The sequence below is a fragment of the Chiloscyllium plagiosum genome, unplaced genomic scaffold, assembly GCF_037043375.1.
Source record: "Chiloscyllium plagiosum isolate Xiang-an unplaced genomic scaffold, Cpla_swu_hap1 HiC_scaffold_21, whole genome shotgun sequence".
Classification (NCBI taxonomy): Eukaryota; Metazoa; Chordata; class Chondrichthyes; order Orectolobiformes; family Hemiscylliidae; genus Chiloscyllium; species Chiloscyllium plagiosum.
Genome location: NW_028270159.1, coordinates 29,114,899 through 29,403,256, shown reverse-complemented (window position 1 = coordinate 29,403,256; position 288,358 = coordinate 29,114,899). Strand labels below are relative to the sequence as shown.

Below are 288,358 nucleotides of genomic sequence, written 5' to 3'. Positions count from 1 at the left end.
GACATGAAAAATACACTGCTGTCAATGGGCTTTGCAGGTTGATTGATTTCAGCATTCCCACAAGGATCGTTAACTTTCCTGCATGTAGCCAAATTTACTTTTTAACAGAACTATTTGCTAACATATCCTGGCATTGGTTGAATAGTGAGGTTTTTTTAAGCAACAAAGAGGGGCGGATTTGACTAGTTAGTTAACATACGCTTGTGTTCAAAAACCCAAACAAAAATTATTTACCTAAAACTTAAATTTTTAACATTTTCAATGCGCAACTGCATTTTTCCAGTACAGTTTAGCTAGTTACTGGATGAATAAAATGTTTTCCTAATTTGTCAGCTTGCTGCAATCATTCTTTTATTATTTCTCCAAGTGATACTTTGAATTGGAATGCTTTAAGTTAAATTTGAAAAACATGATCACTAGATTATTTCAACTAAAAGAATATATAAAGTAATCCTTGCTGTCATCGATTACCTTTCAGTAGCTGTTGTAATCATGTAAAAAGTTACTATTCACCAAACTGTTGAATCTGATGCCATTAACTGACCTGTAATGCTGTTCTTGCAGCAAGTACTGGTTCTTGCACATGGTGAGGGTGGCTTGGGTGTGGGGGAGGTGTTGACTGAATTGTTCATTAAAGCCTCGTGTTTTAACACTGTGATCATGTTCCAGGCTGCTAACAAGTTATTTCCCAACATAAGGCTTTGTTTTACAAGCTGACAGCAATGAATGTTTATCTGTGCACGGGTTAAAATTAGGTTCAAACACAAAAACAAATGGCTGCCTGCTGTACAGATGAAGCAGTTAAAAGTAGCATGAAAGCTGAGGGTTAGCCTTGTGAACACTGTACCCACCATTGTTACAGCATGGCAACCTATCTCACAGGTCATTTCAAGTATTTGAGGAGAGATTAATCTGTTTCCCAGGAAGATAGTCAAGCCATTCAATTCCAGCATGAGCTGAGAGATGTTTTGGAACCAAGTGTAAGTGACAAATCTCTATGAACAGCAAACATTGCTTGGAATGTCTTTTGTCCTGACCAAGGACTGTGAGGGGAGGGTCTGTGATTCCTGCAGACCATTTGACTCAGAGACGTGTAGCCAAGAGCAGTCTAGTCTGAGTTTATATCTAGCATGGCTTGTCAGTATCCAGAACCATGACAGAAACAAATAGTTTGGGTCAGTCTACTGAAAACTGTTACTTCAGGGATTATGTTCTGCTGTATATTGTTACTGTAGGAGAATTGCTTTTGTTGTTTTTGATGTTCCATGGAGGAGCAATAAAATTTGTTCTAGTTGTTGCATCTTATCCTATTTAATATATAATCTGTTTCATATACATTGCTAATAACTCATAGCCAAATCTACCCCCATTAGAATGTTTGTTTCGCAGTTGAGAAAACTATATCTGCTGTTCAGCTCAAAATACAATACAATAGGGTCTCTGTTCGATTGCTGGACTCATATTTATTAGGTTATTGGACAATGGGTAGTAGGGAGGGAATCCTCATTCATGGGCCATATATGACTCAATCTTGCAAAAGTATCTACATTTAAAATCCAAAAATGTGGTGACATCATCCGACAAAAACTCCAGATTGGTCAGATAGATTGGTAGTGATGGTATCATGGAGGTTTCTAAAGGTCCAGTTAACTACATTCTACTTATGAAAAACAGGGGGAATGAACAGGATCCCTGTTCCTGGGATTGCTTGTGGATAATGGAAAAGCTTGGCCATAACAACAAAGACTTATTTCCATGTTATTTACAAACTAATTGAGACCTTTCTGAACCTTTTACTTGGACCTGCATCACCAAACAATCTTGGATGAGGAAGTTGGGTCTATTTCTTAGGGTGCTGTGTTCTCTCATATCTGCCTACTCAATAAATCACATTACCTTTAACCTTTGAAATAAGGGTTATTTTGTGTGTAACCAAGCACCAAATTATAAATAGCTCATAATAACTGTCAAATGGAAAATAGGTAGGATAATGAGTAAAATGTGTAAATATATATGAGCAACAAAGTGTAGAATACACAATATCCTTTCTGTGTGCTAGACAGGCAGGATGCCAAGGGGACCAAATTACAAAATGTTAATAATATATTCCCAATAGCATTAAAGGAGCTGCATTTGTTTTCTGTTATCTTTATTCATGGGCCCATAATAGATGCTTTGAACTTGCTTATGCTTCAGAGAGAAACTGCGTGAGCTGAGATCTGGGACTTATTTGGAATGTTCTCCCCTATATCACACACATAGGCATACTGTTGTTGACTTCTGCTCTTCTATTATTAGATTACATTTATTTAAAGGAAGTGTTGGCTTTACTTTACAATAAATTTTCTTTTGAGAGTGCAAAATATGCACATCATGCCAAGAACATTAGTAGATTGGTTCCTTCTCCCTGCAGTGATGTGGTGGTGCATGCTGACAGATAGTCCACCACATCTTGGACATAAAGGTACAGGTGAAAAGTGGCAAGCAAAAACAGTCTCCCTAATTCACCCAAGCTCAGGAGACACTTTCTGCTCTGGGACCAAGACTAAGAAAATTATATATTTTTAAACATTGAGTGTCCACTGTAACTTAGCTGGTAGAATGCTTGCTTCTAAGTCACATGGTCTTGGGCTAATGTGCCTCTCCAGGGTTTTAGAACAGCTCTGGCCAATATTTATCCCTCAATCAACATCACAAAAATATACAGATTATCTAACATTGCTGTTTATAGGAGTTCAGTTGTTTTGCAATTAGTTGTTGGTGATTCAAGTACTCTGGAATGGTGCACTTTCCCAGCCTCAGTATTAGAAATTAGCCTTTCTACATCAGGGATGGATGTTTTGATGTCACAGCTCTAATTCCTGCCCTAAATGGAGGGATAAGGACCAAGGGCAGGCAGAAGGGATTAGTTGAATTTGGTATATGTTTGGCAAAACATTGTGGGCCGAAGGGCCTGTTCCTGTGCTGTACTGTTCTAAATTGCAGGCTTGATTGAAGGTCCTTTTATTCTCCAATAATTTGTCATAAGGGCAGTTTCAGTAAAGCTCTGTTTGTCACATCCATGGTGATTCATCCAGCAAGTCTGGCTGCAAGCCTGTCCAGTTTGTGTTCTAAATGCAGTTTCTGGTTGCATGCTAATGTAGACTTTGAAATTAGTCATCTAGATTGGATTGTATACTGCACCTAAAAAGTTTTCAGGATTATACTTGTTGGAGAAAAGTGAGGCTCTTATAGAATGTCATTTTCTGCTTTTTTGATGTTCGTTGTTAGTTTGATATGTATAGTTTGTGAAATTGCAGTGACTAGAATGCAATATTGTTCCAGTGAGCACTTTATAATTTTTTTTTCTTTTTTCTGCTTAAATATATCTAGCATTTAGGTGTTTCTAGCATTGCCCACCCAAATAGCCCCTTTAATTGAGTGTTTAGCAAGGATATTTCAGAGAGCATTTAAGAGCCAACCACATTGTTGTGGATCTGGAGTCACATAAGGGCCAGACCAGGAAGGAAGGTAGATTTCCTTCTCTAAAGGACATTTATGAAGCAGATGCATTTTTTCAACAATATTTAATTTGGACACTGGCATGGAGACTAGAGTTATATTCTAGGATTATTAATTGAATTCAAATTGTACTAGCCATTGTGGCGGGATGTCCTCAGAGCAATAGCCTGGGCCTCTGAACTACCAGTTCAGTGACACAACCACGATGCCACCATCTCCCCTGTTCTTGCAATAAAAAGGCCAACTAGACTTGGAATAATGGAAATCTCTGGAAAAACTCAGCAAGTCTGGCTGCATCTGTGGAGAGAAAACAGAATTAATGTTTCAAGTCCAATGACTCTTCAAACTTTGGATAAATTTGTCACGCTTAATTTGAAGGATAGTGGAATCAAGGGTTATGGTGATAAGGCAGGAACAGGATACTGATTGAGGATGATCAGCCATGATCATAATGAATCGTGGTGCTGGCTCGAAAGGCAGAATGGCCTACTCCTGCACCTATTGTCTATTGTCTATTGAAATTAGTACTTAAAGAAATTGCAAGTTTGTTTTTTAATGTCACAGTAAGCCCTCTTTACACATGGCCGACTCAGTTATTCCCATAATAAACTCTCATTAAGGTTATAAGGAGAAATAGCAGCAATATAGGACTTCAGTTATGTGGAGAGATTGTTGGATTGTTCTCCACACAGCAGACGTATATGGAGACCAACTGTAGCATCAAATTATCTGGGGTTTTGATGTAACCGGTAAGGAGAAACTATCAATTGTAGAATAATTTCTTCATGCAGCAGGTTGGATTCACAGACATTTACAGCACAGAAGACCACTTGGCCCATCATGTCTGCACTAGTCAATAAAGATCAGATTATATGAACCCCTTTTTATAACTCTTAGCCCATAGCCCTGGATGCTATTGCAATGTAAGTGAATATCTAAAAACTATAAGTGTAGTATCTCACACAAGCATCTTTTTAGGCATCATGTTCAGACTCCCAACATAATCTGGGTGAAAACAGTTTTGGGGTCATGTTGTGGATGTACAGGACATTGGTTCGGTCACTTTTGGAATATTGTGTGCAATTCTGGTTTCCTTCCTATTGGAAGGAGGTTGTGAAACTTGAAAGATTCAGAAAAGGTTTACAAGGATGTTGCCAGAGTTGGAGGATCTGAGCTATAGGGAGAGGTTGAATAGGCTGGGGCTGTTTTCTCTGGAGAGTCGAAGCTGAGGGGTGACCTTATAAAAGTTTATAAAATCATGAGGGGCATGGAAAGGGTAAATAGACAAGGTCTTTTCCCTGGGGTGGGGAGTCCAGAACTAGAGGGCATAGGTTTAGGGTGAGAGGGAAAGATATAAAAGAGACCTAGGGGCATCTTTTTCGCACAGAGGGTGGTGTGTATGTGGAATGAGCTGCCAGAGGAAGTGATTGAGGCTAGTACAATTACAACATTTAAAAAGCATCTGGATGGGTATACGAATAGGAAGGGTTTGGAGGGATATAAGCTGGGTGCTGGCAGGTGGGACTAGATTGGGTTCGAATATCTGGTCAGCATGGACGACTTGGACTGAAGGGTCTGTTTCCATTCTGTACATCTCAATGATTCTATGACTCCTCTTGGCCTTCTACATTTCACCATAAATCTAGGCTCCTCTGAATACTGACCCCATGAGTAATGGCAAAAGAGGCTTTCTATCCACTCCATCAATGACCCTTTCTAGTCTTATTCACCTCAGTCAGGTCCCCTCTCAGCCTTCGCTGCTCCAAGGAAAACAATCTCAGCTTATCCCATCTATCCTCGTAGCCCAGCCCCTCCTGTTCAGGCAACATTCTAGCAAATTTCCTCTGCACTATCTCAAATCCTCAAAGACTCGTACAATTAGATGCTGTTGAACCTTGAAGGCAGTTGAACATTTACTTGAAAAGGATTAATTTGCAAGTGTAATGGGGAGTAGACTGAATTGTGGGATTAAACTGGATAGCACTTTCAAACAGCTCACACAGACTACATTGCCTCTTTCTATGATTCTACCACCAATGATCGACACAAGGCAACTCCAAAAACGCACTGATGGCATGTTACTGTTGCTTATGTTACATGGCACTAACAGGCCAGTAACAGCCTCAAAATTGAGTTAGCAACATCTTGTGTGCCCTGTTGACCTCAGTGCTACCAACATTTTAAAAGGGCCACAGGACAATTGGAGGACCTAAATGATTAAGTGGAACGCTCCCTTAATTTTATGATGCAGAGTTCCCAGATGTTCAGTTCTCACTTCAGGTTGCAGCTAATTGGAGAACAGAGGGAGGCAGTGGTGTCATGGTAATGTCACTGAATGGGCAATCGAGAACCTCAGGTCAATGTTCTGGGAGTATGTGTTAAAATCCCACCTGGTGAAATTTGAATTCAATAAAGAGCTGGTGATGATTGTTGATTGTTCACTGATGTTCTTTTGGGAAGGAAGTCTGCCATTGTCACCTGGTCTGGACTGCATGTGACTCGCAGTAACATGGCTGACTGTCAGCTGCCCTTTGGTAATTACCAATGGGTAACAAATGGTGGCCTAGCCAGTGGTGTCCAAATCCTGTAAATGAATGAATAAACATGGTTCAAACGGATCACTTCCTAAAGGTGACAAAACCTAAATGGCAAGTAAAATGGTTCAGATAATGGTAGGATGCAAGAGTAACAGGTTGTGGGTGGACAATAGGTGCTCCTCTAGAACCACAAAGATAATTTGACGTGGCTGCTACCTTTGTTCACTCCACATTTTTGGCCTTACTGGTGGTTTAGAAATGGCCCCTGTTATTGGTCAGTGTTAATTAGCATACTGAAGGACACCCACTAGATGATCTATACACATCAGCAAGGTGTCAATGAGATAAATCAGCTTGGAAATCTTGACCCCCATTTTCCTGCAAACATGGGTGACCAGTTGGGGTCAAAAGTCAAAGTCTAACTCTGGAAATAATAAATAACTAGAAAAAAAAGCCCACTGCAGTCAATCTGACCAGTTCCAGTAGCTGGGAAACATCTCAATCCACGATGCCTCTCTTTTTCTCTTTCAACACCATTAACAACCCACCATACCTTGACATCATGTGACCTTTTGTTCCTCCTCCCCCTCCGTCAAATGTATGAATAAAAATGTTTTCCAAAACCTTTCAGTTCCAAAGTCATATCACTCAAAACATTAACTGTTTCTCTGTTCACAGATGCTGCCAGGCTTGTTGAGTTTCTAAAGCAATCTCTGTGTTTGTTTCAGATTTCCAGCATCTGCAATATTTTAATGGTATCCATGATGCCTCCCACTCTAGAAAATATTTTTCCAGATACATATTCAAATAATTTCTGAACTTGCTAACATAATAGATCCCACTGCTTCCTATGACAGTTCATTCCAAGCAGTGTTTGCATCAAGAAAGTCTTACCTGTCTTTACAGCCTTTCCTTTCTAGCCATGTTCTTGCAAATGTGAAATCCAAACAATTTTCTGCCATGCATTAGAAAAATTGCAATGTTATGCTCTATTTGTCTTCCTGATGAGAATTCAGTTGTATCCACCTATGTACACAAAAGGGTTTTTCTGCAATAGTTTATTTACAGCTTCACTTACTTTGTCCAGTTTAAAGTTTGATTAAAGCCTTTCAGTAACAACACTGTTTCACTTCCAAAAGGAGAGAAAAATAATGTAAAAATATACCAGAACTTAGAAGAGAGTTTGGAATAAAGTATTTGTTAGGTTAAACAAGTCAGGCACTCTTATGAATGGTCACCTACAGTGACTTTATTTGTGCCTATTTTAAGTAAGGTGAATGATCATGTCAAGCAATATCTGAACCACTCCCTTCAAATCCACTAGAATGGAGAAGGAAACTCATCATTTCTAAAGCTAACCTTACTGAGGGCATCTTCCAGCTTAAAATTCTAATTTTAATTAATAATGATACTCTAGTTCGCCCCCACCCCATCCCCAATGGAGATGGAGTTTCCCAATCTGAGCCAAATGATGGAGGCAAGAGAATTTAAGCCAAAGAATAAACTGTTGCCTTACTGTTCCCATGCATTTCCAAATAAAAAAGTGGGATAATTTATTGACTGTTTCAAAATGGGCCATCTTCACCTCCTTAAACATGGATTGTATTGGGGCAAAACATAAAGAATGGGCAAAAGACTGCACAAAATCATTCAAGAGCAGCATGCTTTATTAGAAAAGTTCTGATGTCTTGAGAAATGTCACCAGCTCTGTGTCTTAATTTCAGCAGATTAACATTTTTACATTGGCTAAACTTATTAACACATTATGTTGAGATTTTTTATTATTATTTTAGCAACTCTTGCACAGTAGTACCACGATGGATCCATTGAAAAGTATTTGATAAATGTCAAATGAAATAAAGTAATCAGCTGAAAGCAATTTGCATAGCCCTGGGACTGCCAGAGGCTTATGATTTTCCTTCATTCATCTATCATGAAATACTGTTGTTAGCCAAAATACACAAAGCAGTAAAATTGCTGACATATGTAGACGAACTGCAAAAAAAACCCCACATTTTTCTTGGGCCTGGGCAAAATAAACTTATGTTTATTTGAAGACCATTGAGCATTTTCTCGCTATTAGCAATGATGTTTTTTTAATGCAATTCTTAAACAGTGTGCAATTTCCTCAGTTTATTAGGAAGGATTACAACCATGGCCTGATTTGCAAGATAATAATGCAGCCCTTTCTAAACAGAAAGGTTTAACTTGTGCATAGACATAAAATCTAAACTATGGTAAAATACATTGCGCTTCAATTTGAGTTCAATAACAAAAAGCATCAATTTTATAGCACTACCTTTGACTGCAAAATAAAGTTATTTTCAAAGTTCGGAGAGGTGTAAAATTTCATTTTTAATAGACTGAGGAGAAACGTTATGGAGGGAAATGAATTGGTAAAGCTTTAAACGAGCACCTTGTATCCACAGGTATGCTAATAAAGTCTCTGAGGAGAGATTATTCCTTTACATCTACCTTTTAATTTTATTCACTGAACAATCCAAACAATCGAATAAACTGTTACATACATGTTTTGCATTTCTACTTGATATTAGAGGCCTAGCTAAAAATAAATCTTGCAGTCACATTTGATTCTCATGGCTGCAGCAATGCGCCAAATAAAATTACGTTTGCTGTAAACTGTGTGTTAAATTGCGTGCCCAGCACAGCAGAAAATCTGATACCTGATAGCAGAACAAGCTGTATTCGTGAAGGAGGAGCCAGTATTCTATTTAACTACAGTACAGGCAGGGACAGCAGCTGGATAAATAATGTGTCCCCCACTGTGTAAATATGCCATACAAATCACATACAGCTTTCGTCTGGTCCATGCACCAGTGCCAGTGTTTAGCTGGATGTTTACAGTATAATAGATACTATTCTAGAAGGGTGCTATAAATCTAACTCTGCAGAGGGATTACAGTGATGTCATTGAGATATCAGCAGAACACAGATTTAATTGCAGCTTTTTAACTCCTTGGCATCTGTTCTTTTATATAATACATAATGACATCATACTTAAAATAAACTTTTAAAATCGTTACCTTACTGTTACTCTGGAGAGTTGTGGAGAGGCTTTGAGCTCTTAACTCTCTAATTATGGTATCAGCAATTAGAATTAATGCCAATTGATGTAATTGTATTTTGAAGTGCATTAGCAAACAGTTCATTATGCTGGATATTTTAGATGGAGAATTACACGTTTGAAAATTTATGAAGCACTTTGAGGTATATGGTTGAAATTATGCAGCTTTATAAACGTCAATAGGACTTAGATACTACAAAGGTCAGCTATGCCATCATAAAGTGTACTTTCTGTTTATTGTAAACTCATTTGTAAAATAATATAGACGTTAATTATTTGACTGAGAAAACCTCTAAGAACACATTCATAACACCGAATCATCTTTTTGGTGACAAACACATGCAGGCAGAACTGAATTTTCATGCTCAGCTGATTTCTGATCCAGACTTTTTTTATTTCTGTAACCAATTGAGGAAGAGACAGATTTAAAAGTAGATAAAAAAAGCTGTCGACTCTCTGTTCCAAAGTATCTATTAAGGAAAATTTATTTCAAAATTACATTCGACCTATCCTGCTCTATTTTTTTCTTAAATCTGAAAAAAACTTATTGACTTCAATGATCAGAATGTCCTCACAAGCTAATATTAAGATTTAATTACTGTCAAAATTTAACTTTTTTTTAGTAGTTATGTTTTCAGATTTTGTTACAGCAATTTGGAAACATGATTCAGTAACATTGTTATGTAATTTTTATTTTGTCATAATGAGTAGTTTGAGAATCTGAGTTCCTGGACACCTCTGCTTACATAACTAAGTCTACCATTTCAGTGCAACAATGCTGATTCGGGAATTTGAATTATGTTCTTGTTTTAATCAAGTTAGTGGTGCTATGCAGTCAGGTTTGTGCTTTAATAATTGTTAGAATTGTTTGAACTTGTGTCCTTTGTAAAAGTGACCCTCCAAAGTAGTAAATGGGTGAGTTCAAACACTGCATTAAGCAAGATTTATTTCTACCCAGGGTAGAGTAGAGCATTAGTAAACCTTTATACAGAAAGCCTTGCTGTCTTCCAATTAATCATCAAAAACACAAATGCAGGAACCAATTAACAATGCTTCTTTAAAAGTATCATACAATTTTTTTCATATCTACAGGTGAAATTCTCTGGCCCAAAACTGACATTTCTGCCTTTATGTCTAATATTTGTCTCCACGTTTATGTGATATGAATCTGGCAACATACTTTATGCTTCATACAAAAATGGCAGGTTCACCTTTTACATGTCTCACATTCCAAGTTCGGTCATCAAAGTCTGTGGGGAGCAAGACTTTATACATTAGAGCCTGGAATTGATTCAGGGAGGTTCTACACCTCTTCTATTGCACATTGTTCAATCCACACTTTTAAATATAAAAATCCTAAAGGCTGGGAAAAAGCCAAACTGAACTTTTCTGAATATTCACATGCAATATTCCTATCTCACAAGGTGCATTTCTCATAATTAAATACTTAAAACAGAGGGATGTCACATTTATGACTGTCCAATTTATGAATGCAAACCATACAGGGGTGTAATCTTAAATATCTAACATATGTACATGTCCTATATTTACAAAAGACTGCTTTGTATTGTTGCATTATGATTATTGTGTACAAATTGACTTTAGTGAACAAACTCAGGAACAGAACCCAGGGTCTGCTTCTAACATCCTATAGATTAGCCAGAAGCTAGAATCTCAGTATTGAATTGTGAAACAGATTAGTCTTGTTTTCTGCTTTACAGCAATTGGGGCAAACGTCATCCATGAGAAAGTAAGATGTCTGCTGGCAGTTTCTCTCATCCAAGTATTGTTCATTATTTTGTCAGCAACCTCGATGCTGTTGTTGCAAATTCTAAGTTTCCAATTCTTTAAAATTGGTGTATAACTTTTGCAATCATGATCACTGCCATTGGTCTTTGGGCCAATTAACTATGGGTTACAATGATGATATTTGCAGGAGTTGCTTTGTATGAGCTGGCTTCTGTATCTCAATGTAACAACAGTGCCACATATAATTAGTTCATTGACTGAAAAGATCCTGTGGGATGTCCAGTGGTCGTGAAAGGTCTTAACCAAATGCAGGTTCTTTCTTTATTTCTTTCTTCTGTTGCTGAGTGATATATAAATCATCCCAAACCCTTTATGTGTCATGTTATCAAACTGCCCCATCCCCTGCCCCGACCATCCCCAAAGGACTGGGTAAAATTCGATCTCAGGAGCCTCCTTTGAAATGCAACTAGATTTGGATACGGATTTAATTGGGATTGACTGTGCATCACTAAACCATCACAAAACACCCATGTATTCCTCGGTCATCTATGACTATTTTTAAAAATTCACTCTTTTATCTTGAAGAAAGTCATCATTTTCCAAGAAACCAATGTGTGAAGATTGGGTGCAGATGTGCTCAGCTTCAACTTAAAAGTTTCAAGAACTAAGATATTCTTCAATTTATGAAAGCTTTAACATCTGCAAAAAAAACCTACATTAACACTTAATTATAAATTAAAGCCAGGTTAAACATACAACCCCAGAATATTTATTTGATGACTAAATTTACATATTATTTTCATGCAAAATATTTGATAATTAGAGGACCTTGAAGGTGTATATACAAGTTACATGAATTTATAAACAAAGGAATCGAATTTAAAGCAGGGATTATGCTAGAACTTTATGAATCTTGGTTAGGTCTCAGTGGGAGTATTGTAGCCAATTCTGGACAGCATACTTCAGCTCAGAGTAAAAGGCTTTTCCTCATTACACTCTAATTTTACCAGCATGTTACCAGAGATAAGGAGAGGTTGGAAAAGTTTAGGACTATTATCTTTGGAACAGAGAGGTTAAGGGATACATTAAGAGGTTTTCAAAATGATAAAATGTTTTGGTAGAGGAGATGGAAAGAACCTATTAGTGCCTCTAGCAATGGGTCCATAATTTGACAGTCTCGGATATAAAACCACAAACAAAATACGGAGAAGGGGATGAGAATTTTTTCAGATGTTTTGATATGGAATTCTCTATTGCTGAATTCCAGAGGTGAGGTGAGCATACAGCATCAAGGAGCCCTAGGAAAACTCTTCACAGGTTGGAGTCATACCTGGCACAAAGGAAGATGGTTGTGGTTGTTGGAGGTCAGTCATCTCAGTTCCAGGACAGTACTGCAGGAGTTCTCAGGTAGTATCCTAGGCCGAACCATCTTCAGCTGCTTCATCAATGACCTCTCCAGCAAAAGGTCAGAAGTGAGGAATTTTGCCGATGATTGCACCATGTTCAACACCATTTGTGACTACCCAGACAGTGAAGATCTGGACAATATGCAGGCTTGGGCTGACAAGTGGCAAATAACAGTCACACCACACAAATCCCAGGCTATGACTATCTCCAATAACAAACACCATTTGACATTCAATGGTATAACCATCACTGAATCCCCTACTATCAATATTCTTGGAGTTACCATTGATGAGAAACTTGACTGGACTCACAACATAAACAGTGGCTAGGAATACTGTCATGAGTAATTCATCTACTGTCTCCAAAGGCTATCCACCATCTACAAGACAGAAGTCAGGAGTGTGATGGAATATTCTCACTTGCCTGGATGGTTGCAGCTCCAACTACACTCAAGAAGGTTGAGACCATCCAGAAGAAAACCCACAAACATCCGTTCCTTCTACCACCAATGTTAAGTCACAGCGAAGTATGATACCTACAAGATGCTCTGCAGGAATTCACCAAAGATCCTTAGACAGCACCTTCCAAAACCCACTATCATTTCCATCTCGAAGGAATGAGAACACTGCCACCTGCAAATTCCCCTGCAAGCCACTCACCATCCTGACTTTGAAACATTTCACCATTCCTCCACTGTTGCTGGGTCAATATCCTGGAATTTGCTCCCTAAGGAATTGTGAGTCAATCTACAGTATGTGGACTACAGCAGTTCAAGAAGGTAGCTCACCACCAACTTCTCAAGGGCTGCTAGGGATGGGTAATAAATGGTGGCCAGCTAGCAACGCTCATGTCCCACAAGTGAATAAAAAAGGAAATTTGAAAGGACCTGGAAGATGCTTCCACAAATAATTTTAAATGGGTTTTGGACAGGTACTGAGCATGAGAAACTGACACAGTCATAGACAAAAGCTGTAATGTTGGATTAAATACAGCTGCTCTTACACAAGCCAGCCCACTCACAATAAGCCAAATAACCTCTTCCTGTGTTGTAAGTACCAATGATTCTGTTAGTCATATTCATGCTATTTGAGTTAATTTTGTTACACAAATCACTTGTTGAGAATCAACATTTACAAAACGCCCATTAGTGATTTTATTGTCTTAAAATTATGAAACATGGTGTCACACCTATTACAGATTACAAAGCGAGGATATGGTGAAGAAATCATATATTTTTATTGTAAAGACATGTGTAGATACTTTTTGACAATCATTGCCATGATTCAATAGATAAAATGATATATTTTACTTCAGCCAGTGAAATTAAGTTATTCCACAAAATTGAGTTGATCAGGAGTGCAATTTAGAATGTGTCAATTTCATTTTGTACAGGTCAAAATAGAAATTATGTAAAATGAAAATGTATGGAACCTCTTTAACGTATAACTGATCTTCAGAGACGCATGAATTTGTAATATAGTGCCATACAAAAGGAGGAAAGAACTTGCAGATCCTTTCATCTCTCCTGAACATACTAAGTACCAGCAATATTTTATTAACGAAGTACAGTCACTGTTGTCAAGTAGATAAATTGACCTGGTATATCCCAGGTTTGACAAATGTTCTGAGTTCACTCTACTGACCTCATTGTCACTGATGCCAGGACAGGAAATGCATAGGGAAGTTAAATGATAAGAACTTAGTGCATATTGAATGGCGAAGTTAACAAGTCTCAGCCTTGACCCAGGAGGTTACACCTGCCTCAGAGTTGGAAGGTCATGTGTTCAAGTCCCAGTACAGAGACCAAAGCACACAATCTAGCTAGCAGTACTGAGAACAGTGCTGCAACACTGGAGGTGCTGTGTTTCAAGTGAGATGCTGAAGCACGGCCCTGTGTGCCCTCAGATGAACAAAAAGTACCTTTCATGCTACTATTCAAAGAAGAACAAGGGAAATACATCCACTGTCCAACATCTACTCTGTAACTGACACCAGAAGCAGTTGATTTATTTAATTATTGCTTTTGAGTGCTTGCTATGCTGAAAACCAGCTTCTGTGTTCCCTAGAATACAATAGTGACTGCACTTCAAAGGTTCTGTACAGCTTACAAAAAAATGGTCTCTCGAACTCAGAAGCAGCTGACTGTCAGAACCTATGGAAATGTAAGTATCTGGAGGAATCAATTTGGGGAAAGAGGGTTGAGAATGGGTATGGTAGAACAGCTTTGTTTTTCAGCTCCGGTCCATTTATATTTCCCATCTTGTTCATCCTAAAAGCTCTTTGGTTTTTGCCATCAGTTGTTTGTCCATGTCGGCAGCAACATCGTCTGCCATCTGTTGAATCTACGAAGAATAACAAAAGACCTTAGCAAATGCAACCACCACTTAATCTCTCAGAAAACCTTTGCTATAGTGCTGAATGCAATTTACTTTTGGAATGTTAAATCTGAATTTAAACCAACAGCAACAACCTGTATGTGTATATCAGCTTTAATGTAATAAAATGTGCGTTTGGATGATATTGCCAAGAGGCAGCATGAAGATGAAAAGTTGGAGGTGGTAAAGGAAATGTTTGATTCTCTATTTTACTCCACCAGCTGAGCTCCCAAGCACGTATTCTATTCATGCCAATTACTAAGACCACCTATTTCCACCTCTGCAAACTGACAGTATAGGGTATAAGGGGGGATAGAGTGGGAGCAGGAAGAGAATCCATTGCGAGTGTACTCTGGTGACAATTAGAATCTTAGAATCCCCACAGTGTGGAAACAGGTCCTTCGGCCCAACAAGTCCATACCGAACCTCTGAGGAGTAACCCACCCAGACCCATTCCCGTACCCTATTATCTTATATCTACCCCTGACTAATGCACCTAACCTACACATCCCTGAACACTACGGGCAATTTAGCATGGCCAATTCACCTAACCTGCACATCTTTGGATTGTGGGAGGAAACCAGAGCACCCGGAGGAAACCCACGCAGACACGGGGAGAATACGAAAACTCCACATAGTCGCCAGAAGGTGGAATCGAGCCTGGGTCTCTGGTGCTGTGAGGCAGCAGTGCTAACCACTGAGTGCTGGCCCAATTATGAACAAACCCATCAAAGGCTTCCGGTAGATCAAGGCTGATAAGGAGGGAGATGTTGCCTTTAACACAGTTATGCAGTATGTATGTCATTTAATAAAGATGTAAATACAATTTGACCAGCAAATCAATAGTAATCTGAATTAACTTTGTTAAATTGCTTTGGTCTCTCAGTCACCATTTGTCAGTATGTATTTTGTTAATTTGTGAGATATTTCAAAGTACGGTAAATTTAATTAATTTCACACAGAACAAAGTACACTCCAGGTTCATACAGTGTCTATTATAACCTTTCTTTTCAGTATGCAAGACTTAGAGCTTGTAACAATTGTAGTTTTAAACAATACAGAAAATGCTCAGGCTTAAATGCCACACCATATTTTTGTGTCTGTACCACAACATGTTCAGCAAATTGTTGCAGGATTTGGAGATCTAGCTCAACAAAAGTTGGCTTTAAATAAGTAGAAACCATGCATTACAGACAAGCAGCAAATCAAGCTGGACCATTTTCAGGGTGAAATGCGTCATACTTCTGCTTCCGATTTTGTTGTTTTCTAATCAGCCATTGTTTAATGGCTTCGTTTTTCAATTCTCTGCGTAGAATTCTACACCACAGAAGGAGGCCATTTGGCCAATCACATCCCTGCTGAGTCTTTGAGACAGCTATCCAATTACCCATGCTATTTACCACAGCCCCACAAATTAGTTGTGCCTGCTTCTACTGACACTAACTTCCGTTGATGATCGAATCTAACAGCAGTGCCTTCAAAACGCCAGTTCATTCCACTTATCAATAGTCCACACCAAATTATTACTTATAAATTGAATAAATACTGAAAAATCAGTGAAGGGAAGAAGCAAAGCAAATAATTTGGAAAAGTACGAAAACAACCAGTAAGTCTGACGTTTGCAGTGCCTTTTAGAAGCCACCACAATTTACCAATGGTGGATAAATGTTGATTGTTGTAGTTTAATACAAATGGATGATCTTACAAGAGTTCAAAATAAATGAGGCCTTTAAAAAATAACTGGAAAGCATTCTTAGAATTTCGTTGCCAGTTTACCTGAGCTGCAATATTTAAATATAAGCGAGAGGATTATTCCCAAACTGTAAAAGTATAAAGTTATCGAACTTTACAATAAACATGTTCAGCTCAATTCATTCAGTTCAACAACATTAGCATACTAACACTGGGAAACACTGGAAGAATTTTCCATTGCCTTGAGCAGAGTGGGCAGCAGCATGGAAGTTGGGAAAAGTTGGTATATGGAACAACGCACATTCTCAATCTCTAGAAAAATATTTATGACATTCCCTCCCTCGGATTTAAATCTCACTATGTGCGGTGACTACCTTACTTGCATGCATTTGTATCTCATTATTAGCTAATTATGTCACATTTCTACGCAACTTCCAATTTTACCGCACCTTCCTCAAACAAATTTAGATGGCACCAAGTCCCAGCAGTTAGCTGGTAGCTTGCTGCTTGTTTCTCCGGGCCTTCATTTAACCACATCATCACAGCCATTCCTCCATGCCCTGCGGACACTGTCCTCTTCATCCACACACCCATATAAGTGCGCACCACCAAACCATCAGCATCATCACGTTATCGAGACGGCTTCTGGACCAACTTACACGCCACTTCAGCGCTTCAATTTGAAGCTCAGACATACTTATGATTCTAATGTCAATGCTCCGTCACTTAGCACGCAGTGCCACACATCTCTTGCATCCATGCTCAATGCATCAAATAGTTCTTAGATAACTTCTGTAGCACAGAGGAACCTCGATTATCTGGATTCGATTATCTGAATTTCGGATTATCCAAACAAGATTGTACGGTCCAGATGCTCGGCTAAACTGTGTTATCTGAACATGCGATTATCCAAACAAAATACTCCCTGCCCGCGTCGTTTGGATAATTAAAGTTCCTCTGTACTTGTTCACTTTGCATTAGGTGGAGACTGTCAGCTCCTTGTATTACCTTTTAGAGCACTGGCTGTTCAGTCTGAACTTACAGGTAACCAGCATTTGGGACTTGCATTGCTACTTAATGTACAGAGTAGAACAAGTAACAGGTCATCATTCAGAGTACCTAACAGTCAAGAGATGGGCATATCACTACACAACACCGTGCTATGTCAATGTCATACCAACAGCAGCTTAGGTGGCAGTCACACTGCAGGTCCTGTGTGTGGTTCTTCCTCCTCCTGGTCATGTGCAGGCAGCACCCTGTCCCCAAGATAATCTGCACTGAGCTTGAAGTCCCTCATTGCCTTCTCTTCTTGCTACTGATACTGAGCACCAATGGCTGCAGCGATCTTAATATTCCTTCATGAACATCGCTGACTGGATCAGCATTTATTGCCCAACCCTTGTTGCCCTTGAGGGGGTGGTAAGCGCACATAGATAGCCGCTCCATGATGGTAGCCAGATTGACATATACAGGGGCCACCACTGATAATGATGATCAATCCAATTTACCAAAAAACTCTGACAAACCTTCCTGCTGTACCTGTGACTGTTTGTGTATTCTGACCTTACAATTAATGGTTGAGACCACTGGATCATTCACAGCATGGGACTGAGCAGTCTTCCAGGAACTGCAGAGAGGAATCAGTTATACACTCACCAGACTGCACTCCCGATTCTAATCTAAAAAGTGAATCCACTGAGGTGCAAATCTCCAAGCTGGTATTTGGTACAGGTAAAGCCCAGCCTGTGCACTCTCTGCAATCAATTTCTGCCTCCTCAAAGGTGGAATGCAGAGTCTCCACTGAGGGACTTACATTTATGTTGGGCCCCACTTGTGCCTGCATAGAGGAAGAAAAGGCCAGTAGCTGTGTAAAAGGTCTAAAAACTTGTGTAAACATTAAGGATGGGTTAGTACTGATGTGGGAGAGCAGCATAACACAGTACTCAATTCTTTGCTCATGGAGGACCCCACATCTCCACTTGAGCAGTAATCCTCTTTTTCAGAAAACTCCAGAATTTTTCTTCATATAGCATGACAAACCTAATGTCTACCACCCTGCTGGATGTCTTTGCCCTCTAAACCAGGTTATAAGACATTTGTTGGAGTAATGACATAAAGGGGCAATTGTGTATGATAGAATTGGGAGGAGAGCCATTATTGGTGATGCAGGGACAGAAGAGGTGATTCGGTCTCCCCAGTGTATGAATACAAAATGCAGAGGAGAGAATGGGTTAGTATTTGAGAGGAATCAGGTGCATGAGAGCTTTTAAGTGGATATGCAATAATGCAAGTTGTCATCTATGAGCCTTGATAGGAGTTACGTGCAGTCAAAGAGTTCAAGTAACTGAGTAGTAGGTAGCAGAGAGAAAATGGTGACACTTGCCCTTTGAGAGCACAGAAGCTTATTAAACTTATTTTGGCACTGCTGTGCATTGTGTTGGACCAATGAGACCACAATGATACAGGCTGCTATTTAAGACCAGCCTTTTTGCGTGGCGTCCTTTGGCAATCAGGAGGAAAAAGCACTACCCTACTTCTCACTACCCAGTTCCCCAGCATCTCCACGTTCCTGTCTGCGAAACTGCGTTGCCATCTTTCTGAGACATCTTCTCGGTTCCAACATTGCGGGAATGCTTGGTGCAGTCGTAGAGTCATAGAGTCATAGAGATGTACAGCACAGAAACAGATCCTTAGGTCCAACCCGTCCATGCCGACCAGATATCCCAACCCAATGTATTCCCACCTGCCAGCACCTGGTCCATATCTCTCCAAACACTTCCTATTCATATATCCATCCAGATGCCTTTTAAATGTTGTAATTGTACCAACCTCCACCACTTCCTCTGGCAGCTCATTCCATACACGTACCAGCCCTTGCGTGAAAAAGTTGCTCCTTAGATCTCTTTTATATCTTTCCCCTCTTACCCTAAACCTATGCCCTCTAGTTCTGGACTCCCCCATCCCAGGGAAAAGATTGTCTATTTATCCTAACCAATGCTCCTCATAATTTTGTAAACCTCTATAAGGTCACCCCTCAGCCTCCGACACTCCAGGGAAAATAGCCCCAGCCTGTTCAGCCTCTCCCTATAGCTCAAATCCTCCAACCCTGGCAACATCCTTGTAAATCTTTTCTGAACCCTTTCAAGTTTTACAACATCTTTCCGATAGGAAGGAGACCTGAACTGCACGCAATATTCCAACAGTGTTCTAACCAATGTCTTGTACAACCACAACATAACCCCCTAACTCCTGTACTCAATACTCTGACCAATAAAGGAAAGCATACCAAATGCTTTCTTCACTATCCTATCTACCTGCGACTCCACTTTCAAGGAGCTATGAACCTGCACTCCAAGGTCTCTTTGTTCAGGAACACTCCCCAGGACCTTACCATGAAGTGTATAAGTCCTGCTAAGGTTTGCTTTCCCAAAATGCAGCACCACACATTTATCTGAATTAAACTCCATCTGCCACTTCTTGGCCCATTGGCCCATCTGATCAAGATCCTGTTGTAATCTGAGGTAACCTTCTTCACTGTCCACTACACCTGCAATTTTGGTGTCAACTGCAAAATTACTAACTATACCTCTTATGCTCACATCCAAATCATTTATATAAATGACAAAAAGTAGTGGACGCAGCTGGTCACAGGCCTCGGCTTACAGCGTCTGAAATACCGCGGAGCTCGGGTTTAAATATGGCACCAGCTGTATGAATGTTGCAAACTCCCAGTAACAGTGAGCATTATCCTGCCACAAGGTTTCACGAGCCAGGCACCATCGAGGCAAATGCACAATTAACAAAGGGAACAATAGCAGACTGCTTGAGAAAAGGTGACACGGATCAAAGTGGACTGCTCGCCATAAATATCTTGAAAGAAACCACTGCCAAAAATGGGAAAACTCAATCCACTAATTTTTAATTTCAATCTAATGTGTACAATAATGTAATCCACTCCATTAAAATTACTCACATCACTACTTTTTTGGAGGTGTCAAGCCATTTTAAATGGTTATGTAATTTCCGAGCCCAAGTTTAAAAGATTTATTTAAAGGAGGATTCCTTGATTATTTGAAACACTGTGCCAACTCTCCCATATGGCAAACAATTTACACACAGTTCAATAAAGTCAGGGAGATTTTTTTTTAAATGACACAAAGCAAAACACCCCCCTTCTGCAAAGTAACATTCTGTTCTGCAAAATTACTAACTATACCTCTACGCCAACGTAACAGTCTGCAATTTCAGACTAACATTACAAATGTGATCAACTAGTATAGAAACTATTGTAATTAAATGTTAAAGAGCTATAAAATGATGAAGAAAATCAAATAACTCAGTCTGAAGGAAGTAATTACAGGAATTCATGCAAGAGACTGCATACACTGAACCTCAATGGGTTTTAGGCTAGAATATCATTGACCAGAAAATGAATGTAGCAATGCCAGTATAATTATGTTTTGCTTTATTTAGAATGCATTTAATCTTTGATATATATGATACATATGCTAACGTTAATTGGCCTGCTATGTTAAGATTTCCACAGTCCAGGTTAAGAAAGAAAATCAAAGGAAGAATCACTGTTGGTCTGTTGTGTGTCTCCTAGCTGCCAAATTCACACTGGCACACTGGCAAACCTCTGCAATGGATTAATTGGCCCCACTATGGATGGTTTTTGCTGTAGCAAGGCTAAATCCAGAAAATTGGAGAGTAGAATTGATACCTAATGTGGCATCATGTCCAATCTGTAGGTATGAAACCTTCATTCTCTCACTAAGCACAACCAAACACAAGAAATCCAAACCAAGTCCTGAAAATTTAAAAAACTCAAGGCCTCCATAGAATGCACATTCTCTGCCAGTACATGCATGCTTTTTCATGAGCACTGTGCAAACTGGATCTTGAACTCACAAAACATGAACGTGCAGAATAATTGCCAGCTTCAAACTAAAACAATGAACAGTTCTGCATGCAACAACGCATTTGTATTTTATGTAATGTAATCCACAATCACAGTCTAAATTTGCTGAATAGATGATCATTCCATCCATTGACTAAGTTCTTTAGTAAATGTGCTCCCACCTTCTGGGTTTAATTTGACTCATTGACTTCTTGCATCTTTGGGAGATCTCCCACAAACAACAACAAAACTTTCTGGCATGTATCAAGCTGTACAGCTACCATCCTCCCAAAATAGATTGATATATTCCTATGTAATGCAAAAAATAAAAGTAAAGCCAAGATGCAATTGGGAGATTTATTGACTGATTTCATGGGCAACCTTAGATGATCTTGTGGCTTAGAAAATAATGTATGTTTATCAAAAATATGACAAATACATGGGGGCATTGAAGTTAGTTTTTTTCATTTTCATAATTATTTTGATTTTATTAATGTGGGGGTTGCAATTGATGATTAGTGATTAATGGACTGAACGTGAAGGTCTGCATCTGTGCAATAAGATTTCATACTGAAGCATTTAGTATTACATTCAAATCTTGTATTTCCAACAAACGAAAGGCTATTACTTTGTTACTGGAATAGACTTAATGTTGTAGTGGATGTATATATGGCTTCAAACGCTATGCTATTTGAATGTGAGACTGGCCACGTTTGTGCCTACAACTCCTCCCTAAATTTTAATGTTTATCTGGCATACAGGTGACACAAATGTCATTACCAAGCTACACTTCAGAGGTTAATTTTTTTCTAAACTTTTTTTAAGGAATGACAACCATTGAAACAACAATTTCACAAATTATCAATACCATTTTCCTCTGTAGTTTTACTGAATCTTAAGCCATTTTTGTCCTGAACTGCAGAGATCAGAGTCTGAGATTTGAAATTCAAGTCTAAATCCACTAGCTGTTGTGTGGACAGTTGCCACTGCAGATTAACTTGATCTGATTTCAACCCAGTTTACAGAATTACTAGAACTGCTGCAGAAATGGAAAGCCCATCACATCTCTGTTCCTTCTTTGTAACAATGTCATGTCTGACTCACCACCAGAAAAAAACCCAGAAGCGACTTTTACTGTACATTACAATTCTTCAATTTCAACACAAATTATTGGCCCACCACGTAGAAAAACTTAAGTTACTCTGCTAAGTAAATTCACCCTAAGCAGCAAGCCTACCTTGTTTACAGCAGCAGGAAGATTGCAGGTCATATCAGACAGCACTGGCATTTTAGCAATTAAGACACAGTATTGAATATACACAATACAGTTCTATATAACATTAATTTAAGCAAGAATGCATTAAAGCCATAATTGGAGTCGCTTCTAGTCAGACTTACTTTGATATTTTATTTCATTGCCAGTCTCACATGATACACTGCCTTATTTCTATAATTTGTGCCCCTTTAGCTATTCCTTACTTTGCTGTGAGGGAGTGGAGGATGAAGAAGAAAATTTTATTTTTCATGCTTGCTGGTCCGAATTTACAAGAGCCCATATTTCACCGCATTATTAACAGTGAGGCTATCAGTGCCCATTGTTAATACAGGACAAAATCGACAGCAATTTATGGCAACTGAACATTATATGTGGAAATCTAGAAGTCATTTGTCACTGATGTGCTATTTTTCCATAGCTGTGCAAATTTAGCCTTTGCTGATGCGACTCAGCACAAAAAACACTGGAACACTGAGAATTGGGGGTAATTACCCACTACTCTCAGACTAAAAATGCATGACAAAGTTAGGGTTAGTGTAATCAGAAATAAGTAAGTACTAAACAATATGGTATATATCAATGGTACTAAGTGACACTTGAAAATTTACAAATGTGGAGTCTCATTCTCTCAGAAACAAAGTCTCATGTTTTAATAAAATAATTCTTAGCTTATTTTTCTTATATCTTTGTCTTAATTCATGCACTAACAACAATATTTATTTTACTTTTCCTGCTTTACAGACTACTATTCAGTGAAGATTATTCAATCTAGTTAAAGAATCAAACCCAATAACTTTCAGCTTGATCTGCTTACAGACACCACAACCCCCCTTAAATTTCTAAATGACAAAACCTCAAAAGATTTCTTTGTAACCTCACTCTAGGTGAACAGCCATTCCTTTGTCATGCAGAGCAAAGTCCTAGCTACTATTACTTCCCTTTTCTTGTACTGTATTTTTTAACATCCAATATCATCATCTAATTCAAACAGAATGGTGTGCTGATTATGGTGATGGGGCAGGAAGGTGAAGAGCTGTTATTCCCCCTACTGAACACTACTCTACACCCAAGGACTGCAACATTTCAAAAAGGAAGCTCAAACCCAATGTTTTCTAGGGTGGCCAATTAGGGCAATGAACGTTGGCCTTCTCAGCAATGTCCACATTGCATGAACAATTTTTTTTAAAGTTCCAGTTAGATGGATGGGCCTATTCATCCTTCACATCCAGATCCAGTTTGTGATCTTTTCTCACCAGCAGCTAATTTATAAGCAGGGCATGGTGGCTCAGTGGTTAGCCCTATTGCTTCACAGTGATATGGACCCAGTTTCATTTCCAGTCTTGGATGACTGTCTGTGTGGAGTTTGCATGTTCGCCCCATGTCTACATGGGTTTCCTCCCACCATCCACTGCACATTAGGTGGATTGGCCATGCTAAATTGCCCATAGTGTCCAAGGATGAGCAGGTTAAGTGAATTAGCCACAGGGTAAAAATGTGGTGTTACGGTGATAGGGTGGGGAATTAGGCCTGGATGGGATGCTCTTTGGAGGGTCAGTGCAGACTCCTGGGCTGAATGGCCTCTTTCCACACTGTAAGGATTCTGTGATTAAGAAATAATTAGGGAAAAGAAAAGATTGAAAAATAAAGAGTTTATAAATATGTTAACTTTTAGCCATAAACAATTAAGTGATGCATTCAAATATTATTCCTTATTCTATTTTTGTCAACCTACAGAAAAGCACAGATTATAATACTGTACTTGGTCTGTGTTCAATTGGGAACAACAAATGTCTTAACATTATCGCGCTGCTTTTAAGAAACATTTAAAATCCCTTTACGTTCTAAAGCATGAAGAGAGAAAGAAATAGGGGATGGAAAAATTGTATCCAACCTCTGTTAAAAGTTGCAACACTAACCTGCTTTTCTAGTAGCCTGATTGTATCTTCAGAGGTAGAGTCCTTTGATTTCTTTACTTGAGCAACGGCATTAGTACGTATTTTTCGGAGTGATTCCTTTGACTTGTTTGTAAAATGTTTGGCTAGTTTGGCCAGATTTTCCCTGTGCTCTCTGGTCACTCTGCAAAAATAGTTACAGATATCTAAGCAAATTCCAGTAACATAAAGAATGAAGGGTGCATTCATATATAGATACACACACTATATGCCTTCAAAAAGCAAAAACTGCATTTAGAATCTTGCTAGAATAGCTCTATATGCAGACACTAACAACTTTGTTTTCTGTACTTTCAATGGTAAATTTTCTAATCTAAACATAGTTGATCAGAATGTGCAAGTGTCACTTGAATGCTGAGCAAAATAATTGTGCCATTGTTTTATTTTACTGACAGGGTCATTCACTGTAATTATTAACAACTTCCAATGAAGGAGATTTTTATTTTTTTAAAATTTCATTTGTGAACTGTAGATTTGCACGGAAGCCATTTAGTTAGAGTTGGCGGTGATCTGCTTGTACATGTTCAAGACTGGTAAGGAGTAACTCATGTTTGGTTTTCCAACCTTATGTGAAGGTGCCTGGTCTCCCTTCGGCATGCTTCCTGCAACTCATGTAAGATTAACATTAACTGTAACTACAAGCAATGTTCATTTATTCCATGTACAGCTCATCAATTAGAATTATTGTTCATCATGTCAATGCAGAAGTTTTCTGAACCGAAGGTTTAAAAATATTATTTCTTGTCTTCAGATATTCCCTATTAAATTTTGATGGTTACATATCTCAAATGTTACTTGTGAAGTTTTACCATTGAAAACTTACAGCATTGTATTCATTTAATGTGGAAAATGCTGCTAATACTTAGACAAAGTGGATCATCAATGACCCTAGGGTTAACTTTTATGTTATCTTTTTGTAAAATTCAATACAAAACAGCTCAAGTATAAAGTCTCTTCACATGTAAAACCAACTGTGAAGATATTTAACAATTTGGTTTTTGCTCAGGCTAGTTTTGTGACTTATGTCCTTAGGCCTCAAAAACTTATCTTGAAATTGTAGTAAGTGCAAATTTATATTCAATTTTCATCTTGCAAACCAGTTACAATATATATGACAAAAATATTTGTCAGTTGTATTGCTAGGCTAAACCTTGACATTTTGCTATTCTTCATTATGGCACCAGCTCAGTGTGAGTTACAGATTCATTATAAAAACAATCTCGCATAGTAATAGTAGCCCTGAAAGATCCGCGGTTAGAATTGACTCTGAACTTCATCTAGTATAATTACAATGGGCCAACTGAAATTATGAAGAAGCAATTTGAATTTAAAATACAAATTTTCCTTAATAACTATGATTAGACCGTATCTAAAGTTCCTATTCTTTTCCAGGATGCAAAAAAAACACTTGTTACATTTCTATTTACATGAATAACGAGCTTTGATTTGGCTAACAATAGGATATATTATATACAATGTACTTCACAACACAGAGATTAAAATAAAATATACTGATTATAAATTGCTTTGCCTTTTTGAATATTAAGGATGAAATAATAGATTTCTATATTTAACATTCACTTTGCATTTTATCACTGAGATACGAATATTTTTCATCTTAATTTATTTGTGAAGAGAAAATTAGAAGACAAGCATTTATGACCTTCCCTCACAGCTTACTTACCATCAGTTCTTTCAAAAAAAATCACAAAATTCTTTGCATTTAGAACAAATTAAAACTGTGAAACTTATAATTTTTTTCAATAAATCAATCAGTACATCACAACCCTCATTTTGATTAGCTGTCAAAACAATTCTTCGGGGTAAACAACAGTCAAATATATCGTATACAATGTAATATTCTGAACCTACCATTATAAACAAGTATTTTCTACATGTAAATCAAAAACATTTGGGAAGTGCAAGATTTGTATTTGCCTACATCAACCATCGAGCTTCAAAAGTAATTGTTTGTGTGAAGCATTTTCTAACTTTTGACATAATAAAGCACAATTGAATGGAATTATTTTGTATTTAAGAATAGAATTGGATAAGCATGTGAAGATAAGTTTATCAGGAAAAAGCACAATTAGTTGAACTATTCAGAGCATAGACTTGATGGGCTAAATAACCATTAGATCATAAGATGTAAGAGCAAATGTAGGCCATTTAGCCCATTGAGTGTGCCCTGTCATTCAAATAAATCATGCCTGATATGATAATCCTTTTCTCTTGAATCCCTTACTAATTAAAACTCTGTCTATCTTAGCCTTGAGTATACTCAACGACCCAGCCTCAACAGCCACCTTCAATAAAGAGTCCCTTACATTCACTACCCTCTGAGAAGAGAAATTACTTTGCATCTCTGTCTTAAATGTGTGACCCGTTATTCTGAGATTATGCCTACTGGTCCAAGACTCTCTCTCAAAGGGAAATAACCTTTCTGCATCTAATCTGTCAAGTCTTCCAAGAACCTTGTATGTTCAATAAGGTTGCCTCTTAGTCTTCTAAATTCTCATGAGTACAGGCTGAACCTACTCAGCCTGTCCTCATAAAACAGTCCCTCCATACCTGGTATCATGGTAGTGAACCTTCTCTGGACTGTCTCCAATGCCATCATGTCTTTCCTTGGATAGGAGGCCCAAAACAGATTTCTGGATGATCTCAACCTTCAGAAAGTAAAAATGAGAGGCTCGCCAAGACAGCTTTGGAATAGTCAAATCTGTACGTAGGTCACTGTATTCCAGCAGTGGTCTGAATGGTCTTCCTACTGTTGTGTAACTGTTCTATGATTCTGCCATATTGTGGGGAAAAAAACCCTCCTATTTTCTCCTCTCTCTTTGCATTTGATCTATGCAGCATCTTACACCATTCCCGGGACCCTGCCACTAAAGCTTTTAGCCAGCAGTAAGGAATTTTATAATAAATATGCATTAATATCAAACATCTCCTTTTACCTAATCATTATTTGGCCTTCTCCACCCAGTAGTTTTATCATTGTTGAAAGTTTTTGTGTGCCAAACTGTGGATGTTAACTTACACCTCAGAATTACAAGACATTGATTCATACAAACAGTACACTACTATTACAATTACATGAAGTAATAAATACAAATATATCAGAGGTACAACTGTAAGATGCTTAACTGTTATCCATGTGTCTGTCACCAACAGATTTGACTGGCCTAATGTTCTCCTAGTCAACCTTTCTTACACACGAAAGGCGACAACATCCAAACATCTGCAGCCTGCATCCTAACTTGCACCGAATTCTGCTCACTTATCAATCATAAGCTTGCTGGCCTGTACTGGACCAATAGCCAATAATACATCAATTTTCAAATTCTTTTATTTCCATGTTCCTTTGCGATCATGGCATTACTCTGAGTAGTCATGCCACTCCGCAATTTTCATCATTTCAGATGCTTTCAGTTGCTGGGCCTCTGAAATTCTCTCTTTAAAACATTTAACTTCCTCTCATCCTTTAAGAAACCCTTAAAACAATCTGTTTGGACTAGAGTTTTGGTCATGTTTTCTAATATCTCAAGCCGCTTGATACCAAATTTTGTTTAATATTCCTATCCAGTGGAGACTTTATTTTTCCAAGACACTGTACCAATACCAGTTTTTGCTGTTTGCCAAGTCATTACACTATCACTTAATCAAATTTGTAACTTCAAGGGAACACTGACTAAGCCAATTAACCTACATGGTTGCAATGTGCCAATGTATTTTATTCCGATATGATACCTGATCAACTGTGGCATGCAACAGCAAGATGATAATATCTTAAATAGCTGTATATAGCACTAAAGGATACTGGAATAAAACACATTCTCTGATTATTCCAGAGATGTTAAATGACAATCTTGAATCAGCCTCTATTCCTGTATGTCCAAAATGAAAACTGATCAGAATGGAAACGCAATATTAACATTAGATAGTTAAGTCGATTTGGATAGATTAGAAAACTTTAAAACTGATAACATTCCAGGTTTGGATGATATCCTGCTAGTGAAATTAAAGAGATGTTCCATGTTTAATGATCTCCTTGCCCAGATTCTTTAGACTGGAAGTCAGCTTATGCAGATAATTGGTGAAAAATGGATAATCAGAGCCAAGGAACTACGCCTATCAGACTACTATCCTAACTGAGAAGATGGCAGGAAGGATAAGGAATGTTCTTTATAGACATTAAGAAAAAGAAAGGTTCATGAGAAATGTACAGCATGATTTCTGAAAGGATAGATCATGCCTGACAAATTTATTAAGAGCATTTTGAGGAAGCCATTAAGGTTGTGGATGAATGACTCCTATATATATATATATATATATATACATATATATATATATATAGAAAATGTTTAATAAAGTATCTTATTATTGGTTACTCCACAAGATAGAACCTACGGGTACCAATATAGAAGCACTAACTAATTGGATGTTGGGATCAAAGTGAAACCTGGGTATAGTTGGATAGTGGATTTTCACTGTACACACAGGTACCCCTGTATAAAGTTACTTGCATTTTAGTTATTGGGTCTGAAACAAAATATATTAAAGGAACCAACACTTGGCTGGTGTAGACACTGAAAAAACTGAGTGGTTTTTGGGCAGCATGACTTATAGAGTCATAAAGTCATAGAGATATACAGCAAGGAAACAGTTCTAACTCATCCATGCTGAACCAGATATACCAACCTAATCTAGTCCCATTTGCCTGCACCCGGCCCTATCCCTCTAAACCCTTCCTATTCATATAACCATCCAGATGCCTTTTAAATGTTGCAATTGTACCAGCCTCCACCACTTCCTCTGGCAGCTCATTCCATTAACGCACCACCCTCTGTGTCAAAAAGTTGCCCTTTAGGTCTCTTTTATATCTTACACCTCTCACCCTAAACCTATGTCTAAGTTGCTTTGTTCTGTAGGTCTGTGCCTACTAGAAACTTTACTGGGTCTTTTCAAATACTTAAGAGCTTTATAGCTAATTGGTACTGTATGGTTCTATTACTATTTAGCGGAACGTGACCTGGGAAACTTTAGCAATGGTTTTTCTTCCTTCCCCATCACATACACTGGTGTTCCCAAAGAAGCTATTTTTACTTTGCTCCTCTTCATTCACATATTGGACCTCAGAGACAGGGCAACAGGGTCACTCTATACTTATACAATGACAGCTGGATGTACCACCCCGGCATTTTGGGCGACTGTCTCTGTGCTGTCACTCTAATTATTTGATGTCTCCCTTTGAATATGTCACAACTTCTCCTAACTCAACAGTGGGAAAACCAAAGCCATCTTGATGTTCCTTTGCCACTGATCCATCCCTATTCTATGGTATTGTCTTCAGGCTGAATGCATGGCACTGAAGCAGGCAGTTCAGCATATTTAAGGAACAGCAACAAGAATGTGCATTCTGAAACATTAAATCACCATTTATTATTGCTACTACATATTACATGGTGATGCTTCAACAGTGACTAAAAAACTAATTATGCACACTCAAAACTTTTGGTCTGAAAATTTGTCTAAATGAAAACAACCAGCAGATTTTTGGTCCATGTTGAATAACAAAGGGATGATTTTGGTCTGTGTTAACACTCAATTATACAATATTATTAGTAAAATGGATCACACAGCTTAACTCAAATTGTGTGAGAGTTCATGATTAAAAGAAGACATGTGGTATTCTAAATGAACACAAACCAAGTCTTGTTTTAATAACTTGATTATCCCCAGTGATTTCAGCATAGTTTTTGAATATTCCACTTGTCCTGAATTTAAGACAGATTTAGAAGAGATCAGTAAACTTGACAAAACGATTACATTGCTTCAAACTAGGAACCAAGAATTTTAAAATAATTATCTCATTCTGGCAGCATTTAAACTGGATGTTTGGTGAGCATTTGAATCACCAAGTTTATTTTCAAGTTCTTGAATTGGCTTTGTAATTTTCAAATCCACGCATCAAATAATAAATTATTTTGCATTTGATAGAGTATTCTAAATTTTAACAAATAGTAGTTAAAGGATTTAATTTGTATTATTTTCCTGAATAGAGAAAACAAAACAGAAATAATCTTCAAGAAAATATGCATTGTAATTCAAAAACTTGATTTTCAGCCTTAAGTATTTTTGCCAGCAACTGCCCTGTAATGACAGTCAGCAGACAAAGACGGAAACCTTAGGCATAACCTTCAAATTACTTACTTAGGAATTGGCACCCTGATCACAGTCCCATCCACTTCTGGGTTCAGGTTCATTCCACTTTCTCTTATGGCCTTGGTGGCAGCCATCGTTGCCTGTGAACCAGATCAAAAGGTAAAGGGCATTAGCAGAATAATTACTTACAGATGACTGTTCCGTCTCCGTCCGGCTAATCTATTTGCCCAGAACATGGAAACGTTTACCTCTTTCACCAAGAACATCAGGAAGTTAAATTCAGTCCAAGAAGCTTTGATCCCACTGTGAATTGCAAGCTAAGTCCCCTTGCACACACAGGGATAAAACTGTGGTATTGCAGAGGAGGAGAAAGGAAGGGGAAAAAAAATTGAAAGAAAAAAAGTTCTGCCTCTTTGAACATATTTTCAATGGTTTGAGGCCATCTATTTTAGAAACCACAAATTAATGCCCTTGGGAATGGTTACAAAACCAAGATATTTTTAAAATCTAAGTTTTTTTAAAAGTTTGATTTAGACATCTAATGTTTTATACAGTGTTTGCGCTAATTGAAATAAATCCACTTTCGAAAATATCAGACAGATTTAGGATGAAGTGTAAATCTAAATACCTCTAAAACTGCAAGTTACATAATTGTTTAAAGATACTGATCTGACATCAATAAAAACTCAGGTAGGTAGTTAGAAGGAGTAATTTTGGGGCTGATCGGAAGGCAATGAACAGAAAGAACGTCATAATCAAAACCAGATTTGCCCCTAATTGTGCTAAACATTTATTTTATTATGTACTGGACACAGAATTGTGCATTAATCAACTACAAATTATTTCTTGACAAAGTAGCAATAACGATACACATCAGCATCAAGTAGCGAAACTCAGTGTCCACCATGGCACTCTTTGCCAATGCAAACAGGAACTCAAAACTTCAGCAGAAATACCCCTAAGTCTAAGTAGTGAGAATGATTTCCAGCTAATAATCTAATTTTGCATTCAGATTTGGTCTCATTGTCCCTTCTACTTGGCAATGAATCTCCTTGCAACACAGCTTAAAAGTTGGTCTGCTCTAAAGTCTCCACTAATATTTTACCAAATCCAAATGCTGAGAGACATGCAAAAGATGCCACCTTTTCTGAGTTTTCCTGTATTGTACTCCCTAAGCACAAAATATAATCCAAAAGACTAATGGATTCTTAGCATTTATCTCAAGGTGGCTAGAACTCAAAAGTGATGAGGCAATGTTTTAGTTGCGCAGGAAATTAGTCACACCATAACTGGAGAACTATACTTGATTTTTGACACTGAACCTCAGGAGAGGACGTAATGGGCTTGGCGAGAATATAATGCATTATACCAAAGTTTAAGGAGTTAAATTATGAGGACAGGTTGCATTAATATGGCCTGCATTCTCTTGGTCATACACGGCTGATGAGTTATTTAATTGAGATGTTTTGATTCAGTAGCATCGATACAAAGAAATGATCTTGTGTGGTGGAAAAATCAAAGATGACGGAGCATAATGTTAAAAAGAGATGGAAGCTGCTTGACAGTGAAATCAGGAAGCTCTGTTTCCACACAGTTGTGATAATCTGGAGCTGTCTACCCAAAATGTTGTAGATGCTGGGTCAGCTTAAATTCTCAAGATTGAAATCAATAGACTTTTTTTAAAAAAATCAAACAAGGGTATCATATGAAATACAACAAAAACTAATCCCCAGTCTAGGTACAATCAGTCATGAAAGCAGCTGAGGAACAACAATTAATCTTAGTAAGGAAGAAAAAATGTTAACCAAGTTTCTCACTCCTGATCATTGTCATGTGACTCTTATTGCAAAATGTAAACACCTTGTATCAATGAGTATCAATGGATTCTGAAGCTTTACATAGTCAAATTGTTTGACTAAGATCACTCATTTGGAAAAATGGTCAGTCGGTTGTGAAAAATACTGCTATCTCTGTAAAACAATACTCAAGCAAAAGTCAATCTTGAAGAGAAAAGCAGCGAAATACGAAAGAAAATTGGGGAGAAACAAAGAATGTTAATTATGCTGGCACTGAGTACAAATAAAAACATTTGATATCCTCTGAGGGATATTTTTAACATTCCTGCAGAGGTGGTTTCTAAGCCAGATGTCAAAAACCAAGCTAAAGCTACTTGTAAATCTCAGTAAAGATCTCACACTTTGCTTGTACTGCGCTAATGGTTCCCATGGTAAATGAATGAGCAGGACATGTACATAATGCTTAAAGAACAACCTTTTCTGAAGTGATGGTTTTCTTTTGAAGCACGGCGTTAACCACCAAACAGTAAATAATTGTAACATAGCAGAAATGACCTTTTAAATGAACAAGTAATTAGTACATATTGTGTTTCTAATTTCAAAAAAAAAGAATCTCCTTTACAGAGGTGTAATCAAAAAGAAAATAGACACAGAGTGAAAGAATGTAGACAGAGTGGATTGTATGAAGGAATACGCTTGGAGAAATAGATGGGCTGATGGAGAGAATGCTAGAATATGCGGTGTAGCTGGGTGAAGGCTGGGTGAAGGCACAGCTATCGATCATGGGTAAAGGAAATGGATAACTTCACTATTAATGCTTGTGCATCCTACAGCCAGATATTGTAAATTATCATACTTACTGAGACTAATTAACTAAACTACTTATAGGCTATTTCTGCATCTGTTTATTTTTAACTCCAAACAAGTGGGATTAAATGGTTTGTTCACTAAACTGTCCAAAACAACAAATGAAGTTGCAGTACATGTTCTAATCTTTTTATTTGTCAATGCTTTTGGGAATGCCTCAAGTATCTTTACAATATTCTCAATTACTAACTCAGTTACAGTTACAAATTACAGAAGAGGCGTTTACTAATAAAAGTTGTTATGTTGTCCATTTGCCCTACTCAGTGCTATCAAGAAAGAAAGAATGCTAAAAAAAAAAAGCCAATTTAGATCCCAATCTACAATCTGAAGTATTCAATATATCGTTAGGAAAACTAGAGCTCTGACTATAATTTTAAAAAAAGTTATCATAGATTTTCACTATTTGTACACAATTTTTCTTTCTAAGCCTAGGTCAAATTAAATGAGGGGAGGCAGTGTTAATTGCCTTCTGAATATTGCATGGACTACAAATACACTGACACAATTAATCACTAAATGTTTTTAACATTGAATAAAACACCCAAACTGTTCAGAGACAAAATAATTCAGTATCATGTCGTCCTTGCATAAATGTCTGTACTGTAGATACAAATCAGGATTGTTTTGACAGACCAGCTCCCTTTTATTCAGAGACAAAGACAAATCAGAATGCAATACTAAGCTCAGCTTGAATTTCTGGTGATGAAAGCAGAAACACCAATGTCTTGATATGACAAATAGTCACAAGTAGACAGCAAAGTGGTGATTAAATAAAGATAAACCACTTTATGCTTACCTTTATGCATGGTATTAATTGTATAACAGTAACATTTTGTAAAGTTGTGGAACTGAAATCTTATGCAGTTACATCAATATGTAAAAACAGACTTTAGAAAAATCACAGTACTATAAGATTTGTATAAATGTCATTAGTTAGCAGTAATTTTGTATTCCAATTCAGCCATTAAGGATACAGTACTGCATAAACCTATGGGAATTGCAAGAAAATGAACAAAATCAGTTATTTACCCCAATCTTTTTTGCAGCTTCTGGTGTGAAATACATCAACTTGCTTCAGGTGATGACAGAATTAGGCAAAGGTGCAAAGTTGTCAATGATAAATAGCCTGTTAATACTCATTTAGAATCATACATTACAAATAATTTAGGAATATATGAACAGGAATAGGCTATTTAGTTCCATAGTTTTAAAATTAACAATTGACCTCATCTTCCTCCAGTAGAACAGAGTTCCAAATTTCTATCATAATCCATGTGTAGAAATGTTCTTAACTTCACTTTTGGAAGACCAGACCCTAATTTTTGGTCTCTTGTTTTAGATTCACCATTTCTTTGAGTTACTGCAGGGTTGCTAATGGTACAGAACTGTACCCACATGAGGTAGCACATTCAGGAATGAAATAGTTAGTGTCACCAAAGAGTAGCAAACTTGGGTGGCGGAACAAATGGTAGTTCATGAAGATAGAAAAAAAAGCAGAACCTTAATTGTTATGACAGTTCTACTAACAACATTTGTGTCTTTTTAACTACATTCATAACAGTAAACAATGCTATCAGAACAGGCAGGGCACTTTTGCATGACCACTGTTTACCGAGCAAACATGTTTCTGAATAAAACAATCTACACTGGAAGTGTGGCTTATTTCCTTCTCATGAAAGATGCTTTGGAACTGAGTTCTTAAAGGTTAAAATAGGCTTTGAACAAATCATCATCTTGTCATACAATAAACAAAAGGTTTTATTGTAATAGGACATGGATTTTAACTGAATAACCCTCTTTTTTTTGGTGGTGGCCTAGAAAATAAGGAACAATCATAATATCTGATAGAATACTTTATTTAAAATTGGTCAGAATCATGCAAATTATAGCACAAGCTATGCAGTCTAACTCACCAGGCTGATGTTAGTTCTTCAACTATTTTTAATGTCATTTTATTCCAGTTTTTTCCATTATCCTTATATATTCTTTTAGTGCTGATTCTAACTCTTAAATAGTATCATTTCTGCCCCAATAGCTAATTGCAATAAAGTACTCCCACAATTTAATAATCATTAAATACAACTAGATACAATTTTACACTGCCCTCTCCAAATATCTCCTAGTTTTGGAAAACTTTAAAATGTCGTAAAAGGCTCACAGTACTTTTACTGACTGGAAAATACTTCATATCACATCACTCAGCAGTGAAAAGGCACCAGAATGCTAAGCTACTGCAACTGAATGCCCATGATTCTCCACACAACAAGTTCCCAACTTTCAGGATGCTGTGAGGGATAAGTGCACTTCTCATCAAGAATAAGGAAAGGCACAACTCTTTATGGCTTGTAGATACCAGTATTGACAGAGGCCTGGGGTAGTATGTCTTCACCAGCTCACATTTCAGTCAATAGCATGCAAGGTAGGGAGGGAGAAATTGAGGTAAGTGCTTCAGATCTGTTGAGTTTTACAACCATTGTGTATTTATTTCAATTGGTTATATTTAAAGATGATAGCCTGAATCTGAATATCAATTTAGTGGACTATTAAATATAAAGCTTCTCCAAGCTCTGATGCCTTGGGCTGTTAAGATTTCAAGTGATTTAGAACTACGATCATTAGTTCATTAGTTTTTTAAAAAATGTACATTCTATTATTCTAGCAAACATGGGCTATAACAAAAGAACTGTTATATTTTATTGCTGAAATGCAAGTTCTTTACACAATAACCTACACAAAATTCTACTGTTTTGCCCCAACCAATACTTAACTACATTTTAAATATAGGTTTAAAAGGCACCTAACACTAATCTCAAATATCACAAACATATTGTGTATATTCTACACATTAACTCACCTCAGGGAAACTCATCATATCTACTAGGATGAGTTGAGGGGATTTCAGGGAGATTTGTCCCAGGTGGTTTAATGGAAATTTTCCATCATTAGTAGTAACGGCAATATGATCCAAAGCACCTAAAGAAAATATCACATTTCCAGTGAATGGTGACTATATTTAACAAACAAGATCAAGTAAATACAAAATGGAGCATTTTAGATAACATTTCTATTGTAATAGATGTATATGTTTAAATTAGAGTCATATAGTCATACAGCATGGAAATAGGCCCTTTACCCCAACTTGTCCATGCTGACCAGGTTTCCTAAACTGGAATATTCATCCAATTGCAAAGCGGTCTTCCCTGTATTCAATTTAGAATTGATCCCATTAATCTACTTCAAAATTCATACGCCTTGATCCTACTTATAAGATGAACTTTGGTCGAGAGTCACAATCTCCTAAAAGTAATAGAATTCTGCCCATTTTTTCTCTTAATAAATTTAAAAAATCAAATCCAACTAATGATAGATGGCATGCAACAACTCACTGACTGCTATGTTCTGAAAGTACAAAGCAGCAAATTTGGAATAAGCAGAAAACAATGGAACCCTAAAGCTGCTGATTGTACATTTTTATCATTTTCTTTCTTGTGATCAGAAATAAGTTTCTTCTAAAATACAAAAAAGTTCCAAGTTGCTGGATAATCATGACTTGTGAGCTGCTGTCAACACAAATCAATGCCAGAACCCAGATATAATCCTGTAGGTCTCAAGACTTTTCACCACAACTTCCACACAGCAGGATATTAATGGTGCTATTTTGGGCTACTGTTGTTATTGTAAAAATGAATGAGACATAAAATAATCACTGATAAATTAGTTTACTTCAAGTAAACATATTCAAGAATCCTATTGATAATGGAACATCATGCAGCAAAACAAGCGAGGAAGAATTTCTTGTAAATATCTGATCTTTAAAATGGAATATTTATGGTCTTAATTTCCAGAAAATCTTCCTTGATTTTATTACCTTTCAGGAGACAAAAAGGGCTATAGATGTTCTGTAAATCTACTTGAATTAACAGCACACTACACAGATATGACTAAAATAAATTTTGGTTGAATAGTTCTGATGCTTGTTCAGTCATTATAATAATAGGTTTTATACTATTTATTTATAGTTAACATGGACAAAAATATTGATGAAACATAGCTCCAGGTTTAGAACCTCACATTTCATCCTAAAAGAACTTTGGTACCTAAAGACTGTTCTACTATGAATAAATTAAAAGATCCAGGGCAGTCCAAATCAGCAATCAATCATTCACATCCAGGTTGTCATTTGTTCTCCTATTTTAACCCATTCATTTATAGCTATAAAAAAACTGCATTATTGTGAGGGAGCAGAGCAAATAGATATTGAATCGTTTATTACCTACCATACTGCGTGGCAATTAAAGTTTCAGGTATCAAAATTTCTATTGACTGTTATAAATAAGGGAGTACAGAACGGTACCTCAGCACATAACTTGATAGGTAATATTTTACTCCTACTATTCCACATGCTATAATTTCTGATGCACTTAACTTGTCGGCAGAAACATTTTATAATTAACTTTACCATTGGCAGCTCATTCTCCCCAAGTCTGCAGTTTAATACAATTAGAAATTTTTACTTGGAAGTTTCATGTCAGCATTCAATCAACCAAGGTGAAAAAAAATCAACTCGTTAAATAATAGAATTAAGTATTTGATAAAGTGCTAGATACTTGGAACACTTCTATTCCTGTTTTGAGATGCTGTTACCTGTCAGCTTACATAGAAAACCATCTGCAAACACTTCTACTAGAAGGTTTTGACATATGCCTCCTACAAAAACCATTTTCAGGAAGCTATTAGCAAAACTGGATTCTTCCTGGTCAAGACCATGGTAAAGAGGAGCTCAGGAAGGTCACATAAAGTGACCAAATTATAATGCAGAACATCCAAAGCATGATTATGCTCCAAGTATTTGAATTTTATAAAGTAAAATAAGGTAGATAAAAAAATTGGGAAGCATGAATATGGGATAGCTGACACCATTTGCTTTCTTAAACTGATGATATTTAGAGTCCTTTTCAAAGCGGATATGATTTTTTAAAAATGTATTATTAAATGGCTAACTTCTAGAATTAAACATTTCACATTCCCCTTTCTGTGAAGTTTTAAATTTAGATCACTGAAATAAGGAATTTGGAAATAATAACTGATATTTACTCATTTTCATAAGACCATAATCAGGAAGAAAAGTATGTAGTATTTAATCTAACAACACTCTTTTGAAAAAGAGAAGTAAAATTGTGTTTCTTATGGTATTGTGAAAAGATAATAATTGTGGATGGCTTCCTGTTTAGTTGGCATATTCTCCAAAAGTGAAAGTGAAAACTTGTGCATTTTGGTCAAAAACATAGTTCTCAGTCAATAATTTCTGGAAGCTCTCAGAGTTTTACACCACACATCTTTTAAATAGGACGTTTGGGCAATCATCCATCTTGACTTTTTGGCTCCAAGAACTCAAAGAGCAGAGTGAAGTTTATTCCAAGGCAGATTTCAGCAAATCCAGGAACACTTGAACATAAAAGTAATGACCCACCAGCAAAGAACATTCTCTGAAATGCACAGTGGTGGAAATGAATGTCAATTATTGCCAAACAATATGTGATTACTTGAGCAGCAACTTAGGTATTTAACATATTATGGGGAATCAAATCAACTTGTTGCATAATGAACAAAACTATGTAAAATGGAGGCCAATTTAGTCTTGCATGTCATGACTGTGCATTTTTGGTAAGAAGGTCCATTTTGATTGTAGTGAGCTGGTAGCCACTTTGACCACATTAGCTAACAGCAGCTTCTGTCTCAGCATCTGTCTCAACAACATCTGTCTCAGCACAATCGACATTGTGCACGAAACTGCTTATAAAATTGCTCTATAGTACTGCTATGTGGACAATTGATGGCTGTATATGTCATTTTTTAAAAAATGCATTGGTTAATATTTTTAGGAAGTAGTGAGTGACAATTTTAAATCTCTGAATGACACGTGGCAATACCTGTAGAATAGCTATGGAAGGATCACTGTTCCAGCCAAGTAACAAACCAGCATGATTAAGCACACACACACACTCTATAATTATAATAAAATGTATATTATTTTTAAAGCTCCAAGTTTTTAAATTTTTCTAGTTTGGGAATTAGATCAATGATTAATATTTTAGATTATGAAGACATATTGTACATCTATAAAGCTTACCTGGTGAAGTTCTTATATTTAGATTCTTCCCATAATCATCCTTGAGATTGTCTATGATTTCCAGCATATCTTGTTTTAATTTGTTGAGGTCAATAATGTCTTCGACCAAAGCAGCATTGATGTTCACTCGAGGACCTTGTTGTCCTTTAGTTTTCACTGTAATTTATAATCAGATTGGGTACATCAGTCTGCTTCTACAAATAAATTATAAGCTGTTATAAGCTTACCATAACCTGTTATTGGGAGCTCATCTATAAATAGCTGAAATCAGCTAAATTTACATTGGTTTACCTGCCACAGTTGTAACATTGGGATGAGGTCATTTTATGTTTGTACATGAAATGCACTTGGGTTATTCAGTAATTAGATCACTTATTTTAACTCCTATATTCTGTATATCAAATTAAACAGGGTTATATTGATTGCTGACTGCTCTTTGCATACAGTACTGCAATGCTGCTTACGTTCCAAGAATTTTATTAAAATCTTCACTGAACTCAATTGGCAAATATTCACATTTGATAATCTCCTTACATTCACGTGGTAGTATTTGCATCTTGCAGGCAGTATAACCAACAGATATCTAGCAATTACTTGGAAACATCTGCAACCCATAAACAAGCAGGAACGTAATGTATATTGAATTCAGAGATGGGAGCCAAAAGTTGTGTATTTATTCCACTCACTTGCATCTTACAAAATAGGTTCCCAGGTGAAAGGATTTTGAGCCCAAATTAAGATTGCAATTTTAACCAATACTTCAACATAACCAGTTGAAACTAGAAACTAAAATGAACCAGATGACTTTCTAAGTCTCACAATTGTAATTACATAGGCATTTTTCATCAACAGTAAAATTCACACCTTTTTCAATTTCAACATATATTATCAGACAGGGAGAAGTAAAAAAGGCAAGTTGTTACCTTTGGCTTTCTTGGTAGCAAGTGGTCGGCTCAGGGATTCAAGCAGGGCACCGCACTGCTTGCAGTTGTTCAGGAACACAGCTGCTGGTCCCACTCGGTTCTCCACTGCTGAGCGCATGAAAAGCGGCCGGAATTTGTACAGTGAAGGTCCTAGTTGGTACATCTGTCTCAGCACAATCGACATTGTGCAGGAAACTGCTTTTAATTGTTACCTGGAGTATAGCAGAAAGGCATTTTCAGGGTTGAGGAAAAGTTCAAAAAGATTGTGAAACTCACGCAAGACTGAGGAGCTTTCAGCAGCTTGTTAATTTCATTTTGCTCCCTCATTTTAGTTTTCCCAGTCTACTGTCAGTGAGTCACCTCTCTATTCCCAGTGTCGCAAGTCAGACTTTCCCTTCAACAACTTCCAATATTGAGAGCAAAACTCTTTTAATTCCAGGCTTTTCTCTTTAAGGTCTTTTTTACACGTGGCCTAAATAGCTACCTCCAATTCAATGCATTATTAAACCACATACAGCCTCAAAAAAGGTAGCGCCAAGCAATTATTGCACCAAACATTTAAGCTGTGTATGACATTAATTTCTATCTTGCATGATAGAAAGCAAAGCCTTAACATGCTTTAACAAAGTTCATGTTGCTGCTTTAGATAGAGGGAAGATCATGAAGTATGGGAAATATCCTGCAAGTTGGAACAATTTGCATTAGTCTCTAATAAGGTATGTCTTAATTCTTTTCAATTTTGAGTTGAACTTGATGCTGATCAAGGTGATAGAGGTCAGTGCTGGAAATATAAACCTTTTCCACTTTTAACACTTACTGAACTATTTTCCAGTTCAGGTATAACACACACCAGATGCAAAGGAAAGTTCATTCCACTCTATTCTTCAATGCACCTTAAACCAATTTTCACTACAGCAAACCCTATACAGGGTGTGAATGTTTCCAATTTTCACACAAACCTCCTGGTGGTCTGAGTTAGATTGTTAATTAGTGTTCGATTTCAAGCCGTTTTCTGCTGTAGATCTATGCCCATTAGGAACTGAGTTCAAACTGTCCAAACTTGTTTTATGGAGTACCTTTCTAACAGAAAAAAAATGAGGCATTTGTTCATTGATTTGGACTGGATATGAATACATATGCCAAAGGTCAAAGAACAGGTTTAAATTCAATATGTCACCTTGTATCCTAAAACAGATAGGATTATCATCTGTTATCACCCAAAGTCACAAAGGTTTTTCCCTGTTATTGGAACAAAAATTACTCAGTTCTGAATGCATACATTTATCAGTATTAACTGTTTCATGTCAATTAACAGTACGAAAGTCTCAGCTAAATGTTCCTGATATACCATGTATACTTTGTAAAAATATTCACAGAATTCCATAAAGTTTTCTGAACCCTATGAACAGAGTTCTTAACTTAAACTGCATTGCCAGCAATTAGTATTTCCATCTTAATCCAGTTGTTTCGACTAAGATGGAGAATCTCAATCAATTATCATAGAATAGAATCTTAGAATCCCTACTGTGGGGAAGCAGGCCATTTGGCCCCTCAGGTCCACACCGACCTCCAAAGAACATCTCACCTAGAAGCATCCTTCCAACCTATCCCTGTAACCCTACATTTACCATGTCTAACCCAGCTAGCCTGCACATCTTTGGTCTGTGGGAGGAAACCAGAGCCCCAGAGGAAACCCATGCAGCATGGGGAGAAAGTGCAAACTCCACACAAATTCCGCCTGAGGGTGGAATTTAACCCGGGTCCCTGGTGCTGTGAGGCAGCAGTGCTAACCACCACTGCCCAATCATGCAAAGTTCTTATTCACTAATTATGTTAACACTAACCTGAGAAAATTGTTAATGAAACAAACTAGTAATGATGCCACTGCTAAAAACTATTCATATGTATGAAAAGGTTCAGAAAAGAATTACAAGGATGTTACCAGGACTGAAAGATTTGAGGTACAGGGAAAGGCTGAATAGGCTGGGGCTGTTTTCCCTGGAGTGTTGGAGGCTGAGGGGTGACCTTATAGAGGTTTATAAAATCATGAGGGGCATGGATAGGGTAAATAGACAAGGTCTTTTCCCTGGGGTGGGGGAGTCCAGACTAGAGAGCATAGGTTTAGGGTGAGAGGGGAAAAATTTAAAAGGAACCTAAGGGGCAACGTTTTTATGCTGGCGAATGGGACTTGATTAAGTTATCTGATCGGCATGGACGAGTGGACCGAAGTGCTGTACATCTCTATGATTCTATGACTATGTGGGCAGAATCTACTTAATGCACACTAATTACAGAATACATAGTATACTTGTGGTAAGTACATCAGAATTGCAAATCCTTTTGTGTGAACATTAAGGTGTATATAAAAATGGCAAAAAAAAGGAACTTATAATGTTAAAATCCTTACATAAACCTAAAGCCATTAGAAAAATAGAGGGATAATTCTGAAGTTCTAACTCCAGTTCAAACTCATGAATGGTATAGGTATGATGAGGGAGTCTGAACCTCCCTCTGTAGCAAATAGATTACAGTCTTATAATGTCTCCTGAGCACCTATTATTTATGCAAACATGGTATTTCCTGAAAGCATTAGGATAAGGTTACAATCATATTTGTAGTAAAAATCTGAAGTTAAAGTCTTCACTGACTCCAGAACCAACAGGCTTGACATTCCCTACATTTAGTCACCTGCAGCTCTCCAAAATCTCAGGTGCAGCTTTTGACATTTAATGTGATGTAGTAGTAGTGTTCAAAGAGTCAGCATGAGAAGTAATGGCTTTACAAGTGGCAGCAGCAAGAATGAGAACTAGATCAACAAAACCATTCCTGACATTTTCAGCAGTAAAAGAGGCAAGTTACTGAGAAGTGGGCGGGCAGGATGCATAAAATTGATTGATTGATTTATTGCCACTTCTCCTGAAGTACAGTAAAAAGTTTTGTTTATGAGCAGAACAGGCAGATCATAGAAAGCAAGGCTGTATATCAGAGGTTGTAAAGAAAACTTGGTCAGAGGCATACGAGTTACACTGCACAGGGTGTGCATTAGGTGAGATCAATGTTAGCAAGATCAGCATTATTTGAGAGTAGAGACTCCCTCAAATTCATCAGTCTAATGACGGCCTGGAATAAGCTGTTCCTGAATTTGCCGGTGCATGTGTTCAAGTTTCTGTATCTTCTACATGATGGAAGAGGTTGTAGGAGATCATTACCGGGGTACAATGGGTCTTTGATGATGTTGGCAACCTCATCATGGCAGCAAACCGTGTAAATGGAGTCCATGGATGGAATACCACGTTCTGTTCTTTCTTACAGTCCTGGGCAGAGCAATTGGTGGTCCAGGCCATTATGGATGTGGACAGTATGCTTTCAAAGGTGCATCTGTAGAAGTTGGTGATGGTCCAGCAAAACAGTAATAAGTGAAACCTGGTATTCCTCAGGGTGATCATGAACCAACACTGAGCTGACTTCATCTTCATCAACCTATTCATGGGGTTCAAATTGAAGACTAAGGGTGTGAATCAAACCTACAAGACACTGTTAGATAAAAAAGGATTTCCTCAATGATGGACCTCCTAGCCTCCATCATATTCTGAGATAGATATGTCTCTTATCCTCCGAACAGAGCTCAAGGTGAGGCAAACGTATTGAAATGATAGAACATATTTCACAAACATGTTAAAATGCTGCTGCAAAATTAAGTATTTCCTTTATGGAATTAAATCTAAGCTTGTAGATCACAACTGCAAAATAAATATTGGGTATAGTTATCTACTTATGATCATTCGTTTGCTTCATAACATATATTGAGCATTTAATTCGAACCACCCATATATATTGTCTTTCTCCACACAATTATTGTCTTTTGTTAATAATTATGGCACTCATCAGGATTATTACTCATATTTCAAGTTAGAGGACAGGATGAAATTGAAACTGCTTTGAACACTCTGCAAACAAACATAACGTAAATATAAAAAGCAAACAAAATATGAGGATAAATATCATTCATTCTTACAAAAGCAGGAGCCTTCCCACAAAAGCAATTTACCTCAGAACTGGAAATCTGAAATAAAAACAAAAAAACTGCTGGAAATGCTCATCAGATCAGACCAAAGTTTTTGATGAAAAGCTATTAAAATAACTTGTTTTTCTTCCCACAGATGCTGCCTGACCTGCTGATTATTTACAGTATTTTCTACTTTGGCCGTAAGAACTTGCATGTCTTTTGTGGGTGCAGAAAATAGAAAATGTATGAGCCAACTTTGTCACTTGAGGACTGACTATGAATAGTTTAGCAAGATTTTCCAACAATCTAAAGATTTTTCTTTATCAGTTGTTCAAACTGCAGCAAGCAAACTTGGAGTATATCACTTGGAGTTCACTTTAGCTGATACAACCAATTCATTATCAGTTCTGAAATCAAAGTAAAATTCCCAATGATTTGTTGACAGCAAAACTTTTAGAATGTATCTACCAAAAGAGAGAATATGGCTGTGATTTTTTTTAATAAGTAAGGAGCCTGATCAAATTTCCAGCCCCTTTGACAAAATCTGTAGCAGAAAGGACCTACAACGAGGACAGTACAACATGTTAACTGTGGTTTATGTATCAAAAGATCAGATACTGTGAATTTCTGCTCTCTAGCTTGACGTCAAATGAACTCTTAATGTATTACTAACTCACAGTAGCCACCAAGATATCAGATATTCAGCATGTATGCTGCAGATATCTTTAATTAACTATTAATATTCACCACATACAGCAACCTGACAGAACCTGGTGGAAAAAATATTGCTATAGTTCCACGAGCTAAGTGCTTTGCCTCCTGACTACTAAAAGAATTGTTAATGAACCATTTCCCAGGTTTACACTGCTCTGGATCTGGCTACTAGAAGGTGCCCAACAGTGATCTAGGGTGGCTCTCTTGTTGAAAATAAATCAATTTATACTCTTACCCCTCAGCATTAGAATCGACCTGAGTCCAGGAGCTCAGCATGTGGGAAAATATATCCCAGCAGACTGGATGTGCTATTGTAGTTAATGGGTTTAAATACTGTACAAGCAATAATGCCAAAAAAATCTGCTTTGAAACAGCTACTTCAAATTTGATATTAACACATCTGAATAAAAGCATCTCACACAGATCACTCCCCAATCAATACAAGCTTCATTTTAACCTTAGCAACCTGATTTTAACTTAGGATAATATACAAAATGACATGCAAAGTTTTAACTGAAAACCTTTCTTAATATCTTCAAATACAGAAGCAATCACGTATAGAGTGCTTCAGGAGCAAATGAGATGCACATTTTAATGTTTCCCTTCACTTTATTCATAATGGTTCATTCAAATCCTTTCATGCACTTTTCTAACTATTTTTGTCATTTTATCTCAATGTATAGTTAGGTTTTCAATATAACTTCTAAGCACATATGCTGTGTAAAAGTATTTTAAGTAAAACACCAAAACAAAAGAAGAATGGTGCAATTGTGGAGCATCCGCATTAAGGATTTAAGGCTCATTAACAATCTTAATTCCCAATGAAATCTGTAATTACTATATTTGTGCAGCTGCATATTTAACCCTTTCTTCCTGAAACTAGATTCTCAAAGGCAGCCACCATTATTGTTTGTAACTTAATTATTATTTTACTCATTAATAATTAGAATTTGTGCTGTAATCTCATTCTAGAAGCAGCTCTTTTACATCTTTGGTTCTAACATTACATTGTAATTTCCCCTTGTAAGTTAATGTATGAGAGGTGGCTTAACTGATGAATATAACTCTAATTCAGTTCCCCAAAATGTAATCAGCATTTTTTCAACTGCACAATTAGATACAGTTGTAAAAATACTATGCCTCGGACAATCTCAGAAAATTTCTTCCAGCAGATTTTTTTTAAAAATTCTCACATCTCCTTGTAATTCATGTCCTCTTTCTCCTATAATGTATCATTGCTCTACTCTTCCTGTGTTGTGATGCAAAATGCAACTTGCTTTACTGCTCAAGACAGCCATTAGAAGAATGGTTTGAGGTGATTTATCTGCAGATGGTCTCTCTATTTCTAGGATAACATTCAAAGCTCCAGCAACCTATGAGGTAGAACTTTTGCAAATTACAAATTCGCATCTTACCATTGTGTCACAGAAATTAGGGCTACGGTACATGGCGTTAGACTGACCAGATGATTGACTAATACTGCAGGTTTTAACACTTCTGTGAAGAATCACTAAATGTTTTACTATATTGAAGGTGCTATATAGATGTAAGTTGATTATTGCATCAGCAAGTTCCAAATAATTTTCCAAGCTGCAAGTGTCACGGAGTACACAAAATACCTCAATAGTTTGAAAGCACTTCCAACCATTATTTTTTGTGTCTGGAATGAATAAAACTGTGGATTAATACAACAACAGATCATTCTTTAGGCACATCACTGAATGAGTTACCTGTGTGTCTCCTAAGTCACAAAACAACCTCACCATGAGGACAACAGCTAAACGTATGTCTGAATATAACCCAAATTATACACCATAGCCTTAATATTATAGTAATGGGTAGGATAATTGTACCTCGGAAGTATTTTACATTTATTTTTGTTCCACACCTATGTAGGAAACAAAAAGATTGCATATTACAAGCATGAAGAATTGTGTTTGAATAGTCTAATTAGGAAAATGAGGTCCCACACTAAATTATAAATTTAAACAACATGTGCTGTAGAGAAACTGCCTAGTCAAGTTTGGACTATTTGTTAAAGACAGGTTGCTGTTGTTGTTGCACTGATTGTTTTGAAGTCTAGTGTAGGGTTTCCAGACTGCGGGTTATGATTCCCATTCAGGAGCAATCAGGATCATGAGCTTCAAGACAACAATGGGATAATCCTGGGACAAACTCCATGGCGCTTGGTACATTTACATGGATTTTAATTTCTATCCATAATTCTGATAGCACATCCAAAGAGAATTTTTCTCTGAGGTCTTATTAGAGCCAGCAAATATTGTTGAAGAATTCATTTATCCCTAGCTGCACCCCACTTCCTTAGTCTGTGCTCTCCCTCCTACATCTCTCCCTCACCACCATTCTCCCTGTCTCACTATTCCAATCGCTCTCTCTCCCCACCTTCTCCCAACTGCTTCATCAGCCTTTACCCTCCCCTTTCATCCCCCTGCTATGAATGCTCTGTCCGTCCCCTTGACCTGATGGCTGTACAAGTCATGTACAAGTCTTTTTCGTTCACTGGCTTTAAAAACTCATTTCCCTCTCTGTGGCTCTGCCACTTTCATGCTCTGATAACATTTTCTCAACGTAACACTGAATGCTCTTCCCCTTTCCCATCACCGCCCTCTTTGATTCTGACAACTTTCTCATTCCCCCAAGTCTGACAACTCACACCCCCTAAACCAGAATAATTTTTTGTGTAGGAGGAGGTAACATGGCCTATTGTGTCCTCACTGTCTCTAGGAACTTAATGCCAATCTGCTGCCTTTATATGTTACCTTGTACCACTCTCCTCTCCCACACGACCTTTCCCACTGCTTTGCTTCTGACTCTGAGGTCATGCCATGACAATTTTCTAGCATAAAAATGGGATCACCATGTGTTTTAAAATTGGGAAGTTTTGTTCTACTGCATTGACAACAGACATTTCTTTGAACATCCTTTTCTCCCCTTACATTACTGCCATTCAAAACTGTCCAACAAGAAATCTTTCCAGAATTTTGATGACTGTTGTTTAGGACAAGGTATTGTTTACAAACTTGGGAGGGTAGAAATCCCGATCAGTGCTCCCATAGGGCTGATGAACTGCATGAGAATAGCATCTTCAGATCACAATATCACTTGCATTATGTTTTTTCCTGGCAACATCCAAGCTATGTCGGCACTCAGTTGTCTAGAATACTAATTAGACCTCAGCTGGAGTACTGTATTCAGTGCTGGTGTTGCACTTTAAGAAGGATGTAAATGTGAGAAATGGTATATAGCAGTATTTGGTCCCATCACATACAGCACAACCACTGATTCTGCTATGCATGTGTTATAAGCTATTTTACAGTTATTTATAAAAACTGGATCATTCTTTACAATTACAAGAATCACAGCTGTAATAAGCCTCTTTGCTACAGTACCTTTCCATCAAAGAGATGTCTGACTAATAAACATATCTGTTGTTCATATTTTTTAAATTGTTTCTCACATGGATGTGGGCAATACTGGAAAGGCCACATTTATTGCCTATCCTGAACGGCCCTTGAACGGCTTGAGGACAGTTGAGAGTTATCACTTGACTGTAGATCTGGAGTCACATCTAGGCCGGACCAAGTAAGGATGGCTGATTTCCTTCCCTAAAGAATGGACTGGATGGGTTTTATGTCAAGTGATGATAGTTTCATATTCTGATTACCAAGATGACCTTTGAATTTAATCTTCGTTATCTTTATGAACTTAATTTAGTTTCTATCAGCTGCAGTGTTGGGATTTAAACCTACGTCCCCAGGATATTAATCTGAGCCTCTGGATTACTAATCCACTGATATTACCACTGCACCACCATCTCCCCAGATCTGTATTTAGGAAATAAATTCACTTTTCCATTAGAAAATAGGAACCCACTAGAATGGGTTCAGTACTGCTATCATGGGATAAGTGAGAACACATCTGAACACAAGGAGGAGTAATCTTTCAAAATCAGATAGTTCCACACCACGTTCTCCTGCTCATTCATACTTATGAACTTGAGAATCACTGAGCTTTTACAATGCAGCAGCTAATAAACCATGTGCTTTTTTCTACGAATTTGCATTCATTTGGTTTTTGTTATGTCCAACTAATAAATTTGTTCTGAAGTGCAATCACATCCATATCAGTAATCATGAAAGCTAACTTATGTACAGCAACAAAAATTACAAATTAATGTATATTTTGGATAGTGTTGGTTGAGGGTTGAGTGTAGGCCAAGACATTAGGAGGACCCCTTGCTCTTTTTTTAAAAAAGGTCATAGCATCTTCTAATTCATCCTATACAGACAGACCTGGTCTTAATTCAATATTTCATCTAAAACTAATTAACTCCAATAAGAAACAAAGAGGATTGATGAAGGCAGAGTGGTAGATGTGATCTATATGGACTTCAGTAGGCGTTCGACAAGGTTCCCCATGGGAGACTGGAAAGCAAGGCTAGATCTCATGGAATACAGAGAGAACTCGCTATTTGGATACAGAACTGGCTCAAAGGTAAAAGACAGACGGTGGTTGTGCAGGATTGTTTTTCAATGGAGGCTTGAGACCAGTGGAGTGCCACAAGGATCAGTGCTGGGTCCACTACTTTTTAGCATTTATATAAATGATTTGGATGTGAACATAAGAGGTATAGTTAGTAGGTTTGCTGATGACACCAAAATTGGAGGTATCTTGGACAGCGAAGAAAGTTACCTCAGATTATAACAGGATCTGGATCAGATGAGCCAATGGGCTGGGAAGTGGCAAATGTGAGGTGCTACATTTTGGGAAAGTAAATCTTAGTAGTTCTTATACATCTAATGGTAAGGTCCTAGGGAGTCTTGCTGAACAAAGAAACCTTGGAGTGCAGGCTCATAGCTCCTAAAAGTGGAGTCGCAGGTAGATAGGATAGTGAAGAAGGCGTTTGGTATGCTTTCCTTTATTGGCCAGAGTATTGAGTTGGGAGGAGTTGGGATGTCATGTTGCAACTGTACAGGACATTGGTTGGGCCACAGTTGGAATATTGCGTGCAATCTGGTCTCCTTCCTATCGGAAAGATGTTGAGAAATTTGGAAGGGTTCAGAAAAGATTTACAAGAACATTGCCAGGGTTGCAGGATTTGAGCTATTGGCAGAGATTGAATAGGCTAGGGCTGTTTTCCCTGGAGTGTCAGAGGCAGAGGGGTGTCATAGAGTCACAGAGATGTACAGCATGGAAACAGACATTTCGGTCCAACCCGTCCACGTCGACAAGATATTCTAACCCAATCTAGTCCCAAATGCCAGCACCCGGCCCATATCCGTCCAAATGACTATATAGAGGTTTATAAAATCATGAGGCGCACGGATAGGATAAATAGACAAAGTATTTTCCCTGGTGTGGGGGAGTCAGAACGAGAGGGCATAGGTTTAGGATGAGAGGTGAAAGATATAAAAGAGACCTAAGGGGCAACTTTTTCACTCAGAGGGTGGTATGTCTATGGAATGAGATGCCAGAGGAAGTGGTGGAGGCTAGTACAATTGCAACATTTAAAAGGCATCTCTGGATGGGTATATGAATAAGAAGGGTTTGGAGGGATATGGGCCAGGTGCTGGCAGATGGGATTAGATTGGGTTGGGATATCTGGTCGGCATGGACGAGTTGGACTGAAGGGTCTGTTTCAGTGTTGTACATCTGTATGACTCTATGACTCGAAGATAGCTCTCCTTCGGTTCAATCGCATTTCTGTACTGAAACTTAAATACACAATGTTCAGAGCTGAGTTCCATAACTGAGCGAGCAGAAGGAAAATGTATCGTAGGCTGTGAGCAGGGTTACAGTGTATAGCCACAACTACTGCTCTCTGTTAAATCTCCATATACGACCAACATGCCACTAACCGATTTACTCCGAAGCTCACAGTCAGATTGGTCAAGTAACAATTCTACTTTAAGGATAACTAAAGTTCATTGCTCCACAAATCATTTAATAACCTCAGAAGTGGATGTACGTTTACTCACTGAGCTGGAAGGTTTGTTTTCAGATGTTTCATCACCAGACTAGGTAACATCATTAGTGAGCCTCAGGTGAAGCACTGGTGTTACGTCCTGCTTTCTATTTCTGTGTCTTGGTCTCTTAAGGTGGGTGATATCATTTCCGGTTCTTTTTCTTAGACAATCGTAAATGGGGTCCAAATTGATGTGGTTATTGATGGAGTTCTGATTAGAATACCAGGCCTCTAGGAATTCCCATGCTTGTCTCTATTTAGCTTGTCCTACGATAGATGCGTTGTCCTAGTCAAAGTGGTGTCCTTCTTCGTCTATACGTAAGGAAACTTGTGATATTGGTTCATGTCTTTTGGTGGCTAGCTGGTGTTATGTATCCTACTTGCCTGTTTATTACAGTTCTTGCATAGTATTTTGTAAATGACATTCGTTTAGCTGGTTATTTGTATAGGGTCCTGGAGGTTCATTAGTCGCTGTTTAAGTGTGTTGGTAGGTTTGTGAGCTATCATGATGCCAAGGGGTCTGAGTAGTCTGGAAGTCTTTTCAGAGATGTCTTTGATGTAAGGTAATGTGGCTAGAGTTTCTGGGTCTGTTGTGTCTGCTTGTTTGTCATTGAGAAATCAGTAGACTCTTTATTGAGTACCTGTTCTTCCTGAATACGCTGTGTAGGTATTTTTCTTCTGCTGTCTGGAATTCCTGGGTGCTGCATTGTGTTGTAGCTCATTGAAATAATGTCCTGATGCAGCTCCATTTCTGGGTTTTGGGATGATTGCTACAGTAGTTAAGTATTTGGTCTGTGTGTGTTGTTTTCCTTTAGATGCTGGTTTGAAGTTCTCCATTAACTGTTCGTTCTACTGTGACATCTAGGAATGGGAGTCTGTTGTCATTCTCCTCCTCTTTTGTGAATTTTGTGTTAGTAAGGGTGTTGTAGGTTTCCTTTAATTTTTTCCGTTTTGTGATGTTGAAGGTGTCAGACATGTAGCGGACCCAAAGTTTGGTTTAGATAGTTGGAAGGGTTGTTTGTTCAAGTCTGTGCATTACTGCTTCTGCTGGGAACCCTGATATTGGTGATCCCTGGTGTTGCATTGATTGTAGGTCTTGTTATTAAATATAAAGTGGATGGTGAGGCACAGGTCTACTAGCTTGAGGATGTTGTCTTTGCTGATGAAGTTGGTGCTGTCTGGTGTTTGTGTCCTTGGTTCCTAAATACGTAACTACAGAAGCAATCATTCCAACACCCACAAACTGAGCTGCAACAGGACTTTATTTCAACGAGTCACTACACACTGCAGCACCCGGGAACTGCAAACAGCAGAAGAAAAATACCTACACAGCATATTCTGAAGAACGGGTACCCAATAAACACAGTCCACTGATTTCTCAACAACAAACCCAAACAAGCAGACCCAACAGACCCAGAAACCCTAGACACATTACCTTACATCGAAGACATCTCGGAAATGACTTCCAGACTACTCAGGCTCCATGGCATCATGATAGCCCACAAACCTACCAACACACTTAAACAGCAGCTGATGAACCTAAAGGACCTTATACAAACAACCATCAAAATGAATGTCATTTACAAAATACCCTACTAGGACTGTAATAAACATTACATCGGATAGACAGGCAGGAAACTAGCCACCAGGATACACCAACACTAACTAGCCACCAAAAGACATGACGCACTATCACTTTATCCTTACATACAAATGAAGAAGGACACCACTTTGACTCGGACAATGCATCCATCATAGGACGAGCTAAACAGAGACACGCACAGAGATTCCTAGAGGCCTAGCATTCTAACTGGAACTCCATTAATAAACACATCAATTTGGGCCCTATCTACCATTGTCTGAGAAAAAGAACTGGAAATGATATCACCCACCTTAAGAGACCAAGACACATAAATAGAAAGTTGGACATAACACCAGCGCTTCACCAGAGGCTCACTGATGATGTTACCTAGTGTGGTGACGAAACATCCAAGAACAAACCTTCCAGCTCAGTGAGCAAACTTACAAACAGAATCTCAACCTGAGCTACAAATCTTCTCAAAAATTGCAGACTTCAGAAGTCTTTGTTTCAAAAGTGGAATCCTTGCTTCTGAACCACACTCAGATGAAGACTCCCCAGTTCATATACAACTTCCACTAAGATTACAGATTTAAATGTTCCATAAATGTTCAGTTGAAAGTAACACTGAACTAGAAATTGAGAAAATCAGCCACAATTTATGATTGCTGAATGGAATACAGCATCCTGACTGGAGATGTGTGTGTTTGCCAATGCTGTCGTTCGACGGCTGACCTTTTAGATTGCATAGCCAAGCTTTGGCAAAGTATCAGAATATGGCCAGTACTATGTAAAACAGTACCAGGGTGCAGGAGAAAAGAAAGAACAATTTTTTTTAAATTTCAAAAATTTTGAAGCACATGGACCCTAACCAATTAATATGAAGTGCTATATTATGTTTAAATTGAATTAAACTCTGTAGCTGACAACTGTAAGAGCTAAGCCTCTTTCAGTTCTGCCACAGAATTTTATACAAGAGACATTTGTACGAAATCAAAATGAAGCCTCACTTAATACAGCCACTGCTGACCACTAAAAAAATTAGAAGTAAAGTGGTTTTGCATTCCTTTTATCTTTTGAACTCTAGTTTAATAGAAAATAAATTCAGCTTGTCAAACTCTAGATGACATTAATGATACAGGTGCAGGTTACTGCATCAGTGCCATGATTGAAGTCATTAATGGACAAACATCAAGCAATATGCATCATAATAACTGGATCCTTTATTCTATTGGAAACCATATTTTGAATTAACAATACAAAACCCAGTAACTTAAATATCAGAAATAAAGATTATTTCAATGCTATCTAACACAGGAAGTATGGTTCCTGTAATTAGATATTTTTGATTAATGTTGGAAAGGTCTATTTTCAATTGATATTTTATTTGCTTTTTTTATCTCTATCATCTTCCATTTCACCATTCTGTGAATCAGAGGCTAAGCTGTGCTCTGCCTACACATAGATTTAAGTGCTGGGACATGTACAGGCTTATTGGCTTCTAACAAACTTGCCCTTACTCCCTATCAAGAATCTACCTTCAGCACAAGGCCTAGCATTCTGCAACAGCACATTAAAATACAGATTGTACCAGCCTTGGGACCAGGCCTGTGCCAAAACAGAGGACATGCTAGACAACAAGCGGTCACATATCCAGCACACAATCCAAGGCTGCAGCCCTGTGCGTTCCCCTCAAAGAGACTGAAGCCCGGCATGTGGCCTTCTGCCTGCTCCGTCTGGCCATCTTGGTCAGTGACATTCTCGGAAGGACGAGACAATTTCAAGGAGGTGCTTCAGAATGACAGCATCCCCGGTGGAGTACTGAGAGTGACAGGGAGGTGCAGATCTAACCATGACTATTAGCAAATGTTGTTGGTAACTAGTGACTATTTCCTCTGTAGCAATAAACCACTTAATATTACTAAATACTAACTTTTTAAAAATGGTACTTAAAAACGTATTATAGGGAATGAGATTGGAGGATGATTCAAACTGGAAGCACTGTTGCTGCCAGTCTAGAGAATGTTGAATAAGGGAGGTACCAACTTGTGTTGAAAATGAAGTCCTGATATTGGAATCAGCCTTGTGTCCTTCAATTGCAATAGCATGCCCACCAGTTTTATATGAATACATACATTTCATTTTATAAAAAAGTTGCATTTAACATATAAATGCACTATTTAATTACCATATATTTTGTGAGAAAAACTATTCATTAACAAGTTACCCTTCAGAAAAATTTGAAGTTCTATTTCTGCCATATTTAAATTTCTGTGTTTAATCAATCAGTGGGCTCAAGCTTTGGTTGCCCATCCTTTGACTCTTATGGGATGTTACATTTATGTATCAGCTTCTCTCCTTTTGAAAGCCCCTTCCATTGTTTAATAAATAATGAAAAATCTCATTTAAAATAATTTTAAAACAAAGGGTGAAAAATAAAATTGAGAATAAGATTCTTTTTAAAGACAGTGAGTAGTGATGATCTGAAACCCATTGCCCACAAGGGTGCAGAAGAGGAGTTAATTAATACTTTGAAAAGAAATAAACATGTGAGGCTGAACAGAAAGCATAGGAACAAATCTGACTGGTTTGCTTTAGAGTCTGTACAGACTTGATGGACCAAATGTCTTCCTTCTGAGCCATAGATTATTCAATGCCTTCAATCGCTTTGGTGAGCTGCTTAAAATTATTTGTATTATATTTTATTCTGAATCCATGACTAGAAAAATGTAGACTTAGATTTACTGGACTATTCTAAGACATCAGAGGCCAATATCAACTGCATCATGCAGTCCTTCTGCTTCATTAACTGCTAAGTTTTCAATCAGATCTGGAAGAACATCCAAATCAGATCTCGGATCTGGAACTTACAGAAAAATGGATGTCCCTGAAAGAAAGGACTTGTATTCATATGGCGTGTTTCACAAATTAAAGCACTGTCCCAAACTGCTTTAATTAGGCTACTAACTAATGTTATAATTTCCTCTGTGGAAAACATGTCTAGGACATTTTACAAGACGCACATAAATAGATGCATAAATATGAAGAAGAGATTTAGGGACAAGGAAAAGGAAAAAAACATCTTAATAAATCTGGCCTATTTCAACTAAAATTTTGCAATCAGTTTATTCTCCAAAGAACAAGCAAATCTCTTTTCTCCTAACCTTTAAATTTGTGTCTTGGGTGTTGGAATTCTCCATTAGTGAAAAATGTAGCTTTATCTCTATTAAAAATCAACTTCACAATGGTAAAGTCTCTGCCAAACAGATTAACTTCCTTAATCTTTGCTCAGTACTACGATTATTTAATACACATAATCCTCTTCATTACTCACAGTAATGTGGAGGTGTTGGACTGGGTGAACAAAGTCAGAAGTCACACAACATCAGGTTATAGTCCAACAGCAGGAATTCATCCCTAGGAAAAAGAAGCATGGTACAGGGAAGATGAAGCAACCATGGCTGACCAGGGAAGTCAGGGATAGCATAAAACTAAAAGAGAAAGTATATAATGCGGTGAAAGGCAGTGGGAAACCAGAGGATTGGGATGCTTACAAAGACAACAGAGGGAAACAGAAAAAGAAATAAGGAGGGTAAGCTAGCCAGTAATATAGAGTAAGACTATAACAGTTTGTTTACATGTATAAAGGGCAAAATAGTAGTGGAGAGATAGTAGTGGGGAACAAGAAAATGACTGAGGAACTGAATAATCAATTTGTGTCAGTCTTCACGGTGGAAGACACGTGTAATATCCCAAAAATTCAAATTCAAGAGAGTGAGGGGGCAGAGCTGAGTATGGTCACCATCACCAAGGAGAAGGTGCTAGAAAAACAATGGTCCGAACGTGGATAAATCACATGGACGAGATTGACTACATCCCAGAATTCGAAGGAAGATAGCTGAAGAAGTAATGAGGCATTACTAGTGATCTTTCAGGGATCACTAGAATCAGGGAGCGTCCCAGAGGACTGGAAAATCACTAACATGATACCCCTGTTTAAAAAGGGAGTAAGGCAAAAGACGATAAATTTCAGACCAATTAGCCTAATCTCTGTTATGGGTAAGATCTTGGAATCCATTGTGAAGGATAAGATTTCTGAATACTTGGAAGTGTATGGTAAAATAGGGCAAAGTCAGCATGTTTTCATCAACAGGTGGTCATGCCTGACAAAATCTGCTTTAATTCTTTGAGGAAGTAACAAGCAGATTAGACCAAGGAGAGCCTATGGATGTTATCTACCGGGACTTCAAGAAGGCCTTTGACAAGGTGCCTCACAGGAGGCTACCGAGTAAGATAAGGGCCCTTGGAGTCAGAGGCATGGTGATAGCATTAATAGAAGCTTGGCTATCTGGCAGAAAGGCCGGATGAAGGGCTTTTGCCCGAAATGTCGATTTTCCTGCTCCTCAGATGCTGCCTGACCTGCTGTGCTTTTTCAGCATCATGCTAATCTAGACCCTGTCTGGCAGAAAACAGAGAGTAGGGATGACCGGGTCCTTCTCAGGATGGCAGCCAGTGACAAGTGGTGTTCTGCAAGGCTCAGTGTTGGGACCACAACTTTTCACTTTTATATATTAACCATCTAGATGAAGGAACTGAGGGTATGTGAATAAGTTTGCATACATTACAAAGATAAGAATATGGACAGGTAGCATTGAGGTGATGGGAAGACTGCAGATGGATTTGGACAGGTTAGGACAGCAAAGAAGTGACAAACGGAATACAACTTGGGGAAGTGTGAGGTCATGCACTTTGGTAGGAAGAATAGAGAAATAAACTACTTTCTAAATGGGCAGAAAATTTATAACTCAAGTGCAAAGAGATTTGGGAATTCTAGCCCAGAATTCTCTCAAGGTAAACTTGCAAGTAGAGTCAATAGTTAGGAAGGCAAATGCAACAATGGCATTTATTTTGAGAGGACTTGAATATAAAAGAAGGAATGTACTACTGAGGCTCAATAAGGCTCTGATCAGACCACATTTGGAGTACTCTGTACAGTTTTAGGCCCCATATCTCAGGATGGATGTACTGGCCCTGAATCATGTTCAGAAGAGGTTCACGAGAATGATCCCAGGAATGAAAAGCTTAACATAAGAGGAATGTTTGAGGACTCTGTGTTTATACTCGATGGAGTTTAGAAGGATGAGGGGGGAATCTAATTGAAACATACAGAATACTGAATGGCCTGTACAGAGTAGATGTTGGGAAGATGCTTCCATTGGTAGGAGAGACTAGGGCCCAAGGGCATAGGCTTAGAGTAAAGGGAAGACCTTTTAGAACAGAGATAAGGAGAAACCTCTTCAGCCAGAGAGTGGTGAATCTATGGAATTTGTTGTTACAGAAGGCTGTGGAGGCCAGATCATTGAGTATATTTAAAACCAAGATAGATACATTCTTGAGTATCAAGGGTTAAGGGGAGAAAGCGGGAGTACGGGGTTGAGAAACTTAAAAGCCATGATTGAATGGCAGAGCAGACCCGATGGGCTGAACGGCCTAATTTCTGCTCCTATGTCTTATGGTCTAACAGGATTATTTGAAATCACAAGCTTTCAGATGGCTGCTCCTTCATCAGGTGAAGTGGAGGGAAGCACATAGGGACAGAATGAAAAGGTGGAGAGATAACTGCAAGATAATTCCAAGAGTAATTAAGAGTGTCAAAAGATGGTACAAATGGTGTGAGTGGCGTGTCAATAACAAGACTTGTTATTCAGCCTGTTGACACGCCACTCACACCATTTGCACTATCTTTTGACACTATTAATTACTCTTGGAATTATTTTGCAATTATCTCTCCACCTATAAATTCTGTGTCTGTACACTTCCCCCTACTTCACCTGATGAAGAAGCAGCCCTCTAAAAGCTTGTGATTTCAAATATACCGTTGGACTATAACCTGGTGTTGTGTGACTTCTGACTTTATTCATTACAAGGGAGATGATGGCCTAGTGGTATTATCAGTTGACTATTAATCTAGAGACCCAAGTAACATTCTGGGGAGCAAAGTTCAGATCACACCATGACAAATTATTTAATTTGAATTCAAAATAAAAAATCTGGAATTAAAAACTGAATGACCATGAATCCACTAATAAGATGGAAGGAAATCTGCCGTCCTCACCCGGTCGGGCCTCCGTGTGACCCCAGACTTAAAGGGCCCAGAGGACCGTTAGGAATGGGCAACAAATGATGGCCTCGCCAGAAACACCTCATCACAGAATCTCAAAGGCAATAATACTTCTCCAATGATTAGGTGAGCAAAAGTGCACAAATTATGAAACCGGAAAGCCATGTACAATAAGGAAGAATAATGTGTTAAACATTTTTATGCAATTGACGGAAATCTGCAGAACTCCAAAAATGCTACTCACTCGTCTCTACAAATGTATTTTTCATTAACGCAAATAGAACAATTTGCATCAATTTCATCATCAAAATGAGGTCGGCCAATTTTCTGAACAATCAAAAGGAGAATAAATACTGTAGCACTATGCTACGCCACAGAAACTAAAGCAAATTCCCGAACATTATTACGAGGAGGGGAGACAATGTTTTTAGGCGCGGAAGAACAATTACCCCTGGAGCTACTCCCCCATTATACTTATTATTTAAATTATATGATTACTATGAACCATAACAATTTATAAACACATGGGGCTGATCACTGACATCTGTTAGCAACCTGACCCTGCGGAACAGTATTACCACTGAAGGACAATGTGGCCTGAAAACGGAGAGAGTTCAAGAGATTAAAAGTTTAAATCGGGGATGGTTTCACCTTAATGCAATACATTCCTATTAAAGTGGCCGTTATTATTGTTGTTTTTATTGTCAATGGGATCAATGAGACCCGAAGATCAACTACCTACCCAATGAGTTTCAAGAGTCTCCGTTGCTCCTAGCGTTCACCCTGCTGCCACATCCGGGCCAACGCAAACCCACAGTGTGTCTGGGGCAAAAGGACTACATCACCCAGAATGCTCCGTCCGGCTGCGCAGGGAAGGCTGCGCGAGGACGCCACGCGTCGCCCGACGGGCAATGTGGTCTTTTCTGCCCATTGAGTGACGGCACGAACCGGAAGAGTCTGCCGCGAGGTGAAAGGTTAGGCCGTTGTCTAGACCGGATGTAATAAAAGGGGGAAGCTGGGAGCGACGAGGGAATGAAAGGTTCACCCGAGTGGACAGGTAACGGACGGCGTAAGGGAGGGAGGTTGATGGAACTGGAATGCCGCTGGGTGGAGGGAGTTTCAAATCAACCAAATGGCGCCGCTTTAAGCGGTCGCCCGGAATCCGAACGGAAGTGAATGAGCCACAAACTTGGGCCCGAGGCGAAGTCAGTAACTTAGAGCGGCCTTTCCTTTACGCTTGACTCTTCGGGAGTTACTCTCGCAGTGAGAGAGATTTACCCCACTCGGGGATTAATCTCGACCCACCGACGCAGACGAGCCTGTTTCATGTCCATACAGTAGCCACAGGACAAAGGGAGAAAGGCCCCTCGACCCCTCATGTTAATGCCAGTCCTTTGCAATTTGCCCTAAGTTTATCTTTCTTCCCTCTCCGTCTCCCATCCATACAACTACGAAGGCCAGATGTTTTGGAATTTCCTACTGAACACCGCTCCCCCCCCCCCCCCCCCCTCTCGTTTTGGATGGTTCTTAAAACCTGCCTCTTTGATCAAACTTTCTGGTAACCTGTCTCTAAATGGCTGGGTGTTGAATTTTGTCTGATGGCACTGCTGTGAAGCCCTTCCCCCTAAACTAAAGGTGTGATATAAATCCTTTTCATAAGAAGTAACTAGCTGTCCAAATAGCGCAATTCTGTAAAGAAAAATGCGTTTCAGGCAAAATGGGATAACGCTCAGCATCGCCAGTTGGAATAAAAGGGAACATAGCAGTGTCAAGCAACAATATTATCATGTGCTTAAGTTGTTTTCTTTAATTACTTTCTTACTTTTGTAACCTCTGCAAACTGCACTTCACAGCCCATGTTCTTAACAGGCTCTCCTGGTTGCTTAAATGAATTGGTTGAGGGTCCCCCTCCTAAATTCCTTTGTGTTATCACCTCAGCCTCCACAACCTTGGTCTTTTGATCTTGGATCCAGCATGGGTCAATGTTTATTCTCATTCGACCTTTGCTACAGCACTTGCAACTATTTGTCATTTACTGTATTTGACCTCTGACCATCAACGTTGCAACTTTGTTTCCTGTCTCTCGAAGCTCCCCATGAACACTCTCCAAATGTATTTTCAATCATTGCTGAGAAATAACAAATTTTAGATTCTCCCCTGCACATCCCCATGCCAACAAACGTCATCCACATCCATAGGTGATAGCTTCACATTGTTTTCTGATTTTTGTTTGTTATATTACCTATAAAGTGTGTGAGAAATGTAAATTATTGTCAAACATGTTTTCTGATTTATGCAGGATCATTTGCAGTACAATGCAATAATATTATAATACATATTGTAGACCATGCAAATCTGTCTGAATAATGTAAACGTTTGCAATTATTTCTGAAGAGGTAATATACATTGGTCTTTCTCATAAGGTGCTTTATGTCTCTTGTGTTAATTGTCTAGAGGGCCTGAGTATCTGTTTTGTGTGTTGGTGGCCAGGTTTATTACATGAGATGCTGTCAGATTTTGGCTCCATACATTTTCATATATAGCCTCCAACATAGACTTTGTTAATTTGGCTTTACAGTATGCCATTGTCTAGACTATTATGTAATGATTAAACATCCAAAACAAAAATCACACTTGGATGACAATTATGTTATTTTTCACTATACAAAGTACTTCACGTTTCTGTGTTTAATTTTAAGGTTTTGGTTTCTTTCCTTTCTTGCTTACCTTGTTTGGTAGTTTTCTTCCGAATTTCTAGAATGTTGTAAATCTTGTGCTGCTCTGGTTTTCAGGATGCTGGCCACCAACTCCTATCTCTTCCTAAATTTGTATATTTCACATGTCAGCTTCTACTGGTTAGGCCAAATTCATCCACATGTGCGCAGTTTTTCTCTAAGCAGCCATGGTCCTTGTGACTATTTGAATGTCTTGGTTTTTTTTTGGTCATGATGGCTGACTTACACATTGCCAACTTGAGTCTTCACAAAGGAGTTGTGGTGCAAACAGTAGTACGCATAGGGGGAGGATGGTGTTTGCCCATTTCTTAAACTGAGATAAAGTATGCTAAGCAATGTAATTTGAGGTCAGAATAGTATTGTCCCGTTGGAAAGTAGCTTAATTTGGCCAGTGTGTTTTGTAAGTTGGCTATTACTAAAGTAATGAGTGCAATTAAAAATACTTTGTATTGTCTGTCTTCAATCACTATTTGAAACTAATTGAAAAGTAATTCTAAATTAGCAACGTATCTGTTAGTTGTTCTTGTAGTGTCGGAATAGATCTCATTTTTCAGTCAGAAGGTTGTCTAGTTCAAGTTGCACACCACAGGCTTGAGCACTTAATCTCGGCTGACACCAGTGCAATACTTAGTCTGATGTCTCATCTGAAAGATGAGAAATTAAACTAGAGCCCCATTTACCGTTGGATGGGCATCAGAAATCAAATAACATGATTCAAAGAAATACTAGCATTTCTCACTGGGGTGCTGAAAAATACTTATTCCCCAACCAGTATCTCTTTAAAAAGTTGTTAATTTCACCATTTATCTCATTGTCATGTTGGGGACCTTGCTGTTCCGTGTTTCCTATGTTACAACATGGACCACATTTCAAAAGTACTTAAGCACTTCGGGAAGTGTTGAAACTGTGATAAAGTTTTGCTTTCTTCTAGTGACATATGGGGACTGAAAATGAATCTCTTCCACTGGAAAATGCTTCTATTCTATCTGAAAGCTCCTCACAAGAGGGTCATCGACTCTGGATTGGCAATCTTGATTCCAGGTTAACTGAGTAAGTGCTGTAATTGTTGCTTTTATTTTCCAATAGTGTTCAGACTCAATGATGGCACTGCTATCTATAAACATTATCTAAACAACAAAGTGCTTCATATTTCTGTTGCCTGTTTAAATAAATTCAGTTCTATATTATGCCTGACTCCTGTGGAGTAGCTTTAAAATAATTTAAATGTAACATTCAAGCATGTTATAGCATGATGCGGAGCAATCAATTATTAATTATTAATGCATTTAAATTTATTTTTCTATCATCAGCAAACTTGGCAACAATGCCTTCAGTTCCTTTAGCCAGACTGTTAATATATTGTGTGAATGGTTGTGGTCTCATGTTGAACTCTGCCTACCATCCTGAGAGAGATCCCTTTATCCCCTCTCTCTCTGCCTTCTGCCAGTCAGCCAATCATCTATCCATGCCAGTACTGTACCCCTAACTTCATGGGGTCTTATCTTATTTAGCATTCTCCATAGAGTCATAGAGACGTACAGCACGGAAATAGACACTTCAGTCCAACTCGTCTATGCCGACTAGATAACCCAACCCAATCTAGTCCCACCTGCCAGCACCCGACCCATATCCCTCCAAACCCTTCCTATTCATATACTCATCCAGATGCCTTTTAAATGTTGCAATCGTACTAGCCTCCACCACTTCCTCTGGCAGCTCGTTCCATAAACTGACCACCCTCTGTGGAAAAAGTTGCCCCTTAGGTCTTATTTTATATCTTTCCCCTCACCCTAAACCTATGTCCTCTAGTTCTGGACTCCCCCACCCCAGGGAAAAGGCTTTGTCTATTTATCCTATCCATGCCCCTCATAATTTTATAAACCTCTATAAGGTCGCCCCTCAGCCTCCGATGCTCCAGGGAAAACAGCTCTAACCTATTCACCCTCTCCCTTTAGCTCAGTTCCTCCAACCCTGACAACATCCTTGTAAGTCTTTTCTGAACCCTTTAAAGTTTCGCAACATCTTTCCGATAGAATTTCACGCAATATTCCAACAGTGGCCTAACCAATGTCCTGTACAGCTGCAACATGACCTCCCAACTCCTGTACTCAATACTCTGACCAATAAAGGAAAGCATACCAAACTCCTTCACTATCCTATCTACCTGTGACTCCACTTTCAAGGAGCTATGAACCTGCACTTCAAGGTCTCTTTGTTCAGCATCACTCCCTAGGACCTTACCATTAAGTGTATAAGCCCTGCTAAGATTTGCTTTCCCAAAATGCAACGCCTCACATTTATCTTAATTAAATTCCATCTATCAGTTCTTAACCCATTGGCCCATCTGGTCAAGATCCCGTTGTAATCTGAGGTAACCTTCTTCGCTATCCATGACACCTCCAATTTTGGTGTCCTCTGCAAACTTACTAACTATACCTCATGCTCACATCCAAATCATTTTCTTAACTGATGAAAAATAGTGCCACTGATCCTTGTGGCATGCTACTGGTCACAGGTCTCCAGACTGTAAAACAACCCTCCACCACCACCCTCTGTCTTCTACCTTAGAGCCAGTTCTTTATCCAAATGGCAAGTTCTACCTGTTTTACATGAGTATTAACCTTGCTCACCAGTCTCCCATGGGGAATCTTGTCAAATGCCTTACTGAAGTCCGTATAGATCACAACTACCACTCTGCCCTCATCAATTCTTTGTTACTTCATTGAAGCACTTTAAGAACCTTCTGGAAATCCAGATAGATTACATCATTTATTCCCAAGATTTTGTACCTTAATACCTTGTACCTAAGATGGTGAATTGGCCATGCTAAATTGCCCATAGTGTTCAGGGGTATGTAAGTTAGGTGCATTAGTCAAGGGAAATGTTGAGCAATATGGTAGGGGAATGGGTCTGGATGGGTTATTCATCAGAGGGTTGATGTGGACGTTTTGGGCCAAATGGCCTGTTTCTATCCTGTTGTTGTTCTGTGATTCTGTCTGCATATTTTCAGTCATATATTGAATAGTCTATAAAGCAGTTAAAAACCATTGATGACTTGCATTGGTCCCAGTACCTCCCCCTCTACTCTATCTTCATCTAATCTGAAAAACTATATTTTAGCCTAGCTGTTTACTTTGATTACTTAACTCAGATGTTATCCATTGAGCTATAGTTTTGACCCGTTCATCAATCTTGATCATATATTGAATAGTCTATAATATATGTGCAGGACCACTAGCAACCTGATATTTCAACTTGTGGGTTCCTGCTTGATGTGCCCAACTTAAAGGAGTTTAAAAATACTTGCGGTGTTTTAAGATGCTTGCATATTAACTTATAAAGAATATATTTTTCCTGTACCATATGCATAGTATATTTCGTAGAGCACAGAAATTGGCCACTTGGCCCAGTGAGCATACCCCCCTCATTCTGACTGCCACATCTCAACCTTTCAGCATATTTTTCTAATTTTTTTTATGCACTCGTCTAGATTCCTTTTTCAAAAAATCTAAACCACGTACATCAACCATTCCCTGTGTTAGTGCTTCACATTCTAATCAGAGTGAAAATATTTTTCCTCATTGGATTTATTGTTAGCTAACTTGTATGCGTGACTCTAGTTTTAAGTTCTGCCACAAAAGGAAACATTTCCTCCATTTTGCTATCCAATTACCTTTTTAACTTTAAATAAGAGGTCAAGAGAATGTTAACTTTTTTAATTCAATCATTTCTCTGGTCTAGTATTATCCCTGTAAGTGTTGCATTTTCTTCTTTTGTTTAATAGTTTGACTACAATTATATACAGTTCTCAAGCATAGCACCACCAGTCACCTGCAGGTGTAACAAAACTGTTACTTGTCAATTGTCTTTTTTGGTATTTATTTGCAGATGAAGGTTTTAGGATAGTTGTACTCATTGGTTGTTGGCCTAGCAGAGGTTAGTCAGACCTGTCTATGATCATTCTCCAAGAATGTTTGCAACTCGGCCCACTTTCTGTCATTTATAATCTATAAACTTTGAAACATTCCTCAGTTAAAAACCATTGACTTGCATTGGTCCCAGTACCTCCCCCTCTACTCTACCTTCATCTAATCTGAAAAACTATATTTTAGCCTAGCTGTTTACTTTGATTACTTAACTCAGATGTTATCCATTGAGCTATAGTTTTGACCCGTTCATCAATCTTGATCATACTATACCTTCAGTAATCATTTTCATCAGCCTACTGTTCGGTGCCACATTGTTGGCCATTTGAAGTTCCATATGTACAATTTGACTTCACAGTTTGTTAAATGATTTTTAATATTTGCTGAACCTCTTTAAAATGTTCCAAAATATTTGTTAAGCATACAAGTTGAAGTTGGTTGGTCTGCTGAACTGGTTAATTTTCTTGCAAACATTGTCTTCCTCCTGGGTGACATCGTCAGTGCTGTGTGGCTTCTGGATGAAGAATTGTCGTTGTGATCTGCCCAGAATTTGTACGGTTCTGTTGTGATGGGTGGTTCTATTTCTGGTTTTGTACGGTATGGTCTGTTGGGGTCTGTTTCAAAGTGTTATTTATGGAACCAGACGATGAATGCCAAGCTTGCAGAAATTCCCAAGCCTGTCTTTTTGCCTGTCCCAGTATCATAACATTGTCCCAATTCAATTGGTGTCCTTCATTCAGTTTGTATTTGAGGAAGGACTGATCGTGTCGTTTTGTGACAAGTTGATGCTCATGTATTCTGATGGAGTTTCCTGTCCGTTTGACCTATGTAATGTTTCTCATGTTTGCCACATAGTATTTTATATATCACATTTGTCCTGCATGTTATGGGTATGGGGTCATTTGTCAGAGATAGTAGCTGGCAAAGTATGGCTGTTGGTTTGTGCTGTCATTATTCCCAGAGGATGTACATCGTTCTAAGATGTTTCTAATGTAGTGTAGGGTAGTCAGTGTTTGGGGTCACAGTGTTTTCTTGGTGTTGTTTGTATGCTAGGCATCAGCAGACGAAGCTGGTAGGGTATCCATTTGACCCCATGTGCGGGGTCGCAGCGCACGTGCACGCGCACTGTGTTGTGCGCCTTTCAAACGGCTGGCGGTGTTGCCATGGATCCGAGCGGTGTTCTTGTTATGGTAGAAGGGAGAATGGCAGAATGAGGGAATGCTGCAAAGTTGTGGCAATATAAGGGCTAGAATGTCCTCGTGTCTCAACGAATGTCCACGTGAAGCTGGACTGGAGCAGTATTACACTCACTTCATAGCAATGGGTTTTCTGAAATCGCAAGATCTCGTTAAGCTGACCATGAATGATTACTCTGTGCAGGGAATGCATAGCATGCATGATCGAAAGCGTTTATTCCAACTCATTCAAATTATAAAAGCTGTACAAAATGAGGACCATGATGCCAGTGCAAGTACTGACTGTTCCCAGCCAGAATCATTTAATGTCTTTGTGGAGAGAACTAAACCTGGCCCTCTGTCAGTTGAACTTTGAGTACATACCTAATCATAAAAGGGACAATATCAGTCAGGTTTCTGAAACTAGTAGCTATCCTCCGCTATCATCTGAAAATCATCTTCAGGATACTCCTTCGAAACCTCCTTCAGTTGACCAGCTACCTGTCAAGTTATGTCTAAAGGATATGCACTCTCTTCCTGAGAAGGAAACTGATTGCTCAACAATCCAAACTACAAAAATGATTTTGCATGTTTCAGGATATAATTATGGACTACCACGTGCTGTCTTGAGGCCTGTGAACCCTGGGAAAGAACAGGCATGGATTGAGGTTGGAAAAAATCCACGTTTGTGTTCGAAAGCGACTTTGGAGTACGAGAAGTGCGACGTGGAGAAATTGATGTTGCAAAAGTGGAAGAAAATAGCTCTGTCCTTTTTCATGAGATAAAGGAAGCGGTTGATTTGAAGCAGTATGTCCAACAATGGAATGGCAACATGCTTTGCATATGGACAGACTAGAGCTGGAAAAACTTATACTATGATTGGGACTGATCAAAATCCAGGGCGATATGCACTTGCTGCTGAGGACATCTTCACACAATTGCAGACATCCGAGCGAGACAGACCTCTTTTCATCTGGATAAGCTTCTTTGAGATATACTGTGGCCAACTATATGACTTGCTGAATAGGCGAAAAAGATTGTTTGTCAGGGAAGATGGCAACTATGCAGTACAAATTGTGGGATTGCGTGAAATTCAAATGGATGCAGTGCAAACCTTGTTCGAGGTGATTTCTTGGGGCAGTAAAGCACGGAGTACTGGTGCTTCTGGGATAAATACAAGATTCCTCATGTTCACATGCTATTATTCAAGTCCAGCTTAAAAACCTAAATGATACAATTGTTGGAAGGATTTCTTTCGTTGACCTAGCTGGGAGTGAGAGCTGCTGATGCCAGGGATTCTGACAAACAAACTAAAATAGAAGGAGCTGAAATAAATCAGTCTCTTGGCCCTAAGAGTGTATTCGAGCTTTGGACCAGGAACATCCTCACACACCCTTTAGGCAAAGCAAGCTTACACTGGTATTGAAAGACTCATTTATTGGGAATTCTAAAACCTGTATGATCGCTAATATTTCACCTAGCCATATAGCCACAGAACATACACTGAACACTTTATGCTATGCAGATAGGGTAAAAGAACTAAAGAGAGGAACCAAAACATCCAGCACAATACATACTGGATGTCAAGGAGCTAGAAGCCCATCTCTGAAATGTATTAAGGAAACACCTTGTACAACATGGAGAAAACAATCAATACAGAAAAATGTGAAATCGAAAATTGAACAGTCGTCTTGTGAGACTAAAAACAATACAGCCAAAATCGACATCAGTTTTTCATTCACCTAATGTCCTGTGTTCCACATCTAAAATAGCAAATAAAGATGTGCTTTTGCAGACCCCCTCAAAAGGCATGTGGCTAAGTTACACTACACCCAATAAGGAAATCCTTAAGAAAGGTTCATTAAGTATCAAAAAATGTTCAAAGGATAAGGGTTCAACCGATAAGAGCTGTAGGACTAAGAGCGTTTTCTGACTAATCCAAACCTGGAACATCCAAGATAATTCAACATGGACAAAGGAAAGATTTAATTTCAGAAAACCAATCTAGTGTAACTAAAAATGTGAAAGTTCAAGCTGTTTATCCCATTCAGAAAGAAATCCTTTCAAAGACTAGATTTCACTGTACTGAACAGGTAATAAATAACTGTTTGTCCAATAAAAGAAATAGTTCTGAGAATTTTGAAAATGTGTCTCCTGACTCGAGTCAACTGTCAATATGCACCTTCTGCAAAAGGAACGGGAAAGACATTTGCATCTTTATCATCAACTCCAACTTCAACAATCACCATTGACACAAAAGAAGCTTGGTTATCAACCGTTGAAGGAACTTCTCAGGCAATTCTATCAACCTAAAATTAGAATGGATGATGAGGAAATTAAATCTATTTCGTCACTGCAGTGTGCGGTCCAAAGGTCAGATGATCAGAATGAATGTAGTAGTAATTGTGATTCTTACGATTATCAATGGCTGAATGATAGTGAAAATCAGACTGATCGTAGTAATCAACCGACCTTCTGTGAAGCATCAAAAGGAGAACGAAGTGGAAGAAATAAAGTTCAAGAATTTTTGTTTTCTCAGAATCAACGTATTAGTCTAAGGGAAGAAGACAACAATAAAATTACATCACTGTGGAATACAAGTGAAGATTGCACAGTTGCCCATTCATCAGGAGCTAACTCCAAACAGCATATTCACAAAACAGTATTGGTCAAGAGCACTTAAGTCGTTTATCAACTGACTCCAAAAATACTCCTCAGAATAAAAATCAACATCTTTCAAATTGTCAATAATTCTTTGAAGAGGTGACAAGTAGGCTAGACTAGGGAAACCCAGTGGATGTGGTCTATCCAGACTTCCAAAAGGCCTTTGATAAGGTGCCACACGGGAGGCTGCTGAGTAAGGTGAGGGCCCATGGTGTTCGAGGTGAGCTACTGACATGGATTGAGGATTGGCTGTCTGACAGAAGGCAGAGAGTTGGGATAAGAGGTTCTTTTTCGGAATGGCAGCCAGTGACAAGCAGTGTCCCACAGGGTTCAGTGTTGGGGCCGCAGCTGTTCACGTTATATATTAATGATCTGGATGAAGGGACTGGGGGCATTCTAGCGAAGTTTGCCGATGATACAAAGATAGGTGGACAGGCAGGTAATACTGAGGAGGTGGGGAGGCTGCAGAAGGATCTAGACCGTTTGGGAGAGTGGTCCAGGAAATGGCTGATGAAGTTCAATGTGTGCAAATGCGAGGTCTTGCACTTTGGAAAAAAGAATACAAGCATGGACTACTTCCTAAACGGTGAGAAAATTTCATAAAGCCAAAGTACAAAGGGATCTGGGAGTGCTAGTTGAGGATTTTCTAAAGGTAAACATGCAGGTTGAATCCGTGATTAAGAAAGCAAATGCAGTGTTGTCATTTATCTCGAGAGGTGGAATATAAAAGCAGCGATGTGCTACTGAGACTTTATAAATCTCTGGTTAGACCCCATTTGGAGTACTGTGTCCAGTTTTGGGCCCCACACCTCAGGAGGGGCATACTGGCACTGGAGCGTGTCCAGAGGAGATTTAAATGGATGATCCCTGGAATAGTAGGTCTAACATATGAGGAACGGCTGAGGATCCTGGGATTGTACTCACTGGAGTTTAGAAGGTTAAGGGGAGATCTAATAGAAACTTACAAGATAATACATGGCTTGGAAAGGGTGGACCCTAAGAAATTGTTTCCGTTAGGCAAGGAGACTAGGACCCATGGGTGCAGCCTTGGAATTAGAGGCGGCCAATTCAGAACAGAAATGCGGAGACATTTCTTCAGCCAGAGAGTGGTAGGCCTGTGGAATTCATTGCCGCGGAGTGCAGTGGAGGCCGGGACGCTAAATGTCTTCAAGGCAGAGATTGATAAATTCTTGATTGTCACAAGGAATTAAGGGCTACGGGGAGAATGCGGGTAAGTGGAGTTGAAATGCCCATCAGCCATGATTAAATGGCGGAGTGGACTCTATGGGCCAAATGGCCTTCCACTCCTATGTCTTATGGTCTTATGTTGCAGCATTGTTCACCTCTAGCAATATAACACTAGCAAAGGAAACACTAACTGCACTTCTAAACAAACGGACAACACTGTTTCGTTGTCAGTCTATCAGCAAAGATAATATTCTGAAACAACTAGACCTAGTCTTTGCCACCCACTTTGTCTTTAATGACCAGGTATATGAACAAATCATAGGCTTGCCCATCTCTATGCTCATTGCTGAAGCAATAATGCAAAGCCTAGAAAGCACAGCTCTCCCCCAGATCCTGCCCAAACTGTTAATCCGATACGCAGACCATACCTTTGTTATCGTTAAACGGTCCAAGTTGGAAAGTACACACTACCTCCTCAACAGCACATTCATTGGGATCAAGTTGGCCAGAGAAGAGAACAACCAACTCCTGTTTTAGACGTACTGGTTGAACAAATGACCAACAGTGAGTTCCTTACCAAAGTGTATAGAAAGTCTGCACATACAGGCCAGAACCTCAGTTACAACATTAACCACCCCAAAATCCAGAGTGTTATGTCAAGGCCCTGTGTTAACGAGCTGCAATACTGCAATACCCCAAACTCGGCAAAGAAGAGGAACATTTATACAAATCTTTGCCAATAATGGGTGCCCTATCAGCTTCATCTGCCAATGCCTGGCAAACTAAGGAAGACACTGACCACCCTACCCTATGTTAGAAATGTCTCAATGAACGATGAGACTTCTACATCCTCTGGGAATAATGACAGCACAAACCAACAGCCACACTTTATCAGCTATTATCCAGGACATAAGACCCCATACCCGCAACATGCAGGACAAATGTGATATATAAAATTCTATGCGGCAAACGTGAGAAACATGACATGGGTCAAACAGACCAGAAACTCTCCTCCAGAATACATGAGCAGCAGCTTGCAACAAAGCAATATGACCAGTCTTTCCTCCTATCAATGCACACTGACAGTGAAGGACACCAATTTAATTGGAACAACCTTATCATACCAGGACAGGTAACAAAAAGATGAGCTCAGGAATTTCTGGAGGCCTGATTTATCCCCTGGCTCCATAAACAACACATTGAAATAGACCCCATCTAAGAACCACCACAGTACAAAACCAGTTGAACTACCTGCTACAGCAGACATAACCATGTAAATTCAGGGCAGATCACAACAACAGCACTTCACCCGGAGACTATATAGCACTGAAGATGTCACCTAGGAGGGAGACAAAACATTTGCAAGGAAATCAACCAGCTTGGCAAACCGACCATTAACTTCAACCATAACCCGAGCTACAAATCTTCACAAACCTTAAGCATAAGTGCTATTTAGGATGATTTTTATTTCTCTGATATGCATTTAGAAGTCTGGCCCAGATATTCTGAGGGTGGCACACCCAGTTGGATTGTGACTTCACTCATTTTATCTTTACGTTCACATGAGCTCCACATTTATAGCTGGGAATTTTTATCCAAGCCACTTAGAAATCCTGAGCAATTACAAAATCAACAGTTTCCCTAATAGCGGAGCATTTGAAGTCAAGCCACACTCCCTTATGCAGCAGTCCGTTGCCATGATCTGTGATGTAAAATGTCCAGCAGCACAGCCGGACACTTTAACGACCACTGAAAGGGTAAGAAAAGAGTTAGTGTGGCTAAAGTGGTGGGGTGTCAGGTAAGTAATAGTGCATAGGGTAGGTTGGGCAATGGTGGGTGTGGCAGGGCCAGTGGAAAGTCAGGAGGATTTAATGATCAGTGGTGGAGAAAGGAGGGTGAGTTTGCCTGAGTGAGGTGGGGGGAGTTTGGCCTGACAGGCAACGGGTATGTCGAGCAACGTTGGGTCCTGTGGATCTGGAATAATGCTGGCTCGAGGGTCTATAAAGCTGGGAACAATGTAGTTGGGGAATGGGAGTTAGTTGGCACAGAGTTGAGGGGGGTCACTTTAAAAGTTACCCAGGAGGCAGACTAGGTTTTTAATTTAATTTTAAAAAATACATTTTGATTTAGTTTTTAAATTTTCCTGGGTAACTATTAACTTGATGGAAGTGGAAGCCTCAATTCTCTAGTGTTTTCTCAAAGGGCTCAACAAAGGGGAATTACCCATTGGAATTCTCAATTTCCCAGGCAAAATTCCCACAGAGTCAGCTGTGTCTGGCATTCTCCAGAATCTGAGCTAGAACTTCAGTCTGCACAACGGCAACTATCTGGCCAGTGTTTCTACTGGTGAGTATTCAAACATTTCGAATGCTGTTTGGTCTTACAGAAGCAGGTTACAGGAATATACAAGTTTTGTGTGGATGTTAAGAATATTATGAGTGCAGGATATCAAGACAAAATACATCTCCGCTCATGCACTTTTCATTGCAATCAAGCTGCAAGCAGTTGTCTGAGGATAGCACATCACAAAATTCCTATAGTGAATTCAGTGCTATAGTAACATAAAAAATTGTTTAACATAACTGGTTATATTCTGGCTGTTGTCATAATTAAGACATTGAAGATAATTGTCCAACTTATTTTAATACGCAATAGTAGCAGGATGTTTGCTTTTTCTGATTGGGGTATTAGACGGCGCTGCAACCTCATTCAAATACAAGCATCTTGAGGGTTTTATTTGACGGTGGTTGACAGCCCTATTTCAGTGAGAGGTATATAGGGGAACCTCGATTATCCAAAGGACACGGGCGGGAGAGTATTTCGTTCAGTTAATCAAATTACGGATAATCAAATACCAGATAACAGTTTAGCCAAGCAGCGGGGCATTGTGATCTTGCCGGATAATCCAAAATTCAGATAATCTGATGCCAGATAATTTAGGTTCCTCTATACATGTTTAAATTCCCATGTCTTTGTTATTTAAACCACCAGTGAGAGGGATCAGAAGATTCTGAACAGTCAGCGATAAAACACATTTTATCATTAATATTCAAAGGCAATATACGGTCCAATTTATATTGGATTTAATTTCTGTGTAATGTTTCATTGCTGTTAACCTGCCTTTTTCATTGGTTTAAAAACAAAGCATTTGAGAATTTTATCTTCTGAGCTACCGTCTAATATTCTAATCCTTAGAAAATTAAATCATGTGAGGATGTGTGATATTATCAGTAAGCTGGGAAACTGTCCCCACAGCATTTCTGTTTGCCTTCAGAATTGAATTGCCCAACTATTAAGCCAGCAAAGGGGTGAGTGCTTAACTGCAGTTGTAGCCCGCTGAACCTGAAAAATATTCTGGTGTTTTTTAAAAAAAGTGAGAAACGTAAGTTGTATTTTCATTAGGTAAGTTTGATTGTCAGCTCTGCAGGCTCCATGTTTGCTGTTGGGATTTGGAAGCCGGTCTAAAACATGAGTTGCAATGGTCTTTAGAATATTGAGGTAGATCTGATCATACTATAATAATAGTATCAGTAGTTGTGGTTAAAGCAATCTGGTTAATGGATTACTTAATTATTTTGTATCTCTCTCCATCATCTTCTTAATAAATCTGTATTACAAATGTTTGTTTTCCTACAGGTGTTTAGTAGAGTTGTCGTTATCAAGAATATAATATAGTAATTCAACACTTTTTTTTCTAAATGGAAAAACTTGCTTTGTTTGGTGTAGGATTATTGCTCAAGTTCCAAAAGAGCTAATGTTTAATTTGGAAATCTTTATTAGATTATGACACTGAAGTTGAATTTGTAGAGGTAGATTTAAGTTGCTATTGTTAAGCTAAGTCTCAGCTTTCATAATTTTAATGCTGTGTTGAGGGGCTATGTCAGAATAAGCTAGCATTGTTCCTCAGGGTATAATCACTCTAATGATTTTAGCGTATGTGGTTGACTGCTGTTTTATTGCATTCAGTGTTTGAGATATTATTGTTTTGAAAGAAACCTTGACTGTAATGGTAAAAAGTTTGAATAGTTGCAACAGTGCCAGGCGGAAAACAAGAGGAAGAGGAAAGAGGAGAATGGGGAAGGCTGCTGTTATGACTCACGTTCACATCAGTTATCAGGAAGTAGAAGACAAACTTAGCCAGAGTATTACGCATTGCCACTCCTTTCTGGGCTGCTGGGAGCATGTTAATTGTGACTGCTGTCACTGTTAAAGTCTGCATTGAGAAAATATAATAAGCATTTGGATCCTTCACTGAACTTTTTCCAAAGCCTCAAATCACCACCAATATAAGGGGTCCAAATGTCTAAAGGTATTCTAGCCAAGGTTTATGTAAGTACAAAATGGTTTGCTTTGTTAAATATTAAATAGTCTTGCATTTTGATGATTCGCTGGAGCCAAAATTTGACTGTTTTCTCTCTACAGATGCTATCAGACCTGTTGAGTTTCTCCAGTTTGTTTTTTATTTCAGCTTTATACTCTATTTGCTTTAGCTATGGTTTCTCAATATTCGACCTGACTTCAAAAGAATTGGGAGCTCCAAGGCCAATCTCTGTTCCACATAAAGTACAGATATATTTATGTTGGTCCTTCCCACATGCTTAACATTGCCCTTTAAATACTATCTGCCAGACTTTGTCACACTCTGTGCATCCACACCTCCATACAGACCATACTCTGCAATCACCCTACCATGGGTTTATGTGCAGTGGCATTTGGAACTGGCCTGTAAAGAAATCCATACTATTCATAAAAACCTTTTGCTTATGGGGATGGAGTGAGTTCTTAACCTATTCTAACCATTTCTCACTGACTCCTTCATTTAGTCTTGAAGAGTAACTTATTATGATGTGCAGTCCCAACATTTAGTCCATATATGCTATCCATGTTGAATTCATCAGGCTTTAAGCTTTTTTTTTCCTTGCTGAATGGGTTAGGCTATCTACAATATTTGAAATTACCCTTCTGCTTTGTTACAATATCATTTTCCAGTGGAAAAAGTCTTAATATCTCAATATTTCAAATTTTAAAAGTTCAAAACCTCTCAGTAGTTTCCCCAATTTTGTTCTGCTTATTTGAGGGGGAAGCCTATCTTCAATCATAGATTCACTTGCATTGATTATTTACAAAAGGAATCTGCCTTGCATCCTTTGTTTCTGTAATATCCTTTTTTCAAGATCTCCAAAACAATTATAGTTTCAGTCAAACTGAAGTTTTACGCAAACTCAGCAATGTCACAAGCTTGCTGTTATTATTAAATATCCCAGTGTGGAATGAGGCCATTTGGCCCATTGGAAGGGCATCGCACACAGACCTAGTCCTCACTATCTCCATAACCCCATATTTCCCATGGCTAATTCACCTAATCTGCACATCCCTCAACACTTTGAGCAATCTAGCATGGCCAATCCACCTAACCTGCACACCTTTGGACTGTGGGAAGAATCCAGAGGAAATCCATGCAGGCAGGAGGAGGGTATGCACAATCCCCACAGGGAGTCACCCAAGGCTGGAATCGAACCTGGGTCCATGACACTATGACAGCAGTGCTAACCACTGAGTCACCATGCCACCCCTGTGTGTATGCACTTGTGTGAAATATACCTGTGTACAATTCCATGTGCATTTCATGTTATTTTCAGGTAGCTTTTAAATTCCTAATTGACTGCATGCCAATATTTCTGTTTCTGCAATTCGTCCCCCCCCCCCCCCTTTATAATCTTGCCATTTGTTTTTAAACTTTTACTGCATTTTTATGCAATGAGCGACATCTATTACTTTTCAGTCTATTAAACTCTGTTTTCTCCTGTGACTCCTTCCATTCTTCTTTGATTTACAATGGCCTCAATCAGCAAATTGTTATTTTGTGTCCACGTCAAAGCAATGTATTAATTCATAATTTATAAATGGAAAGCAAAAGAAGGCCTACACATATCATGTGGCTTATTGCTACCCACATCCTGCTAGTCTGGAAAATATCCATTTATAGCTCCACCCTGCTCTCTGCTTTATTCCTTATAACTACCTCTTTCTGTTAGCTGCTTTTTTTCATAATGCTATGCATCTGGATTTTCACTAGGTTTCCTTTATATGCCAATTTATAAAGTGTTTTTCATTTCTGCCTTTGTTTTTGAATGCTTTTGGCTACACCATAAAGAATAGTGGCATTCTCAAGTACTTGCTGGAACTTTTCTTATTCATAAGAAACAAATGTGACTATGTTTTTGCTGCCCTTTGCAACTAAATACATTCTAAAAAGCTGTTTAATTTTTAAGTCTCATTTTAAGAATTTTCAAAGTGTCAACTTGAGTTACTCCGTGAAGGTTCATTGGATACAGTAATTGTCATAGCGATCTGATCCACCTGAACCAGGAAGGTTCCAAAATAAGTCTCAACCTCTTCCGGGTTATCCAACACTGACAAGCAGCAGCGTGGCCTCCTTGGACCAGACTGAGCTGGAATTGTGGTTTCCTAAATTGGATAGAGTTTAAAAAGAAAACTTAAAAATTGCAACAGGAAATATTTTCATGTGGATTATTATCAAAGTATCAATGTGAGGATTTAAAGATCTGCTGCAATAAAGCATATCCTCACAACATAATTGTTGGAGTATTGAGTATAAACCAAATACAATCACCATCTGCTCAAACTTTCTAGTGCACCAAGATTTTTTACCTTTTGGTTTTTGGTGCATTATCAATTCTGATAATTGATGTTCAAATAACCGAGGCTGATCTGTACAGGGTATTATGGACGCTTGTCTACTCTCTCTATTTCGTATTTTTAAATCAATGTCATGCTTTCACTCCTTTTCTGTGGTTTTTGATTTCCCTTTGGTTTTCTGTGTGCCTGACTGTCTCAGAATATGATCTTTCTTTCAGCCCAACTCCTTACCTCTTCTGTGCATATAATACTTCTGTATTTTATTATAGTTAAAATACCACAAACCATAAATGTGTATAAACTTTGTTCTATTTCTGTAACTCTATCTCTCTTGTGTTGTGCGTTCCTTGCAATTTTTTTTAAACCCTCTTGATGAAAACTTTATATATATATATTCAATCTCAGTGAATGGTGTCTGGGAAGGTGAGTCCCCCTGCAAGTGAAGGTTACTGCTGAAGGACAAATAAGAGAACCTGGTAATAAACTATTGAAGTCAAGTTAATCTGTTTTGATTCTAAACTCAATTTTGTATGCTAAGAATGAAGGCAGAGCAACAAAAATTACTTCCATTGATGTTTGGCTGCATTTTGTTTCTCACTACTAGTTTTCAAGATAGATCCGTTATCAACTTCCCAGTTAAGGCTTTCCCATTGTGATTCTGAAAGCTTATAGAAAGTTGCCGTCTATTGTTTCAATGAAAAGAGGGGGGTTCATATTTACTACAATAGCTCTTTAAAATTGGAGGCACTGATAAATGTTTTTGAAAATTGGCAGTGAATTAGATGGAAATAGCTTGCTTGATTGACAAGTTGTTTGCAGCTGTTGAATCCATTGCTGCTTGTTGACCATGCCTTCAAAACAGAAGCTCGGTCTTAAAAATGAATAGCTGTACAAAACCATTTTTAAAGCTTTATTTTCCAGAAAGACTTGTAAGTCTGCTTTTTCCCTTCTGTAAATCTCTCCTGAAAGGCAGAGTAGAAGTGTCAGCTTCTGTGTACTGCTGTTTCATGATTGTGCAGACTATCTGTATTAGTGGAGAGCTTTTATCCTCCCAAAATAGCACCTATCTAACCAGACTTGTCTAATAATGTATTGTATGAACATATTTTGGCAGGGAGGGGTCAACCAGAGAATGTGTTTTTAAAAATCGTCCTGATGACACATAGAAAAACCAAAATTTCTTTTTTTAAAGAAAGCTCCAAATTAATTGAAGGGAAAGAAAAATGGCAGAAAGAGATTACATGTGAGAGTATTTGTTAATAGTTTTATTGACAATTTGCAGGCAGGAGAAAATTAAATTTATTCCCCAAGTATGTTTTTCCCAGCCATGTTACCCTTGTTATGTATTCCCTTTTTGTTTGACAAAATAAAAAAAATTCTGTTTTACACTTGATCATTTCTACAACTAAATATGCCCTCCTGTGACAGCCTCACTTTTTTATGTTGCTTCTGTACCCTGCTCAAATATTTATCCGTGGTTGAGTGTATTAAACTTGTTTTTCTTCTGTTGCATGAGAGATTTCAGCAATGCTACTGATGTTTTGATCTCAGGTTCCTGTATGTTAGTGTTTAGTGAACCTAGTAAAACATGTCAGCTTGGAATGGGAGCAAAGCTTTAAACAGAACCCTCCATTTTTTGAAAATCTATTTGTATTTACAGTTCAGGCTACCATTAAAATAGTGTATGTCTGCAGGTTTCTTTCAAATTTGTTAATATTCAAATCTTAATCGGCAGCCAAAGTGGTGTTAACAGTATTTTCATCTCTTTCAGATACAACCTTCTAAAGCTACTCCAGAAATTTGGAAAAGTGAAGCAATTTGACTTCCTCTTTCACAAATCTGGTCCGCTTGAGGGGCAACCTAGAGGCTACTGCTTTGTCAACTTTGAGACAAAAGAGGTAGGTATTTTTTTCAAAGTTGTTTATTCCTTTTGGGCCATTAAAAATCAAATCAAAGCTCTTAAATGTAGTATTTATATTGGTTCTACTTACTTGGAATTAAATAACTCTGGATAGTAATGCTATTGTCTGTACTTGACTTGACAGCACTTGTGTCCAACCCCAATACAAAAACCATTTCAATTTTATTTAACAAGGAAGCAGAAAAATGTTTTCAAATAACTGCTTTGTGCATCATAAAACAGTAATAATTATTTTATCCATCACAATTAGTGTCATTTTAATTTCCCATCTTTCCTTTTTCTTGCAGCATTCGTTAGTCCCTTTTATTATCACAGCTGTCTTTTCCATCTACTACTTAGATTCCTGGTCCTTCCAATAGCTTGCAATTCTATTACCTTCAAACTTCACACTTCGCTTTATAACTCTTATTGATCCCACCATATACAAATTATTTGTCGACAACAACTTTATCAATTACCCTCGTCATGAAAACTTAGTCCAGTTGGAAAAAGCTTGGTGTATTGGCTAGTTAATTAATAGGTCACACTTTGTATATGGAGGTGTGCACCAGTGCCACATACCTATTGGCTTAAATTAAAATGTAAAGGTTCACTTTTGGAAATCAAATTTGATACTTTTGAGCGCAACCCACAAGATGACAGGTAAGGCCTTCTGATACAGTCTCTGCTTCAGAAGCATATCCATACCGTCATAAAGGGGACTAATTAATAAATTACCAAGGTTTTGTATGTTAAATTTAGATAATATTTCAGACTTAATTTTTAATATTTATATTACAAAACTTTGAATAACAATTCCGTTTGTGGTGTTCTAGCCAAAGACACTGATAGTAGCACTTAATTTTAATAGCACTTAATTTATTTCAAACTGCACTGAATATTATCATGGGCAACTGTTTTTGGCTTAATTCTTAGAATTAAAAGTTAAGTTTGATATAATACAAAATTCAGTGTATATGAATTTCTACTTTCACAAATAACTAATATATCTCTGGAAATTCTATAAACCATTAGTTTGGAGAAGGCTTCACATATTTGAACATGGTAGCAACAAAGGAAAATAACCTTTGCAACAAACATGAGGAAAAACTCCTGAACCAGTCTGTTTACCAGTCAACTGTACAGACCTTAATACTTGATGACCTTGGGTGACCTCCCTCAGGTATTTTATTTTATTGACTTCACTTCCTCTTACATACTAATAAGGTGTAGTTAGCACTTTTCTACAAAGAAAGAGAACCCTCAATCAGAAACAGCTTTGACGGTGAAGGACAACCAACCTCATTTTGAATGCTGATTTATATTTATAATTATGTTAAAGTGAGACTTATGTTGGGCTAATTTTTTGCTTTCTAGACCTGAAATTAGCCCTGAGTGAAGTACACAACATAGGTTGTGTAGTGCTGGAGTAGACCCCAGCACTTTGTAAGGTGAGGTATGTGGGTCTGACCTCGTATACAAATGTCTGCAGGTGTTAAGTTTTATATTCTCTTTAGCATCAATTCAGCCCAATAACTTTTGCCTTTTTCATAGGATTGAAATCCAATCAACCTTGTCACACTTCTGGAGCTGTATTCAGAAATGTTTTTAGATACTCGTTCAGTCAATTTATTCTTTGTCTTGGTGGCCTTCCTGGGAAACCTATTGGACCAGTTACTTCCTAGCATTTTATGTGAAAATTTGCTTCATGTTGCTTGGCCCACATTTTTAAGGAGATTTTAATTATGTCAGTCATCTTCAGTATTCTTAAAAAATAAAATTGTCACCAAGAAGCCCCTATTCTAAAGAAAACAAGCAGGAGTTAATTCTGCTTGAATATATTTCTCATTCCAGTAATCATCCATGTTAGTTATGCTAGACCCTTGAGGCCAATTAGTTAATAAAGCATTTTAAAATGGTATTTGACTAATCATAATTGTATATTACCCTGTTTTCAAAGAATCATAAAATGTCTGGGTCCAGAAACAGGCCACTTGGTTGAAGTTTGTGTTAGTATTGTCATCTCGAGCACCTCCCTTCTCTCCATACTTTTTTCCCCTCCCATTATATTTTTTCAAATAATTACTTAATTCCTACTTAAGAGAATTGCTAAACTTTGTTTCACCAATGGTCTGCAGCAGTGCATTCAACATATAACCAGTCTTAAATAAGATATGCTTTCCCACCTCCTTTTAATTTCTGCCCACTTGTTAACTGTCACTATCCCTATAGAAATGATCTATCAATTTTTATCTTTAGCTTAACCTTTTATAATTCTGAAGTTCTTTATTGGGTGGTACCTTGCTCTTTTCAGCATTAGTGAAAATATCTAATTTGTCAAATCTGTCTACCAGCTTGTTCTTCATGATATTATAGTAAATCTACAATGTACCTTTTTTTTGAGGGTGCTCAAATTACACAGTAATCTCAGATTGTGGTCCTGTAGTTCCAATACTACTCCTTTTATCCTTTTGTAGGTATTTCTAAGCTTGGTGTTCAGAGATGTTATCAAGTGAGACTTGAACCTGGAGCTCCTGGCTCAGACATTATCACTGCAGCACAAGAGCTATCCTCCTTTCTCTCGTATTCTGTATTTATAGACATACCAAGGATTTGCTTATCCATTTTGATGGCCCTATATCCATCTTTTTAAGAATGATTGTCCGAAAATAAGATTTCTCTGTTCCATTTAACTTCTTAGAATCTTGAAGTCTGCATTTCCTTGCCTTATTCTTCCCAAATATATTCTTTTTTTTTCTACATTGAACTGCATCTGCCCAGTCTCTGACCTTTTTATAGCTAACTAATCTGTGAATGTCCTGCTACAGCTTTTTGCAACCAGAAATAATCAAAACTTGTATTTATGTGCTGCCTTAACATTGTAAACTGTTCCACAGTGCTTTGGAAGAGATTAAAATTTGGCATCGAGCCACATAAGGGACTATGGGACAGATGAACAAGTATAGTCAAGAAGCATCTTGAAGGAAAGGCGCAAGCAATTGGACTGATTCAAAGAGGGAATTCCAGAGATTGAAGTTTTTGGCAGTTCATCTGTGGGGTTTGTTTGGGAGTGTTTAAAATCAAAAATTCATGAGACCAGAAGTGACTGAGTGTCGATATCTTTTTGAGCATTGTAATGCTAAAAAGGATTACATAGGTTAGAGTGGGTTAGCCAGGCATTAATTTAAAAAATTTTAAAATGGCGACATTGCTTACTGGGAACCAGTTTAGGTTAGTGAGTACTGGGTTCTGGTGAACAGGGTACGGGCGGCAGAATTTTAGATGACCTCCAGTTTAGAGGATTCAGAATGTGGAGTAAGCCACCAGTATTGGAAAAGTTGTCTAGAGCTAATTAAGGCATTAAAAAAGTTATCAGCTGTAGATCTAAAGTATCAGGCAGAGTTCTGTGATGTTACAGAAATGGGAAGAAGTGAACTTGGTAATATCAGGTCTGTGGTCAAAAACTCATTGTCATCAATGGTACAATTTGGTGTCATTAGCAAATCATCGTATTGGTCTATCAAAGCCCGCGTCTGCATCATTTATGGATGTACTACGTAAGATCATCACCAAGCCAGAACCATCGAAAATATTACTTGCCACATCTTTCAAATCATTTGCTCACACCCTCCAACAACTTGTGTTGCTACATTCCTCTTTAATTCTATCTTGAGTGTCAACATTTTACCTTTTCCAAATGTTTTTGAAAATCCATTTCAACTTCCATTCCTCCACTGGTATTTATTCAATTTATTGTGAGGCTGGTCAAATGCAACTTGCTTTTTGTTTTTGCATCTGTGCTGAAATGCCATAACTCGGGTTCCATTGTGAGCTTTGTAATATGTACAGTTGAGTAGTTTATTAATAACCAATGTGAGATTAACTGATCTGTAACTTCCTTACTTATCTTTTGTTTTTGCTAACTTTGGCACAATTTAATCATTCCTAAGTATTCTGGAAAATTATAATATAGCCAGATTCTTATTTCTCAATGAGTGTATGAAAATATCCCAGTAACTTAAATATCTTGAGTTAAGTAACTGTGTAACAAACATCTCTTTTTAAATAATCACCAATGTTTGAATTTCAGTATCTGCCTCCATTGTAAAAACTGAGGCAATGATTTGCTCATTTATATCTGCTCTTACAATAAGCATGCAACCCTTGAATCTTCACACTCCTGTCTGATTCTCTTCATACAAATATATTGTCAAGTTCTTCCATTTTTAATTTTGTGAAATTACTAGCTGCTGGTCTATGACTTCTAGGCCATAAAAATCCTGGCTCCTGGTTTGTTTGTACAGCTATTTTTCCAATATTTAAATTTTTAAAACTCATTCTCTGGCATCTTGTAAGCATTTGAAGTTTAGTAATATTGATGATCTAATAAGGATTATTTCTACTAGATTTGTTATCTGCTGACTAAGAGCAGAATGCTTATTAATTATTCCCAATTTCCCAAAACAATTGAGGAAAAACAAATTAATTCCCAAGACAATAAAACAAATAGATTTTTGAGACAGTTCAGTGAGAAACTTGCAGTACTAGCCAAACCCCTACCCAATTCGTTTTGCTATTGGCTGAATCATATGACATTATCATTTGACTGTGGGTGGCTGTGAAATCTAGCAATATTATCATATTAAATTGACTAGGCAATATATAGGTTTCAGGTGAAGTTAGCGCACGTGTCTTTTAAGTGAGATTTCAGAGTTGCATTTTAATCTTTCATTGCACCCATTCAGAATAGAGTTAACATAATAGCAATTGAGCTAGTGTATTTAATATTTGACCTGCAGTTTGTCAAGCTATAATAATTAAGGGGTTACAATAGCATCCTAAATAATGATTGAACCTCAAATGACTTGTGAATGTTGTCCAAGTAGTACAGTGGGTTCCACTTCCTCCCGACCAAAGGGGTAGCCATGGACACCTGCATGGGCCCCAGCTATGCCTGTTCTTCAGGTATGTGGAACAGTCTATCTTCTGTAGTTACACCGGCACCATTCCCCATCTTTTCTTCCACTACATTGATCACTGTATTGGTGTCACCTCGTGCTCTCACGAGGAGGTTGAACAGTTCATCAACTTCACTAGCACCTTCCATCCTGACCTCCGGTTCACCTGGACCATCGTGGACACCTTGAACCTGTTATGGACCTCTCCATCTACGTTTCCAGCAACCAACTCAGCACAGACATCATCTTCAAACCCACTGACTCTCTCGCTACATGGACTACACGTCCCCCCACTTTCACCTCCCGTAAAATCGCTATCCCTTACTCCCAATTCTTCCACCTCTGCCTCATATGCTCCCAGGAGGAGCATTTCCACTCCAGAACATCCCAGATGGCTGCCAATTTCAAGGACCGCAATTGCCTCTCCCACATGGTCAACAATGCCCTGCAGTCCACCGCCTCCACCTCTTGGACCTTCACCCTTGAACCGCACACCTCTAACTGCAACAAGGGCAGAGCCCCCCCTAGTCCTCACCTTCCAGCCACCAATCTACAGATACAATGTATCCACCTCTGCCATTTTCACCACCTCAGTCAAATTCTTCCCCCCCACGCCCCCTTCCCCCATCAGCATTCCATAGAGACCATTCCCTCCACGACTCCCTCGTTAGGACCACACACCCCCCCCCCCCCCCCCCCCAACAACCCTCCCTCCACTCCCGGCACTTGCCCTTGCCACTGCAAGAGGTATAAAAACCTGCACCCTCACCTCCATCCAAGGCCCCAAAGGATCCTTCCACATTCAGCAGAGATTTTCCTGCACCTCCACACGTCATCCACTGTGTCCATTATTCTCCATGTGGTCTCATCTACATTGGGGAGACAGGGCACCAACTATGCATCTCTTTAGGCTGCGTTGGATTTTTATATCCACAAGAGAATAGACAGAGCCCCTTTTTAACATTTCAATTGAAAGATGTACTTCCTTTTGTAATGAACAAACATTCCAAACTAGATTGTGTACTCTCGTCTTGTTTGGGGCTTGTACCCAAGACTTTCATATTAAAACACAGGAGTACTGCAAACTAAGCTAAGACTGACAATTAATCTTAAATTACTTGATGACTGTACACCAGTGAGGTTTTTAAGAAACAAATGTTATTTTTCCACACTATTAACTTAGTTTCATCATTTTGTTACTTTTAGGAAGCTGAACGAGCCATTCAGTGCTTAAATGGCAAACTTGCCCTCTCCAAGAAACTGGTAGTGCGTTGGGCTCATGCACAAGTGAAGGTGAATTTTGTTTTTGAATTTTTGTCCTGAATGTAAAATTCCCTTTTTTCCAGCAAGATTTCAGATTTAAAAGTGCAGACTTTGAGTTTACTCTTTAGGGTTATAATTTTATACTTTAGTCATTTTGTGCTTTAGCACCCAACTGAATGAACTAAAGCTGTAGAAAATTAGCGCAACAAATGCTGTAATTGGCACCATTAAGTAATCCAGATCTTGCCTTCAATCCTGGTGTAAGTGCAAAATTTCATACCTAGAGATCAGTTTGTCGTTCTAGTGGCAGTGTTTTACTTTCTGAACATTTAGTTTAAATATGTTAGGGCCTTTTGTTAAGTAAATTTCCATTTTTGGTCTCTGAAGATTTTTGGTACTTGAACATTTGTAAACCACAAGCAGTCTCATGGATAGCGCAGAAGTATTTCAGTCGCTGACAAATTGTGTCCAAAGCGTCAAAGACTTTTGGCATTGGTTATCTATCCAATAGTTATGACTAATGAATTGCATATGGCAGTAGTGCTCTATACTGAGGTAAGCAGGCTGTTGTGTCTCATGTGCCAAAGCATGTAATAGAAATCAAGCTCTTATTGCAATGTGTTTTTAGATTAAAATAGTTCCGATAAATGTGAGAAAATGAGTTCTGTTGATGGTCAGTGGTCTTAGCCTGCTTTATGGGTGGTGAGGAAGAAAATAGGCAAGCTATTCTTTTCCCTAAAATTAATTACATTTTCAAATTGACAAGTTCTGGTTCTTAACTTGAGTTTGAAATAGTGAAAGTAAGAGCGGATCTAGTTCCTTTCATCTGATTTCTAACAAAGGTTGTTTTTGTCAAGTTCCATATTTTTGATTGCAGCAGTCATACAGACTGATTAATTTATTGAACTATGCTAATTTATGTTTTGAGTGCTGTTGCAAATAATAGGAACGTTCTATAGCATTCTAATTGTGACCTGTAACTTGGGTAAATTGAGGATCCTGGTTATTTTCATGAAAATTGCATGGGCAAGGAGCAGTTAACAGCTGCAGGACATTTCAAAAGTTCCACCTAGAAAGCAAGTTTGAACAACTGCCAAATAAAACATTTGAGGGAGCATCGAATGTGCTGGTGCTGTTTCAGGGGCCTTGAAACTGAGGATTCTAAACAGTGTTTCTAACTTTTCTGTTCAAGGGAACCCTACAGCTGAATTGAAAATTGCACCTTCTATTTTGATAATTACCGAAACCAGCTTTTTAATATCTTTTGGCTTCAGTACTTTAGCATGTACATTTTGGTTGGACACATTGAATTGTTTTTACTCAGCTATTAACTGCATTCTTTATATTTTTCTTTGTAAATGTTCTGAAGTAACGGTATTCTAGAGTCAGGCTAGAGAAACATTTCAGCACTGCAATTTGTACTGCATTTGTCTACCCAAATAATATCTAATGTATAGTGAAAGGCTATTACTCCCAAGAACTAGTGGTAAATAACGAGGTTTAGTGTACTCCGCTAAAAACTTTTCTTAATACATTGGTATTTTTCAAAATCAGTTAAGGAACAGGTGGAAGGAGTATAAATGATTTAGGAGCACAATCTCCATTGAATTACATGTAATTATATTTAAATATATCACTCTATTGAGAATACACCTCTCTTATAACAATTGAAAGTGAGAGCTTAATACAGAACCCGGTTGTTTTTCTTGCAGGAGAAATGCGTTTCTTGTGGAATTCTTGAGCCAATTGTCTGGTGGAATTGGTACTGTGACCTGTTCACTTTGACCTGAGCAGGATTTTCTGCACTAGCTAGAGAATTGTTATATTTATGCAAAATCAATGCCCTCACCCTCCCCCATACATGTACAATACATATATCTTGTTTTGCAAAGTTAACTTTATCTGAACATGCCTGAATAAAATGCATTCCAATTATGTGGATAGAGCAAATGCCAAGAACATGTGCACAGGACAGAGATCCAATGTTGTATCCCTGATAACTTTTGCTGAAGGTGCAGGATAACTTTGATACTTTCATATCACACATTTGAAAATCTAGTTGTTGCTGTGGGCGGTTATTCAATTCTGCAGTTCATTGTTTCATCAATAAGTAGGTTAGTTAATGTTTCACCATTTTAAGAACTGGTACCATTTGTGGATCAAAATAAATGCAGCATTCTGTTTACAGTTAGAGAAATTTATTTAATTATAATTGGTGTTTGTACTAGCAGCTTGGGTAACTACTTGACTAAAATAGTGATCTTTCATGCCAGTATCATGTATTTTTCTTTAACTGTTTATGCAGATCTTGTTTCTTCCTGCTGTAAATTGGAGTGCATATTCTGATCTAATGAAAATTTGTCTACGTTTTCCTGTTTTATGCAGAGATATGATCAATATAAAAATGACAAGATTCTTCCAATAAGCCTGGAGCCTTCCTCAAGCACTGAGCCAGTGCAGTCCAACCTGAGGTAATGTAGCGAACGTTATTTAAGCCATTTAGTCACAAGCACATTGAAGTCTCCAGAATTGAAAAGAGTCACTATCCAAGCTTAAGGCATGTTTACATGGAATGGAATCTCAAGTTTTCTTGTGCCCCATATTCTATTCTATGGAAGATTGAGTTTAAACTCCATTGCACAGACTTGAGCACATCATTTAAGGTGACATTTCAGGGAGTGTTGTGCAGCTAGAGTTGCTGTCTGTCAGCTGACACTAAATTGAGGCTCTGGTTTCCCATTCAGATTAGCTTAAATAATGCGTGACACCCTTCAAAGAAGGGGACGAAAGTTCTATTCTTCCTGACCATTATTTATCTTTCAACCAAACACTAAACTGTCATTTGTCCCATTGCTGTAGAGACCTTACTGTGCAATGTCTATAGCAAATGACAGCATTTCAACAGTACTTGGTAAAGGACGTAAAATTCTATAAAAATGCATATTTTCTTTTTCCTTTGATTTCTTGATTGTCTTTACTTTTGCTCTTTTGAATGTAGGTTTGAGCCTTGAAGCAGTTTAAACTATAGCTGTGTCGTGTCTTTCACTATGCTTCATTGCGTTCTCATGTATATGTAGCACATTTCAACAATTGCAGAAGCTACTCGCAGGTCATGTCTTTGAAGGGGAAAAAAAACTCAACGTCAATGACTTTTCATTCAACAAAGGGTTATCAACTTGAAATAACTTTGCTCTCTTCACAGAAGCTGCCTGACATGTTAAATGTTTCCAGTTTGTTCTGTTTTTATTTCAGATTTCCAGCATCTGTCGCATTTTCTTTTTGAATGACAGAAGCTAAACTGATTCAATACAAACTGCAATGAATGCCCATTCTAATTGCATTTTTCTGTTCCTCACTCGTCTAACAAATTAACAAGTCTCTAAGAAAGAAAATGTTATTCTTTAATAGTGAAGTCTTTTAAATTGATGGCACAGTGGTTGCAATTGCTTTTAAACAGTAAGTTTTGTGATCTCCAGATGTCTCAAAGCATGTAAAGCAGTACTTTTGCAGTGTAATCTTTGTAATATAGGAAAGACTAGTTAATTTTTACAACCTGTAAGGTTCCACAACAAATGTAGCAGCAATCAAATCTGGCTTAGTGATCCTGGTATAAGGATAATTATTGTCAAGTCTCTGGGACAATGGCCCCTGCTTTTATCAAAATTTGCCGTTGGATCTTTTCTAAATATCTGAGGCTTCAGAACACTGGTTTAATGTTTCATCCAGATGGTGGCACCTCCGAAAGCATAGCATAGACTCAATGTAATATTGAGTTCTGAAGTGAGGTTTGAACCCAAAACCTCCCAACTGAGGTGACGGTGCTATCAACTGACATTTAAATTATGCTTAATTCGCACAATACGTTGAATATTTTTGACCTTCAATCAATATCGTTGAGTAGTTAAGATCCAAGACCTACATGGTTCAATTCATATTTGTTGGAGAAACTGCACTCATTGGCATGGACGATTTGGACGAAAGGGTCTGTTTCCGTGCTGTACATCTGACTCTAAAATTAGTCTTAAGGCATTGGGTTAGGTCAGGACATGTCATCAGCCAGCGTTTCTGCTTCTGCTCAATCTTCACACCTGTTATAAATGTCCGTGTTGATGTAGGATTTGGTTCAGCTGGGATGCGCACAGACCAATTGACATTAACAAAGTTTCAAAATAATAAATAGTAGCAACTTAGATCATCTGTATTTCCAAGAACTTCACTGAATTGCATAGGGTGAGGAAGATTAAACTGCATGTTATAGAGCTTTTCTGCTGTGGATAAATCCCCAGGACCTGATCAGGTCTACCCTAGAACTCTGGGAAGCTAGGGAAGTGATTGCTGGATCCCTTGCTGAGATATTTGTATCATCGATAGTCATAGGTGAGGTCCCGGAAGACTGAAGGTTGGCTAACGGGGTGCCACTGTTTAAGAAGGGTGGTAAGGACAGGCCTGGGAACTATAGACCACTGAGCCTGACATTGGTGGTGGGCAAGTTGTTGGAGGGAATCCTAAGGGACACAACTTACAAGTATTTGGAAAGGAAAGGACTGATTAGGAATAGTCAGCATGGCTTTGATTTCCCACGCACAATGTCCCAAACTTGATTGAGTTGTTATTGCTGTTTTTTTTTGGAAGTAACAAAGGATTGGGGGCAGAGCAGTAGATGCGATCTATGTGGACTTCAGTAAGGTATTCAACAATGTTCCTCATGGGAGACTGGTTAGCAAGGTTAGATCTCATTGAATACATGGAGAATTAGTCATTTGGATACAGAACTGGCTCAAAGATAGAAGACAGAGGGTGGGGGTGGCAGGTTGTTTTTCAGACTGGAGACCTCTGACCAGTGGAGTGCCACAAGGGTCGGTGTTGGATCCACTACATTTGTCATTTATATAAATGATTTCGATGTGAGCATAAGACTTACAGTTAGTAAGTTTGCAGCTGACACCAAAATTGGAGGTGTAGTGGACAGTGAAGAAGTTTACTTCAGATTACAAGATTTTGATCAGATGGGCTAATGGGCTGAGAAGTGGCAGATGGAGTTTAATTTAGATAAATGCGATGATTTCATTTTGGGCAAGCAAATCTTAGCAGGACTTGTGTAATTAATGGTAAGGTCCTAGGAAGTGTTGCTGAACAAAGACTTTGGAGTGCAGGTTCATAGCTCCTTGAAAGTAAAGTTGCAGGTAGGTAGGATAGTGAAGAAGGTATATGGTATGCTTTCCTTTATTGGTCAGAGCATTGAGTACAGGAGTTGGGAGGTCATGTTGCAGCTGTACAGGACATTGGTTAGGCCACTTTTGAAATATTGCATGCAATTCTTGTCTCCTTCCTATCGGAAAGATGTTGTGATTTACAAGGATGTTGGAAGATTTGTGCTGTAAGGAGAGGTTGAATAGGCTAGGGCAGTTTTTCCTGGAGCATCAGAGGCTGGGGAGTGATCTTTAGAGATTTATAAAGTCATGAAGGGCATGGGAAGGGTAAATAGACAAGGTATTTTCTCTGGGGTGGTGGTGTCCAGAACTATAGGGTACAGGTTTAGGGTCAGCGAAGGAAGATATAAAAGACTTTATGGATACCCTTTTCAAGCAGAGGGTGGAATGAGCTGCCAGAGGACATGGTGAAGGCTGGTACAATTGCAACATTTGAAAGGCATCTGGATGAGCATATGAATAGGAAGGGTTTTCAGGGATATGGGCCAGGTACTGGCAGATGGGACTAGATTAAGTTGGGATATCTGGTTGGCAGGGACAAGTTTGACTGAAGGGTCTGTTTCCGTACTGTCCATCTCTATGATCTGTGATGATGATGATGAACTGAGCAAGATCAGAACTAACCAAAAAAAAGTGGGAAGGAAATAAGTCATCCAATGTAAGTTTTACAGATATGAAATGATTGCTTTGACCAGCTGATTGTTTTCTTCACTCATTTCTATAAACATCAAAAGGACAAATCAACCACTTGTAAAGTACCACATATACTCCGTATTGTCCAACTTTGTTAAATGTATTTGTTCAGTGCATTTTTAAAATTCATTTTGAGACCAACTTTACTGTCATCACTAAATAGAGGACACAACCTATTCATGAATAACCTATTAACTACTGATAGACTAGCTAGAAGATGATGAGCAAGGTTTTTGTTACACTGAATCTAACCTAAGATTGTGCAGTCAGTGCTTTAAAATGTGTATTAACTATAAGCGGTGTGAAGATTCATGGGAGATTGATACCCTTGTTTTTTTTCCAGCTGCTGGTGTTTTCAGATGTCTCTGCAACACCAGTCAACACCCAAGACTGCAATAATGATCATGGTCTCATGCCATTCACAGGAAAATTAAATTCAGTGATATAGTCTAACTAGTTTTGAAATTATCTAACACATTTGTAGATCCCATATTAATCCAATAAACAAATCTTTATATTATTATAAAATCAGATAAAGAACTAGAGTTCCTGTTTGGCAAAATTAGATAGAAAATAGTATTTCTCTTGTATGGACCCCATGCTGGAGGTGTCTCAATAGACTTTTTCCAGCTTCATTGGGTCCGCTGTAAAATTGTAAACCTTTTTTTTAAAAAAACGTTGAGGGGACAGTCTTTGGAGACAATGTAAATTTAAGATTTAAATTCTGTACTCTGATTGCAATTGTACTTTCATAGACTGAAATAATTAGTTCTACAGTGGATATAATTTGGTGTGTTATGTAAAAATGGGGGGGGAGAAATAGAATAGATGCCATTTGCTAGATGCAGTTGGATCATTATTGCAGTTCATTTTTCATGCAGGTTATTTAAAGATACCAAAAAAACAAATCTTGTATTATAGATGTTTGTATTGAATTCTAGGTACTGCTGTTCAACAGATTTTAGCTTTTTCTGCTACCAAGGATATTCCATTGTTAATTTTTTTTTTGTATTCAAATGAAAACTTCAAACATTTTAGGACAGCTTTCATTTTGTTGCTTGACATTACATATCTATATTTTCTAAAGTACGGCAAACAATATCTTAAGCTATTATGTTAATAGCAAGCTACTTGATTTCAAAAGTCACTTTGCCATTGACTTTTCAAAGCCGCCAGATATAATGTAGATTAAGGGGCTTTAATCTTGTTCTAATGGTCATCTCTTTTTATTTGCAGCATTAGTGCAAAAATAAAAGCAATTGAAACCAAGCTTAAAATGATGGCTGAAAACCCAGATGTGGAGTATACAGGGCCCCCAGCTTACTCGTACAATAAGCCCACAGACAAAGTACCTGGCAACAAATCACGAACTGCTCCCTATTCTAGACTTGTTCGGAAATCCAAGCAATGACTGACACCATGAGTACTTCAGAGTCTTTCTTATCAGATTTCTTTGATATTCAGTGGAACTGCAAAATCCAATGATTACTGCACAGTGACTTGGTATGATATGATTTATTTTTCTAAACAAAATTTAAAAGTTAAGCTATTGGTCTTTAAAGCATATGGTTCAAATGTATGCCAGCAGAGTAATTAGCAGTGCTGAGCTCATCGACCTTTCATCCTAGAAAGCTGATTTCTAATGTGAGTGTCAATTTTGGCCATGCTAATTAAAACTGAGACCATGACTTCGACTGTGACTGAAATAAGGCTGTTACTTGAGTAATGGTCTCAACTATTTCTTGCAATTTTGCAGTGCAAGGGTATTTTGCTGTGGTTTATCATGCAAGTGGCATCCATAATCTTGCAGTTCTCTATTGAACTAAGGTTTGCTGGTAAAATCCCTGGATTATATGGTGACATTTCCCTTTCTGTTTGATTGCAAATTTAGAATAAGAATGCAAATGTAGTTGCAGATTTGATGGCAATATACATCATGGAAAGTCTGATAATGAAATAAAAGTTTTATACTGAATGTGTAGTTAAATTGTACTGCGTGTTCGATTAAGATAATATTTCCAAAATAATATGTTCTGGCTGGCTATCTTTTTTCCACAAGTCAATTTTGTTTTGATGTGACAATGCTAAACATTCAACTGTTTTACACCTTGTAAATGGCCATATTAAAGTTTCTTTTTAAAGGAGAATTGGTAATGATCCAGATTACAGAAATGGTAAAATATCATGAAATTAAATGTAATTAAATAAACTCTCATGGTACTTAGCTAACGTAAACTTCGGAAGTCAAGATTCCTGGTATTGCGCAACTGATCTTTTTATAATTACTCATGAATGGGATGTGGGCATCACTGGCAAGGTAAGCATTTATTGCACATCGTGTTCATTGTCATTGGCAATGCTGTGGATCTGGAGTTACATGTAGACCAGAATAAAGGGCATTGAACCGGGTGGATTTTTAAGACAATCAACGGTGGCTACGTCATTGCCATTTGGCGAGTTTTTTTATTCAGTGCATTTTATTGAATTCCGATTTTGCCATGTGTCATGGAGTCTGAATGGACATCCCCAGACATTAGACTGGATTGCAAGACCGATGACATTACCACTACACTGCCTATTCTGAATTATGATAGATCCAACATAATCTTTACAAATAAAGCAACTCTTTTCCATGATCCTGTCAACCATTGTTTTTTTATTCATTATTCACAATCTTGTGGATTGGGGTTGGCAAATATAGCATATGACAGACCTTACTGAAGAATAAGTGAAAAATACTTTACTCTTTTTTTAAATAAGACAAGACCTGTTGGTACTTTTAAAGATATCCATAACTTTCTAGTGAAGACCTTGATCTGGCATATACTTGCTGAGGACGTGAATTGTAACGGAGTATGGGTTTTGGAGATTGTGATATGCACTGCTTGCTGCATGTAACGAGAGGTTTATCATCCATTGCACTAATCTCCTTCCCATGCCAGAAAGACATTAAAGCAATTTTGATCCTTTGTCACAAAATATTTGCCACGCAGTAACCTAAACATATCAGTCATGTACTGTAATGTGTGAATGTGGATTTGTAAATATTTACAGAAATTGATACTATTACTTCAAGCAGCCTTGGAATTAAATTGGTTAATATTATGGGGTTGAAGTGCAGATTTTGTTTTAGTTAGCCAGATGTCTTTAGCACTATGACCCAGCTTTTTGAAGACTGAGTCTCTTATTTTTAGCCAAGCCACTAAATTGATCTCAGGAACTGACTGGCTTTTTCCTCCTGTAAACCACCCAAAGTGGTAAAATTGCTTCCTTTTTTTGCAATCCTTGGTATATAAATTAGGCCCAAAGTGACTGGATGTTCCTAATCACAATGGGTTGAGTCCTATACCTTGGGTAAGGGGCCAATTCTTAACCCTGGTTTTTACTTGTACATTGAAGAGTCATCCCTGGAACAAATCATGATTTGAATTAGAAACTGTATATATTTTATGATTAAGTCCCTTTTAAAGATGTTGTCTGTGTATAATGGAAAAATGTTAATGTCATTCTTTGTGTAAAATTTATTATTTATGACTTGTAATGAAATATTTTTTAGGTATTAAAAAATACATATTAAACTTTCAGTTGCTCAACATTGAAGAGTAAATGGAATGTATTAGTTTTTCTTTCTAGATTTTGTCTGGTATAGCAAATTTCTTCTGTTATTGTGAAGCCTTTTATCTTTTGGAAACTATTAAAAATACATATTTAAAGCTTGTTTAATTATATTTGCCTGTGTATCTGATCAACACTGATTACACCAACGTCACTTTTCAATAAACTAGGTATTTTATGTGGAAAAATGGCATGAAGTCATTGTGGCTGTTATACCAGGATAATCTTGATGTATTAGTGATCCAGGCTTCCATATCTGTTGAAAAGATGTTTACTGTTGTATTTATCTAGTGTTGCTCTTATGGTTTGCATTACCAACAGTCCATTAAATTCATTCCAATCTGGAAAATAATTTGCTTTAATTTTCAAAGTACATTATTTTTGTCGGGATAGTGCAGTTGGAGCACATCAGACATGCTGTGTACTTTGACCATTCTACAGCAGATGCCCCCTACTCCCATTAAAGTCAGTGGCTGTAGTAATTTTCCAGCATTCAAGTTGTCACTGTTTTTAAAAGTTGCCACTCAGGTGGACAGAGCTTGTAAGAAGGCCTATGGTGTATTAGAGTTCATTAGCAGAGGGATTGAATTCAAGAGTCGTGAAGTGTTGTTACAGCTGTACAGGACTTTGGTTAGGCCACATTTAGAGTACTGTGTGCAGTTCTGGTTGCCTCACTTTAGGAAAGATGTGGAAGCTTTGGAGAGAGTGCAGAGAAGATTTACCAGGATGTTGCCTGGAATGGAGAATAGGTTGTACGAGGATAGGTTGAGCATGCTAGGCCTCTTCTCATTGGAACGGAGAAGGATGAGGGGTGACTTGATAGAGGTGTATAAGATGATCAGAGGAATAGATAGAGTAGATAATCAGAAACTTTTTCCCCGGGTACAACAGAGTGTTACAAGGGGACATAAATTTAAGGTGAGGGGTGGAAGGTATAGGGGAGATGTCAGGGGTAGGTTCTTTACCCAGAGAGTGGTGGGGGCATGGAATGTGCTGCCTGTGGGAGTGGCAGAGGCAGAATCATTGGCGAATTTTAAGCAGCAATTGGATAGGTACATGGATGGGTGCTTAAGCTAGGACAAATGTTAGGCACAACATCGTGGGCCGAAGGGCCTGTTCTGTGCTGTATTGTTCTATGTTCTATGTCTTAGACTTTAAAGTAATCAGGCTTGTGACCTGAAATTGGTATAACGTTTCTTCAAGTTTGGACTTGAGCTTTCAAATGTACATTGCAATTGGCCTGAGCTCATTTCTTAGCAGTGGTAACTGACAGATGGATGGCATAAATCTTTAGTTTAGTCATCAGTGCAGAGGTTTCATCATTCAGAAATTAACTGTATTGTCTTACACTTCCAGTTAAAACAGTTCAGGGAGCTGCATATTCTAATGATTTACCTCATAGCATCCATTCAAAACAAATTGTCATGCTATATTACTTTAAAGAAAAATGATATAGAAACGGCACAACAGAAATCATAGTTTATCATGCTCTCGAGCATTTTGGTAGAATCATCCTAATACCATGATCCTGATTGGGTGCTGCTCATGGTTTTCAAAAGCCTGTGAATTTTGTTTCTCTTTGGTAAAACAGTTGATTAGACTGATGTTCATAGAACCATTTCTCCGACATCATTCAGTCGTTCAGGTGAAAAGTCAAAGCAGTCCATCCACTCCAGACACCTCCCCAGATACTGTGCATCCAGCCCTAACACTGTTGACCTTCCTGTGTATTACTCCTGCTACAGTAAACACAGGTCCTGCCCAATACCCCTCTTCCCCCACCCCACCCCTGTTTCCACCCTTTTCCCCCTCCCTCTCTCAAAAACAACACGCCCACCTGATACAGCTCAAATCACTGCCATGATTGCTACCCCCCCACCTTCCACTCTCCAGTGGTCTCACCATACTCACCCCACAATGTGATCACCACGCTTCACAGCCATTGACATGCTTGTGGTCAACTCTCCCCAACAAACTGTTTATAACAATCTCTTACTGATTTCATTCTTTAAATTGTGAAAAAGCTGTCCATTTGATTTATGTTGCAATGCCATATTTTCCTTGAATGATTAAATATCACTGAGCTGGGTTTGCTCAGGTCAATAAAAATCTTACTGAGAATGTTGCATTCCAACGCAGGGGCAGCACAGTCCCTCGGTGGTTAGCACTGCTGCCTCAGTGCCAGAAACCCAGGTTTGATTCCCACCTCTGGTGACTGTGCGGTGTTTGCACATTTTCTCCGGGTGCTCCAGTTTCCTCCAACAATCCAAAGATGTGCAGGGCAGGTGAATTGGTCATGCTAAAGTATCCAGAGTTACATGCATTAGTCAGGGGTAAATATAGGGTAGGGGATCAGTGTGGACTTGTTGGGCCAAATGGTCTGTTTCCATACTGTAGGGAATCTAATCAAATGAGTGCTTTGTAATTAAATTGGATGGAAGGAACTTTGTTTATGGGATTTGTTTTAAAAAAAAAATCAGTTGAGCCTGTTTAACAACTAAATAGTGAGTTTGCAATCACAATGCCAATTTGCCAACAAAAATTAATTTTAAGTATTCCTGTAATTCATGTTTTAATAAGCTTGAATAATAAACTGCATTATAAAATTCTAGCTGTGCTAAACAATACAAAATACAAGGCTCAAAATAAAGTGTCTGTCAGCACTAACTTTAAGTGAAACACCATATCTTTATTGACAGTATTGGTTGAGCTTTTTAAAATTCTGTGGTAATTGAGTTTGAGGCTACAATTGTAATGCCTTTATTTACTTTGAAATTTGCTTATTTTCGCATTAAATTAGGTGATATGTAGGTAAAGTTCTAGCATTGCAAGATTTGGTGTGTGCAACCTGCCCTGGGAAAAAAGGGATGTGACCTTTATAAAGTATAACACAAAACCTTAGCAGTTCTGAAAATAAGTAAATGAAATACTTTGTGTACATTTGCTACAGTAATAGGGAAAGTCAGCATAGTGCTATCGGGTTAACTAGTCTCAAGCTTTGACCTGCCTGAAGGGCACAATAAAATTGCAGGAATTTTTTAAAGCTATGCAGTAGGTTTTCTTTCTACTAACTCTAATTTGGGCACTACCACAAATAATTTTTGAAAAACTGTACATACTCATTCTGTTGAATTTTTGTCTGATGTTTGGTAGCGCATGTGAAAAGTTGGAAGATTAAGCTCAACTAAGTAAAATTTGGCAACCAGATCTAGATATGGCTCACCAAAGCTTTATAAAAATTCAACTTGACTTCCCTGTCTTTATTTTCTGTGTATCTAATTATAAATGCTAATGCATGATTTGCAATCACTCTAATGTGAGTTCTTGAAATTTGAAATGTTAAAATTATTTCAAATATCACCCAAGGATAATTGAAGGTTTGAGATATGTAACATTACAAAGAACATGGTGACCCTAAGTATATAATTATTGTTTGGGCTCACCTTCACTAATATTGTTCACACTATTAAGAGGTTTTACACTGAGATGTAATTTTATCGAACCTAATAGGCTTTTAAAAAGGTGACTCAATCAGTGCAAGTTTGTGTACATAATGTTAAACTGGACAATACTGATGACAGATATAGCTGGGAGGATGCTAGAGCTGCACTAGCTAAGACTCTCTCAAAACATTTTTTTGAAGGAAACTTTTCAAAGTCAAGGTCACCCTTAACCTTGTTCAAGTCTCCACAGAGCATTATCAAACCAACCTGATTTTTGTGAACTAGTTCTTTAGCTAACAATCGAAGAGAAACTAAAAATCTTGACTTAAAATCAAAATTAAAACTTTATTTGTGCTGTATTAGATGTGGAGAAAGTGAGGGTTGCAGATGCTGGAGATCAGAGCTGAAAATGTGTTGCTGGAAAAGCGCAGCAGGTCAGGCAGCATCCAAGGAACAGGAGAATTGACGTTTCGGGCATAAGACTGGGCTTATGCCCGAAACGTCGATTCTCCTGTTCCTTGGATGCTGCCTGACCTGCTGCGCTTTTCCAGCAACACATTTTCAGCTCTGTATTAGGTGTGGCCATGAAGCGTGATCTGCTATGAATAAGAAATCATATGTTCAAAGCTTTCCTCGTTTCGTGGTCATTAACCACTTTTAGGCTGCTGTAGTTTTACACATTTTGGTGTTTTCTCCATTTCATTGACATTTCAGTAGTCCACCAGGAATGGTGAAAGAGTTGAGAAGTAAGTTTTTGCTGTCTTAAACTCTTAAGCACTGACCCCCAGTTAATTTGAGACATGCCAAATGAGTAGGTCTTCCTCTTGACAGTAAATAGAACTTTCTACTGAACGGGTATAGCAATTTTCCACAGCGTGAGGTCATAAGAACTCAACTGCTGTGTTTATAGCAGAATGACCTGTATATTGACCTAGACGCTCCTTTGAAGAGTAACAATGCCCACCTTCGTGAAAGGAATTCAAAGCATTTTTCATACAGTAGTCTTTGCTGGTGTTATACTCAACAATGTGGTTCCTCAGTATTGTACCACCCATCACATCCCTTTGAATGATAGTTTGCATATATGTATTACATGATAACAAACCAATTTGACCCCTGCCTGAGCACCATTCCTGCATCTGGATTTCTTTTTGTGGCTTATCTTCATTAGCTGCTTGCACTGCCTCCACTACCTAGGCAAATTACAGTTCTTAGGTATCTGAAAGGAAAAAGAAGCAAAACTGAGAGATTTAAAAAGAAGAAAATAATAGGTGCGTATTACTGGATGAGCAGTTTCTTAGTCATAATTGATAGTAGATATTTTTAATCAACCTGTTCAGAGATATAATTGCACATATCTGGAGCTGGTGTAACTTGAATCTGGGCCTCATCATTCAGAGGTAGGGAGCACTCTACCACAACATCCGTTTCAGAAATAATTGTAGGAGAAGGAAGATGTGGAATGAGAGGAAGAGGATTAACTATGCAGATGCTCTCATCCTCGTTCCTTCAGCAATCTTCTTCACCACCCCCCTCTTTCCCAATCATTACCCCACCCAACCCCAAAAATAAATACAGCCTTAGATTGCTCTCCCAAAATGGAAAGTATCATCTCTTCATAACATTAGAGCATATACACGTGCTCGTCCCATTCCAGCTAGTTCCTGCTGCCTTGTGTGCCATCTCCTATGAAAGAGAGGGAAGCATGTCAATGAATATGATGAAAAATATATAGGTTGATTTACTTGGATAGTTGCTGATGTATGCAATTTTTATGGTCTAGATTTGAGACCTGAAGCAGTGCTAAATGTGTGAGGATAAGGAGCTTATGAAAGTTGTGTGCAAATGCTGATTAATTGATGGTAAATAAATGATAGGAATGTAATGAATCAAGCAGTGGTTAAGGATAGTAGTGCACTTGATATGATATAACATTTGAAAATTCATTGCTGACCTTTTGAGATTGTTAAACTTCCTACATTGCACCCAGATTTCCAGAACTATAGTCCTGTTATTAACTGTTTATGTTATCCCTTTTATCTTCTGAGCAAGTGCACGGTCCCTCGGAGATGCAGTAAATCTATTTCTTCCAGCTGCAGTACAACTAGTGGGAAATTTGGGCCATTCTCTCTTCTGTGATCAGTCACCATTACTTGTAGCATAGCACTTTCCTTAATTATCTTTGCACATTCTGCAGTTTCAGTGTATCTTACCTTTAAAAGATAAAGCCAGTTTTAAGCTGAGTAAACTAGTTTTAAGTAACGCTAGTTATTCAAGACAATGACCAGTGAAAGAGCACACCAAAATCATGATACTGCAGTAGGCAGTACAAAGCTGGCATCTTACTTGCATTCCTGTCAATACGCATGGTGTAATAACAAATTCTGGGTAATCCAAGATGGAGGATGAGGAAAATTTCTGACTAACAGCTGCTTTTTTTGAGGTATTTTAGGTGCTGGAGGTGATTTCCTAGAATTCCTGGAGCAGCGATTACTGTTTTATATGCTGTTGGGGAAAAAAAAGTCAAAACAACAGCAGTTTAAAAAAGAACAGACAAAGGAAGCACATGTTGAGGTCATTGCAGGAGAGAGAGAGAGTGAACCTGCAGAGTACTGCCTTTGCTGTTTGAATTTGTATATCGCTGGACATTGGAGTGCATCTGGGAAAGTTAACAAACAGTGAAATTCACAACTAATCTTGGAGGCACTGTTGGGCGAAGTTCACAGCACAGAATCGGGTAGGTTAACCGTTGTTTTAAGTGTGGCCTACAGAGAATCTGCAGTATTGAGTAGAGTGGGTTCTTTCTTGATTATGTTTTTGGAGATATGTTTCTTGATTAAACTTAAAATATAAGCCATGACTATTAATTTAATCTGGAGCAGTGTTTGTAGAGGAATAAGACGGTGTTATTTACTGGGTCGGTAGATTGTGAATGAGCAAAGGTGGCCTTTAATAGAGTGATGTGTACTTCTTGTCAGTTGTGGGATTTTAAAGAGTTTAAGGGTTACTATGGATTATATCTGCCATAAATGCCATTGGCTGTGAATCTTATCAGATCGAATGGATCGGTTGGAGAGACAGTAAGAAGCAATGAGGAATTTGCAACAGCAACAGTATGTGATGGATGGCAGTTATAGGAAAGGGGGGAAAGTCTCGGATACAGTCACATAGATGGGTTAACTCCAGGAAAGGTAAGAGAGGTAGGCAACTAGTCTTTTGTGGATATACTCATTTCAAACAAGTATGCTGTTTTGGAAAATGTAGGGGGTGATGGATTCTCAGGGGAACGTAGCACAAACAGCCAAGTTTCTAGTATTGAGACCGGCTCTAATGCAACGAGGGGTACGTCGGGTTCCAAGAGATCAATTGTGTGAGGGGACTCTCTAGTCTGAGGTACAGACAGACGCTTCTGTCGCCAGCAGCGAAGAAAGCAGAATGGTGTGTTGCTTCCCTGGTGCCAGGAACAAGGATGTCTCAGAGAGGGAGCAGAATGTTGTCACAGGGGAAAGGGCCCAGCAAGAGGTCATTGGTTCCAATGTGGACAATGACATAGGAAGGGGAAAAGGTTGAGATTCTGAAGGGAGATTACAGAGAGTTAGGCAGAAATTTAAAAAGGAGGTCCTCGAGTAATAATATCTGGATTGCTCCCAGTGAGGGCAGGAATAGGAGGAAAGAACAGATGAAAGCATGGCTGAGGAGCTGGTGTATGGGAAAAGGATTCACATTTTTGGATCATTGGAATCTCTTTTAGGGTAGAAGTGACCTGTACAAGAAGGACAGATTGCACCTAAATTGGAAGGGGACTAATATACTGGCAGGAAAATTTGCTAGAGCTGCTTGAGAGAATTTAAACCATTTGGGGGGATCTCGGAGATAGTGAGGAAAGAAATCAATCTGAGACTGGTACAGTTGAGAACAGAAGTGAGTCAGGGCAGGTAGGGACAAGGTAGGACTAATGAATTAAACTGCATTTATTTCAATGCAAGGGGCCTAACAGGGAAGGCAGACAAACTCAGGGCATGGTTGGGAACATGGGACTAGGATATCATAGCAATTACAGAAAGATGGCTCGGGGTGGGCAGGACTGGCAGCTTCATGTTCTAGGATAGAAATGCTACAGGAAGGATAGAAAGGGAGGCAAGAGAGAAAGGGAAGTGGCATTTTTGATAAGGGATAGCATTACAGCTGTGCTGAGGGAGGATATTCCCGGAAATACATCCAGGGAAGTTATTTGGGTGGAACTGAGAAATAAGAAAGGGATGATCACCTTATTGGGATTGTATTATAGACCCCCTAATAGTCAGGGGGAAATTGAGAAACAAACTTGTAAGGAGATCTCAACTATCTGGAAGAATAATAGGGTGGTTATGGTAGGGGATTTTAACTTTCCAAACATAGACTGGGACTGCCATAGTGTTAAGGGTTTAGATGGACAGGTATTTGTTAAGTGTGTCCAATAAATTTTCTGATTCAGTATGTGCATGTACCTACTAGAGAAGGTGCAAAATGTGACCTACTCTTGGGAAATAAGGCAGGGCAGGTGACTGAGGTGTCAGTGGGGGAGCACTTTGGGGCCAGCGACCATAATTCTATTAGTTTTAAAATAATGATGGAAAAGGATAGACTAGATCTAAAACCTGAAGTTCTAAATTGGAGAAAGGCCAATTTTGACAGTATTAGGCAAGAACTTTCGAAAGCTGATTGGGGGCAGATGTTCTCAGGTAAAGGGACAGCTGGAAAATGGGAAGCCTTCAGAAATGAGATAACGAGAATCCAGAGCAAGTATATTCCTGTCAGGGTGAAAGGGAAGGCTAGTAGGTATAGGGAATACTGGATGACCAAAGAGATTGAGGGTTTGGTTAAGAAAAAGAAGGAAGCATATGTATAGACAGGATAAATCAAGCGAATCCTTAGAGTATAAAGGAAGTAGGAATATACTTAAGATGGAAATCAGGAGGGCAAAAAAGGGACATGAGATAGCTTTGGCAAATAGAATGAAGGAGAATCCAATGAGCTTTTACAAATACATTAAGGAGAAAAGGGTAACAAGAGAAAGAATAGGGCCCCTCAAAGATCAGCAAGGCAGCCTTTGTGTGGAGCTGAAGAAAATGGGGGAGATACTAAACGAATATTTTGCATCAGTATTTACTGTGGAAAAGGATATAGAAGATATAGACTGTAGGGAAATAGATGGTGACATCTTGCAAAATGTCCAGATTACAGAGGAGGAAGTGCTAGATGTCTTGAAACGTGTAAAGGTGGATAAATCCCCAGGACCTGATTAGGTGTACACTAGAACTCTGTGGGAACTAGAGAAGTGATTGCTGGGCCTCTTGCTGAGATATTTGTATAATCGATAGTCATTGGTGAGTTGCCGGAAGACTGGAGGTTGGCTAACATGGTGCCAATGTTTAAGAAGGGTGGTAAGGACAAGCCAGGGAACTATAGACCAGTGAGCCTGACGTCGGTGGTGGTCACATTGTTGGAGGGAATCCTGAGGGAAAGGATGTACATGTATTTGGAAAGGCAAAGACTGATTAGGGATAGTCAACATGGCTTTGTGTGTGGGAAATCATGTCTCACAAACTTGATTGAGTTTTTTGAGGACGTAACAAAGAGGATTGATGAGGGCAGAGCGGTAGATGTGATCTATATGGACTTCAGTAAGGCATTCAACAAGGTTCCCCATGGGAGACTGATTAGCAAGGTTAGATCTCATGGAATACAGGGAGAACTAGCCATTTGGATACAGAACTGGCTCAAAGGTAGAAGACAGAGGGTGGTGGTGGAGGGTTGTTTTTCAGACTGGAGGCCTATGACCAGTGGAGTGCCACAATGAACAGTGCTGGGTCCTCTACTTTTTGTCATTTACATAAATGATTTGGATGCGAGCATAAGAGGTACAGTTAGTAAGTTTGTAGATGACACCTAAGTTGGAGGTGGGCAGCGAAGAGGGTTACCTCAGATTACAACAGGATCTTGACCAGATAGGCCAATGGGCTGAGAAGTGGCAAATGGAGTTTAATTCAAATAAATGCGGGATGCTGCATTTTGGGAAAGCAAATCTTAGCAGGACTTGTGCACTTAATGGTAAGGTCCTGAGAGTGTTGCTGAACAAAGAGACCTTGGAGTGGAGGTTCATAACTCCTTGAAAGTGGAGTCGCAGATAGATAGGATAGTGAAGATGATGTTTGGTATGCTTTCCTTTATTAGTCAGAGTATCGATTACAGGAGTTGGGAGGTCATGTTGCGGCTGTACAGGAGATTGTTTAGGCCACTGTTGGAATATTGCATGCAATTCTGGTTTCCTTCCTATCGGAAAGCTGTTGTGAAACTTGAAAGGTTTCAGAAAACATTTACAAGGATGTTGCCAGGGTTGGAGGATTTGAGCTATAGGGAGAGGCTGAATAGGCTGGGGCTGTTTTCCCTGGAGCAACGGAGGCTGAGGGGTGACCTTATAGAGGTTTACAAAATTATGAAGGGCATGGATCGGGTAAATAGGCAAAGTCTTTTCCCTGGGGTTGAGGAGTCCAGAACTAGAGGGCATAGGTTTAGGGTGAGAGGGGAAAGATATAAAAGAGACATACGGGGCAAGTTTTCACACAGAGGGTGGAATGTGTATGGAATGAACTGCCGGAGGAAGTGGTGGAGGTTGGTACAATTGCAACATTTAAGAGGCATTTGGATGGGTATATGAATAGGAAGGGCTTGGAGGGATATGGGGCCGGGTGCTGGCAGGTGGGACCAGATTGGGTTGGGATATTTGGTCGGCATGGACGGGTTGGACCGAATGGTCTATTTCTGTGCTGTACATCTCTATGACACTATGACTTTTGTGGCCATTTCTGAGAGTTATTCAATTTAACCCACGACAGTAGTGCAATAGTGGATGATATTCTCAATAAAAACCAAGAGAACTGCAGATTCTGTAAATCAGAAACAAAAACAGAAGTTGCTAGCAAAGCTCAGCAGGTCTGGCAACATCCGTGAAGTGGAATCAAAGTTAATGTTTTGGGTCCGGTGACCCTTCCTCAGAACTCATGTTAACTCTGATGATATTCCCAGTTGCCCAGTAAATATCGATGATGATAGTTTCCTAAAAATGTTAGGTACTTTAGATTAGCTGGTAAAGTTTTTAAATTCATTGAATGGATAAGGAGATAGAATTCTTCAAAAATGTTTCCCTCAGACATTTGTGGCATTTAATTTGTTCAACTTGAGAATTTCATAAATGCTGGTCAAATGCACAAGGAGATGAACTATTTACTTAGATATTACTGCCCACACCAAGCTAACAGATCTGCTTACTTCATGAATAAGCATACCTTCTCAAAAAAGAGGTAACTGTCTTCGACTAATTTTCACCATTCAATAAATGTAACCAGTATAAAACAAAAATACAATTCTGCTTCACACTACAATTTAAAAGCAGCAATTGCAGAGGTTTCAGAAACTCAATGGAAAGTTCCAAACTTCTTCCCTTTGTGTGCGACTCAGTTTTCGAAAGGGAGATGAAATATGTTCCTAAGCAATCTAAGTTATGCTTAAATTTGGTTAAACCAGAAATGTATTGATATAAATTAAAAGTTGGTATAAACAAAGCTACCACTAAATACAAAACTTACCATCTGGTGACTTGCCCTATTCTCAAGAATCTGAATTCACCTTATTGAAATGGCTGAAGGAAAAAACATATTTAATAATTCTAAATGTCTGTATATATTTTTTTCATCAAACTAAGAGGATTGTGAAGATGTTAGGAGGTCAGTGAATAAGATAGATATGTTAGAAAGAAATAACTTGTATTTCTATAAACTTTTCATAATCTTAGGACATCCCAAAGCACTTTGCAGCCAATGAAGTGTTTTTGAAGTGTAGTCATGATAATAATGTTCAAAATGTAACAGCCAAATTGAGCACAGCGAGCTCCCACCAACAGCCACTGTGTAAGTATCAGATAATCTTAGTAATGTTGCTTGATGAATGGGTATTGGCCATGTTATGAAGTGGGGAAAACTCCTTTGTAGTACTTTGGAATATTGCTATGGAATCTTCTCCCTCAGCACTGCAATGTAGTATTTGGTGCACAATCTTAAGCTGACCAATAACATCCTGGCTCAGGTGAAAGTCCTACCACTCTCACTATCAACAATAGATGTACAAAAAAACAATTGAGGATGTCTGATAGGAAGGACTTCTCCCCACTACAATTTAAAAGCAGCCACAGCAGAGGTTTCAGGAGCTGAATGAAAAGTGCCAGTGTTGATCCCTTTTGTGCGCTACTTAATTTTCAGCTCCACCTTCTGAAGAGAGTGGATGAAATGGGTAGCCCATAGTAATTTCCCTCACAATCAATTTCATATTTAGAGTTAGTTTAACCAGAAATGTTACATTGATAGAAACTAAAATTAATAACTATTAATTATCTTAGTTGTAGTTAATTCAGTGATCGAGCACTTAAAATTTTTGACATGTATTTATTTATGTAAGTTTTGCTACAAGGGTTTCATGAACTGATTCCATATTGCCGGTGCTGGGTAAAGACTGCCAAAGAGAACAGATTCCACCGTAGACTGAAGTCATCCCACCACCAGATAATTTAAATAATCTACTTCACCACACATTGAACAAGTAACAAGGCATCCCAAAGAGTGAACAGAAACTTTTGAGAAATCATAATGGAAATCACAGAACTTTGTATCTTTTGAGGAGAAGTTAACAGTATGCAACTTTGCTTTTCCACCGGTACAATTTTACGGGAATTTGAAAGGTTCAGTTTTTAAATGTGTAAATAATTAGTAAAATGATTAATACATCAAGAATAAACATAATTTTAACGACAACCTACAGATGCAGATGCATGTTAATTTTCAGTTTTGAATTCCTTCTAACTTAAAAACCCACAGATTGATTACACTCATAAGAGCAACATTATTGCCCTAGATAAACATATCAATCTTTCAAAATATGAAAATGGCTGGGTTAGTGAATAAGTTTATACTAATCCTTTAGTCTGCTTAATTATACGCTGTTTCCTGCTCTGTAAAGCTGGATTAATGTTTCTGCCTGTTACTTGCCGAGTATAGTTGCTGTTAAAACTACTTGAGGGACCCCAAACAACTTTCAGTTCAGTCTGGATTGGCTGAATTTCTGTTTGTAATGCAAACAAAGGCCAATGAAAGGGAAACTGCATTAATTTACATTTTTATTCGCTTTTTTTGACATGGTAAACCAAACATTTCCAATGGAACCTGAATCTCAGATTATGAACACTATGCTGAAGCTCTGTAATGAAGGTGTGATGTGTCTGATAATCAACAGTAGACTGAACTGTAGAGAAAAGCTAAACACAACAGTGAGATCCAAGATATAGATAAAGATCCCACATTATTGTTTAAGTGCAAAATGGTATCAGAAACCAAATATTAGAATCATAGAATCCCTACAGAGTAGAAGCAGGCCATTCAGCCCATTGAGTCCACATCAACCCTGTGAAGGGCATCCCACCCAAACCTCTACCCTATAACCCTACATTTCCCATGCTAACCCATCTAACTGGACACTATGGGTAATTAAGCATGGCCAATCCACCTAACCTGCATATCTTTGGTTTGTGGGAGGAAACCAATGCAGACAAGGGGAGAATGTGCAAATGCCACATGCACATTTAGCCAAGGGTGAAATCAAACCCAGGTCCCTTGTACTGTGAGGCATCAGTGCTAACCACTGAGCCACCATACTGCTGAGCGATTATGAATATGTTCCTTACTAATTCAATATGCAAAATTCAAAACCTGTTAAGACAGTTAATGAAGCAATATAAACATAAAACTCTGTTATAATTGATCCAAAATTATTAGTGTAATTCAATAGAACACTGAAGCTTCCAAATGAAGCTTCTAACTGTAACTTGGTGCAAGCCATCTGATAGCAGTAAGAAATGAACTTAGATCTGGAATGCAGCGTATGTCCAAAAGTGAAAATGCAACTCATAGTCTTCAGCTAAATCTGTGCATTGTATTTGACAGATATACATTGATAACTAAAGAATGCGATCAGACTAACAAAATTCTGAATTTGTATTGGCAAACCAGATTTACCTTTGCAAATAATGATCCAATGAAGAAATATTTCACATGTATTAGATACCAAAGATGCACTTTGGTACATCAAGAAAGGTAAAGATGCAAGTTTGTTAACAATAGTCAATACTGGCCAAGGTGCATATTGGTTTCAGAGAAATAAATGCATGAAATGCAATAAAACAAATGATAAAATAGTGATTATTTGGAAATCAGGAATAAAGATAGAAAATGTTGGAAACACATAGTAGATTAGGCAGCTTGTGGAGACTGAAAACGTTTTTGCACAAGCGTCATAGATCTGAAACATTAACTCAAGCCTTTTACTTTATCCAATGTTATCACAGTGATATTTTAGTGAACAGATAATATGCTAATCTTATGATTATCATGGAGACCATGGCAAGATTCATTGTAGTCTGCTTGAGGCATCAAGTGAAAGCAGCTTGAGAATAATGATATGGATCACATTAAATATTATTAAACTGACGGCACATGAGAAAGCTAAAATTTTTCTATAGATGTTGAAACCAAATTGTCTCAATTCATCCAAGCAATATCTGGTGTGCTGAAATGTCTTTTGAAGATTTTTCTATAATTATTATCTGCAACTGGACTATTGACATGCATGAAGGTATGGATTAGAGATAGATATATAACTGTATTTGTACACTGTACATTTGTTATAAATTTGTAACTGAAGGTAAAAAGAACTTCAGAACATTCAGTTTGTGGAATGCTGATTTGAAGAAGGAAATCCCATTGAACTTTAAGGTGGTCCATTGGAATCAGATCTTGGTACAATGATCATCGTAAAAGGATACATCTCAAATTTTACCAGGAGTGAACAATGTACAAGATGAAATGGTGATGCTTGTCAAGTTACATGATTGTAAGAGGTCTTAGAAATATGTCTGTAGAAATAACCTTTTGGTAGAGATTGAATATAAGTTATTTGAAGGTGGAGTAAGTAATCACTTATTTCAACATCCAAATGACAAATAATGTTTGCAGAAACACTTGTTGAAATTAAACTACAAACAAGGAACATATGTGTGCTTTGGGGTTCATTCAGGAAAGTTTTATTACCTACACAAATAAAAAAATTGATGATCATGAAGTGCTCCTAGAAATAAATGAAGAGGTCAGAAACATTGATATCATATATTATCTCCTACCTTGGAACTGTGACTCACTAGAATCTAACTGAAAATGTAAACACTGCAAAATGTAGACATGTAAATTTAAATGTACAACCAAAAATACTGCTCCTTATACTATGAAAAGATGTGACAATTTCCAACTTGACTAGTAGAATCAAAGGAGAGTTTGTTCAAAAGAAATTGAGGTTCTTAGAGAGAAGTGGGTGATCTGCTCTGGCCATTTTGGAATTACAGAATATCTGTAACAATGCCAGATACTTGTCGTATACCAGCGCAGCATGAATGCTGAAATTAAGTCTACATTCATCAATGTAGCATTTTAATAAATAATTCATAGACTGAAGAAGTTTTTGTGACTCAAAATATTCCTGACAGGTTGTAGACAAAGGAAGTTATACATAAAGTCATAGTAAATGGAAAAATATTGTCATCGCATTAAACTATTCAAAGTATTTTGAAGTTAACTTCAATATATCACTCGGATTTGTTATTGTTAGACTTAAGTCACAGACCAGATAGAGGTTAGGCCATTTATTTAACTATGCTAACGTATACCTGCTAAAATGGCACACCGAGAAAATTGACGTAAAGAAGTTAACGGATGTGTTGATATAATGTAGAGAACAATTTTGGTTCTATAGGATGGAATAGCAGTGCATTTTTGATCTCAAGGTTGGAGTCAAAATGAAAGGATTAAGATTTTGTCCATTGAACGAAAATTTAAGATCACATGCAGTCTGGTGGTAGCGTGGAGAATGCAGTTAAAATAATGAAGAAGATGTATAAAGAAAGCTAAGGCGGATCAAGGTCCTTGCTATCCCTGATTGACTGGAGAAACACTCTGAAGGATTTGGCTCTTCTCCAGTGCAAATACTGGTGGAACAAAGCACCAAAATGCTATTTCCCCTTCAAAGCCAAGGATTATGGAAGGTGTTTGTGAAAGCTAAAAAAAGAATGAGACGGGATAATCATACAATTACAAAAGAGGAGCGGGGCAGTAATTGAAGCTAAATGAAGAAAATGCAATGATCAACAGATAGCAACAATCAGTAGGAAAGGCAGCACGCGTAGGTAGGTTATTCGTAGACCTATAAAGTGAAGAATATTGGGGAAACCGTGTCAGCATAATTGCAGGCAACTTGTGAAACAAAGGAATTTTCTGATTGATATACAAGATGATAGCTGCATCAGGATTCTTAACAGAAGCGAAACAGACAGCGAATTACCAACTGCTGCTGCAGAGAGCCAATTCAGACATAATACTGCAAAAATCCCAAGGTTCTTGTGGAACAGTGGTTGTGTTACTACCTCTAGTCCAGAGGGTCTGGTTCCAAGTCCAGACGTATGGCATAACATTAAATATCAGAAAAGGTTGCGTTAAAAAGTAACTGCAATGAAGGGTCTGTTCTGAAGAAGGTCCCCTGGACTGGAACCGTTAACTCTGTTTCTCTCTCCACACTTGCTGAGTAGCTCCAACACTTTCTATTTTGGTTTCAGTTTTCCTGCACGGCAGTTATTTGCTTTATTTTATGTTTTTATTAGAGAGAAAGGCCAACTGACTCAGACCCTGCAGTCGGCAAACCCCAATAGAGACCATTAAGAGGTAATTCAACTGAACTCACGTTAAAGTGGAGAATTGTAAACTAAAATTCGATTAGTTTTAATGTTAGTCTGTTGAAATTTCCAGCTGATTTTTAAAGAGCTGTGATATATCTTGCCCAATACAGAAATTAGGCCTAGATCATAAAGCTTCATATTGTCATCGCTGCAGTTTCAGTGATCACCATAAATCAAAGGTAAACACACAACTGGACTGAACCAATTATCTCGGTGTTATGGAATTGCTTTGTAACTCCTAAATAAAATTGCAGGTGGAAAGTAAACTACTGAATATGCGCTAAAAGGCGATAATGTCACAATTATCACTATGTTTATTCAAAAGTGTGTTTGGACATGTTTTATACTGTTTATAGGATACGTTTTATGCAGCGTTTAAACACTGCATAAAGTACAACGCCCAAGTTCGCGATAGGTTCAGATGACCCCGTGAATAAATAGTGCTTTTCAGCTTTTTAATGCACTGATGACATGAAAACGTTGCTGAAGGATTACAAGCAATTCCCACTGTTTTGTATCGAATAATGCGGTGCGCATCTAAGACCAAACTCAAGAACATAACTTATACCGTAAACACACAAGTAGTTGAGTTACGTTGCATTACACCGCCAATGCATTCACTGTATGAAGAATGTCGTGATTTCACAGAACAGTTCTTTCAATTGGGATCGCTGTACGTCTTCATAGAGCCACTCTGCTTCACATTACTTTCTGAATGAAGCCACGGTATTTTCAAATCAATCACTACAGCACAGCTAAAGTTCAAACATCCCATAATTAAACGGGATTTTGACTTGTCGCCAACGGTAAATAAATGCCTTGTTCGAAACGACCCCATCCTACTTGGAAAGCGAATAGTCTCGTTTTATTTTACATTGGTACCTCGTAGCTGGTGGTCCCATAGATCTCTGTCTGGAGATTCTACCCGAACTGCACTAGGACAAAGACACACAATCAGAATCCTGCAGTGTATTGGAAACATTGAAGGTCATCAATGACAGAGAGAAGCTGCTCTGGAAGGAGATTGCGGATCGGTGTTAGTTGGCGTGTTTCCCGCCCATTGATCATATCAGGTGTATTTTTTTAAACTTTGATACACAATTGCTTATTATAAAATACCTGAGCCTCAAAGTAGATACCTAAATGATTGTAACTAACTTAATTCCAAACTGATGCCAGGAACCGCACTTAGAATTGAACCGTGTCAATGAACAATTGTATTTACAAGCTCGTAAGGGAAGGGAGTCTCCACTCCTTCTGAACTTGAAGGTTGTTAGCTCCGAAACTGGGGTGGGGTTAATCAAGTCACTAGCACCTTCCGAGTGTCCTATTGTGAGTTTGCCAATGAACACTGACTATGTCATCATGCGAGGCATCAGAATTCGGGCAAAAGTCAACGTGCCAGAGGTATACCAACGCTGACTGAATTCATCTCAAAAAGGGGCACTGATGTGTCTTATAGTAACGCCCCACTGCCCCCAGACTGAATGCAGTGTGAGGGCCAGCCCGCGGGTCCATTGGTAACACTCTGGGCTGGAGTGGGACGCCAGGAATGCGAGTGCGGAAGTTAACTGAGGGGACACCTGACTGAATGAAGAGAGCCTTCTTTCCCACAAAATGTCAAACTGAGGCTTCACTTGTCCTCTCGTGGCTGGGAAAGATCCCGTGTGAGTCTTAAACAAGAAAAAAGGTCAAGGGCAAAGTGTGAACGAGGTTCGGGCCGAACATCAACATCACAGAAATCACAAACATCAACATCACAGAAATATCTAGCTGCCTGATCTCACCAGCTTGCAGTCTGTGGGAGCTTGCTATCCCCAAAATGGCTGCGAGTCCCCACATTTCAACATCGGCCTTTCTTCAAAGGTATGACTTGTGCAACACTATCTGTCTCGCTTACAGGGAACCTGGTGATCAAATGGTTAACAATTCCAGTGGCCGCACAGTTTAATTGCACGAGCGGTTAATTCACAGAGAGAAGCAGGGTCCCCTACTGTCCCGCCCTGCCTCCTGTTATTCAATCTGTGCCCTGCATTAATGTAGCGCCTTTCACCTCTGCAGGACGTTTCGCCGAGCCGAGAAAGTAATACCCTGCTTCTCTCTGTGAATTAACTGCTCGTGCAATTAAACTGTGCGGCCACTGGAATTGTTACCTATTTGATCACCAGGTTCCCTGTAAGCGAGACAGATAGTGTTGCACTACAGAAGGTTATATTTCAGTCAAAAGCGATAGTCAAGCAGAGAATCACTGTCCAGTACATTTACCCTAATCTACCCAGCGCCAGCACAACCCCCCCCCCCCCCCCCCCCCCACCCCCCAATCAAACTGCCCCCTGGGTGGTGGAGAATGGTTGATGGTTTGAAATAAGTTTCGCACGTTAATCATTTCCTCCATTTTCCGCAGAGCAACAGACTCACCCTCGCTGCTGGGGAGACCTGACCAGTCAGTCCATTTCCCTCATTCTCGTTGTGACGGGCTAAGGCCTGGTCCCATTCGCCAGGGAACCGCTAACTGTTGATTGTTTGGGGGCGAGCTAAGACTGATTTATTTCACCAAGAGTTCTCTGTGGAGCACTCCAAGTACCTGGCTCTTTGGCTCTGCTGCTGTCAGTCACACCCACAGCCTCCAGTCTTTTGCTTCATGTCAATTTCAGTCTCTAACCTGTCCAAACTTCCCTCAATCACCTTTCCCCAAATCAATTCGAAATATGTCAATGGTGCAATTATAAATTGATTTTTCCCCTCTTGAATAGCGGATGATTAATATGAATTGTATTTTGGAAAGATGCAAAGGATGTGGGAGGGAGGGTGGGTTGGTGGAATCCAACTGAACAGGGAAATAACACCGTCTATAAAGACCACGTCTACAGAATTGCTGTGGTGCTTTTTTTTCTTAAATGGGAACTTGTTATTAGACAAAACGTTAAAAGTGCCCATTGAAGACACGCTAATCTCATCTCTACTACTACCAAATATCAAACTTTGGAATACAAAGAAGTGTAGCTGGAGATGTCAGCTATGCTAGAAGAGAGCATTGCTCGATTGAATAGTGAAGTTCACACACACGTGTATACAGCTACGCTCAGAGGTACACATACATACACGTGCGCTCACACACCCACAAGGCTATACACAGCCACCCACATACACAGTTGTATAAACTTCACACAGAACCACCTCTACAGCTACACACAAGATCTACGCATAGCCACACACACAGAGCAAGAGACACACAAGTCTACGCATATATAAAACAGCTATATACAGTTCCACGCAAAGTTACAGACACAATAATCTATGCTCATAGATTAACACATACACATAGAATAACAGACACACAAATCTACATGCATATAGCTATACACACAGCTACAAATACACAAATCTACTCATATGCAGCTATACATAGTCACAGGCACACAAATCTATACACATACAGCTATAGATACCTGCACACACGAAGCTACAGACCCCCCCACACACACACACAGACCCCCCCACACACAGACACCCCCCCACACACAGACACACAGACACAGACACACACAGACACACACACACACACACACAGACACACACACAGACAGACACACACGGTAGAGGTAGAGGCACTGCTCGTGCTGAATGGACTTGAAAGGGAGCGGGTCAGCCAGCAGTTTACAGTCCCCTCCGCCATTGGGTTAAACTGCTACTCGGCTACTTCACAGGGGCGATCTTGTTTATGTACAAACGCTTTCCAATAGACATGATAGCACTCCAACATTTCTCTGTCTTTACGTAGATTACTTGCAGATCTTTACCCAGAATGTTGTCTGCTATCACGAAAACCCTGAAAATGGGGGCTAAAATTAGAAATTGTGAGGATGCAGCCAAAGGCAGTTTGATTTACTGATCTAACCTGGAGTTGTTTTACATTTCGTGCAGGTTGTCTCCTTAGCAGTATGAGGAAGAATGAATCCCTGTTGATAGGTACCACAGAAACATTCAGATGTAAATAGTTAGGTATGCGTTGGACTTTTATTTAACAGATGTCTAGGTACAAATCCATAGATACCGCTGCACGAAAGCGTTTCGATTGTAATCGAAGTGTCATCGCAGCAAAATGGTTCCAGGTAAAGCAAGTACAGGCGCACTGGATCCATTTGCTAAGCATAAGGATGATGCTAAAGAAAGGTCGTGTGGAGTTTTCAGCAGAGAGGAAAGTAAAGTCAACAATTTACATTAAGAAACCTCCCATGATGGTTGGGACGGAGGATAAGGGGGTGGATAGAGGGGCAACGGATTGCAAAAGCAATCACTTCCTGTGGTCCAGTCCAGACAGGGACTGGGAGGGTTTTAATCACCTTCCCAAATGCAGTGGTTTCACCTATAGGCTTTCAGTCAATCACTGCTCATTCATTTGGAGATTCGTGCTCATCAGAGCTAGTGCAATAACCAACCAACTCCTGAACTGCATCTTCCGCTAAGGGACACAAAGGCTGCGCGTCCCCAGCTCAGTATTGACCGACCCCAGCTCTTACTTGGTATCAGTGAAGAAATGGTTCACTAAAATGTAGGTCACTATGATAACTTGCCATCATTAAAAATAAACTGTGGTAAGAATTTAACTACATATCTCCACGAGCCACCGTGAAAAAAAAGTGACTAGAAACATACACAGCTTACAAGCTCGCTAACAGGCTGATAAACTGCGTGAGCACTTCACGCTGCAGTTTGAAGTCACTGCGGTTCGAGTGAACAAGAGGAGTTAAACTTCCTCTCTCACTCCCCCCGGTCAATCCTGATTACACAGTAAGATTAAACAGATCCCTAAAGCCCTCTCGCACTTGCACATGGACTTTCTCCAGAAGCTGACAGACCAGACGTGTCCTACATGATCGAGTCACTTCACTTCCTGGCTTCCAGCAACTATATCTCCAAACGGAAAAGTGGAAGGAAGATTTTTTTCAAAAAAAATTGAACTCCAGTAAACACTTAGCTCTTGAAAAAGTCAGCAGTCTGTGCTCAAACCTATAAAGTCGAGGATCTGAAATTTCCGCCAAATTGGTGTGTGTGTGTGTGTGTTTTCTCTCTCTCTCTCTCTCTCCACGGTTAAGAAATCGCAGGCGCTGCGTTGATGTCCACATTCGCAACGTAATCAGACTGAATGCCCCCTCATCCCTCCGTGCGAGCAGGATTTTCTGGTACGCCTGTAATCACTGCTGATGCTGTCTCACCGCGCTCTACTCCCCAAACACAGGGGTTGACGCCGCAGCTGTGCACCACTGGATTTTATACTTTGACCTAGCAGCGGGGCAAGAGAACAGAAGGGAGAGAAAGCTAAGAGGAAATCTCTTTTTCCAACGACCACTCAAACTTCTCGAGCATTTTCCTGGGTGTTGCGGAACCAGCACTTTCAAGAATCGGCGATCCCCATGTACTGGAAAAGTGAAACTCTGGCTCCTCTGTCAGAGGGGAACAAGGTTCTATCTGAAGGAATTCCAGCTGAAAAGGTAACACTCTTCACTTGTACCGGGGAGCGAGAAAGAGAGGGCGAGAAACATTACTTTGGACAGTTACGTGTGCAAGTTAATTGGGGGAGGGTGTTTTTTTTATAAAATAAACCAACTTTCTGATCAGGCGGTGAGCGTAACCTTTGCATTTTATGCATAGAAAAGCAACCGTTGCAAAGCCTGGACATGAATGACTCGGAAATCATTTAAATTCGGAGCCTGTGTGTCCTGTGAAGTTATTGTGGGGATTTCTTGTAGAGTAGGATTGGATTCCAAATATACAGGGCGAATTTGAGGACTGAACCTCTAAAACGCAGGAATGAACTGAAAATAGTTCAGCTTTTCAACCGAAAAAAAAAGAAGCAGGCGTTTAGAATGTACAAAAATAAATGGGCCGCAGCAACATCAGGGAGAGATTTCAACCGGGAAGCTGAGGACAGTACAGGATATTGCAGTGTGGTGTTCTGTTTGCATATATTTCAAATCAGCTGCCTCAGCTGCGATAGTGAGCATTACCATTTAATTTTGAGGAATATATTTAAAGTGAAGTATATGTATTGTTTACAAGGGCATGGGAGACAAAGAGGTTTGTTAAATGCATGATGCAATGTCAAGTCTGAGTGTGCCAAAAAAAGGCTCTTAAATATAACTGCGCTGCCAGACCTCGTGCAAGTTGTGTCGTTTCCTTAAAATGCAACTAATAATCGAAAACGTGCCTTTTTTCCCCATTTAATCCAGTACTATAGATCCAAAAATTACTACCTTCCCTGACAGTATTAGCTGGTTAAAAAGGGGCATTTGCAATTGTAAATCTCGATCTGAAATTAAAAGGAAAGAAAAAGAGGTCTACTGAATAGACAGAAAGCTTTCAGGCTGACCACTTCACACTCATCCCCCAGTCGTTCGTTCAAAAATATTAGATTTTTAATTACTGCCATTTAGGAAATCAAATTTCCAATTCTGCGGTGCCCGGATGCCTTATTGATTGACAGCTGTAATTGACACCCTGGTTGGCACTTATCTTCCGGATTTCATCCAGTTTCTAATTGCAGGTAGTTTATTTCTCTGCCTTGGATTGCACAGAAAGTGAGCGATTACTTCAAGAGCCCAGGGTTAAGTGGAGAAAAGATCGAATCAAAATTAAAATTGCTTCATTAAATGCCGTATTGTTGCATAGATTTAAATGCCCACTAGAAAAATATTATTTATTATTTTAAGCGCATATATAAACGTCCAGTTCTTCTTTAAAGACCTTTATAAGACTGCTTGCAGCAAGCATTGCATTCATATGTCTGGTTGAAATTGTTCTTAAAGGTAATGTCAAAGGACAGCCAGCATAAACAAGGCACCTCGCGCTGTGTGGAAAACAAAATTTCTCAGATCATGGTAAGTATGAGAGCATTTAAGATGAACATAATTTGTCAGAACTTGTTTCATTCGCTCAAGGCTGACCGTGTATCTATAGGTTTGATGCTTTCTGTGTAAATCCCGGCTGATAGTTTGAAAGTCACAGGATCCCACGCTGCATTGTTCGTGTCAATGTCAGAGATTAAACAATTGACGTTCTCACATGCCGGGCTGCCACGGTCAAACAATCAAAGTTTGCAAACACAAAAAAAACAAGTAATGGTGAATAACAATGTTAACGGCGTGACTTGTTTTTTGTATTCACGTTCGTTCAATGCAAGTTTATTTCGCCTCTTAGAGAGAGAAAGACTGTTTTAATGTTAAGAATATTCTTACTTCATCAATATCATTTAGCTGTTAAAGTTGACCGTTACTTTCCGTGTGAAATTTACATTTTAAGCGGCAGCTGAATCTTTGCAGAATATAGATGTCCCTTTTGTTAAAAAGAGACAAGTCCATTCGATTTTAGCCCTGTTAATGTGAGCTCGGTTTTATAGGATAAAGGGATGATTATGTGGACGGTCATGATTAACTATTAGAGCTCCAGCTATATTGCAGTTTAATAGTGAAACCATCACATATTTGTATTTTTAAAATGACAGGGATCAAAGCATACGCAGCATGTATGCGTCTATCTAGCTGTCACGGTGAAGTGCACTTTGTTGGTCAAACTCATAATATTTAGATCCCCAGTAATAACCCGTGTCAAAGGATGCGTTTACCTTCCAACTCCCCAATGCAAAGGAACACTGACGTAATGTTACTTTTGATGCATCATACAATTTATATTTTAAAATGTCGAGAATAAAACCTCCGTTTTGTGGAAACCTTCTTGCACGATGTTAAGTGAATAAAATATGGGCTAGATAGCAATTCACCGATTAAAAAAAAACAACAGACCGAGTAGCGATAAAATCATGCTGGCGAGTGGGCAGGTGAAGTGTAGCCCCGGTGCCGCACAATGTTCCAGGACGCTGACTGCTTAAATAATATCTTCCTTCTCCGGTATCTCGTAAAACAATTGCCGCCATTTGTGAATGATTTCTGAGAGTTAGCAAAACCCCCCCCCAAAATTGATCATCAACACTGTTTGATTGCCGCGTTTTGAATGTTACCATCAATGTTATGGCTGGACTAGTCCCTAAAACTGGCATGTATACAAATAAAATCAAGCCTTGTTTAGAGAGATGTGCAGCTGGTTGAGTCTGAAATACGTGAAATACGTGTATTGGATAATGATTTATTGAAGTGAGAGCGGGCGGATCACCTGCACTTCAGTTCTTAATGTGAGAAATTAGTTTCAAATAATTAATTTAAAAAGCGACACAATCTCAGTTTCAACCTAATGCGAAAGCTGATGCTGTTAGCAAATTGTCAATGACAATAGACATAAATTGTGTTTAAGATTTTAAACATGATTTTTTTTAACAAAAAGCGTGAAAAGGCTCTGGCACTAATAACAATACTTTAAACCTATATGCGGTTGGATTAAAGTGATCTTTCCCTCTATTGCCCTTTTTCTACAGTCCCACTCTGATGCTGACACATTGGGAGCTAACGTGGAGAAGGATGAGATTCGATCTTCCCCTAGTCCTCCATCCACTCCCTCGATTTCATCTCCGCCTTCATCCTCTTACTCCATCACCTCCGCCGACAAAAACATCTGCGCCAGTTGTGGGTTGGAAATCCTGGATAAATATCTGTTAAAGGTGAGTATATTGATACAAGGAGGACTGCGCCGGATACCCAGTCATCAAATTCGTGCCATTCGAATAACGCGCGCTCAGTGAATAAGCAGATTCTATTCAGTTTAATTCAATTAAAACAAAACTAAGGAAGGTCATGGCCACAAATATCCTGGAATGTTGAACGTCTAATCAAAAAATTGCTCTCTCTCTCTCACTGAGGCTAGGTTTCCGAGTTAATGTTGGTATGTTTTATCTAGCTACTTTGGCAAGAGAAGTAACATTTCTGTATTTTGAATCTACAGTCCAACAAAGCGCCAGACCCTCTGAATCCGAGGGATAGAGGTGCACTGGACCATTCCAGGGTTTAGGTAAAGATGTTTTGGGTTAGGAACAACATTCCCAGAGGCTTAACTATAGAGTCAAAAGGATGTGTCGAAGCACCGTGTGTGTTTTCAAATCTATTCAAGGCCGTTTCGCAATCTTTGAATGCATCAATCAAACATCCCCAAATTTGAATTCTGTTGGAAATTTCCCAACCCCCCCAGTATATTAATGGTGGATATGTTCAGCATCTTTGGGAGAGCGGGGTATGATGGAAAATAAACAGGCTGGGCCGCAGTGAATGGGAATGGGGACATGGTGCTATATAATTGATAGAATTGTGTGGGGTTTTAACTGATGGGTTTTTACTCAGTATGCAGCGGCAATGCTAATCATTCCAGATAGAAATATTGACTGAACCAAACAAACATTTTAATATAATTAGTTATAATGTCTAATACTGGACAAGATCTCTAACCAAAGGAAGGTGCCTACTGGATGGAAGTTGTATCCGTTGCTACACATCAGGCATTCTGAGGTTATTATGATGTTGCCAAACTGTGATTTCAGCCGAACTATTAGGGGAGTGCGACACCAATTCATTTCAAAGGGGAGCATTCCGATTTCTAAACCTTGACCTTATGATTTATTAGCTGTTTTTTCTCTAGATGCGTGTATTTAATTAATGGCTGTGTGCAGTCACCATCCATTGATCAATCGTGCATTGTTGGCAAGGCTGAGAACTGGAGTTCCTGCTAAACTTTAAAGTACATCGAATTCAAAGTTCTGTTGAATGCACTATTTTCGACCTTTTGATGCTGGAAAGCAGATGAGGAATGGGGGCGGGGCGGCGGGTGGAAACAAAATAATATTTTAATGTCAAATTATGAAAGAAAAACTGCGGAGCTCCAAGCTGAACTGACAGACTGTATTATGTGAATGTTCACATCTGCTTTGCAAGAAGCTCTGTACAGAGACTTTTTTTACTGTCTTTTCTGAACCGATTTTAACTCTCAGCGCTAAACTTTACTATTTTCATCAGTATATACTTAACCTGTGTGTCGCAAACAAAAGCAGGTCCACCTTAGTTAATGCAGTCGTGGATGGCAATAAACGGCTTAACGAGGACCATTAACCGTTCAAATAAACTTATTCCTAATCCTTTGATATTTCGGAGCTCGTGAGAATCTGAGGCAAGAATATGATCATCTCGTGATTTTCATTATTCTCTATAATTGACTTATAGAAGTTTTCGTGTCATATTTAATGGCTCAAAATAATAACAGGCTTTCAATTTATCTGGCCATTCTTTGTTACCGAATCACAAGCTATCAATTCGATTACACACGAGATATTTAAATATGTCAAAATATTGTTAATTCCACATTTAGCTCTTCTGGGAGATTCAGTGCAAACAGAACACTCTCACATGTTCGTTTTTGCAGACTGTTACAATAATATTGTCGCTGGTTCTAAAACGGATCAGACAAAATACATAAGTATTGTTTAAAGTAAATTTTAAACGGGTTGGTCTCAATCAATCTAACACTTAGTGCTCATTTGATGTGTTTAGGTGGAGTGTTTAATCTGACTCTGACAGTTGATGGGTTTTGTACATGGCATTGCAGGTGAATAACTTGATTTGGCATGTTCGTTGTTTGGCTTGCTCGGTCTGCAGGACCTCCCTACGCAGACATACCAGCTGTTACATTAAAAACAAAGAAATCTTCTGCAAAGTGGATTATTTCAGGTAAGGACCTACATTTCCCTTGGGAATCATGAGCCTTATTTTCCTTTGCGTTTGGTCATTTTTTTTTGTGAAAGGAAAGCGTGCTTTCGAGAGCTCAACGTGATGTTCATAACCAAACTTTGAAGCATTTTTAAAAGATGATATCTTTTTGAGTTACTGGATCTTTATTAATGCAATTTTTCATCACTGCAAGTCATACATTTAAAAAGCAATTGATGCTAGCACACAGTTGCACTGTGTGTGTGGCTGGGTGTCTGGATGTGGGTGTCTGCATGTGACGGTGTCTGGGAGAGTTTTTACACCGGTCCTTTTGGCAAATCACTAAAGCAGACCCCATTGGATCAGGTGTCCGGACAGGTGATTAGTCACTCTTTTACAGAGTGGCGAGGATGTGAAAGATCAAAGAAAGTTTCATAGATTTAATCATGGATCAAAAATTCACTAAGATCTCATTTAAAACCTGTATTCCTGTTAAAGTTCGGTGAGCGGGCCTAAAATACCGAACGATTCATCCACCCTGCTAAACCCTGCTAAAGCCCTTCCAAACAAAGGCTTGGAAATCGTGTTTACGTTTTCTTTTGCACCCGTTCTGAGCTAGCTCCTTGGCTTGCATCTAAATATCTAGATCATGGCGGTATTTTAGATTCGGCTTTCCGGCACATGACTGCGCGATTCATTTAGAGAATTACATGAATATAATCTCCACAATGTGCAATATAATGATGTAATCATTAGAGAGGAACAGAAATGCCTTTATGTGCGCCCGGCGAGGGTATTGTGTGCCACGCTGAAACATTTTGCAAGGTCAGAATTGTCCACTTTTTCTCTCTCGCAGAACTGGGAAATTACGCTGTCCCGTTTTTTAATTAACCAACTTGTCAATTGGAGTTCCCTTTGTAATTTCAAGTCCCAGCCAGTCGCCACACCGGATTGAATCCGGATTGCCATTGCTGCGCTGCACTGCGCCGTTCCAGAAGGAACAGTTGTGTTTTGTGTTGTACCTTATAGAAGAGATTCAAATACAACCCCTGAAGCATCAAGTCTCGCAAAGACCATTTGCGAAGAATTCATTTCACATTGGCAGGATTTCCCTTCAGGGCTGTGCGCAAGATTTCCAGACCCCCTTTTTTTTCCGTGCAACTGTTGATGGTGTCTCAGGATCCGATTTTGAGATCAAACACTGCGTGAAAATAATATGGGGTGCTCCGTACTGTGGTTTATGGGTAATGTATAGGATTGTTGCAGTAAAGTTAACGTTAGTTTCAGGAGTTTGAATCGTTTGCAGAAATTCTCTTCACGCTGCTGATAGATGATATAAATCCACTAAATGAGAGGTATAACTATAATCTTTTTGCTTGCACTATTAATGTTCCCATGGGAGGTGTCTCTAAAGCATTCACATCAAACGTTGCACCAGTGAGTACCAGGGTTACATATAACCATGACTGTTGTTCAGATCTGCATCTGAGTTTGGTGCAATTATTTATGTCTGTCAGCGAAAGGGTATCAATATTTCACCAGCTCAATAACTTTACCACGCTGCAAATCATAGTGAAACAAATGTTGTGCAAGTCTAACATTGGCAAGCTGACCAAACCACCAGTAAAACGATCCTTTCATATTTTAGTCATTTGACACCTTTTTAAAACTTGTTAAGGACCTTTTGCCTTGACTTTGAGCTCTATTAAATGAACAATATTTTGCTTGGTGTGAATATCTTTTGCAAATATATCATGGCGTGTGACACGTGCTGTGACACCCTGTTAAATCAATTCCCTTAAAATTTCAAACAAAGTTTGGTTTATTTAAAGCTATCATATTCAAAGATGTTTTCGAGGTTATTGAGAGTAGTGCATAACGTCTGAATATCGGATCCTTCCGAGTGTGTGCGGGTGTCTCTGCGTAAGAAGCAAACTTCATTTATTTCGGGGAGACATTTTTTTCCTGACAAGTTGGATCTCATGCATTTTTTTAAATTATCTGTTAAAATTGAAATGTTCAAATTCACAAGAGGATTGCCCTGAATCAGTAACATTTAAGGTGCAGGTATAAAATATAATGCTTAGGACATTGGGTTCTGGTAGAACTTCTAAGATTTGAATCTAGTGTTTTTTTTCTTGCTTTAAACCCAAATATTGGCCAATAACCGAATTTTTCAAACAATTGTGGTTCAGCAAAGCTGAATGGAATCGGCAACTTTGAAGCAAAAGCAATTGATCGTAGCAACTTGGTTTGCAGGATTCCTATTGACTTGTACAGCATGGCAACAGAGTAGGCAATAAACTTTTACCTCATGGACCTTCCCGCTCCTTGTTTTTGCAAACAAGAACGAATGCCACCAAAATAGGTGTTGACATTTGACATGCTCGCCATCCAATCGGCGTTTCCAAGAGACCTGAGCTGAGAATAATTGAAAGCAGTGCAATAAATTGCCCAGGGTGGTGGTGGTAATTATGTGCTTGAGCACAGCATTTAGCATCTGGGCGCGTAAATAAGCATGTCGGAGTAACCTTTGTTACGAAGAAATATGAATATTTTCCATTTGTGGCAGTGAGTTAATTTGCACTGTTTTCGCATTTTCCATAACACTGACGGTGGGAAGAGGGAGAGCAGTGGTCAGTGCTCATTAACTAAAAATCATAGCAAACAAAACAGCGAGTTTAAGTGATTTATTAGAAGGGATAGAATTCAATGCGGTGCCTATTCCAGCTGATTCACGCCACTGCTCCGATCACTTTCGCCACATCATGATTACAAACTCTATGGTTTCTTTCCCGTCAAACGGTTGACCTTAGTGAGGATTAGTACAGGGCACAACAGAGGCTGTGGAGATATAATAGAAATTACAGAGTTGGAGTCCGTGATGACCTGCACATTGTATAGTGTTTTGAGTGCAGCTATATCTCATCCACCAGGTGGGTGGGTTCTCTCTAACACGACGCTACCCTTTTGCAAAGCTGTTTTATTCAGTGTAATTCAACTAACTAGTAAAGGGAGTTAGAAACAGTGATCGAAATAATTTTTCAAGATTGGAACAATTTCAAGTCAAAGACAATAACATGAACACAAATTAAGGGGAAAACAATTTGTGTTTATAGCTAAATTGCAGCAGTAACAACTCTTCAAACAGCGTTTCATTTGTGCTAATACACTTTGGGATGCTCTAAAGTCGTGAAAAGAGGTATATAAAAGCAAATAAAGAAAACCTTTAGCTTTCTAACGTATCAGCAAACGACAGGGAGGTTTCCCTGCACAGCCTGCTCAAATGTTAAGGCGAAGTCATCCTACGCTAGCAGTATTAGCATTCCGGCGGCGCGTTTGTGTGAATTTACAGTCAGAATGGGATTCTTTGGAGATTCGATTGCGAAAGACTTTGTGAATGTCGAGCATGGACAGTGTTGATTTTCTGCGCAGCGACAATCCGCAACGAGGCGGCACTGCGCTTGTAACGTGCCTTTCAGAGCACGGCGGCGTTCACCTGGACCCCCTTCTCCCCAGATTCCGTTCATGTGGCACGCTCACGCTCTGTGCTGGTTAAAATGTCTAACAGATCGGAGGACACACAATCCAGTGCTTCCTACATTGTCGTAAACTCCAAGGCGGCGGTGTCTTGTTCGACTGAACTCTCGGGGTGTATTCAAGTTTATCAACCCACTGCTAGCAGTTTAAACAAAAGCCGTCCTTCTTCAGGAAAGCAGACTTACCTTTGGAGCAATGCAGTCAGATGTCTGAGTTTAATAAAACAAAGAACCGCGCATGCTGGAGAAACGATTCAAACAGAAACCGATATTGCTGGAGAAACCCAGTAGGTCTGGCAGCTTCTGTGGAGAGAAGGTTCTTTACACAGAGTGGTGGGTGTGTGGAATGCACTGCCAGCAGTGGTAGCAGAGTCAGGTACGTTAGGGACATTTGAGCGACTCTTGGATAGACACATGGATGATAGCAAAATGAAGGTTATGTAAGTTAGTTTTCTTAGAGCAGGATAAAAGGTCAACACAGCATCGAGGGCCGAAGGGCCTGTACTGTGCTGGTTCTATGTTCCATGTAAAACAGTTAATGTTTCCAGACCAGTTAGCCTTGAATGTTTAACCTCCCATTAAGTGTTTTTCTCTCTCCACAGATGCTGCCAGAGCTGCTGAGTTTCTCCAGCAATGTTTTTGTGTGTTTCAGATGCCTTAGTATGTTGGCTATATACTGTAAAAGCTGTTATCAAATAATATTCCTCAATGTGCGAGGGTATTATTGCTATGCTAGAAACTGGCTGCGATTGACACATTCTCATTCCTCTTATCTAAGTAATAAAACTCACTCCTAATAGTGAAAACAATGTGAGCGTTATAGATATTTCCCTCCTTTCGGGGAACGTGTTATATGTTTCAACACTAGATCTACAGCCGCTCGCTTTACGAGTCCATAATGTTCTCTTAGCAACCAGGCTGGCACCAAGAAATTAAAGTATCCAATTAAAATGGTAACAACAATGCCACGTGATGTCATCCCACCACTTGGTGCTGTCTGGTCCTTTCTTCAGAGAGGGTCACTGAGAGAGACATTGCCTGGACACAGAGAGGGAGAGATACAGACCCTCACTGAGAGAGATATTGCGTCCACTGAGAGAGATACAGACCCTCACTGACAGATAAAGGCTCCCACAGGGAGAGATGCAGACCCTGACTGAGAGAGGAATATAGACCCCTCACTGAGAGGGAGAGGTCCTCTCTGAGACATATAGACCCTCATTGAGAGATTTTGGCCTCCACAGAGAGAGATAAAGTGTCCCGCAGAGAGGCACAGACCATCACTGGGAGATGTATGGTCTCCCACAGAGAGAGAGGTACAGGCCCTCGCTGACAGAGATAAAGGCCCTCGCCCTCTTGTATACATTCTGGTCGCTTATTAGGACAAGCGGAAATACATTGGGAATCCATTGAATGGGTTTCCCTCAACAAAGTCGGCGGCAGTGTCGGTCGTCTTTAATAGGAGCCGTGAGATAGCAGCAAGAAGAGATTTCTGCTGGCCTGCTCTCATCTTTTGTAAGAGTGAACTCTCAAACTCCTTTCCAGCTGAAAACAGCAAGTGAACAAGGCCTGAAATTTCCATGGGGCATGTGTAGAAACCGAAAACAGTGAGTGCAAAACGCTTGCTCACGAACCTTCAGCTGATTTAGTTGGGCTCAAATATCGAGGAAACCAGAATATTGTATTTGAGTCCAGGCTACGAAATGTATGTGTTAAAAGACAGAGCCGGATTCGACCACGCGGAAGCTAACCAACTGAGGAGCAGCACACAGTCTGACGCATCATGTGGTCAAATATTCAAACTCTCGGTTGAAAGTTTTGAGTAGCAAGTCTAAATGTCTTCAATTTTTTTTAAAAAACGTTGCGTTAAAACAATAAAAGGAACCACAAAAGCTGACATGACTACCCTGAGCTGCAGCAAATCCACAATAAAGACTGAATAGACCATTTTCCCGTTAAGTAAGGGATATTCCCAGTTAAGTAAGGGATATTCCCAGTTAAGTAAGGGATATTCTGTTGTATGGGCATGATCTGAAAAGTTGCAAGTTACCCTGTGGCTTAGAGATAAAACCATCAGGTTTGAGGTCCACAGACCGGGGGGTCTCTCAGGAACACTGCTGGTTAGAGTATCTCACACACCCCAGTCGTGTCATCCTGGATGGCGAATGAGACCAGCATTAGGAACAGCAAGCCATCCATCCGAGCGTGGGGTGAGGTTGCTGGAGGTTAGTGAAATATCTAAGTTAATCAAAAAAAATCTGAAAAATACATTATGACATTCTTATGACAAAATACATTCTATTGGAATGAACTATTAGGTAGCTGCTTTATCTTCTGGCTTGTGTCTTTCAGGGACTGTGACAATCACAGCAGAATTTATACAATAATGTACATTAACAGCGCTAAAGTGACTGCTCACAGGGTATATGTTCACATCTGTTTCTGTAAATTTTAAATGAATGCTATCAGCACCGGGTTTTTTTTTGCGAATACAATTTTGTATATATTTAGATATAAAGTTTTCTCGCTACTACGTGGATTGCAATTTCTGAAGAACATTCTCTATTTATAGTCATTTTTCCATCAGCTGACTTTTGCAGTGAGGCTGACTTGAAATTACCCAGACTCATTTCACGCAGGACCCTTGCAGCCATCAAACAGATGTGACATTCATCCCATCTGTTTAGGTTGGATTTGAACGCAGCTCCCAGAGTTCAAAGGGTTCGGCGTAATGACATCGTACAGCCCATGTAATGTTGCTTTTGTTTGAAATCGATCCAAACTATAACCTTGTCGAATAAATTGACCGTCAAGAGCATTTTGTTGCTTCATTATTTGATATTGCCCTGGAATCCAACACATCACACTCACTTTTAATATTATTGTGACAAGAGTTCTGCCTTTTCAGATACTGAGTATGTCCATTACATCCCAATTCAAAGTAAAATGAATCCTAATTCAACTGAGTTCTTTGATGCCTGATTCTTTATGGTTAAATAAAGCATTAATGAGCCCAACATTGATACTACTCTGGAAAGAAGATCTGCATTGTATCAAATATGAACCTACAGGCATGATTTAAAAGAAGTCATAGAGAGGTACAGCATGGAGACAGACTCTTCAGTCCAATCCGTCCATGCCGACCAGATATCCCAACCCAATCTAGTCCCACCTGCCAGTACCCGGCCCATATCACTCCAAACCCTTCCTATTCATATACCCATCCAAATGCCTAATAAATGTTGCAATTGTACCAGCCTCCACCACTTCCTTTGGCAGCTCATTCCATACACGTATCACCCTCTGTGTGAAAAAGTTGCCCTGTAGATCTCTTTTATATCTTTCTCTTCTCACTTGTTAGGTATCTTTTTAAAGGGAAGGATTGTTGAAGAAGGGGGACTTTGCTTCATAGCCTTTTTAATCCTTAACTTTGTTTCAACTTTTCTTTAAAAACTGTTTGCGTGAATAGATCGTTGTGGTTGTGGGAAATTGATTATAGAATGACTGTGGAAATTGAATCCAGGAAGTGATGGTGTTATTAGTTTTCAGTGCTGTGCTGATCTGTTGTGTTGGTACTCTGTGGGTATTGGCTGTGGCATGAAAACTTTGGAAGTTAAGAGATTCAAATGTTTGGATTGTACTGCAGATGCTTGGTGTATGAACTGTATGGACGGTTGCATGGGTAGCATTGTCAATTGGTACACATTTAGAAACATAAAGAAGACAAAATGATTTCAGATGATAGGGTTACTTCAACAATGTTTTATTTATTGTGGGTCCAGATGCTACAACTAGTAGACAAATACTTTCATTTTATGACGTTAGCTTATTTATAGTTAACCTTTTTTATATAAACAATCCCAAATATTGTAAATCTCTTTTTTTCTGGTTAAACTGGGTTTTTTTCATGTTCACAGTTATATTTCCCAGTGTAGGTGCCCAAAGCTAGCTTTCCATTCTCACAAGTTCCACAACTAATTTACATATAATTACCTAAATTTCACAGCCTAAAACTTGGAATAATTTTCTTGAAGTTTTTAACTTCATACCGATATAAGAATATATATTACAGTAGGCAGACTTGCTTATCTTAAGGCACAAAAATTGCACCAGTTGGATAGTTCTTTGTCCTGAAAGTTCTTTCTTGCTTTCCTATGATTGCATGGTTTATTAACATATTCAGGTGGTTAAACATACACTTTGTTCAGATATAGGCGTTTTTATATTTTGTCAAATACACTGATGTACCTTAAAACAACTACCATGATGTTTCCTTTATAACAATAAATGTTAATGCCTATAAATAAATAAAATGCATTTAGATTGCTGGATAAATGAACAATAAGAATTTTTAAAGAAGATTTTGGAAGTACTGTTTTAAGTAACAGTATAGACATCACTCCAAAGCCAACCAAAAGTATCACCTTATCCTCTAAAGGCACTTTGCAATAGAACTACATGAGGATATCAAAACTTTACATGGATCAAGTTATCTTAAACAAAAATGAAAGTAAGAATGGAAAGGAGGCATTCTTTCTCATTGCAAAAATTATATTGCACAATAAAAGTAATGGTTCATTACAATTTGTCCCAATAAAACTTTATAACATTGAGTGACCTAGTTCCTAATGGGAAAGTACCTCCGTATTATGACTGATGTTCACATATACACAGGAGTTTAGACTGACAAATTCCAATCTTCATTGTGGGTTTGCCTTGCTGTAATAATTCAGCTTGTTATTGTAGAGGCAAATGCATCATATTATAAAGGATGTGCTGCTTTGTAAAGCAAGTTTATTGAGTTGCCTGTCTCATGCTAAAAAATTGAACTGGTGTGCCTTGGAAGTATTGAAGGACAATCTTTGATCATGGATGATTGAATGATCATAATATGTTCTTTTTCTGAATACCATTCAACAATTTAGGGCTCTTGGAATATCATGTCTGAGTAATTCCATGAGAAACTAAACATAGAATATTTTGCAGTTGCATCTACTAATAATTTTCAAATATGAATTAAAGTAATTCTGTCAGTCTATCCCTATTCTCCTATTCAAAATACAGTTAGATTGAGTTAATTTATTCTTCAATATGATACATTTGCCTCAGGTGTCATAACTTATTGTCGAATTTATACTTTTTTCAGTACCTTTTACTTTGCAAATATTTATTTTCTGGGCTTCAGTTTTGTACAATTATGTTTGGAGATTCCACAAACACTAACTCATTATTTGTATGATTTTTTTAAAAATTGGTTATTTCCTGAAAAATGGGCACTGGATCTTCATCTGGATTTCCCAATCAATAGAAACTGTAAGATCTTGTTTAATAAATTACATATTTTTATCCAAAGGAAAGCAGCATATGAATAGTTAAGCTTATGTTTTTACCATAATAGCAACTTTAAACACTTGTGTTTGAAAAGTTACCCGGATCTAAATTGAGACCAGTCAACATCTTGGGTCCAATAAATACAGTGAAAGTACAGATCGCACTCAAAAAAATAAACTGAAGCCAAGCAATTGGCTCTAACATTGTTGCATAGTTGGTAGTGCAGCCAAAGTTGGTACCTGTTTGGCTTCAGACATTGTTCTTTTTACTGATCAAGTTTAAGCTTAACAAATGACTGATGAATGTGTTATACTGATGGCAGCCAAATACCCACAAGGCAATATTTTACCAATTAAAGTCTGAAAACTGCAGCCAAGACTTTTTTTTTTAACATTCACATAACACCAGATTTATGGGAACAAATAATTTTCCTTTAATACTGATGTCACAATGGAACTTTGACAGCCCATATCAATTTTCTTGATATTTTAAAAAGTCCATTAAAACCAATTTGGAAACTTAAATGAACCAACATACATCTGTTCAAACAGAACACTGGATTGATCTCCCTGTGACTGGCAGCAGATCATAACACACATAGGTTCTTCAAAGTGTTAGACGGATCTATAGCCTAAGTTCTAATTTAGTTTGAATTGCAATGTGATCATTTAAAAATACAAATTTATATTTACCCTATTTAGACAGAATGTTTAAACAATGAAAAATATTTACTGCAGCAAACAAATTGGGACACAAGTTCATATGTGGTTAAATTGGCCAGATTCTAAAATGATAGCATCATAATCCAGCAAAAAAACACAACATATTGAGACAATATGATCAGAATACTAGCTGCTTCTGAAACAAAATCTTTAAATTCAGAAATACATAATATGAGTCAAAGAATTTTTACATGCAAGAAATTCATTGAAAGGGATACATGAAATAAATCTTGAAAATATTTTCAGTATCAAAGCTAGACTGAAGGACAACAGGAATAGTAATTGACAATCTGTAATAATCTAATGCTTTTGCAATGGCCTTTTTTTTTCAAAATCAATGAGTTTGTTTCATCTCCACTGAAATGGAGGCTAGTCAATATCTGTGACAACCAACACGATCTCTCAAGCTATATTTTATATGAAGATTCAATGACACTCAGTAAAGACAGTCTAAGCCAAATTATGTTTTGATATTAATAACTCTAAAGTACATTTGGATGTTCTAATTAGTCAAATTAGCAGTATTTTAATTTTCTATATTTGGTTGTTAATATTTTAAGCTGGTCTTCAGTGTATCCATCTGCAATTAAAGATTTTATCAAGTATATTGACAGAACTGCATCTCATCTCAAAATTTCATTGCATGGAACATGGTTAAAATGCATCTGAATGAAGGTTCAGAAAAAGCCTTAATATATTGGATTGAAGTTTGAACATTGCACTTTAAACATCTTTTATTCTTTATTTGAAACTTTCTTTCTATAGACTGACAGTTTCTCATCAAAGTGAAAAATGATCTCATTTAAACTTAATTCTTTCACAATTAAATTCAGACTTGTACATTGTGGACTTGGGAGTTGTTTCATAGTGAAAGTGTGTTCAATGGAATTGTCAAGTAAAGAAGTGCATTAAAAATCAGTGACTCCCAAATATACTTTGTTGATGTATTTAATGGTGCAGAATGCTTTGTTTGAGACAGCTTGGGGCAGAAATCCTGTGGGCAAGTATTCAGTTGCTGTGATTCAGATTTTAATGCATTTTAAAATCATTTCAAGAATCACAAATAGGGAATGGTTTGCAAGATATAGAAAAACATCTTTGATATTGATATATTTATATTACACTTGTTTGGCAAGTCTGTTGGTTTGGGGTTATTGCATCAAAGTTGCGTGTCTCAGAGCAACCCCCTGCTTTGCGTTGAAAAGTTTTCTTTGCAATATCTATCCTGTCAACTCAATACATTCAAATGCTGGTGATGCCAATGTGAATTTTTATGAAGTTGCAAGAAAATGTTGGCAACTATCGTAAACCTAGTCTCAGCATGACTGCAGCAGGAATTAATGTATTATAGTTGAATTGTTTATGTCATGTAATTAAAGATATTCTGAGTCGACACTATCTAATATAAGAATCAACAGAACCTGAGTGAATCTGGTGTAACATATGCTAGTTATCAATTCAATACACACTTAGAAGAAAAAGGAAAAAAGTACACTTTTAAAAGTATGAATTTAAAGTCCTGAAGCAATATATTTGAACTGTAGTCAGTGTAAGATAGGAACTGTAGCAACCAATTTACAAAAAGATCTGAATACCAGCAATGTGAGAATAACCACATATTTTGTGTTTCTGGTGACATTGATTTAAGGATAAATATTTCTCCCCTTCTCTGCTTGAAGCCAGTGATATGGGACTTTTTAATCTCTGAGAATGCAGATAGGACCTGAAGTTAGTGTCTTATATAAAGGAGGGAACTCCTAAAAATGCAATAATCTCTCAGTGCTGCATTGAATCATTCCTCCAGATTTTCATGCTAAAATCTTTGGTGTGAATCTCAACCTTCGGATTTAGAGGTGAAAATCCTACAATTAAGTTGAAACTTTACATATTTCATACCTGAGCAGGATTTTTGTTTTTACCTTCCATCTGCACTACCCCCAGGCTACGAATATGTAAATGGTGACTTCATAAAATATTTTTGATAATCCAGTGACAAAATATAATTAAACTTTCTTATGGAATGAATACTTAATGGAGGTTATATTCATCATCTGGGATTTACTGTTTTAATACAGTACTTGCAGATGTGCTTTGGCAATGCAAGAGGAAACCTGGTTTATCACTTTTCTGACTATAATCTGCACTATTGGCAGTTAAATAAATGTGTTCTTACCTTAAAAGAAATAAACTCTCCAGACTGTAAACTAAGGATATGCTCACCATAAGTATTCTGGCAAATTTCTAAAAATACTCTCCATTGTTACAAATGTTGGTTTTTGAAAATAACTTGAATTCCTATTTATTTTGATTGATAGGAAAAATTGCAACAATAACAAGTTCTGGCTTCTATTACCCTTTAAAGACTGATTTCCTTTTTTCAGTTTGTGAGAAACTATTATGTTTCCCATCGCATATTGCTTCCTGCAATAATATTCTGCATGAACGTAAGGCTAAATGAAACTGGACCAACTGAGAACAAAGCACGGAGCAAACATATGTTATCTTTATAGAGCTGTAGATGTTGAACATTATAATCTGAGAATATCCTTTGGATTAAAAACTTGCCTTTACCAAAGTACTTCCCCTCAAAAGACAGTCATCTGGTAATATATTTCCAGTGGTTAGAACAGAAAGCAGTGCTTCAAAAATACTTGTACTTTACTTACAGAAGAATATTTACTGTACTTTAAAGCATTCACTGACTATATAGCATTTTTGGAACATTTATGTAAATTGGTAAGAAATAAGAAATAGGAATATGAGTGAACATATGAATATTCAACTGAGAAAAGTATTAGCCCAACTGTGAAGCTTATTACAGTCAAATAACCTGTTGATACTGGCTAAGGTACTTGAGAGTAGTAAAGACCCATTGGACTATGTTCAGCTTGGTCAGGCACTAGCAGGAGGATGGGCTCGGGGAGGTGAGGAGGACAGGAAATGAATGGTTCGGGAAGGGTTTGGTATGGCAAGAAAAGTTTGGAAAATAAGTTGGGGATTGAAGGCAGAATTAAATAACTGAATTTAATAGTTGCATGTTGTGTTGTATTCACAAGACGCTTTTACTTACTTAACAAAGTTTTATATACATCAATTTTAGAAGGTGCTAAGCCTATCTGGGTCAAGGGGAAGAGATGTTATTGTAAGATGGTAATTATGTTTCTGTTTAATGTATTTCTGTTTTGCTTCAGTACAGTTTGGCAGAGAAATTCCATTTAAGTCTCTGCCTTTAGCCAAATCAAAACTGAACTACATATTTCTAAGATGGTACATAAATGCCAGCAATTTGTTAAAGTACACGATCAATGTGTAAGGATGGTGTTGTCTTGGTCCCCAGCAGGCATGTGGAGAGAGCAGCTAAACTGAAAAAGCTCTGCTTTTAATGAAAACAGATATCACAAAATCAAGGCAATTACCAATGTTTAAAGGACAATTGCACACAAATTACAAGCCTGGAGAGGCTGAAGGGTCACTGTCCAATTGGGTTTTGTTTGTTCAACTGAGTGCAGCTACTGGTAGCAGGACTTAGAAATTTGTTTGTTGGATTCTAGGACAAGTCATAATGTTTTAAAGTTCTTCTACCTCTGTCAGTTAATTTTTTGTTCACTGAGCCAAACTATTTTGTTTAAATTTTTAATGTTTGTTATTTTTACATATTTTTATAAGTTCACAAATAAGTTTTCTTTATTGTTTAAATTAAATTAGAAGAAATTAAATTCTGCTTCACTACAAGTAATGTGTTGGCAACTTTTTATAAACGCCATTCTAAAAGGAAAGCCTAAAGTTTCTCCTTCAAAGATAAATGTTCAAGTTCAACAGATCATTGACTTTATTTAGGCTCATTAGTAAAAAGAACTGTTAATAGAATAATTTCTCCATCAGTGAAGAAATGTTTTTAAAAAATGAAATCACTAAAGAGAACAAAGTAAAAATGACAGAAGGTTATTTATTTAGTAGCCATTAAATGCAGCGTCTTTATCTGGATTAATTAAGTAATCATCACTGAATATTAATTACTTAGTTAATACATATGTGCAAACTGTCTTGGAAGTTATAGGCTACAGTCAAATATTACTGTACTACAAGTCAAACATGCATCGTGTCTTAAACATTACCGTGGAAAGATGTGTACATGTTGGCCACCAAATTAAATATTGAAAATGGTATATTAAATTCCAGAAATTAGGTGGTAAAAATGGTCACTGAAATCTCAGCTTGACATCTCCACGCTGGCCCATTTTTGGTTTCCTCGGCCCACATCTTCCATCCGAAAGCCTTTATCGGTGGAACTTAGAACTTTCAGTTCTGATTCTGGTGTCTGCCAGTCTTGTGAAAATTAACTAATGCAGCACCAGCCCGCTCAGAAACGTACGCATTTAGTAATAGGGTAATCTGTTGATGTATTATAAAATAATACAAGTTGACTCTTAAATTGAAGTGCTGTAAAACAATGCTAAGAATTACAAACATTCTGCCTTTTGAAAATCCACCATGCGCTTAAATTTAATAGCATTGTTTGATACACTTTACAATTAAATCCGCGTGTGCCAATAGTGATCATTAGATTACAATGGGGAAACTGGAAAGGAACAAAGGAAGAGAGAGAAGTTGCACATTGGAATATGATGTTAAAGATTCCGTTTCTAAAATTATTATGAATATCATAAATTAATTGCACAATAATTTAAACTGTTTATGTCGAAAATAGTCGATGCAAACAGCAGTATGTCCTGCGACTCAGCACTGAAGGAGTTAAAAGTTGAATTGTAAGGATAGAGTTTTGCCTGTAAAAGATTATTAATACCGTCATGGCATTTAAACAAATAAACACAAATCCATGTTAAATAACGTCTGCAGGTTGTGTGTTATAAACACCTTATTGCATAGTCTGGATTTTGCTTCTCTTGGCTCGTCCTCCCAAACTATAGCTTTGTCTCTGAATCTCAAAACTGTGCCTTAACTTGGATTGTGGAGTTGTAGTAAACAAAGGATTGTTAATTACAAACAGGACAAAAAGAAAGTTACAAAGTTACAATGCAATAAGCAGAGCCGTCAACTTTTGGGAGAAAGCGTTCCTCAGTGGGATTCATGATCAAAAAGAAATAGAGATCACGAACGCAGTTAAACATATGGAACTATTTTTTAAAAATGTGCTGATTTAAAATGTGTCATATTATTAAACTATAGGAGTGACTCTCCAATTTAAATCAGTAACATTTAACACGCCTGATTATGATACATAAATAGGAAAGATGGATCAAACTTCTTCTATGAAGCTATCATTTAAAAGTTGTAGGAAACTAACATTTACAAACTGTAACTTAATCTTTACTGGAGGGGGAGCACACCCTCGGGCCAATCTATAATCCAGCGAAGAGAGTTGTCCTTTTCTGAAACCCTGATCAGGCCCCTAGTTTAAGAGTCATATGATGATTACCAAATTCACTAAACCAGGTATGTCTTCAGCTGTTTCTAATGGTATGAATTAATGTTGGGGGCATGCAGGACCAGATTTCTTTAATTACTTTTTCATTAGATGTCATGCTCAAAAACTCACAATATTTCAGACCACCCACCATTAAAGCTTCATTTCCTGACATTTTATGATACATGACTTCAGCTACACATCTGAGACTTAATTGCATTTTCTGATGTATTGTTTCCTCTTTTCCAGCCGGTTTGGCACGAAGTGCGCCCGTTGTGGTAGGCAGATCTATGCCAGTGACTGGGTACGGAGAGCACGGGGTAATGCCTACCACCTGGCATGCTTTGCTTGTTTCTCCTGTAAGAGGCAGCTCTCCACTGGGGAGGAATTTGGACTGGTCGAAGAAAAAGTCCTGTGTAGGATCCACTATGATACCATGCTGGAAAACCTCAAGCAAGCAGCGGAGAATGGTAATTGTAGTGAGATTGTTCATCGGATTGATTTGTGTACTGCATGTGCTTTCAAAACAGCAAAACAAAACAACATATACTGTTTGTGTATTTACCCAGTTAAATACTGTAGCACATTTAACCAAGAGATGTTGTGTTTGGGATTAAGTTTTTTTAAAAAGAAAGGATTGGAGCGCAAGTAAGATGTTCTGTTTGTGAAATGTTGCACCCCCATATTCACTTGTTAATTCTTTCAACAAGTCAATATAAACAAAATGCTGTAGAATGTTTGATATGGAAGAGGTTTGGCTTTTGGAACATTCTGTTGTATCTTGGTGACACTTGGTAAAGTCTGGCTGTAATTGTGCTGGTCATTGAGTCGTATTTATGTCTGGTTCAGCATTTTGCACTTCTGGCTGTATTCTGTGTTGTAGTTGAATCAGAAATTGTTTGTTATAGGAATGATTGGAGTTAGGTGCTTCATTCAGGAGTTAACTTGGAACTGGATGCTCATGTGGTTTAAAAATGCCTACAAAACAATAGCGCTAACCAAAGAAACAATGTTGATGGTGTTCTTACATCTTTTCTGCCTATTGCCTAGTTTTCTTAACCCTGTTTTTGCCCCTATATACCATCACACACCAGGTGTAGATGATAATTACATGTCCATCATCAATGGCAATTCAGAACTGGACAACAGGACACAATTCTGTCCTTATAAGAGGAAACAATACATCAGAAAGTGCAATTAATTCCTAACAAAATTAGTCATTACACTTTGTTTTCCTCTGACCATTGAGTGCTTTGTGCCCATATGATACTCCATCTAATAATTTGAGCAGGGAACACATTAGACTCTCCTTCCTGAGTCGTCACAACAAACAACAGGTCATAAAACTAATGGTCGAGAGACACTCATCTGTTTTATTTTGGAGTAACAATAATTATTTTATTCACATGTGCAAAGGTGGTCATTGCTGGCTGGACAGCATTTATTGCCCATCCCTAGTTACCCTTTAGAATGTGGCACTTTTGAACTGTTGCAGTCTGTGTACTGTAGGTTGATGCACAATGCCCTTAGGGAAGAAATTAGGTGTCTTCCTAAATGTGTAACTCTCTGCATTGTAATGTCCTACACCAGCCATTCTTATGACTTGTTGAATTTATATTAATTATCTAGTTAAAATCTACAGCCACCAGTAACTGTTGCAAACATATCTCAGAGATTTTGCCTGTGGTGTCAGAGGCTTAGTGTCAAGTGATAGAATATGTAGAAAGAAAAATTTTTTTTCTGTCAGGAGATAACTTTCAATTAATGCTAGCATTCGGTGGTGATATTGAAAAGCAAGTCTCCTCACACATGGGAGTGTAAATTGGAATAGGCACTTCCAGAGAGGTGTTGAACATAGGCCTCAAAAAAAAGAGTAAATGCTGTGATTGGTAGATTTTTGTTTGGTATGGAGTCAAGATGGGCAAATAGAGTTAAAGTACAAATTGATCAAGGTTTTATTAAATTGGCTTTAACAACCATATATCTAACTCCGGTTCCTATGTTCCATGCAATTCAAATTCAGAAAATAGAATTAAAGTACAGTATGGTAACCAGCCTCTGGATAATTTTGGATGTTTTGTTTGAAAGTAACAATAAATTGTTCATCTTTACAATCATTTTCCTTTATGTTTTGTACATTATGATAATACTTCAAAGAAGCAGTAGCACTTAATTAGCCTGAAATAATATTCCACAGCTGCAAGTATCGATTATTATCCAAACAAATCTATCGGTAAACAAATGACTTGTGGTAGCAATTATCTTAAAGGATTTAGCATAGATATGGTGAATCAGACAGGGTCAGTTTTACAATAACCGTTAAGCCCACAAAGATCATCTTGGAGAATTTTATCAGAAAGGCACTATTCCAAAAGTTCTTACAAGCCGGCTGAATGTTACCTGGTTATTATCATAGCCTCCTTCTCTGCTGTACTATTCTATTTGGTGACCAATCAGTGCTGATTCTGTTGAAGAACAACTCAATGTATCCCATTTCCCCACTCTTTCCCCAATACCTGCAGTTTTTTTTGAAGTTATTGAATTCCCTTTTGAAGGTGTCTATTGAATCTGTATTCACCATCCTTCCAGGCATTACATTTCAAGTCCTAACTATCGTACAAAAGCAAAATACTGCAGTTGTTTTAAATCTGAAATTAAACCTGAAAGTACTAGAAATAATCAGTGAGCCAAACAGCATCTGCTGCAAGGTCACATAACTGAAACATTCAGTTTGTCTTTCTCCACAGATGCTGACTGACCTATTTCCAGCATTTTCTGTTTTTATTTTTATCGACTTGTTCCATTTTAAACTAAAGCTTTTCCTCATGTTGTTTTTTTTGTCAACCACCTTAAATCTGTGCCCTCTGGGTATTGACCATTTGAAAATTGGAAACAGTTTCTCTTTAATTACTGTATCTAAACCAATCATGTTTTAAGCACCACCTCTCAATCTCCTCTTAGTTTTCTTTACTCGAAACAAAAACAATTGCAGCATCTACTGTATATCTAATATAACAGTACTCTTTCCTTTCTGAACCAATTCTGATAAATCCTAACAAACTCTTTTTCCTGAAGTGTGGTTTTTCAGAATTGGACACAACATCCCAGCTGGTGGCAAGATGGTGTTTTATAAAAGTTAAACTTAACGTCCCAGCTTGTGCAGAAATGTTATCTCATATTAGCAATGTTTCTTATTTTGTAGTGGGGCTTAGGGTAGACGATTGCCTCAGCCAGCAGAATAATGTGTTGTGGGTGGAAACACAATGTTTACTTTGAGTGGTGTACTGGTACTCTGGCCTTTAACCAAGCGACTGGGCTGGGAAATCAGTCACATCAATATACTCCATTGAAGATAAAGATGCTTTCATGTAGTAGCTCTCATGTCCACTTATGTTGTCTTTACAAAGAAATTGGAAATTAGAATATGCAATCATTTTCATCTTAATTGTTATAATAAATTGTTAAAATTACACTATCCTTGAACTATAATCAGAATCACTCACAACTTTGCCAATGGGAAAGGCCTACACTTCCAACAGCACCTTAGTAACAACTTATTCGCTAATAGTTTCTCTTTCAGTTGTGATAGTATTGTGTTGTTATCATTTTCTTCACACACAATAAATGACCAACCAAAAGACTAATAATGACTGGTTAGCTGTACAACAATGTGCCCGTAACATGATAAAATATTCTTAATAGGAGTAAGTAGCAAATTAAATTTGTTACTAAGTCACATAAGGAGATGTGGGACAGATGATGAAGTCGTTTAAAGGAGAGTTTTTAAGAAGGAGAAGTGAAAAGATTTCAGAAGGGAATTCCACAGCTTAGGTTCTGACACTTACAGGCACAACAGTCAACAGGGACTGTACAGCAAAAGAATTAGGGATGCACAGGAAGTCAACCTAGGAGAAACACATAAATCTGAGGGCTGTTGGGCTAAGAACATTAGAGATGGTGAAGAGGAGATGACATGAACGGATTTGAAAACAAGGATTAGAATTTAAAAATTGAGGCATTGGGAAACAGAGAGCCAATATGTGTCAGTGAGCTCATGTACAACAGTTGGACAGAACTTGACACAAATTTATAAGCAGCAGAGTTTTCAGTGAGCTCAGGTTTACAGAGCGTTCAAGATAAGAGGCTAACTGGGAGAAATTTGGAATAGTTAAGACTAGAATTAACAGAAGACTAAAGTTAACAATAGCATGAAGAAATTTAGCTGCAGTTGAAGAAGGAGGGTTGGAGATGTGCAATGATTTGGAGGCAAAGTTTGGTGGTCCTACTATTGCAGAGTACATGAAGTCTATCCAATGGTATCTTACAGTTAATGAAGCTTTGTTTCCTGTACAACAAAAGTAAATAAAGACACATAAAATGCAGGGAATGCTCTCCTGTTTAGACACCATCTGAGGGGAGAAGCAGAGTCAATGATTCATCTTTCAAGGAAAAGGTGACAAAATGGTTTTCCCATGGGCCTCAAGTTTAAAATATCAAACTCGTTGAAGTGGATGAGAAACCCCATCACCAAAAGAAAACAGGGTTGACAGCAGAGTTAAAATGGAAATGCAAGGCTTACCTTTCTGCTTCCTCATCCTGATTCTCAAGCCCTTCCAATAGGTTTCCAGGCATTTGTTCGAACAGAGTGGGTACTCCATTAATCAATGCAATGCACAAGCTTATTGCAAATGTACAGCCTACTGGACAGCATGTTGATTCTGCATAATAAGACCTGTATCGAGATACTCAGTACTCATCTATTTAATGCTCGAATTAGTTTTGAGGGAGCAGAACAAGCAAGGTAGTGGTTCCTCCAAGTTCTGCAGGAATAATGCAGGATTCTCCTCCTGGCATCTTACCTTTATTCTTTACTTTATTCTTGTCCGGGTTGGCCTCTGAGCTGTCAGGTATTGTGTTTTGTTGCTTTCACTGCACATATGTCAATAAAGCATGGCTCTAGAAACAAATAGGATCTGTGCTTAGATGATTTATATCTTAACACAAGCTATTCACCTTGATAATATACCTGCACATCCGAGATTACAAACATTTGTCAATCTCTCTTCAAAAATTTCCAACTAACTCTTCAGCGCCAACAGTGCATTGAAGGCAGAATTCCAGATTTCCATTAATCTCTATGAGAAAAGAGTGTGTTTCTGTGAAATGTATTACATTTCAGGTGCTCCCAAATTTGCTAGGGTTACGAAGCTGCAGACCAAACTGGAGCAGTATACAATATTGTAGGACAACCACTTGTAGGCCAATGAACCAAAAGAAGAGACCCAAAGGCCAGGCTTGCTTTGGTCTCCTTTTGAGGCACAGTGTGATCATGTGAAACTTATAGCACAAGCTGGGACATTTGAGAAACCATATTTTGTGACAGAGCTTCAGGAAGAACTAGTCCAGTTTTAATTAGTAAAATTAACAATAACCCCATGAGTTGGAAACAGAATTGCTTTACAGCAGCTGTCGTATTGCACATGATTCACTCGACTTGAATACATTGTCTTTCTGATAAGGCCATAAGCCACAGGAGCAGAAGTGCACTATTTAGGCCATCGTATTTTCTCTAACGTTCAATGAGATCATGTTTGATATAATAATCCTCAACTTCACTTTTCTTGCCTATTCTTGTAACCCTTGATTCTCTTACTGATTAAAAATCTGTCTATCTGCAGTAAAGAATCCCACAGATTCACTACCCTCTAAAAGATGAAATTCTTCCTCATCTCTTTTTAAATATGGATGACAACTTATTCTGATATATGTCCTTTGGTCCTGCACTCTCCCACAAGGAGAAACAACCTTTTCTCATCTTTTCTGTTAAATCCCTCAAGAACTTTTCATCTTTCCATAAGGTTGCCTCTATTCTTCCATATCCCAATATACTCAATCGACTCAACCTTTCTTCATAGGACAATTCTTTCAGTCTAGTGAACCTTCTCTTGACTGTCTCCAATAACATTATCTCTTTCCTCGGGTAAGAGATACAAAATTATTCATTGTATTCCAGCTATGCCATCTATAAGTTTGGAAAAACCTCCCTATCATTTGCTTAATTATTATAAATTGTACGTCATGTCTCCCACTTGTCCCTCAGCTGTCTTCAGTGAAAAGGGGAAAACTTTGAAGTGGGGAGAAAATACCAAGTACTATTGTACCTAGTTATTGAGTCTGTTTCAGATAATGGATGGCGATATATCTCTAAAGTCTTACCCATTAGTGACCCTAATTAGTGACATTAATATCAGTGTTTTCAGACTTGGGGATGTCACAATACAGCCCAGCAATTTAATATGATGTGTGTCCTTTCCAATAGAGAGACATCAGGATTAGCAACCTCACTGGTTATTTCCCTCCCTTATCTGGAGGCATTGATATTTTCCAATTCCTAAGTATTTCCAAGTTTAGATCCTACAACCCACACAGGAATCAAACTTGAACTCCTTCTTTGTCTTAATAACACACCACAAGGTGCAGTTGCTCAATGAGCTGCTGAGGGGGTATACTACATGGCTAAGTGTGCAGAAAATCAAAATAAAAGGCTTATGTTCAGGATATCTCAAGAGAGGGAAAAACCACCAGTTCATCTTAGTCTGGCCCTCTTCCATGCATTTCTCCTGGCACTTTAGCATGGATTACTGTTAGTGTTAGAATCACAAAGTATACAGTGTCTGCCCTCGCAATGGAAAGAGATTGACCAGAAGCAAGAGCCCAGGAGAGTAGAAAATAGAGAAAAGTTGAGGAAAAATTGTAAATAGAAAAAAGGCTTGTCTTCACAAACATAAGCATATACTGTTTAACTAGGCCAAAACATAGCTACACTTTGCCAAATATTTCTCAGATGTCATGGCAATAGAGACACATTGGCAGATTCTAAACCCACAGGCACATTCATCTTGTAGATTCATCTCACCCAGACATCTCCTCATTTGATCTCCTGAAGGAACCATTTTAAGCCAAGGATAGAAATCTAGTTGCACTCTTTGAAACCATTGTTTCTAATGACAGTAACATACTTTCGCAAAATTCCAATTGGAGAAAAATATTAGAGGTGATATGGATGGACACTGATCTTTGCAATACAAATTATTTCATTGATAACATGTGCAACAATTTGTATATAAAGTAGTCCCTTGAAATACTTCAATTGTTCAGATAGATTGCAATGATCTATTCTATTTTTTTGTATTCCGTATTGCGTTTAATGAATTCCCCACTATAAGAAACAGATTAAACTATCTGAAATTAAATCTAATGCAATTATAGAGTACAAGCTCTATCTACACAATGATTTGTAAAATATACTTCCTTGAAATGAACAGGTGAAATCCCAAAGCAATTACAAAATAACAAGAGCCTCTGCTAAGAACAACTGGGACATGTGTCCATGTGCTCTCAGTAACACACAAGCCTCTTACTAAACATTTCCTCCAGCCATAGGCTTCAACTTTCCTTCTTAGACATTAGAAATTGGCATCTTTCCTTCAAGAATGCAAGATCTTGAATGTAAATTGTAACTTTCACAGCCTCAGAATATGCTGAAGTGTTTTACTTTCAATGATGTACTTTTGAAGCTATAATGTCAATATTTTTATACAGGAAATGCACTGTTGGAGATGACCTCAGTTACTGATCAGTGAAAACATTGACTGACATTTGCTAGGCATTTGAGTTTTACAAACTCAAAGTTCTACCTCCAAGTTAACAATTGTTCTTGGGTCTCATTCTTCTCAAAGTGGTTCACATATCAAATGGAAATTCCCAATGATGGAACTGCTAGGATCAACTTAGGAATTAGAACTTTTTAAGAGCTGCATTATAAGTAGGTAAACATATAGCCAGCTTTTCAGTGAATGAATGTTCATATAAAATATATCAGACTGTTCATTATAACCTTAATTGAAGCTTCAGTTATTACATTTTATCTGAAAATTCAATAAATCTGAAGTGATAAAATGTAACAAAATAATATTTTGTAAACTACTGCAAAGTTAAATCTTGTTGTGTTAACATCCAGACGTTATTGCACATAGAGTGTATTAGGTGATAATGATACCTTGAGTGAAGATCTGGTTTGTTGCTGGATTGGAATGGACAGTCACCACAATTATTTGGAGAATGTAATGCTTGTACATTTGAATGTGTGGTCTTAAGGAAAATTCCCTTCATGTGGTCAAATTGCTTGTAAATTTGGGGGCGTTTATTGTCAGTGGAGAGTTATACAATAGGAGAAAGTGAGGACTACAGATGTTGGAGATCAGAGCTGAAAATGTGTTGCTGGAAAAGCGCAGCAGGTCAGGCAGCATCCAAGGAAAAGGAGAATCGACGTTTCGGGCATGAGCCCTTCTTCAGGAGCTATACAATAGAGTTATACAATAGTCTTTTTTTCCAAAACAGTTAATTTGTTTTTATTGTTTAACTTTTGACAGCTTCCTCACTTTGAGAGTGTGACTTGCTGCCAAACAAAAGCTGTTTGTCACTGGCCAATATCCAACAGTTTGATGTCTAATGTAAATATCCAACAGTTTGATGTCTCATGTGAAATTGTGAGAGAGCTGGAAGATAGATGAAGTGAGGTGTGGAATAATCAACGTGGAGATAGAGGAATGCTGGGGCAGAATTAGGGTTGAGGATTATAAATGTTCTAGAACAGTACTTTGAGGATTAAACACAGACTGAAGTTTCACTATACTGTTTTTCTGAATTTGGTAAACTTTTCCTTGTCTCTTTTCCTTTAATATTTTCCTTTATATAGGCACATAGTTGTTGTGTTTAAATCAAGTTATTGGGAAATCAGATATTTAGATTTGTTTGTCCAATTATCAAATGACTTCTTTGCTCAAGCTCATAAGTGCAAGTTGGCAAAGCCAAGGCGTAAGGATACCCAGGAAGTATGTTTTTTTCTAATTCACTCATGGGGTGCAGACATCACTGGCTGCTCAGCATTTATTGCCCATCCCTTATTGCCTTTCAGAAGTGGTGGTGAGCCACCTTCTTGAACTGCTGTACTCCATGAGGTGTTAGAAAGTGCTGTTAGGAAGGGATTGTCAGGATTTTACTGAGTAACAGTAAAAGATTGGCAATATAGTTCTAAATCAGGATGATATGTGACTTGGAGGGGAACTTGCAGTTGAAGATGTTCCCATGTATTCGCTAATCTTGTCCTTCTAAGTGACATAAGTCATGAGTTTGGAACTTGATGTCAAAGGAGCTTCATCAACAGTGCTCTAGAGCACTGCAGACTCACAGCTCAATGATCATATTACTAAGGGCTCCAAATTTCCATCACTATACGTACAAACCTGGGAGAAAGTGCAGATGCTGGAGATCAGAGTCAAAAAGTGTGGTGCTGGAAAAGCGCAGCTGGTCAGGCAGCATCTGAGGAACAGGAGAGTCGACGTTTCAAGCATAAGCTCTTCATCAGGAATCCTGAATTCTTGATGAAGAACTTATACTTGAAATGTCAACTCTCCTACTCCTTGGATGCTGCCTGACCGGCTGTGCTTTTCCAGCACAACCCTGGTACCACCTTGACATGAAATCCCCTTCCTAAATCTCCTTCCCAAGAAAGATGGTTAACCACTGCAGATTTTAATCACAGTCCACAAACAATATTGGCAGAAATGCAATTGATCAAAGTAGATGAATAGTCTATCATACTGATACACATTGTACTCTGACAATTGGTAACTCCACCTGTTGGATGCACTGGATTTTGAAAACCCTTGTGAACCTTAACAGAATAAATGTTGAGAAACAATTTCCCTTGCTTGGAGAGCCCGGAGCTGAAGGTCATAAACTCAGGATACGTTGTCAGCCATTTAACACGCAGAAGGTGGTGTTTTTTCATCATTCAGAGGATTATAAATATTTGGAATATCTTGCTTCCAGAGGACTTTCGAACCCCAGTTGTTGAGTATATTTAAAAGTATTGGATGCCAAGGCATGTGGATAAGATAGAAAAGTAAATTTGATTGGCTATGATCCTGATGAATGGTGCAGTAAGCTCAATGAGCTATGTGTTCTACCCCTGCTGCTATTTCTTAATACATTGATCAGACTTAATTTAAATAGTTTTAATTAACTTTCTTCACATTTGTTTTGGTTAGTTGATTTGTGTGGAAGCCGATCATGATATTGTGCATTTGTAGACCTTTTAGTGTGTGATACGCTAGGTAGGAAGTTAATGAAAATCAGTGATGTCAATGCGAGACAACCACGTCCTTCTGAATCTTACAATGCCCTGCGATCTTATATAAATTGATGACCTCATCTATATATTGTTCATAAGAATATAAAAGATTCCATGATTTTCTGATTACCTTATGTACACTACACAACAATCAAAAAATAATCTTAAAAGTGATTGATATCAATGAAATTATTCAGTAGCTTTTGGGCTCGTTTTTTTTATCCTGAAATAAAATAAAACAGCTGAATTTTGGAACAGCCAAAAATTATTTACGTACTACTTATCAATAACAGAATGACATTAGTTCTTGCAAGTCTCCTCCAATAGGAATTATTTTTCAGTGTGACTTTTAAACATTGATCATGATCTACCCCATCAGCTGTCTTGCTATTAAAATGCTTACACTAAACAACAAATTTTAATAGCCACAAAATGTTAGAATTTATCTGAATTTTGACACACAATATGATCATCAGTGGACTTGCTGATAAATAAATGGTTTTATTTGCTTTTGCATTGGACAGATTGAATGCTTGTCTCCTGCTATAATCACCATGGGAAGGTCAAAATATTTCATATTCCCAGCCTTTCCTTTAATTTAAACTATTGTGCAGCAGCATGTTGAATGGTTCAATAGCTCAGACACACAGCAATTTCATAAGTTCTTCATCTGAATTCATATTGTTATAGAATTGTTAATATATAGAAGAAAGTTCTTTGGCTTGTCTTGTCTGTGCTGCCCCTATAAGGCTTGCCACATCCCCACCTTCACCCTATAACCCTGCACATTCTTCTATGTCAGATAATAATCTAAATTCCTCTTAAATGCCTCAATTGAACCTGCCCTATCCACAATCTCTCAGGCTATGCATTCCAGATCCTAACCAATTGCTGCATGATGACGTTTTCCTTCATGCCAGTATTGCTTCTTTTGCCAATTGCCTTCAATCTATGCCCACTGGTTGTCAATCCTTTCTCCAATAGGAACTGTTTCTCACTGTAGACTTCCTTTAGACCTATCATGACTATAAACACATCTATCAAAAATCTTGTCAACTATTTCTTTTCCACAAAATTAGTCCCAACTTCTCTGAACCATCTGCATATTTAAAACCATTCCTGTGAACCAGGCCTACCACTTCTGTAATACCTTCACATCCTTCCTAAACTTCAGTTGAAGCCAATCCAGTGTTATAAACAAATTATGTTTAACGTAACTTCTTTGTTTTGTACTCTATGCCCCTACTGATAAAGCCTAGGCTGCTATCTACATTACTAGTCACTCTCTCAACTTGTCTTCCCACCTCCATTATTTATGTACATATACATCTCTGTCCCTCTGCCTCTGCACCCCAATTAGAATTTTATATTTGCTTTATAGTGTCTCTTGTGTTTTCCTGTCAAAGTGATTCACTTCACACTTCTCAGTGTTACTTTCATCTGCCATTTCACCACCTCTTCCATCAACCTGCTTTTAAAGTTACACACTACTCCTCACAGTTCACAATACTTTCAGGTTTTGTATTCTCTATAAATTTTAAAATTGTGCCTTCAACACCAATTTAAAGTCATGAATATATATCAGGAAGTACAAGAATCCTCACACTGGCCCCTGGGAACTCTACTATAAAGCTTCCTCTTATCCAATAAACAACCATTAACCACTACTCTCTATTTCCTGTCACTTAGCCAATTTTGTATCTTTTTTGCTATTATCCTTTTTATTCTATGGGTTCTAACTTTGTTTACACTGTTATGTGATATTTTTACCAAATGTCTTTTGGAGGTCTATGTATACCATAGCAACCACATTTCCTTTATTAACCCTCTCTGTCATCAAAAACTCAAGTTGGTTTAATCCAATTTGTCCTTGCAAGTCAGTTTTGGATTTCCTTAATACAGAATTTTGTTCCAAATTATCATTTCTAGAAGTTTCGCCACTTTCAAAATTAAGTTAACTGTCCTGAATTTTCTGTGTATATCTTTTATTACCAAAAATAAGACTTTTTCCATGCTTTTAAAGTCGCACCATTCAATGAGTCAGCTAGCCAAACAGGCCTGTTCAGTGCCATGTACCTGTGGTACAATATGTAGTAAGATTGAAAAAGCAGTAATTTAGAAACAAGGAACAGGATTGGGCCATTGAACTTATCAAACTTATTTTATCTTGGGAGTAAACTCATTGTTGATTTGTATCTTACCTGCCTTGATCTGTAATTCTTAATTCATCTATATTTATATTTAGATTTGACATTTTCAACTAATTTGCAGCTTTCTGTGGGAAACAGAGTTCAAAATTTCATTACATGTTGTGTGAAGTACTTTTTAACATAATCATGGTCAGCAGCGGCTGTCCCTTGATTCAAGGATGGTGCCTACTCAGGGTTGTATATTTCTGTTATCGGTCATCATGTCATATCATCCTGAATGGTTTAGGTCCAATTTTAAAGCTACATTCCGGATTTACCTGTATACAAAAATAATGTAACCCTGCTTTCAATTCCTTTGATAACCTTAGATATCTCAATTAGCTAAAGGGAAAAGAAGCCAAGTCTATTCTAGTTCATGTTAGTCTCAGTATAAGTTTATGAATCAGGGCTGCATCCTTACATAATAGTACAGGAAATGAACCAGATTTCAGGAGGCTATCCATTAAGTTGAGAAAGTAAAAATGATCTTACAGTGAGAATCAGTGAGAAATTGTAGAGTTCAGACTGGTTGATTTACTGAGTTATTTTGAATTGGTTACAAACAAAATGTTTAAAACATATAATTATAAGCCCCTGGGAAGGCTCTGTGATTATGAGTTAAGTTGGGAACAGGGCAAGTCTGCATCTCAAGCACAAACTAGTGCTGCAGAGACATTATGAAGATAACAGATCTTCAGTTTTGCTCAACACTCAATAACCAAATAAGTGTAAGTTTAGATACAGCGCATTCAGCCTCTCAAATTTGTTTTCCATTCTTTTTGATCATAGTTGATCTATACTTAACTTTACCCACCCATGTTTGGTCCATATTGCTTGATGTCATTACTTGACAAAAAATTGATTGAACTGTCTCTTGTAAATTTCAATTGACACGGCATATAGCCTCGGATTGGGATGGGTGGGGATTTGGGCTCTGAAAGAGCTTGCTAGATTTTAAGTACCTTTTCTGTAAATTGTTTCACTTCTCATTTCACTCCTCAATCTTGTCCCACTAATTTCAAGATTGCATTCTCTTGCTCTAGCTTTCTTTACCAGAGGAAATTGTTTTTTCATATCTCTTTCTGTAATTTTAAACACAAACACACGGAGGCTAGTAAGCTAAAGGAAAGTAAACCTATGGACAGTCATCAGCTGTCCCTCAGTTTGAAGATGAGGTCTACTCAGGGTCATGGATTTCTGCAGTGAGTCCTCATGTCACAGTACAGGCTGGTTCTCAACCTGCAGATCTTTGGGTACATGGGACAGAATGTCCCATGAGGTTGTGTGGTCCAGAGTGCAGGATTTGCTTTGTTCTTCTCTGTCACTCTTCTGCCTCATAATTACTTAGAGATTAGCAACATGTACCATCTACAGGATGCACTACAGCAATCAACTATGACAGCATCTTTCAAATCTATGACCACTTCCATTTAGAAGGACAAGGGTGGCAAATATAAAGCCAATCACCATCCAGAGTTGGAAATATATTGCCATTTCTTTACTATCACTTGTTCAAAGTCCCTGAACTCCCCTCTTGTGTGCACCATATGGACTGCAGCAATTCAAGAAGTTAGCACACTGCCATCTTCTCCTTGGCAGTCAGGGACTGGCAATAAATGGTGTCAACAATGGACCCTTTTGTTAACATCCAGAACATTCATTGTTCCTTGCTTTAGTGATGAGGTGCTATTGTGAAGTAGCAGACAGGTATTGAAGATATATTGAGCATATGATGGAAAATTGAGCTAGACCAGGATGTGCTAAATCTGTATCTTCTGTGATCCAATTGTTTAAACATGACTTTCTAAAGCTAGGCCTGAATTGAGTATGGGACCTCCAGAAACAGAAGATTTTGCTGAATCCAAGTGCATCACTAAATAATACCAAATGTAATTTTTCTGTGAATCTACAGGACAGCCAATTCTACTATTACATTGATAGAAGAGTTTTAATGACTGCACAAAATATGATACTTTTTTAAAAAAAATAGAAAACAACCTTTGAAGACCAATAATATAAAATGTGTGGTGCCCAAATACAGCTTGTATCTCAAGGTGATTAGCTTGGAGGGGGTGATGAAACAAAGGTTAACTATGGAACTACCAAGGGCCAGGAGCCAGTACAGAGGAGGCACTATGAAATATAACTTTCCTTTGATGGGTGCCAGTTGGTCGAGAATATTGTTCTGTTGAATGTAGTTCAATGCTTAGTACAAATGTGGAACATAATGTTGTCCCTCCCTCTGAGCCAGGAGCCCTGGGTTCAAGTGCCACCTACCCAAGACCCAAGAGACGACATCTCTGAACAGGATGGTTAAAAATGTCTAGAACTTGACACCTGAATAGTCAGATAGAGGCAAAAGCAGTTGGAGGTTGGCATTCATTTGGCAGGCTGCTTGAACACCAAAGCAATGGGGAATCTGCCAAGGCAACCTCGTTAGCATTGCAAACATTTGGTGTGACACAGGGAGCAGGAGGAGATGAAGGGGGCCCACAGTGCACAGTGACACCCGTATATCCCACTCCAGAAGGGAATATGGTCTCCAATTCCCAGCTTTCTCTCAATCCAACTTCAAACTGGATAAAGAGTCACTCCGTACTCGAAACATTTACATTGTTTTCTCCCCACAGATGCTAACCTTTCTGTATTAAAAACCCAAAGAACCGCAGATGCTGTAAATCAGAAATTAAAACAAGTTGCTGGAAAAGCTCAGCAGGTCTGGCAGCATCTGTGCAGAGAAATCAGAGTTAATGTTTCCGGTCGAACAACCCTTCCTCAGAACTGATGCTAGCTGGGAAAATGTTGGTTTATGTGCAGAAGATGTGGAGTGGGTGGGGTGTAAGGAGTAGAGCCCAGAGAGAGAGAAGAACAGTTGGACAAAGTTTTCCGTTTTTCTTTCAAGCTGACAGGACCATTCAGCGAATTGCACTCTTCCAGCACCACTAATCCAGATTTATAACATCAGACGTAAATGGCTGGTGGAAATAACATGGGGACTTCAGAGGAAGTAGAAATGGAGCATGGATTTCTGAAAGTTGGGTGGCACAGTCGAGTGCCTTGTGGATTATTCGGGATGGTTTGTAGCTGGCAGTGTTGATTTGGTTTTCACAATCAGCATGGAGCCTGTCAATGCAGATTCCATGATGAGAGAGGTTTGAGCGCTGTCTGGTGCGAGGCTACAACCCACTGCATTCATTTCCCATCGCAGAGCAGTGATTGATTTTGTATTGAGGCTGCAGCATTACGGATTGCTTCAGGCGGGTCTATACACGGTTCTTCATTTCCCCAGTATGGTTGGAGGAGGGTAAAAGTTGACAATGGCCCAGCAAAAGGAAAGAATCTCTGGTAACACTGACAGCGAACACATTCTGAACACTTAGCTGCACGGATAACGAGACCCAAAAACTCATTAGAAACAGAAACAATTCTTGCTTCATTCACCTGAATGTATCTTATTTCTGACTTGTGTATGAGACAACCTGCAGGATTATAACACTTTCCTTAGAGAATATGAACTTGCAGCCTGACTAAAGCTTCCTCAAATGTTTCTCAAATGTTGTTACAAAATAAATATTTAATTTAAAAAACAAAACATTAGTTTGAATCGATAGAAACGTCACTCGACATAGAGAGATTTGAACAGAAGGAAAAAGCAAAGGTTAAGGAATGAGCTGTAACCTGATAAATTTAGGTATCTGACTGACTTTGCGCACGCCTGACAAAGTCCGACCCTGCGTTTCTATCCTGGTTGTCACTTTCACGGCACAACACCCTTTTCAACACAACCCCCACCCCCCCCCCGCCCCGTCGCCAGTATTAACCAAAAACATCAAATGGAAACTCTCACACTGATCCAACTCACCTTCCCCTCTGAGGGAGTCAGGTCAGTGAAGCTTATTAAATGATGAGTCGCTGTCACTTGATTCATAATTATTGGGCTTGTCTACTTCATGCTTTACATGAACTAATTGCAGCAATATAAACGATTTATTTCAATAAACCATTTACAAATGTCTGTTCAATACCACTATACAAGTTTTACATGAACCTTTTTCTACAATATCTTGAAAGTGGAGTTGCAGGTAGATAGGATAGTGAAGAAGGTGTTTGGTATGCTTTCCTTTATTGGTCAGAGTATTGAGTACAGGAGTCGGGAGGTCATGTTGCGGCTGTACAGGACATTGGTTAGGCCACTGTTGGAATAATGCGTGCAATTCTGGTCTCCTTCCTATTAAAGATGTTGTTAAACTTGAAAGGGTTCAGAGAAGATTTACAAGGATGTTGCCAGAGTTGGAGGATCTGAGCTCTGGGGAGAGGCTGATCAGGCTGGGGCTGTTTTCCCTGGAACGTCAGAGGCTGAGGGGTGACCTTATAGAGGTTTACAAAATCATGAAGGGCATGGATAGGGTAAATAGACAAAGTCTTTTCCCTGGGGTGGGGGGAGTCCAGAACAAGAGGGCATAGGTTTAGGGTGAGAGGGGAAAGATATAAAAGAGACCTACAGGGCAACTTTTTCATGCAGAGTGTGGTATGTGTATGGAATGAGCTGCCAGAGGAAGTGTTGGAGGCTGGTACCATTGCAACATTTAAGAGGCATTTGGATGGGTATATGAATAGGAAGGGTTTGGAGGGATATGGGCTAGATGCCGGCAGGTGGTACTAGATTGGGTTGGGATATCAGGTCAGCATGGACGGGTTGGACCGAAGGGTCTGTTTCCATGCTATACATCTCTATAACTCTATGACTCTATATTGCAATAATTAAATCATGTGTTTTAACAGCTAATGTGTTTGACACAATGCCAGTCATGCTTGGTTTATACAGGAATAATATTCCTCTTTTAAAGGTGCAAAACAAACAGGTTAGAATAAACCCCTTGTATTTTCCTACATTCTGACCCTTCGACAGTGCAGAGGCTGTAAAACGCTGAGCTGTGCTGAATGCACTATAAATAAAAGTCTCTTCAGCATTTTCAAAGTTGGTTTGAAACATGAAGGGAGTACATCAGATTTTAAACTTGAAATAATGGCTGAATCTGTGGTTGAGCTGTTTGATTTTTCACATGACACTGTTGCAGATGGTGAAACATAGAAAAAAGAAGATGCAGTAGGCCATTTGGCCCCACAAGCCTCCTCTAACATTCAATGTGATCATCTAATTTAACAGCTTGTTCCAGCTCTTCTACTTTATCCTTGGATCACTTTAGCTCAAGTACTAAATCCAATTCCTTTTAGAAATCAAACAGAGAACAGTACAGCAAGGGAACAGACCCTTCAGCCCAGTAATACACCAGTTTGTGATCTCTTCTTAGCCTTTTGTCTCTACATAGTCCATGTCCCTATATTCCCTGCCTATTCACATATGTCAAGATGCCACTTGAATGTTGCTATTGCTTCCACCTCCTCCACTTCCTCTGGCAGCACATTCCAGGCAATTCCCGCCCTCTAGTTTAAAACAAAACTTACCTCTCACATCTCCTTTAAACTGACCCCTATTTACCTTAAACCAATGTTCCCTAGTAACTGACATTTCCACTTTTGGGGGAAAAAGACTCTGGCCATCCATTCTATCCATGCCTCTTATAATTTTGTAAGTAAATCAAGTTTGTTCAATCATTCCTCATATCCAATGAGGAGGACTGAATCAAATGTTTGAACTGAATTTCACAGGGTCACCTGTCTTTGGGTGAGGAAATCTCCTGACATCTCAGTCCTAAATGATTTACCTCATATCCTCAGACTGTGATCCTTGGGTCTGGGAACCTGCCATTGGGAACACCCTGTCTAGTCCTGTTAGAATATTTTAGGTTATAGGACAATGCAAATGATCACAATTAGACAAGAAGAAATGCTGGATATGGTTTACTTGCTACTCATCTATTTGCATGAGTGACTTCGCCTCCTGTTCCTTGTAGGTACACTTCTCATTTTCTGTTATTACCTCAGTTACTCAATTTATTGGCCCCTTAATAAAGGAGCCTAGACATCCCAGCAGATTTGTAAATTCTGGTTGTGGTGTTGTTGGAACCATCTTGCTTTGTTCTTCTTTGAGGTTCTTGGAGGCAGTTTTGGAGATCCCATTTGATACTGACCCTTTTCTAGAAGTCAAGGCAAAGAAAATTCACTGCAGACAGGGGACAATTCAACAAGATCAGACTGTGGTAGGTGTTGGGGATGTTGAGTTTTACTGGAGGAAGCAATGTTATCCCACTCTGGACCCTTTATTCACTCTTAATACCTGCTTTTAGTGCTCTTCAATCACTAACTAACTCCAACGTTACTTTTATAGGAAGTACAGAATTATTTGTACAATACATTTCAAACACATGGCAAACCAATTCCTGTTTATAGAAAATAAATTAGCTTGAAAAGTAACGATCATACCAATGACTATTCGTACAGTATTCAAATACAAACAAAGTATTGCAGATGCTGGATATTGGAAATAAAAGCAAAAAGTGCCAGAGAAAGTCAGCATGTGTTGAAAGAGAAATAGAGTTTATGATTAAAGTCCATATGAAATTTCTTTCTGCACAATATTTAGCTTTGCAATTGTACACATCCTATCTGTTTGTGTATTACATGATGACCTATCATGTCTATATACATCTTTCATATTTTTGAATGCAGGTAATGGGCTAACCTTGGAGGGAGCAGTACCTTCAGACCAAGACAGTCATCCGAAACCAGCCAAGAGAGCACGGACGTCATTTACTGCAGAGCAATTACAGGTAGCATTGCGGCAGGGATCCCCGTCAGTCTTACAACATGACAATCCATTTAAGATCAGGCACTTCCCATTTATATTGCCGTTTTTATTCCTGAACCCTATGTTTTGAATACCACAGCTGCCCTTTTGAGAGAAGCATAGGATAACAAGCCAGACCAATAAAAGTTCTCTCTCAAAGTCACTCATTAAATGTTATGGTGTTTTTCCATTTCAATCATATTACATCTAATATTCCTATTGTTATATTAACTTTGTACTCTGTGTTGTAAATTGTTTCTGCCTTCATTCTGCCCACTCCATTCATTTATTAATTCCCTGTATAAGATAACAAGCCTGTAGGCTGAAACAGAAACCTGAAGTGCTTGGCACAGTTGCCAGATTCTATATAGAAAGGCATATTCCTGGCAAGTAAGCTATCATTAGAGTAAGACAGTCGTGAAAAATTATTTATAAATACCGTCTTTATTTTTGAAAGAGCACTGATTTACTAAAGGGACTCCTGGCCCAAGATGATCAAAATCAAAGAGTGTCAAGTGTATGCAAAATGATCAGAATTACTCTTCTCAGGCCATTTCAAATTTTGGATTCTAATCCATCATAGCAACATCCTGTTACAAAATGTAGATCTCATGACAGTTGCTACATTTTTATCACCTTGTCAATTACTTTATTTACCTTTTACTAGATAAGAATTGATGTCAAGTAGGAGACACTGTCTTACAAACCTTACCTTGCACTTTGCCTTTGCTGACAGTACCTTTCACACTCTCTGTGTACAGGTGATGCAGGCACAGTTTGCACAAGACAATAATCCTGATGCACAAACACTTCAGAAGCTTGCAGATATGACTGGTTTGAGCAGGCGTGTTATCCAGGTATGAATACTTATAACATAATGAAGAATGTACAGACATTTCGAAATTAGGTAGCTGCAGAATTGACACACCATTGAATATCTCTAATATCAAAGAATAAGTATTTTTCTTTTGGATTAATCATTCATTAAGAATGACAAGATATAATGAAATGATAATTGTTGACCATTTTTATTTGGACACTTTTATTGTGAATGCCAACAGGTGGAAGAATGAATACACATGGACAGGAACAGTGTTTCAGTGTGATGTCACTATTCAGCGATGAAATGGCAGTAACAGTTTACCGTCACAAATATGGCAATGGCAACAGAATCAAACTGGGATTATACACACTGCTTCTGATCATATACACTTCTGAAAGATTATGCCGAACTGAGGCATTTTTTTCTCTAAGCAGCAACTTTCTCCCCTGCCTCCACCCCAGACTGAATTAACACAAGATCATGGCTGGCAGCATGAGAAGTGGCTGAGCCAGCATGGGAGATTGGTCATTGCTTTTCTGTGACAGTCCACACACGCACTGGTGCTGACATCACTGTGCAGCTCATGCGGACATGCATCCTGAACTATCTCCACCTGCTGACATCACTGCCCCTGCCTGCTCATGGTTCGATGGCCATTGTATCAACCATTTTATTAACTATTTTAGTATTCAGAATAATTACTGTGTTTTTATTTTGTGGTTCTATGATCTAGCAGGGTTATAGATACAGCGAGTTCCCAGAATTTGCTTCATTCTATTATTTTGGCTGCTGGGGGTGGTTTTCATTACAGAAGACATTGAAAGTGGACATTAATAATCTTTCCTGTGGGAACATTTCATAGTAAGAGGATAGTTAAGAGGGTAAAAGCGAGGACTGCAGATGCTGGAAATCAGAGTCTAGATTAGAGTGGTGCTGGAAAAGCACAGCAGGTCAGGCAGCATCCAAGGAGCAGGAAAATCAGCGTTTTTGCCCAAAACGTTGATTTTTCTGCCTCTCGAATGCTGCCTGACCTGCTGTGCTTTTCCAGCACCACTCTAATCTAGATAGTTAAGGGGGTTGCAACATGGTAGGTGGGTTCATACTACATTCCCTCCTCCACCCTGATTAATACTATGGAGAAAAGGCTCATGGAAAGGCTCCTGTCCCATCGTCAATTATGGCTCTCGAACGGACAATTAGTGCTCAGATAATGTTTTCCAACTGAAAAACCATGGCTCCAACATGCAGAATATTTCCTTTGCTTGAGCCTCCCCAAACTCGAAAAGCATGCTTTAAACTCTTAAAATCCAGTGAACACCATCCTAACTCATGTAATCTCTCCATATACTTCAACTATCGAGTCAATATGTTATTCTAGTGAATCTGTGCTGCGCATCTTCCTGGGGTATGGTTCTTAGTCTACTCACAGTGCTCAAAGTTTGAACCAAGCAGAACTATCTATAATTTTAACATAACTTCTATTCACTCGCTAGTTAGCTGTTAATTTGATTATTGTCTATACCCAGTACATGACATTTTAACAATCATGTACATGGACCCCAAGTCTTTATCATTGTTAGATCTTCATTATTTTAGGAAATAGTTCTGTTTTTAGGTGCAAAGTGGATGGCCTCACATTTATTTACATTGAAATCTATTTATCATGGATTTTGCCCATTTGCTCAGTTTATTAGCTCAATGTAGTAGCTCTCAAGTACGTTCCTGAGAATGCCACCTATGTTCATCGTATTGGCAAACTTGGATATGTCGGGTTTTTTAAGCCATTACCTAAGCTTTCAGTAAACTTGTAAATTATTGAGGCCCCAACACAGGCCAGTACTGTTCACCACCAGTTACATACAGACAATGAGAACATCTGCCCATTATCTCTATCCTGTCTCCTGCTGATCACACAATTTTCCAAAGCGATTGATAACTTGCCTTCAATTTCGTGAGCTTCAAATTTAGCTGATCACCTTTTATGTGAGATATTATCAAATGCCTTCTGGAAATGCCTTCTACAAATAACATCCGTAGACATTCCTCAAACATTACTTTGGTGACCACTTCAAAAATTTCTATTAGTTTGTCAGTTGTGACCCACCATTTGGCAGGAGAGTCAGCCTTAGAATGGAGATAAGGAGAAATGTTTTTAGCCAGACAGTGGTGAATCTGTGGAATGTATTGCCACAGAAGGCTGTGGAGACCATATCATTGAGTATATTTAAAACAGAGATAGATAAGTTCTAAATTGCCAAGGGGATCAAAGGTTACAGGGAGAAAGTGGGAAATTGGGGTTGAAAAACCTATCAGCCATGACTGAATGGCAGGGCAGACTCGATGGGCCAAATGGCCTAATTTCTGCTCTTTTGTCTTATGGTTTTATGGTTTACAAATTCATGCTGGCTCTGTTTGAGAAGGTGTTCAGTCAGTCTATCTTTGATAATAAACCCCAGCATTTCCTGACAACAGATACTTTATTAACTGGGCAAGAATTCTATGATTCTCCCTCTCACCTTTCTTAAATAGCAGAGTGGCATAGGCAGGGTGAGGTTTTAGAAGCCACTGTATCACCAAACCATTCAATGTAAATTCTATTGCTCAAAAACTTCGGTCAATATGTTTCATAATATTATACAAACTAACAATTTGTTTAATAAAATCATAAGATGCACAATGTAAATCAGCTAACATCAATTCTGAAATCAGAATTGATTTAAATTGAAAATATAATTTTAATTCTGTCATTTCAAACTAATTTGCAATGCAACATCTATGTGATGGTTTTATAATAAAACCATAATCATTACTGCATAGAGTCCATTAATATGAGTTGAATGAAAGTCAAGAGTAATATAAATGTTCTGGCTCCATATTAAGTATGACTTGTGATTCATACTCATAAAATGCAAGAAATATTCTAAATATGGCGATAATATTGGAATGATCTCACTCAATCTGCATATATTGGCATGGATTTACAGAGTACCTGACTTGGCAATAGTGTTATATACATCTTAAGATGTGGATCATTATAACTCAGAAATGCCCTTGGTACTCATGTTGATCAGTTCACAGTTGCTCAGTGTGATGTTTTTTATCACCTGATTCCTGTCTTGTGCAATCTTCATACGCCTGAGACATGAACACTTATTATTGCTCCACTATTGCGTATTTTATATTTTTGGGAATTTTTTAAAAACAATTTTCCATCAGTATTAACATTTTCAGATTACGTGGAATGTTGTGTAAGTGAAAACATGTTTCATTGGAGTATAATGTAAAATGATCAGGGTTGGAAAATTCCACTTGTCAAACAATCGGAGTTCAGTTACCTTCCAGTCTTGGATGAACTAAGAATCAAAGCAGGTTCCAGTGCAATGAGTTCATCCCTCTTTGTTGTCTGGTTCTGAGCTTTGCCATATTTGATTCATGTGGTCCATGACTGCTCTTCTGTATCTAAATTGTCCTGTATTCCCAAAACATAGTTTGTTCTTCTTAGGATCTGTTTTCTTTCCAGTTCAGTCCATATTATTGGTGAACTGCGAGTTGATTTATGTCAAATTCAGACAGATCTTCCAAAGTGACAAATATTGAAAAGGAAAATTTCAGCCCGGAAGAAATTACACATCTCCAGATTCCAAGAGTAACTTTCATCACCTTACAGAATTTGGCTTTCATGATGAAAATGATGGAACACAGACACCCACTGGCAGCCAAGATGCAGGGAGGGGTTCCAATGTAATTTGCTTGTTGATATCATTCTATCTGTTTTCCATATGTCTGACAATAATTGCCACCTCGATTGTGTAGCAACAATCTTTACCTTGAATTATAGTAGAGTGGTACTGAGGTGTTGATATGTTGAGGAGTTTAAATCCAGACATTTTATTATAAATGTTATTTCCTGCTATCCAAATCAGACATTCTGCTTTGAAATGATAATTTTTAGATTCACTATTCTGAATTTCAGATTCATTCCTCAATGGTGCAATCAGTGTTCACTAATATGAGGCATTTTAAACTAAAGTAAAAGCCATGAATGCACTTAACCGGAACATTAAGATATTGTGGTTGTTTAAAGCTAACCCTGGTTGACACTATAATACTGAAGAAGATAAAAACGAACAGACCTGAATCACAGTAATTTGAACTCAGATGTGGCTGTGAACTTCAACCCTTGCTCCCTATGACTCTGCCAGCACATCCAGTAAGAAGATAAGTTTTGGAGATTGGATGTTTCATGTTAAATCCCTGATCTCTACTAGTTAGCTGAGTTGCACTGAGGTAGGAATTCCCCAACTGGCATCAGCACCCTGGCTTAGGTAGAGGTAAATCAATCCCTGTGCTTGTTAGTTTTCCAGTGATTTTTGATGAGAACGTGTATTAATGTAGTAACTGTACTCAAACTGCCCAGATCCAATTGATTGAATAACAATTTCTGAAAGAAGCTAAACATTAAATTTGACAAATGGAATTTGATGATACCACAGGGGCAAGACTGGCACAATAGCTTTCCCACAGGACTGAATAGGGAAAGGATCTGCCAAGAAATTGAGTCCCAAACAGATTCTTTATATTTCCTTGGGGCCAGGAGTAATAGCACCCCATTAAGTCACCTCTGCTACAGACTTCCCCATCTCCCTTCTGTCACAAAACCCTCTCAAGAACCCCTTCCCCTTACCATGGATATGAAAACTTCCTGAGCCTAACAGCTGTCCCTTGTCAATTTTTCTCCACCAGGAGGTGGACTGGTATCACGTTATTGAAGCCCAGGAAGCAAAATCACCTGGGCAGGTTTCAGAATTGCTTGGCAGCCTTCGGTCTTGTGTGGTGATGTGCTGGTCAATTCCATGTTAAGCATCAGCTAGTGTGGCTCATAAGCCTTGCATGACACTTGCTGCTGCATTTCCTATAGAGGAAGGCAATGGGCTGGGAAGGTGGAGCAAGATTCACATTTTTGGATAACTGGAATCTCTTCTGGGGTAGGAGTGACCTGTACAAGACAAACAGATTTCACATGAATTGGAAGGGAACTACAATACTGGCAGGGAGATTTGCTGGAGCTGCTCAGGAGAGTTTAAATTAGTAAAGTTGTTGGGGGGGGGGGTGGTGGTGGTGAGGGACGTGGTGAAATCCAGGGAGATAGCGAGTAAAGAGATCAATCTGAGACTGGTACAATTGAGAAAAGAAGTGAGTCAAACAGTCAGGGCAGGCAGGAACAGAGCAGTGAACAAGGGAGGACTGATAAATTAAACTGTATTTATTTCAATGCAAGAGGTCTAACAGGGAAGGCAGATGAACTCAAGGCATGGTTAGGAACATGGGACTGGGATATCATAGCAATTACTGATTACTCAGGGATGGATAAGACTGGCAGCTTAATGTTCCAGGTTACAAATGCAACAGGAAGGACAGAAAGGGAGGCAAGAGAGGAGGGGGAGTGGCGTTTTTGATAAGGGATAGCATTACAGCTGTGCTGAGGGAGGATATTCTTGGAAATACATCCGAGGAAGTTATTTGGGTGGAACTGAGAAATAAGAAAGGGATGATCACCTTATTGGGATTGTATTATAGACCCCCTAATAGTCAGCAGGAAATTGAAAAACAAGTTTGTAAGGAGATCTCAGTTATCTGTAAGAATAATAGGGTAGTTATGTTCGGGGATTTTAACTTTCCAAATATAGACTGGGACTGCCATAGTGTTAAAGGTTTAGATGGAAAGGAACTTGTTAAGTGTGAACAAGAAAATTTGCTGATTCAATATGTGGATGTAACTACTAGAGAAGGTGCAAAACTCTTTTATCTCAAGAGGGTTGGAATGTAAAAGCAGCGATGTGCTACTGAGACTGTATAAAGCTCGGGTTAGGCCCCATATAGAATACTGTGTTCAGTTTTACGCCACAAACTTCAGGAAGGACATAGTGGCACTGGACCGTGTCCAGTGTAGATTCACATGGATGATCCCTAGAATGGTAGGCCGAACATATGATGAATGGCTGAGGATCCTGGGATTGTATTCATGAGAGTTTAGAGGTTGAGGGGAGATCTAATAGAAACTTATAAGATAATGCATGGCTTAGAAAAGGCAGATGCTGGGAATTTGTTTCCATCAGGCGGGGATACTAGGACCTGTTTGCACAGCCTTAGAATTAGAGAGGGTTAATTTAAAATGGAAATGAGGAGACATTTCTTCAGTCAGAGAGTGGTGGGCCTCCGGAATTCATTGCCATGGAGCACAGTGGAGGCCGGGACATTAAATGTCTTCAAGGCAGAGATTGATAAATTAGTAATCTCGCAAGGAATTAAGGGATATGGGGAGAGTGTGGGTAAGTGGTGTTGAAATGGCCATCAGCCATGATTGAATGGCAGAGTGGACTCGATGGGCCAAATGGCCTTATTTCCACTCCTACATCTTATGATCTTAAAACTTGGCACCCTCTTGGGAAATAAGGCAGGGCAGGTGACTGAGGTGTCAGTGGAGGAGCACTTTGGGGCCAGCGACTATAATTCTATTAGTTTTAAAGTAATGATGGAAAAGGATAGACTAGATCGAACAGTTGAAGTTCTAAATTGGAGGAAGGCCAACTTTGACGGTATTAGGCAAGAACTTTCAAAAGCTGATTGGGGGCAGATGTTCGCAGGTGAAGGGCTGGCTGAAAAATGGGAAGCCTTCAGAAATGAGATTACAAGAGTCCAGAGACAGTATATTCCTGTCAGGGTGAAAGGAAAGGCTGGTAGGTGCAGGGAATCCTGGATGACTAAAGAAGTTGAGTATTTGGTTAAGAAAAAGAAGGAAGAATATGTCAGGTATAGACAAAATAGATCAAATGAATTCTTAGGGTATAAAGGCAGAAGGAGTATACTTAAAGAGGGAAATCAGGAGGGCAAAAAGGAGACATGAGACAAAAAGGAAGATAGCAAATGTGGTTCTCTTGTTCAAAAAGGGTAATAGAGACAACCCTGGTAATTACAGATCAGTGAGTCTCACTTCAGTTGTTGGTAAAGTGTTGGAAAAGGTTATAAGAGATAGGATTTATAACCATCTAGAAAAGAATAATCTGATCAGGGACAGTCAGAACGGTTTTGTGAAGAGTAGGTCGTGCCTAATGAATCTTATTGAGTTTTTGACAAAGTGACCAAACAGGTAGATGAGAGTAAACCGGTTGATGTGGTGTATATGGATTTCAGCAAGGTGTTCGTTACGATTCCCCACAGTAGGCTATTAGACAAAATGCAGAGGAATGGGATTGTGGGAGACACTGCAGTTTGGATCAGTAATTGGCTTGCTGAAAGAAAACAGAGGGTTGTAGTTGATGGAACATGTTCATCTTGGTGTCCAGTTACTAGCGGCGTCCCGCAAGGGTCGGTGTTGGGTTCACTGCTGTTCATCATTTTTATAAATGACCTGGATGAGGGCTTAGAAGGGTGGGTTAGTAAATTTGTGGATGGCACTAAGGTTGGTGGAGTTGTGGATAGTGACGAAGGATGTAATAGGTTGCAGAGAGACATAGATAGGACGCAGAGCTGGGCTGAGAGGTGGCAAATGGAGTTTAATGTGGACAAGTGTGAGGTGATGCACTTTAGACGGAGTAATTGGAATGCAAAGTACTGCACTAATGGTAAGATTCTTGGGAGTGCAGATGAGCAGAGAGATCTTGGTGTCCATGTATACAGATCCCTGAAAGTTGCCACCCAGATTGACAGGGTTGTTAAGAAGGCATACAGTGTTTTGGCCTTTATTAATAGAGAGATTGAGTTCCGGAACCAGGAGATTATGCTGCAGCTGTACAAAGCTCTGGTACGGCCACACTTGGAGTATTGTGTACAGTTCTAGTCACCGCATTATAAGAAGGATGTGGAAGCTTTGGAAAAGGTGCAGAGGAGATTTATTAGGATATTGCCTGGTATGGAAGGAATGTCTTAGGAGGAAAGGCTGAGGGCCTTGAGGCTGTTCTCGTTAGAGAGAAGAAGGTTGAGAGGTGACTTAATAGAGACATACAAGATAATCAGAGGGTTAGATAGGGTGGACAGGGAGAGCCTTTTTCCAAGTATGGGAATGGCAAACACGAGGGGACACAACTTTAAAGTGAGGGGAGATAGGTATAAGACAGATGTCAGAGGTACTTTCTTTACTCAAAGAGTAGTAAGGGTATGGAATGCTTTGCCTGCAACGGTAGTAGATTCACCAAGTTTAAGTGCATTTAAGTCATCATTGGACAGGCATATGGACGTACATGGAATAATCTAAGGGGGATGGGCTTCAGATTAGTATGACAGGGCGGCGCAACATCAAGGGCCGAAGGGCCTGTACTGCGCTGAAATGTTCTATGTTCTATGTTCTATAACTTTGGCAAATAGAGTTAAGGAGAGTCCAAAGAGTTTTTACAAATACCATTAAGGACAAAAGGGTAACTAGGGAGAGAATAGGGCCCCTCAAAGATCAGCAAGTTTTGTGAGGAGCCACAGGAGATGGAGGAAGATATTAAACGAGTATTTTGCATCAGTGTTTATGGTATAAAAGAACATGGAAGAAGTAGAATGTCAGGAACTAGAAGGTGGCATCTTGAAAAATGTCCATATTACAGAGGAGGAGGTGCTGGATGTCTTGAAACACATAAAAATGGATACATTCTCAGGTAAATGATAAATGATCAGGTGTACCTCAGAACTCTGTAGGAAGTTAGGGAAGTGATTGCTGTGCCCATTGCTGAGACATTTGTATTATTGATAGTCACAGGTGAGGTGCCGGAAGACTGGAGGTTGGCTACCGTGGTGCCACTGTTTAAGAAAGGTGATAAGGACAAGCCAGGGAACTATAGACCAGTGTGCCTGACGGCGGTGGTGGGCAAGTTGTTGGAGGGAATCCTGAGGGACAGGATGTACATGTATTTGGAAAAGCAAGGAGTGATTAGGGATAGTCAACATGACTTTGTGTGTGGGAAATCACATCTCACAAACTTGATTGAGTTTTTTGAAGCAGTAGCAAAGAAGATTGATGAGGGCAGAGTGGTGGACATGATCTATATGGACTTCAGTAAGGCTTTTGACAAGTTTCCCCATGGGAGACTGGTTAGCAAGGTTAGATCTCATGGAATGCAGGGAGAACTAGCCATTTGGATAGAGAACTGACTCAAAGGTAGAAGACAGAGGGTGGTGGTGAGGGTTGTTTTTCAGACTGGAGGCCTGTGACCAATGGATAGGTGCTGGGTAAACCACTTTTTGTCATTTATATAAATGATTTGGATGTGAGCATAAGAGGTATAGTAAGTAAGTTTGCAGATGACACCAAAATTGGAGGTGTAGTGAACAGCGAAGAAGGTTACCTCAGATTATAACGGGATCTTGATCAGATGGGTCAATGGGCTGAGGAGTGGCAGGTGGAGTTTAATTTAGATAAATGCAAGGTGCTGTATTTTGGGAAAGCAAATCATAGCAGGACTTATACACTTAATGGCAAGGTCCTCGGGAGTGTTATTGAACAAAGAGACCTTGGAGTGCAGTTTCATAGCTCCTTGAAAGTGGGGTCGCAGGTAGGATAGTGAAGAAGGCGATTGGTATGCTTACATTTAATGGTCACTGTATTGAGTACAGGAGTTGGGAGGTCATGTTGCAGCTGTACAGGACATCGGTTAGGCCATTTTTGGAATATTGCTTGCAATTCTGGTCAGGGTAGGGTTCAGAAAAGATTTACAAAGATGTTGCCAGGGTTGGAGGATCTTAGCTACAGGGAGAGGCTGAACAGGCTGGGGCTGTTTTCCCTGGAGCATCAAAGGCTGAGGTGTGACCTTATAGAGGTTTATCAAATCATGAGGGGCATGAATAGGATAAATGGACAAAGTGTCTTCCCAGGTGGGGGAGTCCAGAACTTGAGGGCATAGGTTTAGGGTGAGAGGTGAAAGATATAAAAGCGACCTAGAGGGCAACGTTTTCACGCAGAGGGTGGTACGTGTATGGAATGAGCTGCCAGAGGAAGTGGTGGTGGCTAGTACAATTGCAACATTTAAAAAGGCATCTGGATGGGTTTATGGATAAGAAGGGTTTGGATGGATATGGGTTGGGTGCTGGTAGGTGGGACTAAATTGGGTTGGGATATCTGGTCAGCATGGACGAGTTGGACCAAAGGGTGTGTTTCCGTGTTGTACATCTCTATGACTCTCTGACTATGACTGGCCTCTGCTTGCTCTGGAAAGCTGAGTTTTCCATTTCTATTGCCTCTTCCGATGCTCTTTGGAGATCATGACCATTAGTGACTGTCTTTCAGTTGTCAGTGCTGATGTCAATCTTCATATTTCATTTGCAGGTGTCCCTGTAACTGAAGTATGGACATGCAGGAGGTCATGACTCAGTGGCTAGATCACTAGAAAGAAAGTCTTTGGGCATATGGGTGTCATTTGTTCGATGAACATAGCCAAATCAGTGCAAATGTTATTGACTTTGTGATGAACGTATTCTGATGGAATTGATAAGCTCTAGGACCTCTGAGTCGATGACTGTGTCCTGCCATGATATGCCCATGTATTTGCAGCAATAAGTTGATTTCCAACTCTTTTGCATCCACCTGTCCAAAGTTAAACACTGCAGTCACAAAAAGGACATGTGCATTGAACTGCAGTGGTCAGCCTGGGTTTCCTTAATTTACTCTTTGCCCATCTGGAGATCAAAATTGTATGTTACATGGCTGTACAAAATTATAATTCCCCTCTATTCTGTTTATACATAGTAGAATCACCCACCACTGAAGGAAGCTATTGAACCCTCTGAGTATGCACTGGTCCTCCTTATTATGAATAAACTCCTACCGATTGCTTTGAGCATACGCCTATGTTGTGTTTGTATTTATACTTGGTAACTAATTTATTTATATCTTCACGACTCAATGCGGTATTTTAGATGGCTCTTAAGTTTGTGTGAACTTTATACTTTTGTGCAGTTGAAAAGACTTCTGATCATTCAGCTCCATTGAAGCTTTTACCATGGGGTACCATGATGGAATGTATCTGTTGCTATTGTAGGTCTGGTTTCAAAACTGCAGAGCACGACACAAAAAGCATACTCCACAACATGCAGTAGGTCAACCAGGTCCCCCTCGGTCACGCCTTCCTCCGTCCCTATCAGAGGACATTCATTACCAAGCTTTCAGTCACCATGAGCGGACCAGGATGGTGGCACTTCATGGTTATGTGGAAAGTAAGTAGACGTGTTACATCCTGTTCCCCTTTATTTGAATAATATTCTAATGACCTTCTTATCCTGTTATGTGGAATTCTGCGTATGTGTAAAATATTGGTGATAAATACAATATTTATCAGATAAAACAATTAAAGCCAAGTTGTGTTCTACTGAATTGAGCACCCTGAGTGCCGGAGATGATTTTGGTTAATCTAGGCCCTGATGCCAACATAGAAAGGAGCTATTAACCTTAGATCTGTTACCTGACACCAGAGAGTTTAGTTAGATGGAAAGATGCAAAACTGTAACTCTTGAAAGACAAAGAGTATGTGGTAGTCGTTGACAGCATGTGGGATATTAATTGGCACTGGAATGTAAATCTGAAGCACTACTTCATAGTAAATTATAGTAGGCTAACATTAATGGAAGCGATACAGGGAATAAGTTATTTACACAGTGACCACCATTTGAAATGTTGGAGAATTTAGGGTTGTAGAATAAATATGAAAAAACTTGATTCATTTTCCAAGATCCAGGTGGAAGATATGTGGATTGGGAGCTCTTGATTATTTTCTGAAATGTGTGAACTAAGATGGGCCCAATAGCATTCATCATGAGTAGTTGTTTGGTGATATGAATTGCCACAGAATTGGTTTTTAAGCAATTTCATTGAATTTTTCATTTATACACCATTTATATATAGTGATATCACTGAAGTTAACTTTACAACACAATAGTGTGTGCTAAGTAGAAAGTTAAATTTTTTCAGACCATCTCCAACCAGTTTATACACTTGTTATACTATTAATTGGAAGTGAACTTATTTATAGTTACTGTTTTTCTCTAGTTTGTAATTAACATCATTAATTCCTATCGACTGTCCAGCAACTGAAATAGATTCTCCCAGACTTGTGGAGTTTAGAATCATGTTGACACAAATCTGGGAAGCAATTGTCTTGAATTTTTCTTTAGCCTGAGACAGTTTGAACTAATGTGTAATGAAAGCTTTTCATTCTTTTCAAAAAAGAGGCACTTTGTTTCTTAGAATACAAACACACTGAGTTTCATTACTTCATTTAAAGTAACAAAGGAATTTCACATACAAGGTTTGACCCAGATTTTCAACTTAATGTCTAGCAGGTTAATAGTGAATCAGAATGGGAACCTTAGTGATCACTCAGTTTACATGTTCATTAATATTTGACATGCATCTCAGTGCAAATGGTTGACACCTTACTTTGTGCTTGTAATCCCTCATTCTAACTTCTCAATCAGTGAAATGGCTTCTCAGCACCTATTCTGTCAAGTCATAGAGTCATAGAGCTGTACAGCATTGAATCAGATCTTTTGGTCCAACTCGATAATGCCAACCAGATATCCTAAATTAATCTAATCCCATTTGCCAGTATTTGGCCCATATCTCTCTAGACCCTTCCTATTCATGTACACATCCAGATGCCTTTTAAATGCTGCAATTATACCTGCTTTCACCACTTCCTCTGGTAACTCATTCCATACATGCAGACCTTGGCTATTCACTCCTCAAGATTTTATAAACTTCTATAAGGTCACCCGTCAGCTTTTGACACTCCTGGGAAAGTAGCTCCAACCTAATCAGCCTCTCCCTATGGCTCAATCCATCCAATCCTGGCAATATCCTTAAAAATGTTTTCTGAACCTTTCAAGTTTCGCAACATCCTTTCTATAGCAGGGAGACCAGAATTGAGTGCAGTATTCCAAAAGTGGCCTCATGTCCCATACAGCCTCAACATGACCTCCCAACTCCTATACCCAATGCACTGACCAATAAAGGAAAGCATACCAAATGCCTTCTTCACTATCCTACCTACCTGTGACTCCACTTTTAAGGAACTATGAACCTGCATTCCAAGGTCTCTTTGTTCAGCAGCACTCCCCAGGGCCTTACCATCAAGTGTATAAGCCTGCCTGGATCCTCTGAATTTTCTGCATTTCATAGCACAGTCCTTTCATTCCATAAAATCAATTTACTTTACTTTGCATTCACTCTAATGCAAGTATATACTTCCTTATGTGAGGTGATCAATGTGTATACAATTATCCTGAAATGGACTTACTGAAGTACTGCATAATTGCAGCAAGAGCTCTTTTGTCTTATATGCCAGCGTCCTTGGAATAAAAGCTGAAATACCAATTTTCTACATAATTGCTTTTTGTACATATATGTTAATTTTGTGCTTCATGTGCGAGGACACCCAAATTCCTATGACTACCAACATTAATCTTTCATGAACTAGTCTCTCATCTTTTAAAATCATTAACTGTGATTATCTTGTCCCTATATCAATGATATCATACTTTTACCATGTAAATTCTTCTGCAGTGCTAATGTGCTATATTCAAATGTATTGCTATATTTGCTCTCCTCTTGTTTTTAGGCCATCCATTTTCAGTATTGACAACACAGTCTATTCCACACCAAGCTTTGGCTCTGCCACAATTGCCAATCAGCCGTTGATCCCTCCACCGAAAACAGTCATTGAAGAACAGATGGCATTCATGGATCGTGTGACAAGCAAAAATTTAATTCATAAATCCCACTTGTGTAATTTCTAAGTCATGTACTAAGATGCGATGACCTATCTACATCCTGTTCACATGGCTTGGTTTTCTAACTGTACTAAATTCAATTCATTATATAAGGAAACAAGATTAGAAAATGCTGGAAATACTCTCAGCCAACAGGACCTCTGCAGACAACAGACAAATTACCCTTTTAGGCGTGGACCCTTTGCCAGACTTGTTTTCCAGCATTTATAGTATTTTGCTCTTTGTTCATTGTCTAAAGACCATTTCACTAATCCGAAGGCTGGACCTTTTGATTTTGTCAGGATAAGGACCGACCTCAATGATAAAACAATGTTTTTGTCATTTTGTTTCTAGTGACAGTATTAATGTTTTTTCTACACCAGAGGTGGTTAAAGCAGCTACTTTGACCAATCACCTCTGCATTGTATCGGTAACATTTGGCCTGAGGTGAAATGACTTTGAACTTTGTTTCACTTCCTTTTTCTTTATTGACAAAGCAGTATGAAGAGGCATTCTGCATTGTAGCTCATGCCTCCCAATATTAGCAACAACTGGTCATCTTTAAACATCTCGGTCTAACATCACTCAATGTGGATGGTTCACTGGTACTGCATTTCTTGGATTGGTATTTTTCAGATCCCAAAATCACTTGCAAAATAATAACTGGCATTGCTTCGACTCAAGTCATGGACAAAGTACTCCAGTCCATGTTAAAAAGATTCATAGCTTTGGGGCTCTATTTTGGGTGATTTTTTTCAAAATGATTTGCAAATGAAAACTTCCCCATCCCTTTCCGTTATTGTACCTCTTACAGATCAGCCAGTCCATATCAACAGTGAGTTTACTCACTGCATGGAGAACACATTACCCTGCAGCAACAGTATGGTGCCACTTTGAATACCTCACACAGTAATATAATTTTGTTGACTTCAGTTTTCAAAATGAATTTTAGTAAGCTGTTAAAATATGTCTGTATTTTAAACAAGATAAATAATGGGGCTTGTTAGCTCAGAAAAATAGGTAACTATCAGAGAATAGGCCCAGCTTTTGGGTTCATGAGTTGCACATGGCTCTCAGTGGTTTACTATGGCTTAATCTTAGTAAGCTACAAACTCATACCAATAATTAAAGTCTAGTTACAACCAATAATGTCCAGTTCAGCTCAGCTAAAATTTGGGTTACTTAATGTTTGAAATAGAAACTCAGCAAAAACTAATCTTCCTTATCCATCATATTGCATTTAAACAAAACATTTGATTGTGTCCCAGACCAGTTCAGCTACAATCACTGGCTGGAATTTGTTGTACAAAATGTTCTTTTCATGTGACATGAATAAATGATGTCTCAGAGGAAAAGGAAGCCTACATTAGCTGTCTTCATTTGTTCAAATAATGATTGAAGAAATATGATGCAGAATGTCCAATGTGATCATTATAAAACTATCAGATAGATCAAACTGGGTTGTCTTTGTAAATGGGATTGTTGGCTTAATGGGAATGATTAAAACACTTGGTGAGGCTGACCTTCCAGTGCAGTTTATTAATTTTGATACTGGGATAAACAGACCAAAGGCATTTATGTTTGATCCCGAGCTGCACTGATTTGGTGATCTCAGCCATAGTAACAGAAGGTCCTCTGTGATTTTCTCAATTGATCAAAGTTAGGGAGGGTATATATTTGTGAAAGATTCTGCTCTCCGCTGCTATGTTGTGACCTGTGCTGGGCAAGTGTGCAAGAGTGGACAGAATACTTGCAATATCAAATAGCCTGAACTCGGGCATTCTTTCTAGAGTCACAAATTAAAATTCATCACTTGGGTGATTGAACCATACCCCATTAAGTGTCAGGGCTTTCATGAGAGGAGTAAAGAAATGGGACTGAATCAGTTGAAAACTGAAACATTTAAGTAAGTGATACTTTTCTCTGATGCCAGAAACAAATTAATATTGCTTGCCAACTCTCTGTGAAGCATATGATAAATACAAGAGAAATGGCCAGAGATCAAAACTGAATATTTATTGCCAATTTTAGTTCACATAAATAGTTCTTGCCTAATTTATCAATATTCTCCTTCTCGGTTCACATGGGTAATCAATCTCATTTGTTTCTAGATGCAGCTTACTGTGGCTCTGCACTAATGTAGCCAGAGCTTGCCAGATCTTGGGACCTGTTTGCTAGTAATGTAAGAGTAAAAGTAACAAGAATATGAACCAGTGAATGATAAGATGAGATTTACATTTTTAAAATTTCAAAAAATTATTTTATTTCTCAACAAAAAGAGGGTATCATTCTACTTAAGATAAGCATGCACAAATTGGATTTAGTTAACTTCAGTGTAACTACACAGTATAGCAGAGTCTCTCTCGCTCTTTTCAGGATATCCCTTTCAGTGGATTATTTATGCTGATGTCGGCAATTTAAATTCCTAAATAAAACATCTCCTGCAGGAAGACCTCAAATTATACCATTTACTCATTTTACAAACCTGTTTAGAATTAAAAGTGGGCCAGTAGGTTGAAATGAGTGACCACTGTTAATTAAAATCAGAAGGAATGTACAGTGTTATATTTACCTAGCTTCAGATTGAGGACTTGAGTCACCTTGGTGCTTAAAAAAAATCAAACTGAGTGCTTAATTTCTGAACTTAAACCAGGCCAGAATGTGTCTCGCATTTTAGTGTAACATCTCACTCCCACATTCTGACCAGTAGCTGATCCATTCCTAGCACGTATAGAGTAGGGAAAGATGGGCTTTTGTTGCACATTGATCCCTTCCACTGAGCGGGAAGATCTGGGTTTGTCACTCTTGCTATAGAGGTGTGTGGTAACACGTCTGAACAGGTTACTTTAAAAAGTACCTCTAGTAAAGAAAGATACAGTTTGCTGTTCTTCATTGAGAAGACTTGTTTGGTTACTAATGGCTCACATATCCACTTGTAGTGCCAGAGGTTCCACTTTATCTGATATACTTGGACTTGTAGTCATCCTGTATTTTAACTTGCAGAAGTGACTAATAGAGGATGCAGACAGGTCATTGTTATGCCTGTCTGGCTGGCTGGAGTGGTGAGGAAACAATAAGCTGTGGAACTAGCTAAATACTTTGTCAGAATTTTACACATTTTACCATAAAGGAAATCAAGTTGTGTAGATCTCATCATTTATAGCATAACGGGATTCAGAAACAATTCCAGCAAGTAATGTATCAGCAATTTAACCACAGAACATTGGCTGAATCATCTTACCTCATACAGGCATGTTTATTGTTTATTCTACGCTGAATGAAAATGTAAAGGTTTACAAGAACCATCCAGGCTAGAGTAATGAAGCACAATGACCACGTTATTTTGTTATGATGAAAAATAAATTGTTTACTTCTTTCCAAGCATACTGTCATCGTATGAACAACTTTGTAATCTGAAAAAAAGAGGTTTCACTCTAGATCACAGATTTTGCTGAAGCCTAAATCATGTCTTGTCATATGTGTTCTTGTACATAGATGTTTAAAGCGTTTTTAATCCAAATGTAAATTGTTTGTTTTCGCATGTGATGATTCAACATGTCTTGGCTTACAACAATTACCATTACAAAATGGATGCTACTTTTAAAATGTCAAGACACTGTTAATCAAGTATTTATTGTAAAATATAAACTTCTGTAAGCACTTTTAAAATTTTCAGTTTTTGTAACATTTAGACTTTTACTGTGCATTGTTAATGTATTATGTGTGATTAAATGCAATAAAAGTGCTGCCACTTTGACGAATTTACGCCTCTACTAATCTAAGTTTATTTTACTTCTCCAAAGTTTTTGATTTGAGAAGTTAGGTCTACATCAATCTCCCTGAATAAACTGGAGAAGTATGAGGTCAGCCCAGACCTAGAGTGATTGTTTCTGTTTTAGCGCTTCTGCTTATTGAAAAGTGTCCAATCTGTGCTTGGAATCTAAGTGCTGAGGTTGAGGTGGGAAAAATTTATCACATGGAGAAACACAATAAATCCACACATTATTAATGCTGATTGGACACTGAAATGGATTCCTTTTGATTATGGACTTAGCTGAGTAATTGTGAAGTTTTGCACCATGCCCTCACTCTGTTAACTCCTACCAACGAGGAAAACAATCAGGTAATGTTGATAATGTCAGTAGGGCCACTAACTTGTAGTACTCCAATGATTGATAAAGTGCGTAACTGTGTAGATAAACATATAGTCACGATAGCACAAATACTGTTGGTGACTATGTGAAAAATAATCAAACAAAAGGCTATATTTTTTTATGCTCTAAAACACAGAACTGCTTTATGAAAGATTCTCTCTAATTGGTGGTTTCAGTGCTGTGAACTCCAGTTAGGTCATGTTACAAGTTAGATTTCACAACTTCAGTAGAAGATATTGTGCACCTTTAGTGTTTGGCTGTTGGTGGTGCCACAGGCTCAGCAGCAACCTGAAAAAAAATACTTTGTTATATAAAGCATACTCACTTTCCAAAGCTTGGTAAAGAATACACAATTCGTTTAACAACAAATATTGCAGTGGTAATATACAAAGAAGAGGAGCAAAATAGCTGACTGGATTATCAACTTGGTTTTTTCTGTGTGATTAGTGTATGATGCAACAATTATGTCTTGGTATTTTTTTAAAAATGCCCCCAGATGTGGGCATCACTGGCTGGCCAGCATTTACTACCCATTCCTAGTTGCCATTGAGAAGATGGGACTGAGCTGCCTTCTTGAACCGCGCCAGTCCATGTGGTATAGCTACACCCACAATGCCATTAGTGATGAAATTCCAGGATGTTGACCCAAAAACAGTGCAGGAACACCAATATATTTCCAGGCCAGGATGGTGAGTTACTTGGAGGGAACGTGCAGATGGTAGTATTTCCATGTATCTGCTGCCCTTGTGCTTCTAGATAGAAATAGTCTTAGGTTTGTAAGGTGCTATCTGAGGAACTTGTGCAAACTTCTGCAGTGCATCTTGTAGATGGTACACGCTGCTGCTATCTAAAGTCAGAGGGAGTGGATGCTTGTGGATGTGATGCCAATGGATGATGTAAAGTTTCTTGAGTTGTTGGAGTTGCACCTGTCCAGGTAAGTGGCAACTATTCTTATACTCCTGATTTGTGCCTTGTAGATGGTGGGACACACTTATCATATCTCTTTGCCTTATTTTCAAACCAATTACTAATCACGAGTTACCTGCAACTCTGTGCATTGTAAGTTCTGCTAATAATCTAAAGTGGATAGTGAATGAGGTGTTTGGTATGCTATCCTTTATTAGTCAGAACATTGAGTATAGGAGTTGAGAGGTCATGTTGTGGCTGTACAGGACATTGGTTTGGCCACTTTTGGAATATTGTGTGCAATTTTTGTCTCCTTGCTATAGGAAGGATGTTGTGAAACTTGAAAGGGTTCAGAAAAGATTTACAAGGATGTTTGAGGGTTTGAACTGTAGGGAGAAGTTGAATAGGCTGGGGCTGTTTACCCTGGGGCGTTGGAGGCTGAAGGGTCACCTTATAGAGATTTATGAAATCATGAGAGGCATTGATAGGATAAACAGACATGATCTTTTCTTTGGGGTGGGGGAGTCCAGAACTAGAGGCCATAGGTTTAGGGTGAGAGAGGAAAGATTTAAAAGGAACCTAAGGGACAACTTTGTCAAACAGAGCGTGGTGTATGTATGGAATGAATTGCCAGCGTTAAGTGGTGGAGGCTGGTACAATTACAACATTTAAAAGGCATCTGGATGGGTATATGAATGGAAAGGGTTTTCAGGGAGATGGCCGAGTGCTGGCAAATGGGACTGGATTAATTTACGATATCTGGTCGTCATAGATGAGTTGGACTGAAGGGTCTGTTTCTGTACTGTACATCTCTATGACTCTATGAAACACCATAGCACATTTTGCTATGTTACAAATGTTATTCAAAACAGAAGCTGTGTGTAACTTTCTCAAATGATCCAACACCAGGTTATAGTCCAACAGGTTTATTTGGAAGCAGTAGCTTTTGGAGCACTGCTTCTTCATCAGGTGGTTGTGGACAATCGCCTGATGAAGGAGCAGTGCTCCGAAAGCTAGTGCTTCCAAATAACCTGTTGGAATATAACCAGGTGTTATGTGATTTTTAACTTTGTACACCCTGGTCCATCACCGGCATCTCCAAATCATTTCTGAAGAAGAAGACGATAAAGAAGGTACCCATGAAAACGCCTCTGACTACTTTGTCAATAAACACAAAATATTCAACTGCATTGATCAGGTATGACCTAGCCTTCATAAATATGCAGTCTTTGATCAATCCATACTTCTTCAAATGCTTAGTCACTTCGCTCTTGAAAATTGACTTCCAGTAACTTGCCCACAACTGACATTAACGTTTGTAGTTATTCGGTCTCTCTAATCCTCCTTTTTAAATAATGAAATGACATTTCAAATTTGCCTGAAAGGCTTTTGGAAAATTATGATTAATCTCTCCATGTGCATGTTTCTTTCCACCTTTAGATACTACATAAGATCCTAGAGATTTGTCTATCTTATCTACCTTCTTTTTATTACCACTCTGAATAACCTTCCTGCCCTCTGCGTTTCCTACTCTGTCAGCTTACCTCATCACCTATCCTGTTCCTGCACCACCTCTACAGCTCCTCCAGTCACCTTCACCTCACTCAATTTGCCTCTTTGATGCCCATGGAGTGTCATTAGATATTGGGGAATGATGGTCATCATGGACGTCCAGGGCAGCAATCAATGAGTTTCATTTGCTGGGTAACCACTCTGATTTTGAAGCTGGAAATTAATGCATTTATTTTTCATTGCTCCTGCTTCAGATTTGAAAGGTTTTTTTTATAATTTCTATATTCTTTTCTTGATTTGTAAGGGGATCTTAGTTATTTGTAAGAATAATAGGGTGGTTATGGTAGGGGATTTTAACTTTTCAAATATAGACTGGAACTACCATAGTGTTAATGGTTTAGATGGAGAGGAATTTGTTAAGCATGTACAAGAAAAATTTCTGATTCAGTATGTGGATGTACCTACTAGAAAAGGTGCAAAATTTTACCTACTCTTGAGAAATAAGGAAGAGCAGATGACTGAAGCATCAGTGGGGGAGCACTTTGGGCCCAGCAACCATAATTCTATTAGTTTTAAAATAGTGATGGAAAGGGATAGTCCAGATCTAAAAGTTGAAGTTCTAAATTGGAAAAAGGCTAATTTTGATGGTATTAGGCAAGAACTTTCGAAAGCTGGTTAGGGGTAGATGTTTGCAGGTGAAGGGACGGCTGGAAAATGGGAAGCCTTCAGAAACGAGATAACAAGAGTCCAGAGACAGTATATTCCTGTTAGGGTGAAAGGAAAGACTAGTAGGTATAGAGAATGCTGGATGACTAAAGAAATTGAGTGTTTGGTTATGAAAAAGAAGGAAGCATATGTCAGGTATAGACAGGATAGATCAAGTGAATCCTTAGAGTATAAAGGCAGTAGGTGTACACTGAAGAGGAAAATCTGGAGAGCAAAAAAAAAGAGACATGAGATAGCTTTGCCAAATAGAGTTAAAGAGAATCCAAAGGGTTTTTACAATTACAGTAAGGACAAAAGGGTAACTAGGGAGAGTATAGGGCCCCTCAAAGATCAGCAAGACGGCCTTTGTGTGACTATACTATAGTCACTATAGACCGGTGAGCCTGACATCAGTGGTGGGCAAGTTGTTGGAGGGTTTCCTGAGGGACAAGATGTACATGTATTTGGAAATGCGAGGACTGATTAGGGATAGTCAATGTGGCTTTGTGTATAGGAAATCATGCCTCACAAGCTTGATTGAGTTTTTTGAAGAAGTAACAAGGAGGATTGATGAGGGCAGTGCAGAAGACGTGATCTGTATGGACTTCAGTAAGGTGTTCGGCAAGGTTCCCCATGGGAGACTGGTTAGCAAGGTGAGATCACGTGGAATACTAGCAATTTGTATACGAAACTGGCTCCAAGGTAGAAGACACAGGGTGATGGTGGAGGTTGTTTTTCAGACTGGAGGCCTGTGACCAATGGAGTGCCACAAGGATCAGTGCTGGGTTCACTAATTTTCATCATTTATATAAATGATTTGGATGTGAGCATAAGAGGTATAGTTAGTAAGTTTGCAGATGACACCAAAATTGGGGGTGCAATGGACAAAGAAGGTTACCTCGAATTACAATGGGATCTTGATCAGATGGATCAATGGGCTGTGGAGTGGCAGATGGAGTTTAATTTAGATAAATGCGAGGTGCTGGATTTTGGGAAAGTAAATCTTAGCAGGACTTATACACTTAATGGTAAGGTCTTAGGGAGTGTTGCTTAACAAAGAGACCTTGGAATGCAGGTTCACAGCTCCTTAAAGGTAGAGTCGCAGGTAGATAGGATAGTGAAGAAGGCGTTTGGTATGCTTTCCTTTATTGGTCAGAGTATTGGTTTTGAGCACAAGAGTTAGGAGGTCATGTTGTGGTTGTACAGGACATTGGTTAGGCTGCTTTTGGAATAGTGCATGCAATTCTGGTCTCCTTCCTATCGGAAGGATATTGTGAACCTTGAAAGAGTTCAGAAAAGATTTACGAGGATGTTGCCAAGGTTGGAGAATTTGAGCTATAGAGAGAGGTTGAATAGGCTGGGGCTGTTTTCCCTGGAACATCGGAGGCTGAGGGGTGACCTTATAGAGATTTATAAAATCATGAGGGGCATGGATAGGGTAAATAGACAAGGTGTTTTACCTGAGGTGGGGGAGTTCAGAACTAGAGGGCATAGGTTTAGGGTGAGAGGGGAAAGATATAAAAGAGACCTAAGGGGCAACTTTTTCATGCAGAGGGTGTATGAGTGGAAAGGGGTGCCAGAGGAAGTGGTGGAGGCTAGTACAATTGCAACATCTAAAAGGAATATGGATGGGAATATGAATAGGAAGGGTTTAGAGGGATATGGGGTGGTTGCTGGCAGGTGGGACTAGATTGGCTTGGGATACCTTGTTGGCATGGACAAGTTGGACTGGAGAGTCTGTTTCCATGCTATACATCTTATGACTCTATCTGGAGTGTTTGTTCCTCTTATCTGCTGTTATAAGGTTACTTTTGCTCCTATTCCCACACTTGTGTCATTAGATAATTACTTTTAAATCCTCTTCCCCCTTCCTTTGATCCCATTCCTTCTCATCTTACCCTTGCGATATTTGAAGATACCCTCTGCATTTCCATTGTTTGACATTGAACTCTTTTTTATTGTAAACAATTCAGCTTTGTCACCATACACCTGTTCAATGAATGATTTTCTTTCACTGCTGTCACTTCACACCCACTTCTTTGGCTAATTTGTATATTTCCAGCATTTTATATTTATTTACTGTCACTAACGGTTTCATTAAAACACACACCTCTTTATATGAATGGAATTGGTCTGGCTGATTGCTGATTGGCATCAGACTGCTACAACTGAATAATGGTAATCTTCTTATGCTTTGTGCAATTGAAGGGAAAAAAGCTCTACACACATTGGCTGAGAATTTAATGCCATGCAGTGTATGAGCTATACCAAGGCAACCAGACTTAGAAACCTTAGGAGAGCTTGCACTAAGATCATTCAGATCCAAATCATCAATGTGATTGACATAGCCTCAGAGTATTAAAAAGAGCTTGTATAGAACTTATTCTTCTTCTACTCCTCAGAAAATAAAGGAATTAAGAGACTTCAAACCCGAGGAACTGATTGCTGGGACTGTGATTTAAAGCTCTACTATATTACAGGAAACAATTTCACCATTGGAACAAACAGTACCCTTGTTTTGTTTACACAATGCACAATTACTAACATCATAAATCCTCTAACAACAGAGCCTTGTTCATAAAATTATTTGAGGAGGTAATTTAAATTGGTCCAGTATTGCACTGAGTTGTATGTTCCTAACCACCATTTTGATAAATGTTATTGGTCCTAATAAAAACTGTTTTATGTCCAAATTTATAATGACTCATATCCCCAAAAATGTTTTCTTTTACATCAAACAATGAAGAGTTTCAGGAGTGTAACTCTCTTAGATCAATAGCTTTTCTCTGCATTTTTGAGACATACTTGTGGACGAAACCTGTTATGTAGTCGCTAGATGTTTGCATTTGTCTCACTGCACTGATTTTTTTTTACTAAAAGCCCTTTCTAGTTTATGAAGTTTCAGTCTTATGGGGAGCAGGAAAAGACATTGAAATTTCAAGTCATTAATTACTGTGGATCGAAACTAGAAGATTAAAATAATGTCCACTCTGACACCTTGCTTATTTGGACATTCTCCATGTGTCAGCCTGCATAATGATTGGACTATGCAGCTGTGGTAGACCTCATACTTTTCCAAGTACTGTGGTTACGCATTATGAAAACACGTAGGTTTTCCAGAAGTGGTCAATAGTTAGCAAGAAACTTTTTGAGTTTTCCTCCCCTCTGCAACTGCCTCCCACAGCCTCGAGGCACTGGGGCCAATTGCATTCCAGTACTGCAATTCCAGCTCACAGGGACATATTGTCTTTTGTCATTCACACTGAGAAACAAAATAATTGGCTAACACTTTTAAAAAAAATTAAGTGAGGCTTCTAGACTCATTCTCAGATCCCAATATTATGTGGGTAGGTCAGTGGGGAGGCCAGCACCACACTTGTTCCACTTAGTGCTCTTTGGCATATAACAGCCCAATCAGTAGTCATGAAAGCAGTTGAATCTTTTTCCCTTTCATTTCCTCAGGTCCATGAGGAACAATTCTGCTGATCCTGGTACACAAGATTGTACTGTTCTGTTACCAGTACCATACATGGTCCTCTGAGATCACCTCCCCTGTTACAGCTCCGTACACTATTGGCCAGTGCAGCATAGGATGTGGCTGATTTCCCACCCTCCCGACCACAGAATGAGATACTACATTCATGCACTGACGCCAGAAACATTTATTATTTTTATATCCAAAATGAACTAGAATTGATTTCCTCCCTAAGAATCAACTTATGAATCTCCTTCCAATTTTGTGACAGACATGGAGCACGAACAGGTTTATAATATAAATAATTTAGTCCAGCTGCACTCTTCTACTAAATTCAGGGCTGACAAAGGATGTAATACGAGTCATTATGTTTTTTGGACAAGTAGTTTGATAACCTTTTGTTGGAACACATATGACTGAGAAAAGGCTCATGTACCCAATAAACAGTCGTGAATGACTATCAGCTCTGATTTGTCAAAGCTGTTATGTTAATTAGTTAAAATTGATAAATTAATTGGTTGAGCAAGTGTAGCAAAATATAAATGTATATATGCTTTATATAGAGGTTATGTATAATATATCATTTCAACGTAATATATCATTTCAATTCCACCACAATTGCAATTAATTACTTTTTACTGGTGAACAGTTGTGTAGGCGTATGTGACCACTGAAGCACAATATTTCCACCTCACAATCATATCTATAAAATGGAGCAGCTATCCTTAACTATTGCCAGGAAAATATTAACAGCATTCAAAGAAAATAATGCAAATCAAAATTACAATTAATAATCATGAATCTCAGAGGATCTCATTTGGGGTCTGGATTTGACTTAAATTGGTAATCCTGTAAATCAGTACAATAGGGATAATTTACTTTAGGCTAACCAGATTGGGGATCAACCGCAACTTTAGCAGAACAAATTTATATAACAAATATCAAGTACACCTATATACACATCAGCGTAACTACTGTTCAATTTACTTCTTGAATATGTCTATCATTATCAAAATTGTGTTTAATAGTTATCAAAAGAAAAAAAATGTTAAATTGTAATTTTATGGATCATGTCTTACATAATCCTAAAGACTCAGGAAAGACTGCAGTTAATATTTTACTAGACTCTCCAATGAAATGAAATTTAATTTTATAAAGTGAATTGTTGAATCAATTTATTATCCTAAAGTAGAAGATAAAGTATGAGAAGTATTCAAATTAAACAACATCTTTAGCATTTGTTGTAGAACACCAAAGGAATGAGGATACAGTGAGGCATTATCATGGGTACCATATGTTCACCCTCAATCATGAAGAGTATCTGGGTAGTTGTTGCTGGTGCAGTTCAGGCTTGTATCCCGTTATCTGATCCCAACCCTTCCGACAGGTCCGGACTATCCATTCATGCTCATCATCATCTGAAAGTACAGACAGACATTTCCTTGTAATTTGTCAGATGAAAATGGAACTTTGCCAGTAAAGTTCAGACTGCAGCAAGCTGCAATTACATTTAAATTGACTCAATCGCTCAGACCCAAACATTTGTATTTTTTGCATGTTCAATCAGGGAAGGTTCCAATAATGCACTCTTTGTTATTTTATGACTTATGATGGGCATCATGTCAGACCACCGCCTCCTTGTTACATCAATTACATCTGCTAACTTGCACTTTTTGTTGGGTACACTATTCTGCTCAGTGTGGCCATGTTCTGTCTTTTAATAGTGCATGATAAACATATTCCAGCTTCAACAGAACCCTGTAGGATAATTGCAGTGGATTTTATGGCTAATTTGAATCAGTGCAGCTGCAACCTCTTCAGTGGTAACCCATGAAACAAGATGAACTAGCCTATTGTCATGAACAAGGCTTAAATCCTTCCCTGATTGTTCATAATTGGTGACGATGGCCTTAACAGCCACTTGACTAGCCTTTTCACACTCTACCTGGCTGTGTGGCCACCAAATTAAATCCCAGATGCCCAGGCTGATTCCTGCCAGCTGCATGGAAACTAACTACTTTCTCTTATTCTCCCTCGTCCTGTGACACTGGGTCAAACTCAAGAAACAGATTTTATCACTTTTTAAAGCACAATTAATCCTTGTGGTTTTATTCGTACCAGCTACCAGCTAACTATAATTACCATTTAGCTTAACTGCAATTGTTTGCATATGGTAATTAAAGCTTAAATACAATTGCTCTGCATATTCTCACCTTTTATATAATTTACTCTTTGAGACTGCAGCTACATTTTCTCCTTTCAACATAACACAACTCTATAATCAACTGGAAATTGTTATTTGGCTGATATTTGATCATTGGCAGGATCTCAGCCTTACTGTTTTATTTTTGTAAAGGAATACAATATTCAATATTTTAATGTATTTTTCAATCATTTGTGTAAATAATGTGTCAGATAAATATCATCTGATATAGCAAGACTTTGAAAATAATCATTTTGTATGATTTCATATAATGTCATAAAATTTAATATTATAAAGTGCACTGTTCATAACGTATTGTTCTTCTCCCAAAACACTGTTAAGAAGTAGGATAGCATTAAATAGGCTTCTACTTTCCAAGGTAACATTCTGTTCAAGTCATCTTATGATTTAACAATGACAGAAAACATTATTGTACTATATGCCAATATTAGAACTTAAAGGTTTACTTTTTAATGCTTCAGATTTTATTTAACTTTAATGCCGAAGTAAGAGTGTAAAATGGCATTTGGCCTTCACACTTGCGCCTACCTTCTCTCCAATATTCTCAGCACGGTAAAGCAATGATTAATATCTGCTGCAGAATATAATATGTTTTCAATGTTTAGAGCTACATGTTCAATTATGGCACAACTTTTGCAAGCAGATCTGAATTTCTACTCCTGCATCACAACATCTGAACTTTCTCAAGAATCAATCCTGGAACCCCCCCCCCCCCCCCTCCAATTAGTAATTTATGTGTTCAGATGTAATTTTCACCATTAGTTCATTTAGAGAAAACAGATATCTGGTCCTAAAAGCAAACAATGTTAAAGCACCAAACATAATAAAGATCAAAAACTAGACGTTTACAAAAATGGATCTTTCCTGGAACAAAGAAATAAGGCAGCAATCAAGGTGGCCTGATAGTATAAGCAATTTACTTCACACTATAAGATGAAGTTCCATGGTTGAATTCTGTTTGAGTTTCATAATTTAACTTTATCAGTCCTTGTCAAGATTGGACACTGGTTTGTACTGAGAGTTTCAGAGAGATGTAAGTGGAAAGCTGATATTATACAGTCAGCCTCATCTGAATGGTGCCTGTCATTCCTGTTTCATGTGACAGTGTTAGCAGAAACCTTAGGTCATGAAGATAAATTTCTTCAGCTAGAGGGTGGTGAATCTGTGGAACTTATTCTTCAAGGCTATCAAGGCCAAGTCATTGAGTGTATTGAAGACAAGGATAGATAGGTTCTTGACTAGTAAGGGAATAAAGAGTTAGGGGGACAAGGCAGGAGAATGAGGTTGTGAAACATTTTAGCCATGATTGAATAGTGGAGCAAACTCGATGGGCCACCTGACCTAATTCTGCTCCTACAACTTATGGTCTTATGGTTATCATCTGCTCCTTTGGATTAAACATTGTGAGAAGCAGTAATGTAGAGGCAAAAGATCAAGTGAAAACCACTTAAGGAACACATTACTTACTCCGAGAAATGCAGTATTACCTGTGACACTTTAGCACACAAATTCTTCTAAATGACATTAAACACTCAGAATGGCTTTTGAATACATAAAGCTTTTAGGAACATTCAGTATCTTAATGAGAATTTACAGCTACTATGAATTTCTTTTGTGGATAATGACCCAGATTTTGCTGAAATGGAGTGTCTTACAGTAATGCCCGTTGGTTAGACTTGTTCCAATACATTCAGATTTGTGCATCGTTGCTGGACGTACATACAAACTGATCACTGCGTGTCAAGGGCGATAGCATGTTTTGAACCATGAAAGGTGGAAACAACAGTATATCTCTTTAACCAATAAGATTTAAGATTGATAATCTGAGAAGGATGTGGAATCAAAGTGAACAGGTTCAAGACAAATCAATCTCAGAGAAAGTAAAAGAGAGGGAAACAAAAGTTGAATTGAAAGACAGAAAAAAAAGGACAAAAGGAAAAAGACAATATCTCCTAACACCAATTCACTAATTGAAGGAATGAGATTCTACATTTCATATTGTTCATTTTCTGAGCATAAGAAGTTGATTAGCCGGCAAACAATTGTCAAGCTGTTTAAAAGGTACTTATGCTATTGCAATGACGTTGCTCCTTTAACAAGGTTATGCAGAGTTTGGCTTTTTTTTCCCAGAGAGGTCGTAAATGAAACAGACTCTGAAAAGTCTGGGGTGTAGGGTTTTAGGGCCAGTTTGATAATAACTAACAGATACTGCCTCAAGCAGAGGCTTTCAAGTTTGAAAAAAAACATTTGTACAATGAAAGGGGTGTAGTCAATTCTGCCAGTTTAGCTTTTCTCTGGTTTGGTTCTTTTTTAGCAGTAGTGTGTAGAAAGGCTGCTGGACCCAAAGAAACAAGTCCAGGCTGCTACTCTCTGTCTCTCTGACTTCTAGCCTGTAAGAACCTGTGTTTGATTTTACCTTTTGTGTCAAGGGGTGTTTATGGGGATTGTTGCAAGTATTTGGAACACCATCATGAAGTTATTCGGTATTCTGTTTTCTGTTCCTTGTGTTTCATTCAGTAATCTTGTAAATAAATTCTGTTTTGTTTGAAACGAAGTGGTTTTGGTCAGCTGATCCTCACCTGGGATATCCACTTTACACTTGCTTAAAACAATTAGCAATGTTAGGGTCTGAACTACCTTCTTGAAATGTTTTGATGGGTCTGGCCTGGTCCATAACACTACTGATTAGTAACCTTCACTTTCCATTGCAATTTTAAATGGAACAGTCCCATGAAGCCTACATGGAGGTTAACAGCAAGATGTTGATTCTTGAAATTAAATACAGAGAAAGGAAAATTGTCTAGCTATTTGTCAGGATTTGCAATTCACATCTCTTCCTCATCACATGTCCCTAGCCAATTTGCACATTCCTAATGGAATGTATCATTCACATGCCATCATGTTTTTTTCAGAAAATTCTGGGTTAATATATTTATTTCAGAACATTGTATTTCTATTAACTGAAAAACATGGAGTGGGAATATTCCTCAGACTTCACTTGTATTTTAAAGGTAGACTCATTCTTAAATTAATATCCTACGTTTGAAATAAATGTTTAAAAAACCCTCTATTTAGATGAGGCTGCTAAATGTCAGAAAACCCTGCTCTTTCCTTGTCAAGAACAAATTAAACATAGGACTGCCAAAGGAGGGACTGTTTTACACCCTGTTTATCAGTGAACAAAACATCAGTCTCTACAGAGAACTTTCAAGCATGTGGGTTAAAGGCCGAGGAACCTGTGCATCCTTTAAAACCACTCCCAGACCTAAGAGAGAGACAGCAGCACTTTTTGCTAACCTGTCTGGTCTTTGGAGTCGAGTGTAGAGCTTCCTGAATGTTTCCTACCATCTGCTTTTGCTAGCTTCAAGTCCTGGCCAGAAGCCTTGGTGTTTCCTGTCCCTTCCTGCAATGTCTACACAGAAGTGGCTCTTGATACGTCCCTTTCATCCCAGCCTTCTTCCTCAGATCCTCCCGTCTGCAGCTGTTCATTTACTCTTCCTCTACAGCCCTGGCCTTCTGGCCCACACTATCTCTCTCAAGGGAACCCAGTTCCTTTGCATATTGGATACCAACTGCTTCCCAATTGTTTTTTCTCTTGAAGGAAGGCTGTTGGCATGTATCTTTTGTAACACACCCCTCGTAATTTATTTAACTTCTATAATTTGAGAATAAACTCAAGGCAGTTTGATATACGTGAAATCAATTTTTGTGCAGATAAAATGAATTGTTTATGAAGCACTAGCAGATACTTCTGTTCATGAACAGTCAGAAATATCCCAGAGGAAAAACATGCATCTTATTAGTTCCAAAAAATATTAATTCTTGAAGTTCATAGACTGTTAATTCTATCTGAACTCGCAGTAAGGATTTGTTAAATTCTCTGCGTAGGCAATGGGATTCATTAGACAAATTAAATTATTTTAATTCAGAGCATTATTAGATTAACTTAAACATTATTCAATATCCTTTCAGTATTATTTCATGTCAAACAGCCAAAATGGCACCAAACTTGAAGAGTTCTGACACATTGTTCAAAGTTCATTATTACTGCAAGAAACATGGATACAAAAATGTGTCTATGCATTTAAACATAGAAAATAGGAACAGGTGAAGACCATTCAACCCTTCCAGCCTGCTCTGCCATTCAATATATTAATGGCTGATCCTCCAACATGGTACAGTGTTCCTGCTTTAGCCAAATACCCTTTGATCCTTTAGCTCTAAGAATTATACGTATCTCCTTTTTGAAAACATTCAATACTTTGGTCTAAACCACTTTCTGTGGCAGAGAATTTCACATGCTCACTCCTCTCTGAGCGAAAAAAAACAAAGAAATAGCATGGGGAATTACATGACTGACGCTTGTCCAATAATAGATGAAAGATTAGCACAAAAGAAAAGGAGACACTGGAAATTAGAATTAAAAACAGAAAATGCTGAAAACACTCAGCTCAGGCAGGCAGCATCTGCAGACAGAAAGGGAAAAACAGAATTACAGAGGATTAAGAATTAACTGTTAAATTCCAGTGTTAACAAATATTTAAAAATAAAGATAATTTGAATTGCACTGTGAAAAGGTTCAAACTACCAGTTCATCATTTAAATCTTCACAGCACACTGGAGAAACTTAACAAACATACCAGCATTACGAAGAAATTCACGATCGTAACCAGTGATTACTCTGGTTAATGGGTTATAAAAGCCATCACCACAATCATAATGTCCTTCTGGAATTGTTCTAGGTGGATCCAGGTTTGTGAGTTGAGATCGACCTTAGCCAAATGCAGAAATATCAAAAGATTATAACAACATCCACTAAATATGATTAGGATATCAGATGTATGCCAGTCAGTTCAGCATTAATAATTAAATTTAACATTGGTACACTATAAAATATGGGAGCAAAGCTTGAGTGCATTTTAATTATTCCCCAGGCTAAATTAACCCTACAAAACAGTTTTATTGTTTTTTGAATTGACGTTCTGAATGTCCATGAAAATTCTGAGTGTGAAATGGCATGACGCACTGTAAAGATAAAAGCTCTACCATGTAACATATAACACTAGTAATTCCAGTCACACTTCAAGAACTAAACTCTTATATATTTATGATATCCACAAACATACTTATTAGTTACTCTGTTCTTTGTGAAAAATTCAAAGGCTCTGATAACACACCTGCTGGTTTCAATCCATTACATATTTCAGTGTAAAAGCGTCTGTCATAGTGATCACAATATGTCCAATCATCTTCTTCATATTCCAATCCATCTGCAAATATGTAGCTACCCTAAAGGGTAAGTGTAGCCAATCAAGAAGTATCAACTACAGGTTATAAGCATGGCACCACAGACGTCAGAAAGATGGAAGACATGTAAATTTATTTAATGAGCAAAGATGCTATTTTTATGAGTAATAAATATTTTAAAAATTTGTAAGTTAAGTTATGTTTGTCAGTCATAACGATTGGCAAAAGTCTGGTAGTGCTCAAAAGTATTCAAGGCAGACCTGTATTACAGCACCTCTGTCCCAGGAAGCGACATATTTGCTTCCATTTGGAAAGTATAGGGTTCCATTGCCATGAAACATGCCATCTTTCATTCCTCCCTCATATCTTGTTTCTGTTGGCAGCGTATACACCCCATTGCCCTCCATCCTGAGAAAAATAGAAAGAAAAATAGGATGCAGAAAAATGAACTGTTGTATCGTTACAGCAAAAGTTAAACACCCCAGAGATTGGAGATTTGAAAGAAAACTAAATGTGCTGGAGAAACTCAGCAGATCTGGTAGAATCTATGGAGATGGAAACAGAATTATTGTTTTGCATGTAATATGACTTCTTTGGAAGGTTGCATAATTATTGGTTGGCTATCCACTGTTGTAGTGAGAATGAATTAGACAGGATAATAGAGTTTCTTTCTAGTATAGTAAGATTTGTCTTAGACCTTTTAAATTGAATCAATTGACAATAGAAGTGGTAATGAATCAAGTAAACAAAAAAGATTTATCCCATTATCACTCATTTTGGCCGTGCAGTACTAACACTTTTATCATTTACTCGCTCCTGACATCCACCCTATCATAGCTCTTCCCGTTAGTCCACTTAATTATTCCTCCTGTTTCATTTAATTAAAGTATTACTTCTCTAACATTTCATAGTTCTGATGAGAGGACGTTAAGCTGCAATTGTCCTGCCTTGACCTGCTGAATATTTTCAGTACTTTCTTCTTTTTATACTACATTCCTAACATTCACAATACTTTCTTTTTGTACATTTGTGGTCAATTGCCAGGAAATTCTTCGAAGAAAATTGGAAATTGATTCCATAGATAATTGGATGTATTCCTCAGGAAAGAAAGGCCTGTGAGACATTATAGAAAATGTCTCACAAAGAAATTCTCACATTATAGAAATTATAGGATCAACCAAGAACAGTCAGCCACAGTTTCAAATAACTATTTGGTGTTTCCAATATTTGCCACATTCATAAACATAGTAAAGAAAGAAAAAGGGTTGAAAGATACACTAGCACAACATGAGATTTGTTCCTGTCCCTAATTTTATACAGCAGTGAAACTTTGGTGTAGACTTAGTATTCATCAGTAGATGTCCCTGGCACAATTAAGAAATAGTAATTTATTTTTAAGTAAAGCTCATGACATTCTTTATTAAAAATATAAAAACACATTTGTTATTCTTGGTGATTAACAAACTATCAATAAAACTGTAATCTGAAAAATCGCACTTCAAAGCTCCACACATTGCAACTTTGAGAACCTTTAACCGTGGCCAAAAACAAGCATTCTTTCCAGGTTTCCATTACTAGAGGAATTTCAGGCCCCTATTGGCAGAAAATTGGTACTGCATCAATCATTTTTAATTCGTGTGACCTCAACTATTGAAGAGCGCCAGCATTATTAAACACGATATGAGTGGCGATCGAAACAATTAATTTTAAAATGTGAAGAAATATTCATAAAAACATTGTGGATGTGTTCGGGCTTTACAAAACTCTAAGTGACTATAGAAATTGATTTTTGTTCATGGTTTATGATTTCATGTGAACCTAAAATGCTATATGCTTGGGGTGTAATCTTATAGAGATCTGAGCAACATGGGTTATGGTGACATGTATAGAAGAACTGGGCAGCAAGTTGAAGCCCATCTTGATGTTGGTAATATCTTGTATTATCCTTTATGCTTTTCACAAATGGTGAGATTCTCACTAGGCAGCAGGGAGTTGTCAATTGATGGTGATTATTGTTTGGATATGCCTTCGAAAGAGATCAACTTACCAAATTGATATTCAACCTCCCATCTTACCAAATGTATCAAAGAAGCTTGATGTTAGGAAAACCTAACAAGAAAACCAGAATGAGATCCTGGCAGATTCAGCTTGTTGTTTGTTCCAAAAGATCTTGAAGTTGGAAAGGGGACACCAGGGCACACCTCTTGGGCACAGGCCACATGCCCCACATGTCCACGGATATTGGCATCCAACTTTTCCAACCTCTAAGAACCCTCATGGCATATGTCTGGTTCATTCAATCTGACCCGACCTGGATAATCACAGCTTCTCTAACTTGCATTGCCTTGCCTTTTTGTGTTTTGGTCCCTCACCCAGAGTTACCAGGCTGATATTACTGCTGTCTTGCTGTGTCATTCAGCACAGACACAAAGCCAGGAAGCTTGTCGCAGTTATTAGCAGGCCTCAATCAAGTCAAATGGGGCAGCCTTTGTTCAGGGTGGCCTAGCACAGTAAGTTGAGGACAGAAACAGGCCCAGGCCCAGTTTGAGGGAGACAGAGTCTTTAACCTGTCCTCATTAAAAAATATGGAGCTGGATGATAATCTTTTGATTTTTCTGTCCAATTGTGGGCTGTTTCCATTATGGAATGAGGCAGAGGCAGATAATAATGGAGATGAAAATGAGTGGCACTACTATTACTTGGAGATGTCCCAAGTGAGTGAGTAGGCAGTATAGAGGGCATGAAGGGCTAGTGGTGCTAAGGGTTGGGGTTCTTGAGACAGACGGAGTGAGGGAAGATGTGCAGAAATTAGTAAGAGGGGGAGAGCATGAGCATTGATTGGAGGTAGCAGTGATAGAATGAGTGTGAAGTATTCGGAGAGTAGATGGTGAAATTTACACTGGAAGAGTGGAAAAAGACTTTGATCTTCTTCCTAAAGTGCTGGGCATTCCTCCAGTCAGTTGAAACTGATTTAGCAACGTTGGACAAGGCTGGCACAGTCTAGTGTGTGATCCTGAGGGAGGAGGAAATCCCACATCAGCACCACCCTATTCATCAGGACCTCCAGGACCCTGCTCACAAACAATGGTGCTGTATTCCCTATCTGCCATGTCGGGACAAATATCAGGAACCATGCAAGGCAGTTTCAGACTGACTGTGCTTGTCTGAGTGCACTAAGGGTGTTCAAAGATGGCACAGGCACAAGGGATGCCAGTCTTTCAGCAGGTATCTTGTGAGCTGTTCTGGAAACACCACATGGTAAGCTCAGATGATGATTGGTGCCATAATGTATAATGGATAATTAACGAGAAAGTTTGGTAGAATACAGTCAGAGAACTCATTAGATCTCACATTGACATATCCTCCAAAAAACCCAATGCAACTCAACCAAAAAAGGGTGAGTCAGCCTTTGAACTCATTCTTACCCATATACCAAGATGATTTCTGGTTTGTTGTAGTGGGATGAACAACAGTTCAGTTACGCTTTGAAAACAGTGATTTAAGCCAACTCAATTTAATTCTCTTTCTAAAATGTTTATTTTAAAGTATTTTAAGTCTACAGAATATGAAGTCTTCTAAATTTAAGTACAATTAAACTTGGCAGAACATTGATTTTGGGCCAACATTTTAGCAACATTAAGAGCACAGTATGCATTCATTTACAAGCTTAGAAAGTATTAATCTAAAGATTACTGCTGCAGGTACTTGCATATCAACACTTAGTACAAGCATTTGCCATCAAACATTTCACAGCTATGGCAGAGGCATTAAGCAGTTTAGGAAAGGCTTTAAGCCATTTACTTTAAACTAGTGGCTGGAGAAGTGACATCATAGTTACATATAAAATGGAATTTTACAAAGGAGGACCAGCCTTTTGCTTTAGACTGGGGCGGGGACTGTGCAGAGGTCTGACATTCATACAGGAATAGAAACCAGATAAGTATTATCAAATAATAAGTTGCTTGATGAATTTTTACTGAATTGAATTGAATTGATTTGAATTTGCTTTATTACCACATGTACTCAAATGAGTGCAGTGAAAAGTTTACAGTTGCCGCATTACAATGTCATCTTAGGTACAAAAGTAGCCAGGAACAAAAAAAAAATTAGAAAAGTAAAGGATTAAATTCACTTCAGTTCCAACCTTTCAAGAGGTTGCTCTGTGAATAAATCCTATTGGGAGGATTTTTTTTTAACCAGGTATGAGTACTTTAATGAGAATGCTTCTATAGGTAAGGGCATTTAAGTTTTACATTTGTACAATTATAGAAAATCTTGACATAGCAACATTTTGAATAGTTTATTTTGTTCAATTTCCTTTTTTTTGTAAAATATTTATTGGTAGGATTCTGTTGAGTCTTCATTGGTAAGTCTGCTACTTATTGTCATACCGCCATCATTAAGTTAATCAGTGATACAAATTCTTTAGGCATTACTTAAGAAACAGCTGGATGTGACTATCAGAAAAAAAAGCAGTTAAGAATTCAGATTGATGGGATTGTCATGAAATGATAAAACGAGGGAATGAGAAAGTTTACAGCCTTAATTCTGTCCTTAAACATTTAGACTAAAATGTAATGTTGAATTATAAAACACATTTGCTGCACACTAGAAAATAGACAGGCAGGGAGGGTAAGGCAATTAAGAACATTTGCCTTAACATCAGTGAATCTGTGTAAACAGGACACCAAGTGACAATATTCACGGCTGTTCCCTTGTGAAATTAATAACAGGGTTTGATTCTGACCCCGAAACAAAACTCAGTATCAACTAACTTCTCTCCCAAATTATTGTCCTTCACTGTTATTTGTCTAGTTAAGAACATGCAGTTCTTTTGTAAACTTTTTGTATAAAGGAAGCCTGTTTGTGACAGTACAGCAGAGTAGCCTGCGAGGGCTCTTAAACGAAAAGTGATATCCTACTCTCCTGGGTTATTAGAACCTAGCTAGTTCAGCTTATAGGTATCAGTGTTATGTTGTAACAGTGATGCTACTGATAAATAAAGGGGATGACTAAAATTAAACTAAACTGTAAGAGGTTTTTTTTATTCCAGACTACCAAAGAGTATGATCTCCAGGACAAACCAAGAGATGCTTACAGGTTGAGTCCACAAGGAATTCCCTGGGCTGTCTCAAATCTGTACTTTAACACCACCGCCGATGCACAGTAGCAGCATGTGTACCATGTACCAACTGCACTGCAGAATTTCAGAGTCAAAAAGTGTGGCGCTGCAAAAGCACAGCAGGTCAAGCAGCATCTGAGGAGCAGGAGACGCTTATGAAGGACTTATGCCCAAAACATCGATTCTCCTGCTCCTCGGATGCTGTCTAACCTGCTGTGCTTTTCGAGCACCATACTGTTCGACTCTGATCTCCAGCATCTATGGTCCTTACTTTCTCCTAGTCGCTGTAGAGATTCAGTGAGGTTTCTGGGACTAAATCTTCCATCCCAAAACCATTACTATCAAGAAGCACAAAGGCAGCAGATACTTGGGGAAACCACAATCTACAAGTTCCCCTTCAAGTAATTCACCATCCTGACTTGGAAATAAATTGCCAATATATCAGTGTTGCTGACTCAAATTCCTGGAGCTCCCTTTCCAACAGCATTGTGGGTCTACCTAAACCAAATGGAATGCAGTGGTTCAACAGGCAGCTCAACACTACTTTCGCAACTAGAGATGTGCATTATATATAGAATCCCTACAGTATGGAAACAGGCCTATCAGCCCAACATGTCCACACCAACTTTCTGAAGAACATCCCACAGGCTCACCCACCCTATCCTATCACTGTAACCTCCAATTTCCCATGGCTAATCCACCTAACCTGCACATCTTTGGACTGTGGGAAGAAACCGGAGCACACGGAGGAAACCCACACAGATACGGGGGAATGTGCAAACTCCACACAAATTGTCGCCTGAGGCTGGATTTGAACCTGGGTGCCTGGTGCTGTGAGGCAGCAGTACTAACCACTAAGCCACTGTGTCACCCCATTACAAGATGATCTAGCCAGTGATGCACACATCCCAAGAAATAATAAAAAATTACCATCTAAACTAATTAACATAAGCTTAGGGATCAAATAATTGATAAATTATGTTGCTTAATTGAAGTTGGTAAGAGTATATTGGAATATCTGCCATCAGCGTAGAATACCGCTGTCACATTTCTTGAGTAAGGAAATTACAGGGCTGAATTTTATCAAAAATTGATTAGTGTTAATTTCTAGGTGTTTCATCAAAGGTATCGGTGTGTGAATTTCAGTTTTCCTCACGTTATTTTCTACAGCTCACCTCAGTTCAATAGCTATGAAGCACACCTCTATGGTGCCATGCTCACATTATTGTGCACTCTGCAAAAGCAAAATTGTTCAACACAACTGGGAAATCCTCAGCTTTCCAGACAGGGCACCATATTTAAAGTTCACCCGTGTTCGAAGTTAAGCAGTGTAAGCCAGGAGTTGACGTTCACAGTGGATATAGTAGGAGGTGAATGAAAAACAAAACCTTCTGAGGGCACACAGGTGGTGCAGGTGACACGTCAATGCAAATTCAAGTTCACATTAATAAATATGTTGCCATTTTATATCAGCAACCATCTGATCAACTGACTCTAACTGTAGCTAGAAAAATGAAGCTCTTAAGTCTATCCATCCTTGGTGCCACTACTATCTTCGAACCCTGTTTTAAGGGATTGCTACCTTTTCCCTAATATCCAGTGTAGCATAACATCTTTTCACTGTTTAATGTTTGACCATTACATGCTGAAAACCTTCAAATAGTTGAAAACTTTCACTTTTATTCAACAACACCAAAAGTGAAGAAAATAAATAAATAAATAAATAAAGGTTGCATTGCCTCTGGTCTAAATAGGGGCTGCTTGTGTTTTGACAAAAAACAAATTTCCAGTCAATGAATGATTTCTGCATCCAGCTCACATCTTTTGAAATTGGGTGTCAATTAAGTGTTGCGTCTGACATTGCTGTGCTCTGTCCTGCCGAAGGTAATGTACCATTTGCACAATGTTCTCATTTCTCTCCTCGTAAGACTGCTACTGCTGTGCCAACTCTTTAATGTCCATCAATTCCCCTCTTTGTCTGCTCCAGTTGTGCAGAGAACAGCATGCTAGGATTTTGTGGTATCCTATGTCTTGACTATACTGCGGTAATCCAGAACAATCCAAACATGAGAGCCTCATTGGTGAATCTCATCAGTGTTGGCCCTGCTCAAAGAATGGGCTATGCTTAGTTTCAGTCAGGGGTTGCATTTACAAGGATGTTGCCAGGGTTGGAGGATTTGAGCTATAGGGAGAGGATGAACAGGCTTTGGCTGTTTTTCCCAGGAGCATTGGAGGCTGAGGGGTGACGTTATAGAGGTTTATAAAATCATGAGGGGCCTGGATAGGAAAAATAGACAAAGTCTTTTCCCTGGGTGGGGGAGTCCACAACTAGAAGGCATAGGTTTAAGGTCAGAGGGTAAAGATATGAAAGAGACCTAAGGGGCAACTTTTTCACGCAGAAGGTGGTATGTGTATGGAATGAGCTACCAGAGGAAGTGGTGGAGGCTAGTACAATAGCAACATTTAAGAGACATTTGGATGGGTATATGAATAGGAAGGGTTTGGAGGGATATGGGCCGGATGCTGGCAGGTGGGACTAGATTGGATTGGGATATCTGGTCGGCATGGACAAGTTGGACCGAAGGGTCTGTTTCCATGCTATACATCTCTATGACTCTATAACAGGTTCATCAGTCATGGTTTCAGAGAATAGCTGTTGTTTCTGAGTAAATCATCACCTTTTGAAACAAACATGAACATGACAGTTCTTAAGGATATGGAATTTGTGGCAGCTTACAAAATATCTTGCACACATTTCTGAGATGTGGTACCAATGATCACAGATGAATTGTACCTTGATGGAATGGAACCAGTTCTGTTGATGAAATCTGCTGCATAATGATATGGTGTTCTCAATGTGTTGTCTGTACTGTGTGTAGGTCCTTGCAGCTGGGGGAAACAAGCTATGTTGGTAAAGCCTTCTGCCCAGGCTGTAGCACTGACATTGTGGATATAGGTTTGCTCGCTGAACTGGAAGGTTCGTTTTCAGACGTTTCATCACCATACGAGATACCATCATCAATGACCTTCTGGATGAAGCACTGGTGGCATGGCCTGCTTTCTTTTTTCTTTCCCAAGGAAACCTAAACACAAACAGAAAGCAGGCCACGCCACCAGTACTTCATCCGGAGGCTCACTGATTATGTTACCTAGTATGGTGATGAAATGTCTGAAAATGAACCTTCCAGCTCAACGAGCAAACCTACATCCAGATCCTCAACCTGAGCTACAAATCTTCTCAAAGCTTGCTAACTGACATTGTCACAGGTAAATGGGATGAAGTGGTGTGATTTGGCACAAATTGCATTACAAACAGCCCTGATGTATTTAGGGTTTGAAGCTTCTGAGGCCCCAAGTGGATCCTGGAAAGCAGTTGTTTTAAAAGCCAACATTGAAGTTTAGCACAGCTGTCACTTTAAGGCAACTGGGATAGGATGGCCACGTCCCACTTCAGGTGACAGGTCTTGTTCCAGTTGTTGGTATACTTCTGTGACATCCTCAGTCCTCAATGGCAATGTGTCTCAATCATCTGGAGAAAATAGCACTGATGATGAAAGACCCTGGGCCTCCTGTCCTTTTCCACTTTCTGAAGGCACCTTTAGCAACAACCTCTTCATGTGGAAGCTATTTGACAGTGAATGGAAGTTGCGGCTGGTCTTGGGCTTATTGATACAACTGTTCCCCTTCCATTTCTCTGTGCCATCACAGCACCATGGTCACAGATACTATAACTCCAGTTGTGGCTGGATCCATCAATCACACTTCCTATAAACTTATGTGAGGAATATCAGAAACAGAACAGATTCTTAGTAAAGTGAGCAGTCAGCACTCTCAACAGATGGCAGTTTAGCATATTTCTTCGTATAGAGGGTCATGGAAAACTCTGATAAAGAGGACCATGAAATATCCCTACATTTGACACAGGGACCTTATTCCTATGAATGCAGCATTAGCTGTACCATACAAAAAAGTAGGCGATTGTAAGTGCTGTATGATTACTGAAACCTGGCTCCCCCGTGCAACCCACTCATTAGCTACATATAAGAGCATCTTGGTGAATACTTGTAGTATACGGTGAGAGGAAATCAGCTCTGTGCTCACATATAACCTCGGATTATCTTAGCAAACTATAACCTATTTAAGGTCACCAGTGCTGACTGCTACTTCACAAAGATGACTATGATCAATATTCAATGACCAATGACATGATCAAGATTGCATGTGACCAGAATTTGTACCTAACTGTGTTAAATATTGCATGCATTTCACATGCAGGGTATTATGATTACAGATGTCTTCAACCTGTACTGTGGAAGTGTTGGTTAATGAAATTGTCCCTTGAAAGGCCTCACATCACTCACAAGAAGAGCCCATGTACTTAGATAGAAATAAACTACTTACTCTGCCCACTCATGGTGTAGTTGCAGAGATTTCCATGGAAGGCATGGTCGTGATGACAGACTGAGTCACAGACTCCACCTGGTAATCAAGGGGCTCCCCTGAATCGACATGTTTCTTTCTTCCTTTCACTCCCTGTATCAGTACTGACATGTCACCTATTCCCACCCATTTCTTTCATTAGCCACTGCATTGCCAACATTACCCCTGAATCCCGGCCATACAACTTTGTCATGTCAACCATTGTGCTGCACTGTATGCCTACCAAAGCCAGGCTGGCTGTTTGTAACTGTTGCTGATCCCCCCTCAGTATCTTGGTCCTCCAGTGCACAATTGTCTCCCACCCTTATACGTTGGGTTTTCTCCTTCACAACTGCTGTCACCTCAGTATCCCAGCAAGCTGCCTCCAATCCCAACAACTGACTTGCCTAACTTCTGAATCACAGTAGTGCCCCCTTGCCTTTCATTGAGCTGATCTCCAGGTCTGATTGACTTGGACAGGCAGCCATAATGAATGTTCAAACCCCTGACTGATCTCTGTGCAGCTCCACAACTGATGTACCATGAATAGCTGCAAAGGTTGCACTGGGTCTGCAGAATTGTTGTGGCCCCACTCCATGGACTGCAGTGATATGGAATCCCAACATGGACTGAGATCAGATGTTGCCTTTGATTGACTGTAATGAGGCTCCTTGACAGTCTGCCGTGACTTGACCCAAGACTAGGTTAGATTTGGAAACATGGTTATTTGGTTGAGGCACATTCAGTGTGTTTTTCATGTTAGCTGCTGGATGTGCTGTAGGTATAACATTGATGAAGTATGGTGTCATATATCCCCTTGATTAATTAAGGTTGACAACCATAACAACGTAAAAAACCTTGTGTTTGCACTGAAAGTCAAGGTAATTCAGAAGTACTGTGAGTCTTTCAATTCTGAACCTGAGTGTACAGTGCAAAAAGGCAAGGCAAAGATGTTGTGAGCATCCAAAGTAAGGAGTCCTGAGGTCCGCTTGAGATGGATGCTTATCCTAGCATCCAAAGTGTCCTGACAACACCTTAAAATGAAAGTTGCCAACGTGCTCCAAAATGCAACACTGATTTGGAGAACTGTATTCTAAGTGAGTCGAAATATCCATGATGATGTGGTTGGCTGGTGCATGTTGATGCCACCTCCGTGAACAGAATGTGCAGATAGTCTCAGCCTATGGAATACACCCAGATATCCAAGATGGAGCCACAGAAGATCAAGGGACAAGCTGGAAGCACCAGCTGCGTGCACTGATTTTCATGTCAGCATTACCATTTCCTAGTTTCTATGCAGAGCATGGAAGAATAGGAAAATGTATTTCAATGAGTTGAGATTAGCTAATAATGAGATATAAATGCATACAAATATGCCTCTTGCTGCTGCGAGATTCTTGACTCATCTTTCATAACCTGGTTGCAGAATGGGACTTTTATTTCTCAATTGAGAAACTAATTTTTCCAAATTTGCCCTATTTCCAAACTCACTCACCATGCCCACATCCTTTAGGAATGGGAAAATTCATCCTGTATGAACAGATATAAGGCAATCAGCCCAATAAGCTCATCCCACCATTCTGGATCATAGCTACTTTTCCACACGGTTTCCAAATCCCTTGATGTCATCAGTGTCAAGAACTTTATTGATTTCTGTCTTGAACCTGCTCAATGATTGAGCTTCCACAGTTGTCTGGACTAAAGAATTACATAGTGCCACCACGCTCAATCTTAAATAGCCTGCCCCTCCGATCGTGAGATTATGTCCCATGGTTCTACAATCATCAATCGGCGACACATCCTGTTTCTATTCACCTTGTAGTGCCCTGTAAGAATTTTGTAAGTTTCAATGACATCACCTCTCATTTTTTCAAAACTCTAGTGAATACAGACTCGTTAAGCATCGTTACTTCATTTGCAATGAATGCTGACATGCCATGCACCATCTTAATTGCTTGTTGTACCTGAATGCCAACTTTTGTGATTGATAGACAGGTCCCTTTAGACAACCACTTTCTCAATCCCTTGCCATTTAAGAAATATTCTGCTTTCTATTTTTTTCACTAACATGAATAACTTCACAATTATTTACATTAATTTCATCTTCTAGCCCAGTTACTGAGCTTGTCCAAATTATTTTTAAACCTCTTGCACCCTCCTCATGACTTGCGTTCCCACTCAGTTTGGCAACATCAGCAAATTTGGCAATATTACAATAGGTCTCACACCTATGAATGATTTATGTAGACTATGAACACTAGTGGAGTTAGTACTGATTCTAATAGTACCCCAATAGTAACAGGGTGACAACCTGAGAACTATCCACTCATTCCTGCTCTCTGGCTTTTGTCTATTAACCAATTCTCAATTTGTACTATTATATTCTCTCAACTTTATCTTTATTTACTAACTTCCTGTGTGGGACCTTATCAAAGCCTTCTGAAAATACACCACATCCACTGGTTTGCTGGTTATGTTCTGGTTATATAGAATGTAAAGTATATCAAGAACCTATTTGATTATGAAATTGAATAGAAAAACTGAAAACAAGGATGGAAAGAAAAACATTCATTTATATAACACCTTTCATGATTTTGGGATGTCCCAAAATGCAACACAACTGATGAACTACTTCTTAAAAATCACAGTAATTATTGTACAACAGGAAATGCAGCAGCCAAGTTAAACATAATAAGTTCCCAAGCAATATAGTGAAAGCCAAAAAACAATTTCAGTGTTATTGATTGAGGGATCAATACTGATTAAACATAACAAATTGCTCTTTGAATAAATAGTGTCATGGGATATTGGAGTCTTGGTTTAACGTCTTGGTTAAAAACATTGTGACACTGACACAATCCCTGTACTGCACTGGAGGGTCAGCTGAGCATTTTTTGTGTTCAAGTCACTGCAGAGAAAGTATGGACCTTCTGATAACCTTCTGACTCAACAGGTGAGACTGCTTTCTCACTGAACACCAGAAAATGAAATCAGGCAAGCCACTTGGCATCTGACTGGAGGGGAAAGACAACAGATGAAGGTTTTCATTTTCCAGCTGAAGTGTTAATCTGGTTTCAGAACTTCTGAAGAATACATACTTGAAAGGATTCAGAAAACGTTTTCAAGAATGGTGCCAGGGTTATAACATAGAACATTACAGCACAGTACAGGCCGATCGGCCCTAAATGTTGCACCGACCTGTGAAACCAATCTGAAGCCCATCTAACCTACACTATTCCATTATCATCCATATGTTTATTCAATGACGATTTAAATGCCGTTAAAGTTGACGAGTCTACTAGTGTTACTACTCTCTGAGTAAAGAAACAACCTCTGACATCTGTCCTATATCTATCACCCCTCAATTTAAGGCTATGTCCCCTCCTGTTAGCCATCACCATCTCACTGTCCACCCTGTCTAATCCTCTGATCATCTTGTATGTCTCTATTAAGACATCCCTAACCTTCTTCTCTCTAATAAAAACAGCTTCAAATCCCTCAGCCTTCCCTCATAAGGCCTCCCTCCATACCTGGCAACATCCTAGTAAATCTTCTTTGCACCCTTTCCAAAGCTTCCACATCCTTCCTATAATGCAGAGCCCAGAACTGTATGCAAAACTCCAAGTGCAGCTGCACCAGAGTTTTGTATAGCTGCAATATGACCTCATGCATCCAAACTCAATCCCTCTGCCAATAAAAGCTAACACACCGTATGCCTTCTTAACAACCCTATCAACCTGAGTGGCAACTTTCAGGGATCTATGCACATGGACACTGAGATCTCCCTGCTCATCTACACTACCAAGAACCTTAGCATTAGCCCAGTACTCTGTATTCCTGTTACTCCTTCCAAAGTGAATCACCTCACACTTTTCCACATTAAACTCCATTTGCCACCTCTCAGCCCAACTCTGCAGCTTATCCATGTCCCTCTGTAACCAGCAACATCCTTCTGCACTATCCACAACTCCACCAACTTTAGTGACATCCACAAAGTTACTAACCCATCCTTCTACACCCTTATCCAGATCATTTATATAAATGGCAGTGGCCCCAAAACAGATCCTTGCGGTACATTACTCATAACTGAACTCAAGGATTAACATTTCCCGTCAACCACCACCCTCTGTCTTCTTTCAGCTAGCCAATTTCTGACCAAAACTGCTAAATCACCGTCAATCCCATTCCTCTGTATTTTCTGCAATAGCCTACTTTAGGAAACCTTATCAAATGTTTTACTGAAATCCATATATACCACTTCAACCGTTTTACCCTCATCCACCTGTTTGGTCACCTTCTCAAAAAACTCAATAAGGATTGTGAGGCACGACCTACCCTTCACAAAACAGTGTTGACTATCCCTAATCAGATTATTCCTTTCTAGATGATTATAAATCTTCTCTCTTATAATCCTTTCCAACAATTTACCCACAACTGAAGTAAGGCTCACTGGTCTATAATTTCCAGGGTTGTCTCTACTCCCCTACTTGAACAAGAGGACAACATTTGCTATCCTCCAGTCTTTTAGCACTATTCCTGTAGACAATGACAACATAAAGATCAGAACCAAAGGCTCTGCAATCTCCTCCGTAGCTTCCCAGAGAATACTAGGATAAATCCCATCTGGCCCTGGGGACTCATCGATTTTCACACTTTCCAAAATTGCTAACACCTCCTCGTGAACCTCAATCCCATCTTGTCTAATAACCTGTATCTCAGTATTCTTCTCAACAACATTGATTTTTTCCTGTGTGAATACTAACAAAAAATATTCATTCAGCGCCTCTCCTATCTCTTTGGATTCCACGCACAACTTCCCACTAATGTCCTTGACTAACCCTAATCTTACTCGTCATTCTTTTATTCCTGACAAACCTATAGAAAGTTACGGTTTTCCTTGATTTTACCTGCCACAGACATCTCATGTACCCTCCTGGCTCTTCTTAGGTCACTCTTTAGTTCTTTCCTGGCTAATTTCTATCTCTCAAACGCCCTAGATGAACCTTCATGCCTCATCTTAACATAAGCCTCCTTCTTCCTCTTGACAAGAGATTCAACTTCTTTACTAAACCACGGTTCCCTCGATCGACCACTTCCTCCCTGTCTGACATATACAGGCTTATCAAAGACTTGCAGTACCTATTCCTTGAACATGCTCCACATTTCAGTTGTGCCCATCCCCTGCAGTTTCCTTCCCCATCCTATGCACCCTAAATCTTGCCTAATCACATCATAATTGCCTTTCCCGCACTGTGGCTCAGTGGATAGCACTGCTGCCTCACATCACCAGGGACCCGGGTTCGATTCCAGCCTCAGACGATTGTCTGTGTGGAGTTTGCACATTCTCCCTGTGTTTGCATGGGTTTCCTCTGAGTGCTCTGGTTTCCTCCCACAGTCCAAAGACGTGATGCTAAATTACCCATAGTGTTAGGTGCATTAATCAGAGGGAAAAGGAACTGGGTGGGTTAATCTTCTGAGGGTCAGCATGGACTTGTGGGCCAAATGGCCTGTTTTCACACTGTAGAGAATCCAATCTAATTTATAACTCTTGCCCTGCAGTATAGTAAACGTAACCGAATTGTGGTCACTATCACCAAAGTGCTCACCTATCTCCAAATCTACCACCTGGCCGGGTTCATTACTCAGTATCAAATCCAATGTGATAGTCCTCTTGTTGGCTTATCTACATACTGTGTCAGGAAACCCTCCTGATACATTAGACAAAAACTGACCCATCTAAAGTACTTGAATTATGGCGTTTCCAGTCACGATTTGGAAAGTTAAAGTCCCCCACAACAACTATCATGTTACTTTCACTCCTATCCAGAATCATCTTTGCAATCTTTTCCTCTACATCTCTGGAACTTTTCGTATGCCTATAGCAAACTCCCAACAGGGTGATCTCTCATTTCCTGTTTCTAACCTCAGCCCATACTACCTGAGAAGAAGAGTCCTCATCAAATGCCCTTTCTGATGCTGTAATACTGTCCTTTGCTGTAATAATGCCACACCTCTTTTTTTGCCACCTTCCCTGATCTTACTGAAACTCCTAAACCCCTGAACCTGTCCCTGCTCTATCCATTTCTCCGAAATGACGACATCGGAGTCTCAGGTACCAACCCATGCTACAAGTTCACCCACGTTATTCCAGATGCTCCTGGTGTTGAACTTCAAACCACCTTCCAGCCTGCCAGCACAATTACTGCGACCTTGAAATCTTATTCATGACCTCATTACTCTCAACCTCCTGTACGCTGGAGCTACAATTCAGGTTTCCATCCCCTTGGTTGGAGGGTTTGACTTACAGAAAGAGACTGAATAGGCTAGGGCTATTTTCCCTGGCACATCAGAGGCTGAGGAGTGACCTTATAAACCATGAGGGGTATGGATAGGGTGAATAGCCAAGGTCTTTTCCCCAGGGTAGGGGAGTCAAAACTAGATGGCAAAGGCTTAAGGTAAGAGGGAAAAGGTTTAAAAGCGATATAAGGAACAACATTCTCATGCAGAGGGTGGTGTGTATACTGAATGAGTTGTTACAGGAAGTGATGGAGACTAGAACAATTAGATTCAAAACACATCCGGATGGGTAACATGAATATGAAGGGTTGAGACAGATATGGGCCAAATGCTGACAAATGGGAGTAGATTAATTTAGGGATATCTGATTGGCATGGATGAGTTGGACTGAAAGGTCTGTTTCTGTGCTGCACATTTCTATGACTCAATCGCATACTGGACTCGAAACATTAACTCTGTTTCACTCTCTGAAGATGCTGCCAGACCTGCTGAGTTTCTCCAGCACTTCATCTGTTCAATATAAAGAACTACGGACTCTGGAAACCTGAAGCAAAAATACAGAGTGACTGGAGAAATTCAGTAGTCCTGGCAGCGTTTGTGGAGAAAGACACAGAGTTAAAGTTTCGGAGTCCAGTGACCTCTGTTTTCTCTCCACAGGTTGTGAAAAAGGACTTTCGAAACTTTAAGTCGGTTTTCTCTCCATGGATGCTGCCAGACTTGCTCAATTTCTCCAGCAATTTCTCTCCCTCTGTTTATTTCGGGTGTAGTCGGTCTGCGGTGAAATTTGTGCTGAAGAAAGAGGCCGTGGACTGCATCCCAGGGGAACCCAGAGCAAAGCCCTTCTCCTAAGTCGTGTCCTTGGTCATCGAGAAGCTGGCATTTCAGTCCGCTCCCCCCCCATACCTGCCATTGTGATAGTCCCCGATGTAACTGCTGCCTGTGTACTCCATGGCTTCAGGGTACAACGCAATCACCATGGCAACGCCCTTTGACCCGACTATCCCCCCCAATTAAAAAATCAAAATGAGAAATCAATCCCTAATAAATTAGTTACACATCTCAGAACAATTAATATTTTAACATGCGCACAAATAAATACGGTGAAAGCTAAAAGTGGAAGTTTAAACACATTTGACATTTAAAAGTCAGCCTGGTTTTGATTTAACCAAACCCGCTAGCCACCATTGATTGACAGTCTGATTATCCAATTAGCTACAAGATTATGGCCACGCCTGTCACCATCGTCCGATCAAACGGTTAGTGGGCGGGGTCTAATGCAGCAATCACGTTTGGTTGTGTAAGTGTAGCGCATGCGTGATGCCGTGACCTTCTGCCGGCGGTTTGGGCCTGGGGCGCCGCTGCGTCCTGTTCCTAGTCCCCGTTGTATGCGCTAGGCAGGTCGGGCAGTGGGGAAATGGCCACGATAGAGCTGCCGTCGCTGCAGGAGCTCAATGTGCAAGAAGTGAACGTGTCGTCGGCGGTGCTGAAGGCGGCCGCTCACCATTACGGCTCGCAGTGCGACAAGTCCAATAAGGAGTTCATGCTGTGCCGCTGGGAGGAGAAGGACCCGCGGAAATGTCTGCAGGAAGGTCGGAAGGTCAACGAGTGCGCGCTGGATTTCTTCAGGTACTCTAGCCCCACCGAGCCGGGAACTGAGCGGCTCCCACTGCTTTCGATCAACGCCTACATCTACATTGTGGTGAAGGCCGTAAGCAGCCTCGGGCTGGATTTCTCGCCGCCTTCACTGTCCTTCAAAGTGGCAATTCAAGTACAGGACTGTTGGGTCTCTCGGAGACAAATTGTCTGACCATTACTGAAATTTTTGGATGTTGTCACTCGAACGTTGCGAGGAAATATTAGGAAAAGATACAAAGGATTTGGGACCTTTGTGCCAACGGATCAAGTTCCAACACATTGATAGTTTGGACACACGCTTTTCTTTAGACTCGGTCACTCTACAGCTTAACGGCGTGTAGTCAGAGATGACCATCAGTCAATAATGGAGGGAGCAATCAGGAAAGCACAAGAGTCAATCTCACTCTAATTGGAAAATAGTAAGAGTGATAGTTCTTTGAGGCATGCAGTCAGACCCCAGCTGCGTAAAAGGAGGAGCTGACAGAGCAAGAGCTTTATGGTAGGAGACTCAATAGCGAGGTCCACAGACAGGTCTCTCTGTGATTGTAGTCGTGACTCCAGGGTGGTGTTCATTGGAGCCAAATTCAAAGATGTTGCTAACAGCTGTAGGGTAATCTAATGTGGTAGAGTGACAGAAATGGTTGGAAAAAGCTAGCAGTCTGGCTGCATCTGGAGAGAACTCAGAGTTAATCTTTTAGGTCCTTCTTCAGAATTCTGTTTCAACTAATTTGGTGAATGGGATACAGAATAGAGGTAGGACAATGAATGATGCACAGAAAAATGTCAAAAACTCAAGTCAACCAGGCAAAGTGAGTGTATATAATCAAGTTGGGACACAAGTGAACTTGGCAGAATTGGATGGTATTTACTTTCATGCAAAGAGTCTTGTAAGTAAATTGAGGGTGCTGATTGACATGGTCAAGATGACATTGCTTTCACAAAGATATGACTGAGGGATGGGCAGGAATAGCAGCTCATTGTTCCAGATATAGCATCTTCAGGTGATATGGAAAGGAAAGAGAAGGTGTCACAATATTGATGAGGGAATCAATTACTGCAATAAGGAGGGATGCTACCTCGGGCTTCTCAATTGAGGCCATACGGGTAGAACTTAAATAAGAGGAGCGGTCCCAAAGTTGCAACAGTTCCATCCATCCCCAAAACAATCTGGAAGAGAGAGGAGAGTAGATATGCAGGCAAATTTCAGAAGTTTAAAAAAAGTGATATCACCTTTCCGGATATTAGTTGGGATATGCAAAGTGTGAAGGGTTTAGAGGAGGTGGAATTCTTGGTGTGTTCAGGGGGATGTTTAAAAGCCAGCACGTAGGAAGTTGTACAAGGATCAAGCTGTGCTGGATCTGATTTTGGTAAACAAAGCCAAGCAAGTGGTAGAAGTGTCAGTGCTGAAAATGTGTTGCTGGAAAAGCGCAGCAGGTCAGGCAGCATCCAAGGAGCAGGAGAATCGACGTTTCCCGCATGAGCCCTCCTTCAGGAGCTGGGCTCCTGAAGAAGCCCTGAAGAAGGGCTCATGCCCAAAACGTCGATTCTTCTGCTCCTTGGATGCTGCCTGACCTGCGCTTTTCCAGCAACACATTTTTAAGCTCTGATCCCCAGCATCTGCAGTCCTCACTTTCTCCTAGTAGGAAAGAATGGGTAGACAGTGCTGAAAGCAACCCATGTCATGACAGGGCCATGTGTGGGGGTGGTAACAAACATGGAAAGATGGTCTCAGGTTCCAAAGTTATTGAACTAAATGTTGAGTCTTTGAGGCTGCGTGGTTCCCAAACTGAAAATGAGATGCTGTTCTTCAAGTTTTTACTGATGCTTGCTGGAACACTACAGGTTAGCAACAGAAATGTTGGCATGGGAACACACTGGTGTGTTCAAGTGGCAGGCAACTCGAAGCTCGGTGTCATTTTTACAGGCTGAATGTAGGGTTCTGCAAGCTGGTCACCCAGTCTGTGTATAGGAGATCACAATGTGAACAGTGCATTCAGTAGGCTAGATTGAATGAAGTGTTGCTAAATCACTCCACCTGGAGGGATGGTGAGGAGGGAGGAGATATAATGGGCAAGTGTTGCACATTTTGCAATTGCAATAGAAGCTGCCATGGGGGTGTGGGGAAGTCTTGATTCTGGTGGACGAGGGGTCCAAGGTTTCCTGGTGGGAATGATCATAGTAGAATGCTGGCAAAGGGAATGGGCATCTTGTGGCATCCCTCTCTAACTAATGGAAATGACAGCTTATGATCCTCAATGAGGTTGCTTCCTGGCAACTTTGCAGTTGTTACAATGTCAACAGAGCCCCTCAGGAGAACAGCATTGGCTACAACCGTGGCATTTTTATATTTTTGGCATCTGTCCAGTCATCTGTTCTCTAAGTGAGGATAGCACTCTTGTGCTGCGAATCTGCATTAAACAGCATGGATTTCAGGGACTAATTTCAGGGACAGCCCATAGAACTAGAAGACAGGAACTTTTGTTTGATCAGCCAGACTGAATTTAAATCGGATCCCAAATGTGAAAGACTAACTACTCAGTTGAGTTCTCTATAGAGAAAATTGTTGCTTTTCCTGAAGCTTATGCTTTCTTCATTTTTGTTACCATAGTTGGAGTCTAGGTTTTAATCATGATAGAATGAGTTATGTTCAGTTTAAATCTTTTAATTTTTTAAAAAATTAAACTAGTTTATTACATCCAGCATGATTATGCACAGCATTGAGCTATGTCTAACGTGATATTAAGTTCTTTTTTATTGATTGGCTGGTTCTGCACTAGATAGTGACTGACTAACTACCAATATGTGTTAATGTATGTAACTTTCTGACTATGCAATTGTGCTATGCTGTGAGTCTGACTGACAATCCTAAATCAGTAATGTGTTATATGAATTTCTGTGCTGGTATGATACTAGTTTGGACAATATTTGCTCATTAATCCTGAGTGAGCAAAGCGTTACATTGGTTCAGGCATTGCCTTTATGCTGCAAAATTGATTTTCATTGAGTACCAATGTGCCTGGCTTAAAATTTAGACAAAATAGAACTAGTAGTCATCATGTAACTCATACATTCTGTAAGGCAATGTTTGTACTATTCAAAACCACTTGCCAATGAATTAACACTGTCTTCATTCATAACAGCATAAATATTGTTTTCCCTCTTTTTATGCAGTACTCATTCTGTAGTGGTATTTGTTTAATTTTGTTGCCATTCTGGGAAAAAAAAGTTCTCAACCTATTTACATCCAGAGCAGGTAGGACTTGAACTTGGATCTTCTGGTTCAGTGGTGCACAACAAGAGGTCTCTTTTTTGTTACCTTTTCGTGCCTTATTTATTTCAAATTATAGTTGATTACAACGCTATGTAAAAATATACGGCGCACAGGGCAGCAAGTGAAGATAGTCTTGTAGCATGCCATGCAATTAAGTGTCAAACTTTATAGGGCACATGACAATTGTTTGGATCATTATGATAAATTTTGCATTTGATCAACTTCATTTTTTTTCTACCAATTCCAACGTGTTTACTGTCATTTTTCTACATTTGAAGGATTTTGTAGGAACCCAATTGATGCTTGGAAATATTTTTATCCTAGGAAGATAAAAACTCACTGCAGTGAGCCCTTCACAGAGTACTGGACATGCCTTGATTATAGCAATCTGCAGGAGTTCCGTCGATGCCGCAAACAACAAGATGCTTTTGATAACTGTGTGCTAGACAAACTAGGTTGGGTTCGACCAGACCTAGGAGAACTCTCAAAGGTAAAGCAAATTATTTAACACTTACCAAATGCTAAGAATTTAATACAGTTAAAATATTTTATTTTTAAAGTCCATGGACTTGTGTTTTTAAGTGTATTTGACATCAGAATGTCTCAAGAGCTTTACAGTCAGTAAGATTGCCATTGAAGTGTTAGATAGGCAAAGGTCTCACAACCAGTTCATCTCTTGAAGCTGTTTTTGAGATGCAAATGTTGGCTTGATAAAGGAGCAGCCTCACTCTTGTTCAAAGTGTTATGGGCTTTTTAACTGTACCCATGTAGGCACTTGTTTAATCTCTTGTGAAAGATAGCACCTTTGCCAATGTATTATGGAAATGAAGTGCTGTCCTTGTCAGTATACGTTAGAAACTAATGTTGCTACTGATCCAAATTGACACTTAAGATTTTTTTTACTCAGGATCATAGCGAAATATTCCATTTCACTAATTGATCTCCTATGGTTGTGCATCATCCCTTTCACCGTATAGCATTGTGCCTCGGATAATCTCCTGATATGAACTGATTCTGTTACTTTTATTTCTTAAACACTCAGGGCAAATGAATCCTATGCCTCTATTAAGCATACTCTCCCAGTTGAGTGTTCCTATTGTTTTGAATACCTTTAATATCTACATGCCTCTTAGTTTGACAGACTATCCCCCACATTTATTCTTGATGAGAATGCATTTCCTGTTTTTTATTTATTTTTCAGCAGTTTATAGGTACAGTAAATGTTAAATGAGGTTGTCTATATCCCGGTGCTACGAGCTAGTGAGGACAGGAATAGGAGGATAGAGCAGATGTATGCATGGCTGAGGAGCTGGTGTATGGGAGAAGGATTGACAGTTTGGGATCATTGGAATCTCTTTTTTGGGTTAGAAGTGACCTGTACAAGAAGGACGGATTGCACCTAAATTGGAAGGGGACTAATATACTGGCAGGGAGATTTGCTAGAGCTGCTTGGAATGATTCAAATTAGTAAGGTGGAGAGTTGGGACCCAATGAGATAGTGAGGAAAGAGATCAATCTGAGACTGGTACAGTTGATAACAGACACGAGTCAAACAGTCAGGGCAGGCAGGGACAAAACAGAGAGCAAAGTAGGACTGATAAATTAAACTGCAATTATTTCAATGCAAGGGGCCTAACAGGGAAGGTAGATGAACTCAGGGTTTATGGTTAGGAACATGGGACTGGGATATCATAGCAATTACAGAAACGTAACTCAGGAATGGACAGGACTGGCAGCTAAATGTTCCAGGATAAATATGCGACAGGAAGGGCAGAAAGGAATGCAAGAGAGGATGGAGAGTGGCCTTTTTGATGAGGGATAGCATTACAGCTGTACTGAGGGACCATAGTCCCGGAAATACATCCAGGGAAGTTATTTGGGTGGAACTGAGAAATAAGAAAGGGATGATCACCTTATTGGGATTGTATTATAGACCCCCTAATAGTCAGAAGGAAATTGAGAAACAAACTTGTAAGGAGAGCTCAGTTATCTGTAAGAATAATAGGGTGGTTATAGTAGGGAATTTTAACTTTCCAAACATAACTGGGACTGCCATAGTTTTAAGGGTTTATATGGAGAGGTATTTGTTAAGCGTGTACAAGAACATTTTCTGATTCAGTATGTGGATGTACCTACTAGAGAAGGTGCAAGACCTACTCTTAGGGAAATAAGCCAGGGCAGGTGACTGAGGTGTCAGTGGGGAGCACTTTGGGGTCAGCAACCATAATTCTATTCATTTTAAAATAATGATGGAAAAGGATAGACTAGATCTACAAGTTGAAGTTCTAAATTGGAGAAAGTCCAATTTTGATGGTATTAGGCAAGAGCTTTCAAAGGCTGACCGGGGCAAATGTTCGCAAGTAATAGGACGGCTGGAAAATGGGGGGAAACCTTCAAAAATGAGATAACGAGTCCAGAGACAGTATTTTCCTGTTAGGATGGAAGGAAAGGCTGGTAGGTATAAGGAATGCTGGATGACTAAAGAAATTGAGGATTTGGTTAAGAAAAAAGGATGCATATGTCAGATATAGACAAGATAGATCAAATGAATCCTTAGAGTATAAAGGCAGTAGGAGTATACTGAAGAGGGAAATCAGGAGGGCATAAAGGAGACATGAGATTGATTTGGCAAATAGAATTAAGGAGAATCCAAAGGGTTTTCACAAATACATTAAGGACAAAAGGCTAACTAAGGAGAGAATAGGGCCCATCAAAGATCAGCAAGTTTTTTTGTGAAGCCGCAGGAGATGGGGGAGATACTAAATGAATATTTTGCATCAGTATTTACTGTGGAAAAGGACATGGAAGGTGTAGAATGTAGGGAAATAGAAGGTGGCATCTTGAAAAATGTCCATGTTACAGAGGAGGAAGTGCTGGATGTCTCAACGCATAAAAGTGGATAAATCCCCAGGACCCTAGAACTCTGTGGGAAGCTAGAGAAGTGATTGCTGAGCTTCTTACTTACTTCTATCATCGATCGATAATCACAGGTGAGGTGCCAGGAGATTGGATGCTGGCTAACGTGTTGTCAGTGTTTAAGAAGGGTGGTAAGGACAAGCCAGGGAACTATAGACCAGTGAGCTTGATGTTGGTGGCGTGCAGTTTGTTGGAGGGAATGCTGAGGGCAGGCTGTATCTGTATTTAGAAAGGCCTGAACTGATTAGGGATAGTCAACATGGCTTTGTGCGTAGGAAATCCTATCTCACAAAATTGATTGAGTTTTTTGAAGAAGTTACAAAGAGGATTGATGAGGGCAGAGCGGTAGATGTGATCTATATGGACTTCAGTAAGACGTTCGACAAGTTTCCTCATGGGAGACTGGTTAGCAAGGTTAGATCTCATGGAATACAGGGAGAACTAGCCATTTGAATACAGAACTGGCTCCAAGGTAGAAGAGAGGGTAGTGTTGGAGGGTTGTTTTTCAGACTGAAGACCTCTGACCAGTGGAGTGCCACAAGGATCGGTGCTGGGTCAACTACTTTTTGTCATTTATATAAATGATTTGGATGTGAGCATAATAGATATAGTTAGTAAGTTTGCAGATGACACCAAAATTGGAGGTGTAGTGGACAGTGAAGAAGGTTACCTCAGATTACAATGGGATCTTGATCAAATGGGTCAATGGGTTGAGAAGAGGCAGATGGAGTTTAATTCCGATAAATGTGAGGTGCTGCATTTTGGGAAAGCAAATCTTAACAGGACTTATACACCTTAATGGTAAGGTCCTCTGGAGTCTTGCTGAACAAAGAAACCTTGGAGTGCAGGCTCATAGCTCCTTGAAAGTGGAGTCGCAGATAGATAGGATAGTGAAGAAGGCTTTTGACATGCTTTCCTTTATTGGTCAGAGTATTGAGTACAGGAGTTGGGAGGTCATGTTGTGGCTGTGCAGGACATTGGTTAGGCCACTGTTGGAATAATGTGTGCAATTCTGTTCTCCTTCCTATCGGAAAGATGTTGTGAAACTTGAAAGGGTTCAGAAAAGATTTACAAAGATGTTGCCAGGGTTGGAGGATTTGAGCTATAGGGAGAGGCTAAACAGGTTGGGGCTGTTTTCCCTGGAGTGTCGGAGGCTTACAAAATCATGAGGAGCATGGATAGGATAAATATACAAAGTATTTTCGCTGGAGTGGGTGAGTCCAGAACTAGGGGGCATAGGTTGAACCGAAGGGTCTGTTTCCATGCTGTACATCTCTATGACTCTATATACACTTAATGTCCTCTTCCTTGCACTTTTCAATATTTGTGTAGATTTCTTGTACTAAATTCCTCATGAATATTCATAAAAGAACTGCAATGCTTAAGCATTGGTTTAAACAGGCACATTTTAATTTTTTCTAATGGTCGTCAGGACATAGGCAAGGATGCCAATGTAAAGGGAACAGCATTTTATATTTTAAGAAAAGTGCTCATTAGCTGATAAGTGAACTATGATTTGTTGAGGTATTGTTATGGTGAACGCCCTAGTTAGATGAAGACGACATTCTGCCCGTCACACAAGTGAATGATGTGGTATATGATTTTCATTGTTAATGTGATCTGAGGTGTAAAGCCCATATGTCCCAAGGATGAGCAATTGAATCTAGCAACATGTCCCTTTGGCTGTTTGCAACAAGCAAGCATAGCAAACTTTGTTTAACCAGCATCTTATGAACCAGTACTCTTAAACCAGTGAAAATTATAAGACCATAAGACATAGGAGTGGAAGTAAGGCCATTCGGCCCATCGAGTCCACTCCGCCATTCAATCATGGCTGATGCGCATTTCAGCTCCACTTACCAGCATTCTCCCCGTAGCCCTTAATTCCTCGAGACAACAAGAATCTATCAATCTCGGCCTTGAAGACATTTAGCGTCCCGGCTTCCACTGCACTCCGAGGCAATGAATTCCACATGCCCACCAGTCTCTGGCTGAAGAAATGTCTCCGCATTTCTGTTCTGAAATGACCCCCTCTAATTCTAAGGCTGTGTCCACGGGTCCTAGTCGTCTCGTTTAACTGAAACAATTTCCTGAAACAATTTATATCTTGAATACTGGAAGTTTAATGTATTACCTCAGTCTCCATGATATCCAAGTGGTCATTTGAGGGTGTGAGTGAGAATGCTGTCTGCCCGATAAGTTTTATTTAAGGTAACGTTGCATTATTATTTTAATTATTTATTATGTGAATGAAGTATAGCAGTGATGTGTATGCCCCTTGCAATAAGTTTCTATTACTTAATGTGTGCTTTTAAATTAATTGTATGGACCTCTTGGTCAACCAGAATATTTGATCAAGTTGTATGCTCCCAGTCCCGTAGATGCTGATTAGTAAAATGTTTGCTGTACTGACTATATCCAAGCAGCCTTGACTTAGAACGCTACAGTGTCCAACATAACATGTGGTTCTGTGATTTTATAACATTTGCTAAATAAACCTATGTGTGTGCTAAGAATTAGGTTGGCAACTAATTTAAGATTCAGTCAGGCTTGCAATGTTGTGGTGCACTTGCACATATAGGAAGCTACAGATATTGATACATGGGGCTTTGTTCTTTGCAGACAAAGAACATGTACACATTGTGCCTGTTTCAGCTCCAAAAATTAAGTAACAGCTATTTTCATTGCCCTGAGAAATGAACTGATCGGAGTAAATCTGCTTAGTTTACATTTAAACACAGGTTGCCAATTAACAGTAAGCATATTACTGGTGCATACTTCCTAGCAATAACTCTACCAATCAGAGTCCACTTGTCAATTAATGAACACTGCTGTGTTATAAAGAGCAACAACATTTTACCCTGTGTAATGGTATTGTGAATGTCTTGATGAGTGCAAAGGAAAATCTTTAGTATAATGTGTATTTTTTCCAGCAATACTTGAGGTCTGTACTACCAAACAACTACTTGCAGTACCATGTGGTGCCTTGACATAACCTACTTTGACATTTCATCACTTTTTTTTTGCTTGTGCATCCCAATATTTTCTTAGCTTTTGTAAAAGTTTTTCACTACTTCCAGTCCCCTTATTTTTTATTTGCATGCATTACTTTTCCTACTGTTCATCACTGTCAGTATTAATATTTTCATGAAATTATTTGTAAAGATGCAAATCTTGGTTACTTTATATTTTTAATTGTGGACTGAATTAGAAAAAAGACTGACATCAAAGGACTGAAGAATTGCTGTATAGTCTTGTCTTTTTCTGCAAAAATGCAGTAGTTTTGTTCTCGTGCAATCCTGTGTTATAAGAAAGTTGCGTAATAGCAGTACCATTTAAACTAATAGAGCCGGAATTGCATTATAACCCATACATGCTTTAAAAGTTTGTGCTACAGAAAGTATCCCCAATTCATCATCGCGTTATAGCAAATTCATGTGGTCAAAATGCACGTTATAGCAGAACGGCCTGTATTTTTAAAAAGCAAGTTTTAACACTGTTGCTTTGCAAGCGGTGTGGGAAGATTTAACTAGTTGGCGTGGCATTACGCCAGCAGTAGGCAGGTGATTGGTTTATGCAGCTGTGACTAGTTGTGGATGCGAAAGGTCATAAGCCCGACGACAGCTCTGTAAGTGTCTGGGTAGCTGAACAGCTTGAGTGTGAACAATACATTTGAGAAACCCTCAGATCTCTGGAAGGGGAGGTGGTGTATGTGTTTATGTCTCAGCTAAAATGCTTAAACTTTTTTTTTGGAAAAAGTCAGTTTTCATCGCTATTTGATGTAAGCTGTTGCTTTTGAATAATAATAATAATAATAAGTCAGGCTCTATAATTTGAGAACCAGTTACTCTAAGCCTTCTGCAGAACTAAGAACCCAAAGAAAAAGCTTGGAGAATTAAAAGATATTGCAAACAAATGGAACATCTCTCTTGAATCCTGAAGACCGGTGACATTGAGCTGTATCCCCACTACTTTTTCCCCATCTGTCCATAAAAGCGTTTATTTTTTTCTCTCTGTGTTGGGTGGGTTTTACAAGGGACTTAGAATTTTAACTAAGTGTTATATCTAATTTTACCTCTAAACTGCATGGCTGCTCGGAAGGCCGGTGTACGTTGACCAGTTAGCCAATGAATGGTTACCACTAGTGGAAAGTGCAGGACCTCTGAGGTCCACCCAGCAGCAAAATAAGAAAACAGGCAATGTTGATATATTAGCTTGTTACATTAGCTACCTTCCAATCTGTAAGAACTGTTCCAGATTCTATAGAATCTTAAAGAATAACAACCAATGCATCCATTCTTTCTAGGGCTACTTCCTTAACTACTCTGGAATGTAGAATTATCAGATCTCTGGTTTATTGGCCTTCAATCTCATCAATTTCCCCAACAGTTTCCCTACTAATACTGATTTTCTTCAGTTCCTCCCTCTCTCTCATCCCTGTGTTCTCCAACTTTTCTGGCATGTTATTTATGTCCTCCTGTGTGAAGACAAAATGAAAGTATGTATCGTGTCAGACATTTTTGCTTTCCTATCATAAATACCCCAGCATTTCTGACCTACATTTGTCTTCACCAATCTTTTTATCTTCACATATCTATAGAAACTTTGGTCAGTTTATATGTTCCCCACAAGCTTACTGTTGCACTCTAGTTTCTGTTTTTTAATCAATCCCTTTGTTGTTCTTTGAATTCTAAACGATTGCCATTCCTCAGGCTTGTTTTCTTTTTCTGGATAATATTAGATCTAATATTGGACCTAATATTATCTCTAATTTCCTTTGTAAGGCATGATTTGGTTACTTTTGTGCCAGACAGGAATGAAAAGTTGTTGCAGCTCACTCATGTGCTCTTTGAATGTTTGCCATTGCTTTTTCGCCAACATCCCTTTAAATAACATTCCCCAGCCTATTGTAGCCAACTTATGCCTCATACCATCCAAGTTAGATCTATTAGAATATATTTAGACTCAGGGCGCTACTCTCAGAATCAATATGTCACTCTCCATCTTGATGAGGATTTCTATCTCTTTATGGTCACTCATCTTGAAGAGACCTCAAATAAATTGCAGCAAGAAATGAGTAATTACCTCAATACCCAATCTAAATTGGCCTCTCATTGATTCCTCAATATATTGGGACAGAAAATCATCCCATGCACAATCCAGGATTTTCTCCTATATAGTATTCTTACCAATTTGATTTGCCCAATCTGTATGCAGACTAAGGTCCGCCGTAATTTACGGATGTTCCGTTTTTGCATGAATGTCTAATTTCCTGTTGAATTGCATTCCTAACATCTCCCCTACAGTTTGGAGTTTGTGTACAACCCCCACTAATGTCTTTTATCCCTTGTGTTTCCCAGTTCTACCTATATAGATTCCACGTTGTCAGAATTTAATCCTCCTTCGTTGTCACATTAATTTTTTTTAAATGCAATGTCACCACCTTCCTAAATACTGAATCTGCCTCAATAGTCAGTTCCCCTCTGGTCACTTTACTGTCACTAATCTGCAATCTGGACCATATCATATCTGTTTCCATCTATTTGTGTGATTAATTCATAGCGTTTTTGCGAATGCTCCAAGCATTAAGGCATGAAACCGTAAGGCTTGGTCTCCTGAACATTCCTTGTCCTGTTCCCATTATTTTTCACTGTGTCACTGTTTCATCCTGGCCTTTGATTTCTCTGCCTACCACTTCTTATTATCCTTTCAGTCATTTGTTCTTGTCCTTGATTCTGTTTCCTTGCATAGTTTCCCCTCCCCCTGCTATTTTAGTTTAAAGCATCTCCAGCTGCTTTACCTAATACTTTATCTCGGCCATCGGTCCTGCTCTTGCCCATTTGTGACCTGTTCTATTCGTACTGCTTCTACCTCCAAGAATCTGTTCTGTGCATCAAAAAATCTGAAATCCTTCCTCTTCCACTATCTCTTCAGCCACATACTCATATGATATATCTTGCCATTTCTTCTCTGACTAGCATGTGATACTGGTAGTAATCCTCAGAGCACTACCTTTTTTGGGGTCTTATTTTTGAATTTACTTTCTCACTCCCCATATTGTTGCTTTTAGGTCCTCATCCTTTTTTTGGCAATGTTATTTGTACAGTGTGCACCAGGGCCGCTAATTGTTTACTCTCTTTGCCGCCACCCCCCTCTCCCCCTTCCACAGAATGTCCTGTAACCATAGCATGCACACATTTGCTTAAATATCTGATCAGTAATTTATCTGCCTACAGTGATGAGGAAAAAATTAAACAGAACTTTAAATGTTAGTGATTCAATTTATTTTTAGCATGTGTTAACATTAATGGTATTTGGTGTACTGACAAGAATTTGTTCATTCATTAATGGGAATGTTAAATATAGTATTCAGGCAGTCCCTGGGTTACAAACGGGTTCTGTTCCTCAATATGTTCATAAATAGATCTGTATGCAAGTTGGAACAGAATACAATACAACATAAAATAGTTGTTCACAAGTACAGGCAAAGGTTTGCATGCTGGATCTCTTGAGTTAATATGATCTTAAATTGGAAGTTCTTAAATCAGGGACTTCCTGTATATAAAACCTGTTTTGACTAAGTTGATGTGAAATGCTTCATTATTGCTACCTCGTTTTATGAAATAAAAATGATGCGTTGTGCTTAATACCATCAATGAGGCCTGCCATCGGATTGCTGTGCGGTTTAAAGTCTGATGTAATATAATCACCACCAAGTAGTGATTTGCATTTGATACTGATCCTTTAACCTGAATTGCCCAATATAAGGAAGCCACTTTTTTTTAACTTGCAATGAAAAATTAGTAAAACATGCAGTCCTTTGAACTGAAACTATTGCTGCTCACTCTCTTTACCGTCCAAAATGAAATGGAACTTCTGTGCTTTAAGTTGTATGACACAACTAGAGATTCTTGGCTATTATCAGGTGTGTTAGGAATATCTCTTTATTTTAGTTATTCTCTTTTAAATTAGTTTGTACCATGGCATCTTGCATGCAGTCTTTATGCACATCCTACTTCAGCGTTCCTCAGCTAGCTTGGCTATCATCCAGCTATAAATATTTTGCAGAATTTTGAGGAACTGTTTGCCAGCGTCCTCCTCGGAGAACTGAACCCAATGTTAATAATTGTGAGAAAAACAATTCTGTACGAAAATAGGCATCAAACCAAGATTTTGTTTCACTTCATGTCACTAGGCTTTATTATTTGTACATTTTATATTTTGTTTGATTATTTTTGTGTAACTGTAGCATAGTCGAATAATGCACATATGATTTGAATTCTCCGATCTGGATCGAGGCTCAACGTTTTGTAATTCATATTTTTTTGTTAGTAATAGTGACATTGTTATTTTCTATAAAGTGACTCTGTACCTGAGCTGTCTTTTGCACAAAAAATAAGTTGCGTTAGTAAATTGTCTGTACTTTTCTCACAATTAGTAGCAAATTACATGCAGGTACTTTTTTAGATAGAAAATGTAAGCTGAACTGGGATGAAGATATTTACGCTTGCTGGATACGTCCGTCAAGGAATCAGTGGCTCATTGTATCTCAATAACTGACATTACAAAGCACATGGAAGTGGCTATTTAGCAAACTTTTGTAAGCGTACCAGAACTCTGGAGTTGTACCTATAGGAAAAGAATGAGCAGGCTGTCATTTTTCTGTTGAAAGAAAAATGCTGAAGGGTAGCTTAATAGATAAATTATATAAGGATTAATTAGAAATTTAATTATGTAAGATTTGAACAGAGTACACAGGAGGAGAGAGTGGTACCTCCTTTTTGGGGAGAAGCCAAGTCAAAAGCCTATCAATATTAGGTAGCCATCAATATATCAAACAGGAAATTCAGATTCTACTTATTTTACAAAGTACTTAAGGCAAATTGTCTAGGAGAAGCTATATCCACGTATGAGGAAGAAAGAATAAACTTTGTTAAGAGTTAGGTGAAGGATTGGAAGCTGTTTGATTGTGTAAGCACTAGTATGGATGAGTAGGGGTCACAGCATGTTTCTGTGCTGTATATTCTACAGTTAAAGTGGGGATGTAAAACTTACAAAATTTTAACTTTTTAAAACACTATATTTTGGTGAAATCTGACTAATTTGTTTAAATCTTAATACTAAATTCTTGTACCAAACTTCAATGTCTTCATGCATTCTGATCAAACATAAGATGTGCAATTCCAAGGTATTTGATGCAACAAAGTAATAAGTTTGAACCTTCAGCGTACAAACTTATTTAAATCATTTAAGGGCTAAGCTGTGATGCATTGTACAATTCCACACTCGTTTAGAAGTACACATCAGCAGTATCCTCTCTCAGCTCAAAATTGAGTTGATAGTTTTCCTAAGATCTACAAACTTGGGTGAATTGCTGATTTTTTTTTTCCACAACCACTCTTGTAAATATGCAAAATCTCTTGGGGCATCCTATTATGTGCTAATCTTGTTATTTGTCTTTTGAAATAAAGAGGTGTTGTTTCAGAAGTTCTTTCAATACTTGGCATGTATCCACGATAGCACTTTATAAAACTATGCAAGAGTTCTCATAAAAGACATTTTACAATTGAATGAATAGTATTGATGTAAATTGGGTCTGTTATATAAAAGAAGTGATGACCTCTGTTGTACATTTGGTTGTAAATCAATCAGTTCATGCACCACAGGAAAATAATATTGTGCCAGATGACTAGATTTAACATGTTCCAGTGTAATACTGGGTCAGTTTTCTGAACAAACAAGTTTGACTTGGACTTTGTGTATTTTCAGTTTGTAATATTTCACTAGTTACTGAGCATTACACCCTCACATTGCATTGTGGATTGAGTATTATTCAAGTGGTTCAAAAGTTGAACTTGCAGATCCAAATTACAATAACTAAATTGGAAACTGCTTTTGCTGGGAATTAGTTATACACTTTAATGATTCTAATAAGCCATTTGTCACTGCTGAAGAGAGCTGAGCTGTAGTATTCAGCAGCCACATCTCCGAATTTTTAAAAAAAATGTAGGTAGTACTTTGTTTTTTAAAATGTTCAGGCAATCTTTAGTAATAGGAAGAATATGACCGTTCTTCGGATGCTGCTTTAAATTTTGGTCAGGAATCATCAAGTAGCACACTTGCTTTTATAGTTATTTCCTTCAGTAATGATCTCTATGAACTATAAGTTTGTATGGTTTGGGATTATGGCAATGTGATTATGACTAATTTTAATCTGAATTAATTAAGTGAAATATTGCAATAAAGTTATTTTTGTTTGTAGCTTGGTTTCACCTTTTGAGCTTCGCTGAAATATTTTGCAGATTGATGCTTGGTTGAGTTTATACTGTGTATTATACTTTTTTTAAAAAAATGCATAGCACTTGTGATATAGATATGTTTCCATATGAACTTTGTGTGTTTTAGCTTTGTGAAGTGCATTTCTCTGTTGATTCAATTCATTATTCCCATTTTATTTCATAGGTTACCAAGGTGCAGACAGACCGACCAATCCCTGAGAATGTCTATCATTCCAGGCCACGGCCAGAGCCTAACCCAGTCATTGAGGGAGAGTTACAACCTGCTAAACATGGCAGCAGGCTTTTCTTCTGGAACTGGTGAAGGATAAAGTAATGCTACACATTCAGAGAGACTGATTGACTGAATTTAAATAATTTGTGTGTGATTGTACTAACCCAAGTAGGTGTTTAAAGATACCTGGGGCCAGTTGTACCACAGACATCCCTATCATTGGTGTATACAAATAACGTTGAGAGAAATAAAAATATAATTTAACAATGCTCTTGAAGTTACGACATTGTTCTCTTTCACCTTGCCTGACACCTTATTTATATAGCACATTTTAACCTCGTCAAATATTCCTATGACCTACGAAGAGGGGTTATTATCAAATAAAATTTAACCTTGGAGCTATGTAAAGATGTTTGAGCAGATGGTCAAATGCTTAGTGATAGTCAGATTTTAAGGAGTTTCTTAAGAAGCAGAGGTTTGAGATAATTCCAGAGCTTAAGACATCACTATTTGAAGACATGGCTGTCAATTATTCAACATCAGGGTTTACAAGAGACTGGGGTAGGAGAAAATAACATTTGGTAAGTTTGGGGTGGAGTCTTGAAAACAGTTCTCTGCAGGCAATGAAGTTGTGAATGCATTGATCTGTACTACTTATTACATGTGTACAGACTAAGTGCAGTACTGAAACTATTGATTTGTTGTTTTGATATGCCTAAATGCAAGTTTGAGAGCTATCATAAACGTGCAAATTCAAGAAGGTATACAGTCAAGTGTTCAATTCAATTACAGAACAGAAATCATTCAGATGGAATTCCTTCAGAAATATCTAGGGACTTTTTATGCTGTGAGTGTGTGTGTATAGAAATACTTATATGCATTTTAAAGAACATCCCATGGTATACATATGTTTTCTAATAGCAGACTTTTAAACAAAACTATTATGCTCTGATCCAGAAGTTCCATTTGGTATTGTACATAATCAATCTGTTCAGAGATGTCATTGAACACCTTTGGCGCAGATGGGACTTGAACCTGGGCCCCATTGGTCCAGAGATGGAGACACATTACTATTGCACTGAGTGTACTGATTTGGTCTTGTAACTTTGTGAAATTGAATCATGTGAGAATTAGCAATTATTCTTGCCATAGTCTACTTTCTGGATTAAATAACTTCAGAATGCTGCATATTGAATAGATGGATTTTTACAGATAAATGCAAACCATTAACAGTTAGTGATGAACAAGAATTTTTGGATTTGCATTTGAGAAACCTGTAACACACAGACTTCAGTAGGAAAAACATTAAAAGATGCAGCACGCTGGTTTGAATCCTGTTTTATTTTTAACTTGGCTCTTCAGATGAGTTCATTAATATTTGTAAAAATTTGGCAGTGTCATAAAAAATTAATAATATAGTTAAATATGATTCAAAAGATTTGATCAACATTTATATCTACAAAGTTCCAAACACAATTACTCATTTATCAGACAAACGCATATGTTACCTAAAGTGTACATCAGTCACAATGTGCATGCAATTAATTTGGTGTAAATAGCAGATGTTTCTTGTTTCCTGAACAATGTAATGATTAGCAATTTAAAGGCATGCAAGTTTACAGTATAAAATAAGCATTCAGCCCACTATCTTTTTATAGGGCAATCTGAAACTAATCCTGTTTTCTGTCTTTAGCCCTCTAACAACTACTGCTTCTAGTATTTTGCCATATTTCCCCTAAAAGCAAATTGGTGTCCACCTCACTCATTCTATGTAGTACAACATTCCATACTTAAGCAACTGTGTACAAAGAAACCTAACTAATCCTCTTGCTATAACTTCCGACCATGGTTCTCCAATTAGGTGGAATAACGTTTTACCTATTAATTCTAATTGAAATTCAGTTTTAGAAAGGTTTCATTGACATATTTACTACAATGGAACTGATCACAGTATTTCAGTGTCTGATAATTACCATTTCCTATCCTTGGGACTATCCTGCTGGATCTAATGTCAGTTTTATAAATTGGGCAGTACTCCAGCTGGTGATGTAACCTTGGAAAATGAATTTTGTTCAACCTCTAATATTTATATAACTCAATATTCTGTTTTAATCTGATGCATGACCAAGAAAACTTAGACTTGTCACAACTATGCATAATTTTCAGAAAAGCACACCTAAAATTTCACATTCCGGAATGTATGGTATACTTGAATGCTGTGGTTTGGATCTTTTTATAGCAGATTGTTGATTGAAATGACCCAAGAGTTACATGAGTACATTCTAGTATATTCCACTGTGCTGTAAAACATAATATGAATCTTTGCCTTTCAAGGATTAGAAACTTCAATGGATTAGTGACTATGATGGGCTATTCTGACAGTATAAAAGCTCAACTTGTCACAAAATGTTAAGTAACTTTGATTAAAGATAATTGCAGTCTTGTGTGCTGTTTTTTCCTAGCTTTTGAGTAAACCCAGTTTTGCTCATTTTTGTCTCTTTGGTTTCGCATTTACCCAATGGAACGTTTAAAAATTAGATGTATTGGCAAAGAATGTTCTGCATCATGGTTTGTATTTAGATTTGAATAGTCCTGAGATTTCCAACACCCAGGAGATGAGGGTAGCAGATGCATAGGAGAATGAGGTCCCTTCAAGCCCTTTGTCATCTTGACAAATACATTGTCTTTTCTCATTGTCATTGAGTCAAAATCTTGAAGCTCTGTATCTAGTAGAACTTTGAGAGTACTGTCACATTGTAGCAGGAATCTCTACGACCATATCATTAGCGACTATGAATGACAATAAATATCAGCCTTGTCAGCAAATGTTTAATCCTGCAAAATAATTTGTGCATTGATCATATTAACTTGCCTATTACTTTTGCAGTGATCAGAAATATTACATTAATTGACAAAGAGGGGCTTCATTTATTTTGTTTGAAATACCTTTTCATTTCCTGGATTTGAAAAATGGTAGACTGAGTTTCTGTAAGATATAGGAGTAGAATTAGGCCATTCAGTCATAAAGGAGTACAGAACAGAAACTTCAGTTCAACTCATTCAACTCCCAACCTAATCTCGTCCCATTTGCCAGCACTTGGCCCTCTAAACCCTTCCTATTCATATACCCATTCAGATGCCTTTTAAATGCTACAATTGTACCAGCCTTCACTACTTCCTCTGGCAGCTCATTCCATACATTCCTAACTCTGTGTGGAAAAAGTTGCATTTTTTCCCTTTTATATCTTTCCCCTCTCTCCCTAAACCAATGCACTCTAGTTCTGAACTCCCCCACCCCAGGGAAAAGGCTTTGTCTATTTACCCTATCCATACACCTCAAATTTTATAAACCTCTATAAGGTTACACCCCACCCCCAGCCTCCAATGTGCCAAGGAAAGCAGCCCCAGCCTATTCCACATCTCCCTATAGCTCAAATACTAGCTGAAGTTTCTCAAACCTGTTTTCCTGCCTCGATCCCCTTAAAAATCAAGAACTTATTTCTTTCTTTAATATACTTAATGACTTTGATTCCACAGATTCATCAACCTCTGGCTGAAGAAATTCCTCCTTGTCTCAGTTCTAAAGAGTGTCCCACCACCCTGAGACTGTGCCCTCGAGTCTTAGTCTCTCATACTAATGGAAACATCATCATCTTATCCATTCTATGCAGCTCTCTCTGTATCCTACAAGTTTCAATCAGATTCCCCCTTGTCCTTCTAAATTCTATTGTGCACTGATCCAGAGTCTTCATGTGAAAAGCCCTTCATCCCCTGGATCATTCTTGTAAACCTCCCCTGGGCCCCTCCAAAATCAGCACAGCCATCCTGAGATACAGAGCCCAGAACTGCTCACACTATTACAAATTTGTTCTGGAGAGATTGTTAAAACAGCCTCAGCAGTACATCTGTGCTCTTATTTTCTAGCCCTTTTGAAATGAATACCAACATTACATTTGTCTTCCTAACCATCAACAGAGCCTGCATCTGAATTCTGAATAAGGACTTTCAAGTCCCTTTTTCTTGCAGATTAAAAAGCTTTACCCTGATTAGAAAGTAGTTTACACGTCTCGTCTTTCATCATAATATACAACCCCACACTTTGCCACATTGTATTCTGTCACTTTTTTTATCCACTCACCTAGCATGCCCATGCCCATGTCCAAGTCCTACTGCAGCCTCCCTGCTTCCATAACATTTCCTATCCCTCCACCTGTCTTTGTGACATCTGCAAACTGAGCAACAATGCCCTCAGTTCCTTCATCCAGATCATTAATGTATAACAGGAATAGTTATGGTCCTAACATTGACCTCTGTGGGACTCTACTAGTTATTTCATGCCATCCTGAGAAAGACTCTACAACTCTACCAGTCAGCTAATCCTCTGTCAATGCCAGTACCTTATCCCAATGCCATGGGCTCTTATTTAGCAGACCACTGTGTGGTATGTTGTCAAAGGTCTTCTGGAAATCCAAATGAATCATTGGCTTTCCTTTGCCTAACTTGCTTGTTACTTCCTTAAAGAATTCTGACAGATTTGTCAGGTATGAACTCCCCTTGTCAAAGCTGTGCTGACTCAGCCCTATTCCAGCAGTTTTCTCTTCTGATAGAATTTGGAAAGTATTTGTACAGCTGAGCAAGCAATTGTAGTTCAGTGCTGAGACTGACAGTCCATTTACCGGCTTCAGGAATGGCAATGTAAATAAATGCTTGTGATGCCACTACAGACTGAATTTCAGTTTCTGGTGATGAATTGGAAGACCACAGTCATTATTTGAGCTGTTCAATAAGACTACTGATTTCCTGATCAAGATTAAAATCTGGCACTTCACTATTTGGGTCACTTGCCAGGTTGCAGTTGATGGTGACCAGCAGCTATGCTGTTGAGAAATGAGGCTGTCATTTTGTATGTTGTGGAGTGCATGCCAGTATGGGCTAGGAGATTCTGAAGCCCTTTGTCAATGGGAGTACATTATTAGCCAAGAGTTGGTGCTATTCTTTTGAAGTGGGTATTTTTCCTGTAGACGTTGAGATTCATTCTGTCGTAATAGAAGCTGTGTTGGTTTCAGTACTCAAAAAAAATTGAGTTCTCAGAGGTGGATACCTGCCATATTTGAGTGGCACATCTTAGGTTTGTACCAGTGTCAAAGGATCTCTTTCTACTAGGGTTGATCTTTTCTCTCATCCTCATTTCTGAGGGTTGGGCTATGGCTTGTGTGATGCTTATCGGCAGAGTGCAAAAGTGGTTTGCTGTTCGTATCTGCAGGAGACTTTTGTTCTTGCTGCCTGTCATCCTGTCTGAGTGAATCAGAAGGGTGGAGAGGCAGACAATTGACCTTTTGGCAACTTCACAAATGGCAAGACTTACTTATCCTGGAAGCTCCATGAGATTCAAACCCAGCGTTGTGACTCAGAGCTTGTGTCATAAGAGCACTGTCTTAACCATGTACTAGGGAAATAATTTGGTTCTTAGTTGATCCAGTATAAAGCTGCACTTCATTCTTAATTCATTTATATTAATGCAGGAAATTGAGAATTCTCAGTAGGGTTTTTAGGTAAGGCACCTGGACAGTTTAATGGGATCCTTACTCCATTCCATATGCTGTAATGCCCTGAAGTACTGAATACTATCTTTGGGAACTTTCCTGATACTGACATCACTCATTAGAGTTCAACAAAAAGTTAAAAAGAAAATAACTTTTAAAATTTGAAGTATATATAATCAGCAATGAATGACATGAGTATTTAAAGTTTTCAGTGGTATCCATCGAATACAATTTTCTGAGCAGGTAATTTAAAATTAGAAAATGATGCCGCTTATGTCTTGAGTTCTAAGTTAAACATGAATTTATAATACACTGAATTTCCAAACAACCCTATCTCTGTCCATTTTGAATACGAGGCTCCGCTTATATTACTGTTTAGTTGTTGCCTGGAGTGGCAAAATTTGTTGGGGCTGTTTGGATGTTTATGACCTGGCAGTGAAACTGCGAAACTAACTAAACTGGCTTCAGCAATGGGAATGGAAGGTACAGCCACATATCCGGGAATTCCTATCAGGTAAGAGCCACAGTCCGCAAAAGACTTTAGTGGCTCGAGAGACAGTTGTGTCGCTTGAACGGAAACACTCCAACCAACGTGGGCTGGTGAGCATCAGGCCTCCGGGAGGTAATACGGCCGCTCCAAGGATTGAGACCACGCGATTTGCATTACTGTGTATCACAGCGAATCATCTAAACAACTGAGCTCTATACATATCGATTTCAATATATTTACACTGCTACATTTTGAATTGTACAGTGTTCCTCGTTCAGCTTATGACAGTTTTACAGATTTGTACAGGCGAAAGTGAGGACTGCAGATGCTGGAGATTAGAGTCGAAAGTGTGTTGCTGGAAAAGCACAGCAGGTCAGGCAGCATCCGAGGCGCAGGAGAATCGACCCTTTCGGGCGAAAGCCCTTCATCAGGAATTGCTGCTCCTCGGATGCTGTCCGACCTGCTGTGCCTTTCCAGATTTGTACAGGCACATGCCTTCAAAAACTGCAAAACCAGTAAGTACCAAATAAAGTTATTTAATTTACGCTACTGTCTGGTATTTTTTATTAGTTGTATTCCTATTGGTGGATGATTTACACGCAATTCACACGATTTACAGTATATGCATTTCGATCCTATGGAGAGGGCGGAAGAGTGAGAATGTACAATCGGTAATATAATCCTGTTTACAATTCAAATAAATCTGCAATTATAAATGCAGATTGTTTGTATTCCTGCGTTATTAATTTTCGGAAATTAGCGATGGGTTGGGTGGGGGTCTAAAGGCCCTGCCAAATACACAACAGAGGTCCAACCTTCTGTTCATGCAGTGAGATCACCTGGTCTCTGAGACACTTCACACGGGACTACACATGCTGCAAGGTGCTGACGGGGCTGACAAATCAAAATAGTGAAAGGCTCTTGTGCCAGTGTACCATAATATATATCTCTGAACAGGTTTTAATTAAAAATTCCTAATGCTCGGCAGCATTTAGGTAGGTGTCGAACAGCCAACATCCAGTAGTGCTGGGGAGAAACAAAACTCCCACCGTTAGCTGGGGGAATTGGCCAACGGTACAGTGGGGCTGGCTTGCTTGTCTTCTGAGAGTTCGGGTCCTTTGCTATCCCAGGGTCAGTTAACTCAGCTGATTGGGCGGCTAGTTTGCAATGCCAATCCAATTTTCGCATCCATGATGGACACTCACTCTCTCGGGTTAAATCACTACCAGCCGTCTCTCTCTGATGAGGGAGTCGCTCTCTGATCCTCTGGGACCTATGGCGACTTTACCTCATAAAGCCACGTGTGAAAACTGAGCGGTCTGATGAAACAAGTGCCTAGACAACATCTGATAGCTGAACGTGGGCATGGAACATGAGCAATTGGAACTGCACGGCCGAAGGGTCAGTTTCCAGGCCGAATGACTATGTATGAAATGCCTCTGGAAATGTACAGTTGGTGAAACGGACCATACCCCGAGCAGCTGTATTCCTGTTGAAGGGCTTTTGCCCGAAACGTCGATTTCGCTGCTCCTCGGATGCTGCCTGAACTGCTGTGTTCTTCCAGCACCTCTAATCCAGAATCTGGTTTCCAGCATCTGCAGTCATTGATTTTACCCAGTCATGAGGTAAGCCTTGTAATGGAGCCCTCCCTATGGAACTGAGAGGTGTAGACTGTACAGGAGCCTACATTGTTAAAATATGTAGGTGTATGTGAACAAAGCTGCTGGTCTGTAGTGGATGGTCTTGATTGGGAAAGGCTCTGTGTTGTGATGATGCCCTCCGGCAACGTTGGTATTAAATACTCAATTCACAGGGCAGCTCGGGGTCAGTGCTCATGGTGGCCCACCTGTTTTCAAATGACCAGAAAACACCATTGGAAATGTATCCTGCGGTTTCTCAGTAGACAATAGAAAACAAGCAGCTGGTTTGGATTTCCTGGGAATATTTTAACAGCTTTAATAAAATGCACTTACCATGCAACATTACAGTTTGCCTGGAGTGCTGGCAGTCGAACAGAAATGTATTTACACTTACTGTAAATCATTCTGACACTTCCATTATCACAAGGGTGTAAACACTGGATGCCAATCGTATCTCTGAAGTGTGTTTATTAATAATGATTAAAGCCATGGATCGCAAAACGTTCAGAGTGTAAATCATGTCTGATGTCCTGTGTAAGATTGCTGGTGGCCATGCCCCTTTGTAAAACATGATATCTGTATAATGCAATATTTCAGTATCCAAAGTGGCCAAGTGGACCCTACCTTTCTAACAATATCGTTGTATTTCGCTTCTGGAAATACTTCACTCAGCTTCGTAGGCGACGGCAGAATATGCCAGCAGCGTTCAGCGTGATGCGATCAAGTCGATTTCATTGCCCCTTTCCAGAGATATCCAAATCTGTGCTGTTCTATCATGCTAGCAAGGATTTCTATGAAGATGTTTCTGACACAATGTTTTGGTTTTGGACCTTTTTTATTTTACCCGAGATTGTGATTAACGGCCACTATTACCAATGTGTATTCCGTGTTAAAATGTTTGGTCCGCTTTTATGGGATGTTGTGAAAGGTTATAGATATGTAAGAGGCCTCATAGCACCAGGCGCCCGAGTTCGAGCTCCCCCTCGGTGCGACTGTGGGTGGGGAGTTTGCACATTCCCCCCACGTTGCTCCAGTTTCCTCTTACAGTCCAAAGATATAAAGGTTGGGTGGATCGGCCATGCTAAATTGTCCATAGTATCCAATGTGCAGGCGATGTGGATTGATTAGAGGAAGTGCAGGGTTACAAGGAAAAGGAAGGGGGTGGGTTTGGATGGGAATGCTCTTCGGAGGGTCAGTGTGGACTCGATGGGCCGAATGGCCTGCTTTCACACTGTAGGGATTTTATGATTCAAAGAACTGTATTGAATAATTAAAGTGCATCGATGGTCTGACACATTGCTAAATACCCCACTGGATTCTATGATTCTAAGGCAGAGGCGGGGTGTGTAATGTCTCTCAGAGGATCTCTTAATGATAAATTGGCTGTTTGGAGAGGGGACCCAAGACACTGCCTGACGAGAGCGGTTCAGCTGAAGGCACAGCGCAGAACTTGCCACACAAACAGGAAAAAACAGAGCTTTCCGCCAAACTTGGGTGGAACTCCTGCGAATTTGCGTTTTCTCTGTTCGCCAGTTTGAGAATGAATTCGGATGGGGTCGCGTGTGCTTCCTCAGGCGAATGGAGAACAGCGTAAGCCGTTCGGCCCCTCAAGCGTGCTCCACCATTGATCAGGTCGTGGCTGATCTTATTAGTTCACATTCTTGACTACCTCATTACGTTTCAACCCAGACCCCGATGCTGAGCAAGAATGGATCTACTCCCTCCATTAAAATAGTCGAAGATCCTGCTTCCAAATCCCATTCCAAATACTCTCCCCACTCTGAGGAAAAAAATTCCTTCATCTGTTTTAAATGGGCCACTCTTTACATTTGAGACCATAAGCCCTCAGTTCCAGACGGTTCATTATCACTGGTTATTCTTATAGGCAGGAAGATTCTGTTGAGTTTTCGTTTTCAAAACCCTGCCGTTTCCCTCTTCACTCATAGACCCTGTGCTGACTGGTTCATTCTGACTCCCCATCCTTCCAACATCACCTTCTGAAACTTGTTTCCAAATCCCTCCATGGTTTGTCCCTCCCTCTCTGTGTCACCACCTCTGGCCCCCACCAGCTTCTGAAGTTCTGAGCTCCGCTGAGTGCAGTCTCCACTACCATCAGCTGTGAGAGTCCCAACCCTGGAATTCTCCCTCAGCCTCTCTCCCACTCTGCCTCTTATGATGCGCCTTAAACCCCAGTGTTCTGGTTATTGTCCATCAGATCACCGTCTGTGGACATTGATGCTGCACAGTCCAAGTCACTGGACTCAGATCATGGAGTGATGTCGCCATGTGTTTGACCACGCTCCTTGTGAACGTAGTTTACAAAGTTAAAGGCGCAACGTACACGTACGTTGTTCCTTCTAATTGTGCACTTTTGTGAAACCTAATGAAATACTTGTGTCAGATCGGAAATGATGGAGGTTAAGGAACTCTGGTATACATGGTATTGAGAGAGGAATTCTTAACTCCCAACGAAATGTTAGGCAGCTCCGCGGTCAGTAGCCCCTGGGTTATTACAGGACGAAACCCCTTACGAGCATAATTTCATTTTCACCAATGACTCTCCAGCCTCCTATTTCACTCGGACATTTGGTCCTGCCATTTCTTTTATTCCATCCCATAAGTTTGTCTACATGAAAATTGCTCTTACTGGCAACTTGTCTTACAACTTAAAATTGTACAAACTTGTGCTTAAACAGAGTATTTGGTCCGGACTAAACCCCGTTGCAATGAAAAGCATACTGCCTGGAAAGAACCGGTTTATGCTGCATGTTTCAGGAGACAGCAGCGTTGCCTAGATCTAACTATTGAAATCGAGCACTTTTCATTAAGAGGAATACACATATTGTGCCATTTTATTCTTAATGAAATAAGCTCATATGTAATAAATAAAAAATGAGGAAGGACATGGAAAAAGGGCGAGTCTACATGTTAAATGGGTGAACAAATCTATGAGATTGAGAGTATTCTGCACGTTAAAGTTTAAATTTGTAAAATAAAAACTGGAGGTGGTTCAGATATATTGTAATTTACCAATATTTTCACAATTTCACACCAATGTAATTCTCCTGTTTATAAAGCGCACACTTTCCTGAATAATTGCCCTTCAGCAAAGGCAGTTTCTTCTAGAAATCGTGCTTCGCAACATTTTTACCAGAATCAGACCTTTTTGCAACAGTTGTGGTTTAAACATATTGTTCCTTGATAGAGACATTTCCCGTGAACACATCACATCCTATTACTGTACAATATCCTTACACCTTCACATTGTGTGCAGGGTTGGATGACATGAGTTGGCTAGCTCATGCTTTGTAACTGTTCCAGCAATAAGTTCTGCCTTATGAATAAAATATTTTAAAGTGTAGGATTTAATTCTTTGACAACTTAACAGTACAGGCCAAATTCGTGATGCTTGAAATACAATGCTCAAGGCCATGGATTTGGTAGGCTTCTTGGAAATGTGCACACAATTGCAGTTTACCAAATCCCCTACTCCCATGTTTAAAAAAAACACATTTGACTTATTCGGTTTCCATAAACCGCAGGGCCTAATTATTAATGCTTAGATTTCTGCAACGTGATCCTGAACGCTCCAGCAAAAATGTAATTAAAATGCAATTTGACTTCGTCACCGAGCATAAAACAGTGCGCTTGTCTGACGACCTTACTCTTTTCTCGTTAGCCTTTACATAGACCATTCCACACAACATCCGCAATCTTTCAAACATTTACTCATACCTTTTTTGAAGAAAGCGCTTATACACCCACCCGGACTGTGTATCACTGGTTGTGGAGTTCTGTGGATTCTTAACTGAGGTACATTTTACATTTTTCCCTCTGCTCATAACATAAGCTATTGCCCTGAAGTAAATCTGTTATGTAGGACAGGATACCTGGGTTGTATTATAATCTAATTCAGAGTAATTAAAAGTGGCTAGTTACCGGGAGTTAGATTGCAACTCGACTGTTTCAGTGGAGTTCAAACACTTGGAGTGACTTAAACTTCCAAGTTAGTCTCCATTGATGTTGATGATGCATTACATCACCATAAGGGACCTACTATAATGGACTGAATTCAATACTCTGTGGCTTTATTTATACAGTAGCTTATTGCCAAAGGTACAAAATTATCCTGGAAAGAAGCTGGTTTAGAATTTGGGGCACTAATTTTGCCTTACATATGTGTATCAAATATTTATTTGATCTTAACAGAACACAGGCAAATGTTTCTTAATTGACATTATCTGATTGTCTTTATTTAGCGTTCTTTTGGAGTGACTTGTGGTAAGTTTCAGTCAGCTGAATCAGTTCTTCCATAAGATACTCTTAATTTGTGCTGTAAAAATGACTGGAAACAGAATATACTCCCTAGAAACAAATTCTTGATTCAAGATTGAGTGATTCCTGCTTGCTTTAAACTTACACTGACCTGTATTTTTTTTCTTGATAATCTTTGCTGATTATGAACGATTATGGGAAACCTAGCAAAAAAAACCCACCAAATAAGTGTGATATAAGGGTGTTGAAAAATTTGATAACTTTGTGATTTTGTGGTTGCTGTATACATCATTATAAATTTGAAAAGGATAGCGTAGGCATTTGTGACTGACACAGAAAATAACAGAAACCTAAAATCCAGTTCAATTAGCTTTTCCAATGCCCCATTCCTTTTTTCCAGATTTGGCAAGCTTTTCTCTCCAATGCAGGAATGACTCAGATATGGGAATGATCCATCAAAAGGCAGCTGACTGGAGAAAGTTTAACGTTTTATCCTTATGTTTCAGGGGTTTCTTGATGTGTATTATCTTAAATATATTTGAAATGGAAAATCAACTGATTCTCATTCTGAATGTAAAGAAAAATCTTTTGGAGGGCCAATTTACTAAACGTTGGCATATTATACCTTTCAGGTCATATCATTCAGTTAAAATTCACATTTTGATGAGTTTACAATGTGTCAGGATGTCACATACTGAACCTGTAACATGAGAGTCAAAACTGTCTTTGAACAATCAAGCTGCAAATTCGTCCACACTGGACCAGACGGATGACTATATTACGTAAGTACAACAATTATAAGGCCTATAAGAATATATTTTGGGACTGTAACTTTAAAACTATGGATGAAAAAAGGAGTCATGTGACTAGTTCTGAAGTCTGCCGGAGAGTCAGCCTGGGGGACTTGATTGTAATCATAGGAGGCCTTAGATTGAATTAGAATGTATAAGGTATTTACACTTGGAGTCAAAGCTCTGAATTTATAATGGGAAGGGCTTATGCCTGAAACGTTGATTCTCCTGTTCCTTGGATGCTGCCTGACCTGCTGCGCTTTTCCAGCAACACATTTTCAGCTCTGATCTCCAGCATCTGCAGCCCTCACTTTCTCCTCAAAGACACTGAATCTCCCATATTCCTGAAAGGTAATCAAGATTTTGGGTTGTAAACAGTGATAGGCTATCCAGTTACATCTAAGATTTGAAGTTATTAAGGTCATGAGTAGTCAATTAACATCTCTAGCTGGATACAGGCATTTCACATTGAGATTAGGTTACAGACTTCCCTATAAAGCAGTGAATATTGCAATTAGCCCCTTCTCCTAGTTCTTATGACAGAAATTTTTTAGTGGTTAGCAGAGAGAAAATGTTATTCAATCCTGCAAGCTATTATACCAGATACAGGAGGGAGACAGACGGAGGTGAAAGATGCACCCTGCAGTCTTCTGCAGATTTTGGGAGGTTTGTTCTGCATGGTCGGGGAGGGTGCTGTGTTGGGGAGGTGGGAGGTGCGGGCAGGGCAGATGAGTGTTGGTAGCAAATTAAAATTAAAATACAATTCACTGCTGCAGGTGGATTTCAGAAACTCACCAAAATCTATGGGGAACACTTGGAGACAGTCACAATAGGTTATCGCTCAGTAAAATGGGGACATAGGAACCCAGTGGAAGTAAGGAGCACCTGTGGACAGTTTGCTTTAAGGACTATAATTCTGTGGAGAGTGCAATGAATGGTAAATGTACAATGGGAATGTAAGTTAGTGTGGTTAAAGTATATGTTACATACAAAAAGAAAACAAAGTTTCGTCACTTGTTATTTCTCAGCCAATTTTTATATGTGAAATATTGTTTGGTCATCCATTTAGTAAGTAACTGGATGTTCAAATCTCGTTACAAACATTATTGCTGTCTGCACAGGCTATAAAATAAGGAAGTGATAAGCTGACAAATTCTGTGGCAGATATAAAATATATTTAAACATCATTAATATTACTCCCATTTCCTTGAATTTTGCCTAAAACAAGCTCATATCTTTATAAAAGTTTGTAACTTCCTGTCATAATGATCAGGTTAATCATATTCACTGTCATTTCTACACAAAAGCTGGAATGACTATGTGGCAGGATGAATGCAAGGTTAAACATATAAATTCAGAAGTTACTCATTCCACTATTACCTAAAAAAAACCCATTATTTCATTCTCTGGGATAGCATTGAACAACATGATGTTTGTTTGATTGATTCAAAGTAAAGTTGCCACAGGAAGAGACATCTTTTCCATTTCACAATAAGGAATTGTGAAATAATATGATAAATGTTAATTACTAGGAGAAAGCGAGGACTGCAGATGCTGGAGTCGAGTTAATTACTGCCATGCAATCTTGCTGGCACTGAAAATTAGCTAATTTAAATGTGAACTCATTCATTCAGGTTTTAATTGTTGTTAGAGATCCTAAGTTTGTACAGTGGTTTTTAAGTGCTTTACTTTCTTCATATTGCTTCACCTATTTTTTCTAATCTTCTCTTTAGTTTTCTTTGAATGATTTGACTTTGAACTCACTCACTCTAACCTGCGCTTGTTTTTAGTAACTATTCCATTAATTCATCAGGTTGAAGGGCTGTGAAATCAAAGGTATATTCAGTTGTTTGTTCTGTGCAGTAAAGGAAATAATATTATGTTTTCATGCTATTATAAAGAGACGTTGAGACAGTGACCTAAATCTTGCTGAAAATTAGGAAACATTTAAATCACAGTTTCCTAGCAATTGTAAGAATTAATGAAAAAGATGAGATGCTGGGGAGGAACATTATATATGTATAATAATTTCAATTTTGAAGAAGGAAACAAATTGGAGAAAGAGTAATGATAAATATCTTGAGATGCCCTCTTCACAGAGACATCATGTGATGTACAAAAAGTATAAAAGAATCATATATAGTGTTATGGACTAGGCCAGACCACTCAAAATACTCTTAAGCAGGCAGCCCAGACCATAACTTTGCAATTTTTCTTGGTAAGTGTACAGTGAAAATTACCCGGAGTAAGTTAGCTAGGTTGACTACTAGATTTTAAAACAGAGAAAGGTTTATTCTCAAAATTACACAATGAAACACACAGAACAAAATAAAGAACCCCTACAGAACTCAGTCTATCCAAACTAGACTCAAGTATGCTGTTCTGAATATACACAACAGTCCCAACACTCAAACTCCCTTTAAACACCAGTATAAATGGAACACAGGTTGAAATTGAAGGGCAGAAAGAGAGAGAGAGAGAGTTTCCACGCAGCTCACTGTTGAACTCCTTACCAGTTCAAGACTGAACGAAACTGCTCAGCTAGAAAGCTGACCACTCCCATTTCATTATACAGGTCACTTCCAAAATATGACCACTTTGGCCTGAAGTCTTATCTGTTTACATATTAACAAAAGGCCTTTCAAAATCCTTTTCATCTCTGTGCCAAATCAGGCTGATCAGAGCTCTGCCTGATTTATTCCCTTCTGAAAAAAAATCAAGGACAGAGTAACCTTGAGCCAAGGGACTAGCTTTGTGATAATAGGTAGTCCCCGGGTTGTGAGTGGGTTCTGTTCACAAGTTGATTTTCATGCATGTTGGCACACATTGCACGACTATATAAAATAGCCATTTGTAAGTTTGAGGAAACATTTACATGTCGGACCTTTAAAATTAATATTAATAAACCCCTGTATGGGATTATGCTCATAAGTATGAGCATTCTTAAATTGGACATTTGTAAATTGAAGATCACCTTCATAGACTGAAAAAGCAGTCGTTAATCTGCACGTGATGAAATGAGAACTCAGTAAAAACATAATTCTTAGTAACTGATCGCATTTTTATTGAAGGGCACATTAGTTTGCTGAGAACAGGTAAATTCACCATGCAAGTTTGTTTTTCCATAGCTGTAGGCCAACTGAAACTCAAAATGTGTAAAAGTACTATGCAGCGATAACATTCAAGGAATAAGTTTCAAATAATCATGAGAAGTGTGTAACATGGTCCTCAAAGTTAAGGAAAAGAGAAAAATTGAATGGGTGGCTTGAGCACAGCAAAGATCATCAGGAGTCCATAGAATAGAATCATAGAAACAGGCCATTTGGTCCATCAAGTCCACATCAAAGAGCATCCCGCCCCATCCCTGTAATCCTGCATTTCCCATGGCTAATCCACGTAGCCTGCACATCCCTAGATTCTATGGGCAATTTAGTTTGGCCAATCCACCTAACCTGCACGTCTTTGGACTATGGAGGAAACCTAAGTATCTGGGAGATTCCAACACTGGCATGGGGGAGAATGTGGCGACACCACACAGACTGTCACCTGAGGGTGGAGTTGAACCTAGGTCCTTGGTGCCGTGAGGAAGCAATGCTAATCTCTGAGCCACCAGGCCACCCTATCTAGTCTTTGGAAATACATTAATGTAGTAAAGCATCATCTTTAAGCAATGCATTATATATTAAGCCACAGGTCCAGGAGATCACATTGACCAACTGTTATTTATGAAGACCCTTCCCAGTCTGTGTCCAGTAATATCTTCACTTTAGACTAGAACAGATTTGTAAGGGTATTTTCCTATTGAGATGATGCATTCTCTACCCCATTCAAAGCTAATCCAATCACCTTGTGATAGCACTAATCACATCACTAGCAATCTATTTCAGAGGCTCAGTACACAGAATAGAAGAATCACTGTACGTCCAGTATAATCCTATTCATGTGTACTTTAAAGTGTTGGAAATAAACAAAATTGCCTCGTGTCACCTCCAACAAAAAAAGTACTGATAATTTGAAGCAAGATTTGGATTGATCTGGTAACATGCTAATTCAGACACAATGGGGTGAATGGCCTCTTCCAATGTTGTAAATATATGGGTCTACATCTGACAGAAAAGCCAATTGTACACAAACAAACAGTGAGAAAAATAATCATCAATGGAATTTTGTGTCTACATAATTGTAAAGTAAGCAAACGATTCAATACTATTACAAATGCTGAATAACATTATCATGCTATAAAAATGAATTCAAAAACACAGATGAATGTCATATGTGAACTGTTTTAGAGGGTTGATCAAAACTGCAGGAGACAAAGTTAAGAGTGATAGAAAAACTGGGAATAGACACATCAGCATTAAGAATGACAGCAACAGTTTGCCTTCCAAGTTATCACTTATCGTGTTCTCAATTCATGTTGAGCAGTTACTACAAAGCCCTGTCTTGTAAAAAATAGATGTTTGGGAATCAAGGACTTGTTATAGAAGAACATCAGATGTGAATTGATAAACAATTACCTCAGTATACACTGCGCAGAAAACTAAACATGGAATCCAAATTAATTCAGAAGTTCTGACCTCAATGATCTAACAATACACATTAATTTATTTTGTAATGACTGACACAGGGAGTGGGAGGTTGTAAGTTTGTTTGGTTCTCAAAAACCTTAGCAGCCCTATTACAAAACAACACTTTAGATTGAAATTATAGTAAAAACTTTGAACATAGAATATTTGAGAAAGTTTGATCAATTTGTGGGTACTGGCAGTTGAAACCAGATGAAGTAAATACCAAGTAATGCAGATTAATGCATTTTATAAGAATGATAGATTATTAAAGCTTTCTTTCTGGCTGGTTCTGGAAGTATGTCACAATGCTATCTGTACAATCCATGAGCACATTGAAGGTTGATTAAAATATAGTATGGCACTCAGTCAAACAGATGCACGATGCCCAATTTTAGAAAGTTGTCAAAGTTACAAGAATAATAAACCTGAAATTAAAAAAAAATGGAATCCATCAGCAGATTTTTGTTGACAACATTATTAGTATTGAAGGTCTTTACATTTGGAAAAATGCAGGCTTCAGTTATTGAACACTATCACATATAAAGGAAAAGAAACTCAGATTCTTGATTTGGTTAATAAATCACCTTATTAAATCTATTAGAAAAGGCAACTGAATTGAAAAGTACTCAAAAAAGGTAAGAAAGTTGCAAATATAGATTACAAAAATTGTTCACGCTAACTAGTTCTGAATGTCTAATCCAGTATCCCAGACAGATTTCGGAGCCCTGCTGGTGCAAGCAGAAGATGACTGCTGCAAATGCATTGTGTAATCATCATATTCATTGACTGATGCAGAGACAAGATATGCATAGATCAGGGAGAAACTGTAATTCTTACTTGTGAAAGGTTCTATCAGTTTATATTCATGTCACTTTGGGCCACAGGCCACTAACTGCTCTATTTGTGGAAATTGCTGAATGATTATTCTTTGCAAACACAAAGAGTGATGTTCAAGTCACAGAAGTGTGCACTGTTGACATTTGATTAAGAGGAATAGCCCAAATGAAAACAGTAATGAAAAAGCTGGTGAGGATATTACATAGATAGTTGAGTATCTAGCTAGTGACTAAATAGGCAGGTAAATTCTCTCAGTCACCATGGGGAAAATCCACACAAATAAGTATAGATCCACAGCTCTCAAGGTGAAAGCACACCACAGGCTAAGGAGGCAACAATATTATGCCAGAGTTCTCGGTTCAGACAGATTGCTTATTCTGATGATCCAGCTAGAAAGGTTGATGTAATCATAAAGGCCAGCTAGTACATTACTTGCAGTCAGGGTTAAGGAAGTAGGGCTATTAATATATGCTGTTCAAGGCTATGTTGAGGACAGTATGGATTATGGGAATATTATAGACAATATGGATTAGGGGCATATTATGGAAACTATGGTTAAAGAGGGGAAGGCTTTAATGCTCCTCAAAGACTGACAAAGGCCCTGAAGCCAAGTAAGATCAAAGTAGAGATAGTACAGCCCACGTGAAGCATGAAGTAATGGTTAGATGCGTGTCGAGGAGGGCCGTGATATTTCTATGGTGGTAAGAAATGTCAAAGGGTATCCTGAATAATATCTTGCAACAGGCAAGCAACCGTGATGGTCTTGAGCACAATAAAGCCACAGGAGCTATGGGACTGACTGTATGTGAAAGTTGTGAGGCCTCTTGTTACTCAGGAACACTTTGTCTACACTATAACATATGAGAGTCAGTTTTTAATCTGTTATTACAAATCCAGACAAATCAAGGGACAGGAGCTGAAAGGGACCAGAAGATAGAGGTGCAATGGACGCACCAAAACGTTTGGTATCTATGAGGAATACGATGGCGTCATTGAAATTTCACTTGACAAGCATTTCAGGCTATCAGTCTGGGAACATAGAACATAGAACATAGAACATAGAACAATACAGCACAGAACAGGCCCTTCGGCCCACGATCTTGTGCCGAACTTCTAACCTAGATTAAGTACCCATCCATGTACCTATCCAAATGCCGCTTAAAGGTCGCCAATGATTCCGACTCTACCACTCCCACGGGCAACGCATTCCATGCCCCCACCACTCTCTGGGTAAAGAACCCACCCCTGACATCTCCCCTATACCTTCCACCCTTCACCTTAAATTTATGTCCCCTTGTAACACTCTGTTGTACCCGGGGGAAAAGTTTCTGACTGTCTACTCTATCTATTCCTCTGATCATCTTATAAACCTCTATCAAGTCACCCCTCATCCTTCGCCGTTCCAACGAGAAAAGGCCGAGAACTCTCAACCTATCCTCGTATGACTTCCTCTCCATTCCAGGCAACATCCTGGTAAATCTTCTCTGCACCCTCTCCAAAGCTTCCACATCTTTCCTAAAGTGAGGCGACCAGAACTGCACACAGTACTCCAACTGTGGCCTAACCAAAGTCCTGTACAGCTGCAACATCACTTCACGACTCTTGAATTCAATCCCTCTGCTAATGAACGATAATACTCCATAGGCCTTCTTACAAACTCTATCCACCTGAGTGGCAACCTTCAAAGATCTATGTACATAGACCCCAAGATCCCTCTGTTCCTCCACCTGACTAAGAACCCTACCATTAACCCTGTATTCCGCATTCTTATTTGTTCTTCCAAAATGGACAACCTCACACTTGGCAGGGTTGAACTCCATCTGCCACTCCTCAGCCCAGCTCTGCATCATATCTAAGTCCCTCTGCAGCCGACAACAGCCCTCCTCACTGTCCACAACTCCACCTATCTTCGTATCATCTGCAAATTTACTGACCCACCCTTCGACTCCCTCATCTAAGTCATTAATAAAAATTGCAAACAGCAGAGGACCCAGAACTGATCCCTGCGGAACTCCACTTGTAACTGGGCTCCAGGCTGAATATTTACCATCTACCACCACTCTCTGCCTTCGACCGGTTAGCCAGTTTTCTATCCAATTGGCCAAATTTCCCTCTATCCCATGCCTCCTGACTTTCCGCATAAGCCTACCATGGGGAACCTTATCAAATGCCTTACTAAAATCCATGTACACTACATCCACTGCTCTACCCTCATCCACATGCTTGGTCACCTCCTCGAAGAATTCAATAAGACTTGTAAGGCAAGACCTACCCTTCACAAATCCGTGCTGGCTGTCCCTAATCAAGCAGTGTCTTTCCAGATACTCATAAATTCTATCCCTCAGTACCCTTTCCATTACTTTGCCTACCACAGAAGTAAGACTAACAGGCCTGTAATTCCCGGGGTTATCCCTATTCCCTTTTTTGAACAGGGGCACAACATTTGCTACTCTCCAGTCCCCTGGTACCACCCCCGTTGCCAGTGAAGACGAGAAGATCATTGCCAACGGTACTGCAATTTCCTCTCTTGCTTCCCACATAATCCTAGGATATATCCCATCAGGCCCAGGGGACTTGTCTATCCTCAAGTTGTTCAAAATGTCCAACACATCTTCCTTCCTAACAGGTATCTCTTCTGGCTTACCAGTCCATTTCACACTCTCCTCTTCTACAATACGGTCCCTCTCGTTCGTAAATACTGAAGAGAAGTACTTGTTCAAGACCTCTCCTATCTCTTCCGACTCAATACACAGTCTCCCACTACTGTCCTTGATCGGACCTACCCTCGTTCTCGTCATTCTCAGGTTTCTCACATACGCATAAAATGCCTTGGGGTTATCCTTGATCCTATCCGCCAATGATTTTTCATGCCCTCTCTTAGCTCTCCTAATCCCTTTCTTCAGGTCCCTTCTGGCTATCCTGTATCCCTCCACTGCTCTGTCTGAATCCTGTTTCCTCAACCTTATGTAAGCCTCCTTCTTCCTCTTTACCAGACATTCAACCTCTCTCGTCAACCAAGGCTCCCTCACACGACCATTTCTTTCCTGCCTGATAGGTACATACATATCATGGACACGTCGTATCTGCTCTTTGAAAAAGTTCCACATTTCCACCACATCCTTCCCTGACAGCCTATGCTCCCAACGTATGCTCCTCAAATCCTGCCTTACAGCATCGTAATTTCCCTTCCCCCAATTATAAAATCCACCTTGTTGTGCGCACCTATCTCTCTCCATAACCAAGGTGAAAGTCACAGAATTGTGGTCACCGTCACCAAAATGTTCACCCACTAACAAGCCCACCACTTGTCCCGGTTCATTACCGAGTACCAAATCCAATATGGCCTCCCCTCTGGTTGGACAATCTACATACTGCGTTAGAAAAGCTTCCTGGACACACTGCACAAACACCGCCCCATCCAATCTACTTGATCTAAAGAGCTTCCAATCAATATTTGGGAAGTTGAAGTCGCCCATGACTACGACCCTGTGGCTTCTGCACCTTTCCAAAATCTGTTTCCCAATCTGCTTCTCCACTTCTCTGCTGCTATTGGGGGGCCTATAGTAAACACCCAACAAGGTGACTGCACCTTTCCTATTTCTGACTTCAGCCCATACTACCTCCAGAGGCAGATCCCCCTCAAACTTCCTTTCTGCAGCCGTTATACCATTTCTAATTAGCAATGCCACCCCCCCTCCTTTTTTCCCACCCTCCCTAATCTTACTGAAACACCTGTAACCAGGAACCTCCAACAGCCATTCCTGTCCCTCATCTATCCACGTTTCCATGATGGCCACAACATCGTAGTCCCAGATACCGATCCACGCCTTAAGTTCACCCACCTTATTTCTGATACTCCTTGCGTTGAAGTATACGCACTTGAGCCCATCTCTGTGTCCGCAAGTAGTCCCTGTCAGTGCTACCTTTTCCACAGCCTCCCTACAGTCTTGGGCATCCTGACACACAGCTAGCTTATGTAAGCCTCCTTCTTCCTCTTTACCAGACATTCAACCTCTCTCGTCAACCAAGGCTCCCTCACACGACCATTTCTTTCCTGCCTGATAGGTACATACATATCATGGACACGTCGTATCTGCTCTTTGAAAAAGTTCCACAGCCTCCCTACAGGTGTGGAGCCTTTAGAGGGCATGAAAAATCATTGCTGGACTACAAGTCCGGATCCCATCCCCCTGCCAAATTAGTTTAAACCCCCCCGAAGAGTGCTAGCAAACCTACCCCCCAGGATATTGGTGCCCTTCTGGTTCAGGTGCAACCCGTCCTGTTTGTACATGGGCTCAAATCCTGCCCTGAAGCTAATGGAATTTAAATTCAATGAACAAATCTGGATTTGAAAGCTAATATCTATAATAGCTATGAAATAATTATTGTAAAAATACCTACCTTGTTCACTGGTGAGAGGAAAACTGCCACAGCTACCCGATGAAGGAGAAGCGCTCCAAAAGCTAGTACTTCCAAATAAACTTATTGGACTATAACCTGGTGTTGTGTGATTGTTAACTTGTCCACCCCACTCCAAGATTGGCTTTTCTGCATCATTCTTAGCTGGTCTGACCTACACATAATCCAGACCCACAGGAGTGGGGTTGACTCTTAAATGTTCTCTGTACTAGCCTCTCAGTTAGTCAGTCGGTTTCAAGGGAATTTAGGGATGAATTACAAATCTTGTCCTTGCCAGTCAGACCCACATCCCACAAAAGAATGAGGATAAAATAAATTTGAATTCATGATAGTTGATGATATCCCTGTTGCTGGAATGGTGCACGTGGAAGATACTTTTTCCAGTTTGAAATATGTCTTTTATGTGGACCCTGTGCTTGTTAATCCAGATTATTTCTAAATCTCTTTGTCCATACTGACACATTGGAACAGAGTATTGATGCTTAGCTGGGTGAGGTGGGTAATGTTTGGGCTAAGGATGTAGTGTCATAAGGTTAGTGGAATGGAAATGGTTAAATAATCAAATAGTAGAACATTTCAATAGCACCTAGTGCTGCAGAAGCTATAACTGTGTTTACATGGAACAGTATTTATTATGTGCCTTTAACACAATTCTTCAGTTATAGGTAAAAGAAATACATAACAAAAATGGCCACATATTGTGTTGGAGTATGAACTTGCAGGTATGAATGTCCAAAACAAAAGTGCCAAAAATTAGCCATATTAAAAGCGAACACAATTTCTGTCCTTGTAAATAATGGAGTAAAATAACTAAAAGACAGTTTTATTTATTTTCTTTTCTTTTTTTCTTTTTAGTGCTTTTTTTTCCTCCTGCACCCATGGTGTGTGTGTGCAGGTGTGAGACACAGTGAAAGACACAAAGTGCACGAATCTTTATTCAAATTCCACCACCAGGAAGACAGGAAAACACCCGGGTGGCCAGTGACAAACACTACCCTTCACATCAAAGGGCAGTGCTGTGTGATCAAAACAGTGAAGGGGAGGGTAGGGACTAAATCAAAATAGAATTGGAGGGAGAAATGATGCACTCCACTCCCTGCGGCGCCCACCTCTCCCTGAACAACTCCAGGGTGTTGGTCGACACCGCGTGCTCCTTCTCCAAGGACACCCGGGCTCTAACGTAACCGCGGAAAAGGGGCAGGCAGTCGGCCCTAACGACCCCCTCCACGGCCCGCTGCCTGGACCTGTTGATGGCGAGTTTGGCCAGGCCCAGCAGCAGACCCACGAGGAGGTCTTCAAACCTGCCCTCCTGCCCGTACCGGGTGAAAGACAGTTTTATGCATAGAAGTTTATTTCAACTCAATTCAGCGCAGTTAATCTAAAGGCATACGTCAGAGAGATTCATTAAATTCAGGTACAAACTGTGCAATTTGTTCACGTAAGTGTTGACCTGAAGTCTTTTTTGAATTTAATAGAAATGTGCCATTTCTTTGAATGCATTCATCAGTCTGTACTTTTTGTGAGTTAGGTGTGGAGCCTTTAGAGGGATTTAGCTCCCACTGATGGCCAGATAAAGCACAGAACAATTATAGGGTAAATGAATGCAACAGTTTAGCACTGCATCAATTTTGTACAATTCAAGGAGCTGGCGAAAGCTCACATGAAAATCTAATCTGTGGTTTAACAGTCACTTGTTCTCTTCTTATTAATGTGAATGCCTGAAGACAAGAAAGATCACAGAAGGACTTGAAATGAAGCAAGCAAATGTATTTAATTGAGAAACTTTACTATTTGCTTCCTGGGTACATACTGTCTAATTGGGTAAGTGAGGTGTTCATTGGGCTAAAAGCCACCAATGGTTTGCTTTTAAAAATGCAAAACAAAAATATTTATAGTTATAAAAGACTTAAGAAACCTCAAGATGATATTAATAAACAACTGATAATTTTCATCTGATTTTTTTTTGATTAAAAAATGGTTTAAATTAATTTTGCAGACTGTTTAGAGATACTGTAATTGGTAATAAATAACATACTATAATCTTAAAGAGATGCATTCACATTTGTACTGAGAAAAACACTTTCTGTAACAATCATTGGAATTTTTAAAATTATTCCAAGCATAAACAATCGGCATTAAATTGCTCTCTTTAATTCTCTGAGCTTGGCCAACTCTCATAAATTTAAAAACTAAATATTCAGTCGTAACTTAAATACTGCACCTGAATTTGTGTTTTTATAATTGATTCATCAACTTGTTTTCAAATTTTTTGGAAAAGAACAAAGAAGCCAAAAAAATCTTATTGAAGCATAATGGCTGCTGGAAAGTTCTGCACACAGTGACAATGTGTAATTATAGCACAGGCTTCAGCCTTCACAGACAGAGCGATCCTTTCTGGGAAACACATCAATGCCAAGATAAGAGCTTTCGGAGGATCCTGAGGGTTGTCAATAAAAATTTTAATGAAGTGCTGAAAGACAATTTTATAGGTACATTTACTCATAATGAACATTTTATGTTTTAACATCTGAAAAATTTTAGTTAGAATCCTGGATTTTCATGTTTCTGAGAGAAGAAAAATGGAAGAATTTATTTTTTTAAACTCAGTTTGAGCTATTTAAATGGTAGAGGTTTGTCATTTTTCAGAGCTGCTAGGTTGAATCTTACATGTTTTTTGGCGAATCAGTGTTTTCAAGTTTCACGGAGGATGCACCCAGATGGGCACTGGCATTCTGAAGCTGCCCAACCCCTTGGAGGGCAGTCTTTCTAAAGACATCTGAGAAGGGGAAAATGATGCTGCAATTCTCGAACAGGAGCTGGAGGTCCTGGTTAATGGGGTGGGTCCAGAGAACATGCAGAGGAGGTCATGCCACCAGACCTTGGCAGACTGGTCCAAGGTTGCTACCCAGGTCAGTGCTGCATCTATGGTCCAGAGGAATGGCCAGACGTGCTGCAAGAAATCACTCTGCCAAGGTATCTCTGCTTCCTCACCGTCAGTCAACCTCTGCTTCTGCACCCATGTCCCACCAAGGCTCATGCTTTGCTGCTATCACTATTTCCTGTAACATCATCCCTCATTCACTCTCGTTCTCCCCCAAACCCCCAGGCCACCAACAACCAAGGTCTCTGTGCTGCCTACTCACTTGCCTGAGACTCCTCACCACCTCTCACCAACATGCATCAGGACTAACGGCTGTGCCACCTACTTTCACTTCCCTGATTCCTACGTCTCCTCCATTATGTCAAAAGTCACTCGACACCAGGTTATAGTCCAACAGGTTTATTTGAAATTATAAGCTTTTGTAGCACTGTCCCTTTGTCAGGTGAAGTGAAGAGAGCATCTAGGCACAGCCTTTAAAATCAGAGAGATCCAAAGATCATACAAATGGTGTGATTGGAGTGTTGACAAGCTGAATAATGGGTGTCTGCAGGTGATCAGGAATGTCAGGTGGTGTGAGTAAAGTATCAACAACTGAAAGTGATGACCTATGATCTGATTAATTGAAGCAGAGAAATAATTACAAAAAATTTTCAAAAAAGGTGATGCTGGAGACAAACCAAATGACTGGAATAACATGCTAAGTATAAGAGTAGCATGCTGAGGGTCTAACCACAGTAACAAGTAATCCAAGACTCTACAAACTAATTAAGGTAGAGAGATCATGACAAGTTATCGACGTGATGGTGTTATCTCCCCTCAATTCAGGAGAAAACAGTCCATAACTAGGCGGAAAGAGCTGGGACATCAACATGACATCAGACTCCTCACCCACAAAGAGGATATAATTCTTCCATTGCAGAAGAATTTCCTGGACTACTCCAGGGGGATGCTGGGATAGCTATGTCCCTCCAACCAAGTCAGTACCACTCTCCATTCCACTGCAACTCTCTTATTAACCCCACTGTCAGTGTCATTCATTGAAAACCAATTCTAATCACTGGCTGTGACATCTACTATCCCCTGTGTCTTAAGGGTATCAGTGGGATAGCCACAAACCTGCAGAGAAATGGACTGCTCTGCTTGAGGGCACCTCTTCAACCTCTGAGGAAGAGTGTTGAGACACCTCGGAGGAAGCGTCAACAAGACTGGTTCCTTGTCCACGCATTCACCCTCCACTTCACTGTGATCACTCTGCAGCTAGCTGAAGAACAAACACTGCCAGCGAATAGATCAGCTTCAGTCAGGAGTGCATTATAGAGTCATAGAGTCAATTGTCAATCAGGGATTTTCTCCAAAAGCACATGGAGGTCCAGGAGCAACAGACAGTTATGTGGGATGCAATGGCCCTCTTAGCCCAGAGACTGCAGGCATGCAGTGAAGCTATGGAGACCCAACCACCTAATGCATGGGATCATCTGCCACCTCCATAGCCACGATCTCCAGGATTGAAGAGACAGTGACATGGGAGAGACAGAACCTGGCACTCACTCCAGTTGGGCCATCCACACCCCTGCACCACCACACCCCCTCCCCAATCTTGCCTGTTCCCCTTGGAAGTTGGAGCCAGCGAGCATCGGCTTGCCTCTGGCAAGAATATCTGGGCCATCCAGTCCCTGGGGTCAGATAAACAAACCTCTCAGGCCAATGGGATCCACTGGCTGAACAAGTCCCTCCACCTGAGCTGTGGAATCAGAAACAGCGCTGAGACATTGTGGGAGGAAAGAAAAATAAATCCTTTTCAGGGCACACTGGTGGCAAGCATGACAGTGCCCTCTATGTAAACTCTCACATTTGCAAAAAATGGCAATGGTTATTGCATAGGTCTGTTTGTTTGAGTCACTGTCTAGCTCCAGATGTAACTGTGTCAGGATAATGCCTAACAGCAGGTCCATTCAGGATATATCACAGAATGGTGCCTGTGTTGAAAACCTGCCTCAGCATCTGGAATGAAGATGGACAAGGTTTACGTAGGGTTCTGCTCCTCATGGTTAAACAAGCCAATTCTTTTTCTGGCCTCTGTGTCCAACAGTGTTAGGGTATATGAATTGGTCAGCAATGTCTCAGGGAGTGTGGTATATAGTGCACAAGGAGCTATGTTGACGGGATTTTCAGGGATTAGGGAGCCTTCGGTCCACTGTGCTGTACAATGCAGGGGCTTACTCTAAGGAGCCTCATTGCCAGTGGGCCCCTCCCTTACAGGCTGAGACACTTCCCCTGCCCACTCTGAGTGTGTTCACAGTCATTTTCTTCCCCATTGCACGCTTGCAATTTCCAGCAGGATGGAAAGCGACAGGGGCCACCTTTCACCAGTGGCTTCCAGTCTCCACCTCTACGTGTCAGTAAGGCCTAGAGCATCCACATCCTCTTCCTGATACCCCTTCCAGTCAACCCCACAGAATTCACACCACTCCACATGTCCATCCAATCTGTCTATTTGAGCCTATATCTGCCCACCTTCACCCACCCCCCCCCCCACCCCCAACAAACCCTGGCATATGAGGTGACCATGTTAAGTGCCTCTCCCAGGTACCCAAAGCCAGGGTCCTCCTGACTTTGGATGAAACCACTCCCACAAGACCCCATCCTTAGCATAACCCCTTATAAATAGTTTCCCCCCTTTCACAATTGACACTCTCCCATCTCCCTCAGCCTACAGTCCCCAACCCTCAAGAATAGAATTCTGACCATCCTTCATGGATCAGTGGCCCCCATCCATTAATTTCTCTGGACTGACTGTGGCTCACCTCTGCATCCCCAGGCCCAGAGCCCTGACTGAAACATCTCCCTGACTGTGTTAACTCTACTCTCTGGACTGGATGCTATGGAGCCACAGGGCTGAACATGATCCACTCCTAGGACTGCAGAAGCATGGACCACCTGAATGTGATCACCCTGATCTGATGCCTGACTGTGGCCAATTCTCTGGTCTAGTACAAGACACTGCCTTTGACTTACTGTGCTGGGATCCCCTGACTGATGGGTGCCTGCATGGGCGTCAGTGAGGATTACTTTGAGACATTCCTGCTTGCTTGCTGAACATGCAGTGGAAGCTGCTGGCCCTTGGTGGAGCTGTGAGATTGATGTCCAGCAAGATGTGCACCCCGATAACCTGAGGACTGCTGACTAACAGGCAAGCTACCAGGTTGTGTCATTATGTTTCTAGGCAAGGCAGGAATGTGGTGAGCATCCAGGTAGATACTAAGAGAGTGACCGTGAACAGAGACAAGCCCTGAGATACAGTTTAGTCCAATATCTGAACCAGGTACCTGTGCAGTGCTTTCTCAATGGTAGCTGCTGATGCAACCTGTAGTGCAAGTCTTTATTTGCCATGTGTCCTGTGGGTGGATTGGTGAGGTGCCATTAGGATCCTGAAGGGTTGGCAATTTGTGGTTGCCACTGTCCATGTGTGTGTGGCTGCTGCTCATGGGTTTGTGCCCTGTGATGTGTTGTATGGTGACCAAAATGGAAGCTGTTCATAGTGGTAAGCTGAAATCGCGAGGTTGCTGATGATTTGAGACACCATATGTTGTCTGAGGAGCTGCACAGTATGATGCTACAGAGCCACCACTGGCAATAATGTGTAATTACACATTCCGGGTTTACATCGGCAATTTCCATTATATTTGTGTAGAACAATTAATAATGATAATAAACATTATTTATAATGGAAAATGTTGACACTGTAAGGTGACAAAAAGATAACAACAGGAAATGAGATTTTATAAACTGAAATTGCATGCATACTTGCAATAACTTATTCAATATATGTACTGGACATCTTGTTCTAAGTCACTTAAGCAAATGTAATCCCATTGTTTAAGAAAAGACAAGCAGAGAAAACAGGGGACAACAGACCTGTCAGCCTGTGAGAAGTAGTAGGGAAAATACCAGAATCTACTATAAAGGATGTGGTTACTGGATTTTTAGAAAACAAGTATCTGATTAAACAGAATGAATATGGAGAAATCATGTTTGCAAATCTGTTTGTTGAACATGTTACCAGCAGAGTGGATAAAAGTGAACCTATGCATGTGAAACATTTAGATTATCAAAAGGCTTTTAATAAGGTTCCATGCAGGAAATTGGTAAACAAAATTGAAGTGCACAAAATCAGGGTGTTGGGCTAATACAAGAACACGGATTGAGAATTGGTCATCAGGCAGAAAGCAAAGAGTTGGAGTAAAGGGGCCATTTTCAGATAGGCAGACTTTGACCAGTGGAGAATCACAAAAATCAGATCTTTGGTCCCAGCTGTTTGCAATCTATATCAATGAATTGGATGTGGGGCCAGTTGTAATATTTCTACATTTGCAGATGACACCAAACTTGGTTGAGCTATGAGAAGAGGCTTCAAAATGATATGGACAAGCTGAGTGATTGATTAAGAATATGGCAGATGAAAAATAATGAAGGCAAGTGTGAAGTTGTCCACTTTAGTAGGAGGAAGGTAGACACAGAGTATTTCTTAAATGGTGAGAGATTGAAAAGTGTTGCTGTCTGAATGGACCTAGCTGTCCTTGTTCCTAAATCACAGAAAGCTCACATACAGATGCAGTGAGCAATTTGGAAGACAAACAGTATGTCAGCCTCTCTTTGAAGAGAGCTTGAGTTCAGGAGCAAAGAAGTCTTATTTTAATTGCACTTGGAGAATTGTTTGTAATTCTTTTCCCCATGCCGAATGAAGCATATACTTACCATTGAGAGAGTGCAGAAGAAGTTCACCAGACTGATTCTGGAATGGTGGACTGTCCAATGCGGAGAAATTGAAAAAACTGGGCTTATATTTCATGGAGCTTAGAAGATTGACAAGTTATCTCAATGAAACATCCTTGAAGGGATAGACAGAGTAACTGCAGAAGGTATCTTTTTCCTTGCCATGGAGTCTAAAACCAGCGGACACAACTTCAGAATAAAAAGGCAAGTCTGTAAGACCGAGAGGAAAAGGAACTCCTTTACTCACAGGAACTCTGGGACTGTCTAGCTCAGAGGGCTCTGGAAGCACAGTTATTAAGTGAGAAGGCTGGAGGGCTGAATGGCCTTTTGCTCCTCTGTTCCCAATTACTCAACAGCTGATTGTGTGATTCAACAGATTTGGAAATTCTGGCAACTACTTTAATAGCCCTTGCCATTGAATGCTATTTAATTGGAATTAGCCGTACAACAGCACTGGCCAGCATAACTGAAAACTGAAAGTTTCAGGTAAGAATGTTATTTTGTTTCCAGATTGAAAGTATTTTAGAAAAATCACAATATCATGGAAGGCTGTAAAACACATCGACAATTGCTGACAATAAATGGCAAGACCAAGTCACAGTGCTGAAACTGACTGCACTGAAGATAAGTGGTTTCCATAGTGATTTTTCCAGGTGTGGTCTTTGGTTTAGGAAGCTGCTGACAGATAAGCCTGACCCTGGCAATATGCACACGGCAGGGAATTGTGGCCAGCCTGAGGTGTGGCTGCAGGGGCTCGTGGCAGTCTGTGCTTTGAGGTTCACAGAGGAAGGTAGAGGTCACCCTCAGTTAATGCTGACGATCACAGGAAGCAGATTTTGGCAAACGAAAGAGACACAAAGCATTACAACAAAAATACAGTATTTCTTTCAGACAGGAAGAATGGTGAGATACATTTTCTAATTTGCACTTCAGTTATAAATATTTATTATTTTGTTTCCTGTAACTGTTTATTAGGTTTTATTAATCTCTGATGACAAAATTAAGGTTTGATCCCTGTAGTGAATGTTTTAACTTGCACACTGACTCTCTGACAAGATGACCAAATGGAAACTGGAACTCTGACTTTAAATGCTCAGAGGCAGCCTAGGCTGAGCCTCTGTTCAAGGCTGTGGGCAGTCGAGAAGTTTTCTTTTTACTTACCACATTACACAATTCACAAATACACTGAGAGTAATAAAGAAAGACATTTGATAAACATTTCATGGAAAAGGTATAAATTGTCATTTATGGTGAATTTTGTTGATTTTTGTGTCCAACACCAGCTCTCGCAGCTATTTTAATAGCAGTTGCTGTTTACAATCAGAGGCAGCCTATGAATCTTTGCATTGTTAAAAATCACACAACACCAGGTTATAGTCCAACAGGTTTATTTGGAAGCACTAGCTTTTGGATCGCTGCTCCTTCATCAGGTGGTTGTTGGAAATCCAGCCACCTGATGAAGGAGCAGCACTCTGAAAGCTAGTGCTTCCAAATAAACCTGTTGGACTATAACCTGGTGTTGTGTGATTTTTAACTTTGTACACCCCAGTCCAACACTGACACCTCCAAATTAATCTTTGCATGGACTTCTCTAGTTATATTTCAAAAGATAAAATGTCCAGTAATTAAAGGCTACTCAATGATTCTGTAAAATGAAAGTTATGCCACAATGCAGAGTATTGCAAATGCCATTCAGCCATGGGTGAATTTTTTTTGCCCACTAGAAGATAGTGCTGAGCACCTTCTCGAGCTTGAACTGCTGCTGCCCTTGTAGTGCAGATACATCCATATTAGTGCTGTCAGGGAGTGAGTCCCAGGATTTTGACCTGGCAGCAGTAAAGGAATGGCAATGCATGTCCAAGACAAGGTGATATGTATTAAATGAAAACCCAGAATAAAAAACTAGTTTGAGTAATGATGGTCAAGTAACTACAGGATTGTTTTAAAAACCTATTTGGCTCTCTAGGGAAGGAAATCTGTCATCCTTACTTGTTCTAGTCGATATGGCATCAAGCCCATGTTAATGAGGCTGCTCTCTGATATGGCCTACAAGCAACTCAGTCATATTACAGAAATGATAAAAAGGCTTTAGTTAGAGACATCCATCTTGTATGCCACACATGTAATTTGTGAGGAACTTAAAATCTGACAGGGAGGAATAGATTAAAATGCAACACGTTACTCATTGGTTGAGATAAACAAGTTCACTGATCCAACTTGTTGGATTACACAGAAGTAAAGATTCTCACAGAAATTCAGAAAATAGTAATAGCTTAGAAATATGCAATTTTCACAAATGACTTCTGAATTGGCAGAATTTTAATTACCAAGCTGAGATGTGGTTAAAGTGGTTTCTGATTAAAAATATACACCATAAATAATAATCCACTTGCACTCGTTAATTCGAGTGAGTTTCAGGCGAGTGGGGAACCCACCGTAAAGCTGTCATATAATTGAAGTAAAGTATTCAAAGAGACAATCAACTCAGGATTTAACCCAACATCATGTCTTTGGTAATCCAACAGATGGTCTTCAAAATGTGTGAGAAACTTTCCAGGGTGGATCAGATGAGAGTACAGAGTGGAGTACTTATCTAGTGAAACTGACGAGCTGGGAAGGCTTTGAACAGTGAAACTGAATGGCTGGATAGGAGGTTATTGATCACAATACTTCTTCTGAAAGTGCGTTCTTCAGGTGATATATGACTTCATGGAAGTCAATTTACTCCCACCTTAGAGTTCACGTGGAATTGATCTGCCGCTCCTTGCTCTCAGCCTTCACTACACAGCGTAAGGAGCTTATGCCACTCTACCTTGGACCTTTGGTAAGGAACAAGAGGAGCAATAGCAACAATGATACCAGCTTTTTTCTTCCCAACCACATGTACTCCACAGGACAGTAGGAATGGACACAGAGTTCCAGTTGGTAGGAAACAAGGCAAGGCAGCAATCAAGTACCTCAAGAGTTCAGCATTTCATGGCAAATCACTGCTGACATCTAGAGTCTTATGGAATAAGACACTTTTCCTATTGGGCTGGGTGGGAATGCATTCCCAGTGACTATCAATAGTTGTTACTAAATGGTTCCCCTTTCCCCACAATCTCTTCCAATCCTCACAGCTGCCCTTCACTTCCTGCAAGGAGAGAAAGTAGAGAGTTCCAAGTGAGAATAGTGGATTGTGTGGAGAAGATGAAAGGACATTTGAGGCAGGCAACTTTGAAGACTAGGTGTGAAATGGTGCAAAGATGAGGGAGGGTAAGAATCTTGGCAACTTCAGATGGGAGGGACTTGGAGAGGAAAGAATGAGCAGAACAGCAAGGAGTGTTGTTCGGAGGAATGTTGTGGTGGAAGCTGTTGGGAAAGTCAGAAGTTGTGATGACAATCCCTTTTTCTGCCTTCCTGAGGTCCTTGAACTTCTTTTTGCACTGTCTCCAGGTCAAAGGAGACCACCTTCTGCAACTCACTTCCTTGGCAACTTCCCTCCACAGCTACTTAGTTTGAGGAGCTGTCCACTTCCTCACATTCTTTAGAATGATCACTTCACCTGAACCCTAAGATCCCTTAACAGGATCTCCAGATAAGAGTGTGAAACTCCAGGAGGAAACTCTCTCAGCTTTCCTGTCCATTTCAGGAGTTGCAGAAACTTTAGTAATCAATGTATGCTCTAAGCGTACTAATTGATGCAAGGATCCCATATAACTGGTTATACTTCCTTTGACACCCTAATGAAGAGCTACCCAAAGCACACTGATAGAACAAATGTGTTCCTGGCCTGGCCACTGCCTTCATGTTTCTTACAGTAAAATTCTGTCCAATATATCTTGCCCACAATATTTATATACATCCATATGAATAACAGCTAAATCATAGGCATAGAAAATTGTATAATTCTTCAAACAACCGCGACTTCCCATATGTTAGAGATGGGTTCCCATAAGGTTTCCCCTTCAAAGTCCTGGAGCTCATGTTCTGCTGCATTCCCTCACGTTTGTATGGAAGACTGTCAATCAAATAGACTCCCACAATTGTATTAATGTCACTATGTTTATGTGATTTTTAAATCAAAATTCCATGAAAACACTCGCTTTCACATGTTTAGTTCCGATAGACCTCAACATCAACAAAGCATGTTTGCCTCCTTTCTCTCCTTAGTTTGATAAACCACTGGAGAAGTGGGCAGTGTTCACAAATGCGAAATTATGGCATGTCCTATTTATTACTGAAGAAATTTGAGTGCCTTAAAGATCTTCTGATCAGGCCAACAAAAACAAAATTGGACCTGTAGTTGAAAATCAGGTGAGGAATAGAGTATTTGTTCTCTAAACTCCCTGTCACTATTTAAAAGGGCCTAGACTCTATCTGTTTTGACGTCTGATATTTGGACATCTGATAGTTTTATTTTTCCTCACCAGCTTTTTACCTCCTTCTGCTCTAATGCATCTGGTGCCCTGACTGTCTCTCAATAGACTTGCAATCCAACCAAGTCTATCCATTTATTAAAATAATATGAGCATTGGAGAACAGTTTTATGATTTGTGTTGCTATCCAGGCTATATAAAATGTAAATACATTTTCAGTACTTCTTGTACTTTTATGTGACAAGCCATTCGTTTTCTTTCAAAGGGTGCCATTCACAATCTTGAAGACTGAGTTTTCAGAAATTTGTTATGATGGTGACAATAATAGAATAACTACCCTCATGAGATTTTTAATTAATGGGTCCTTTCATGGCCTAAAGTGGTTTAGAAAAAGGAAAAACAAATTACACTTAAGATAGCCACAGTGATCACAGGTTGAACTAGTATATTATTAAACAACTCTTAGTAGGGACAAAAAATCACACATCCTCAAAATGACTGAAAACATTCACTCAGATCTGCATCTCCTGTTTGATTTACATCTTTCTGTCAGTTTTGCATTTTGGGATAAAAGTCACCTGCAGATTTTCCAACTTGCAAAACAAAAAAACAGACATGGGTATACACAGAGGAATTGTATTGCACACTACTGCTTTTGGGCATAGCTGAAGAGGAAGTCTGATGGATTCATATCAGCAGAACTTAGAAGGCTTTCTCTTCTTCCCTGTTTTTCTCAGAATCTCTTGAAGATCACATGTCGTGATAAAGCAAATCGGAGAAACGACTATTCACCAAGAACGCAATGCTACCTAGACATATTGCTGTTGCTGAGGATACAAGCCATCAGTTAAAAAACTGTGCTCTCAGGTTAAGCCTAATTCCTGAAAAACTCTAAGGACTATAAAGCTGCATATTCTTGATCTTCCTTTTGTACTCAACAATCTCCACTTTTATTTAACTATTTTAAAAAATCTTTATATCTGTGTTTGTGTTGTTGATGTCATGTTTTATGATTTTTCTTGGGGTTAGTAAGTAATAAATGTTTTCATTTAGGAAAGCCTTGTAATTGGTCCCTTAATTTAGCTGCATGCTAAAAAAGTGAAAATCTTTGTTGCAACCAATCAAGATGGGTATAAATGGAAGACCCCTCTTCGCATGATCATTACAGATGAAACTTACCACCACAGAGCATACATTTTCCCCATTTACTACATTAATAATTTTCCCCATTTACTACATTAATAATTAATACACTGTATCTTTCCATCTTCATTATTCACAATAGCGCTGTTAAACAAATATAAATCTATTTTTCCCTCAATGGCATGTTTCTCCAGAATACTAATAAGAGCAGTAAATTTCCCAACCTTCTGGCAATTTTCAAATCTAGGTATATTCAAATCTATATAATATTTAAAGTGCCATTGAATCCAGTGTATAAACTAGTTTAATGAGGAACTATTAAATGACTCTGTCTCTCAGATGTGTGATCAAAGTACTATGGGGACTATGGAATAAAAAGAGTATTTCCACTCCTTGCTACTGACTAAAACTAATGAACTGTGTATTAATAAAAAAATCCAACATCTGTATTCCACATTGTGGTTAAAATAAATCTTATTTATGACATATGAAAATATTTGCATGGCAGTTGAACAGCATAAAATTCATAGCAATGGTTAAGTAAGTGCTTTATATTTCTGACAGGGATATTTAATACGTACAATTTCATTCTCATATTTTTGTTACAAATTATGCATTGAGACCAACTCAATTGGCTGAAGGGACGATAAAATGAACACTAGTTTTTCTTTGAATTCATGTTGACACATCTGATTTAGTTGAAGACTGGTAACCTGAGGATATTTAGGAATTTGACTGTCTCTATCAATTGCATGTTTGACAGTGATGTGTCAGATAATACAAGATGCCACCCTGTGGTTTGAAAGACAAGTGGCATACATCAATCTCTGTGGCCTCAAACTGAAATAACCATTTCTTATTAAGTGTCTAACCATTCACCTCCTTCCAGAAGATGCAGTTCGCAACCTTGCAGACCAGGCTGCAGAGATGATCATTACAAAGTACACATTTCCCCAAACTTTAAAAGTAAAAAAAAAACTTTATTGTACTACACTTCATGCATTGGCAAATTATGGAATTATTTTAGTTTTCAGTGAGAGAAGATTCCAAGATGGACAATTCACTGCTGAGCATAAGAAATCATTATGTGTTCAAACCATGATCCCAGTGGAATGGAAATCAAGTTACCTTCACTTTGGCAAAGTACAATCAACCATAACTGGCAACGACTGTACTATATTTCAGTGGAATGTATAAAATAACTAAATTGAAGAATTTAAACTAACTAAAGGGGGAAAAATAATATAAATTATATCAAGGTCTCAACTTTTTCATTTAAGACTGTGGATTTTACTTACAATTGCCAATTTACTCAGATCAAAAACAATTGGTAGTTTGGTGGATAGATTTTCATCTGTGCATGTCTCCTGGGTTCCCAAAAAGATGCAATTCACCCAAACGGACATGATCGTGAAGGAAGAGATCTGCTCACATATTTCCTCCTCCAAACCGGTTTCATGGCTTGGTTCATTTTAACCCCATGTGAATTAGTTTGTGGTCTATCCAAGGCAAATTGCCACCTTACATTCACAAAACCTGTGCTTCTTAGAGTTTTAAAGGACTCAAATGTCTCTCTCTCCAGTATCCTTTCCAGCACTTGGCAGCAGGCTTGTCCTTGCAAAGCCATCATCATAAATTAAAATTCAGAGTGCCACAATCCCCTTATAGCATTGTTTTTCTCTTTATTCCAAACACTACAATGATATCTTTCTGAAGATAGGGTACCTAAATTAACCAAAGCATTCCTAGCATAACCTCTCCAGTGTTTTGCACAAGGTTAGAATAACTTGCTTTGAATTAACCAAATGCCATTAAGATGTAGTCTGGTGCTTCATATTGATTGGAAGTCACAGCGAATGATCAATAATCACACTCAGATCCTTTCCTTTCTTAGCCTTTCGTAAAAAGACACTCTTTCATCATGTACATATGTTTGCCATTTCCTGTTCTAATATGCATTATGTTACATTGATCATTACTGTGCCATGGGAAGGTTCAAAACAAACCAAAACACTGTAGAAGAGGCTTGGAATCATGCAAGAGGCATTTTGTTCTGAGCTTGTCAGATATACCAGCAATAGGATGATATACAAATGCAAAGGTGCTACCTTTATGTTTCTATAGCTTCCAAGATTAAATACACACTGACCTTTGTTGATTCACCTATTCTTTAGTTAATTTTCAAAGTTTCTAATTAGCGGGTAATAAGCAGAATGTGTTTTGCCCCAACTGGCTGCTCCTTGCCCTTATTTTGCGAAGTGTCTAAATGTGTTCATCATAAAGAATGTGGTAACAGACGGCTGCTTGTCTAAACCTGACACTAAACATCACTATTCTGTAGAAGTCAACCAGAACCCATGTGTGCATGTCCAAGCTGAAAGGGAACAATTTCTAAAGGAAAGGGTGTGTATATGGGCTACTAGATAGAAACAAGTCTGGCAATTCAAGTGAAAAATAACCACAGCAAAGCACCATTTGATTCGAAACATTTCGTTATACTTTCTTCAATATTTGCCTGACATGTAAGATTGCTTTAATAGAATGATTTTTTGCAGCAATAAATCTCCTTTGCAGTTTAAAAAAAACGTTTCCTTTGTCAGTCACATCTGGAAGGTTTTTTAGGAAAGAAAGTTTTTTTCCTGAATATTAAGATCAGAATGACTGATGGTATGGAACTGCATAAAATCATTGAAATGTTTATGTTTGGGTAAAAAACAGTACTGTCTAAGAAGTGGTAAAGAGAAATGATTATTTTCAACAAATAATTCGAGGTGGAAACATGCATTGTATCATATTCATGCATTTTTCACTTATGCTTTGATTCCTGACAATTGGAAGTTTTTTTGGTAAAACTTGACTTGTACATAATTTGAACTACACAAAGAAAATAGCACAGAAAAGTGAAAAATTATGTCAATTAGCAGAAAATTTGAACCTAAAAACAATGAATTATCAGATAAATTGCTGAATTAGTGAGCAAAACTTAATTTAATTTAATGTGTCCCTAAAGTCACCTCATATTGTAGCGTGCCCAGTTTCCGTAACTATTATTGTCATATAGGCAAAAGATAGACTTATAATTTCTCAAAAATGTAAATGTGCACATAGAACAGAATCAAAGAATGATACGGCCATTTGGCCCATCATGCCTATGCCAACACAAGTGTGAGATTTTAAAGGTTGACATACTGCATTCACGTTTTCACTTTCTAAAGGATATCAACCTCTATGTCTGTTCATGTAAGAAGCAGCTCTGTGATTAAGTCCTCCATTGAGTCTCATTTCTCAGCCAGAGTCTCAAATCATAGTTTTACACAGAGGTTATTTCCACTGAAACCAAACCAACAGTCCAAAATGTCAATGGCAGTGTGCACTGTTAAGTAAATTATACTTAAATGAAACAATGCTACATTGTAACAGAAGCTTATAGATGCAGAGTACATTGCAAATAGCACTGCGTCCAGAGCAAGTCAGACTTGAATATAAATAGCATTTGCTGGAAGTATACAGTAGATCAGTCAAAATGTGAAAGAGACAGTAGATGAAGGTTTGAATCGGACTTTCCATCAGGACTGGCACACGCAGGTTGGAGAAGTCCCTTTGAAGACCTGAGAAAAACAAATTGAGAGATGAACAACAGGTAGGCATCAAGATTTGATACGTGCTCATTCTAATAGACAGCTCATTGATTTAATCCTCTGTAAATGGATTTAGGAAATGGTGCAAAGAGGTTAAAATGCTGTATTACCTCTGAAGATAATTGTCACCAGGCAGCTACTGCACATGCACAAAAGCAGATTTGTTACAGTTTGATAGAGATCTAATGCCAGTAAACACAGGTTTATGAATAACTTTTTGATATGCGTCCTGCAGTAAGAGCTTGACTTTTTGACTTGGCCCTCATCCATCATAGGGACATTTTTTTGTAAACATCTAAACTAACTATATGAATAATGTAGGAATAAGGCAGAATTGGAATGACTACAAACAAACTACAAAGAGGAAAAATGTGGTTTTAAACTCTGACTCTTTGATGATGTTGCTCTGCTCATATTCATAAATCCCCTGCCTCATTTAAGAAAATACATAAAATGATTATGAGAAAGAGCTACAATGTTCTCACCAGAGTTTCTGGTTAATATCATGAAGTTCTCATTCCCCACCTTTTGATGCTGAAATGAAGATTTGAAAAGTGCCTGTTTGACTGAATAGTACATTGCCTGAGCTTTTGTAGGTCTTCATTCATGCCTGACCTGGATTGACTGATCAGTTTTGATGATTGTTTGAAACACTAAACTTTAATTCCCACAAGTGAAAGTTTGCCATTCTCATTTATAGCTCTCAATGCATGGTTAAAAGATGAAATCCTGTTTCAGCTATTTATCCTTGAATATATCCTCTTGAATTGTTCCTGTTTCTGTTTGCAAAATATAACTGATGAGTCAGTCAAGCCTCATTGTTTGAATGGCAGAGTATTGGAGTCTCAGTAATGCTGGCCGATTAATCGCCTGGCATCTTACTAGATGGGGCATTGTCTCTTTTCAGCCCAGGAAGAAGCATATCTCATAGGGTGCCTTACTGTTGCCCATTGTGCAAGAACAAATCTCAGACCATGGTAGTAGAGGGAAGGAAGGTCAAGGCTGCTATAGGCTTGGCAACCTGACTCTGCAGACCCAATTGGAATGACTTGATCATCAGATGGAATACATTGCCTGAAACCATGTAATAGATCTAAAATTAAATAACTAGCATTGTCCACTTTACATTGAACAGAACCACCTGAATTTAATATATCCAAGCCACAGAACATTGTACTAATAAATGCAAACGGGATTAACATCATCATAACTGTGTTAGTAACAATGCAATTATGTTTTTGATGGTATCACAATTTTAATTTAGAATACCATGCATTTTAGTAATTAACGTACTCAAATTAATTTCTATTACCTGTTATTTTAACAAAGAATTCATGGCTCATTCATTTTAAATGAGTTAACACATTGAACAAAGTAGCAAATGCATGAAGTGTTTGTATCTCCCAGCAACATTTCAGGATGTGATTTTTATGACTTCACTGGCCTCCACCTCAATAAAACACAATCGTCAAAGAGTAACTTAAATAAATACAGTGTAGGGTGAGTGTTACAAACTAAATTCTTCATGGAGACCAATGTGATATGATTTTAATTTGCAATTATGAGTCTGGCCATAACTCACTGGTGATGCATACACCGTAGTCGTTCTGTTCATTAAAATACAAATGACCTTCTCTGGCCAGACCTCCATGAAGGATCCTCTGTTTGTTGTTTTTTTCTCAAATGTGAGAGTCCCTCAGTTCACAAAGTCATGAAACTTACTCTCACAAGTGAACTGTTGGGTGATATCAGCAGTTGAATTACTTCTATATTCTCCTGCAATGTTAGAAGGTAAAGCAGATCCCTCAGGCATGTTACTAATTGTAGGGCTGAATTTTGAGCTCGTGGTAGAGCTGGGAACTAAGGTGGGTGGGTGGGAGCTTAAAATAGCAAACTAGCATGCTACTCCCCAAGATTACCCTTGTCCAAAATCTTTTTCAATGGTTGGGGTTAGGGAAGCAAGGACAGTAGTATATCTGTTCCTGATGCAGATGGAAGCTGATTTAGCGAATTGACAGGTGGATCATCCAGTTACTTTCCCAGTTCCTTAAGGCAGCACCCTGATGGTAAACAAAGGGGCACTAGTTTAGGCACATCCCTCACAGTGGCAGAGATTTCGTACTTACATTTTGAGGAAGTTGAAAAGTGGGTGCCAGTTTTGTCAAAGGGATTGATTGATCTGTGTTTGATTATGCTCATCAGTTCTCTGATCTATGTTGACTATGCTTGATTGCTCGAGGCTGTGAGTGGAACTGGAAAGCAAATTATTCAGAAAACTTTCCAGGCAAAAGACCTGGGATTAAGCTGAGACCATGTGTGTTTGGAAATCCGTCGAGTTCTGAGATATTTTAAAGTAATGTAAATAAATTGTTGTAAATTAAAACCTAGTATCATATCTGCACTATTTTGAGAGAAGTCAGACATATAAGATATACAACTTACTGTTGAATACACAACACAAAATTAGTTACAAGGATGGCTGCGAGAAGTTGAACTTTGCCAGCTCCAGAACAATTACTTTCATCACCATAGAATCCTCCCATAACTTGAAAATAATCAATTTTGGGATTCAAGATATATTTGCTTGTGAAGGAGATGGTCTGGGTGTAGCAGTGGTCCATAAGAAAGCAATATTATTGTCTTGGGGCAGAAGGCCAATGAACATTTGAGTAGTTCAGATAAGATGTGATGCAAGGTGTGTGATATGTTTAAATTATACATAATGTTTAGAGTTTGAGAGTTTGGTTATTTTTATGAAGAGTTTAGGCACAGTTCTTGTAATGGGTGACTTTAACTTTCCCAATATTGATTGCAACCTCCTTCGAGCAGATGGTTTGGAAGGAGCTGTTTTTGTAAGGTGTGTTCAGGAGGGTTTCCTAACTCAGTACGTTGACAGGCTGACGAGGGGAGAGACCATTTTGGATTTGGTGCTCTGCAATTAGTCGGGGTAGGTGTCAGATCTTGCGGTGGGAGAGCATTTTGGTGATAGTGATCACAACTGCCTCACATTCTACATAGCTATGGAGAAGGAGAGAAGCAGGCACAATGGGAGGATACTTAATTGGGGAAAAGGAAACTATGATGCTATCAGACGTGAGTTGGGAAGCATGGACTGGGAGCAATTGTTCCATGGAAAGGGCACTATAGACATGTGGAGACTGTTTAAGGAACAGTTGTTGCGAGTGATGCATAAATGTCTTCCTCTGAGACAGGCAAGAAGGGGTAAGATAAAGGAATCTTGGATGACGAGAGCGGAGGAGCTTCTCGTCAAAAGAAAGAAGGCAGCTTACGAAAGGTGGAGGAAGCAAGGGTCTCGCTCAGCTCTAGAGGATTACAGGCAAGTGAGGAAGGAGCTCAAAAATGGTCTGAGGAGAGCCAGGAGAGGGCACAAAAAAGGCTTGGCAGGAAGGATTAGGGAGATTCCAAAGGCATTTTACACGTATGTGAGGAATAAGAGAATGATCAAAGAAAGAGTAGGGCCGATCAGGAATAGCATAGGGAACTTGTGTATAAAGTCTGAGGAGGTAGGGGAAGCCCTAAATGAGTTTTTTGCTTCTGTCTTTAGTAAAGAAAAGGGCCTTGTAGTGAATGAAACCATTGAGGAGCAGGTAAGCATGCTGGAATGGATAGAGATTGAGGAAGCTGATGTGCTGAAAATTTTGACAAACATTAAGATTGACAAGTCACCAGGCCCAGACCAGATTTGTCCTTGGCTGCTTTGGGAAGCGAGAAATGTGACTGCTTCACCACTTGCGAAGATCTTTGCATCCTTGCTCTCCACCGGAGTCGTACCTGAGGACTGGAGAGATGCAAATGTAATTCCTCTCTTCAAGAAAGGAAATAGGGAAATCTCCAGCAATTACAGACCAGTCAGTCTCACGTCTGTCATCTGCAAGGTGTTAGAAAGAATTCTGAGGGATAGGATTTATGACCATCTGGAAGAGCATGGCTTGATTAAATGCAGTCAGCACGGCTTTGTGAGGGGCAGGTCATGCCTCACAAATCTTGAGTTCTTTGGGGATGTTACTAGACAAGTTGATGAGGGTGGATGTGGTGTATTTGGACTTCAGCAAGGCATTTGATAAGGTTCCCCATGGTAGGCTCATTCAGAAGGTCAGGAGGAATGGGATACAGGGAAATTTAGCTGTCTGTATACAGAATTGGCTGGTCGACAGAAGACAGCGAGTGGTAGTGGAAGGAAAGTATTCTGCCTGGAAGTCAGTGGTGAGTGGTGTTCCACAGAGCTCTGTTCTTGGGCCTCTACTCTTTGTAATTTTTATTAATGACTTGGATGAGGGGATTGAAGGATGGGTCAGCAAGTTTGCAGACGACACAAAGGTTGGAGGTGTCGTTGACAGTATTGAGGGCTGTTGTAGGCTGCAACGGGACATTGACAGGATGCAGAAATGGGCTGAGCGGTGGCAGATGGAGTTCAACCTGGATAAATGCGAAGTGATGCATTTTGGAAGGTCAAACTTGAAAGTTGAGTACAGGATTAAGGATAGGATTCTTGGCAGTGTGGAGGAACAGAGGGATCTTGGTGTACAGGTACATAGATCCCTTAAAATTGTCACCCAAGTGGACAGGGTTGTTAAGAAAGCATATGGTGTTTTGGCTTTCATTAACAGGGGGATTGAGTTTAAGAGCCATGAGATTTTGTTGCAGCTCTATAAAACTTTGGTTAGACTGCACTTGGAATACTGTGTCCAGTTCTGGTCGCCCTATTATAGGAAAGATGTGGATGCTTTGGAGAGGGTTCAGAGGAGGTTTACCAGGATGCTGCCTGGAATGGAAGGCTTATCTTACAAAGAGAGGTTGACTGAGCTCGGACTTTTATCATTGGAAAAAAGAAGGAAGAGATGGGACCTAATTGAGGTGTACAAGATAATGAGAGGCATAGATAGAGTTGATAGCCAGAGACTTTTTCCCAAGGCAGAAATTGTTCACACGAGGTGTCATAATTTTGAGCTGTTTGGCAGAAAGTATAGAGGGGATGTCAGAGGCGGGTTCTTTACACAGAGAGTTGTGAGAGCATGGAATGCGTTGCCAGCAGCAGTTGTGCAAGTGAGGTCATTGGGGATACTTAAGAGACTGCTGGATATGCATATGGTCACAGAAATTTGAGGGTTCGTACATTAGGTTTATCTTGCATGAGGATCAATAGTCGGCACAACATCGTGGGCTGAAGGGCCTGTTCTGTGCTGTACTGTTCTATGTTCTATGTTCTTCTGGAACAGTACACAAATCCAGTATATGTCAGCGAGCAGGGAACCCCAAGAGTGTGATTGGAAAATTGTTTGCCCTGGTTGGTATATGACAAATGGAATAAATATTGAAGATCACTAGCTTGTTTTCAATTTAAAATAATCAAGGATTGATTTTTGTTTCAGAAAATTTAAAAAAATGAATGATTTTAGGGGTGTTCAGAGACCTTTCTGGGATCAGAAACAAGTGCAATCTCTCTCCTAGAAAGGAGTTTTTACCAGAGCACTTAAGAGAATAAGTTACCTCAGTGACAAATTTTAGGCAACTACCAGATCAGTACTCTTTTGTTAGAAATCAGCAGGTTATTAGAAGCTGAGAAAACTTATGGTCTCAGTTTTGTGAATATTTGTGTAAGGCGATTCACAGTCCACAGCCCAGAAATTTGGGAGAGAATCAGCTAAGTAGAACTTAAAAATTTGATATGAATTTCCCTAGATTTGACTGACTGTAAAGAAATGGTGTTGGTGAATAGCTTAAAACTTTGATTTGCTGAGTTTAAAAAAGAAATTCGCACTGTGTTCTATATTCAGGTGGCTTGATTTGTTTTTTTTCTTTCATGTATTAAACTTCTGACTGTTGTTAAAGAAATTCTGCAGCCTCGATGGTGTGTTTCAGATAATAAACACTGTTGACTAAAATCTAAAAAATAAATCCTTCAAGCCAGATTTCATTCTGGGATCTGACTTGCCCAGTAGTACCATTAGCTGGGATTGTATCAATGTCTATATTTTATGCAGTAGTAGATGCTCTTGGAAAATACTTTGGGCCAAAGAAAAGTTTGATGAATTAATAATCAGTTCTGTCAGAAATCCCTTGGAAATGGTGAGCCAATCAGAATTGTGGCAATTGGCTTATATATGTAGATTCGACATACAGTACTAATCAATGAACTCATTGTGACCACTTAATTGAAAAGACTTAAATTCCATGAATTAGAAAATGTCTTCAAATGGAAGATAATGAATTAACTTTGGAAAATGTAATGGCAGTCTAAACCAAATCTGCCATTTTAGATTCAAAAAGGTTACACAGAAATGCAACTTTAGACTTAGTATTGCGGATAAAATATGCCCTACCAGCTGGAGTACAAGGGTTATGGACAAAGAGACACCAGCAGTCTTGTCATCATATATCCCATTATAGTCAGACACCTTCAAAACAGTGCTCATCAAGTCACCACACCATTTCCAGCTCAAGGGATAAAGTGCAATTCATCCACAAACTCAAATTGTTTTGCAAAGTCACACAAGTCAGTGAAGAGTCATAGAGTCATAACGATGTACAGCATGGAAACAGACCCTTCAGTTCAACTCGTCCATGGCGACAAGATGTCCTAAATTAATTGAGTCCCATTTGCCAGCACTTGGCCCATATCGTTCTAAACCCTTCCTATTCATATACCCATCCAGATGCCTTTTAAATGTTGTAATTATACCAGCCTCCACCACTTCCTCTGGCAACACATTCCATACATGCATCACCTTAAACCTTTGCCATCTAGTTCTGGACTCCCCCAACTAAAGGAAAAACCTTGTCTAGTTTTACCCTATCTATACCCCTCAGATTTTATAAACCTCTACAAGGTCAGCCCTCAGCCTCCGATGCTCCGGGGAAAGCAGCCCCAGCCTATTCAACCTTTCCCTGTAGCTCCAATCCTGGCAGAGGTTCATCAATGCAACTTGTGGATGAATCTCTAGCTGAGGGTGAAGCTTGGGCATGCATCAGACATCGTAAAAGGAAACTACTATTTCAAATGCCTTGATCAAGTGGTTGCACATAAAATGATCCACAGTGAGGACAAACCCTACAAATGCAAACTCCATGGAAAAGGATTCACTGTCAGATTTGTACAAGAACCACAAAGATTTCAGACTCCTGTCTCCGTGTAGGAACATGCACCGATGCACAATAGTAAACAAATTTATGTGACAAAGTATTTTTGGCTCCCTTTACACTTCAGCTACACAAATAAGACAAGTATGGGAGCAAAGGATAAGATTTGTCCATATTGTGGCCAGAAAATTATCAGTAATGCAATATTATATGTGTACATTTAAAGCTACATGGATGAGCATCCATCTCATTCTCCCTGCTATGGCAAAGATTTTAACAAGAAAGATGCAGATCAGAACACACACTAGAAACACCTTTCCAGTGTCAGAATGTAACAAGGCTTTAGTCAGAAAATGAACATATGAGGACTGTGATGATGACGATAGGGAGGGAGTGATGTAGTGGCATTGTCACTGGACAGTAATCCATGGCACTTGGTGGAATTTCAACACAAAAATCTGGAATTAAAGACTAATGATGACCATGAAACAATTGCTAATTGTCGTAAAAATTCATCTGCTCCATTCAGGAAGTATATTTGCCATCACTACCTGCTCTGGCCTCAACTCCACAACTCCAGGCACACAGCAAATCAATTGACTCTTAATTGCTCTCTGAACTAGCTTAGCAAACTACAATTGTAATATTAAAACACATCAAGTGAATAAAATTGAACAGCTTACCCAACATCGACTTGACACCGGAAACAATAATAGCAACCCTGTCGAACCTTCAAAGTTCTCTATGCTAACGTCTAAGAGACAGTTACAACACTGGGAGAGTTGACCAAAAGATTAATCCAGCAACAGCCGTTGTCTGTAAGGTATGACTATGAGAATGACTATGTACTATCCCTGAATATGCCCTGTCCCAAGGATCCCCCAAAGCGATATACAAGCATTGCATCACATCTGCAGAAGACTTCTTGGTCCTGGTGAAAGAGCGGGTTGTATTCAAGCAATGCTCAGCCTCAGTCAGTGGGTTGTATAACAGTCATTATCTGTGATTACAGAGGGGAGTTCTTGTCTCCCAATAATTATCCTTGTAAGGCATCCAGTTCTTGAAATGAAGTAGGATCCTGAGAGTTCTCAAGGATAGGCATCATGGCAGTTTCCACTGTAGCTGATGTGGACACCTAAGATGTGGTACTAATCACCTCAGATGACTTGGTCATTAACCAAATGGAACTCTTATCTATTGGTGAAATCTGATGTGTTATGATACGATGTTTTCAATGTGACATGTGTACAGTCTATAGTGCCCTTCACTTGGGGGATGCCAGTTTGTATTGACAAAGCCCCCTGCCTGGACTGCAGCACTGACCTTGTCATGAAGGAACAAGATGAAATGGTATGATCTGGAATCACAACCCCTCAGTGGAGCCTTGGAAGCAGCTGGTTACATAAAAATGGAACACAGCTGTCACCTTGACAGTCACTGAGATAGGAAAGTCTCTGACTCCTTCAGGTCACAGCTCCAGCAGACACTGTTCTGTAACATCGTCAGTCAGAGGAAGCATTGTGTGGAGAAATAGTACCGAGGATGATTGACTCTGGACCTCCTGTAGCTGCTCTGATGGGGGTTTTAGCTGCAACATCTTCATATGGAGATGATTCAGCAAAATGCTGGAGCTTGCTGGTGTGTCTCAATTTCTCTGTACTCCATCCCTTATCCAGGGGTGCTCAACAGACAGTTGGGAGAGAGTTGGGCAACTTCGCACCAGGTGCCCTGTTCTTACCAGCGCATTGCCTGTAGTACCCAGCTGGAGAAGGAAACATTCTCAGAAATCTCCTCTCAGGAGTCTCCAGATATGACAGTGACCTTCCACCTCCAGCCTGCCTGCCACCTTCCTGTGTGTGGGAGATCAAGCTGAGAGTGTTGCACTTACTTCTGGCAAGGATATACTCAGTCGGTCTGGGAAGTCTAGACTCAAACACTCTTGACTAAACCTCTAAGACCAAGAGGCACCACTGAAAGGCAGGCTCCCTCTTCCCCAGAAATGGAACTTGGAACCGCACTGGAGGGACATAATGGGAAGGAAAGGAAATAAAGAAAACCTCTTGAGGGAACAATGGTGACATTTCACTGCAAATAAAGTCTGACATTTGTTACACATGCTCAGAATGTTGCTCCCTGTATTTGCTCAGGACCCTATGTGGCCCCCGGAGTAACTGTTGCACTGTGAGGTCAGACATCAGTTCACATGCATGGTGTTCCATGGAGCAAGGCCTGACCTAAGAAGCTACTGTACTTTGTGTAGACCATGTGAACATCACATACAGGACAGACACCAGCAACTGGGTATCTTGTCACTTATGTTGGTACAACATCACTGACCTCTGTGGCTAAAGGTCTTGCTCTGCATGAAATGCTTAGCAATGGTTGGGCCTTGGGCCTGTGTAGGACACCATGAAGCAATGGATAAGGGTCACCAGCAATTGAGAGGCTGCAGCAGTGTGTCTAGTGCAGGTCTGTGTGTACTGTGTTCATCCCTTGAAGGCTTCACATCACTGGGTTTTGTAGGTCTCTCCTTAGCCTACTCACTCCAAGTGTGGATGCAGTCATTTTCTCTCCCATTGTGTATCTGCAATTTCCAGGTTGATGGAAGTTGACAGCGACGGCTCCTCAGGCAGCAAATTCCAGGCTCTATCTTTATGTGTCAGTGATGCCCTGAATATCTACATCCACCTCCTGAAGCCAAAGGGCTTCACACCTCCACAGGTTCCTACCCACCCTGTCCATGTGAGCTTTCCCCAGCCTGACTTTACCCCCCAGCCCTGGCCTATCAGGTGACCGTGCCATGTATTCTCATACACTTCCCCCGGCCACTTCACAATTGTCATTCCCCTGCCTCTCAGTCTGATTCCTAGTCTCCACAAATACATTCCCTAGCTCCCTACTCAAAATAACCGCTCCCTTTACGCACAATACCTCCCCTACCCACCTCACCCACCCTTCCCCTCTCCACTCCCTTGTTACCCCTGCCCTTGGTGCATGGTGGATTAACTGTGATCCATCCCTTTATGTGATCAAACCCCACAGCCTTGGTCTGGAAGTGCCCACAGCCCTGACTGAGTCACCGCTCGACTGGCCATCTGTTAACCCCTCTCCAGACTGCAGATACACAGAGTCCTCGAGCAAGTCTCCCTCTGTCCATATGTCTGACTTTGAGCTCGAACCTTGGACTGATCTCAGAAGCTGCGTTTGACTAACTGTACTGGGTCCACCTGACCGACGGGTGTCTCTGTGGACTTTACTGAGGATCAATCTAATTGGACTTTGAGACGTGGCCGTTTACTTGCAGGGAATGCTGTGTGTTTGCCATGTAAGATGCTGGCACATGGTGCTGGTGTGAGATTGATGGAGCACAGTCCTTTCAGATAAATGTCTGTCCCCCTGATAGAACACTGCTGACCAGGAAGGCAGTCCCCTTGACTGAGCACCACTGACCAGAAAGGCAGTCCCCTTATCTGAGCACAACTGACCAGGAAAGCAATCCTCTTGTCTGAGCACTGCTGACTAGGAAGACATGCTGCTTGTCTCTGTTGAGTACGCGAAGAGGCAAGGCAGGAAAGCTGAGAGTAGGCAGATAGGTGCCAAGTGAGGGCCCACCAAGAGAGTGAGCATGATCCACTGTGTGAGCTGGGTACATGCCCCTGCAGTATCATTGCAATGCAGAGTGCTGGTGCACCCCAAAATGCTGCTTTAAAAGTGACCGGAGAGGTGCCACGAAGGTTCAAAGAAGTTGGCAGGGGTCAGATGCCAGTATCTGTGGAAGGATGAGTAAGTTCAGCAAGCGGGCTAGGATGTTGTTACTCAATATCCAAGATGACAATCCAGGACAGCAAGCAGTGAGCTGGAGTCACTTGGGACACACTCTGGCTTCCATATCAGGAATTGTTCAGGTTTAGTTTCCCCATAGGGGATGGTTGAATAGAAAGTTGCATATTAATGAGGCAGAAGTCATAGAATCCCTACAGTGTGGAAATAGGCCTAACCAGTCCACACTAGCCCTCCAAAGATGAACCCACCCAGACACATTCCTCTACCATATCGATGTTACCCTATAACCCCTCACTTAATGAGGCTGTTAACAAGCAATGATCCTCTTTAACAGGCATCCCGCTGCTCCTTCGTGAGAATCCCTGTCTCCACACCCAGAACTCTGTTCAAAAATGCAACGAGTTTCTCTCGATGTGGAGAAAGGCCTTACCTGGCGTCTCACAGGATTTCCCAGATTTCTCGCTATGGCCCACATCATTCAGGAACCCACACGACTGTGCGCCTTATTTTAAAACAGCGCCCCCAATTCTAAATTCCTCTATGAAGGGAGTGACCCTACAAGCATTCAAGTCATATGATCCATCACCTCACAATGAATCACTTGGTGGATATTTACTCTCCGACAGGAGTTTAATATTTATTTGATTAGAATCAAATGTAAGTGGGCTGTCCCTCTGATTTTTAAGTGAATGAAACAGGAGAAGCCTCAGTAATCACAGAGGGAAGTTGTGTTAGGGAGCTACCCTATCATCTATATAAAGCCTTGAGGGAGTTGTTGAAATGGAGGAGTGCGTGCATTGTGACAGGATGTTGGACTTGTTCTTGCTGCCAATTCAGGTTTCATTTATTCCAGTCCATCATGGGACTGACAGCTGAAGTATTAGCTCACCGCAGCTACACAATTGGGATCGGCTGCAAAGAGAAAAAGCAACAATTGCAAAACATGACAGTTCATACTCCTACAAAGGTGTTTGCAAAAAGAAACCGTGTTGAGTCACTGACAGATGTTCGTGCATTGAAACGGAATCATTAAATATTTTTCATGCAGTAGCAACCCATTAACAATCGCTGTACAATACACAGATTCCATCTCAAGTGAAGCATAAAAGCAACACACAAGACTCTGTTTGCTTAAGCTATATGTCAGTGGGTGCACAGCTGCCAGTCAAACAAAGAGCTGGTGAGTTTTCTTGAAATGTTTCTGTACCCTCATACAGCTGAGAGGACAGCTCACAGGCAGCCCCCTCCCCGTATGCTTGTACCAGTTCTTTTTAATGTGCCTTTGACAGGTGGATGACTGCTTTCCTCCTTTGATCCAAGGCAGCATTGTCTAAATTTACCCCCTCCCTTCTTGAACTACTTTAAGATCGAGGGTTTTCAAAATGGACTATCATGATTTTTAAAGTCAATCAAAATTACCTTGCCAGTTTGCTTACAGACTGTCCACTAGCTAAGAAAATCAAGTTGGTTATCAAAACTGGAACTGAAAAGACCAACTCTGCAATCTTATTTTGCCATTTTAGGAAATTATGAGATTTAGCTCAGAGTCCAACAACAGTCAACAATCTTTACACTCTGCAGGATAAAGCAACCTGCTTGATTGGCGCCATATCCACAAACATACAATTCTCCACCACCGGTGCTCAGTAGCAGCAGTGTGTACGGTGTACAAGATGCACTGCAGAAATTCAAAGATCCTTAGAAACAACTTTTCAAACCTGTGACCACTTCCATCTAGAAGCAGCAGGGCAGCAGATTCAAGGGAACACCTCCATTTGTAGGTTTCCCTCCAAGACAGTCAGCATCCTGACTTGGAAATGCATCACTGTTCCTTCACTGTCGTTGGGTCAAAATCCTTGAATTCCTTCCCAAAAGCATTGTGGGTGTACCTATAATTTGTGGATCGCAGCAGTTCGAGAAGGTAGCTCACCACCACCTTCTCAAAGGTAACTAGGGACAGACAATAAATGCAAACCCAGCCAGTGACACCTACATCCCATGAGTTAATTAAAATGTGATAGCATATTGATATAGTTTTGAAATAACTTAGTTTTTAATAAGGATTCTGATGGTGATATTCACTTTTTAAATAGAACATCTTGTCATGATAAGGTTTCTTGGGAAGTCTTTACATAGAATAAGAAAGGGCAGGGAGTTCATATTAATGTGGAATATCTGTGACTAGAGAGGGGAGAAAGGCATTCTTGATGGTATAGTTTATAACTGATTATTTCATTTATTCACATCTATATGGTGTTATCTACTCCAAAAAGTGCCTTACTAGGACCTATATGAAAAACCAGAATTTATAACTAGAGCAACGTTTTCTGTGGCAGACCTGTCTTCTGTTGCTATGTTGAGACTTGCCTCTCTATCACAGCCAAGGGTTTTCCATGGCAATAATTGCAGATAAAATAAAGAAAACATCGTAATAATGATAATTAAGGCACCTGATATTTTCTGTAAGACTTTCACATACCCCTGATCAAGGTTGAGTAAACTGTCAGACTGCCTCGCAAGATACTGTGGAGGTAATTATTCTGCATGTTGCATTGTGCAAAGTTAATTCTCATTTATTCATACTTGAGAAAAAACACTATCTTTAATGCCAGCCGCAAGATGGCTAGCCTTCTTAATGGAAACAAGACACTACCCATTTGACATAGGAGGTCAAATAAGTCAATGGAAAATTCAGGTACCTACAATATAGACACAATGTCAACCGTATGCGCTGATTTAATTCTGTCACATTGCTTTTCAGGAAAGCCTGCAGTTCTGGTGATATCATCAGCATTCACTATTGGAATAAAACTGTTTAAAAATCTTCGGGAGGAAGACAGTAATTAATAAAAAGTAAAGCTTTCTTCTTAAAATGTCACTCTGACTTTTTACATTTCTCCCAGTGACCTTTTGTGTGTTTCTCTTTTAAAAATTGTTGACGAGCCCTTTTGCTTCTTTACGCCACATATCAAATAGCTTCTGGGTGGCAACAAAAAAACAGCCTGCTCTCTTTAATGATGGACGATTAGTAATGAATGGCATAGCTAATGCATGCTTCCTCGATTACTAACAAAAAGGTTGCAAAATAAATAAATTATTCAACAGGTGCAGCCCTCACTCATGAATGCCTAACCTCATATCCACGCACTCTGTCTATTCTGTATATTAGTTCTCAGTCTTGTGGCAGTGAGGAATATCAGGACTGCTATTAAATAACCTGTAATTATAGGGAAAACCTTTTATATGTAAATAGCTGGAGGCTGAAAAATGCACGAATGGGTCTGAATCTACAGCAAAGTAAATGATACAATATGGCAACATTCAGAGACTATAGACCAGAAAACAAATTCCTTCTGAAGATTTGAAAATTATTTAATTTTATATATCTGGCATCAAGATTGTTGCTGTTATATTCCAAGGTATATCTGGCCTGATTTTTACTGGGATTCTAGGTTCATTTTGATCTACATGTAAATAGACATCAAGAGAGGTCCATAATGATCAATTGAAAAACAAATTTGCACATAAGCAGAAACTTTAAAGACATTTATGCTAAAAGTGACCTGTTAGTTTCATTGCATGGAAAGAGAGAACAGGATTACATGGAGAAGTAGATTCCACAACGCAGTTAGGCCGTTCTAGTTAAACTTGAACTCAATAAAGGACTTACTGCAACTTGCAGTTCAATCATCATTTTGCCAAAGTGAGCAAATCAGAAGAGGATTTCCACCTACAGATGGGCGTCATGGTAGTGAATGACCACCAGAATAAAGGACTACCATAGCTCATAGAAGTGACCAATGGCCAATAGATGGACAACTTGACAGACTCCAATACAAATTTCTGTGTAGATAATTCCTGTCTGTTTTAAGATCTTTACCTCCTCAAAACTTGCTCGGTGTAGTAAAATCACCTGCAAAATGAAATAAATGTAAATTTTGTGTTGCTTTTGAAGAAATGTTACCACTGGAAGAGAAATACTGTTTAGAACATAGAACATAGAACATAGAAGAATACAGCGCAGTCCAGGCCCTTCGGCCCCCGATGTTGCGCCGATCCAAGCCCACCTAACCTACACTAGCCCACTATCCTCCATATGCCTATCCATATCCATATGTTTGGATATTAATGGTTCATGTATCCCAATCCATTAAAGTGTTTTAATCATAAGTCTTAGCATAATTAATTCTAGTCCTTAATTGGGCTTTTCAATACCAGAGGGATACTTCATCTTCTGGGTTTCCTGCCACATGGAACATTGAGTTCAATAATAGCCAATATTAGGAAGAATGTCAAAGCCTTGGAAAGATGGCAGAAGAGACATATTAGAACGGCACCAGTTATGTGGAGAAATCAGAGAAACTGAGGTTGGTTCCCTTGGAGCAGAGCAAGTGAAAGCATGATTTGATAGAGGTAATCAAAACCATAAATAGTCAAGTAAGTAAAGAGAAAAACAGAAGGATTTGTAATCAGAGGAAACAGATTTAAGGTGATAGGCTATGGAATTGAAAGCACAATGATGAAATGTCTTCATAGTGAGTTTCAATCTGAAATGAGCTACATGAAAAAGTGGTGGGAACAAACTTAGTGGTATTTTTTAAAAGAGAACTGGATTACCACTTGAAAGGATTTAACAGTGCTTTGTGGAAAAAGCACTGAGTGAATTTAATTGTCTCGTGAGGCCAAAGAGTTGACACAAGCACAATTGGCTGAATGGCCTCCTTCTAGGTTCTGTTTTTGTATGATTCTATGTTCTGTAGTCCACACATGTAATGCTGAGATCAGCAAGTTCCTGATATGGATATCTGTTTCTGGGTCCAATTGGTTCCATATGTTATCAGTGGAGGTATGGAAATCTGATTTATATACTTGCCTACTTTCAGCACTTTTATGGTCCATTGGAATCTCTTGCACAAGACAAGATTTTATGGCATAATTGTGTAGTAAAAAGTATTAACCACTTTCAAGATCTAAAAGGCAAGATATTGCCTGAGGGTTATGTACATAACTGAAGTAATGTTCCTATGCCAGAAACTGCAGTTCAGTGCTTATATAACCAGAACATTGTTGGCAATATTTGTTTAATTACTTTGGCTGCAACACCCAAATTACATGCATCTAATAAATGTCTCAGCAGGCAATGCTTCTCAAGCAACCTATTTACAGGATATTGCCAACCATCAACACCAGACCCACTGCAGCGTCTACCATTTTTATCTGTTAAAATAGCATTGAAATTTTCTGTATTTAAAAATAAACGCCCACTCATTTATCTATAGAGTGTACTTACATTAGCATGTGGTAACAATCGATCATACAAAATTAGTTATAAAAAGTTAGTGTAGTCTGGAATTACTTGTAAGAGGTGTACTCTACAAGTCATCATTAAGATAGACAACAGCACCCTCAGCAGGACAATCCGATAGATAGTGATGTCCTATAAATCCACACAGACTCTCCCATTTGTCAAAGTAGCAGTGAAATATATCATTTAACTAACAAAGATCAACTTTCAGGGCCTATACATTTGAAAATCTCTCTTGAGAAATGGGAACATTAGCACATTTTCATAAAGAACAAAAATATCCAGTGTTACCATCTAGTCTCCTAAATGTGATATTATAGCCCAAAGTGTTGCTGGAGGAAATTGTATTCACCAGCACTTCAACAATCTGGTAACACTTTATCTTTGTTTCATTACTGTTAACTATCTGTGCATTTTCAGTCATAGAGCAGTTGATTTTCCAAAAGAACACACTAAATAAATTCTCCGATCACCAATATTCAGCCCAGTGTCTTGCCTTCTTTATTCCACCCACAACCAACCCTGACGATAATTTAAAAAAAACTTTCAATACCTTCCAAAGGGAAATATAACTAATTAAAGATAACTTATAAATATATTTGTCTTCTTATGAGTTAAGTGTGAAAAACACACTGACAAAAATCCACAAATGGACACCTCTCTGAAAGAGGAGCATAAGGTGCTGACAACTGTGTGTACAAAAGCATGTTTTTCACAGGAACCGAGCTGTGATCCTCCCAAGAACCCTGCTGTTTGCTTTGGATCATTACCAAATCTACAAAATTCAGCAACTGACACGAGTTAAAGCTATTTGCGCCCAGACGCACGGTTTTGTGCATGCTTTTTACAATCTGTTTTCACTGCCATTAGGAGGCTTGGCCTCTATTTCAGCATTCTGATACACCTGTTGTGCCTTTCTGTATACACATTTGGCTGCATGACCTGATCTGCTATCCATCAAAAGGGGCTGTTATAACCAAACTGTGGTCCATGTGTTGACTTGAACTCTTTATCTCGCTGAGTAATTCCTGTAATCGAAAGTGGTCCCCACTGGAGCATTACAGTGATGGAACAAAATCTTGAAATGAAGTTTTCGGAACATGCCCTTTGATTCTGTTTGTTAACGTTAAAGTAAATATGAAATAAGCAGAGTCCAGTTGCCTGGCAAAAGCCTGAATTTCTAGCAGTCCACTCTCAACAAATTAACCTCTGCCTTCTCTAATGGTGATTGATAGCACCAGTAATATCTCATTTACAGCACCAAAATTCAATTAAATTCAATCAAAACAAACACTGAGGCATGACTTTTCCAGCTCTGTATACTTTAGAGAAATATTGGCTCAGGGGTGATTTGATAAAGGTTTATAAAATAAGGCAGGAACCAGATTATACTACAGCTTGGTGAGAGAGGATGCCGATTCACACTGCCAGGTTGTGGAAGGACAGGCTGAGGTTGAATAAAAGGTAGTTCTGTTCACAGGGAATAGTGGAGCTGGGGAATAGTTTGCAGGTCTGTATAGTGACTTCAGATTCTCTTCCTTCAAAAGGGTGCTACACCTGTTTCTGGCAACTGTATGCAAGAGTGATGTGCCCCTAATGTAAATTCAGGTCAGTGGGAGATTTTAAACATAAGAAGCACTCAGAGCAACTTTTCCAAATATTTTTCTTTGACTGACCAAAGTGCAATCTGACCTATTTTCATTATATCTCGGGATGAACTGATTGGGAGTGGTTATGGAGTGCCTGTAGCCACCATGATTGGATGGACTAACTGGTTCTTTCCTGCCAAATGTTTTGTTCACTCAACTGGGTGGATGGCCAGTTTGTAATGCACTGATGCTAACAGTATGGGTTCAATTCCTGCATGGGTTGAGGTTACTGTGAAGGACTGTACCCTCAACTGAGGCATGGTGACCCTCAGGTTAAACCATCACTAGTATGTCTCTCTAACAAGGCAGCAGTCTTATGGTCTGGTAGGACTATGGTTAATTTACCTTTTTATATGTTCATGTGTTATTTCAGATAATTCTAAAAAAAAAGCAAAATTCTAGAGATGTGTCATGGTCTGACTAAAATAGAAAAGAAATACAACATTTATATAGCTCCTTTCACCACCTCAGAACAGCCCAAAGCATTTTATAGTCAGTGAAGTGTTTCTGATGTGAAGTCAGTGTCCTAATGTAGGAGGCGCAGCAGCTAAGTTTCACAAAGCAATGTAATTTTTTTTGACTATTAAACTTTGACCAAGTCATCACAGATAACTCCCTTGCCCTTTTTTGAAAACTGGCCTAGAATTCTTTACATCCACCTGAGCGGGTAGACAGGGCCCTGGTTTAATGTCTGAGCCAAAAGACAGAATCACCAACACTGCAGCTCTCCCTCGGTACTGCACTGGAGTGTCAGCATGAATTTGTATGCACCACTTTCTCAAATGAACTCACAACCTTCTGACTCCATCCCAACAGTGCTACAGCTGACATATGAAGATAGGTTAATCATTCAAGTTCCACCAGTGACACTGGAAGCACTTAATCTAGGTTGATACTTCAATTCAGTGTTGAGAGACAATTGCACTATTAAAAGGTACTATCTTTCAGAGATAAAATTGAGCAGTTGCCTCTCCTCCTATTAAGTGGGTATAAAAGATTCAATGATAGATATTGGACAAAAAGGAAATCCTCCCAGTGTCCTAGACAACATATGGAGAGGGATTTGTTCGGGATCTAGAACAAATAATGCTCTAGATATTGTACAAAAGGGTGAACATAGCTGGGGTCCTGGCAGGTTTCCGTAGTGTTGCCTTTCATTTGGAAAAAGTCAGTGGAGTTATAAGAAAATGTGTTCAAGGTGAGACCAAATTCAATAAGACTGAACATATGTGGTGTGAAACTATGGTAGTGGAGGAAAACTGATGTGGTTGTTGCTCAAGGTTAAAATGCAGGGGTTTGAAAAGTATTCTTGTGAAGGTGGCAGGATTGAACATTCCCGAGAAAAAGAAGAAAATACGATATTTGGTTGACAAGGATATTGGACATCATGGAATACTGGAGTGTGGACAAGAGGGGGAGAAAAATAAAATAAAGCACAAGAGGTCAACTATAGTATACCAATCTATTATAACCCTGTACTGATGATAGCCTGTGTCCAGTAAGTAATTTGTATCAATATAATGCAGAAGGCATTTATTGCCTTATTCACCTCACCTGGCAACCCTTTAGCAGGTTGGCTGATTTCAAAGCAGAATCCTATCGAACATTGTGGTCACACATAAGGAATTTTATTTCCAGCCATTGTCCATTTTACATCTTTTCTGAAAGGCTTTGTTTCCAGTTTGACTGCTCCCAAGTAGTCTGGCACTTCTCTAATTTATTTACCAACAAATGAATTCCAGATGCCAGCTATTAGTCCGAGTGAAGAACTGCCAACCACTTTTATTAGAAAATAGGACAGGCATTTGCTACTAGCAGGTAATTTGATTGATACCCTCACCTGGAACCATTCTATCAATCCAGTCAGCAATTAGGACAAGATGCTTTCTCCTAGCTTTTTAAAAGAAAGATTGATTCAGGATGAGATATGGTTCTCACTGAGAATGTTAAAAAATATTGTGTAAGAGTTGTACAGCTACCCATAGATAGGGAGGTTTGCCTTTGTATAAAGAAATTGTCTATCTCTGCAGGCTTTTGTTTGGCGGTGGGGAAACTCTAGAAGGCTAAAAGTGCTAAAATTATTATGTACATTTTTTCTTCATTAACCATTCTCTATGATACTAAGATAGAAATATTTGGTGGTTTTTGGAAAATTGATCCAAACTGGGTGCGATTGGGCTGCCCAATCTATCTGTGGTGTTTTCCCAGTTCAGGACCTGATTACACTGTTTGGATTTTCCTTTCTCAGACTATTTTCTTTTGGTCATTTGTGTATTAACCATTTTGAAGCCAAGGAAATGAAAATTTGCCTGAGGTGTCTCTTTGACTGCTTACGTTAATTGGGCTTTTAGCACTACACATTAGCAACTCTGGAATGCCTCTGTATACATAATCCCATTGACTGTGTGGAAGCTTTCTTAGACCAATGGACCTTGTGCACTCCATCTCACATTTAGTTATATTTTACAACATCAAATTTTCACATCTGGCTTTTGTTGATATTCTCCGTTAGACGAGTTTCAATTATTTTTTTTTCTCCTGTGTTTTCCCTTTAAGGGAGAACACTTGTTATGGGTCAGAAGATCTGGTCAACAAACTGTCTTATTTCGGCAACCCAGTTCTAAATGGAACCAGTCTATTGGAATAAGAGGGGGAAAATGCAAATAAATCAAAGGAAGTGTCAAATTACGATGCAGAAAAGTCACCCAAATGAAAAGTTTTTTTTGACAAATACTGAATGTGCATTACAATGTCATTTAAAATTTAGTCTGTGGACATTATTAAAATTTAAAAAAATTGTATGTCTGATATCATTGTGAACATTAGTATCTAGAATTCAATGGAGCAGCAAGTGGCATTGTGTGGGGAAAAATTACAACACTCCCTAAATTGATTTCTCTATGATAAGGGACACAGGATTAAATACCCAGCCGTGGTCTTGTTTCTCAATAAGCTGTTGATTATGTAAAATAGAAACCGATGCTGGGTTTTCCTTTTAAAGGAGCAGTCATTATTGCAAAACAACATGTCGGCAGCACTGTTATAGGATTAGTGTGACACTCAGTTATATGTTTGTGCTTTCTGTTCAACATGATTTGTCAATAAAGCAATTCCTGATTGACAATAATTGTGACTGAAACAGACTAAGTACAAACCATAAGTCTTAAAAATGGAACATTTCTGCTTATAACATGGCTGCCTCATATGGAGCTAATAAAATTTACAACATGGCTGCCAGAAGAATGGGAAACAATTTATAGAAGGGTACAGCAGCATTCAATTGTGGCCCAAGCTTAAAAGTATATGCCCTGAGCTACCTAATCCACCACAAGTTCAGCCTCCCATAACCAGCCAGATTAAAAAAAAACAAGCAATTGGTTAAAATAATTCACTGATTTTGAGATTGTTTACAAATTCAAATTTATTAACTTTATGGTTCCCAATCTAATGTTGTGTCATTTTAAGTATTATTCAGTTGCCTCTCCCTTTTACGGGTTTCAACATTCTCAAGTGTTACATTTTAATTATGACAGTCTTCTTTGTGGTTTCTTAATGTGGTATGTGCTTTGACTTCTTGTTTTCTGTTTCGGTGACACCAATTGTGTATCCATAGTTATTTAGGTAATAACATTTGGGACAGATGTAGTGATATTACGTACTTGTGTTAATGATGGAATTTGCTTACCTCAGAGGCCCCTCCATGATGTTAACAGACACTGAGTAACTTCAGTTACCATATTGATAATACAGTAAGTGGGTTTTCACCAGGTGCTCCAGTCTCCTCCCACACTCCAATCATGTGCAAGTTAGGTGGATTGGTGACACTAAATTACTCAATGTTCAGGGATGTATAGGTTAAGTGCGTTAGCTGTGGGAGTTGCAGGGAAAGGGAAGGGGGTCTGGTTGGGATGCTTTTCGGAGGGTCGGTGTGAATGGATTGAGCCAAATGGCCTGTTTCCACCGTGTAGGGATTTTGTAATGCCACACGATACAATGCCACAATTTGGAGTTGTCAGACATCAAGTCGATCTCAATTTCATTTCATTGTAAATTATCACAGAATGTTGGCTCCTTCTGTCATGTTCCATTTACCTAAACAAAAGAACACAATCCTTCACTCAATGATAAAATGAAGTATATAGTATTGTTGGTGAGTGTTTTACTGTCTAAGCAATGATTTTAATCAGGAAACCACAAAAATAACAGCAGTGGCAATCACGTCTTTCTGATAATGTTTACGTGGTGAAGCAGAAGTCTATATTTATGGTGGTAAAAGTTCTTTGATACCTTTGGTATGAGGTTGGTTGTTATAGGGTACAAAAGCCAATTCAAATCCTGAATTCCAAAAAAACATTTCATTTGTCTTAACTTAGGAACAAGGTGCTCAATTTGCCCAACAACAATTGCATATATCATGATTCTCCAAAACCTGTCCTCCATCTACAGGGCACTAGGAGAAAGTGAGGATTGCAGATGCTGGAGATCAGAGTCAAAAAGTGTGCTGCTGGAAAAGCACAGCAGGTCAGGAAGCATCTGAGGAGCAGGAGAGTCGACATCCCACTTTCTGGATGAGGGCATTTCCAACCACTGTCATAAAGCTTGACACCATTCAGAACCTGATTGGCACCACATCCACAAACATCCATTCCCTCCACCATGGATGCTCTGTAGCAGCAGTGTGTGCTGTCAACAAGATGCACTGCAGAATTTCACCAAACTTAAGTCCTGACCATTTACATCTAGAAGGACAAAGGAAGCAAATAAATGGCAAAACTACCAGCTGCAAGTTCCCTTTCAAACTACTCACTATTCCTCCACTGGGTCAAAATCCTGGAATTCCCTCCCTAAGGGCATTGTGGATCTATCTTCAGCATGTGGATCTATCTTCAGCATATTTACCACCATCTTCTCAAGAGCAACTCGAGACTGGCAATAAATGCTGGCCATCCAACGATGCACATTTCTGACAGGTAAATATAAAATATACATCAATTTTATAATTAAGGTGTACAAAAGGAGCTAAGTACTGATCATTACTAATCTGAGTTGCTGAGAAGTAACAACAGAGTTGTAAAATCAAAGATTTACCACATCCTACATTTGTGTTCTTTAATCAACTCTGTGTAATATGTAATTTATTTTTCATTATGTAATTAATTTACCAGCAGGCATTGCTGGTAAAACCAACATTTATTACTTTTCCTAAATTTGCCTGATTGGAGTAGTTTGTGGGTCATTGCAAAGGGTGGTTAGGAGACTATTGTTGTCTGGAGTCATTTAGGTCATTTGGTTAAGGATGGCACATTTCCATTCCCAAAAGGAATTACTGGAATTGATTGTCATGGTCACCCTTACTCAGACTAGCTTCGTATAAGCTGGACTGTTCATTAAATTCAAATTCCAAAAGTCACTATGAGATTTGAACACGTTCCCAAAGTATTAGCTTAAACATAAGAGCCAGGAGGAGGAGTTGGCAATGCAGCCCTTCAAGCCTGCTTGGTCATTTAATATGATCATGAAGCTTGACACCATCCAGGACAAAGCAACCTGCTTGATTGGCAACACATCCACAAGCATCCACTCCTTCCACTATCAACTGATCTCATCTCTGCCTCAATTCCACTTACCTGCTCACTGTCAATAACTCTTCATCCTGTTATTAATTAACAATTCTGTCTCTCCTTAAATTTATTCAGTGTCCCTGCATCCACCATAATCTGACATAGTGAATTCTACAGTTTCATGGCCCTTTGAGATAAATAATTTCTTCTCATCTCTGTTTTATATCTGCCACCCCTTAGCCTCTCATTCTGGATTTCCTCACAAGAGGAAACAATTGCCATTGAGCTTCTGATTACCAGTGAGATTCCCATTGGACCCCTGTCTCTCCAGTTAGTATTGAGAAAAGCGAACTGGTTTACATTTCTAAATTAACAACAGAAAATTAATGGAAGTGTATGGCAGGTCAATCAACTTCTTATTAGTGAAATTCATCTTCTGACAGCTTGTGTGTGCCTCCTTCCTAAGTTTCTGAATGATGATATTTTTTTCAAGGAGAACTATGAATGATCTGCGTGAACATTCAAGTCACTACTAAATTTGTGAAGCTTTTCATTTAACTTGTGCTGGTGGCCATCTGAAATCAATGCAGACCACAGCTCAGGATTGAAATAAATCTCTGATCTCAGTTCTGCCCGGATTCACAAACTGAGTTAGTCACAAGGTCCCACAGGTGCTGAAGGTTTAACCTGCAATTCTTACAGGAACCACAGCAGGCTTCTCTCAAAGGATTCTAAACTTTCAGTGTTGTTCTACAGAGTCACTAGGAGCAGTAACACTTGTCCTTGCTCGAAAACAACTGCATATCACTGCTGAATCACTCAAAACCACTTAAATCCCGTTGGCAGTAGGCTTGTTGGGTCTTGCATTTTGGATATGAACAAATTTAGTCCCATGTCTCTGACTGACTGCTAGCAGCTTTTAAAGTTAAGGATCACACAATACCAGGTTATCGTTCAACAGGTTTAATTAGAAGCACTAGCTTTCGGAGCGCTGCTCCTTCATCAGGTGGTCATGGAGTATATGATTGTAAGACACAGAATTTATAGCAAAAGTTTACAGTGTGATGTAACTTAAATTCAAACTGTAAACGTTTGCTATAAATTCTGTTTCTTACAATCTTATACTCCACAACCACCTGATGAAGGAGCAGTGCTCTGAAAGCTAGTGCTTCCGAATAAACCTGTTGCACTATAACCTGGTGTTGTGTGATTTTTAAGTACACCCCAGTCCATCACCGGCTCCTCTAAATCATAACAGTCAGTCAGTTAGTCATTCACATGTCTCTCTTTCTATGCAAATTTGAAAAGGCATCATTTGGGGATCTTCTGGATTCTGTAACAGCTCAGGATAGAGTTTAGGGAGAGGAAGATAAGAATGATTAAGAATTGTGATCATTCGAAATAGCTAAAACTTTTGATATAAACCAGCAAATGGAAAGTATGGATAAGCAGTTAACCAGAGAAATACACAGAGCTGTTGATCAATGAAGAAAGGTGAGAGAGTTTTCAACAATTCAGACAATGTCATTTGTGAAAATCAGAAAATGCAAGTCTGTGTTTCTTTTCAGACTATTTCTTCCTGTAGAAAATAAGTGATGGGAAAGAAAACTCCACATTCAATGTCTTGTGTCTTGTTATAATTGGTAAAGAAAGAATCAGCTGGGGAGGGTAGATACGCATATTTGTCAAAGAAATTTTCTTCACAGAAATAGTTAAATGATTGCAAATGCAACTCTAATAAGCTCACAGCAATGTGATTTAGATTAGGAGCATTGCATTTTAAAAAATAAGTGGGATGGAGAAAAGAAGTTTGTGAGAGGGGAAAAGAATAAAGGCAAAAATAAAAGTGACAGAGGAGGGGAAACAGAGAAATTTCAGTGGAAAAGAAACAGTTGCAGAAAGAGAAAAAGTTTCTTTATTTTTGTCAATGAATGGCTGTGTGGAAGACAAATTGGTGCTTATAAAGTATATAGTAAAAGTCGTGGTGACGGATTTTATTTTACTGATTTGATTTTGCTGTTAGACTGTTGGTGATGTACACAGTTGACCACTTCCCTCCATATGGTTAATAATATGCATCTGTGATGACATTCATCCTGAAGGAATGATTGTTATTTAATAAACTTCCAGTGATTTCTTGATCAACAGTTACCAGAATACAATGAAGTTAGTATTACAACATATATGACTTATGTATGTTATAAACTAAACTCTCTTTTTAAAAAAAAAGTCTTATGACCATGACATACTTTAACAAAATAAAAATCTTTGAACGCTATAGTTTGATCTGCAGATCATTTACACAGATGAGACTTCTGGCTTAAAGTTTGAAATTCTCTCTCTGTTGTAACCCACTGCGGAAGTTTTAATTTTTTTTGTATGGAAATATCATGCACTTTATCAAGAGAGTCCTGCCTGGTGGAATGAAGCACAACTGACAAACACATATTGATATATTTTATTTGAACAAAAGCATTGTGTTCTCCAAGGAAAAGTTGAAAAGGTTTATTAAAGTACTGTTGGTAGATCTGTACAAATCTATATAGTTGTGCCAGCTCCCAGAATGTGACAAGAAGTTATTACATTTCAATTTGCAATGGAGCTAGGAAACCAATTAAATACCTGGCCACATTTTCACAGATGCTTATTAATTAATTGTCAAAATGAAAAGGTTTTCCACATATGCCTTTATTAGAATAGCTTTTTTTTAAAATTGATAAGATCTTGGTCATAATTTTTATGCAAATGCTATATAAAAATTCCAATAAATATTTAGCATATACAAAGCATATAAAACAAATATAAAATAACTACAAACAATAATAAACATTGATGGACTTTATACTGCGATGGGATTTTAGTTTACCATAAAACATGTTTCTTAATAGTGCTAAAGTGTTCTGCGTACTTTAAATAAACAACAGTGATTTTAGCATACAGGGACATGAAAGAATGCAGAGTTGTGGTACTTGGAGCACACATGTCAGCAATTTTACTGCCTTGTGTATTTTGGCTTTTATAAAAGCATTTCAAAGTAAACGAATGAAGGAAAATCTTATCCTCCTGGCAGCTGTGTTTCCAAGCAAATTGCTTTCAGCTGATCCACAGCATTTTCAAACTTGGTTGAAAAATGTCAACAGATGCATTTGAGTACTCTGCAAAAGCAGAACAAACCCTGGAGGTTTGGATGAAAAGTTGTTCCTTTTATTACTTCTTCCAGCTTTTTGGTTTGGTTGCAATAAATTTTAGTTTGATTTGATCTCGAAAATGTGTGAGCACAGGTTGGTGAAACCCACTGAATTATAGCTCCAGGGGAAGTGGCTGTAAGTTACCTTCACTCTTTGTTGAGTTCCATGTTTGAATTGCAACGTGCTTCTGTTACAGTGAAATCTTTATATAATAAGCTCACTTGTAATAAAACTCATTTAATTCCAGGGAGGTGACTTTGATTGTTAAAGGAAGTAAGTCAATTGAGCAAAACAGCGTCCGGGGTTTAAACCAGCAGTAAATGTGAGCCACATGGGTACTTAATGTGCGACATGACAATCTGCCAGGTAGCGTGTGCCATGTGACTACCCATCATATAAAATAAACTACAAAATCCTGGAGAAACTCAGCAGGTCTATCAGCAGCCATGGAGAGAGAACCAGAGTTAATGTTTTGAGTCCAGTGTGACTTCTTCAAAACTGACCATATTCATTGACCATGTACTTCGAACCCACCATACGGGTTATGTTACAACCTGCTGTCCTTTCATGTGGATTGATAACATCAATTGCCCGATTTCTACATGGGCATTAATTTTAAAATT

The 288,358-nt window shown here is 39.0% G+C and overlaps 5 protein-coding genes and 1 pseudogene across 6 annotated transcripts; 4 read left to right on the top strand and 2 right to left on the bottom strand.

Moving 5' to 3' along the window:
• Positions 1 to 13,496: 13,496 nt before the first annotated feature.
• On the bottom strand, positions 13,497 to 59,588 carry mrrf (mitochondrial ribosome recycling factor). Of its 2 annotated transcripts, XM_087998454.1 has the most exons (8): positions 59,504 to 59,536; positions 55,975 to 56,057; positions 40,356 to 40,567; positions 39,433 to 39,588; positions 36,157 to 36,275; positions 30,688 to 30,779; positions 24,439 to 24,598; positions 13,497 to 14,621 (listed from the first exon to the last, which is right to left on the bottom strand). In XM_087998454.1, exons 3-8 carry the CDS (start codon positions 40,537 to 40,539, stop codon positions 14,544 to 14,546), a joined length of 789 nt encoding a protein of 262 aa, XP_087854580.1. In that variant the 5' UTR covers positions 40,540 to 40,567; positions 55,975 to 56,057; positions 59,504 to 59,536; the 3' UTR covers positions 13,497 to 14,543. The 2 variants fall into 2 exon arrangements, with proteins under 2 accessions (XP_087854580.1, XP_043576038.1); XM_043720103.2 differs by lacking the exon at positions 55,975 to 56,057 and having other exon boundaries at positions 59,504 to 59,588.
• A 113-nt stretch (positions 59,589 to 59,701) lies between these two features.
• Positions 59,702 to 94,851, top strand: rbm18 (RNA binding motif protein 18). Its single transcript, XM_043720106.2, has 6 exons — positions 59,702 to 59,818; positions 62,428 to 62,546; positions 78,881 to 79,007; positions 85,174 to 85,260; positions 87,616 to 87,701; positions 92,370 to 94,851. The coding sequence occupies exons 2-6, from the start codon at positions 62,434 to 62,436 to the stop codon at positions 92,542 to 92,544; spliced, it is 588 nt and encodes a 195-aa protein (XP_043576041.1). The 5' UTR covers positions 59,702 to 59,818; positions 62,428 to 62,433; the 3' UTR covers positions 92,545 to 94,851.
• On the top strand, positions 66,633 to 70,197 carry LOC148146116 (kinesin-like protein KIF24; annotated as a pseudogene).
• A 21,172-nt stretch (positions 94,852 to 116,023) lies between the features above and the next one.
• Positions 116,024 to 174,163, top strand: lhx6a (LIM homeobox 6a). Its single transcript, XM_043720107.2, has 9 exons — positions 116,024 to 116,545; positions 117,860 to 117,931; positions 119,479 to 119,661; positions 121,590 to 121,711; positions 136,957 to 137,177; positions 155,722 to 155,822; positions 156,601 to 156,696; positions 167,678 to 167,852; positions 170,252 to 174,163. The coding sequence occupies exons 1-9, from the start codon at positions 116,468 to 116,470 to the stop codon at positions 170,329 to 170,331; spliced, it is 1,128 nt and encodes a 375-aa protein (XP_043576042.1). The 5' UTR covers positions 116,024 to 116,467; the 3' UTR covers positions 170,332 to 174,163.
• Positions 174,164 to 180,006: 5,843 nt separating this feature from the next.
• morn5 (MORN repeat containing 5) lies at positions 180,007 to 205,481 on the bottom strand. Its single transcript, XM_043720109.2, has 5 exons — positions 205,367 to 205,481; positions 188,886 to 189,033; positions 188,556 to 188,667; positions 188,019 to 188,150; positions 180,007 to 182,572 (listed from the first exon to the last, which is right to left on the bottom strand). Exons 1-5 carry the CDS (start codon positions 205,438 to 205,440, stop codon positions 182,463 to 182,465), a joined length of 576 nt encoding a protein of 191 aa, XP_043576044.1. The 5' UTR covers positions 205,441 to 205,481; the 3' UTR covers positions 180,007 to 182,462.
• Positions 205,482 to 205,792: 311 nt separating this feature from the next.
• ndufa8 (NADH:ubiquinone oxidoreductase subunit A8) lies at positions 205,793 to 222,064 on the top strand. The gene is made up of 3 exons (XM_043720111.2): positions 205,793 to 206,089; positions 209,694 to 209,859; positions 221,748 to 222,064. Exons 1-3 carry the CDS (start codon positions 205,878 to 205,880, stop codon positions 221,883 to 221,885), a joined length of 516 nt encoding a protein of 171 aa, XP_043576046.1. The 5' UTR covers positions 205,793 to 205,877; the 3' UTR covers positions 221,886 to 222,064.
• The last annotated feature ends 66,294 nt before the right edge of the window (positions 222,065 to 288,358 follow it).

Excerpts from the sequence above, each read along its gene's own strand:
- ndufa8 (XM_043720111.2), top strand. The coding sequence starts at position 205,878 with ATGGCCACGATAGAGCTGCCGTCGCTGCAGGAGCTCAATGTGCAAGAA. Across the intron at positions 206,090-209,693 it reads TGCGCGCTGGATTTCTTCAG|GAAGATAAAAACTCACTGCA; the intron begins GTACTCTAGCCC and ends TTTTTATCCTAG. Across the intron at positions 209,860-221,747 it reads ACCTAGGAGAACTCTCAAAG|GTTACCAAGGTGCAGACAGA; the intron begins GTAAAGCAAATT and ends TTTATTTCATAG.
- rbm18 (XM_043720106.2), top strand. The coding sequence starts at position 62,434 with ATGGGGACTGAAAATGAATCTCTTCCACTGGAAAATGCTTCTATTCTA. Across the intron at positions 62,547-78,880 it reads CTTGATTCCAGGTTAACTGA|ATACAACCTTCTAAAGCTAC; the intron begins GTAAGTGCTGTA and ends CATCTCTTTCAG. Across the intron at positions 79,008-85,173 it reads TCAACTTTGAGACAAAAGAG|GAAGCTGAACGAGCCATTCA; the intron begins GTAGGTATTTTT and ends TGTTACTTTTAG.
- mrrf (XM_043720103.2), bottom strand. The coding sequence starts at position 40,539 with ATGTCGATTGTGCTGAGACAGATGTACCAACTAGGACCTTCACTGTAC. Across the intron at positions 39,589-40,355 it reads TGCTACCAAGAAAGCCAAAG|TGAAAACTAAAGGACAACAA; the intron begins GTAACAACTTGC and ends TATAAATTACAG. Across the intron at positions 14,622-24,438 it reads TCAGGCTACTAGAAAAGCAG|ATTCAACAGATGGCAGACGA; the intron begins GTTAGTGTTGCA and ends TATTCTTCGTAG.
- lhx6a (XM_043720107.2), top strand. The coding sequence starts at position 116,468 with ATGTACTGGAAAAGTGAAACTCTGGCTCCTCTGTCAGAGGGGAACAAG. Across the intron at positions 137,178-155,721 it reads CAAGCAAGCAGCGGAGAATG|GTAATGGGCTAACCTTGGAG; the intron begins GTAATTGTAGTG and ends TTTTGAATGCAG. Across the intron at positions 155,823-156,600 it reads TTACTGCAGAGCAATTACAG|GTGATGCAGGCACAGTTTGC; the intron begins GTAGCATTGCGG and ends CTCTGTGTACAG.
- morn5 (XM_043720109.2), bottom strand. The coding sequence starts at position 205,440 with ATGGTGATTGCGTTGTACCCTGAAGCCATGGAGTACACAGGCAGCAGT. Across the intron at positions 189,034-205,366 it reads GGGGACTATCACAATGGCAG|GATGGAGGGCAATGGGGTGT; the intron begins GTATGGGGGGGG and ends TATTTTTCTCAG. Across the intron at positions 188,151-188,555 it reads TAATGGATTGAAACCAGCAG|GTCGATCTCAACTCACAAAC; the intron begins GTGTGTTATCAG and ends CATTTGGCTAAG.